Raw genomic sequence first — 265,290 nt, 5'->3', positions numbered from 1 at the left:
TAATGTAGCTAATTTGCTAACGTGGCCACGTGGCTGGTAAATAACCCCCTTGCCCACGTGTGTGTTGGCGTGTCTGAGAGAAACAGCGATAGGTAGAGGGTTTAGAAAAACCACTAATCATTCCCCTGTTGTTGGGAAAGAAAATTAGTGTATATGTCAGGGTTATATTGATTTAAAATAACATGGTTGTGGTGTGTGTGTGTGTGTGTGAGACATAAATAAAGTTGAAATGTGACTCCACATATTGATTTAATCCAGCATTTGTTGATGCATTGCTGATATCATGTTTTGATGCTGTGTTTACAGAGGGTGATGAAACTGGTATCATGGATGGCCTGTTGGAGGCGCTGCAGTCTGGTGCTGCTTTCAGGAGAAAGAGAGGACCACGGCAAGCAGGTACTGACACACAAGCAGAGCAGTAAATCTTCACAAAACATGCAGGTGTTTCAAAGCGTCATGTCTTACTTGATTTACTGATGTTTGTTTCATCATTGTTGTTTGTGGTATGCACACTCAGGGCTGGGCGATATAGCTGAAAATGTTATCACAATAAAATGTTTCATTGTCCAGGAGAAAACAGGTTGAATGTAACCACTTCATTTTAAATTTAACCATCTTTTTCCTTACCGTCTGCACTCATTCTCTCACTCCACGCTGTTTCTGTTGTGTCATATGTTGATGGTGCAACCGAACAACCCACCTGTTAAAGGATTGGCTGTTTACGTGTCACAGGTAGCAGCTCCATTATCAAGGGGCATAGACAGTATAAAATAAGTATCGTAACCACCGTGATGTCACTCATTGGTTTGTGACTACCGTTTCGAAGCCCTGTGTTTGGCTTTTTGGCCGTTGCCATCTTGTTTTGTTTTTTTTTAACCAGAAGTGACCATATTTGGGCGAGAGGGTGGAGCTGGGGATCTGAGAACCCGAGGACACTATGCACACCCACTTATACCAGCAACCTGACTGCACCGTTGCTGCTAATACAGTTAGCTTGTAAATGTACTTACTGGAAAAAATGAACAGCTGACTCCTAGAGTGTCTTTTAGTGTAACCCGAACACTGATCGCCCGGTAGCCACGCCCTCAAGCATACAATTTCCCCCCAGGGGTCAATAAAGTATTTCTGATACCCTGCTCTGTTTTACTCTAAATGGGACCATAATTTACAAAATGAACATCGTGCTGTACTGAAGTAGACTTGAAACTAATGATTGAGTCCATACACTCATTAGGGAAATGTTTACTGAGGCAATAAATCAAGTGAGAATTAGGGTAATTTTCTCATAGACTTCCATAGTATCGGACTTTTTCAACCAGTGGAGTTGACCCCTGTTGGCCATTAGAAAGAATGCAGGTTTAAGGCACTTCATGCATTGGCTTCACTTTTCAAACCCAGAGGTTGGTGCTTGAATATGAGGTTGCTTATGAGCCAGGGCGTATTCGTTATGTGCTTTCATGGCGGTTTGCATTTAATGCATTTAAGTGAATCGTATCAAACTATTTTCTTATTGCGATTGTTGGAGTGTCTATCACTATCGTTTTATCGCCCAGGTCTATGCATACTATACTGACACACATGCCACATATGAGACTCATTTGTTTCATCTTCCTCTCTGTCTCTATGTTTCTGTCAACACAACAACAGATTTGTTTGTGCTCCCCTGTTTCTGTTCCATCTGTTACATGGCTCAGCTCAGAGGCTGTGGGTTGTGGTAGTATTCTCTAGCCATGGTTACAGGGGGGGAAAAGCCAATTCCACCAATGGCTGGCAGAACAACAAAAGAAGAAGGAGGGTGTGGGCAGCAGGATACTTTAGAGAGGAACAACTGTTGAGGGTGTGGTTGTGGAATAGAAAAATATAAGAGGAATATGAATGTAGAGCTAAGGAGGGATAAATCAGCGTGTGGGTATAAAGTTTAATGAAGCGGGTTCAGTGAGTGGGCAAGAGGCAACTGGCTAAAGTATGAAGAAAAAATTAATTGTTAAAATACCCCTCCACTAAAAATGTGTTTTGCTTGTGGACCTTCACTGTGCAGAATGATGTATGTGCAGAGTTTAACGCTAGAAGGCTGATTTCCAGTTAATTTGCTGAAGAGGGAAAGTTTTTCTGTGTCTCCCTAAGTTTGTGACATGTACATATGAGGTGGATTTTGTGACATTACAACTACTTATGAAGCCAGTCGTGGTCCAATATGCAACTTACACAAGTGTGATGTGAAAAACATAAAACCTCCAGCGCACATACACTGGGAATTGAAGAAGTAGACACCTGTTTCTCATGGTTTTATGGCAGGTTTTGAAACCGCAGCTCACTGTAAATGTGTACATGAAATGGCATCATAAAATCTATACTATCTAAATCATTCAACTCAAAAAATCAGTTTTGTCCTGGAACATTTGGAACGCTGTTTTTGTCATTAATGGGCCAGCTAGAAGTTCATGTCCTTCATATGAGGACATACTCCTGAGCCTTACCTGTATTGATTTTCATTCAGGGCATGTTGTTCAGTCTGTAAACTCCTAGAGACAGGCCAGTAATCTGGTTAGCTACTTACTCTGCTGTCTGTCCCACTGCCCAATCCAGTTACATTCGCTTATTGGAGACTAGAGTATTTTTCTCTCTGTTTTATTTTCTGTTTTTAAACTTGTACATGAAGCACATTTTGTGGATGATATGGCCAACGAAATGAAACGAAAATGAGGCATTGTGAGTTGTTAGGATAGTAACTTTGTAACATGATACCTGGTGGTGGGAAACTCATGTGTAACCATGTGAGTGGGAAAGTGTCCAGTGCCCATTAACTGAGAGAGAGAGCAAGAGAGTGTGTGTGTATTCACATGCACTCATGTGTGGGTTGAGTATTCACACATAAGAGAGGCTGGGGAAGAGTGTGTGCAACCCAATACCTCTCTCAATAGAAGCCAGATGTGAAGCAGTGCTCCAGAGTGGAATTACTCAGAGCACTCTTTCCTGCTTCTTTCTGTCTTACTTTCTTTCTTTCTTTCTGTCCCTGTATCTTTCGTCTTACTTTCTGTCTTACTTTCAATCACTAAATGCATTTATATAGCCTGTTAGCTTTACTTGTGCATAGCAATTTAACAAGTGGTCCTCAGTGGTCCACTAAGTCACACTGGCAAAAAAAAGTGCAGTAAATTCTCTTTAATCACAAACAGCTCAGGCTCATCACAGCTAAACGGACTGAGACAACAGTGAGAGGAGGAAATGGAGGAAGAAACAGGAGCGGGGAAAGGAGCACTGCATGAGAAAAAATGGGGCCCACTTGAGGGCTCAGATAGTCACCCATAATTTGTCAAGTTTGTAAAGTTTGGTCACCTCACACTCCTAACAGGAAATACCTTAACATGTGAGTTAGGGAGAGAGAGCCTTCCTCCCTACGCACACTTGTCTGTGGTAGGAAAGAGAAGGAAAATATAAGGCTGTGTGTATCACATCTCTGCTCAGTGCCTCCTCCCTGTCTCCTCTGTATCCCCTCTTTCTTTTGCCTCTCTGTAGTTTTTAGGCAATCCAGGTTTTGTTAGGAGTTTATAATTTTTTTCACTCATGTTCCAGTTACCCCCTTTGCTTCTTACACCAGGGAAGGGACTTAAGTCCTTCACCCACACAATAGGAGTGTGTCTTTATGTGTGCGCGCATGTTTGACTGGTTGGTTGAGTCAGAGGTCTTAATTTAGTGGAGCTGAAGTAGGAGGAGGCACATCCTGACTGTGGCTGATGCATATCTGGCACCACTGAGGCCACAGGCAGTCGGTATCAGCAGGCTAAAAACACTCCAGCTCATATGCATGTATTTTTTGTTTCCTCCATAATTAGAAAAACTCACAATTAATGTGTTCTTTGCCTGTTATATAGTAACACTATATCAAGGAACCACAGCTGTAGTAAAAATTTATTCATTTTCTTGAATCTGTCAGGTCAAAAATGTGACCCTGTGATGGCTGTCTAAATAGACGGGGATACAGTTGAAGCTGTTTGTGAGATATAATATGCCACTAACCCTGAGGCCAGTTGAACCAGTTGCTCATAGTCGCTTACTTCATTTTAATTACTTACTTGTCCATGCAGTTAAAATACAATTGATTTGAACTCTTGAGTTCAATGGTTTTACAGATCAGATGTCGCATAATGAGTCTGCAAACACAAAACAAAGGTTCATCCCCTTAAAAGATCTATAAATAAGCAAAGGAGTGGAAGAGGAGTCATGGTTTCTCTTAGACAAAATCACAATGAAGCCATACATTAAAACAGGATTTTCAGCTGCCTGATATCCCAACACATTCGCCTTGATACTGATGTTGTTCCAAAAAATGTTCCATGGCTACCTGACAAGCGGAAATATATGTAGCAGTAGATGTCCACTATAATTATGCTGTAGTTTTGTTACCTTAGCATAAAATATATTGAGTGGCTTATTTCACGTAGTTCTCCCTGACAAAATTTAAAAAGTGCTGCTCCTACCAACTTTCTATGACCACCTTATCTACAGTATGTTAAAATGGCACTCAAGTACAAAGAACACTTAAAAAGTTCCACTTGTAATAACTTTCAAATATGTGTTATGTGGGTTTTAAAGCATGGTGTTATGATGCTGTGAGTATTTGTCCTTAAAATATAGGTAACATTTTTATATTAACCATATGCTGATATAAAACAGCACTCATACAGGTATTATTATTTTATTATTGTTTGTGTTTGGAGTTAGTGATCACTATTGTGCATGTAAGAGTCTTCATTACGTGAAGTGTGTCCCTCCGACTGCAGACGTCACCAGCTCGGTGTTAAAGGACTGCTGAGGGCCTATTGAGTGTGTTGCCATGCTCTTTGTGTCGCAGCAGTGTCACTGAATGGAACGCCACGAGGCTGTGGAGGCTATATACCCCCTCACCTTTGACCTGTACCTCAGCTCACTGTGTGTGTGTGTGTGTGTGTGTGTGTGTGTGTGTGTGTGTGTGTGTGTGTGTGTGTGTGTGTGTGTGTGTGTGTGTGTGTGTGTGTGTGTGTGCTGGTTGTGTAGAATGAGCAGACTGCATGGAGTATCCTCAGCTGTCTACCCACGTCTGTCTACCCCCTCCCCTTAAAACACATACAGACAAAACACACACACCAGATGCTTGCATGCCGATACAAAGACACACATGGATGTTTGCATACCAATACATACACCCAAACAGACACGTCACGTTCCAGAGGACAGACAGCCTTGCATACTTTTTCAAACGCTATCACACACTGCTTTGGATAGTAAGTCATGGTCTGTCTATGTCTTTTCACAGACTTGTCAGCCTGGCTACATTGGGCTAATTTGTGTGTGTACGTGTTTAAAGCAATTTAAGGGCACTTGTGTGTAGAGGAATGACATGTCCAAACACTCACTATAGACCCATCTGCTGGGTTGTGACCCTTTCCAGAGCAACCAATCACAGTAGCAACAAGTTGACAAAGCACCAACCACAACAGAGAGCCAGAGATAAAGGGGATAGCAACAATAGAGGCACACGCTGACCCTGCAGACGCTCTGCTCCTACAAAAGAAGAAAAAGACCCCTGCAAAGATGTGTGCTTTCACAGATGTTCTCTCACACACACACACACACACACACACACACACACACACACACACACGAGAGATTCAGACCAATAGGAGAGCATTCATCAATCAAGCCCGTTACTGAGGCAGTGGTGATGTCACATGCATACTTAACACCCACTGAGACAATACAGGCCAGCAAGCCACACAGATGCACCAGTTGAGCCCATTGGGTGACATAAAATGTGTGCACATCAATACTAACCCCACAGGCACAAGCCAGAAGTGGTGCTAGATGACGTCACTCTTTCCCACAGTCCTCTAGTGCAGAGCAGCAGTGTGATACGCAGTGTGGCCTGAGGAGGGCGATATGACTCCCTGCTAAGTTGGAGACACTGATGGAGGGCCAGCCTACATCTGCAAATACACCATCATGCTAGTCGTGGCAGAGTTACCATGCTGTCATGTGACTGTGGCTTTGCTGCAGCTGCTGTACCGCCAATAAAGCAGGAGCATAAAGATGGCTGCTTCCTTGTCAACCACTGGCATCACACCATGTAGATTTCATGGTCATTAAGTTGCAGGATAAGCGTGATCTGGGATCAGAGAAGAGGTGGGTATTCTCTGTTGACCTTAACAAAGCCACTGAGCTGGTTCTTGTTACCTTCTCATCTCAAACTGCCCTCCACTTGCATGTCTGCATATTCTCTCCTCATTCTTCTCCCTATTTCTGTTATTTCCCGTCATAAGGGCCGCACACACACATACTGTACAACAAAGCGTTCTTCCCCTCATTAGGCAGTCATTATTGAGTCTCCTGGAGGGTAATGTGTTACAGATGATCTTTTCACTACACTCTTTGTGCCACTGATCGCCCCTCAGTGTACAAACACTCATTCAACCTCACTCCCTCCAGTAAACAGAGCTAAAAAACAGTCTTTGTTGTGAGTCCCGACATCTCATTTCCTACTGCTGCACGCACCAGGCTTCATGCCAAGTGCATGGATCGTTTAGTCAACATCGCAGCTAGTTTCTGGATACGACACACATGCTGAGAATTTCCTGTTTGTAGTGCCACGTGTTAAAGGGCTACTCCAGAGATTTTTGTACTGCACTTCCACAAGGTTGGGAGGCCAGAAGATAAAAAAAAATAGGGGTCATTATCGAAGAAACAGAGTCGACTTTTAGTCCCTGGTGTGGGTCAAGTTCCAAAAACACTGGATCCTGTATCATCAGGGTTATTTTCTCAGGCTTTAGACAGCTCCTTCCAGAGCCACATAAGACATTTAACAACTGTTATCACAGGTTGAATAGTCCTCCTCCCCATGAAAAGTAACTAAACGTCATGTGTAAAATTGCTGAGGTGCCTCTTTGAATAGTTAAATCACAATCGAACTGGTCAGGACAAGAGATTATTTCAATCTCATTTGAAGGCTACGAGCTGCAAGATTATTCCAATTAATTTCCAATGAAAGGTGACTTATACCTCTGAATTACCGCAAATGAATCCCTAAGTCTGGTGATATTCTATATTTGTCTTATTTGTCCCCAACAAGTCAGTCCCCAAAAATGCTCTATTCACTCCTGGGTAACGTTAAGGAAACATTGTGGGATTTGTTGACAATAACAAAAAGGTAGAATATTGACAGGTTTATCCATTAAGCCATTTTCATTTTTTTATGTGTTACATGACATTTGAAACTAACTTGATATGCTGGTTTATCTGCTGTCTATCAGGTGATGTATTTGCTCCTGAGGCTGTTTGTTCATGTATTTTAACTATATTTAAATCTCTCTCGCCTCTGAGAATTTTCCTCTCATTATTTTAATCTTCAGGTTTCTGTCTAAATGCATCTTTTTCCCATGCTGCTTCCAATGCAACAACCCTGTGATCCTGACTCTTATCCCCCTCTCTCTTCCTCCTCTTCGTCTTCTCTCTCAAGAGGGGAGTGGAGGAGGATGAGAGACGAGAGGAGCTGGGTTGACAGCCTTTGAAGAGCTTTTCTCTGCGGGTCTGATTTTTTAGGACAAGCTCGGCACAGCGCACACACACAGAATAACACCCACACTGACGCACACTCTTTCTCTCGGTTTTTGGGTCATTTGCATAATTTCTAATTAGTTAGTTTATGAGTCAGGGAGAGGTTTGGGAAGGGACGGAAATAGATATGGAGCACGAATGTGAGAGCGAGAAAGAGATGGAGTGTTCCCATGTACTGGTGTTTGTAAGAGATGAAGAGTGATCTTTGTGCCTCTCCAAAGAAATGTGAGGTGATAATTTGACACCCCAGCTGTCTGTGCTGATCAGTCCAGCTGAGGCTCACACATAACGAAGACAAGTCGACTGTGAATATGACTCTAAACCTCCAAATCCTCCTCCTCTTTCTCCCCAGACTCACTTGTGTCTTTGTCACAGCTAGTTCTGGAGACCTGTTCGGTAACTGTGATTTTTTTTTTGTGCTCCGTCAGAACCATGTGTCAGATCTTTGGTTTGTTGTGTGTGTGTTACCATGGTTCATTTGCATGTGAGTTCCTTTTGGTTTGCATCATGACGATCTGTTTTTTTCAGTATCACAGGAATACATTACATCAATGTGTGTGTTTGTGATAACAAATGTGTCCTGTGCTGATGTTAACCTTTTATTCATCGCCTCTTTTGCTTGAGGAGTGAATAATTCTGAACACACAAGGCATACAATAACAGCAAACACACAAACACAATCTCCCACTGACCTATATAATTCAAAATGGCCGCTGCTGTTGCTGCACAGCTGTCCTCCCACGCAGGAGAATGAAGAGTGGTAAAGGATAGAGGGAGGTAATGAGAGATAAAGGAAAGTCTGCTGCTGCTGCTGGTGTATGTGGAGGAGAGGAAATAACATAATAATAAGGGCACAATCTGTCACTCACTGTGTTTCTCTTTCCTTCCCTTCACTGCATCCACTATTTGTCTGTGATCTATTTTACTACTTGCTTCTTTAATTCCTCACATTCCTCCTCTCACTCAGTCTCTCCATGTTCGTTTCATTTTCATTCATCCCTGCCTCTTCAATCTTCCCACAGCATGAATCATCCTTGCTCCTCATGATGTTTCACCCCTCCTGTCTCACCCCTTACTTCCCTCCTTGCTTTTACTCCTTCATCCTGTCAGTCCCCCTTCCTCTTCCTCTAAATGTCTCTTATACCCCATTTCTCATTTCCTCATTCTTTCCACTTCGTCAGGATCAAGTTGAGTTTAATCTGACATTAGCAGTGAGTTACTCCAGATGTCACACTAATCCACACACATACATACACACAGCCACTCCATTAAGCCATTTGTGTATTTGTGTGTCATGGTACTGCATGTGTGTGTGTACGATGGAAAGAAAGGGAGCATCCATTTTGTGTTTTATCATTCAAAACACAAGCCTGTGATGTTCTTGGAGGCACATGCTGCACCATCAGTGTGGTAACTAATTGAACTGGTTGTCTCTATTCATTTGCAGTGAACAATGTTAATTATCCTGCTGCTGATGTGGAGTTGTATGGCTAACTGACATGTTTGTCTGACATATCTGCATGGACTTGTTACGATATAACCATGATTTCTTATCTCTGTATTTGTTTATCTCATTCACTCTGCGTCTTTCTCTTTCTCAGCCAACCACCGACGAGCTGGTCACGCAGTGACCAACATCCTGGCCAAAGAGCTGATGCAGGAAGACACGCCTTCATCCAGCAAAGTGCTCGCTAAGAAGAAAAAGTTAGAGGAGAAGGAGGAGCCTAAACTAGAAGGAGCAGAGTCATTAGAGGAGTTACTGGAGGCTGCTACCCCTCGGTCGCATTAAGGCACCCTGGGCTCTTGTTACTCACAGAGTCATGATATCCAAACACAGATGTATTTCGTAGCCATCCAAGGGCCAATATCAATCTGAGAATAGTTTACTGTAAGAAAAAAAAAAAGGCTGTGCTTCTCCAACCTTTTTGTCTTAACAGGACCATCATCATTAGGGTAGCATTGACTGTCTTCTGGGAGCACAGGGAGAGGCAGAGGATGAGGGCGGGGCTCTCACCTCAGCCACCACCCCTGAATGTCCCTCATCAACCTTTTGGATCTTTGCCAATGTCATAAAGATGTAATTGCTTTCTTCAACATGTGCACATATCAGTTCTTTTTTTTTTTTGTCTGTTTCTCTGTACTTCTACATCACTTGATTCACCTGTCATTCATCAAAGGGCATCTTGAGCGATTCCAAAGACTTACTCAGGAGGGATCCACACATTCTTTATTTTTTTTGCGGTTATTTCCAAATCCCACGTTTAAACCGGGAATGTCTGGAATTTGGCACATCCTGCAGGTGCTTCATAGGGTTTTCTCTGGATGCTCCAGGTCAAGACCACTTTGCGCTTTTTCACTTTGTTTTTATTTTTAACCTATGAAACATATTGCTTTGTAATTGTCTGATATACTGTATGTATCATTTCGCTGTATTATTGAAAAAAAGTGCCAACCAATAGAAATCCAGTCTTGTCATTTCACTCCCAGGTTTTGTCCAGTCACAGTTTGCACTGGGCTGGTGTGTGGACCAGTCCAACATCACCTGGGTGTTTCAGTGTGTGTTTTTTTGTTTATTTTTACTGAGAAGGGATTTAGTTCACTGCTGTGCATTCATAAGTTTCACATAAAAAATTGGGATAATTTAAACTTGTCTAAGCTATGTTACCACACGTGCCCACAACAGCTATATGAAGAAAACCTGCTTACATACATGAACATTCCCATAAACCCCAGAGGGAAGTGGAGTTACATGGGAGGAGAAAGTTCCTCCACAGTCACTTAAACCAAAAAAAACGTTGCTTTTTAAAAGGGTGTTTCCATACAAAACCTAGCCTGAGCAGTTTACATGCCTGTGTGTTTATGTGTATGAGAATATCTGAGTGAGTGAAGTCAGCAGCCTATATTTAGTTTTGTGTGCACACAACTTCCTGTGTATGTGAGTGTATGTGTGTTTGTGCATGTAGGTTTGAGTTTGTGCGTGTGTGTTGCCATCTGTAATTACTGCATGCTACCGACCATGCTGTCATAAATTCTAGGTTTCATAAACAGCTTTGTGGTCTTTCTGCCGAGGATATAGCACACTGGAAAACTGCCCAAAAACTGCTGAGACAAGTACGTGTGTGTGTGTGTGTGAATGTGTTGCTCCCCTCCCACTGAACTGCAGCAGTAGTTACTGAATGTCTGGCCTTGCTGTTATTTGTATTCAGTGGCCATCAGCATACATGTTGCCATGATGTTGTGGTGTAACATCTGACAGGAATCCTGCGAGGTGATGTCAGCTGCTCCATGCAATATTTATTCCTATGCAAACACAATACTGTAGCCAGCCTCAGGATGTAATAATACCCTTTATCCCCGCTGATTCAAGATCAGTGCTGCATTTTGCTAGTGACTGAGGATAATCTTTATAGCTCCTCCGAAAGTTAAGCATATCAGGAATAACAAAAAAATTCTTCTCTACAACACCAGCGTTTATGTGACATATTCCATAAAAACTGAATGTCTTTGGACGTGGAAGAACTGGCACTTAAGCAATATGAGGTTTTTCCAGTACAGTAGGTGTAGAGATCCTTGTTCTGATCGAGTGCTGGTGCTTCATTTTAATCCAGTAACAGAGTAACCAGTACCAGAGACACGACTGCTGTTTTATCTCTGCGATATTCTGCCCAACTCTGCAGGCGATTGTGTGTCACAGATACTGTTTTCAATGTTCAGGAGAGGAAGATTAAAAATACGAATAGGATAACAGAACATCACTGGAATATTTGTTGTTTTCTAATTCGAGTCATTCCTTCATTTTGTTCAATGATTTTTTTTAAAGAGACTGTTTTTCTATGTGAATTTTTACGGTTGATTATTTTAATGTATTTGAATGGAGACAAGATTTTTTCTTCCCAGAGATTGCTTTATGTATACAGAATAATGCACATAGTCATTCTGTTTGCTACACAGAACTATTAAAAATGTCTTAAGTAATTTGAAGATGTGATTGGCTCATTCTTTGGTCATGTCTGAAAGTTTGTGCCTCGTCTGTCGACGTGTTAATGTGATAAAATGTGTGTGTGTGTGTGTGTGTGTGTGTGATTTCTAGCTCAGTTTGCAAGTGAATTCCTTTTCTCCATATGTCTCACTCCTCCCTCCCTCTCATGTAAACACATAAAATACCAGATAGTTTCTGCAAACTATGAAACTATCATTTTATTGCCAGAAGACAGCAGAAGAATGAATAAACAGTGGAATTAGTTATTTTTTACAGATAAATTCCAGGGTCTTCCATGGCTCCAGGGTTTCCAGAGACATTTTCCAACATTGATTGCCAGCGTTCAACATGATCCCTCATATTAGACTGTGTATGAGAGAGAGAGAGAGAGGAGAACAGTTATGGTGTGTTTCCATTTCTGTTCCAACCCTTCTGTCACTGTCACTTACATGCTATGACCTCCTTTGATCCAGTATCTCTTCCTCTACAAGTATCTGTTTTGATGCTAAAATCACATCTAAACTGGGAGAGCGAAACTCCAAAAACAAAAAAAGTCTGGCCTCAGTTCACCTTTTTATTTCTTATGTTGACACTTGTTTCAGCCAACAAACCCTCAGTCAGTCTAATGAATAAAATGGTTGAGGAAAGAGTATTGAGATGCCCTGCAACTTTAGAGTGCTGCTAGCCCACTTTTAGATTACGTAACAGAGCACCCAGTTCAGTCAGAGGAAACACACTCGTCTTCCATCTCACAATCACTAAGATCACCAGACTCAGAAGCTTCCTAACATAAAGTATGATAAGTCTTGACTTCCACTGATCTCCTCCCTGTCGTGGTCAGACTCGCCAGTCCTGGCCTGTTCTGGGAATGCCCTGCTGTGTCATACCACATACTCAAAATAGCTGGAGAAGTTTCCCTGACTTCAGCTTTGTTCTGTAAGGTGAGTTGATTCCTTTCTTTCCTTCCACATCTCCTAAATCTTTCACAGTTTCTAACGGTATATTCTCGCAGGCTTCAGCTTGTTCAGACTGAAACTTTTGCATCTCTTTTTCATTCAAAACAGAAAAAGAAAAGCATAAATGATGTCCTTTATTATCTGGCCCTACTGTTAAGCGACATCCACCTGAAGGTGAACTCACTTTGCTCTCCCTCTCTCTGTTTACAGGTCAGTCTACATTAGTGAGGATGATAAACTTCACCCACAGGTAAGAGTCAAGAAAGCAGTTTATTATCAATGAAACTCTCCAGGGAAAGCACTCAGTTTATGGATAATGTACTTCAGTATAAACATGGGTTGAGTGTTTCATTCTAAACCTTTAAGCACCTTAACCTGACGTTCAGTGCTCTGTGTGCAGTCATACAATATTAAATGTGACTGTTTTCTAATTTCAAAAATGATCCACAGCTTAATTAGGTGTCATAATGTTCAAACATACTTTTAGTGCACAAACTGTGCTTCCTCATTTTAAACATTTACATTTACTCATGTTCTCTCATCTCTGACGTCACAGAGAGTTTGAGAAGATAATGAGGTCTGTTTTTGGACGTCCTTTCGCATCAAACAAAGAATCCATTTCCCATTTTCTCTCCTGTGCACCGTGAATGAAGGAGTGAACCTGAGCTGCTACTGCCGTCCTTTCAGCTCATTAACTGCCCTGCTCATTTTAACCAGAAAGGCCTGACTTCCTTTCATCATTTACGATCGTTGTTAGTTATGTTGTGGAATGGAGGAAGTTTGTCTTTTCTGACCTTTGGCATTGCAACTGCACAGATATTAGTAAAAATAGCAAATATTTATAAAATCTTGATCCTTTTAAATTACATTTTCAAAATGCCTGAAACATATTTTAATCCGTGCATACATATTATTTCATCCTGTAATGTACCTGCTTTGACAAAGTGGAAATATACCTTTCAAATATACCTCAATGTAATTGGATTTACTTCATGATCATTAACATAAGGGCAGACTGAGGAGCATATAGCAACATATAAGCCTTTACCTCCTTTTGATCGTATGTCCACTAAGTAATATAATTTGCTTCTAAAAAAAAGGATTCAAGTGTGAATGAAGGAAATGTCAGGATAAGATAAGGAGGAGGATGGCGACGTTTTTAATGATGATGTACATAGTACGAAGGAAATAGTATCATAAAGAGGTCCTTCATTCTGGAGAAGAGAGCTTGAGTGACTACAAGAGTTTGGGAAAGAGGGAAAGCGAGTGAGAGTTGCAATTAAAAACAGCAGGGAGGTTTGAGAATGAGTGAAATGAACATATAGTAGAGCAGATGAAAGAGGTTGAGGGATTGAAAGAGTAGATGGGAGGGAAGGCTGGCTGTGATGAAGTGATTAGCTGACAAACAAAAGTGGAGGTCTCTGGATTAAAAAAAAAGAAAGCCGTGGACTTTGTTAACACCAACAGGACTGTGAGAGCGGCTGACAACAGACGACCTGTTGTGCTTGTATATATATAAAAGTGTGTGTGTGTGCGTCCCTGTTTGTTGAGTTTGTTTGACACATTTGCATCACTGAGTAGATGTAGCCTATAGGTGTGTATGTGGGTGTGTCTGAATGTATGTTTACACTCAGTTACGCTCGTGCTCGTGACTGTGTTTACACACCAAACGTGGGCTGTGTAAACATGTGAGCACATCCTGTTCATGTTCGCCACAGCGAGCTGAAAGAAGACAGAAAGCAAACTGTTTCTGTGTTTGAAGTTTTATTGGACAGAAGAGTTGATGTCAGTATCTGAAAGCAAGACGGGACAAAGTCATCTGTGACACAGTAGACTGAGAGGCTCGTCTTCATAGTCTGTTAAAGGTCCTTCACTCTCACTTATCATGGCTGATTAGACCCCCTTAGTTTACTCAACCATGTTGCTTGTTAAACTATGTTGTGTCATCCTGCTAGCAGTGTTTCCAGAGAGCCAAATTGTTTGTAAAAGTCACAAGAGTCATTAATGGTAAGTCAGGTGGACAGACTACAGAACAAAACAACCCCATGTTTATTACAGCACGTTGCATAACTCGTCCTGCATATCCTTCACCAATATTATCTTTCATTCTTTCTTGCAAGTCAAATATTTGGTGAACATAGCAGGCTGTACTGGGGAGGAGTTGTGTTTTAGTTTTGATGGACTTGCATTGAAGCTCATACTGGTCTGCGGCTGACATTGAAACTGTCAAATACCTGCAAAACTAATGACATTCCCATCAGCCTCAGCTGTACTTTGTGTTTTGTGCTAATTGGCAAAAGTAAGATGGTAAACATTATGCCTGCTGGACATCAGCATGTTAGCATTCCCATTGTTAGCATGTTAGCATGCTGACATTAACATTTAGCCTTTATAGCCTCCATTTAGCATTTAGTTTAGCCTCATGGAGCCACCAGCAGGGCTGTAGACTCTTGGTCTTGTTCCTCAAAGTAGTAAACAGAATTGTGGCAAATCTGGTTAAGGTTTAACAATTTAAACTTCTTGTTTAAAGTCAGATTGTGATTGAATATTAAAAATGGCAATACTGACTACTAGTATGAAACAGGAAGCAGGCAACAAGTGTTGAAGGCAAACTATTATCTAAGCCTCTATATAGTTACTTTTCATTGCACTACATGAACTTAGCACACTTCTTGCTAAATTGCAGTTACACAAACATCACTATGAACATGAAGCAGGGTTGCATAGATACCACCTGGGTTTTAGGTTTAAGGTTTGCCAAAGACTTAAACATTTAAAAATTTAAGTTTTATAGGTGTGGGTTTATTCTGGTTAAGGCCAGGTCAAGGACATAGAATTGATGGTGGTGGAATCTATAATGATGTCTCATTACTATGAGTTTCAGGTCCTCCTGATTCCCAGACTTCCTCAGTCTCTTGTTGTGACATTCTGGGGAGTCGGGGGAGATTTGTATGTGTGTGTGTTTGTGTGTGTGTGTCTATGCCCTTACATGCGTGAAGGGGGTCTGCTGGAGAAAAAAGGTCTGAACAAAGAAAGGGGGCAGTATAATTGGCTTCAGCGCTGCCAGACGACACAATGACATGGCCATTGATAGTGGAATGAGTTCCCGGGAGCAGTGGACCAATGGAAGAGCAGGAGGCTGTTTTTCACAGCCTCTGATTGGCTGGCCGAGGGAGGCTGTCGGTCTCCAGGTAGCAAAGTGAACCTCGGAGCATATCTGCCATCCTTCCGCCTCCTGGAGGAGAGATGAAGGGAGGGAGGGAGTGTTAGATGTGGAAGAGATGTGACCTCAACTGTGAAGAAAACAATGAATTCACATGCACACAACTTATTACCTCTTATATTCGGTGTGTTTCCTCTCCTGCTATTTCCTCACCCCTTCTACATTTAGTTTTTTTTTTCTTTTCCTCTGAAGTTTTATGTGTGTGTGTGTGCATTTCTCTGGCTGCTGTTAGCATCCACATTGCCAGGCCTCTGAAATAAATTTGCTTCATTTGTCTTTAACTTGGCTGTACACTCCACTGCTTCTCTCTCTTTCTCCCAGTCTCCATTTCTGAGAACTGTGGATTAAAGCCTCACTTCATTTGTTTAGATTGGCCATTTCTCAACTTTCCTGCTGTTTCAGGAGAGAAATACACACTACTGTGGCATTTAAGCTCCAGAGAAACAGGGTCTGAGTGGCTGCTGAAGAATGCAAAAGAAGGGGGGCTTTAACTGATGTTTTTGAATGATAGTATGTGTGTGACTGCATATATATTTGAGTGTTTGCGCATTTGTGTGCTTATTTGCATCACTTTGAATTTGAGTGCATAACTTCACACGCCTGCATCTTGGTGTGTAAACATATCTCTTGCCTGCTTCATTCAGTCTCCTTGCTTCGGCCATCATATCTTGACGATATCCCCTTGATCAAATTACTCGGCTACTTGTATAACACTCTCCATGTGACACACAATTAGCACACAATTAACATGGGCCAGTGAGTGTCAACCGATTGGCTGTGCCATCACGCCGCTGAGTGACATCTCCATCATCGCGGCGCTGCCTGTATCACCCTGAAGCACCAGAACGAAGAGATAAAAACACTGTCTGCCTGCCTGCCTCAAGCAGAAATCTGTGTCAGTCTGTCTGCTTCTCTGTCTCCATGTTCATTCCTATCTGTGTCCTTCTATGTCCATGCTCATGAATGTTTTCTTTGTCAATGTTTCTACTTGTTTTTCTGTCTCGCTTCCTCTCCCTTCTTCCTCCATCCCTTTTGTTTCTGATTATCTCTCTGTCCCATATCTGCCTGTCATCAGATTTTTCTGCCTATCTGTCCTCGGACTGCGTCTCATTTGTGTGTTTGTTCATCTGGAAGTGAAGCATGTCTTGCACAAAAACAATATGATGTGTCTGCTCAGAAAACAGTCAGCATATCCTGCACATCAACATGAACTGTGAGTGGCATCATGAAAAAGGCCTTTAATGTGTGTGTGTGTCGCTGTGTGCGTGAGATCTGAAGACGCCCAGCAGGTAGTGACAATTTAAGCATTAAATCTCCTTAAAGAGCAGATGGGGCTTTTGCAAAGAGAATTGTGCATTATCTGAAACAGGTTTCCGTGTGACTTTTTGAGGAAATGTTCATGTAAAACCTGGAGAGGCTGAAGAATTCAGGCCTGTTCTCGACCTCCTAACCTTTTCTCTTCTGATCATCATCCGTTTCTCTCGTCATCGTTGTTAGCAGTAGCTAAAGAAGCAGACTAGCTTTTTCTACAGCAGTCAACAGGCGTGATGAAACTGTGAGAAAAATCAGATGTGACATGTATTTATGCACCAACAGACTTGTTTATGTCGCCATTCTTTTTGCAGATATTCCCTTGAATGTTTATGATCTCCCTCTGCTCAAATTCACCATGAACCCCACAATCTCTAAACCACTTCAACACACATAAATACACATGAATCCTGCCACCACCCACAATTTTCATTTTTGAGCATTTTCTTCGCCTAATCCGCAATGTCACAGCTCATCCCAGCGGATCATCGTCCCTCTCTGGGGATGGATTTCTTCCCTAAATATGAGAGAGATTGAGAGAGAGGAGGGTCTGTCTGCTCTGCAGGCTGTGCTGAAGGCTGATGCCAACAGAATATCAATGAGCATCGGGGGTCACACAGCCACATGCATGACCACAGTGCTCTCTCTCTTTACCCCCCCCCCTCCCCTTTTCTCTCTCTGACGTGCACACAGACAGTCAAGAATACCTAAACAGAGTCCTCACATGTATAGTAATCAAATACAATAGAGGTATAGAGGCATAAGTAGCTTGTTTGTTGTTGAAATAGGAAAACGCTCTTGTGGAGGTGTCTATAAGTAGCAGTACAGGCTACTGCAGTGTGGACACAGCAAACCTGACACACACAGCTTATAGTGACAAGTTGACAACCTACAGCCACATTTAGAGTCATAATCTTACACTTGAGTGTTGTCCTGTGTGAGCCATGACTCCTAATGTTGTTGATGGTCGTGACAATGTGTTTATGTGACCACAGCAGACCGATGTGTGGTGTCTTTGTGAGTCCGTACATAGCATGTGAATGTAAGAGAGCAGGATTAAAACCTGTCTGCCTCCTCAGTTGTCAGTCAATGCAGTTAAAATCTTTCATTAGAGCGTTCTCTCGTGTTTTTTATTAAGCCGTGTTTAGCAACCAGTGACTGAAATAGAAGTAAAAAAGACAGAGACGTCAGAAAGTAGGCGACTCTGGGTAGTGAAACAATGGAGATGTTTGGTAGCTCCTGCTGATTGTTTGTAATATATAAAAAGATAATGATGATTCTGTCCCTGCATGCATATACTCTTAATAAGTTAAGATCCATACATCATAATGCTCTGTTTGTGGGCGTCATCACTGCTCCTCAAGGTGCTTTGCTGCGTTCAGATAAACCAATGTTCTCTCAGGGCTGAGGGAACACTGATCATGCCTTTTTCTAAATGGACAGATGGTCTTTGAAGTTTTGTCCCAGTTTATGTTTCATGTCTTATCTTGATAGATAGACATTCTGGTCCTCAGCGTGAGGAAGGTGGGGTGTGGTGGTGCAGTAGATGATAGCACTGGAGAAGTTGAAGTGATTGCTGGTATCCACGTGGACCCCTCGAGGCTGCTGTGTCTGTCTGGACTAGTCAGGCTTAATCACAAGGATCTGAGCCCCTGACCCATTTGATGAGATCATCCTGTTTGTTTACTGTGTGTTCATGTGTGTTTGTATGCACACACACATATGTGCATGTTGTTTCTATACACGGTTCACTTTGTTGTCAGTGGTTACATTCTCAAGTAATTTTGGATTGAAATCAAGATGTGTTTTTAAGTGTCTTTTCTTCCTGCCCCCTATCTGTCCATACACATTGATGGAGGTGGGGCAGTTGTCAGTCAATTGACCTACATTAGCTGATCCCGCAGCAGTCTGATTTCCTCTGGGGGCAGTAAATCACTGGGTGTGGTCTATGTGTGTGTGTGTGTGTGTGTGTGTGTGTGTGTGTGTGTGTGTGTATGAGGTTGTGCATGCATGCATGTCTTGTGTGCATGTGTGTCCTATATAAGGTATAAGCCATCTCAAGAGGGTGAATATGGGATGAAGAGAACAAACCTACATCCACAGTGACATTTAGAGGTTAAGCAGAGCAGATTCTAACAGATGAAGACGTTTAAAACCTCACAGAATGCTTTTGGACACAATCATAAAGATGGAGACGAGATTTACTGTTAATGAATCAATGTATTTTTTATTGACAGTTTCTGACTTTTACTGATCATTATGTAGAAATTAGTGCAGATGTCCAATGTCCTAAATTTTCATGTTGACCTTTGTAATCCACACAAATCAATCAAAATCATCTTTTATTATCTGTAAAGGTTAAAAATGAAACTCAAAATTCCCAAATACGCAAACTAATTTGCAGGATAGTCGCCATTTTTTCCTCTTGATGTGCAACAATAAAACTGCTGAGGGTGAAGAACAGACTCGCACTGCCAAACCCCAAAAATACCCCCACCATGCCAAGCACCTATTAGAGGCGATGACATCACTCCTTTGCCTGGTAACCATGGTTACGCTCACCTCCTGCTGGCAAAAATCAACACCCATACCCGACTTTCCTTGATTTGTCTTTTTTTTCCCGCTTTGCCTGTCTCGTCTGCTTCCCTCACCTCGCTCTCTGCTGTAACTCGCTTTGTTTCCTCCTTCATGTCTCCTTCTCTCCTCTCATCGTTTTCACTTCTTATTTCTTTTCTTCTTCAACTCCAATCCTCTGTGCATTCCCATTTCTCTTTCATCCCCATCAATTCCCTACTGCTTGTTCTTTCTCACAACATGCTGGGCTTAATGTATTTCGTCTTTGTTCTCCTCCTCTGTTTTACCCTAAAATGGAGGCTGGGGGGGGGCATTATTAGAAGAAATAGAGGGAATAAAACAAAGATAAATGCAGAGATAGAGATGACCTACATAGACAAAGGAAAACACAGATGTGAACATACTATGGCTGCAGCTGAAAAGGCATTTTAAACAGGGGGCAACAACACTGTCTATGTTACTCAGTCAGGCATAAAATGAGGATTGCAGCAGAGGCGATGAGAAGAAAAGATCAGGCCCATAAACAGTAACTAAACTGAGATTGGTGGACAGTTACAGCTGGACTGTGCAGACAGTATGAGTCACCGCTCTATAGTGATAACGTAAAGGACAGATGGGTCAAGTGCTGCATTAAAATCCATTCCAGAGACGCAGCTCTGCAGAAAGGAAGGGTAAAGTGCTGCAACATCCCCCGTTCAGAAAAGCTACATCCCAGAATCACCCACTGTAAAGAAGTACATGGGGATAGGGGGCAGTGCATTACAATCCATTTTGCAGACAGGCAGGGTGGGTGGGGGGTAAAAGAGGAGTATTAAAAGGCATTGTGTAGCTGTATTATAGTAAGCAGCTTACAGTCCCTGTGCCGGGCTGAAAGGACAAAGAGGCGACACAGAGGAAGAGACTTGGAGAGGCTAGAGCTGGCAGGGAGGGCAGGAGGACGGGGAGACTCGTCTTGGTGTCCTCCCCTGTTGAGAGATGTTTGTTTTTTTGTCTTTCTTCCAATGTACAATCACCAAACCTGTTTCCTTTTTTCCTTTCCTCTTAAATAATTTATATTTCTCCCTTTTCCTCCCCCTCTTCACTCCATTCTCTCACCTCCTAGTGATCTACTCTCTGTGATGCTAACATGTCCCCCCCCCCGCCTTTTGCTACATGTTGCCAGGGCGGTAATCACCGCCGCCACCATCCCTCTCTACCACCCAACTGAGTCAGAGAGAGGATGGGAGAGTGGGGGGAGCGGATGGTGGAGGTTGCCATGGAAACTGGAAGTCTGTTGCCGGCCGACATCATCTGTTGTTGCGCGGAGCGGAGCGGGCACATGAATATTTGAGCTTCATGGACACGGACAGACGAATGTCACAAACTGCTCTCTGGACCTCCACCGCCACCTCAGAGGGGAATACAGAGAGGTCACTGAAGGGGGAGAGGAGGGAAGCCAGAGAGGACAGGGACGGAGGAAAGGCGGGGTCACTAAGGGAGACTGACAGACTCCATTTTATCTAGGGCAGAGAGTGTCTGGTTATCTGGGTTAGCAAAAGAGAGATGAGGAAATGGATATAGGGAAAATAATAGAAAAGGATGGGAGAAAAAAATGAAAGGATTTTGAGCATTTAAATGAGTTTTACATGCTGACAGAAATGCAGACTAGATGATGGGAGGGGGAGAACAAAGAGTGAGAGAGATGGAGGGAGGGAGGGTGGGTGACGTGCCATGAGAGCAGTAAATTAGGGCACTGGAGCTTGTTTTTCTTCTGTCTTCACTCTTCCTTTTTTCTCCCTCATTTCTCAGAACGTCCTGCAGTATTTTCTAATTAATCCTCTCGGAGGGTTGTTTCCTCTGCCTGCTGTTGACACACACACACACACACACACACACACACACACACACACACATGCAAACAAGCTAGTCATGATTCATGCAGATTTCCAAATGAGACTGTGAACTGACTTTGGAAGTTTAATTGTGCTCAGTCTGACTGCACTGCGTCAAAAAGCACAGAAACTAGAACAAATGTGGCTCATGTTCTCGTATCCTCTCCGGCTTACAGCTCTGTGTCATGAGGCTTCTTATGGATTTACTTGTGCTCTTAAAATACATTTAGTTTACATAGAAGATGCTAGAATGGGTCTTATGCAATAGGAATGTTTGCATATTTCCTCCTACATCTTTATTTGTTATGACGATCAGTTTGACCCTCTGGTATGTCTTGTATATGAGTTTATCCCAATGGTCCAAGAGTAAATTCCCAGCTTTGTGAATGTCCTCTGCTGCTGATGGGTTTAACACCTGTCCCAGAGGTCCTGGTGTGCAGCGGAGTCCCCCGTATCCCACCAACACTGCTGGCTTTCAGACCGCTGTTAGAATGTGAGATATAGTTCTTAAAGTATTCCCATGGTCCTCCTTGTTGGTTTCCGATGTGTTTAGGTCCAGTTAGTTATTCCCTGGTGTTTCACAAATATGCAACTTTCTCATATAATTTCCAGTTGTATTAAAAGTCCTTGACAACATATTTTCTGGGTCCTACAAGAACATGCTGGTTATTTCGCACGAGATATTTCTGTATTTGTCTGTGCTCTTGTCACTTGTTTCTGGTGAGCGCGGCTCTGCTGGAAAAAGTAGAATTTAACAAAGTAAGAATCAGGATCTGTTGACAGTTTTCGACAGTTTAACTGTTGAAATGAATAATAAATAAATGCTTCCCCCCTAACTTTAACTTTGATTGTTGCTTTTTAGTCACTAATATTTAATGTTGTTGACAAATATTTCAACATTTTGGGAAATATACTTATTGCTTTAGAGAGTTAGATGCACGTAACTTCCTGTAAAGCCACAACTTGATGTTTATACATTTCTGTTTGTGTACAGATTATACAAATCATTAGTGAGCTATAGAGGTTTTGAACTTCAGAGAGAGCCAGGCTAGCTGTTCCCCCCTGCTTCCAGTCTTTATGCTAAGCTAGGATAATACTTAAGCAGACATTATGAGGGTATTAACCTTGGCGACAAAGCAACTAAGTTCTCAAAATGTCAAATGATTTCAGAGTGAAGATTTTTCAAATGATGAATATCTTGTTAAGAAAATCTTCATCTATCTCAACCTCTGCATCTGGTCTCTTTATCAAACAGCCGGCTGAATATGTAATAATGTTCAAGATGGACTCCCCTCAGAGTTTACATTCCAGCCTCCAGTATCAGGCAGGGGTGTGTTGGTTCAGGGAACAGAGAGGAGGAGTGGGGAGGGGAGAGGAGGGAGGGGAGAGGAGCTTGATGGTGCACGCTTATTAGCCTAAAATATCCATGCAGCAGCTGCACCATTTCCGCGGCAACACCTGTCGCCATGGCGCTGAGTTGTCGACATGCCTCTGTGTCAGTGTCTGCATGTCTGAGGCGCTGCACATTCACAGCGTGTCCGACCTCTCAGAGAACACACACACACAGAGCGCACACTGACTTCCCCAACTAATGCCCTGGCATGTACAAAATCTCATACATGCAGCAACAACAGCGTCCTTCATATGCAGTGGTGCCAACATGTAGCCACACACACACAAACACACACACACACACACGACTCTAGCAGCAGTGTTGAAGAAGCAGTTGTAAAGTAAGAAAGCCGAAAGATCATTTTAAGTGAATGGTTTTTCATGTTGCATCCTTACATATTGAATCCTCTGCTTTCCTCCCCGCTCCCTCCTCGCTCCATTCCTTCTCTCCATTCCTTCTCTCGTCACTCCAATGGGGAATTTTGCGTTTCCATGACAACCACAGTGGTGGAGGAAATGGATTAGATACTCTGCACTGTCTGTGCTGGGGGTGTGGTAGCTGCATGTGTGTGTGGGGGGGAGGTTATGGGCTTATGGGGTGTACGGCTTGTAAAGAAGATTGGGGTTATGGTTGAGTGTAGTTTGCGTGTGTGTGTGTGTGTGTGTGTGTGTGTGTGTGTGTGTGTGTGTGTGTGTGTGTGTGTTGGGAGAGAGTAGAGACAGGGTGGGGGCAGGAGATGCCCTCACACCACATTGCACCAGATGGACGCTTTTGATCCCCTCAAAACACACACACACATGGTTCTATCTTGTCGAGAGAATGGAAACTAAATTGAAGTCCATTAGATTGCTCTTCATTTGGTTTTTCTGCCCGTTACCTGTGAGCAGATCACATGACTTTACTGCTTTGTTTTGCACACATGACCCTTGACTTGTAACCTAGTAGAGTGACACTGGATGGAAGCATTTCATAACTTGGCAATTAACCCTTCTTCTGTCACCCTCACTATCCCTCAGTGTCTTTCCCCCTTGATTCCTGTCTCGCCGTCTCCCCGTCTCCCCGTCTCCCCTCTGTCTGATTTCCATCCTCCCAGCTGAGAAAACAGGCGCGAGAGCTCTTGGCAGAGGAGACGAGGCGAGAGAGGGGAGAGCAAGAGTAGAGAGGGGGCTTTTCAGATGAAGAGAAAAAAGGGTTTGCCTCTTTGAAAGGGAGCATTGTGTTCTTCTTCCACATTGCTACAGCTCCATCTCTGTGATTTAGTCGAGCCAGCAGCCAGCACATTACTGTGTCTCTTTAAATCAGGGTACTGTTAGCCTTAGCAACGTTCAGGCTCCAGTGCTCCAATGCTCCTGCTCAACGGCCTCCACCTCATCTTTCAGCCAAAGATCCCTGAGCTCCCTGTTAAGGCTGCCTGATTGGCAAATTCCTCTCAGCTGAAATGATGAATGAAAATATGCTTTTTGGAAGTAATGTAAGAAATATAGTGTGTGTAGCAAAGCATAGAGAGGATGATTAAAATGTAAGACAATGCATGTATGGAATGTGTTTTCATACTGAACCAAGCAGTGGATATCACTTGATATTTGTTGTCATGCAGGACAGTTGGGGTGTATTTTTGGAGCTATCTGAGTGTGCCAACAGAAAAAAAGATTCCATCCCTTTCTCTCCCTGTTAATTTTTTATTAGGAACATTCATCCAAAAAGTCTCCTCCTCGCTGTCTCTGCATGAGCAGAAATCACATTAACCCACTGTGGTCTGTTTCTGGGTCTCTGAAACTTCCATATGTAATCTCCACTAAGTGTGTCATTTGGATTTAGGCCATGCTTAACTTGACTGTGGCACTGTAAATATATACGTTTCATCCCAGTAAAGTCCAGATTAAGCTGATCTTTATCCTTGCTGTGTTTCCAGGGTGCATATCCACAGAGCAGTGCTCTGTCCTCCAACATGTGGTGACCCAACACACTGCAGAGACAGCTGCAGGATGGGAGGAAGGAGGGAGGGAGGGAAGGGGGGCTGGGAAGGAAGAAGAGAGGAAGTCAGAGGGGGAGGATCAGGGGGAGGGTTCCTTCCTTTTGCTGGACTACTGAGGGGGGAAAAGAGTAAAAGAGGCGCGGAAACTCACTTCCTGTCCCGCCACAAGCAGTCGTTATGTCACATCCTGCTCTTTCCCCACATGGATCAGATGTGATCCTCCTTGGCCTGTAATGAGATCCTTGCTTCCTCTGGACCTGCCTGGCAGCTCACAAACTGTGAGAGAGGAGAGGCAGCTCCACTCTACTTCCTGCTCCAACACACTGATGAGAATCAAGACAAATTAGAATAAATTTGATTACGAGGCTATTCAAGAAAATGCTTCTCCGCATTTTTGTATGTGAATGCATTTGAATGTCTGACTTCTCTGCAGACTCATTATCTGACCACAGTGTATTAGTGTGTCTGTGGGCCGCCACATGTCTGCTTACATGTACATGTGTCACATTGAGGATGTGATGATGCCTGTTATTCTCTCTTGTGTCCAGGCTGTCTGACTAATGTTATTACCTCACACAGGCAGTCCATTGTCAAGTTCCAATCTGCTACGATTTCCCCCTTTGGACAACCCTGCTATACATCACTGGTTTGAAGTTTTTTTGCCTGTGTGTGACTGTGTGTGTTGCTCTATTGTGTATATCTCTCTCTGTGTGTGTGTATAATCAGTAGGAATGTGCTTAATTAACCGAGATAGGGTGGGGGAACTAAAGGGGGCAATAAAAGAACAATCTCCCCATTCTGCTGGGTCTCCCCTCTGGGAAATAGATGACACATGGGGACAGTGAGGACAGCACAGAGTCTCTGGTCTCTGTCATCCTGTGACTCACAAAGTAACTCTAAAGCTATTGTAAAGTATAATAGTATATGCATATTGTACCCATATGAATAATACTTGAATTTCCTTTGATTGTTACCCAAAATAGCTCTTAAATGGAAGCTCATACTGTAGATCTCCAGAGAATCAAACTGGGACAAACCCATAGTGCGTTATTACCTCTGACTCATCCACTTGTGTCTGTGTGTGGGATATTCTCCGCCCGGCTCTGCCATGTTTGCTGCATATGTCTCTGTCAGAGTTGCCAGGTTTGACTAATGGCTGAATATGTTTGTCTTCCTGCAGGTCATTCAGCTCAGCCAGGCCCTGAGCACAGCCAATAATGGCCACTGCATGGATCTGTAATGAAGATGTGGAGAACAGGAGAGAAGCATCCAGCCGCTGGGGCTGACAGTTGCCGTGACAACCACATAACACAATAAGAGCAGGGTGAGAGGAGTCGGCCATTTTGGGTATGTGAATCTGCAGTGTTTGATGTGGGAATGCTTCTGTGCGAGTAACTGCATTGTTGAGTTATTTTTTAAAATGTAATCTAAAAGAAGGAATGTTTAATAAGAAAGATATGTTTGAAAAGTAGCAGATGGGGATTTTTTAAATGAATGAAAAGATCCTTTTTTCAGGTATTCTCTCAAATGTCTCCCAGCTTTTGGTGTTTTGTAATCTTCAGGCAGTAACCTTAACTTAGAAAAATTGCATTAGGTGGCGTTAGAATGGACTTCACGCCAGATTCATGAACAACACTCACATCATCTGCATCCCTCCAGCTCCTCCTCCTCCTCTTCGCCCCTTCCATCCCCCAACATCTGCAGCAGTGAGCTAGAGTCTGCTCCTTTTGTTTTGCTTAGTGACGTCTCATTGGGCTATTTATAGGGACGTATGTTATTGTGTAAGACCACAAAGAGCCCGTGCAGGCTACCATGTTCCCTGTGGTGGCCCCAGGATCTGTAAGAGGAGAGCTAAAGAACATGTGGATCTAGTATGATGAACAAAAGGAGGAATGGATATAGACACGTTTGTACTTTGATAGTTTCCTCAATGTCTTCTTACCGCTAATCTATATTCTGTATTTAGGCATTACAAGGGTCAGGTGTTTTTTTCCTCCATCTTTTGATGATATGTTATATCAATTGTATTAATCATCACTCTATGAGGACAAATTGGCTGGCATGTTTGTATGAAGTAAACAACAGTGAAGGAAGCATCTTTAAGGTCTCATCGGCACTACTACACCAACATGAAAGATAATATAAAAATACATAAACTGCCACATCATACAGCTAATTTAAAATTATCTTTTGTCCTGCTCAGGGTAATGCTTTTATTGAAATAATTGTCTTATAATAATTGTGACTTTTAAAATGTTAATTCCAGTTAATTCAATAATGTTGTACAATTCAATTAGACTCCTAATTTAATAAAGTGCCCCAATTCATGTGCTAAGTGTTAATTTTGTACTTCACTGGAAATAATATTTTGCGGCCTCATAATTTGTCTTCTGTTTACGCCCTTCTATCTGCCACACAGCCTCAAAGAACACCTGAAATGGACCAGACAGAGCAAAGCTTCCTGGGAAACATCTGGAGTGCTGCAGTCCTGCTGAATGTGGGTCACATAGACACACAGGTGAGTCTCTTGAATTAATAGGATGATGCAGTCTGTGTTAATATTATACATATTAGCACAAAACAAACCACACACACGAGTAAATTCTTAAATGATTTCAGAATCTTTTTATTTGAAATGTCAGTGTTCAAGAGAAAATAAAACAGCAATATAAATATTAGCATAAAAATAAGAGTAACACAGGGGTATAGCGTGGGGGCTAAGCATTTGATAAGAAAGATAATACAGCAGGATAGAGTAGTATTAATTCAGCAGCGGACGGACTTACACATATATAATATCTATAATCATTTGTTCATATGGACAGAAAGAGAATGAGAGGCATTCTTTCACAAATGCACAAGATAAAATCACCGCAAAAGAACATTAAGAGGTTACAGAAGGATAGAAACATTTCCATATTTTTTTGTTTTGTTTCTTTACAGGGTGATAAAAGATAGTAGAGAGAAAATGAACACAAAAATATGCGCAACACATATCACAAGTTAACTAGTCTACGTGTGTCACTTTGTTTACTTATCTAAAGTTATCTTTAATTCATTTATTTACACTGAAGAGTTAGTTGGCTTCCATGGTGCTTAGTTACTACATTGCAACACAAACTGTTGAAGAACATCTCAGATTTTTATTCATTATTGATTTTTTTTTAACTGTGGTTTTCTTACTTTTCTTGAAAAACAAAATGCAACACATTCCAGTAGTAAGCCACGCCTTGTGGAGAGGGACTTTTATTTTGAAAATGTTGGACGTGGTCCCTACTATACAAACAACTGGCTCATACCATCGACAGGACTTGTGTTTATTTACAGTGGGGAAGAGCCTCGCAGGACCAGGGAGTGGAGGGGAGAGGTGAGCGGTAGAGAGGCTAAGGTTTCCCATTGATTTCAATGGGAGGAGGGATATTTCAAAAGGGCTCTCGAGTGGTATCTCCTCACCAACAGGGACAGCTGTGCTTGGCTCTGTTGACCTCTACCTGGGTCAGTGCATTAGAGAAAGTTTAAGGGGTGGGCGGGTCAACAGTGGTTCCTCTGTACATTCAGTGGGTAGAGCCAAGGTTGTTTCCCACCCCCCTGGTCGATGTAATGGTGCCACCTCAGTCTGTGTGCCTCTCACCACACCCCCTCCACTCCCCCTGACCCAGCCTGCAAGCTGCCTTTTCTCATGCAGTTGTATCTGGCCAGAGGCCTGACAGACAGATGGACGGCAAAGTAAAGACTTCATATCTTATACAAACAATTCCTCTATGCTATCGAATCATTTTCTCCCGAAGAAAAAACATGTTACTGTGTCACATCAAGAAGTTTCTTCAGCACTTCAGGATAGTGAGGGGAAATACTCTAGAGGCTTGCAAAGTAGAAACTCCTAAGCACTTAAGTTTACCACATCTACGCGTTTCCCTAAAGACCGAAGTGATTACTACCTCTACAACATCTCACCTTCAGAATATGAACAGTGCATTTCTCTTTGTTTGGCTCTCAACGTGGGGTAGTGAGTGAGGGGAGGACACGAGCTGGGTGTGAAGAGGGGAGGGTAGAGGGTGCAGGGCAGCAGGACGCGTTTGTGCCCATCTGGAGGTGTTATACAAAGAGCCAGTCCCTGCTGCTATACCACCTGCATGGACAGCATGGCTCGCAACTCCACGACACAACGCCACGCCACCCCCCACCCTCTGCCAGCCCTTCCTCTGGGTGCATGCTCAGGTCATAAAAATATCAGGAGATTTAAGTCGTTTTTTTTTTTTAAACTATGATTACAAAAGTAATTTTCATTTTGTGTCAAGTAAATGCTACATGTGCATTATATTGACCGGTGATTGAAGATTCAGGATGTCCTCCTTTTTGCTTTTGCAATGCATAGTTTGCAACTCTAAACTAGTATATGTGGTTTGAACCTTAAAGAGCATGCAGAAGAGTTTGTAATACCTGTCAAACAACAGCCTTATATCCACAGGACTTATGCTTTAAGACCCTGCAAGGCTAACCCTATATAGGAATCTAATGGATGGCAACTAGCGTACTTTACAATGGCTGACTTTCCACCTTAGGGAAAGAGCACAATAAATCCAACATGAAAGACACTAACATTTCATCTCTGAATACATCACTGTGTATAGCCTTGTCATCCCAGCAAGGTCCCTTACACTGAATCTCTTTGTCCAAGTTACTTTGATTTTGCCAACAAAAAAAAAATCTCTTTAACCCCCCATACCCTGCCAAAATTATCCACCGACAAAGATTACATGAGCAATACTAAACCTTCAACACAGCACGAGTTATCAACACCAGTAACAGCCATCAGCACATTCAGATTCTTCAAGACACTCTTCCATAGAACCATCAACATCGTCCATGTGATTAAAAGTGATTTGCTGTCATTATTTAGACCGTGGCTAGCATGAGTGACAGCAGAGCAGTAAGATACCTAATGGGGGGGTATGGGGGGTTGAATTTCTCATCAGATCAGGCCGGGTTCATCATTCGTCCAACTCTATTTCTTCTCCTTCTTGGTGGACTTCTTCTTGGAGGCAGGGGTCTGGGCGGCCTTGGGGGGCTCGGGCTGGGCCGAGGCCTGGGGCGGGGGCAGCGCCTGCTGGGCGGCCTGCTGGGCCGTGGCCTGCTGCTGCTGGGGGTTGGAGGTGAGGGTGGCCGTGCTGCCAGGGATGTAGACGTTCTGGCGATAGTCGGGCACGTGCTGCAGGGTGAACTGGGGGCTGTAGCGGGTGCTCAGACCCATGGTGCCAGGCCCCAGGGTGGCCGTAGCCTCGCTCACTTCTGGGGGGAAGAGAGACAGAGTGGGGGAATAAGGGGTGCGGAGGGAGAAGAGAGAGGGATGAAACTTGTTAGACAACAAGAATTTGAAAGTTTTAGTATGACAGTGTTATATCAGAGAAGTGAAATGAAAATAGGTCTTAAAAGGAGATTAAACCAATCACTCTTAAAGCTTCTAAAAGAAATGTTCTGTGTTCAGAGCTCAGGCAAATCATGAAGTTGCAGTGAGCTGAACTAAAAACAGAGGGCATGAGTAGAAAAAATATAAATGAGAAGAGGCAGAAGTGGTGTTACAAAATGGTTGATTGTGTGCAGATGTTTTTTTTTTTTTTAACAGAGATGATGAAACTGTCCCCCCAGCTTACTCCTGTGTTTCTGGTTTTCTATCACGCAGTCCCTGAGTGTGTGTGTGTGCGCGCATGACGTAGCTGCTCGGTTCATAATTCTCCCACAGCCCCTGCATTGCAGAGCCAGAGACACAAATGCTCCCTCCCCCATCCTGTAGTTCCTCTCAGCCTATATAAGACACACATACGCACACGAAAACATGCTAACTGCACTGGCTTCCACAGAGCTAAAGAAGCAACTGAAAACCTAATTTTTAACACTCTTTCTGCTCTCACACAGTGCTTTGTTAATTGACTCCTGTGTCGTGCTTATCAACACAGTGACGACCTTCAGTGTTTATCACATGCCCTGTTTGTTCTTTCCTTCCTGATGGCACCAACTGTTCATTCTGTCTAACTTTGTGCTGACACGCAGGTTACCACTATGCCCAAGACAGAGCCTTTTCTCTCTCCGTCTCTGTGTTCACTCTGATGGAAAAATTCCACACAACGTCCGGTGCAGTGTCCAAGAGGGGGGAGGGTGTGTGTGGTTTGTGTGTGTGGAGGGAGATGTGATGTGTCAATGGTTAAAACAACAGTGGAAACAATGACTTGAGTCTATTTGGCAATAAATCTCGTCGACTTTGTCCCTCCATCGTTTGTGTATTTTGTGTTTGATTATCACTATATTCAGTGTTGCTCAGCTCCCATTCGAGGCCAATTTTATGTGTATTTTTCCAAGTTATTACTAAAGCTTCCAAAGTAACAGCCCAAAGATGAATCACTGTGTGCGTCCCCTCGCTGTTGGTTAGGCAGTCACTGCAGGAACAGAGAAATAGGACAGTAGAAGGAGGGTATGTTGTGCAATATGGGAATCTTTGGTTATGTATGAGCCCGAAGGTTATATATTACATAACTGTTCATGTAGCTCTATAGCCTTCTGCTTATGATAAAAACACTGTGCATGTGATCAGTGTGTACAGTGGAAACATGCATCTCTGTCATGTTGTTGAATTCAACACAATCAACTTGTACTGTTTATTTGAGGAACTGCAGGTAGTTACGTCCACCATGTGAATATCATGTGACGCTTCCTCTGGATGCTAATTACCACACAACCACTGCATGGAAACATCAATGTGGACACAGAGAGCTTTATCAGTGAGCGAGTCCGGCTAGTTGCCCGCCAACCAGACAGGAACCTAAATAAACCACCCCGCCCCATGCACTGTCGCTAAGCTTATGAAGAGAAAGACATAGGTTTGGAGAAGAGACGATGAACTGATAGAAGGGAGGAAGAAGATGACGAGGTATACGACTCACCGTTAGCTGCAGCCATCAGGGCCTGGAGCTGCTCAGCCTCAGTTGGGGGCTGGGGCCAGGGGCCAGTTCCCATGGCAACCTCAGGTCCTCCAGTTGCCCTGTGGCGAAAATGAGGAAAGAACAACAGTAAACAACTGGTAGCTCGTCCTTTCCCATGTGTGTTTAGCTCACTGGCTTGACAGTTGGTGGTTTATGATGTAAAGGCAAAGCAGCTGACGGCGAAGTACACAGCCTGAGGAGAACTCAGCGAGGATAACAGGGAGGATGTATAGTTTACAAAACAGGGTGTGTCTCAAACAAACGCGCACTCTTAAACACACTCTCGTTAGGCATGTACAAATGTGTCTGCACACAGACACACAGTAGCAAGCGTGTTCGCTCATTCACACACAGTAAACAGGGCACAACATTTACACTCTCTCCGGTATGACCATGAGAACTGCACCGTCTAGAAAATCCGATTAAATATTTAATGATCCCACCTTGAAAGGAAATAGCTGTCTGCATAGTCACACATGCAGCGCTCAGTGAGCACTGAACATTTCCATCTGGCCAAACTTCACCTTCAAAGGCTTGTTTATTTAAAGCCGGCAATTTGCATGTGCAGGCAACAGGGGAGAAAGCAGACCTGCGATCTATTATGCTCACCTACTTATTTCCATTCCCACACTTGTGACACACCAACACAAGCTCTACAACTGACAACTAGGTCACAATGCTTTAATCCTGACTCCGCTCCTGTTCCCAAAGCGCTCATAAACCTCCATCTTTGAATTTTTAGTTGGTGATTTTGGTTGGCCACAAAACTGCAGTATGTTATCTTCATGCTACTGGTACACGATGTCGGAAAACAAACTAATAAAGCCACTTCACTTCATTAGAAGACCAGCAGAAGCCACAAAAAAATCCTAGAAAACCATTATGGATGCTGCTTCTAGAGTTTCTCCAGAGCAAAAGCAATATATGTAGTTTTAGCTACTCTCTCCTGAGTGATGTGCCTATGTGTGCAATACATTGGTTATTTGACTGTTTTGGGTAATAAGAAACTACCGGAGAGCATTTAGTGGAGCATTATTAGCCCACAGGGACATGGGGAGAAGGTTCTGGTGGATTGTACAGCTCCACAGAGGACTGTATGTATGTAGATAGAGAGTTAAATACATGGGATAGACAGAGGAACACCCTTATTTCTATTTAAAACCAACAAAAAAACTCGGACAAATTGGCCTGCTCAAGGGAATCAAGAGAAAGTAAAAGGACACAACGAGGGAAAAAGTGGAAAAGGAATTTGAACAAAAAAACAGGGATTTGTTTCAGAGCAGGTTGCCAGATCTCACTGCCAAAAGTCTGAAGTGGTTTTCAGTTCGGTGCCAGAGAGAGACTGAGGGAGAGAAACATGTACGTCCTGTGCCAGGCAGCCAATGAGAAACAGGCACGGCCAGTAAAGGCAGGGCAGCCATTTTGTACCTCTTCACATCACTAAAGATAAAAGGGAATGGTTCATTTGTGCTAAATTAGCATCTCCCTGTACTTATCGCATCCTGTGGTTGCGTTAAGCGCTTCCTGTGGTCAGGATTATCACTTCCTGTGGGCAAGATTGTGAACTGTGGTCCTGAGGGATGTCCTTGGTTGGCTAGACAGTGCTATCGTTTTTCCTCTGCAACCTTACATGACATGTTTTATTTCTAAACGATGGCTCTCCTTGTTGTTTTGCAGAGAACCTTCTAGATTTTAACTTTAATTTAAACCCTTTCAGGCAGTCACATGGTGTACATGCCTCATCTGCATGTTGACCTCAAGAGTTTAATGTGGAGAGCTGTTTACTTCATTGAGGAACCTTTAAACCTCTAACAGGCGTTTTAAAGAAGTCAATCATGAGACAGCTGTCTGCATTGTCTCTTTCTTGTCGTCGTTCAGTGGGTAAATCACATGAAAAAGCCACATGTGGTGATGTTGAGCTACAACCATCACAGACACACATCAAAGGCAACACTGTATGGTAAGCCAGTCTTTTAGAGGGAGAGAAAACATGAGCTCTCAGACTATAACGGCTATATGTACAGCACACATACACGGCATTACAAATCTACAAAACACTGCACGCAAACTCAAAAAGTGTCACAATCCTTTCTACGCCACAGCAGGCATTGTGGCCTATGCACATCGATCAACAAACCCCATCAAACTTTTAGGGAGACTAACAGAAGCTATGGGTTAGGTACATCTACACACAGTACAGCACTCAACTGCAGTGCACTACCTAAAAGAGTTAAGCCACTCTGCCCTTATCAGCCGATTTGTGATCAGGTCCAAAACTGAACACTGATCAGCTGCTAAGGACAGAAAGTGACCATAGAGTTATCTACGTCTAAATTAGTACCTTGTCCCACTCTTCGGCGTCCATCGTATGTGTGTACCGTATGGCATGTGGGGACTAAAAACACAACAAGTTATACAGTCTGAAAGAACCATTGTGTATTTGAGTGAAAGTTGGTGTTCGTGTAAGAAAAAGGGAAAAACGCTGAGATATTGTGCTCTAGATCTCAGTGGAAAATATGTTGAGTCTGTCATGCCCCTTTAAATACCAGAGTAGGGAAGTTTCTTTTTCTACACCACAAACATGAATTATTTTCAATGTATCCAAAATCCCACTGGTATTCCATAGCGTCAGTGGCGTGTGTTTGTGTGTGTCTAACTTTCTCCTGACTTGGCTCGACAGAGCTTTCTGCCCCAGCTGGTATGTTTCAGGGAGAAGCCTTGACTCACAGAATGTGTTGTGCAATCATTGTTGTGAAAACTGTTACTGCACGCACTCCATCTTTGCCCACACAATATGGGCAAATAGCAATCATCAACCATCAACACAAACGCTCACTAAAACACACTACTGAAATATAGAAACACAATTCATCTATTGACATTAAATAGGCGAGTTGCTTGTGTCAAAAATTTAATTTCAAGTTAACAAGTCAGTATGAGCGCTCAGATGGCAGAAAATGAAGCGAAAGCAAGACGCTGTCCCATCCCCCCACTAGCTCTGGTCACCGTCCCTCATCAGTAGTACTGAGTGATGGCGCACAGGCTCAGAGAGCGCAGAGAGGAGCAGGAGAGGGAGGGGGAGGGGGAGGGGGAGTGGAAGCTGCGGCAGCCATTTTATAAAGCAGGCAGAGATGCTCATTCAGGAGTGTAAAGCAAGAATCTGAATTCACTGAGCAGAATCATGCTGTAAAATTCAACCATAAATTATATCCTCGCTACACTGCAGTTCAAAGTCAGATTCAGTTGGTTGCAGTGTGACTTTAATGTCATCAGTACTTTACAGTCAGCACCCTGCAGGCAGCCAGTTCTTATGTTTACAGCACTCACTACCATCCCCCTCCCTTTTTTATTCCTCGTCCTTCATCACTCCCTCTGTCTTTACGATGAGCTTGTCTTGTGCAGCACAACAACATGTCCTTGACATTACTGGGCATTTTATCTGAGTGTGTGTGTGTGTGTCTCAGTTTACTCACCCGCTAGGTCCTGGTCTCTGTCCCTGTGTGAAGCGCCAGTCATTGTTGGGGGGCTTTTGCTGTGAAGAGAACAGAAGATGCAACATGAATTGCATGTTTCATTGCAACAACAGCGAGACGTTTCTGAGGTTTAACCTTTGGTTCAAAAGATGTTGTTTTGTGGCTGACACGTGTGTGTGAGATGGTGTATGTCTGTGTGTCTGTCTGTGGTTTGGAAAAACGTTTTAGTTTTTCAGTGAGGCTCAACAAAGGGTTACAGATGGCAACAACTATCTGTATGCTCAGGCATCCATGTTGTTCCAAAAGCTGTGGAGCATAAAATGCTGCAGAGGAGCACACACGCACACCAACAAACACACAAACTGGGGCTTTGCTTATAAAACAGGACTCAAAACTAAAAACACAAAGGCAGACAATATCAAAATGAGAACTACATGATCACATAACTGAGCATTCACCTATAAAATAGTCTCATAAGCCCTCAAAATGCACCAATGCAGCCAGAAGATGAATCAGACGTCTAAAGGCATCTGATGGTGACACATGGATGACCACACAAACAAAGATCAGTCTATAATACAGAATTTAACAGATCAGGCAAAACAAAACTACGACACTCCTCCATGTCTGTGACTTACGCTTTTTGATGGATGGTTATCTTTTTAATAGATGTAGAGGGCAGAGAGAGTACTTGGAAGATAATGCTGTTTGTTATTTTAATACCAAAACTTCATGGAGATAAGGCTATGATGGTGCCTCAGCAGTGATAAAAGCCTCTCTCATCTCTAGCCGTCCCTGCTACTCTCTATTAATGTCTTCAAGCCCATTGCACTCCTGTCCATCTCTACCTCAGTGGCCATACCACCATGTCTTTCCCATCTCTCTAGCTCTTTCCCTCTCTCTCAGACCCTCTTGTTGTGCAGTGATGCGGTGAATAGACCCTTGGCTTGGCTCCAGACTCTGCCGCCTAATCGACACAAGAGCTCTCCGGAGAGAGAGGCCGGCAGGATGATGTGCTGCATTATTAAAAGAGCTGTTCTACCCGAGGGAATGATGGAAAGAAGTGAGAGAGCAGGGGAGAGAAGAAATACCTACACAAAGCAAACAGTATTGCAGGATAAACTGACTATCATGACTGGAGCACCTATTAGAATACAGGTAAATAAGGAGCAAATGCACAGGTGACGTGAATCCACAAAAAGAACTGAAAAGGAATCACGGGTTGTTGAAACAAGTGAAATGGGGAATAGTATTCAGTATCTATGTAGACAAAACAAGTGATTCCACGAACAGAGAATTACTGAGAAAATCAACTGCAACTTAAATAGAGGAGTGTAAGAAGGGCCTGTTATATTATCTTGTCTACTAAGGACCTGTGAAGGACACTACAGAGTGAGCGGGAGTGTGAATAACAATCAGTGTTCGTTCAATAAAACAAAACAACTACTGAACAACCCTGTAATGCATGTAGTGTGTCAAGTGGAAATGGCTGTCAGTGGATTACATTTCAGCGTTGTGTAGAAAAGTGTCTGTTTCACCTTGGTGGTCGCTCAACACAACCAGTAGAGTCTTCAACACTCAGCAAAAGGAGGTTGGTTATGTCCTCACAACAAACTGCGAGGCCAGAACTCACAAGTCGTCATTATTACAAAATAAAACCATAGTGGACGAGGATGAGAAGAGGAGGGCATATCTGAACTCTTACCCTGCTTCAGAGCAGAGCTTGGTCGATGTTTTATCTAAAAATGGACTCGGAGATGAGCGTGGGCACGGATGTCTGTCTGAGCTTTGGTAGGGAGAGAAAAAGATCAGCACTGAGTGGAGGCAAACATCCACAGAGAGGCCCAGCATTCCAGCTGTGTGACTCGCTCTCACCACACAAGCACTCAGAGACACACGCCTGCCATTTCCAAGGTCAGATCCCACTGCAGGCATGTGGAGTAAAGGGTAACAGACTCTGTGCTGGAATATTGGGCCCCACTGCTAGCTTAAGGTGAACACCTCATGTACTGTTATTCTGTGTGCTTCATTATTGTTGCTGAGTTCTTAAGTTAAGATGGTTTGGACAACAACAGTTTCCAGGGAAAACAAATCTTAAGCCAGGTTTCATGGCATGCAGGCAGGAATCAAAAGCTAATTGACTTCAATCAATTATTGTTATCTGAGCATCTTCAGATGTGCTCGTTTTTCTTTGTTATGTTGTCTCTGAAGTGACTTTATCCCTTAAGATAGATGAGACGAAAATATTTAAAATGCACAAGACATTTTTTCAGAGAGGATGTTAGATTTAAAAAGGCAGGACATAGACAGAGAAGGTCAGATAGACTATTCAGGGAGATTAGGCCAATGGAGAGAGATGAAAGCATTACAGTTCTGTGGGCCTGGATGCTCAGCCAACAGAAAGAGTTTCATACCAGCCTGGAAGCTTTAAACACTGTCAGTCTGCTTCCCTTACATCTTTAAGTTGAACCAAAGAGCTTTGAAGGCTCCTCAAGTGAATTACTACCTGACAGAGTAGCTACTGCAACACAATGTCTGTCTGGATATTCATTATGTGACATTATGTGAGCTGGATTCAACAGGGATTATAAACTGGACTTCTAGCACATCTGGACTTCATCCAGCATGTTTTAAAGCATGTGAATGTGACCTTTGCTAAAACATCTGGTTTACTGGTTAACCGCTTCTCTATCATGATACACAATGATCGACACAAAGATCCAGGTGTACAAAAGAAAATCAATGTAATCTCCATCCTTTTCTCTCTCTCTCTCTCTCTCTCTGGCAGGGGTGGAAAAATAGTACATGCAAAACCTTCCTCCACACACACAGACAGGTCCATCTGGTCCTCTTTGTGGAAGATTCAGTGACCTAACATGCTCACAAATTGTACTTGTGTTAAAAGAACTGTGGCTGGACTGCAGCACGAGCTCAGTCTGAAAAGAGGAAGTCGTGTCTGCTCTGTTGCTCTGATAACCTTCAGCACACAGGCATACATTCACTCCCTAATCCCAGCTATCTTATTTTGTTTCCAGAGACAGTGTTCTTTAATGCTAAGTAATGATTACGCAAGTAGAAATGTAAAAATATATAGATATTCATTATGAGGGAAAAGCTGAGCATTGAGACAAAGCACAACGTGTGGTGCTTGATTTTAATATTCCTCTCCCTTAAAATGACCCAAATATCAAAACCCTTGAGGACAGTTTTTCTGAACCGCATGAGCCAGTTTGTCGCATGTGCAGCTTTATCGTCCATAAAAAAAAGTATATTTACAAATCACTGCAGTGCACGTGCCAACCCTTATAAACTCCCACAGACTCAGACTGAAAAACACACAGTCATGTAGATTTTCCTATCCTGCTTTAAATCTCTTAAGTATAGAGAGGAGAATAATTGCAAAGATGGAAGAGACAAGTGATAACAGGCAACTTAACAAGTGAGTCAAACTCATGACATCAGGATTACATGGCATGTTTTCTATATCCACTGCTCCCATCATCATGGGAATATTTCCAATGTCCAATAGGGAGCAAATAAATCTTTCTATTTATTTATCGATGGTTCAGGGAAGAAACCTTCAATATAATTTTTTCCCCAAACTTTCTGTGAGTTAAACAGAGTGTGCCAAAACAGCACACAGCTAAAGGACAGAGGATACAACGATGGGTAGTGGGAAGTGACTGACAATAGTGAATTAAAGCCCCAGGGTCCTGCTAAAATTACACACTACTGGAGGGCTCCTCGTGTCTGATTCTTTGTACACACAATTTCACACGCAAGCATATAAACACCCACAGTGATGGCTGCTGCGCTGAAGCCATTACAGCCTGTGCCGTCTGTGGCACACGTGGCCATCCTTCCTTTCCCTTTATCTGTCCCTCTTTCTCTTTTCCTCTGTTGTCCTCGTTGCACACGTGTCACTAGAGCAGGGAGACAGATGGTACCCTGCTGACCTCGGGGACAACCTAATTCAGCACAGAGAGTCTCTCTGTCTCTGTAATACAGACTCATGAGAAACCGGAGAATCTTATAGATATTAAACAGACACCAGGCTAAACATCCTGTTGTGATAGAGAAGAAACAGTTATCACCAAAATACCACAGCAACCTTCAATTAGCCTCTCTATTAACCATGACATGGCTGAGGATGAACGGATTAAGGAAGATAGAATGAAAAAACATCATGCTCTTTTTCCCATTGAATTGAAAAGGTCACCCTGGTGAGAGCACTGTCAGCCATTTTCTATCCTTGACAGTGCTTCCTTTGCATCAAAACACAGGGTTGTCTATGTCTTACGCATGTGATTATTATCTGGTTAGCTTTCCTTCACGTCACTCTCTGAACACATGGAAAAAAAAGTGGCATTTCTGACCAAGGATCAAAGAATGGAAATTAGAAATGTCAGTACAGAACCCGCACAGTGAGAACAGCCTCACTCATGTGATGCTGAGTCCTGGAACCAATCACCAAGAGTTCAGAGGACAACAGGAAGTCAGGGGTCAGGCCACTGACCCCATGAATTCCTGTTTTTCAGCTACTGCTTTATTCTTTGACTCTTACCCCCCCACCCCTCTTACCATTTTCTTTCTGGCCCTTTCCTCTCCTTCACCCCTCTTCTCTCCCTCTGTCATCCTGTTCCCCTCTGTCTCCCAGCCATTCCACTGAGCCAACACTGCAGGACCTATTTTCATCTGTTTGTCTCCTCCTCTCCATCTGTTAGGAGCACTTATGTTTCTCCATTTCCCCTTCCTTTGCCTATCTCCAACTAACTTCTCTCAGCCTAACTTTGTCTTTGTCTGTATCTTTCCTATCAATAAAGAACAGTTTCTCTCCCCTGTGAATTTAGTTACTGAAAGTCAGAGATAGTAACCCTATTTTATAGCCTGGGATCAGATTAAATATCAAGCTGTTCTTCTTCACTCTGCCAAAACCTGTCTAGTAGGACTATAAAACTCTACGAGCTTTTTCACCACGAAGAGAGAGGGATCCTCCTGCTGAAACAAGTGGGGTTTCAGATAAAATACTGTAGAGCTACATGACTGAGGAGATCTAGGTTCGCACTCTACAGTCAAGAGTCAACGCATTAAAAGTATGGTTTTAAGCCATTCATTGTATAGATATACCATTATCAATATATATAACGTCAAAACTGCATGTGAAAAACATTTCTCTCTCAAACCTGTCTGTAGATACCGAAACACATGTACTGGTCTTATCCCACCATGGCATATCCCACCAATGCCATGTTTGCTCTCCCATTTAATCCCTCACCTCACTGACTGAGTTCATAAGGTGCTTCCTGCTGAGTGTCATGTTGAGTGTGTTGTTGTGACTCAGCATGGGTGTCTTCATAAATACAAAGTCACTGCGGCTGGATAAGGTGGAATAGCAGGGCCTGTAGGTGCGTGTGTGTGCCTCCTGGGGGCCTCCCACGACCTCCATATAGCGTATGGGTCCATCAGTATTGAGCTGCAGGTGCAGGTCCTTGCTGGGCCTCTGGTGGTAGCGGCTGGACCTGTGCCGACCGTAGCAGCAGCAGTCAGAGTCTCCCAGCCCTGGGTCACGGTGCCTTAGGCAGCGTACCATGAGGATGACAAAGGTGATGAAGGACACAGCTGATACACAAGCTAGAGAGATGATGAGGTACAGGGTGATGTCCGACATCCCAGTACGGTGGTAGAAGGGTGTGTGGCGGGGGCTGGCTGGAGCATCGTTGGCCGTGCCCTTCTCATCTACAGTTACTGTAATATTCACAGAACTGGACTTTGGCGGGTCACCATTGTCCTGAATGATGATCACGATGTCATACGTCAAACCTGCCTCCTCCTCAGCCCACTTGCGGGCTGTACGGAGCTCACCAGTGTGTGCCCCAATACGGAACATGCCAGCATTTGGTCCTTGGGCGATTGAGTAAAACAACCATGCATTGTGCCCACTGTCTGCATCCACCCCTACAAGTTTATTTATGAGGTGCCCTGGGCCGGCAGATGGGGGCACACTGAGCTGTAACCTTTTGTCTTTTGGGAAGGAGGGGTGTACAATCACTGGTGCATTGTCATTCACATCCACCACAAACACATGCACAGTGACGTTGGCTGTCCGTGGGGGCACCCCAGCATCCCGGGCCTGCACCTCAATACGGAAAGCGTTAAGCTGTTCATGATCCAGAGAGCGCATGCTGTAGATGTGGCCACTCTCTGGGTTAATGTAGACATAAGAAGCGATTGATGAGCCCTGGACCATGCTGGGAAGGATGGAGTAGGAGATGCGAGCATTGTCACCAAGGTCTGGATCAGAGGCTGAAACAGCAGCGATGGGGGCACTGGGAGCATTGTTCTCTGGGATGTCCACAGAGTATGAAGGCTGAGAGAAGGTGGGGGCATTGTCATTTACATCGGAGAGCTTCACCACGAAGGTGGTTTGTGATGAAAGGGGAGGGGAACCAGCATCAGTGGCCTTGATGACCACTGTGTACTCTGGGACAGTCTCACGGTCCAGGGTTCCAGCAGTGGTGAGGCTGTAATGCATGCCAAAAGCTGAATTAAGTTTAAATGGCAAACCTGGCTGCACAGTTAATGTAACCTCGCCATTCACACCAGAGTCCAGGTCCCGAGCACTAATGAGCGCTATCACAGTCTCCGGTGCTGAGTCCTCTCTGATAGGACTGGTCAGTGACGTCAGAGTCACCTCTGGTGCATTGTCATTCACATCAATGATGTCCACTATGACATTACAAGAGCCCTCCATAGCTGGAGAGCCACCATCTCTGGCCTGCACTGTGATGTGGTATGCAGTGGCTTTCTCATAATCCACATCCCCCTTCACACGGATCTCCCCGGTTTTAGAATCCACACTGAAAAGGCTGAGAACGCGTTCCGGTGTGTATTTACTAAACAGGAAAGATATTTCTCCGTTGTTAGTCGAATCCGCGTCAGTCGCGTTTAATTTCATTACTAAAGTGCCCCGTGCAACATTCTCTAATAGTTTAACTTTCTTTACAGGCTCGTCAAAGACGGGCGCATTGTCATTTACATCCAGGATTTTAATAAGCAGCAGTGTTGAGCCAGACTTCTCCGGCTGACCCCCATCCACAGCACTGAGCAACAAGCGAAACGAGGCCTGCGTCTCCCTGTCCAAAGGCTTGTCCACCACTAGCTCTGGAAACTTACTGCCGTCACTTTTAGTTTCCACATTTAATATAAAGAAGTCATTTGCTGCGAGATGGTAAGTGCGTAACGAGTTGGTCCCCACGTCGGGGTCGTGTGCGCTCTCCAAACGGAACCGCGTGCCCGGCGCGGCCGCCTCTGATATCTCCAGAGAAATGTTGCTGGTTGAAAACTGCGGTGCGTTGTCATTCACATCCAGAATGTCCACCACGACGCGATGAATGTCTAAAGGATTCTCCAGAAGTATTTGGAGGTGTAGTGAACATGCTGAGCTTAATTCGCACATTTGCTCCCTGTCAATTGTTTGTTTAATAACCAAATCGCCCGTCTCCTGCTTTACCTCAAAATACTGCGTTGTGGATTCCGAGACCACCCGCAACCTCCTCTGAACAATCCGCTGAGCAGTGAGACTCAAATCTTTAGCGATATTCCCAACGACAGAGCCCGGGCTCAGTTCTTCCGATACAGAATAGCTGAGCTGAGCGGAGGCACCGGAGAAGCAAGCTAGATAAAAGCAGAGCCTCCACAGCCTCCCTCCTCCGGAGCGCTTCCTCTGTCTGGAGTCCATTGTGCTGCGCTCCGAGGATCGGAGAATGGGAAAGTTTTTAAGTTCTTCTTTCACCGTAACGTATCCATAGTAACGTTAAAACGAGGCTGCCAGGCTTGTTGGTAAACATTTCCGTTTTAAAAATAGAGCGATGGGAAGTTTTGATGTGATCATGACGGCCGTCTTTTAAGAGAAAACGAGGACGAAAATCAAAGTACTTTCTGCCTCCAGTGAAACTCTCTGCTCCGTCTCCTCCGCCTCACTGGCCTCGTGGGCGGGGAGAGGCCACAGAGGCCTTCCCTCTCATTGGGAGACGGGGCTGGACCAGCTCTGTCACACAACTCTCACACACAGTGAAAACTTTTCACTGACTCCACGTCCACTGACAGGCAAGTACCAACCTAATTCTCAATGACAATGGACAATGAACAGAAGGAGGAACATGTTGCGACTGTTTTTCATAATCCAAGAAAAAACATAAATGGATACATTTTATGTTATTGAACAATTCAGTCACGTGCTCTCATTGAGAACTCCTCATAGTCAAAACGCAGCAGTGCATCAAGCAGCTGTTATTTATAGCAATGCTATTTATATCCGCAGGGGGGCATGGTTTCCAAACTGGTTTTCCCAACTCGCCTAAGTCAAAGGAAAGTTGAAATGTTGTTTCACTATAAAGTTAAGATGTTCTATAAAATATTTTGAAGTAGAAATGCCACGCAGCAGACAATTTGAAGATACAGGCCATGTAGCCCAAATTAAACAGCAAAATTAGTTTGTTTTAGAAGAAATAACAAATAAAATATAATTGTTGCAAACAATACAAAAGATGTCTATACGTCGACGGCTGAATTTGCTGAAGTAATATAGCTCAAATATATGGCAAATGTGCTCTGTCACGTAGCTGATATACCGAGTTTGTGCGATTTGGTTTACATCACAGAGAAACAGAACACTTCCCACGTACACCCACAGATAAGCAAAGAAATATAAATTCGCGCTATGCTCGTGAATATTAGAGGAAAGAAGAAAAACACAACAGAATTAGGGAAATTCTGTTCAGCCCACATTTATAGATGCAACACCACACATGGTTTTCAGCTCACCTGCTGGCTCTCAAAGGTCCAGGTGCTGTCGGGCAAAGACGCATCCAGAACACTGATCACCTCCTTAAAGTCAGTGGTGCTGCTGGGTTTAATCAGAGTGAAATCACTGTACTCTGACATGGGAGACAGACAGGACCTGAACGACTGACTCTGAGACAACATGTCTCCTCCCAGGACCTCCACGTACTTTATGGGTCCATCGGTGTTGAGCTGAATCTGCAGGTTTCTGTTGGGGTTCTTGTAATCATCACAGTCGGTCCGTCTCGTGCAGCAACTACCGCTGCTTCTGCTGCTCCTGATGCATTTAACCGCTAAGATGAGAAAAGTCAGCAGAGACAGCACGGACACCGAGGCCAGAGAGAGAATCAAATAAAGGGTGATTCTCCCAGTTTTCCTGCTGGGCTCGGCCGCTTTCTGTCGGAGGTCTAAGATGGGCTCATGGAGGCCGTCCTCCAGCAGGATGGACACCGTGACGGAGGCGGACTGGACCGGTTCCCCGTCGTCCTTGATCTCTATAAGCAGCCTCTGAGAGGAGTCGTCCTGCTCGGACACAGCGCGTTTAGTCCTCACCTCCCCTGTGTACAGATTGACCGTGAACAGAGAGGCGTCGGTGGCCTCCGCCAGTTTGTAGGAGATCCAGGCGTTATGGCCCGAGTCAGCGTCCACGGCCGACACCTTAGTAACCAGGTGACCCGCTTTAGCGGAGCGAGGCATCCTCTGGTGAGAGAGGGAGCCCAGGGCAGCGGAGGAGGGGTAGATAACAGCGGGGGCATTGTCGTTCTGGTCCAGGATAAAAACATGGACAGTGGCGTTGCTGCTGAGAGACGGAGAGCCCTGGTCCTTTGCCTGAACCTGAATCTGAAACACCTTCAGTTTCTCATAGTCAAACGAGTGCATGCTGTAGATGCTGCCGTTATCTGAGTTAATGTAAACATAAGATGAGACAGACACGTCCTGCACTTTAGAGTCCAGTATAGAGTAAGAGATTTTGGCGTTTTCACCAAAGTCCAGGTCAGATGCTGATACTGAGAACAGTATAGACCCTGGTACCCCATTCTCTTTTAAATATACATTATAGGAGGGCTGAGTGAATACAGGAGGGTTGTCATTCACATCAGTGATGGTGACAGGTATAGTTTTCTTACTAGACAGAGGAGGAGAGCCTGAATCAGTGGCTGTTATCTCAATATCATAGTTCGAGCAGCTCTCTCTGTCTAAAGCACCACTGGTAACCAGGGCGTAATTATTAGAAAAGGATGGTTTCAAATTAAAGGGGGAGCCTTTGGTGAGTTGTAATGTTACTTTACCGTTATCACCGGAGTCAAGGTCTCGGGCACTGATCAAAGCAACTACCGTGCCACTTGGTGCGTCTTCGCGCACTGGCTTTGGCTGAGAAGTGAAAACTATATCTGGAGCGTTATCATTGAAATCAGTAATGTCAACTTGCACGCGACAGTGGCCCTCCATTTCGGGGCTGCCTTTATCTTTTGCAGTTACATCAATGTCATATGACTTCGTAGTTTCATAGTCTAACTCTCCTTTCAGAGTGATTTCACCTGTTAAGGGGTTAATATCGAACATTGACAAAACAGAATCTGGTGTCCGAGAGCCGAATGAGAATTCAATTTCACCATTTAAACCTTCATCTGCATCAGTTGCTTTGGGCTTTATAACAATAGCTCCTTTTATACTTTTTTCACCCAGGGTGACTTTGTAAATATTTTTCTCAAACACCGGGAAGTTATCATTGTTGTCAAGCACATTTATGGTTATTTGTGAGGTTCCAGATCTTACTGGATTCCCACCGTCTAAAGCTGTTAGTAATATTTTGTGAACTGCTTTTTTCTCTCGATCGAGAGGCTTTTCTAGAACAAGTTCCGGAACGGTCTTACCACCCTCAATTTCTTTTATTTTAAGGGAACAACACTCATTTTTACTGAGAGTATATGTTTTCAATGAATTTGTACCAACGTCGGGGTCTGTTGCGCTCTCTAAAGGAAAGCGCGTGGCAACTGCTGCTGATTCGGCTAATTTTAAAGATAATTCGTTTGAAAGGAAACTTGGAGAATTATCATTAATATCTCTTATTTCAACCTCAATTCGGTGTAACTGTAGCGGGTCCTCAATAACTACTTGCAGAGGTAGAACACAGCTGGCGCTTTGTCCGCATAAAGCCTCTCTGTCTATTCTGTCATTCACCACCAGCTCGCCCTTCCCCGCGTCCACACTGAAATACTGCTCACCAGCCTCAGAGGCGACGCGCATCTTACGGTCAAAAATGTCTGATAGTCCCAAACCCAGATCTTTGGCCAGATTTCCTACCACAGAGCCCTGTTTCAGTTCCTCCGGGATGCTGTAACGAGTCTGTCCGTCTATTGTACTCCACAAGAGAAAGAAATGATGCCACCAAAGCGCCTGCCATCTCCAGTCTCGGTATCCCATTGTCTTTGTCATCCCCGATTCAGTAAAACACATCATTTCCAATCCACAAGAAAGGAGAATATAAAGTCAAAATCCATATTCCGAGAGCGTGACATATTCCGTTAAAAAGATGCCTGTTCATCGTCAAAGATAAAATTAAGATATAATGTTATACTGTGAGTATATGAACCATTTGCCTACTCTCCTCCCACTCCGAGCATTGTGGTTTTGGTGCTGAAGCTGCATGGGGGAGGGAGTAGATCTCTTTGTACAGTTCTGAATGCTATTGGTGCGCAGCATCCATCTCTCTCATCCAATGAGAGGAAAACTGAGCGGCATCGTTAAAAACACACTAACCCTTTTGCACGGTCGTTAAATAACAAGTGAAACACCATAATGAGATGCCATTAACATATCCATGACTTAAATACATGTAAAATAAATACATGTATTGAAATCAAAGTCTGTATATTAAAAAATATATTTACTGTTAACACTGATTTCACTGAGACCAACTTTATTTTGCCTGGCTTGGATTTCTAATGCGTGAAGGCCTTCATTATGTAAATCAATAAGTACAGGGAATGGGGAATGTAAGAAGTGAAAATAGTAATTGAGTTCAGCGTTTATATATTTTCATTGTTACCCCATTGAGTAAAGGCCATCAGCAACAATCTATTGTCAAGCCCTCTGTACGCCTCATGGGTCAGAGTCGCTGTCCATCCCTGTGGTGCTGAAAAGCCATTCAACACCCAACACACTCTTCAGGTCAAACCACAACTGTTGTTGAAGTGAAGTAAAGTTAACTACATAACTTTTGATTTGGATATACATTTAATATTTTGATTTCAAATATAGGATGATCTGTTGAGCAACCTTGTTATTATGATTCTCACCGTGAAAGCAAAAGTTGTGCTTTCTTTGTGGTTTCTGTGGTTTAAGTAAAAGTCTTACAAAACTGTATATGCCATTTATGTTCTACTCACTGCTCACCTGCTGGCTCTCAAAGGTCCAGGTGCTGTCGGGCAAAGACGCATCCAGAACACTGATCACCTCCTTAAAGTCAGTGGTGCTGCTGGGTTTAATCAGAGTGAAATCACTGTACTCTGACATGGGAGACAGACAGGACCTGAACGACTGACTCTGAGACAACATGTCTCCTCCCAGCACCTCCACGTACTTTATGGGTCCGTCGGTGTTGAGCTGAATCTGCAGGTTTCTGTTGGGGTTCTTGTAATCATCACAGTCGGTCCGTCTCATGCAGCAACTACCGCTGCTTCTGCTGCTCCTGATGCATTTAACCGCTAAGATGAGAAAAGTCAGCAGAGACAGCACGGACACCGAGGCCAGAGAGAGAATCAAATAAAGGGTGATTCTCCCAGTTTTCTTGCTGGGCTCGGCCGCTTTCTGTCGGAGGTCTAAGATGGGCTCATGGAGGCCGTCCTCCAGCAGGATGGACACCGTGACGGTGGCGGACTGGACCGGTTCCCCGTCGTCCTTGATCTCTATAAGCAGCCTCTGAGAGGAGTCGTCCTGCTCGGACACAGCGCGTTTAGTCCTCACCTCCCCTGTGTACAGATTGACCGTGAACAGAGAGGCGTCGGTGGCCTCCGCCAGTTTGTAGGAGATCCAGGCGTTATGGCCCGAGTCAGCGTCCACGGCCGACACCTTAGTAACCAGGTGACCCGCTTTAGCGGAGCGAGGCATCCTCTGGTGAGAGAGGGAGCCCAGGGCAGCGGAGGAGGGGTAGATAACAGCGGGGGCATTGTCGTTCTGGTCCAGGATAAAAACATGGACAGTGGCGTTGCTGCTGAGAGACGGAGAGCCCTGGTCCTTTGCCTGAACCTGAATCTGAAACACCTTCAGTTTCTCATAGTCAAACGAGTGCATGCTGTAGATGCTGCCGTTATCTGAGTTAATGTAAACATAAGATGAGACAGACACGTCCTGCACTTTAGAGTCCAGTATAGAGTAAGAGATTTTGGCGTTTTCACCAAAGTCCAGGTCAGATGCTGATACTGAGAACAGTATAGACCCTGGTACCCCATTCTCTTTTAAATATACATTATAGGAGGGCTGAGTGAATACAGGAGGGTTGTCATTCACATCAGTGATGCTGACAGGTATAGTTTTCTTACTGGACAGAGGAGGAGAGCCTGAATCAGTGGCTGTTATCTCAATATTATACTCTGAGAAACGTTCTCGGTCTAAAGCACCACTGGTAACCAGTGCGTAATTATTAGAAAATGATGGTTTCAAACTGAAGGGAGAACCCTTTGGGAGTATTAACGCGACTTTGGCATTATCACCGGAGTCAAGGTCTCGTGCTCTGATTAAAGCAACGACAGTGCCTCTTGGTGCATCTTCGCGTATTGTGTTTGGTTTTGAAGTTAGAACTATTTCTGGGGCATTATCATTAATGTCTATTACTACTACTTGTACACGACAGTGGCCCTCCATCTCAGGAACTCCTTTGTCTTTAGCAGTTATATCTATTTCATGTATTGCATTGCTTTCATAATCTAATGGTCCTACTAAGGATATTTCACCTGTACCTGAATGTAAATGAAAAATGGACAGCAGTGACTGCGGTGTGTGCTCAGCAAATGCGTATTCGATCTCTCCATTAACACCCTCGTCTGCGTCTGTTGCTTCAACTTTTACAAGTACTGAACCAGCGGCACTATTTTCATGTACAGTTACATTATACAACGGCCTTTTGAAAACGGGGACATTGTCGTTGTTGTCGAGTACAGTAACTATGATTTTTGTGGTTCCAGTTTTGACAGGATTGCCTCCGTCCAATGCTGTCAGTAATAACTGATGGACACTTTGTTTCTCTCTGTCAAGTGATTTCTCTAACACTAGTTCCGGAACCTTTCGATTACCAGACAACTCTTTAATCCTTAAACTAAAACACTCATCTTTACTTAGAGTATAAGATTTTACTGAATTACTACCAACGTCCTGATCCTGTGCTGTTTCTAAGGGAAAGCGTATGCCTGTGGCAGTAGATTCTGCTATTTTTAATGATCGTTCCTCTGTTGAAAAAATCGGAGAATTGTCGTTTATGTCCCTTATTTCTACTTCTATCCGGTGTAGCTGTAGCGGATTCTCTGTTACAACCTGTAAAGGCAACACACAGCTGGCGCTTTGTCCGCATAAAGCCTCTCTGTCTATTCTGTCATTCACCACCAGCTCGCCCTTCCCCGCATCCACGTTGAAATACTGCTTACCAGCCTCAGAGTCGACACGCAGCTTACGGTCAAAAATGTCTGATAGTCCCAAACCCAGATCTTTGGCCAGATTTCCTACCACAGAGCCCTGTTTCAGTTCCTCCGGGATGCTGTAACGAGTCTGTCCGTCTATTGTACTCCACAAGAGAAAGAAATGATGCCACCAAAGCGCCTGCCATCTCCAGTCTCGGTATCCTATTGTCTTTGTCATCCTCGCTCCGTTAAAATTCGTTATTTTTCCATCGAGATATTCGTCAACACAACCCAACGTTCAAAGTCATCGCCAGAATGGACACTCCATTTAAATTAAATCCTTAGATAATTGATAATAAAATATATATTCCGGACGCCTTCGAATAAACACATCTCCTCTCCAGCTCTGAGCACTGTGAGGGTTACCGTGGTGAGACTGAATGGGGGATGGAGTCGATCTCTTTGTACAGTCCTGTATGCTATTGGTTCACAGCATCCATCTCTGCTATCCAATCACAGAGACCTAACTCTGCTTATAAAGCTACTGCACCCCCTCAAGGTTGCAATGTATTTTGTCAAATGTAACATTAGGGAACGTCAGATTTTCGTGATAATTGTCTCTGTAGAAAAGTAGAAAAAAATTCAGCTGTTGAAAAATGTATGGGTTTTAATTCCAATACCCAGAATGTGCTAGACACCTTATTTTAAAAGGATTGCTGCCAACTAGTCATGGCTATGATATTAATAAATAAATCAAAATAACAGTTTAAATTTGAAAATATATTTTATGAAATTCCATTCAAAGTTATTAAAAATATTGTATAATGTGGAAGCAACTTCTGGAAATTAAGGCGCAGTGCATTATTTCTTAAATTAATACATTGTGATCATTAGAAACGGTCACTTAGAGTTCCTACTTTAAACACATTTTCAAAAGAAATTTCTCACAATTTAATGGACTAATTTTTGTAAGGGAACGATACCATATCACGTTGAAAAACCACCAACCTTCACAATATCTCCATCTAATATAAAACTACTTCTTAAACCACCTGAAAGAGATCGCTTGTCATACACATTGTAATGTCATATTAAAGACTGCAGCGCTGTTTTATATTCAGAAAGTAATCAAAAAGTAAAAAATAATGTTCAGATGAGTTGTTATTTTATTTCAGGCTACAAGAAATCTATGAGCCAATAATGACTGAAAATGTATGAAGCAGGTCTGTTGTTTTCAGCTCACCTGCTGGCTCTCAAAGGTCCAGGTGCTGTCGGGCAAAGACGCATCCAGAACACTGATCACCTCCTTAAAGTCAGTGGTGCTGCTGGGTTTAATCAGAGTGAAATCACTGTACTCTGACATGGGAGACAGACAGGACCTGAACGACTGACTCTGAGACAACATGTCTCCTCCCAGCACCTCCACGTACTTTATGGGTCCATCGGTGTTGAGCTGAATCTGCAGGTTTCTGTTGGGGTTCTTGTAATCATCACAGTCGGTCCGTCTCGTGCAGCAACTACCGCTGCTTCTGCTGCTCCTGATGCATTTAACCGCTAAGATGAGAAAAGTCAGCAGAGACAGCACGGACACCGAGGCCAGAGAGAGAATCAAATAAAGGGTGATTCTCCCAGTTTTCTTGCTGGGCTCGGCCGCTTTCTGTCGGAGGTCTAAGATGGGCTCATGGAGGCCGTCCTCCAGCAGGATGGACACCGTGACGGAGGCGGACTGGACCGGTTCCCCGTCGTCCTTGATCTCTATAAGCAGCCTCTGAGAGGAGTCGTCCTGCTCGGACACAGCGCGTTTAGTCCTCACCTCCCCTGTGTACAGATTGACCGTGAACAGAGAGGCGTCGGTGGCCTCCGCCAGTTTGTAGGAGATCCAGGCGTTATGGCCCGAGTCAGCGTCCACGGCCGACACCTTAGTAACCAGGTGACCCGCTTTAGCGGAGCGAGGCATCCTCTGGTGAGAGAGGGAGCCCAGGGCAGCGGAGGAGGGGTAGATAACAGCGGGGGCATTGTCGTTCTGGTCCAGGATAAAAACATGGACAGTGGCGTTGCTGCTGAGAGACGGAGAGCCCTGGTCCTTTGCCTGAACCTGAATCTGAAACACCTTCAGTTTCTCATAGTCAAACGAGTGCATGCTGTAGATGCTGCCGTTATCTGAGTTAATGTAAACATAAGATGAGACAGACACGTCCTGCACTTTAGAGTCCAGTATAGAGTAAGAGATTTTGGCGTTTTCACCAAAGTCCAGGTCAGATGCTGATACTGAGTACAGTATAGATCCTGGTACCCCATTCTCTTTTAAATATACATTATAGGAGGGCTGAGTGAACACAGGAGGGTTGTCATTCACATCAGTGATGCTGACAGGTATAGTTTTCTTACTGGACAGAGGAGGAGAGCCTGAATCAGTGGCTGTTATCTCAATATTATATTCGGAGAAACTCTCTCTGTCTAAAGCACCACTGGTAACCAGGGCGTAATTATCAGAAAAGGAGGGTTTCAGATTAAAAGGGGATCCCTTCGGAAGCTGTAACGTCACTTTACCGTTGTCACCAGAGTCAAGGTCTCGGGCACTGATTAAAGCCACTACAGTACCACTTGGTGAGTCCTCGGGCACAGAGTTTGGTTGAGAGGTCAGAAATATATTTGGAGAATTATCGTTAACATCTAACACTTCAATATGGACAGTGCAATGCCCCTCCATTCTCGGGGTTCCTTTGTCTCTTGCGCAAATGTCAATTTCATAATTTGCATTTGTTTCGAAATCTAATTTCCCTAGAAGACGTATTTCCCCGGTGAGTGAATCAATATCAAACACAGATAGGACATTATCTGGTGTGTGCGTTCCAAATGAATAGTCTACTTCTCCATTAGGACCTTCATCAGTATCTTTTGCTATAAGTTTCACGATAGATGCACCTTGTACGCTATTTTCGCTTATGGAAACTTTGTAAATATTTTTCTCAAATACAGGAAAATTATCGTTATTGTCAAGCACATTGATGGTTATCTGTGAGGTCCCAGATTTAACTGGGGTTCCCCCGTCTACAGCTGTTAGTTGAAGCTGATGTATAGGATTCTTTTCTCTGTCGAGAGATTTAGACAAGACTAGCTCTGGCACTTTCCTCCCACCGGATACATCTTTTATTTTCAAACTAAAAAAGTCGTCCTTACTCAGAGTATACGACCTCACGGAATTCACTCCAACGTCAAGATCTTGCGCGGTCTCCAAAGGAAAACGTGCTCCTGACGCTGTTGACTCTGCTATCTGTAATGTTATATCTTGCGAAGGGAATCTTGGAGAATTATCATTAATATCTTGTATTTCCACCTCAACTCGGTGTAGTTGTAACGGTTTATCAATGACAACTTGCAGAGTCAACACACAGCTGGCGCTTTGTCCACATAAAGCCTCTCTGTCTATTCTGTCATTCACCACCAGCTCGCCCTTCCCCGCATCCACACTGAAATACTGCTCACCAGCCTCAGAGGCGACGCGCAGCTTACGGTCAAAAATGTCTGATAGTCCCAAACCCAGATCTTTGGCTAGATTTCCTACCACAGAGCCCTGTTTCAGTTCCTCCGGGATGCTGTAACGAGTCTGTCCGTCTATTGTACTCCACAAGAGAAAGAAATGATGCCACCAAAGCGCCTGCCATCTCCAGTCTCGGTATCCTATTGTCTTTGTCATCCCCGGTCCGTTAGAATGATTTCCCATTGAGATAATCGAAAAGTAGATAGTTACCATCCATTGCCTTAGAGCATTAATCCAAAACAAAGATCCAAAATCGCTTCATACCAAAAACGAAATAAAGATTTTTCTTTTTTTAATTCCGATAAGAGCATCACTCCCTCTCACCCAGCTCCTTGCAGTGAGAATGTGTACGGTGCTTCAGGCTGCATGGGGGAGGGAGTAGATCTCTTTGTACAGTTCTACGTTTCATTGGTGCACAATGTCCATCTCTACCAGCCAATAAGAAGGGGGCTGAGCAGTGCGTTTAAAGCCACAGCCGCCCTGAAAAGAATCTGCCTCGATGCATTATGAGTGTGATAAAAGAAATGGTACGCTGCCAGCTGCTACACGTGGCCGATAACGTTAATGCAAATAAAATGAAATCTGATTAGAAAAATACAAATACTGTCTGTGTTCCGGTTATTCGAACTTTTCATGAAACAAACTATTTTTGTGATTTGAATCAGAAGATATGTGATAGTATTGTGCAGTTTGATCACTGAAAGCAGTTAAAACCTGTAATAAACAAGCCTGAAGGTTTCGCTGTCCAGCTCTGTGGTGCTGAAACAAAGTGCCATTCAGACAACAATAAAGGGAGCATTACAAAACCCTAATACAGTCCCAGGCAAACACAGCTAACTACAAAATGTGAACTTTGACACAACGTAGATCTTTGTAGCAGAAACAAATAGTAGGCAGGGTGAAAAGTTAAAATCCTCTTTGCAAACAGAAAGTACGCGATCAACAAGGGTCCAGCATGTGCTGACGAAGATGACTAGGTTGCAATGAGGACGTAGTGATTTCAATATCTTGTTTGCATTCTTTAACTGACAATAACGATTGAACAAACTGATAACATAAAATGACAAGATGCTATATTATCAGTGTAAAACACATGTAGGACAGCCAAGAGGAAAGATCACCAGAACGCCAAACAAAATGTTTAGCAAAAAAAAAGAAAGAAAGAAAGAAGAAATGCTTGTGACTGAGAACTCGTACCATACGTTTTAAGGACCAGGCAAATGTCATGTTATCAGAGGACAGTTAAGTGTTTGAAGTTTAAAAAAATGTATACAACGATATAAAATTATAAAGTTTGTCTTCTATTGTTTTCAGCTCACCTGCTGGCTCTCAAAGGTCCAGGTGCTGTCGGGTAAAGACGCATCCAGAACACTGATCACCTCCTTAAAGTCAGTGGTGCTGCTGGGTTTAATCAGAGTGAAATCACTGTACTCTGACATGGGAGACAGACAGGACCTGAACGACTGACTCTGAGACAACATGTCTCCTCCCAGCACCTCCACGTACTTTATGGGTCCATCGGTGTTGAGCTGAATCTGCAGGTTTCTGTTGGGGTTCTTGTAATCATCACAGTCGGTCCGTCTCGTGCAGCAACTACCGCTGCTTCTGCTGCTCCTGATGCATTTAACCGCTAAGATGAGAAAAGTCAGCAGAGACAGCACGGACACCGAGGCCAGAGAGAGAATCAAATAAAGGGTGATTCTCCCAGTTTTCTTGCTGGGCTCGGCCGCTTTCTGTCGGAGGTCTAAGATGGGCTCATGGAGGCCGTCCTCCAGCAGGATGGACACCGTGACGGTGGCGGACTGGACCGGTTCCCCGTCGTCCTTGATCTCTATAAGCAGCCTCTGAGAGGAGTCGTCCTGCTCGGACACAGCGCGTTTAGTCCTCACCTCCCCTGTGTACAGATTGACCGTGAACAGAGAGGCGTCGGTGGCCTCCGCCAGTTTGTAGGAGATCCAGGCGTTATGGCCCGAGTCAGCGTCCACGGCCGACACCTTAGTAACCAGGTGACCCGCTTTAGCGGAGCGAGGCATCCTCTGGTGAGAGAGGGAGCCCAGGGCAGCGGAGGAGGGGTAGATAACAGCGGGGGCATTGTCGTTCTGGTCCAGGATAAAAACATGGACAGTGGCGTTGCTGCTGAGAGACGGAGAGCCCTGGTCCTTTGCCTGAACCTGAATCTGAAACACCTTCAGTTTCTCATAGTCAAACGAGTGCATGCTGTAGATGCTGCCGTTATCTGAGTTAATGTAAACATAAGATGAGACAGACACGTCCTGCACTTTAGAGTCCAGTATAGAGTAAGAGATTTTGGCGTTTTCACCAAAGTCCAGGTCAGATGCTGATACTGAGAACAGTATAGACCCTGGTACCCCATTCTCTTTTAAATATACATTATAGGAGGGCTGAGTGAATACAGGAGGGTTGTCATTCACATCAGTGATGGTGACAGGTATAGTTTTCTTACTGGACAGAGGAGGAGAGCCTGAATCAGTGGCTGTTATCTCAATATTATACTGTGAGAAACTCTCTCGGTCTAAAGCACCACTGGTAACCAGGGCGTAATTATTAGAAAATGATGGTTTTAGAGTGAAAGGAGAACGTTTGGGAATTTGTAACGTCACTTTACCGTTATCACCGGAATCAAGGTCACGGACGCTCAGTAAAGCCACGACTGTCCCACTGCGAGAGTCTTCGGGCACAGAAGTGGGTTTTGAAGTTAAAACTATTTCTGGGGCGTTATCATTAACATCTAAGACATCCACCTGCACAGTGCAGTGACCCTCCATTTTAGGCAAGCCTTTGTCTTTTGCACTAATGTCTATTCGATATGAGGCTTGAGTTTCGTGGTCGAGCTGGTTTTTCAAAAATATGTCTCCCGTTACAGCATCTATATGAAATAATGAGAGCACTGATGGTGGTGTGTGTATCCCAAGCGAGTACTCAATTTCTCCATTTGGACCTTCATCTATGTCGGTTGCTTTTGTTGTAATTACAAAGGAGCCATTCGCACTGTTTTCTTGAACAGCAATTTTATAAAAAGCATTTTCAAATAATGGTACATTGTCGTTATTATCAAGCACATTTATAGTTATTTTTGAAGTTCCAGATTTAACCGGATTGCCTCCGTCCACAGCAGTAAGAAACAAACTGTGAATGGCTTTTTTCTCGCGGTCCAAAGATTTATTTAACACCAATTCTGGTATTTTTCGTCCATTTTCAATTTCTTTAACTTTTAAAGTGAAGCACTCATCTTTGCTTAGTGTATACGTCTTTAATCCGTTACTCCCAACATCGGGATCCTCTGCACTCTCTAAGGGAAAACGCACACCTACAACGGTGGATTCAGCTATTTCTATTATGTGTTCGCTTTTGAGAAAACTAGGAGCATTGTCATTTACGTCTCTTATTTCCACTTCTATCCGGTGTAACTGCAGCGGGTTCTCTATTACAACCTGCAGAGGTAGAACACAGCTGACACTTTGTCCGCATAAAGCCTCTCTGTCTATTCTGTCATTCACCACCAGCTCGCCCTTCCCCGCGTCCACACTGAAAAACTGCTCACCAGCCTCAGAGGCGACACGCAGCTTACGGTCAAAAATATCTGATAGTCCCAAACCCAGATCTTTGGCCAGATTTCCAACCATAGAGCCAAGCTCCAGCTCCTCTGGGATGCTGTAACGAGTCTGTCCGTCTATTGTACTCCACAAGAGAAAGAAATGATGCCACCAAAGCGCCTGCCATCTCCAGTCTCGGTATCCCATTCTCTTTGTCATCTCCGGTCCGTTACAATACGGCGTTATTTCCCAGCGAAATATTGTTCAGAATAAAGAGGTCAATGTAAAAATCCATCAACGACGAACTTGCTGTACTCCATAAATAGCCATATTTATGCATCATGAGATGCAAATTAAAGGTATATTATTAAATCTGAGTGTCTAAACGCACCCTCCTCTCATCTCGGGGTTGAAGCAATGTACTGGCTACAGTGATGAGGATGGGTGGGGGAGGGAGTAGATCTCTTTGTACAACTCCTAATGCTATTGGTGCACAGCATCTACCCTACAGCCAATAAGATGGAAACAGCAATGTGCTCCAGACCCAGCACTGCAATTCAAAAATGCACGAAAAGGCACAATGGGCTGCTTATTCAAATGAGCAGTTACATGAAATTAGAGGTGTTTATTTAAAATTATGATAAATGTTTTCTCTTTATCTTGACTGCTTTGACTTTTGCAATTCATTCACTTACATTTTGCAAGGTGTCTAAAAACGAAACCCACACTCAAATAAATGAAACTAAATGGAGCTTTAGACTTCCAGTACATGCTGCGATTTTAATCAGATAGATTACAATACCAAGAAACATTGGCTATTGTACTTGCTTAGTTTGCGTCGCTGTTTGAATCAGACAATCATCCAGTCACAAACAGAGTCACATAAAGCCCCACATCTACGAACTCATTTATGAAAAAATATAAAAAACATGCGAGTGAAAGGCATGTTGCTCTATTAGACGTTCCTTAAAAATAATTGTAAAAATATAAACCTGAGTGTGATAATACTTTAAAAGTGTGTGTGCATCATATCAAATCAAATTTCTTGAGGACAGAAAGGCAAGAAACCGAAAAATTAAGGAAATCGTGTGAGAATATACACATAAAAAATTATTTTACTCTTTGCTCACCTGCTGGCTCTCAAAGGTCCAGGTGCTGTCGGGCAAAGACGCATCCAGAACACTGATCACCTCCTTAAAGTCAGTGGTGCTGCTGGGTTTAATCAGAGTGAAATCACTGTACTCTGACATGGGAGACAGACAGGACCTGAACGACTGACTCTGAGACAACATGTCTCCTCCCAGGACCTCCACGTACTTTATGGGTCCATCGGTGTTGAGCTGAATCTGCAGGTTTCTGTTGGGGTTCTTGTAATCATCACAGTCGGTCCGTCTCATGCAGCAACTACCGCTGCTTCTGCTGCTCCTGATGCATTTAACCGCTAAGATGAGAAAAGTCAGCAGAGACAGCACGGACACCGAGGCCAGAGAGAGAATCAAATAAAGGGTGATTCTCCCAGTTTTCCTGCTGGGCTCGGCCGCTTTCTGTCGGAGGTCTAAGATGGGCTCATGGAGGCCGTCCTCCAGCAGGATGGACACCGTGACGGAGGCGGACTGGACCGGTTCCCCGTCGTCCTTGATCTCTATAAGCAGCCTCTGAGAGGAGTCGTCCTGCTCGGACACAGCGCGTTTAGTCCTCACCTCCCCTGTGTACAGATTGACCGTGAACAGAGAGGCGTCGGTGGCCTCCGCCAGTTTGTAGGAGATCCAGGCGTTATGGCCCGAGTCAGCGTCCACGGCCGACACCTTAGTAACCAGGTGACCCGCTTTAGCGGAGCGAGGCATCCTCTGGTGAGAGAGGGAGCCCAGGGCAGCGGAGGAGGGGTAGATAACAGCGGGGGCATTGTCGTTCTGGTCCAGGATAAAAACATGGACAGTGGCGTTGCTGCTGAGAGACGGAGAGCCCTGGTCTTTTGCCTGAACCTGAATCTGAAACACCTTCAGTTTCTCATAGTCAAACGAGTGCATGCTGTAGATGCTGCCGTTATCTGAGTTAATGTAAACATAAGATGACACAGACACGTCCTGCACTTTAGAGTCCAGTATAGAGTAAGAGATTTTGGCGTTTTCACCAAAGTCCAGGTCAGATGCTGATACTGAGAACAGTATAGACCCTGGTACCCCATTCTCTTTTAAATATACATTATAGGAGGGCTGAGTGAATACAGGAGGGTTGTCATTCACATCAGTGATGCTGACAGGTATAGTTTTCTTACTGGACAGAGGAGGAGAGCCTGAATCAGTGGCTGTTATCTCAATATTATACTCTGAGAAACTCTCTCGGTCTAAAGGACCACTGGTGACCAGTTCGTAATTATTAGAGAACGATGGTTTCAGAGTAAAGGGAGAACCTTTAGGGAGCTGTAACTTCACTTTACCGTTAACATCGGAGTCAAGGTCTCGTGCACTGATTAAAGCCACTACTGTGCCACTTGGTGCGTCCTCGCGTACAGGACTGGGTTTTGAAGTAAGCACAATTTCTGGAGAATTGTCATTTATGTCCTCTACGTCCAACTGTACACGACAATGGCCCTCCATTTCGGGAATGCCTTTGTCTTTAGCAGTTATATCAATAAGGTATGATTTAGAAGTCTCATAATCTAATCCTCCTTTTAATACGATGTCTCCTGTTATATCATTGATGTCAAATGTTGACAACACAAAGTCTGGAGTGCGGGACCCGAAAGAATATTTAACTTCACCATTAAGACCATCGTCAGCATCTGTAGCTTTAAGTTTAATTACAAGTGTTCCTTTGGTGCTGTTTTCTTTCAAAGACACTTTGTACTCATTTTCATTGAATACTGGAAAATTGTCGTTATTATCAAGCACAGTAATGATAATCTTACAGGTTCCCGATGTGACCGGGTTTCCCCCATCTAATGCTGTCAACAGCAGCTGATGGAGAGCATCCTTTTCCCGGTCTAACGGCTTTTCTAACACCAATTCAGGGACAGCTTTACCATTTTTTGTGTCTTTAAATTTTAGAGAAAAATAATCGTTTTTGCTCAGAGAGTAAGTTTTCAAAGAATTGCTTCCAACATCAGGGTCCTCTGCGCTCTCCAAAGGAAAACGTTTGCCAATCGCAACTGATTCTGGTATTTTAAGGTTAATCTCCTGTGTAAGAAAACTAGGAGAATTGTCATTTACGTCTCGTATTTCCACTTCAATTCGATGAGACTGCAAAGGATTTTCAACGACTACTTGCAGAGGTAGAACACAGCTGGCGCTTTGTCCGCATAAAGCCTCTCTGTCTATTCTCTCATTCACCACCAGCTCGCCCTTCCCCGCATCCACACTGAAAAACTGCTCACCAGCCTCAGAGGCGACGCGCATCTTACGGTCAAAAATGTCTGATAGTCCCAAACCCAGATCTTTGGCCAGATTTCCTACCACAGAGCCCTGTTTCAGTTCCTCCGGGATGCTGTAACGAGTCTGTCCGTCTATTGTACTCCACAAGAGAAAGAAATGATGCCACCAAAGCGCCTGCCATCTCCAGTCTCGGTATCCTATTGTCTTTGTCATCCTTGATCCGCTATAACACATTAATTCCAATCGTGATCTTGTTTAAGAAAATGTTGGAATCCATGATAGTAGGAAATAAACCCAAAGAAGAAAAGCCACAATGTTTGAGCATGGCTGTAAGCTAAAATTTACATGTTTAAATCTTAGAAAATACGAGCTCATTGCTGTCTCTCTCCTCGAGCTCTTTGCATTCAACGTGTTACAGCGTTAAGGCTGCATGGGGGCAGGGACTAGATTGCTTTGTACAGTTCTGAATCCTATTGGTGCACAGCATCCACCACCACCATCCAATGAGAGGGAAACTGATCGACACTCTTAAAGTGGCAGCATCTATTCTCTTTGTGAGCTTTCATTTGGGATGATGATGACAAATATCACTGAATATCAAATAATATGAGAAAGCCTAGTCGTTGTCAAACATAGAAGATAAATTAAAACCACTTTGCAGTAAGTGCTTCAAATTAATTGAAACGATAAAATTGAATTTCCTATCACAGAAAAAATAGAAAGCATAAAAGTATTAAAATGTTATGTAGTGTCCACGCAATTGTACAAAGTAAATAAATCAACACTGTTCTAACGTTGCATGATCATGGCTGCACGTCACAGTCGCTGTTCGCTGTCATGGTGCTGAAATGTTCCAACACCAAATTGATGCAACACAACTATTTTAACCGTCTTTGAATACAGTTATTGCAAAGAAAATTTCCCCACTTTGAAAACAAATTTAAAATACACACTGCCAAAAGGTGTGATAAAAACACAATGATGTATTGAAACTAAGAGACAGGAAAGAGGGCAGACCGACACATAGACCACTGCAGACAGACAGGCATTTTGTACGTTTTTTTGTTTGCACTGTTGATGGACATTCATGACAGACAATGCTACCATCGAGTACTTTTTGTACTAAATAATAATGCTAATTTTTTCATCATTATTAAGTTCAATGGTTGTTTTCAGCTCACCTGCTGGCTCTCAAAGGTCCAGGTGCTGTCGGGCAAAGACGCATCCAGAACACTGATCACCTCCTTAAAGTCAGTGGTGCTGCTGGGTTTAATCAGAGTGAAATCACTGTACTCTGACATGGGAGACAGACAGGACCTGAACGACTGACTCTGAGACAACATGTCTCCTCCCAGGACCTCCACGTACTTTATGGGTCCGTCGGTGTTGAGCTGAATCTGCAGGTTTCTGTTGGGGTTCTTGTAATCATCACAGTCGGTCCGTCTCGTGCAGCAACTACCGCTGCTTCTGCTGCTCCTGATGCATTTAACCGCTAAGATGAGAAAAGTCAGCAGAGACAGCACGGACACCGAGGCCAGAGAGAGAATCAAATAAAGGGTGATTCTCCCAGTTTTCCTGCTGGGCTCGGCCGCTTTCTGTCGGAGGTCTAAGATGGGCTCATGGAGGCCGTCCTCCAGCAGGATGGACACCGTGACGGTGGCGGACTGGACCGGTTCCCCGTCGTCCTTGATCTCTATAAGCAGCCTCTGAGAGGAGTCGTCCTGCTCGGACACAGCGCGTTTAGTCCTCACCTCCCCTGTGTACAGATTGACCGTGAACAGAGAGGCGTCTGTGGCCTCCGCCAGTTTGTAGGAGATCCAGGCGTTATGGCCCGAGTCAGCGTCCACGGCCGACACCTTAGTAACCAGGTGACCCGCTTTAGCGGAGCGAGGCATCCTCTGGTGAGAGAGGGAGCCCAGGGCAGCGGAGGAGGGGTAGATAACAGCGGGGGCATTGTCGTTCTGGTCCAGGATAAAAACATGGACAGTGGCGTTGCTGCTGAGAGACGGAGAGCCCTGGTCCTTTGCCTGAACCTGAATCTGAAACACCTTCAGTTTCTCATAGTCAAACGAGTGCATGCTGTAGATGCTGCCGTTATCTGAGTTAATGTAAACATAAGATGAGACAGACACGTCCTGCACTTTAGAGTCCAGTATAGAGTAAGAGATTTTGGCGTTTTCACCAAAGTCCAGGTCAGATGCTGATACTGAGAACAGTATAGACCCTGGTACCCCATTCTCTTTTAAATATACATTATAGGAGGGCTGAGTGAATACAGGAGGGTTGTCATTCACATCAGTGATGCTGACAGGTATAGTTTTCTTACTGGACAGAGGAGGAGAGCCTGAATCAGTGGCTGTTATCTCAATATTATATTCGGAGACATTTTCCCGATCTAAAGCACCACTGGTAACCAGTGCGTAATTATGAGAAAACGACGGTTTCAGGGTAAATGGAGACCTCTTGGGGAGCTGTAATGTTACTTTACCGTTAACACCGGAGTCAAGGTCTCGGGCACTGATTAAAGCTACTACGGTGCCATTAGGTGAATCTTCGCGCACTGGCTTTGGATGAGAGGTGAGTATTATTTCTGGGGCATTATCGTTAACATCTAAAACGTCAACATGCACAGTACAATGCCCCTCCATTCTCGGACTGCCTCTATCTTTCGCACTTATATCTAATTCATAATTTTCACTTGCCTCGAAGTCTAGTTTTCCTTTAAGAAATATTGTTCCCGATACATGATCGATACTAAAAACAGAGAGAACAGTGTCTGATGTGTGCGCTCCAAATGAGTATTCTATCTCTCCGTTTTGACCATCGTCCATGTCTGTCGCTTTTGTTTGTACTATCAATGCACCCTCTGGAGCATTTTCACTGATAGATACTTTATACAACGTTTTCCCAAAAGCTGGGACGTTATCGTTGATGTCAAGGACTGTAACAGATAGCTGAGCGGTCCCTGATCTCACTGGGTTGCCCCCATCTAGAGCTGTCAACAAAAGCTTATGAACGGCCTTTTTCTCTCTGTCTAAATTTTTTGCTAAAATCAATTCAGGGACTTTCCTTCCACCGGCAACTTCTTTTACTCTAATATTAAAACATTCATCTTTACTGAGAGTGTATGATTTTACTGAATTACTGCCAACATCTGGGTCTATGGCGCTCTCTAATGGAAAACGAACCCCTAAAGCCGTAGATTCCGCAACCTCCAATGTGATATCATTTGATGGAAATCTAGGCGCATTATCATTCATGTCTTGTATTTCTACCTCAACACGGAAAAGTTGTAATGGGTCTTCAATTACAACCTGCAGAGGCAACACACAGCTGGCGCTTTGTCCGCATAAAGCCTCTCTGTCTATTCTGTCATTCACCACCAGCTCGCCCTTCCCCGCGTCCACACTGAAATACTGCTCACCAGCCTCAGAGGCGACGCGCAGCTTACGGTCAAAAATTTCAGATAGTCCCAAACCCAGATCTTTGGCCAGATTTCCTACCACAGAGCCCTGTTTCAGTTCCTCCGGGATGCTGTAACGAGTCTGTCCGTCTATTGTACTCCACAAGAGAAAGAAATGATGCCACCAAAGCGCCTGCCATCTCCAGTCTCGGTATCCTGTTCTCTTTGTCATCCTTGGTCCGCTATAACACGTTAATTCCAATCGACATACTGTACTGAACAAGGCTGAAATCCATATTCGGAGATGTTAATCCAATAGAACATTTTCCAGAATTACGGAGCATGGTTGTAAGCTAAATATAAAATTGTCATAATATAAAATACGAGCTCATTGTTGTCTCTCTCCTCGAGCTCTTTGCATTCTACGCGTTATAGCACTGGGCTGCATGGGGGCAGGGACTAGATTGCTTTGTACAGTTGTGAATCCTATTGGTGCACAGCATCCACCTCTACCATCCAATGAGAGGGAAACTGATCGACACTCTTAAAGTGGCAGCATCTATTCTCTTTGTGCCCCTTCACTTCAACAAAAGGCAGTTATTTTGAAACTCAGAGGACGTCAAACAATATAAAGGTGGCATGCCACTATAAAATATGTTTTTAAAACAGAAAGAAAGAGAGAACGAACGAACGAACGAACAGGAAATACGATTAATCCAACATCAGACGTAAACGATCACAATCTTCACTGTGAGAGATTTTTAATCAATCACTTTTATGTTTTCTTCTGAAAAGATGAGCTACAGCAGAGGCAAAACACACGCGCTCACACACATACTTTGATCATAGGCCTTTAAGCATTACTGCATTCTCAAAGTGCCGCTGTCCACCGTCGTGGTGCTGAACTGTTCAGAAATGGCTATGGAAGTGTGCGCATATGAGGCTACATTGACAGATGTCTTGAACATAATTATTTCAACAGTTTCTGAACAGTCTTTTATCCGATAGATAGAAAGATAGATAGATAGATAGATAGATAGAGCAAATACTATGAAGTCCCTCGGAGTAAATGCAACTCAACGTCTGCATTTTGTTTTGCTCACCTGCTGGCTCTCAAAGGTCCAGGTGCTGTCGGGCAAAGACGCATCCAGAACACTGATCACCTCCTTAAAGTCAGTGGTGCTGCTGGGTTTAATCAGAGTGAAATCACTGTACTCTGACATGGGAGACAGACAGGACCTGAACGACTGACTCTGAGACAACATGTCTCCTCCCAGGACCTCCACGTACTTTATGGGTCCATCGGTGTTGAGCTGAATCTGCAGGTTTCTGTTGGGGTTCTTGTAATCATCACAGTCGGTCCGTCTCGTGCAGCAACTACCGCTGCTTCTGCTGCTCCTGATGCATTTAACCGCTAAGATGAGAAAAGTCAGCAGAGACAGCACGGACACCGAGGCCAGAGAGAGAATCAAATAAAGGGTGATTCTCCCAGTTTTCTTGCTGGGCTCGGCCGCTTTCTGTCGGAGGTCTAAGATGGGCTCATGGAGGCCGTCCTCCAGCAGGATGGACACCGTGACGGTGGCGGACTGGACCGGTTCCCCGTCGTCCTTGATCTCTATAAGCAGCCTCTGAGAGGAGTCGTCCTGCTCGGACACAGCGCGTTTAGTCCTCACCTCCCCTGTGTACAGATTGACCGTGAACAGAGAGGCGTCGGTGGCCTCCGCCAGTTTGTAGGAGATCCAGGCGTTATGGCCCGAGTCAGCGTCCACGGCCGACACCTTAGTAACCAGGTGACCCGCTTTAGCGGAGCGAGGCATCCTCTGGTGAGAGAGGGAGCCCAGGGCAGCGGAGGAGGGGTAGATAACAGCGGGGGCATTGTCGTTCTGGTCCAGGATAAAAACATGGACAGTGGCGTTGCTGCTGAGAGACGGAGAGCCCTGGTCCTTTGCCTGAACCTGAATCTGAAACACCTTCAGTTTCTCATAGTCAAACGAGTGCATGCTGTAGATGCTGCCGTTATCTGAGTTAATGTAAACATAAGATGAGACAGACACGTCCTGCACTTTAGAGTCCAACATGGAGTAGGAGATCTTCGCGTTATCACCAGAATCAGCATCAGTTGCTGACACTGAGCATAAAATGTTCCCAGGAGCATTGTTCTCTTTTACATAAACGACATATGAAGGCAGGGAGAAAACTGGTGGGTTGTCATTGACATCTAACAATTCAACAAGTATTACTTTCTCACTCGATAATGGGGGTTTTCCAGAATCAGTAGCACTTATTTTGATACTATACCGGCCATTGTTTTCACGGTCAAGTGGCCCATTCGTCACTAAAGAGTAATGGTTAGAGACAGACGGATTTAACTTAAAGGGGGATTTGGAAGACACGCTCAACGTAACCTTGCCATTGTCACCCGAATCTGGGTCTTTTGCACTTATTAATGCAATAACTGTTCCGATTGCGGAATCTTCTGGAACAGGTGTTGTTAAAGACGTCACAATTATTTCAGGAACGTTGTCGTTAATGTCAACTACTTTAATTTCGACGCCACAATGCCCATCCATCTCAGGATTCCCTTTGTCTTTAGCAGTTATGTCAAATCTATGTAAGGAGTTTGTTTCATGGTCTAAAATTCCTTTGACAACAATAACTCCAGTAGAAGCTTCTATGTCAAACAATGATAAAATCAGATCCGTAGTTTGCTCTGCAAAAAAATATTCAATTTCTCCATTTGGTCCTTCGTCTGAATCTGTTGCTTTAACATGCAATATTTCAGTTCCAGGTGTTGCCTTTTCGCTGACATTAGCCTCATATACCTGTCTCTCAAACTGCGGCGCATTATCATTAATATCAAGTACTATAACTGTAATCTCAGATGTCCCCGAGCGCACTGGATCTCCACCATCTACAGCGGTGAGGATAAGATTGTGCACAGGCAGCTTTTCTCGATCAAGCGGTTTTTCCAGAACCAGTTCAGGGATTTTTCTTCCGTCCTTGTGGTTTTTAACAGTCAATTTGAAATTGTCATTTTTGCTTATGAGGTAAGAGCGTACAGAATTGGTGCCGACATCTGGATCTTGTGCACTTTCTAAAGGAAATCGCGCGCCTGGATTTACCAGCTCTGCAATTTTCACCACTTTCTCTTTAGTAAGAAAACTAGGAGAATTATCGTTTGTATCCTGTATTTCAATTTCGACTCTATGCAGCTGAAGGGGGTTATCGATAACTAGTTCCAAAGGCAACAAACATGACGGTCTTTGTCCACACAGTTCCTCCCTATCTATCCTATCAATCACCACCAGTTCTCCCCTCCCCAAGTCTATACTAAAATACTGCTTACCAGCCTCCGAGGTAATCCGCAATTTACGTCGATATAGTTCAGATACAACCAAACCCAGATCTTTGGCTAGATTTCCTACCACAGAGCCCTGTTTCAGTTCCTCCGGGATGCTGTAGCGAGTCTGTCCGTCTATTGTACTCCACAAGAGAAAGAAATGATGCCACCACAAAAACACCTGCCATGCAGGCAATTTGTTCCACATTATTCCACGTTGCATAAATCCCATATATTTTCACTCCAATCCCAACTTCTTAAGTCATTAAGCATATAAGGTCTATGATCCAAAGTAGAAGCGCCCTCATACATAACAGAGACAGTCATTCTTTGTGTCTGCATATGCACCCCTCTCCTCCCGTGCAGAACATTGTAATGGTTACGACGCTGAAGCTACTCGGTGAGTAGATCTCTTTGTACAGCTCTGGATGTCATTGGTGGACAGAGTATACCCATTTCGACCAATTGTGGCACCAGTAAACGTCTACAGAACAGTGACGTAAAATATGAGCCAGAGAAAAATTATCCGGGTTATTGTGACAGTATCATACAAAATATAACTATACTATTCATTAAACAGTCTCCCCATCACCTACACCCCTTTTTTATGTGAATTTGACGATAATCAATACAAATATGTAGACTATATAATACATTAATTATGGATAAAAGCTGTAGATAATAGATGACTTCGTATCTAAGTGTCTTATAAATAATTGAATGACTGATCATTATATAATCACTCAAAATGCTTTGTGTTAATCCATCTGTTCTCTTGTCTGTATGTACCTGCATGCATGCACATGCCCTTGTGGTTGACAAGGCTCTTCGTTGCCTTCCTGTGGCCACAGAAAGCCAATGCAGCCTGCATACGTCATTACGTCTTCACAGCTCTCAACAAGCCTCAGAGAAATAATTCCGTCAGCAGCCGACGTAAAATACCCGTATGGAGGTCTGTAGAGCAAATGAAAAGGGAGGGGGAGCGCATATGGTGTAGGGAGGCGTTTGCCTCTCTCTCTCTCTCTCTCTCTCTCTCTCTCTCTGATAGAGAGAGCATTATTTACTGCTTAAATTTCGCCAACCAATAATACATTTTAAGGCCAGATTAGCCAGTGTTACATTTACGTACTTCCTAGATGTTTGGTCGTCACTAACAATCAAATCATTCTACAAGCCATGCACCATAATTATGCAATATCCTTCCGTTACAAAATAACGATAAAGCTCAAAATGTAACGTAAATTCAATGTTACAAATGATAAAATAATCCATTGACATATGTAAATTAATATGGAAAATAAACTAAATAAACAAGTATTTGCAATCGTCTTCAGCTCTAAATGGAGGTGGGCGACAGAGGGAGATGTGGAGAGGCAGTGTGAGAGACAGCGAGAGCTGATTTCAGCACCACATGTGTGGACAGCGCCACACAGGCGGCCAACTGCTGCTGCTGCATGCTGCCGCAGAGGAAAGCCAGTCTCATAGGCTCTCACTGAAGACAGCGAGCAGCCAGGAAAACAAAACCTCAGCCTCCTCACTATTTTTCATACTGAATACAGGAATAAATACAGGAGTAGATCGGCAGGCACACTTAATTCAATTTTACTGCTGTAAACACAGGACATGAAAATAATAAGATAAGATAAGTTTGGGTACATATAAAGCATATTATCATGCTAACTTTATACTGGCATCAGTGAGCAAAAGAAACATACAGAGATGTTAAATAATGACATCATTTTGAGTTGAATTATGAAATCAGCGCTTCTCCATCAAAGTCTTGAATATTTTGATGCTATTTTGCTACTAGTCCAGGGATGTTATGTCCATGGCTGATATTTGTAGACATCAAAACACATACACAAAGTGGGATTCTGAAGCACACATTTTGAAGTACACATGCATTTCATTCACACTTTTTGAATTGTAAAATTTAAATTTCATGTTAAGCCTCATCTTGCAGGTGTTCACCGTCAGGTGTTGAGCTGCAGTGCAAAGTGCTGACGTTGCATAGACTAAAGTGGTTTCCTTTTTACCAAAGCTTAGTGATATTCTATCCATCCATCGATTCATTTCTTTTCTATACCTATTTATCCTGTGGTGGTGGGAGTTGGGGGTGGAGGGTTATGATTATGCAGTTAATGCATACTTTTAGTTAGTACCCTAACTTGTATCAGATGAACTGACACTGAATGGTTAGAAAGAAAGCGGCACATGTAGGATGTAAAGCAACATAATACAAGATTCCTTCTGTAAATACTAGCAAACACACAGAATGTTTGGGTTTTGTTAAGACTACTATGTTAGATGTTTGTGTGTGTTCAATCAGCTGCATGGTGTGTGATGTTGGTATTGGTCTGCATTATGCAAAAAGCTTTTTTTCTGGTATTTTTCTACCTCAGTTACACTTACACTCAGTTGCCAGTTGATTGGGTACACATAAAATTAATGCAGTCTAATACAACAGCCCTGCTATAAATCCTATGAAGGTTATAATCAGTTTTTGGGGAAACTGTTTTAGAGACATGTTGATTCAACTTTATCATCACTTTGGAAGCCACAGTTTGTGATTGTGTTGAATTGTATTGTGTTATAGGTGTTAAATAACACAAAATAAATAGCAAAATAACAGAAACATCTGTCTGTATAATGCACTATATAGTTCAGCAGCACCACAAACTACATCCTCCAAAGTGATCATACAGTCGAATCAACACTTTGAACAAAAGCTGAACATACACACCTTCATGAAGAGAGGATTTATTACAGGACATTTGCAAGACACTGCATTAGTTTTAACAATAACAATAAACTGGAAACTGGAAGAACAATGCAATCCAGTACATCAAATCACAGCTTTAAAAGTGACAATATAGTTATAGTTGAATCAACGCTTCGCTTTTAATGTCCTCTTAACATGCTAACGTACCAAAATCCCAGATACAGTGCTGGACAGTATAATCACTGCAACTTAATTCAGGCATGAACAGCTGGTTTTACCTGCTAATACTTCCCTAAAACCATATAAGCCTGTTAGTAGGGAGAGCTGTCCAACTTGTTCAAATGTCTTGTTCAAATGTAAAGCAGGCCTACTTTGGAACCCTGAAAAAGAGGGTGTGTACAAAAGAGCAAAAACCACTGATTCAAAATATTCTCATATTAAGAATTGCAGTCTAAACATTTAATTTATCATTTAATACCCAGAGACTAATATTAAAATGAAAATGTCCACTTATCTACGGTATAGATTGTAACTTATGTCCATGTGATGTGTGTGTGCATGTGTGTGTGTGAGTGTAAATCAGTGCAACAGCCCAGTCGGATAAAACACATCACATCATATTTTGAGCAACAAGCCACTCACACTGTCACACATGACATGTTGTAAACAAAAGCTCCGTCCATCAATGCCTAATTCAGGCAATCATCAGTGATGATGGTATGTATACAGATGTGTCACTTGTGGAAAATCTGATTACCTGCCTGACTCAGTGCCAATGTGTAATGTTTGGACACTGTAAAATATATCACTGTTTGTGTCTGAAAGCTGTTCCTGCATGGTGATCTTGAGTATGATGTTCAGTTGCCAGTGAATCAGTAATCTGTACCGTTTGTGGAATCAAGAGGTTTTGTACTTATGTGTTTGATGGCTGTGAACAATATAGATGAAAACTATTTCTTACCTTATTTGGTGAGACAGGATTTAACATAAGTCAGGGAGGAAACAGGAACAGCACCAGGCAGCAAGAGGGGACACATGAAAGAGAAAAACAAGAGAGAAAGGATGTCAGTTAGACTGGTGGTCAACATACTGAGTCTGGCTTTGGGAAGTACAGCAACCAAAATACTTACCATGTGGCTCACAACAAACGGCATTGTGACTTTGTGTGGTGATTCATAGTGCACGTAATTTCTGTTTATTGTGATTGATGATAAATTGTCTCTCAAGATTGGACTGTTCACAAAAGTAGTCCGCTGTGTATGCAGATTAACTATTAAAGTTTAAAATGTGGAAACAATTATGTGTTGTTTGTTCTGCGTCTGTGTCATCCTCATCCTTCAGTCAGCATAATGATAAGATTGAGCACCCATCAGCACATACCGTAACAAAATATAAAGACTAGGAAAACTCTTAAATACAATAGTATGATACAGATATTTTATGTATTATGATAATATAACAATTCGACTATGTTCAAACTATACTGAACAGGGAATAGGCCATAACCTTAATTGAAAGAATGAACCAAGGTGGGTGTCAATCCAGGTCACGGAGCCAAAAGTATCAAACTCACACAAAAAATGAGGGAACACAGTGCCATAAGAGTGTTTGTGTTTGTGCGTGTATGAGTATGAAGACAGACAGAGAGAGAGAGAGGATGGAGTTTCAGGTAAACTTTGTTTTAGCACGGCTGTCCATGTAAGAAGGATGATACTTATGATGAAACAAAAATAAATAATATTGTCGGGAAAGACAGAGGCTGTAGCTCCATCTGGACAATGGCACTACACAGTCCAGAGTTACAGGTCGCCGTGGCTGCTTTACCAAAAATATATCCAGCCATGTTTTGTGAATCATTTTCAACAACATTCACAAAATAGTTTATGGTATGTTAGATTATGCTATGTAATAGAAACTGGATCAATCAACTCCAACTTCAAACAGGAGCATAAACATACTTTGGTAAAATACAACCACTTTGGCCCAAACCAAAGCACTAACACAATCATTGCTGAGGAAACTGAAGACTTAGGAAAACCTGCTAACACCACCAATGTATGAATCACAACCAAAATACTGCACTGCTACACAAAGCCACTACCCTCATAGCAACAGCAGGGGGCATCGAGGCGATGCCCTGAGACAAATCCATGCCTTATTAATGAGGTTCTTTGCTCTGTGACCCTGTGTTTGTCACAGCTGATGTGTGTATGAGTGTCTTTGTGAGAGCGAGTATAAGCTTCTTAGACAAAGCAAAACAGCAACTGCTTTTTTTATTATACCTGAGTACAAAATGTATAAACTATACACTCTAGGTAATACACCTTTTGGTTGTGCACATTAACACATTTTAAGTAATAACAGAAGATCACAGTGTTGGTCCAAAAGACACATACAGCCAAAATAAGCAGGTCAACCAGGAAAACAAGCGACAAGGAAACAATAACAGGACACCAAAACGCTGTTGTCCCTTTCATATAGCAGAAACAAAGAATTTCATAAGAATTTGGTTAATCTGAGTTTAGTCAATACACTCATCATAGACACAGGTTTGCTGAAACAGGGGAAGGCAAAACGAACAGTAGAGCATCGATCAGAACAAATGCCATGATCACCCCCTCCCTTTTCTCCATCATCAGCCACCCCAGGTCTGAGGATGCTGCACCGATTTACTAAAACAGGGGTGTCTCCTCTCCTCCCAGTATCAACAAACGCATGGAGCCATCACAGCTCAGAGGCTGCATCTGCTGCTGACCCCCTGTGGCTAAATGAAAAATGGTACAGTCCTGCCAGTGAGTCAGCTTGTTGCTATGGTAACACATCCCACCCTGCTTGCTTTGCTCGCATCCCACCCAGCTTCCCGTGAGCTGGCAATGGTGGCAAAAAATAGAGCTACAAAAACAACATGGAGGATAAAGAAGAAGACAGTGGAAAGGAAGTGAAACGATGCTCAGACACAGACACATTTGTACATTGATGATGTGTTGTTTAAATAAAGCACATGTTTATGGACTGCTGGGTAATAAAGAATCTCTTGTTGATGGCTGGAAAGTGACACAAAGGAGATATTTCATCTCGTCACGAACATTTTGACCTACACAGGGATGAAATGACACTGTATGACGTAAAAATACTTTTTATAGACTGAACAAAATGTCCTACACAGAGCAATCTCCCTCTCCCTTTCTCTCTGTCTCTTTCTCTCTCTGCAGCAGAGTGGTGCAGCTGGAGAGGGGGAGGGGAGGGACGCAGAAAATGAGATCAGGAGGAAAAAGGAAGACTGCTGGAAACCAAGAATGACTGCTGAACAGCATCCATCCAGTTTTAGCTTCAATGTGACACAATGTTAACTAGAGAGATTGAGTAAATTGCAGTTAGCAATATGTTTGAGTTATTGTTCAATTTGGACACAATATAGTAACAAAATGGACACAATCCATGATAATTATATAGAATAATGCCCTGACACTGAGGAATGTGACCTTTGAGAATATATTTTAGTAAAGCCTGTGTGGATATGGCTCACAGTCTTTGTGTGCTCGACACAACTTTGCCATTGCCCCATATTACACTGTTCTGGGTAATCCCTGGTGTAATCCTTCCCAGAGAATCAGCCAGTGCAGAACTCTACACTTCCACCTCTGGGACAGCAACACACATCCAAAGACAACATCTTTTGTATGTTCTTAAGAAAACATATGTCTGGTTTACCTGAATTCATGCAAAGAAAGGTACAATTAATTATACTCTGCATGTGCTTGCTTGTTTTCTCTTCAGGTTCCTTGCAAATAAACACAAATCAGTTATTGTCCTGCCATTTATCAAATGCACCTGAGGAACAAAGTAAAATCGACATCTACACCACAGTAGTCAATATATTTGCCATCTCTACATGTTTGACCAAGCAATGCATCAATGACTCCAACATACGGAATATGTTCTTTACTAATAATGTATGTACAGGCTTGCCCTCCTTCCACAGTGAAAGACAAAGTTGGGGTCAGCTACAGAATAGTTTTGTGTTCTTGACACTTAGCTAAACTAAACTGAAGCTTCAAGCTCCTCTCCAGCAAGCATCCACACTGCTTAAGGATGCTCTCTAACAGTTTGGCCCTATCCTGTACGAGTTTAAATGCGCCCTTTTGTATAAAGCAACCAAACAACAGTCCCAGAGGGACAGGCAACAGCAGTCATCAGATGGAGAAAGCATTATGCACTGGAGCTATGCACATATTATTTTTTTTTTTCTGTTGATATCATGCTTACTGTATTAATGTCTTCTCTGTGGGTCTCAGATATTTTGTAAACAAAAATATAATGAGAGGTTATAGTACAAACATTAACCACATCCCCAAACACACACGGTGCACAGCGTGTTGCTGAGCCCCACCGGCATACACATGGACACACAGCTGCTCACCAGACAGCCTGGCTAGGAGGGCGGGACACTTAAACAAGAGCTAGGGCCTGTGGGAACCAGGAGCTTCTGCACATGCTTATAGTTTTGTGGTCAGTAACAAGTTTAGCAAACTCATGATTGGGGCTTTGTGTAAGATCCAAAATGAATGATGACAGCTCCAAGGTAGGTTTCTTAGACAAGAGAACGATAAAATAACAACACGTTGAAGGGGTACAGGGTACGAAACAGGCTGAACCATTTAGTTGCTATCAAAGACTTTTCTGTGAGCTTTGACCCCTATGGAGACACTGGCCAAAAGAATTTATGGTACTCAGTAAAAACCTTCACCTCTAACAGACCTGAGAAAATGAGACATAATGGTTTAAACACAGTTGAGACAGGTAAAGCAGACACAGATGTGGGCTGATAATGATGACAGACTACTTCCAGCGGATATGGGAGTTAACACCATTAACCTGGGTTTCTGCCTTGTAGTTTCTATTTTCACATGAACACACCCTGAACATCATACAGACACATACACCACCCAGAGTGACCAGACCAGGCACACTAGTTGATCTAATGCTTCCTCTGATACTGGAAAAAAACTGAGCAAACATAACTGCAGACAGACTGTCTTCAACCACAACAATCAAGCATTGAATCATCACTCTTGCATCAGGCTGGATGTTGAAAAGAAGCTTTATGTGGCTTTTATCTAAGTGTTATTTTCACTAAATTTAAAAAGATATCAAACACACATGCCTTTATTTTCCTCACCACAGGCATCAGTATAATAACAGCGTTATTTGTGGCCAGTTGACCACACTGTCATTTAAAAAACACAACACACTGCTTTCATATTCAGCATATAATGAAAACCCTCAGGTGGAAACTGATAAAGGAGGTGGCAAATCTAGTCTGTTACTGTGTAACTTATTGTGTGTTTACATGATGCTGATTAAAAACACGACTTTGTGGTTTGCTAGATTTCAATACATTATTGGTCAGTTTTTCTTTGTCGTTACATTTTTCCGTTCAAACACATTCAGTCTCTGTACTGATTTCTGACATCCCCTGGTCATTTGTTATATAACTAATGCAGATCTCTCTCTCTCTCTCTCTCTCTCTCTCTCATTATCTCTTGTCTCCCATTCCTTTTTATTTCAACAAGAAATATCTCATGTTGTCTGTGTCCTTGACAGTGTGTCAGTAGCCTGACACAGCTGTTTCACACATAAGACTTCCCTGAGCCCCCTATCTCAGCAGACAAAGAGGGCTGCAGATCAAAATGGCTGCCGTGCATCACTAACACGAAAGCTGCACAGGGATGGTGGAGACTGTGCTGGTTACCACGTGCCTCTTCCCCTCCCCCGCTGCCTCTCTCTTCCTCTCCATCACACTGCTTCTCTCCCTCGTTCTCAATCTTCCCTACACCAGTAGTGACTGTTCCCTCTTCCCCTCTACCACATTTCAAACCTCTTAATGATTCCTATTGTGTCACTCTTTGTAATTTTTATTGATTTGCATTAACTACCTTTGTTATAGTTTGCCTGCATCCATCCCTGCTCCTTTTCTCTCTGTGTGTAGCCCTATGCCTATGGCTGCACCGTGTTATGAAGGGAACTAGGTCACTGAAAAAGTAGTACACTGCGTGGTTGTGTGTTTCTGCAGGAGTAATCTGTAGCAGTACTTTAGTAGGGATGAAGCCCAGAATTGTTTTCTTTCACTGTAGCTTCTGTATTGTTCTCTCACACATACAGTATGTCTAAGTCAGTCTGTCAATGTGGAAAGGGATCTACACATAGGTAACTACATGTTTCTACTTGGTTTGTCTGCACATAACATCATGTTTCAATGCAAGATGTCGCATATAATTGCCAGCACTATATGATAAATGAATCAATATGAATATCAAAGAAAATCAAAAGCAAAAAAAATATGCCAATACGTCAAGGAGGCTGTAGAGTCATAAAGCAAAAATAACAAATATCTGACAAAGTGTGCCTTGCAAAAAAACACACAGGTAGACACAGGTGTAGCATCTACACCATCATGTACAAAGCACGCTAGAGAGTCAACAACAGTGTTTGAGTATGTGCATTAAGTATACGGAACATTAATGGATGCAGTTTGAATACTGAGCGAAACACAAAACCAGGGTTTTGTGGGTGAACCAAAACAATTACATTCTTTTTGGGGCAAAGTTGGGCAGCTACAGGGAATGAAAGAGGGCACAATAAACAGTTGAACCATGTTGATGCTTGCAGTGACAGAAAACCTGATGATCCACAAGATAAATTGTGTGATACAAAGAGACAAAATGCTTGTTGACTACTTTTAGCACAATAAGAATAGTCTGCAGTCTGAGTATGACCTTTGAGTCAGTACTTATACAGAACTACCCACATAATGAGTGGGCAGTGGCTAAACTGTACTGATAAAAAAAACACACACAAAACAAACAAAACATATGGGAACAATGGTTTTAAGGAAGCAAGGACGCAGGGGATCTCACCTCTATGAGCATATTTTCTGACTCTGTTTTATGCCGTGGCACTGTCCTGGAAGCAGTATGGTCAACACTCAGAGTGCTCTGACTGAAGGGTCGGGAGCACTTTATATCACTCTTCCGGGAGTCAGTAGTTCCGTACACCTCATAATTGAACGCCTGCTTCAACGTTCCGGTTCCTCCTACGTCTGCGTAAAGGGGCGGGTAATACGGAATAACAGGAAGATTCCCATTGGATTTGTAAAACAGGCGCTCGCGTCTCCATCTGTAGATTTTCACCGATATAATAACCACTAAACACGTGATGAAGAGGAAGGAAACTACAGCCAGAGCCAACACTAAGTAAAAAGTCAGGGTGTCATTGTACTCCTTGTCGTGAGTAAAGTCAGTGAACTCCGACAGCACTTCAGGGAAGCTGTCCGCCACCGCCACGTTAACAATGACTGTAGCTGAACGAGAGGGCTGCCCGTTGTCCTCCACTATAACAGTCAGTCTTTGTTTCACAGCATCTTTATCAGTGACTTGGCGGATAGTTCTTATTTCTCCATTCTGTAAGCCCACTTCAAACAGCGCCCTGTCTGTGGCTTTCTGCAGTTTATAGGAGAGCCAGGCATTCTGTCCAGAGTCCACATCAACAGCCACCACTTTACTGACCAGATAGCCCACATCTGCTGAACGAGGCACCATTTCGGCCACCAGAGAGCCCCCAGTCTGGACTGGGTACAGAACCTGAGGGGGGTTGTCGTTCTGGTCCTGGATCATTATTTTCACGGTCACGTTGCCACTGAGTGGAGGGGAGCCTCCATCCTGCGCTTTGACGCGGATATGGAACTCTTTTGTTTGCTCAAAGTCGAAGGAACGCACAGCAAGTATCTCTCCACTCTCTGCATTCACTGAAAAATAAGTGGAGGCTGACATCCCATTCAGTTGGCTATCTTCAAGGAAGTAAGAAATGCGCGCATTGTTGCCAGAGTCTTTGTCACTGGCTTTGACAGAGAGGAGTGACATACCAGGTGAATTATTTTCAGTGACGAAAGCAGTCAGAAATGGTCGTGGGAACATCGGGGCGTAGTCGTTTACGTCCGATATTTTCAAATGAATAGTCTTGTTTGTAGCATAAGGAGGTGAGCCCTCGTCCATTGCTGTTATTGTTACATTATATTCCGGCACTGTTTCACGGTCCAAATCATCGTCAGACATCAGGCTATAAAAATTAGTCGATGATGATTTGATTTTGAAAGGTAAATCTGGGCTAATGAAACACTTAACTTGGCCATTTTTACCTGAGTCCAAGTCTTTGATATTAAGCATTGCTATAATAGTATCTGGAGCCGAATCCTCTGGTATGGGATTGGAGAGGGAAATTATGCTTATGACAGGGGCATTATCATTTAGGTCGGTCACCTCAATTAGCACTTTACTTGTGTCTGTCAACCCTCCTTTGTCTGTAGCTTCAATGTCTATTTCATAATGTTTCGCTTTTTCGTAATCTAACACACCAATTACAGTCATTTCGCCGGTATGGGGATCCATATTAAACAGTGATGATGCACTATCGGTGTGCTGGGAGAACGAATACACCACCTCTTCGTTTGCTCCTTTATCATTATCAGTGGCACTGACTGTTAAAATAGCAGTGCCCCTAGACTCGTTTTCGGGAACTGTTACTCTGTAAACAGACTGACTGAATACTGGTGCATTGTCATTTGCATCCAAAACAACGACATTTATTTTGACAGAACCTGATTTCTGAGGATTACCGCCGTCAAATGCTGTCAGAGTTAATTTATGCTCTTCTTGTTTTTCTCTGTCAAGCGACGTGTGAAGAACCATTTCAATATATTTTGTTCCATCAGGCCGAGAAACAACATTCAATTTGAAATTATCGGTAGGGTTGAGTTTGTATGTTTGAATGGTGTTGTGTGCTACATCGGGGTCTCTGGCACTCTCAAGCGAATAGCGAGCCCCTAGTGAGGCAGATTCACTAACCTGGAAACTATATTCCTTTTTGGAAAAAAACGGTGCATTATCATTAATATCTGTAATCTCTACATCAATTCGATGCAACTCCATTGGGTTTTCTAGGATGATTTGGAAATGAAGAGAGCAGGGAGACACTTGCTTGCACAGTTCTTCTCTGTCTATCCTTTTAGCCACTACCAAGGTTCCTTTTTCTGCATTCAGACCAATGTACTCACTGCCATCCTCGGTAAATATCCTAGCCCGCCCAGATTTCAGCCGTTTAACATCCAAACCTAGGTCCTGTATGATATTCCCGACAACCGAGCCTGTCGACATCTCCTCAGGTATAGAGTAACGGACTTGTCCGAGAGCCATTTCTGCGACACAGATGCAGAGAAGCAGCGGCCACCATGAGGATGTTCTTTTTTCGGACGCACAACAAAGAACACCCATTATGACGAGAGCCTCTGCAAAATCCGAATAGGAAAACAAAAACCACCGTCAAAAAAACAACCAAATATTTGATCATGAGCTCATTGCTGAGTGCTGGGCGGCTGGATTTGTCAGGCTATAGGTCCGATTAAAATAGTGCTCCAATAACGCATCAGACAGACGGGGGACGACTTCACTCAGGAAAAGGTCCTTCTTTTCCTCACACTAACCAACAGCGGCACTTAGAGACGTAAAAAGAAATTGCAGAAATAGTTCATATATACGGCTTGAGATCTTATTACTTGCACAAAAATAATAGATAGACAGACAGACATACAGACAGATACACAGATAAACAGACAGACAGATAGAGAGAGATGCTGTGTCTCTGTCCATGGTACTGGACATTGAAAGTGGCTATGGTTTGCTTCTAATATAAATTCTAACCTCTAGAGGAGAGTCTGGTTCATCCAGGATGCTCTTTTCACTCTGTATCCGCTGCATCGTCCCTGTTGAACTGGGGTCCATTATCAGCACGTTCTGACTACCAGCTCTGCCGAACTTACAGTCACTCTTTCTGGAGTCAGTCGTCCTGCACACCTCGTAGTTGTACACGTGTTGGAGAGTCCCTGTCCCCAAAGTGTCTGAGTAACGTGGTGGATAATATGGAATCACAGGGAGGTTGGAGTGATACAGGACGCGAGACTGTCTCCATCTGTAGATTTTCACCGATATAATAACCACTAAACACGTGATGAAGAGGAAGGAAACTACAGCCAGAGCCAACACTAAGTAAAAAGTCAGGTTGTCGTTGTACTCCTTGTCGTGTGTAAAGTCAGTGAACTCCGACAGCACTTCAGGGAAGCTGTCCGCCACCGCCACGTTAACAATGACTGTAGCTGAACGAGAGGGCTGCCCGTTGTCCTCCACTATAACAGTCAGTCTTTGTTTCACAGCATCTTTATCAGTGACTTGGCGGATAGTTCTTATTTCTCCATTCTGTAAGCCCACTTCAAACAGCGCCCTGTCTGTGGCTTTCTGCAGTTTATAGGAGAGCCAGGCATTCTGTCCAGAGTCCACATCAACAGCCACCACTTTACTGACCAGATAGCCCACATCTGCTGAACGAGGCACCATTTCGGCCACCAGAGAGCCACCAGTCTGGACTGGGTACAGAACCTGAGGGGGGTTGTCGTTCTGGTCCTGGATCATTGTTTTCACGGTCACGTTGCTACTGAGTGGAGGGGAGCCTCCATCCTGCGCTTTGACGCGGAACTGGAAGTCTTTGATCTGCTCGTAGTCAAAAGAGCGCACTGCATGGATGACTCCACTATCAGCACTAACGGACACATATGAGGAGACCGGCACTCCGTTAACAGAGGAGTCCTCCAGTATGTAAGAAACACGCGCATTCTGGTTCCAGTCAGCGTCTCTGGCTTTCACTGTGAATATAGAGAGGCCTGGTGTGTTGTTTTCTACAATGTAGGCCTCATATGAGCTCCTCTCAAAGACAGGCGCGTTGTCATTCACGTCAGAGATCTGTAAGGTGAGAGTGACGCTGCTGGAGAGGGAGGGCACTCCCTCATCAGAGCAGGTCACAGTGATATTATACTCAGAGGCTGTCTCTCTGTCTAATTCACTGTCTGTCACTAAGCTATAGAAATTGTTTGATGTCGATTTCAAGAGGAAGGGGATATTCTCATTTATAAAACACTGAACTTTACCATTTTCACCTGAGTCTGGGTCTTGGATGTTAATCATTGTAACGACTGTATTGGGGTCAGCATTCTCTGATATAATAGCTGATTTAGACATGATTTTAATAATTGGTTCATTGTCATTTATATCGACGACGTCTACAATCACTTTACAAGAATCCGTTAGTCCCCCGTTATCCACTGCACGTACATTGATCTGAAAATTTCTTTTCTTTTCATAGTCCAAACGTCCAATCAACCTAACCTCACCGTTTTCCTCGTTTACTTCAAACATATGCCTGACGTCATCTAAAGTATTTGTGATTGAATATGTTATTTTACCATTTAATCCATGATCAGCATCTGACGCACTGACCGTGGTCACAATCGTACCTTTTGCAGCACTTTCAGCTACAGTGCCTTTGTATATCGGCTGTGTAAAAACAGGTGCATTGTCATTCGCATCTAACACTGTGATGACAATCTGCATTGTTCCTGACATCTGTGGCTCTCCTCCATCTAAAGCCGTCAACGCCAAAGAAATGAACTCGTTTTTCTCTCTGTCCAGAGGTTTTTGTAAGACCATTTCAACATTCTTTGTACCATCGGCTTGGTTGTGAAGTTTAAGTAAAAAATTATCGCTTGGCTTGAGTACGTAGCTTTGGAGAGTGTTAATACCTACATCCAAATCAACAGCTCTTTCTAAAACAAATTTTGCCCCGACAACTGCAGACTCGCTAATTATGAATTTTATTTCGTTTTTCTCAAAGGTTGGTGCATTATCGTTAATGTCCGTAATTTCAACTGTGACACTGTAAAATTCCATCGGATTCTCCAACACAATCTGAAAATGCACAGCACATGGTGTCGTATCACCGCACAACGCCTCTCTGTCTATTCTCTCTTTGATAAGGAGGACTCCTCTTTCGCTGTTCAGCTCGATGTATTCTCTGCTATCACCCGAATAAACCCGAGCGTTACCCAACTTCAACCGTTTAACGTCTAAGCCTAAATCTTGAGCTATATTACCAACCAAAGAGCCTTTCGACATTTCCTCCGGAATAGAGTAACTGACCTGTCCGAAGACTGAACGAAGCGAGAGGATCGACATAAACAACAGTACTTGCCGTCTCATTGTTTGAAATTGTCCCTGCAAGAAGAAACAGAAACCTCGTAAAATCCGTCAGGAAGATAGAGAATCATTCAAAGAAAATATGAAGCAAAAACAGTCCTCAAATTTGAAGCGAAAGAATGACAGTTTTGCCTCGTCGTGTATATCGGCCCCTCTGCCGAAGACAATGCCGTCTGCGCCTTCTCTTTCTCTGTAATACATCGAAATGAAGAGGCGGTACTGCTGTAAAGACAGTACAACTGCAACAGACTAGGCAACAGCGGCCCATTGAGTTCAGAAAGCAAAACTGCAGAAACATGTGTTGTGAGATGGGAGAATAGGAAAAGCTCAGAAATGTATTGATAAAGGTTGGAATTAAATTACAATAAGAGTTCCTTCTCAATCCGTATCTTAAATAAAAAAATCTAAATGTATAGAAAACTATTTCAAATGATCTCAACGACATTCAAAGTACGGAGGGTGAACACTGACCATTTTCTATCTGTCACACAGATTAACGCGCATGTAAAAATGCTACATGTTGCTGTCCAAGGTGCTGAAAAATGAAAAGGCCAAACGAAGTCACCAAAACACTAGCGTATTAGAGAAAAATGTTTGGTAATGACAAGTAATAAAGAATGGCTTGTGTGATGTAATACTTTTCTAACCTCTAGAGGAGAGTCTGGTTCGTCCAGGATGCTCTTTTCACTCTGTATCCGCTGCATCGTCCCTGTTGAACTGGGGTCCATTATCAGCACGTTCTGACTACCAGCTCTGCCGAACTTACAGTCACTCTTTCTGGAGTCAGTCGTCCTGCACACCTCGTAGTTGTACACGTGTTGGAGAGTCCCTGTCCCCAAAGTGTCTGAGTAACGTGGTGGATAATATGGAATCACAGGGAGGTTGGAGTGATACAGGACGCGAGACTGTCTCCATCTGTAGATTTTCACCGATATAATAACCACTAAACACGTGATGAAGAGGAAGGAAACTACAGCCAGAGCCAACACTAAGTAAAAAGTCAGGTTGTCGTTGTACTCCTTGTCGTGTGTAAAGTCAGTGAACTCCGACAGCACTTCAGGGAAGCTGTCCGCCACCGCCACGTTAACAATGACTGTAGCTGAACGAGAGGGCTGCCCGTTGTCCTCCACTATAACAGTCAGTCTTTGTTTCACAGCATCTTTATCAGTGACTTGGCGGATAGTTCTTATTTCTCCATTCTGTAAGCCCACTTCAAACAGCGCCCTGTCTGTGGCTTTCTGCAGTTTATAGGAGAGCCAGGCATTCTGTCCAGAGTCCACATCAACAGCCACCACTTTACTGACCAGATAGCCCACATCTGCTGAACGAGGCACCATTTCGGCCACCAGAGAGCCACCTGTCTGGACCGGGTACAGAACCTGAGGGGGGTTGTCGTTCTGGTCCTGGATCATTATCTTCACGGTCACGTTGCTACTGAGTGGAGGGGAGCCTCCATCCTGCGCTTTGACGCGGAACTGGAAGTCTTTGATCTGCTCGTAGTCAAAAGAGCGCACTGCATGGATGACTCCACTATCAGCACTAACGGACACATATGAGGAGACCGGCACTCCGTTAACAGAGGAGTCCTCCAGTATGTAAGAAACACGCGCATTCTGGTTCCAGTCAGCGTCTCTGGCTTTCACTGTGAATATAGAGAGGCCTGGTGTGTTGTTTTCTACAATGTAGGCCTCATATGAGCTCCTCTCAAAGACAGGCGCGTTGTCATTCACGTCAGAGATCTGTAAGGTGAGAGTGACGCTGCTGGAGAGGGAGGGCACTCCCTCATCAGAGCAGGTCACAGTGATATTATACTCAGAGGCTGTCTCTCTGTCTAATTCACCGTCTGTCACGATGCTATATAAACTACTGGATGTTGGTGAAATTGCAAATGGTATATTTTTATTAATTGCACATCGGACCTTCCCGTTTTCTTCAGAATCAGGGTCATTTACACTCATTACAGCTACCACCGTGTTGGAAGGAGAATCTTCTCCTATTGAACTTGATGATGAAATCATATTTATAACGGGACTATTGTCATTAATGTCGCCTACATCAATCACCACTTTGCTTGAATCAGATAAACCGCCTCGGTCAACTGCCTCGATATCAATCTCATATTTTTTGGCTTTTTCATAATCAATAGGCCCATTTAATATAAGATGACCGTCTTCAGTAACGTGGAATAATTTTGAAATGCTCCTCCTGCTATTTCCTATGACGTAGCTAACCTCTCCATTCGAGCCTTTGTCTGCATCGGAGGCACTCACTTTTGTAACGAGTGTTCCCGTGAGGGAGTTTTCTTTTACACTTGCTTTGTAAGTGTTTTGCGTAAAAACAGGAGCGTTATCATTAACGTCTAAAACAGTAATATGGATCTGCATAGTCCCAGATCTCTGCGGCTCTCCTCCATCTGCGGCTGTTAACAACAATGATGCAAACTCCTGTTTCTCTCTGTCCAGAGGTTTCTGTAAAACCATCTCGACCTTTTTACCGCCATCAGACTGACTATGCAATTTAAGCATAAAATTATCATTGGGCTTTAGTGTATAGCTCTGAAGACCATTCAGTCCGATATCAGGGTCTATTGCTTTCTCGAGCATGAACTTAGAGCCGATGACTGCAGACTCGCTTATTTCAAACCTTCTCTCTTCCTTTTCAAATACAGGAGCATTGTCATTAATATCTGTGATTTCGACAGTAATCGGGAATATTTCTATTGGGTTTTCTAAGGCAATCTGAAAATGCAAAGCGCAAGGCGTTGTCTGTCCACAAAGAGCTTCGCGGTCTATTTTCTCTTTGATGATGAGGAGTCCTTTTTCCTTGTTAAGCTGAATGTATTCTGCACTGTCTCCTGTGTGGATGCGAGCTTTACCCGCTTGTAGCCGTCTAACATCTAAACCTAAATCCTGAGCTATGTTACCGACAAAGGAGCCTTTGGCCATTTCCTCGGGAATGGAGTAGCTGACCTGACCGAGCACTGAAGTGAGACAGAGGACCCAGGAAAACAACAGTACTTGCCGTCTCATTGTTCTGTCAAGCTCATTCGTCGAACCAAACAAACGTGTTCTCGTCCCTTTCGCAATCAGCGTTACCGATGTAAATCAAAAAGATGCAGAGGGGTATGTTTAATCAATGACTGACGATGAAATTATTCCAACTTCATATTCCGAGCATGGTGTTTCACCCACCGTCGACTGTGCGTTATGCTTCGGAGCCCTTCTCCCTTGTGAGAGGATAGGGGATGTCCTAGTACATAAATATAAATTCAAACACCAAGACGCTGGTCGACAGCGGCCCACTGAGTTCACAACACGAAACTACACGAGTCAAAGAAAAAAATACTGTTACCTCTGTTGTTACCTCTATGGCCGCCGGATAAACCATCACCCAGCAAATACTGTTGGCACGGTTTTATTGACAATATGATGCCAAATAGCACAATATTTCCCCCGGAATAAATGGCAACAAATATTGGTCCTACACTAAGGTAATCATCTGCAGAGTGAATGAAGGAGAAGAGATTTTAGGTAAAAGAGTAATATAAAGAGAGAGAGAAAGCAAGAGCAGTTTCGCTGACCAAGGGACTGAAACGGCAGGGACTGAAAATGATTGTACTGGAATATAAAATAAAATAGTTTAATTATAATAATTGTAACATTCTAACCTCTAGAGGAGAGTCTGGTTCATCCAGGATGCTCTTTTCACTCTGTATCCGCTGCATCGTCCCTGTTGAACTGGGGTCCATTATCAGCACGTTCTGACTACCAGCTCTGCCGAACTTACAGTCACTCTTTCTGGAGTCAGTCGTCCTGCACACCTCGTAGTTGTACACGTGTTGGAGAGTCCCTGTCCCCAAAGTGTCTGAGTAACGTGGTGGATAATATGGAATCACAGGGAGGTTGGAGTGATACAGGACGCGAGACTGTCTCCATCTGTAGATTTTCACCGATATAATAACCACTAAACACGTGATGAAGAGGAAGGAAACTACAGCCAGAGCCAACACTAAGTAAAAAGTCAGGTTGTCGTTGTACTCCTTGTCGTGCGTAAAGTCAGTGAACTCCGACAGCACTTCAGGGAAGCTGTCCGCCACCGCCACGTTAACAATGACTGTAGCTGAACGAGAGGGCTGCCCGTTGTCCTCCACTATAACAGTCAGTCTTTGTTTCACAGCATCTTTATCAGTGACTTGGCGGATAGTTCTTATTTCTCCATTCTGTAAGCCCACTTCAAACAGCGCCCTGTCTGTGGCTTTCTGCAGTTTATAGGAGAGCCAGGCATTCTGTCCAGAGTCCACATCAACAGCCACCACTTTACTGACCAGATAGCCCACATCTGCTGAACGAGGCACCATTTCGGCCACCAGAGAGCCACCAGTCTGGACCGGGTACAGAACCTGAGGGGGGTTGTCGTTCTGGTCCTGGATCATTATTTTCACGGTCACGTTGCTACTGAGTGGAGGGGAGCCTCCATCCTGCGCTTTGACGCGGAACTGGAAGTCTTTGATCTGCTCGTAGTCAAAAGAGCGCACTGCATGGATGACTCCACTATCAGCACTAACGGACACATATGAGGAGACCGGCACTCCGTTAACAGAGGAGTCCTCCAGTATGTAAGAAACACGCGCATTCTGGTTCCAGTCAGCGTCTCTGGCTTTCACTGTGAATATAGAGAGGCCTGGTGTGTTGTTTTCTACAATGTAGGCCTCATATGAGCTCCTCTCAAAGACAGGCGCGTTGTCATTCACGTCAGAGATCTGTAAGGTGAGAGTGACGCTGCTGGAGAGGGAGGGCACTCCCTCATCAGAACAGGTCACAGTTATATTATACTCAGAGGCTGTCTCTCTGTCTAATTCACTGTCTGTCACTAAACTATAGAAATTATTTGATGTAAATTTAATTTCAAAAGGGATATTTTCATTGATCGCACAGTGGACTTTCCCATTAGTTTCCGAATCAGGGTCATTTACACTCATTAAAGCTATTACTGTTTTGTGGGCTGAATCCTCTGGTACTGAGCCTGATGTTGATATCATATTTACAGAAGGGCTATTGTCATTCACGTCAATTACATCAATTATTATCTTACTGGAATCCGAGAGTCCGCCTTGATCAATCGCCTCTATGTCGATGTGATAATTTTTTTCTGTTTCATAGTCTATTCGACCGTCTAGTATCACATCTCCGTCACTATTAATGTGAAATAACTTTGAAACAGTGTCCATGCTATTCCCGATGACGTAGGTCACCTCTCCATTCGAGCCTTTGTCTGCATCAGAAGCACTGACCTTAGTGACAAGTGTTCCTACTACGGAGTTTTCTGTAATGCTTGCTTTGTAAACGGGTTTACTAAAGACAGGGGCATTGTCGTTTGCATCAAGTACAGTAACATGAATCTGCATTGTTCCAGTCATTTGCGGTTCTCCTCCATCCTCCGCTGTCAATAGTAAAGATATGTGTTCTTCTTTCTCTCGGTCCAGCGGCTTTTGTAGAATCATTTCTACCTTTTTGCTTCCATCAGATTGAGTATGCAGTTTAAGCACAAAATTCTCACTCGGCTTGAGAGTGTATCTCTGAAGACCATTCAGTCCGATATCAGGGTCAATCGCTTTCTCTAGCATGAATTTAGAGCCGATGACTGCCGACTCGCTTATCTCAAACCTCCTCTCCTCCTTTTGGAACACTGGAGCATTGTCATTAATATCGGTTATTTCTACAGTAACTGGGAATAATTCGAGTGGGTTCTCTAACGTGATTTGAAAATGCAAAGCGCAAGGCGTTGTCTGTCTGCAGAGCGCTTCGCGGTCTATTTTTTCTTTAATAAGGAGAACTCCTCTTTCTCGATTCAGCTCGATGTACTGAACACTGTCTCCCGTATAAATACGAGCTTTACCTGTCTTAAGCCGTTTGACATCTAAACCTAAATCTTGTGCTATGTTACCGACCAAAGAGCCTTTTGCCATTTCCTCCGGAATTGAGTAGCTGACCTGCCCGATCACAGAACTGAGGCAGAAGATGGAGATTAACATCAGTACTTGCCGTTTCATTGTTCGGTCCGGTATCTCTTTCGCACCACAGCTACCGTGTTTTATTCCGTTTCACGAGTACGATCCCGTCACATGTAATTTACAAATCGAAGAGAAACATGTTCTTAATCCACACATTTAAAAAGTAGAATTCCAGCTTGAGATGTCCGTGGATAGTATGGTCTGATCTCCGAAGTGTGCATTCTACGTATGTGACTGTGTCTCAGTACTATGCCAGGACGATGACTGAGAGAGTCTGTTACAAAAGCAATTCACAACTGCAACATATTGGGCAACAGCGGCCCGATGAGTTCAAATTGGGAAAGTACACGAGAAAAACAGCAGGAATGCCATGTGAATTCAAATACTATGTTCACAAAAAGGATACGTAAATTACGCAAAGCCTGTCCAACTTGCCAGAATAATAAAAAAAAAGAAAACAAAATTCTCCTATAGGGAGTCATATGAAATGGAAATTAGAGTAATCGATAAAAGAGTCTAATACAGATAGAGAAGAAACATGAGGGGGGAGTGTACAAAAAGGAAGCAATGTGGAACTGTGCTTTCATTGTCGCTTTCCAAGGTGCTGAAATTTTGCCTGACTGACGGCTTTAAACAATCGTATCAGTCCAATACGGCGAGCCAACACTTAAAACAGAAATTAACTTCACATGACCAACCTCTAGAGGAGAGTCTGGTTCATCCAGGATGCTCTTTTCACTCTGTATCCGCTGCATCGTCCCTGTTGAACTGGGGTCCATTATCAGCACGTTCTGACTACCAGCTCTGCCGAACTTACAGTCACTCTTTCTGGAGTCAGTCGTCCTGCACACCTCGTAGTTGTACACGTGTTGGAGAGTCCCTGTCCCCAAAGTGTCTGAGTAACGTGGTGGATAATATGGAATCACAGGGAGGTTGGAGTGATACAGGACGCGAGACTGTCTCCATCTGTAGATTTTCACCGATATAATAACCACTAAACACGTGATGAAGAGGAAGGAAACTACAGCCAGAGCCAACACTAAGTAAAAAGTCAGGTTGTCGTTGTACTCCTTGTCGTGAGTAAAGTCAGTGAACTCCGACAGCACTTCAGGGAAGCTGTCCGCCACCGCCACGTTAACAATGACTGTAGCTGAACGAGAGGGCTGCCCGTTGTCCTCCACTATAACAGTCAGTCTTTGTTTCACAGCATCTTTATCAGTGACTTGGCGGATAGTTCTTATTTCTCCATTTTGTAAGCCCACTTCAAACAGCGCCCTGTCTGTGGCTTTCTGCAGTTTATAGGAGAGCCAGGCATTCTGTCCAGAGTCCACATCAACAGCCACCACTTTACTGACCAGATAGCCCACATCTGCTGAACGAGGCACCATTTCGGCCACCAGAGAGCCACCAGTCTGGACTGGGTACAGAACCTGAGGGGGGTTGTCGTTCTGGTCCTGAATCATTATTTTCACGGTCACGTTGCTACTGAGTGGAGGGGAGCCTCCATCCTGCGCTTTGACGCGGAACTGGAAGTCTTTGATCTGCTCGTAGTCAAAAGAGCGCACTGCATGGATGACTCCACTATCAGCACTAACGGACACATATGAGGAGACCGACACTCCGTTAACAGAGGAGTCCTCCAGTATGTAAGAAACACGCGCATTCTGGTTCCAGTCAGCGTCTCTGGCTTTCACTGTGAATATAGAGAGGCCTGGTGTGTTGTTTTCTACAATGTAGGCCTCATATGAGCTCCTCTCAAAGACAGGCGCGTTGTCATTCACGTCAGAGATCTGTAAGGTGAGAGTGACGCTGCTGGAGAGGGAGGGCACTCCCTCATCAGAGCAGGTCACAGTGATATTATATCTGGACGCGACCTCTCTATCCAAAGCTACCTCTGTAACTAAACTATAAAATCCGTTCATTGTGTTTTGTATTTTAAAAGGAATGTCGTCATTAATAGTACACTTCACCTCTCCACTCCTCTCAGAGTCAGGGTCATTTACGCTTAGCATAGCAATGACAGTATTCTCAGGAGAGTCCTCTAAGATGGTGTCTGATTTAGAGAGCATTTTCAGTTGAGGACTATTATCATTTACATCAATTATATCAATGAGGATCTTACTGGAATCAGACAGTCCTCCATTATCTATAGCCTCGATATCAATCTGTAAGAGCTTCGCTTTTTCATAATCTATTTCACCGATCAAGATAACCTCTCCTGTTTTTCTATCGATCTGAAATAGGTCTGATAATCGACGCTTGCTATTTGAAATTGCGTATGATATTTCTCCATTAGAGCCTCCATCTTTGTCAGATGCACTAACAGTTGTAACACTGGTTCCCCTCGGGGAATTCTCGGTTATTGTTGCCTTGTATACTGACTTAGTGAAAACCGGTGCATTGTCGTTTACATCTAACACGTTAACAGTTATCTGCATTGTACCTGACATACGCGGCTGTCCGCCGTCCAGAGCAGTTAATAATAGAGATATCTTTTCCTGGTGCTCTCGATCAAGAGGCTTCTGTAGAACCATTTCTACCTTTTTACTTCCGTCAGCTTGATTCTCTAATTTCAATGCAAAATTGTTTGTTGGATTAAGCGAATACCCTTGGAGACCATTTTCACCAATGTCAGCATCGATGGCTTTCTCCAACACAAATTTAGACCCAACAACGGCTGACTCGCTGATTTCAAAACGTTTCTCGCTCGATGCAAAGCTGGGAGCGTTGTCGTTAATGTCTGTGATTTCCATTGTGATGCGAAACAATTCCATAGGATTTTCCAAAATCATCTGTAAATGTAAAGCGCAGGGCGTCGTTTCTCCACACAACGTCTCTCTGTCTATTCTCTCTTTGATGACGAGGACACCCCTTTCTCTGTTCAGCTCGATATATTCTGCACTGTCTCCCGAATGAATGCGAGCTCTGCCCGATTTGAGCCTTTTAAAATCCAAACCTAAATCCTGAGCTAAATTACAGACTAATGACCCTTTCTCCATTTCCTCAGGAATGGAGTAGCTGACCTGCCCGAACACCGAGGTGAGAGAGAGAACCAAGATGAACAACAGTACTTGCCGTCTCATTGTTTTGTCGGGGTATTCCAGTGTCGTATTAATAAAACTGTAATCCTTATCAATGTTGTTCAAATTACCGACCGTATCACAAGGAAATGATGAACAAAAAATTACAGCTTCCCATGTCCGTGAGCAGTTTTCCATTTAAACGAGGACAGGCGGGGATTGCCTGTTTTATTGTCTACCATGTCACAATCTAAGAGGGAGGTACAGTTGCCAGCCCTATCGAAGACTGCCACACTCTGGCCAATAGCGGCCCTTTCTGTTCAACACACGAAACAGCAAACGTTGGGGTAAGGGGGATGAGAAATATGGATGCATATGGAAAAGCAAACGTAAATATATTGTTATTATTATGCTATTGTTAAATTATATTAGTATTTGGTTAGTCTCAGTAAGATCTTGGTTTATGTCTGTGATATTTCAGGTTTACCAAAATAAGGGCTCGAAGTAAAACATTAGTAATAGTATCATCTAATAGTTTAGTGAATAAATGAAATTATCCTTATTGGTTGGAAGTCCAATAAGGATGAAATCACACTGCGAAGATCAAAACCTAGAACTTTAAATACAAAACTTCTATTGAGTACTGAAGCTCTGTGCCACCAAAATAAATAATAACAGGTTTTGTGTCAGACGTGATAAAAAAGATAAAAGTCAGTTAGCAAACACACAACGATGCCATGACTTCAAAAGTTTAAGTATTCAATGCAAGCATGGTAGTCTAACCTCTAGAGGAGAGTCTGGTTCGTCCAGGATGCTCTTTTCACTCTGTATCCGCTGCATCGTCCCTGTTGAACTGGGGTCCATTATCAGCACGTTCTGACTACCAGCTCTGCCGAACTTACAGTCACTCTTTCTGGAGTCAGTCGTCCTGCACACCTCGTAGTTGTACACGTGTTGGAGAGTCCCTGTCCCCAAAGTGTCTGAGTAACGTGGTGGATAATATGGAATCACAGGGAGGTTGGAGTGATACAGGACGCGAGACTGTCTCCATCTGTAGATTTTCACCGATATAATAACCACTAAACACGTGATGAAGAGGAAGGAAACTACAGCCAGAGCCAACACTAAGTAAAAAGTCAGGTTGTCGTTGTACTCCTTGTCGTGTGTAAAGTCAGTGAACTCCGACAGCACTTCAGGGAAGCTGTCCGCCACCGCCACGTTAACAATGACTGTAGCTGAACGAGAGGGCTGCCCGTTGTCCTCCACTATAACAGTCAGTCTTTGTTTCACAGCATCTTTATCAGTGACTTGGCGGATAGTTCTTATTTCTCCATTCTGTAAGCCCACTTCAAACAGCGCCCTGTCTGTGGCTTTCTGCAGTTTATAGGAGAGCCAGGCATTCTGTCCAGAGTCCACATCAACAGCCACCACTTTACTGACCAGATAGCCCACATCTGCGGAACGAGGCACCATTTCGGCCACCAGAGAGCCACCAGTCTGGACCGGGTACAGAACCTGAGGGGGGTTGTCGTTCTGGTCCTGGATCATTATTTTCACGGTCACGTTGCTACTGAGTGGAGGGGAGCCTCCATCCTGCGCCTTGACGCGGAACTGGAAGTCTTTGATCTGCTCGTAGTCAAAAGAGCGCACTGCATGGATGACTCCACTATCAGCACTAACGGACACATATGAGGAGACCGGCACTCCGTTAACAGAGGAGTCCTCCAGTATGTAAGAAACACGCGCATTCTGGTTCCAGTCAGCGTCTCTGGCTTTCACTGTGAATATAGAGAGGCCTGGTGTGTTGTTTTCTACAATGTAGGCCTCATATGAGCTCCTCTCAAAGACAGGCGCGTTGTCATTCACGTCAGAGATCTGTAAGGTGAGAGTGACGCTGCTGGAGAGGGAGGGCACTCCCTCATCAGAGCAGGTCACAGTGATATTATACTCAGAGGCTGTCTCTCTGTCTAATTCACTGTCTGTCACTAAACTATAGAAATTATTTGATGTCGACTTTATAGTCAAAGGGGTGTGATCGTTGATAAAACAGTGAACTTTACCGTTTTCATTTGAATCTGGGTCTTGAACGTTCATCATCGCTACAACAGTGTTCAGTTTAGAGTGTTCAGAAATCATGTTTGATTTTGACATTACGTTAATCGTTGGTTTGTTGTCGTTCATATCCACCACTTCAACTATGACTTTACATGAATCTGTAAGTCCACCATCATCACTTGCACGTATATTAACGTGGTAATTCCGTGCATTTTCATAATCAATATTTCCAACCAATCTAATTTCACCGCTCTCTTCGTTTATGTGAAACAGCGCATGGGCTTGATCTAAACTGTTTGTAATTGAGTATTTTATTCTACCATTCGTTCCATAATCTGCATCTGACGCAGTAACGCTTGTGACAACCGTCCCTTCTGGGGCATTTTCAAAAATAGTGGCTGTGTAGGTGGACTGTGTAAAAACAGGTGCATTATCATTTGCATCTAACACCGTGATGAAAATCCGAATTGTTCCTGACATTTGCGGGTCTCCTCCATCAAAAGCTGTCAAAACTAAAGATTTCAACTCTTCCTTTTCTCTGTCGAGAGGCTTCTGTAAAACCATTTCAGCTTTTTCTGTTCCATCACCCTGACTGTCTCGCTTCAGTACAAAATTATCGGCAGGTTTAAGCTCGTATTTCTGAAGACCGTTTTTACCGACATCGAGATCTATTGCTCTATCCAATACAAATTTTGCTCCAATTACAGCAGATTCGCTGATTTTAAAACTGACTTCATTTTTTTCGAAGGTGGGAGGGTTGTCATTTACATCTGTAATCTCGACAGTGATACTGTAGAACTCCATGGGATTCTCCAAAATGATCTGGAAATGTAAAGCACAAGGCGTAGTCTGTCTGCAAATCGCTTCTCTGTCTATTCTGTCTTTGATAAGGAGGACTCCTCGTTCTTTATTTAGGTCGATGTATCCCGCACTGTCTCCTGTGTAAACGCGAGCTTTACCTGATTTCAGTCGTTTAATGTCTAAACCCAAATCCTGAGCAATATTACCGACTAAAGAGCCACTCGGCATTTCCTCGGGGATAGAGTAGCTGACTTGGCCGAGCACTGAAACGAGATGAAGGACCAAGGAAAACAACAGTACTTGCCGTCTCATTGTTCTGTCCGACATTTTCCTCACGAAATTTATAAAGACGAATTATGCTCCACAACGACCGGATCTTTATGGCCCATTACATTTTAAGAAAAACATCAAAGGGTGTCAATCCATAGTCGTCCACATCGATGAAAAAAAGAGTTTCTGCACTGTCGTCTTTTACGTGTATACGCCGACGTTGTAACCCTGTGTCTGTCTTTCTCTCTGTGATACCATAAAGCTGGGGGAGGCTTGTCTTCAAATCTACCGTAAAACATCAACACACTGGCCAACAGCGGCCCTAAGAGTACAGAGCAATGAACTACAGAAAATGTCAGGAGAAAAAAACACTGTACACGAGAGAATGCAGATCTGTACCAGGAGAAAAGGCCAATAAATTGATAAAAGGCATGGAAAACTGGATAATGGAGGGCATACTTTGGTTTGAAACGTTATTCATACATTTCGTTATTACACAATGGAAAGGAAATACTATAAAACAAGTTTTATATATGGACGAAGAGTTCAATTTACACCGACAGGTTAAAAGTCAAATACTTGTAAACTCTTACATGTTACGTGATAGATAGATAGATAGATAGATAGATAGATCATAGGTCCATCGTCAGCAGAACGATAAAATGTAAGCTATTGTTAGTCATAAAAAATATATTAAGTATCAGTCTGTCAATCCATGCATCATGTAACAATTTCAGAAAAACACTGGCCTGAACTCACACGCGCCCACACAATAACGCTTGCAAACAAAAACACACTCGCCACTGACAACTGCATTAAGCAACAAGTCCAGGGTGACACATGTGCCTCTGTCCATGGTCCTGATTACAGACTAGCGATGAATGCCGCCTGATAAGGAATTCATTAGTGACCGAGAACATGCAAAACGGGTACAACTGAAATTACCCCACATGACCAACCTCTAGAGGAGAGTCTGGTTCATCCAGGATGCTCTTTTCACTCTGGATCCGCTGCATCGTCCCTGTTGAACTGGGGTCCATTATCAGCACGTTCTGACTACCAGCTCTGCCGAACTTACAGTCACTCTTTCTGGAGTCAGTCGTCCTGCACACCTCGTAGTTGTACACGTGTTGGAGAGTCCCTGTCCCCAAAGTGTCTGAGTAACGTGGTGGATAATATGGAATCACAGGGAGGTTGGAGTGATACAGGACGCGAGACTGTCTCCATCTGTAGATTTTCACCGATATAATAACCACTAAACACGTGATGAAGAGGAAGGAAACTACAGCCAGAGCCAACACTAAGTAAAAAGTCAGGTTGTCGTTGTACTCCTTGTCGTGTGTAAAGTCAGTGAACTCCGACAGCACTTCAGGGAAGCTGTCCGCCACCGCCACGTTAACAATGACTGTAGCTGAACGAGAGGGCTGCCCGTTGTCCTCCACTATAACAGTCAGTCTTTGTTTCACAGCATCTTTATCAGTGACTTGGCGGATAGTTCTTATTTCTCCATTCTGTAAGCCCACTTCAAACAGCGCCCTGTCTGTGGCTTTCTGCAGTTTATAGGAGAGCCAGGCATTCTGTCCAGAGTCCACATCAACAGCCACCACTTTACTGACCAGATAGCCCACATCTGCGGAACGAGGCACCATTTCGGCCACCAGAGAGCCACCAGTCTGGACTGGGTACAGAACCTGAGGGGGGTTGTCGTTCTGGTCCTGGATCATTATTTTCACGGTCACGTTGCTACTGAGTGGAGGGGAGCCTCCATCCTGCGCCTTGACGCGGAACTGGAAGTCTTTGATCTGCTCGTAGTCAAAAGAGCGCACTGCATGGATGACTCCACTATCAGCACTAACGGACACATATGAGGAGACCGGCACTCCGTTAACAGAGGAGTCCTCCAGTATGTAAGAAACACGCGCATTCTGGTTCCAGTCAGCGTCTCTGGCTTTCACTGTGAATATAGAGAGGCCTGGTGTGTTGTTTTCTACAATGTAGGCCTCATATGAGCTCCTCTCAAAGACAGGCGCGTTGTCATTCACGTCAGAGATCTGTAAGGTGAGAGTGACGCTGCTGGAGAGGGAGGGCACTCCCTCATCAGAGCAGGTCACAGTGATATTGTATTGAGAAGCGATCTCTCTGTCTAAAGCGACCTCTGTAACTAAAGTATAAAATCCATTTAATGTAGTTTGTATTTTGAAGGGAATGTTACCGTCTATATTACATTCTACCTCTCCATTGTTCTCTGAATCTGGATCATTTACACTTAACATGGCTATAACAGTGTCTGGAGGTGAGTCTTCTAATATGGACTCTGATTTAGAAACAGTGTTCATGTAAGGACTATTGTCATTAATATCAATAACATCAACTATTACTTTAGTGGAATCAGAGAGTCCACCGCTGTCTACAACTTCAATATCCATTTGATACATTTTTGCCTTTTCATAATCTATTTCACCTATTAGTATAATTTCACCAGTTTTTGAATCAATCTTAAAGAGTTCAGATATAAGGCGTTTGCTGGTAGATATCAGATATGATACTTCTCCGTTCGAGCCGATGTCTTTATCAGATGCACTCACAGTCGTTACGCTGGTGCCTTTGGGAGAATTTTCTCGAACTTTTGCTCTATACAGCGGTTTAGCGAATGTAGGTGCGTTATCATTCGCATCTAATACATTGACAAATATCTGCATTGTCCCTGACATCTGCGGCTCTCCTCCATCTACAGCAGTCAATAACAGTGAAATATATTCCTGCTGCTCTCGATCTAGAGGCTTCTGTAGAACCATCTCTACCTTTTTGCTCCCGTCTGCCTGATTTTCTAGTTTCAATACAAAGTTATGTTTTGGGGCAAGTGAGTATTGTTGTAAGCCATTCATCCCAATGTCGGAATCAATTGCTTTCTCTAAAATGAATTTCGATCCTATCACAGCAGACTCGCTAATTTCGAAGCGTTTTTCCGCATTTGTAAAACTGGGGGTGTTATCGTTTATGTCGGTAATCTCCACTGTTACACGAAACAATTCCATTGGATTTTCCAGAATTAACTGGAAATGTAAAGCACAAGGCGTCGTCTCTCCACATAAAGCCTCTCTGTCGATCCTCTCTTGGATGAGGAGGACTCCCCTTTCTTTATTCAGCCCGATGTATTCCACACTGGCTCCTGTATAGACACGAGCTTTGCCTGATTTTAGCCTTTTAAGATCTAAACCCAAATCATTAGCTATGTTGCCAACTACAGAGCCTTTCGTCATTTCTTCGGGGATGGAATAGCTGACCTGCCCGAGCACGTAGCTGAGACATAGGACCGAGAGAAACAACAGTACTTGCCGTCTCATTGTTCTGGCCGAAGTCGTTTCCTGCACCATTAAAACAAAAGCATTCCCAATGCAGCCGATGCGAAGAAAGGTAACAAAGAAAAATAGTCCTCAAATCAAAATAGCCAGCAAAACAACAAATCCAGTGATACCAGTCCTCACAGGACTCCGTACGAGCACGAACTGTGTATTCTCTCTTTCTACTATTATGTCCAACGTATCGACACGAAGGGGCAGGACACAGACAGAAAAAAATAACATCTAGTTAAGTCTCAACACGTTTGCCAACAGCGACCCTTTGAGTTGAAAATACAAATTACAACAAGTAATATCAGAGAGAAGCAGTTTAGTGCAAAGTGACACTGGTAATCAGGTGGAACTAAAACCAGAAAACATTCGGCCATTCATTTAGTATACTGATGTTTCCCAAAATACATACTTTGATAATATTGTGCTCAAGTGGTTTAGTAACATATTTGAATAGTGTAATTACAAAAGCATTGTTTCTGAATTGTAGTCTGAGTGAATAGAAGGAATGATAGACGAAAAACAAAAACAAAACACATGGCTATATTTACTGGAGTTAGCAGTGTCGCTGTCCATGGTGCTGAATGGGAACGCTGTAGCTTTACCTAAACCTCTTAGGCATTTATATATGGTCTTCCTTATGAAATTAATGTACCAGCATCATGACTTTGATTTGCATAAAAATTAAACAATGTGAGAGTTACAGTTTTCTGACCTCTAGAGGAGAGTCTGGTTCGTCCAGGATGCTCTTTTCACTCTGGATCCGCTGCATCGTCCCTGTTGAACTGGGGTCCATTATCAGCACGTTCTGACTACCAGCTCTGCCGAACTTACAGTCACTCTTTCTGGAGTCAGTCGTCCTGCACACCTCGTAGTTGTACACGTGTTGGAGAGTCCCTGTCCCCAAAGTGTCTGAGTAACGTGGTGGATAACATGGAATCACAGGGAGGTTGGAGTGATACAGGACGCGAGACTGTCTCCATCTGTAGATTTTCACCGATATAATAACCACTAAACACGTGATGAAGAGGAAGGAAACTACAGCCAGAGCCAACACTAAGTAAAAAGTCAGGTTGTCGTTGTACTCCTTGTCGTGTGTAAAGTCAGTGAACTCCGACAGCACTTCAGGGAAGCTGTCCGCCACCGCCACGTTAACAATGACTGTAGCTGAACGAGAGGGCTGCCCGTTGTCCTCCACTATAACAGTCAGTCTTTGTTTCACAGCATCTTTATCAGTGACTTGGCGGATAGTTCTTATTTCTCCATTCTGTAAGCCCACTTCAAACAGCGCCCTGTCTGTGGCTTTCTGCAGTTTATAGGAGAGCCAGGCATTCTGTCCAGAGTCCACATCAACAGCCACCACTTTACTGACCAGATAGCCCACATCTGCTGAACGAGGCACCATTTCGGCCACCAGAGAGCCACCAGTCTGGACTGGGTACAGAACCTGAGGGGGGTTGTCGTTCTGGTCCTGGATCATTATTTTCACGGTCACGTTGCTACTGAGTGGAGGGGAGCCTCCATCCTGCGCTTTGACGCGGAACTGGAAGTCTTTGATCTGCTCGTAGTCAAAAGAGCGCACTGCATGGATGACTCCACTATCAGCACTAACGGACACATATGAGGAGACCGGCACTCCGTTAACAGAGGAGTCCTCCAGTATGTAAGAAACACGCGCATTCTGGTTCCAGTCAGCGTCTCTGGCTTTCACTGTGAATATAGAGAGGCCTGGTGTGTTGTTTTCTACAATGTAGGCCTCATATGAGCTCCTCTCAAAGACAGGCGCGTTGTCATTCACGTCAGAGATCTGTAAGGTGAGAGTGACGCTGCTGGAGAGGGAGGGCACTCCCTCATCAGAGCAGGTCACAGTGATATTATACTCAGAGGCTGTCTCTCTGTCTAATTCACTGTCTGTCACAAGGCTAAAGAATTTCTTCGACGTTGTTTTCATCAGAAACGGCATCTGTTCTTGAATATTACATGCAACTTTGCCATTTTCTCCAGAGTCAGGATCTTCAACGTTAAATATAGTTACCACAGTTCCTGGCCGAGAATTTTCTGATATTGAATTAGTTTTAGACATGATATTGATAGACGGGTGATTATCGTTCGTATCGGTCACCTCAACAATAATCTTGCACGAATCTGTTAGTCCTCCATCATCACTAGCCTGTACGTGTATTTCATAGTGCTGTGCCTTTTCATAATCCAGGTTTCCAGATAAAGATACGACACCATTTTCTTCGTCGATTTGAAACATAGCAGGAACATCATCCAACGTGTTTGTTATTGAAAACGACACTTTTCCATTTGAACCTTGATCTGCATCTACAGCACTAACGATACTCAAAACTGTGCCCTTTGGAGCAGTCTCCATTATAGTAACCTTATATACTTCCTGCGTAAATACTGGGGCATTGTCATTGACGTCTAGCACTGAAATTTCTATTCGCATTGTTCCCGACAGCTGAGGATCCCCACCGTCAATTGCTGTGAGAGATAAAGAGAGGTGCTCTTGCGCCTCTCTGTCCAGATGTTTCTGTAAAATCATCTCCACCTTTTTACCCCCATCTTGCTGATTCTGGAGCTTTAAATGAAAGTTGTCTGTAGGTTTTAGCGAATAACTCTGCAATCCGTTCACACCGACATCTAGATCCATAGCTCTTTCTAGCACAAATTTGGCTCCAATCACAGCCGACTCACTAATCCTAAATTTCATCTCATCCTTTTTGAAGCTGGGTGCATTATCGTTAATATCATTGATTTCGACGGTAACTGTGTAGAATTCAATCGGGTCTTCTAGTGTTATTTGAAGATGTAAAGCGCAAGGTGTTGTCTGTCCACAGAGCGCCTCTCTGTCGATTCTCTCTTTCACAAGTAGGACTCCTCTGTCTTTATTCAGCCCGATGTATTCTGCATTATCCCCTGTATATATGCGAGCTTTACCTGCCTTCAATCTTTTCACGTCTAAGCCTAAATCCTGCGCTATGTTACCAACTAGAGAACCTTTTGACATTTCCTCGGGAATAGAGTAGGTGACCTGCCCGAACACTGAGCTGAGGGAAAAGATCGAGACAAACAACAGTACTTGCCGTCTCATTGTTCTGTCCGACATTTTCTCTTCGACAGATACTGTAGATGTAAAATGTAAAGCGATAATCCAAAACGTTAAGGTCCCTCTATTACAAAGTGGTCCAAAGGAAGATTGATTATATTCGGGTTTCTTGAATCCGAAATAAATGAATGGCAGCGCGGAAATCTCCCTGTTTCTGCAACGAGGCTTGTGTGCTGTATGTGTGCCTCTTTCTCTGTCTAAAGTAACAAATGATGGGGGTAGGCTCTACATTGGCCAACAGCGGCCCTGAGAGTCCAAACACTTGCACTGCAGAATAATTCACTGTGCAGAAGGAGATTCAATATGAAGAAACCACTACGAATTTTAGTCATTACAAAATAAATCGAACAACACCTTACTTTTGGAAAAAAAATTATATATAACTGCCAAATACATTGGGAGTTCAGTTGTTAAGTATGTACTTTCTTCAATCAAGAATGTAGTCATTTTAGAACAAAGAATAAATGGGCCTTGTGGAGTTGATCAGAAACAGTTACATCCTTAAATATTATCTCCCAAATGAATCCTAACTTAATATAAACGCTATAGTTCCTTTTAACTGAAGTTTAATTATTTACTGATGTAATTCTTTTCTTACAAGGAAATCAGAGAAAAAATCCGTCACAGAAGTTGGTAAATTATTTACATTCTCTGTAGTTCAAGTCGGGTTAATTTTATTTATATCGTCCAATATCACAAATCACAATTTGCCTTAAGAGACTTTACAATCTGTACAGTATACAACACCCTCTGTCCTTAGACCCTCGGCTCCAATGAGGAAAAATCCCCCCAAAAACCCTTTTAACAGGGAAAAACTGTAAGAAACTTCAGGAAGAGCAACAGAAGAGCGATCCCTCTCCCAAGACTGACATACATGCAATAGATGTTGTGTGTAAAAACCACACTTACTGTCTGGGGAATATATTTTAACTCTTGTGCAATTCCATATCAGTTAACAGACTATTATCCGCCCAATCTTCAGCAACAAAACAGCAACAGAAGGATTTTTTGGTTGTAAATATGTATTTTGTCATGATTGTCACAATTCTTCTTATGTCTTTTAAAGTGTCCCTCTCTGGGTAGCGCTGTCCATGACAATGGTGCTGAATGCACAATAACATAAACCAATAGGCAGGACCCATCGTTTTAATTACAAATGATGTGAGAATGTTTCAGTTATAAAGGAGGCTAAAGAAAGATTGCCATTTTGAAAATAATTAGGATTCTTATTCAACAGGAAAGAGATTTTCAGATTTATTAACACAAGTCACATATTCCCTATTCAAATATAACTTCAGTGTCTTAACACAGCACTTTCAGCTCTCAATCAAAAGTTTCAGTATGAAAAAGGTTGGCTAAGGTTAAAACGGATCAAAACTTTAATGTTGCAGAATTTTTCAATTAAGAAAACTACGGACAGGTTTTAAAAAAACTATTCAAACAATGAAATAGTGGATGTTAGAGGTGTCTTTGTGAAACTATTCAGGACAGTAGGTTGTAAGGATGGAAAACTGGCAAAAGAAGAACGCATAGGTGTACAATATTTTGATTCCGAGCTTTACAAGAGCCCAAAGTTTAGTGAACAACATAATAAATAGATACAAGAAAAGTGCTGTGTGGTAAAAAGCAACACTTTGTGTCATTCTATGAGACTAACCTCCAGAGGAGAGTCTGGTTCGTCCAGGATGCTCTTTTCACTCTGTATCCGCTGCATCGTCCCTGTTGAACTGGGGTCCATTATCAGCACGTTCTGACTACCAGCTCTGCCGAACTTACAGTCACTCTTTCTGGAGTCAGTCGTCCTGCACACCTCGTAGTTGTACACGTGTTGGAGAGTCCCTGTCCCCAAAGTGTCTGAGTAACGTGGTGGATAATATGGAATCACAGGGAGATTGGAGTGATACAGGACGCGAGACTGTCTCCATCTGTAGATTTTCACCGATATAATAACCACTAAACACGTGATGAAGAGGAAGGAAACTACAGCCAGAGCCAACACTAAGTAAAAAGTCAGGTTGTCGTTGTACTCCTTGTCGTGTGTAAAGTCAGTGAACTCCGACAGCACTTCAGGGAAGCTGTCCGCCACCGCCACGTTAACAATGACTGTAGCTGAACGAGAGGGCTGCCCGTTGTCCTCCACTATAACAGTCAGTCTTTGTTTCACAGCATCTTTATCAGTGACTTGGCGGATAGTTCTTATTTCTCCATTCTGTAAGCCCACTTCAAACAGCGCCCTGTCTGTGGCTTTCTGCAGTTTATAGGAGAGCCAGGCATTCTGTCCAGAGTCCACATCAACAGCCACCACTTTACTGACCAGATAGCCCACATCTGCGGAACGAGGCACCATTTCGGCCACCAGAGAGCCACCAGTCTGGACTGGGTACAGAACCTGAGGGGGGTTGTCGTTCTGGTCCTGGATCATTATTTTCACGGTCACGTTGCTACTGAGTGGAGGGGAGCCTCCATCCTGCGCCTTGACGCGGAACTGGAAGTCTTTGATCTGCTCGTAGTCAAAAGAGCGCACTGCATGGATGACTCCACTATCAGCACTAACGGACACATATGAGGAGACCGGCACTCCGTTAACAGAGGAGTCCTCCAGTATGTAAGAAACACGCGCATTCTGGTTCCAGTCAGCGTCTCTGGCTTTCACTGTGAATATAGAGAGGCCTGGTGTGTTGTTTTCTACAATGTAGGCCTCATATGAGCTCCTCTCAAAGACAGGCGCGTTGTCATTCACGTCAGAGATCTGTAAGGTGAGAGTGACGCTGCTGGAGAGGGAGGGCACTCCCTCATCAGAGCAGGTCACAGTGATATTATACTCAGAGGCTGTCTCTCTGTCCAGCTCACTGTCTGTCACTAAACTATAGAAATCATTTGAAGAAGTTGTAATAGTAAATGGTATGTTGCCGTTTATGATGCAGTTCACTTGACCATTATTACTTGAATCAGGGTCCAGGACACTGAACATAACTATAACTGTATTTTGGGGAGAGTCTTCTGGGATTGAATCAGATTTGGAAAGTATACTGATTACAGGCTTATTATCATTAATATCAATAACATCAACAATAATCTTACTGGAATCAGAAAGACCACCACTGTCTTTAGCCTCAATATCAATTTGGTAATGCTTGGCTTTTTCAAAATCAACTTCACCAACTAAAATTACTTCACCGTTTTCATTGATTGTAAAAATGTCAGACACACTGTCCATAGTGGTCGACACTGAATAAGAAACTTCGCCGTTTGTTCCTTTATCTGCATCAGAAGCACTCACTGTTGTCAATGTGGTTCCTTTCTGAGAATTCTCCGCTATGGCTGCCTTGTAAACCGACTGCATAAAAACAGGAGCATTGTCGTTTGCATCGAGCACGGTGACGTAAATCTTTACAGTACCAGACATCTGAGGTTCTCCTCCATCTACAGCTGTTAACAACAATGATATTTGTTCCTCTTTCTCTCGATCTAACGGCTTGTGTAAGACCATTTCGACCTTTTTATTTCCATCTGCATTACTTTGCATTTTCAGTACAAAATTATCTGTAGGTTTCAAGCTGTAATTTTTCAGGCCATTTACGCCAATGTCAGCATCAACCGCTCTGTCTAACACAAATTTAGATCCTGTAACTGCAGATTCGCTAATTTCAAAACGTTTTTCGTCATTTTTAAAACTGGGACTGTTGTCGTTGATGTCGGTAATCTCCACTGTAATTCGAAAAAGCTCCATTGGGTTTTCTAGAATAATCTGCAAATGTAAAGCACAAGGCGTCGTCTGTCTGCAGAGCGACTCTCTGTCGATCCTCTCTTTCACGAGGAGGACTCCTCTTTCTCTACTCAGCTCGATGTATTCTGCACTGTCGCCCGTAAATATACGAGCTTTACCTGACTTTATTCTTTTCACATCTAAACCTAAATCCCGTGCTATGTTGCCCACTACAGAACCCTTTGCCATTTCCTCCGGAATAGAGTAGCTGACTTGACCGAGAACTGAACCGAGAGAGAAGATCGAGATAAAAAACAGTACTTGCCGTCTCATTGTTCTATCCACAGTTTACGTTACGCCACAAAAAAAGGTGTTAAAATCGATTTCACAATAAAAATATCTCCATGTGAAAATAAACAGATAAAGGAATATCGATACAATCCACAAATTGTGAAAAAGAGACTAGAAGCTCAATGTGTCCATCTAAGAGGTAATCTGTCCGTGAATCGTGAGGTCTCCCTTTTTCTTTCTCTTTCTCTGAAATAACGACATCACATGGGAGGATCTGCCTCAAATCCCCCCTACATCTGCAACACGTTGACCAACAGCGGCCCATGGAGTTCAAAACGTGAAATTGCAAGAAAGGTAAACCTAATATCAGTTTAAATTGTTTAGAAATACACATAACTGGTATAGTGAAAAAATAACTATAAAAACGGGGCGCCACCCATCCAAACATCACAAAAAGATGAATGGTGTGTATAACAAAACAATTAAAATACAAAGTCAGAAAAAAACACACAACTGAAAGCATATTATTACAAGTGTGTGACACGAAATGAGGGACAGAGAAAATGGAAGTGGATGCTGCCGCTGTCCGAGGTGCTGAAATTCTGTTGTCAGCGAACAGACATATATTTAAACATGTAGTTTTGACATAACCGAAAGGGAAAATTTCTAACCTCTAGAGGAGAGTCTGGTTCATCCAGGATGCTCTTTTCACTCTGTATCCGCTGCATCGTCCCTGTTGAACTGGGGTCCATTATCAGCACGTTCTGACTACCAGCTCTGCCGAACTTACAGTCACTCTTTCTGGAGTCAGTCGTCCTGCACACCTCGTAGTTGTACACGTGTTGGAGAGTCCCTGTCCCCAAAGTGTCTGAGTAACGTGGTGGATAATATGGAATCACAGGGAGGTTGGAGTGATACAGGACGCGAGACTGTCTCCATCTGTAGATTTTCACCGATATAATAACCACTAAACACGTGATGAAGAGGAAGGAAACTACAGCCAGAGCCAACACTAAGTAAAAAGTCAGGTTGTCGTTGTACTCCTTGTCGTGAGTAAAGTCAGTGAACTCCGACAGCACTTCAGGGAAGCTGTCCGCCACCGCCACGTTAACAATGACTGTAGCTGAACGAGAGGGCTGCCCGTTGTCCTCCACTATAACAGTCAGTCTTTGTTTCACAGCATCTTTATCAGTGACTTGGCGGATAGTTCTTATTTCTCCATTCTGTAAGCCCACTTCAAACAGCGCCCTGTCTGTGGCTTTCTGCAGTTTATAGGAGAGCCAGGCATTCTGTCCAGAGTCCACATCAACAGCCACCACTTTACTGACCAGATAGCCCACATCTGCGGAACGAGGCACCATTTCGGCCACCAGAGAGCCACCAGTCTGGACTGGGTACAGAACCTGAGGGGGGTTGTCGTTCTGGTCCTGGATCATTATTTTCACGGTCACGTTGCTACTGAGTGGAGGGGAGCCTCCATCCTGCGCCTTGACGCGGAACTGGAAGTCTTTGATCTGCTCGTAGTCAAAAGAGCGCACTGCATGGATGACTCCACTATCAGCACTAACGGACACATATGAGGAGACCGGCACTCCGTTAACAGAGGAGTCCTCCAGTATGTAAGAAACACGCGCATTCTGGTTCCAGTCAGCGTCTCTGGCTTTCACTGTGAATATAGAGAGGCCTGGTGTGTTGTTTTCTACAATGTAGGCCTCATATGAGCTCCTCTCAAAGACAGGCGCGTTGTCATTCACGTCAGAGATCTGTAAGGTGAGAGTGACGCTGCTGGAGAGGGAGGGCACTCCCTCATCAGAGCAGGTCACAGTGATATTATACTCAGAGGCTGTCTCTCTGTCTAATTCACTGTTTGTTAGTATGCTATAGAAACCATTTGATGTAGTTTCAATAATAAAAGGTACACTGTCACTTAAAAAACATTTAACCACTCCGTTAATATCCGAGTCAGCATCATGCACATTCATAACAGCAACAACTGTTTGAAACGTGGAATCTTCCGGTATAGATTGTGTAGTTGACATCAGATCTATTATTGGAATATTGTCATTCACATCAATAATGTCAAAAAGTATTTTGCATGAGTCAGTGAGCCCACCTTGATCTCTTGCTTTGACATTTAATTGATAATGTTTTGATGACTCATAATCTATTTTGCCAATCAAAAGTACCTCTCCAGTTGTCGCATGTATTTCAAATAAATCCAAAATTCCCTCAGTGTTACTAGAAATAGAGTACGTTACGAAACCATTTGTGCCTTGATCAATATCTGTGGCTGTTACGGTCATTAATGACGTGCCCTTCAGGGAGTTTTCCATCAAACTAGCTTTATATGTTGACTGCGTAAACACTGGAGCATTGTCATTCGCATCTAATACAGTTACGTGAATTTGCACTGTGCCTGTCAGCTGAGGTTCACCTCCGTCGACGGCTGTTAATGTAAGAGTTAATTTTTCTTGTTTCTCACGATCGAGAGGTTTCTCCAAGACTATCTCGACCTCCTTCTCTCCACCTGCATTGTCGTTGAGTTTTAAAACGAAGTTATCGGTTGGGTTAAGGAAATAGCTTTTGAGTCCATTTATTCCAACATCAGAATCCAGTGCTTTCTCTAATTCAAATCTGGCCCCCCTGACGGCCGATTCGCTGATCTCAAATAACATATTATTCATTTTGAACATAGGGGCATTGTCGTTTATATCTGTTATTTCAACCGTAACGCGAAAGAACTCGATGGGGTTTTCCAAAATGATTTGAAAATGTAAAGCACAGGGAGTCGTTTGTTTGCATAACGCCTCTCTGTCTATTCTCTCTTTGATGAGAATGAGCCCCTTTTCTTTATTCAACTCGACGTATTCAGCGCTGTTTCCAACATGCAAGCGAGCTTTTCCTGTTTTCAGCCGTTTTAAATCTAAACCTAAATCTTGTGCTATGTTGCCGACCAACGAGCCTATTGACATTTCTTCGGGAATAGAATAGCTGACCTGCCCAAGCACGGAACAGAGAGAGAGCATCGAGATAAACAATAGTACTTGCCGTCTCATTGTTTCGTTCAACGGTTCTCTACGATCACAACGAATCAGAAAAGAATCCGCAAATAAGTACAGTCGTATTCCACACACTGGAGTACCAAGAGTGAAGAAGCGTGAACACAAATGTCGATCAAAATACTTCCAACTCCTTTGCCCGTGTGTAGTGTGCTCGGTAACTCGGATTGTGCATTGTGTCGACCTTGCTTCCCACAAACCTAAGTGATCTGGGAGGTGCGGCTGAAATCTGCAGTGAAACTGCCACACACTGGCCAACAGCGTCTCTAAGAGTACAGAGCACGAAACTGCACAAGGCTGGGACAATAAGGAGTCAAAGAACTGTAAGGTTACAATGATATTATTCAAAGTGCTGGAAACAAACGTATTGTGTAGCTTGATTCTCCGCATTGCAAAATCCGTTTTAATAAATTATGGAAGGACAAAAAGCCAAAAACAGGATAAACCTGTCTAAATAAGATCACTGTATGTCAGCTGTACACCAGTAGTTACTGCTGGCAGGACATTTTACTGAAAAAATTACATCACGATAACACACAGAGTCACATTCACAGGCACACACAAACACGGACATGAAAAATGCAAGAAAAAGTATACGATAACTGAGCTTTTGCAGAAATCCTGAATTAATCTAATGCAGGATGATTCGTTTAGCGCTATCCGTGGTGCTGAAACACGTTTATAACAGCACACTGCAGAAATAGATAGAACGACTGCTTGTAACTGAAGGCCTCACCTCTAGAGGAGAGTCTGGTTCGTCCAGGATGCTCTTTTCACTCTGTATCCGCTGCATCGTCCCTGTTGAACTGGGGTCCATTATCAGCACGTTCTGACTACCAGCTCTGCCGAACTTACAGTCACTCTTTCTGGAGTCAGTCGTCCTGCACACCTCGTAGTTGTACACGTGTTGGAGAGTCCCTGTCCCCAAAGTGTCTGAGTAACGTGGTGGATAATATGGAATCACAGGGAGGTTGGAGTGATACAGGACGCGAGACTGTCTCCATCTGTAGATTTTCACCGATATAATAACCACTAAACACGTGATGAAGAGGAAGGAAACTACAGCCAGAGCCAACACTAAGTAAAAAGTCAGGTTGTCGTTGTACTCCTTGTCGTGTGTAAAGTCAGTGAACTCCGACAGCACTTCAGGGAAGCTGTCCGCCACCGCCACGTTAACAATGACTGTAGCTGAACGAGAGGGCTGCCCGTTGTCCTCCACTATAACAGTCAGTCTTTGTTTCACAGCATCTTTATCAGTGACTTGGCGGATAGTTCTTATTTCTCCATTCTGTAAGCCCACTTCAAACAGCGCCCTGTCTGTGGCTTTCTGCAGTTTATAGGAGAGCCAGGCATTCTGTCCAGAGTCCACATCAACAGCCACCACTTTACTGACCAGATAGCCCACATCTGCTGAACGAGGCACCATTTCAGCCACCAGAGAGCCACCAGTCTGGACTGGGTACAGAACCTGAGGGGGGTTGTCGTTCTGGTCCTGGATCATTATCTTCACGGTCACGTTGCTACTGAGTGGAGGGGAGCCTCCATCCTGCGCTTTGACGCGGAACTGGAAGTCTTTGATCTGCTCGTAGTCAAAAGAGCGCACTGCATGGATGACTCCACTATCAGCACTAACGGACACATATGAGGAGACCGGCACTCCGTTAACAGAGGAGTCCTCCAGCATGTAAGAAACACGCGCATTCTGGTTCCAGTCAGCGTCTCTGGCTTTCACTGTGAATATAGAGAGGCCTGGTGTGTTGTTTTCTACAATGTAGGCCTCATATGAGCTCCTCTCAAAGACAGGCGCGTTGTCATTCACGTCAGAGATCTGTAAGGTGAGAGTGACGCTGCTGGAGAGGGAGGGCACTCCCTCATCAGAGCAGGTCACAGTGATATTATACTCAGAGGCTGTCTCTCTGTCTAATTCACTGTCTGTCACTAAACTATAGAAATTATTTGTTGATGTTTTTAAAATGAAGGGTACATTTTCGCTGATAAAACATTGCACCTTTCCATTTTCTCCAGTGTCTTTGTCCTCAATATTTATCATTGTAACGACTGTATTTAGTTTTGCATCCTCTGATATCACATTCGACTTCGACATGATGTTAATTTCAGGTTGGTTGTCATTTACATCTTGCACATCGACAATCAACTTACAAGAATCTGTGAGTCCTCCGTCGTCGCTAGCACGTAAATTTATTTGAAAATTTCGCGACTCCTCAAAATCAATATTTCTAATTAAAGTAATTTGACCGTTTTCCATATTTACCTTAAACACTTTCCTGACATCATCTAATGTATTTGTGATTGAATACGTTATTTTCCCGTTAGAGCCTTGATCTGCATCTGAGGCTGTAACAGTGGCAACAACTGTGCCTTTAGGTGAGTTCTCAGTAACCGCAGCCTTGTATGTCGGCTGTGTAAAAACGGGGGCATTATCATTAGCGTCTAAAACTGTGATGACAATCAGCATTGTTCCTGACATCTGCGGCTCTCCTCCATCTACAGCTGTTAACACAAGAGATATCTGCTCCTGTTTCTCTCTGTCTAAAGGCTTCTGTAACACCATCTCAACATTTTTATTCCCATCAGCGTTGCTGTGAAGTTTCAGAGCAAAATGATCAGTTGGTTTTAATTCGTAGGTTTGAAGATCATTCATTCCAACATCAAGATCCACAGCCCTTTCGAGGACAAATTTTGCTCCGGTGATCGCTGACTCACTTATTTTAAATTTGATTTCCCCTTCTTCAAAGGTTGGTGCATTATCGTTGATATCTGTGATCTGGACGGTAACAGTGTAAAACTCCATAGGATTCTCCAAAATAATCTGAAAATGTAAAGCACACGGCGTCGTCTGTCTGCAGAGCGCCTCTCTGTCGATTCCCTCTTTAACAAGGAGGACTCCTCTTTCTCTGTTCAGCTCGATGTACGCGTCGCTGTCTCGGGTATAGATTCGAGCTTTACCAGAAATCAAACGTTTTATTTCTAAACCTAAATCTTGTGCTATATTACCGACTAAAGACCCTTTCGCCATTTCCTCCGGTATAGTGTAGCTGACCTGCCCAATCACCGAGCCAAGGGAAAGGAGAGAGATAAACAACAGCGCCTGCCCTCTCATTGTTCAATCCGAGTATTTTCTCCGTACGGTTCCACAGTCCGGTTATATATTCCATAAACTGAAATCCAGTTCAGTGTCAAAACATCAATTTCACAGCTGTATAATCCACACAGTGCAAAGAACACTCTCGGTGGTCGACGTGTCTGTTATCTGATAGTCTACATATCCCGAATGTGAGTTATTTCCCGTCGTGTTCCCTCTTCATTATGTCGATGTTACATGGGAGGTGCTGCTACAAACCTCCTCTCGACTGTGCACACTCTGGTCAACAGCGGCCCTAAGAGTCCATATTGCAAAACTGCAGATGACCAACATGAATAAATCTTTCCAGACGTCTTATTGTTAGAAAAGTGTAACTTGAAATGAAGTACTAAAAAGTATTAGTAACATTATCCTCTTCACAAATGGTGAGATGCCACTTACGAACAATTCAAAGGTCTGATTTCTCAGTTTTCTTTGATCCTTCAGCCACAATAACGTGTCCATAAAAACATGAACCACACCTGACTAAAAGTAAATAAGTTATAAAATAATGAGACGAAAAGAACTAAAAGATTAAACTAATAAAATAGGAAAATGCTGAGTCTGGAAATGTCGCTATCCGAGGTCCTGAAATGATGAAGGTCTTGAACACGTCCAACACTTCTGACCATTACAAGTGCTTTCATGTAGACAGGATTAATGCATTAACTAAGTTTATAATTAGATTGTCAAAGTGTCATTGATGTTTGCAAAAAGTACAGTAATATTTATTATGAAACCATGTATATAAAGAGTATTCAGTACTTACTTAGACTGTATGCTTATTCTGCACGAAAATAAAATACAAATATCTCATTACCGAAAAAGCCAGACGGATATTCAATCAAATGCAGACATCAAGTCTCACTCCACAGCTAGATTACTGACCCGATAAAGAACCATTAAAACATTTAAAATAGAACTGTAAAACAACATAACTAGTAAGTAAAACGAGTTATCAGTCTGCTTTAACATATACTGCATCCAAGTCCAAGTATCGTGCGTGTGAAATAATATAAAAGCATGTCATTGACTGAGAATGTAGATACAAGGATGCTGTCCATGGTTCGGAAAAAAGGCGAAATATCGTGCAACAGTTCACTATCAATGCAACCACACGCCGATAGAAAAATGAAGGCACAGAGACGATGCGATATTATTAAACTCACCTCTAGAGGAGAGTCTGGTTCGTCCAGGATGCTCTTTTCACTCTGTATCCGCTGCATCGTCCCTGTTGAACTGGGGTCCATTATCAGCACGTTCTGACTACCAGCTCTGCCGAACTTACAGTCACTCTTTCTGGAGTCAGTCGTCCTGCACACCTCGTAGTTGTACACGTGTTGGAGAGTCCCTGTCCCCAAAGTGTCTGAGTAACGTGGTGGATAATATGGAATCACAGGGAGGTTGGAGTGATACAGGACGCGAGACTGTCTCCATCTGTAGATTTTCACCGATATAATAACCACTATACACGTGATGAAGAGGAAGGAAACTACAGCCAGAGCCAACACTAAGTAAAAAGTCAGGTTGTCGTTGTACTCCTTGTCGTGAGTAAAGTCAGTGAACTCCGACAGCACTTCAGGGAAGCTGTCCGCCACCGCCACGTTAACAATGACTGTAGCTGAACGAGAGGGCTGCCCGTTGTCCTCCACTATAACAGTCAGTCTTTGTTTCACAGCATCTTTATCAGTGACTTGGCGGATAGTTCTTATTTCTCCATTCTGTAAGCCCACTTCAAACAGCGCCCTGTCTGTGGCTTTCTGCAGTTTATAGGAGAGCCAGGCATTCTGTCCAGAGTCCACATCAACAGCCACCACTTTACTGACCAGATAGCCCACATCTGCTGAACGAGGCACCATTTCGGCCACCAGAGAGCCACCAGTCTGGACTGGGTACAGAACCTGAGGGGGGTTGTCGTTCTGGTCCTGGATCATTATTTTCACGGTCACGTTGCTACTGAGTGGAGGGGAGCCTCCATCCTGCGCTTTGACGCGGAACTGGAAGTCTTTGATCTGCTCGTAGTCAAAAGAGCGCACTGCATGGATGACTCCACTATCAGCACTAACGGACACATATGAGGAGACCGGCACTCCGTTAACAGAGGAGTCCTCCAGTATGTAAGAAACACGCGCATTCTGGTTCCAGTCAGCGTCTCTGGCTTTCACTGTGAATATAGAGAGGCCTGGTGTGTTGTTTTCTACAATGTAGGCCTCATATGAGCTCCTCTCAAAGACAGGCGCGTTGTCATTCACGTCAGAGATCTGTAAGGTGAGAGTGACGCTGCTGGAGAGGGAGGGCACTCCCTCATCAGAGCAGGTCACAGTGATATTATACTCAGAGGCTGTCTCTCTGTCTAATTCACTGTCTGTCACTAAACTATAGAAATTATTTGATGACATTTTTAGAATGAATGGTACATTTTCGCTGATAAAACATTTCACATTGCCATTTTCTCCTGAATCTAGGTCTTCGATATTTATCATTGTAACGACTGTATTGAGTTCTGCATCCTCTGATATCACATTTGACTTCGACATTATGTTAATGTCAGGTTGGTTGTCATTTACATCTTGCACGTCGACAATCAACTTACAAGAATCGGTGAGTCCTCCGTCGTCGCTAGCAAGTAAATTTATCTGAAAGTGTCTTGACTTCTCGAAGTCAACATTTCCAATTAAGGACACGTCGCCATTTTCTTTATTGATTTCAAATACTTTCCTAACATTGTCTAATGTATTTGTGATTGAATACGTTATTTTCCCGTTAGAGCCTTGATCTGCATCTGAGGCTGTAACAGTGGCAACAACTGTGCCTTTAGGTGAGTTCTCAGTAACCGCAGCCTTGTATGTCGGCTGTGTAAAAACGGGGGCATTATCATTAGCGTCTAAAACTGTGATGACAATCAGCATTGTTCCTGACATCTGCGGCTCTCCTCCATCTACAGCTGTTAACACAAGAGATATCTGCTCCTGTTTCTCTCTGTCTAAAGGCTTCTGTAACACCATCTCAACATTTTTATTCCCATCAGCGTTGCTGTGAAGTTTCAGAGCAAAATGATCAGTTGGTTTTAATTCGTAGGTTTGAAGATCATTCATTCCAACATCAAGATCCACAGCCCTTTCGAGGACAAATTTTGCTCCGGTGATCGCTGACTCACTTATTTTGAATTTCATTTCACTTTTTTCAAAGGTTGGTGCATTATCGTTGATATCTGTGATCTGGACGGTAACAGTGTAAAACTCCATAGGATTCTCCAAAATAATCTGAAAATGTAAAGCACAAAGCGCCGTCTCTGTACACAGCACCTCTCTGTCGATTCTCTCTTTAACGAGGAGGACTCCTCTTTCTCTGTTCAGCTCGATGTACTCGTCGCTGTTCCTTGTGTAGATCTTAGCTTTACCTGATATCAAACGTTTTATTTCTAAACCTAAATCTTGTGCTATATTACCCACTAAAGAGCCTTTCGCCATTTCCTCCGGAATAGAGTAGCTGACCTGCCCGAACACTGAGTCGAGGGAAAGGACAGCGAAAAACAACAGTACTTGCCGATTCATTGTTCTATCCGATTTTTTCCCAGTGAGGCTTCACGGTCTGCTTATACTCCAAAAACAACAGATAGCCCTTATAATCCAATGTCAAGTCTCACTGTAACAGCTGCATAACCCACTCAGAGGAAGCAAATCTCTTGCAGGTCGAAATGTCTCCTCTTCTTTTGAAAAAATGTTCCACAACCAGAATTGTCCGTTCTTTGCCCGTCGTGTGCTCTCTGTATTGTGTCGATGTTACACGGGAGGTGCTGCTACAACCCTGCTCCCATTCATCAACACCCTGGTCAACAGCGGCGCTAAGAGTCCATATTATATAACTGCAGAACACCAAGTAAAATTCAACTCTGGAGAGCTCACTGTAAACCATCTGGACAGTTAGATACAATACATCATCTCAAGTTATATCTTGGACTTTCCAAACCACTGCAGGAGGAAGACATGGCTGATATTCACAATGTTTACTATCCACGTCACAATGATAATATATTCAAAGAGAATCGATACACATTTAAAGATACTGTGTTTATCAGATCTGGCAGAAGTACCAGAGATCGGGCTGGATATAAAATCAAATTGAAAGACTGGAAATGGACAAATAGCTCAGAAAACAAACATTTCTCTACGTAATAATATTCATGGCAAAATAAGGATAAGAAGAGAGGAAGAGACTGATATTAAAACTACGGAAACAGCAGCTGACAAACAGGATAAACATGCAGCAGCAGTATTTACGTCGCTGTCCGCAGTTCTGAACTGAGTCAACACTGAAAGAGAGCAAAAACTGCCTGACTGCACAAGCTGTTAGAATCACGTGATGCCATATAGTGGTAAAATATCTGGAAAATATTTTGAAACATGTCGGCTGTATAAAAAATGTCACGACTACTACTACTATTAACAATTATTATTGTTATTACTAAATTAATACATCGTGTCTTTGTAGAAGACACGTTGAAGTTCAAATGTGTTGGGAATTCCTTTGGGGAATGAACACATGACGTCATCCAAAAATGTATGAAAAGGTGACGCGTTAACATTGTTGAATAGAACATAAAACCCCATCATCCGAACACAAAATGTCCCACAAAATGGTATGCTTCCGTGTTTGTTGCTTAAAGAAAAAAAGTTGTGTATTATCAATTCTATGTAATTAAGCATACGTTAAAACGGTATTAAAGCAGTCTAACCTCTAGAGGAGAGTCTGGTTCGTCCAGGATGCTCTTTTCACTCTGTATCCGCTGCATCGTCCCTGTTGAACTGGGGTCCATTATCAGCACGTTCTGACTACCAGCTCTGCCGAACTTACAGTCACTCTTTCTGGAGTCAGTCGTCCTGCACACCTCGTAGTTGTACACGTGTTGGAGAGTCCCTGTCCCCAAAGTGTCTGAGTAACGTGGTGGATAATATGGAATCACAGGGAGGTTGGAGTGATACAGGACGCGAGACTGTCTCCATCTGTAGATTTTCACCGATATAATAACCACTAAACACGTGATGAAGAGGAAGGAAACTACAGCCAGAGCCAACACTAAGTAAAAAGTCAGGTTGTCGTTGTACTCCTTGTCGTGTGTAAAGTCAGTGAACTCCGACAGCACTTCAGGGAAGCTGTCCGCCACCGCCACGTTAACAATGACTGTAGCTGAACGAGAGGGCTGCCCGTTGTCCTCCACTATAACAGTCAGTCTTTGTTTCACAGCATCTTTATCAGTGACTTGGCGGATAGTTCTTATTTCTCCATTCTGTAAGCCCACTTCAAACAGCGCCCTGTCTGTGGCTTTCTGCAGTTTATAGGAGAGCCAGGCATTCTGTCCAGAGTCCACATCAACAGCCACCACTTTACTGACCAGATAGCCCACATCTGCTGAACGAGGCACCATTTCGGCCACCAGAGAGCCACCAGTCTGGACTGGGTACAGAACCTGAGGGGGGTTGTCGTTCTGGTCCTGGATCATTATTTTCACGGTCACGTTGCTACTGAGTGGAGGGGAGCCTCCATCCTGCGCTTTGACGCGGAACTGGAAGTCTTTGATCTGCTCGTAGTCAAAAGAGCGCACTGCATGGATGACTCCACTATCAGCACTAACGGACACATATGAGGAGACCGGCACTCCGTTAACAGAGGAGTCCTCCAGCATGTAAGAAACACGCGCATTCTGGTTCCAGTCAGCGTCTCTGGCTTTCACTGTGAATATAGAGAGGCCTGGTGTGTTGTTTTCTACAATGTAGGCCTCATATGAGCTCCTCTCAAAGACAGGCGCGTTGTCATTCACGTCAGAGATCTGTAAGGTGAGAGTGACGCTGCTGGAGAGGGAGGGCACTCCCTCATCAGAGCAGGTCACAGTGATATTATACTCAGAGGCTGTCTCTCTGTCTAATTCACTGTCTGTTACAACGGTAAAGAAATTCATTGTTGATGATTTAATGGCAAAAGGAATATTTTCGTTTAAAACACACATGACTTTGCCGTTATCATTTGAGTCCGGATCTTGTATATTAAGCATTGTTACAACCGTTCCCGGTTTCATGTTCTCAGATACTGTGTTTGAGTTAGACATGATGTTGATGGACGGAGGGTTATCATTTGTATCTGTCACGTCCACGATTACTTTACATGCGTCGGATAATCCTCCCTGATCTGACACCTGAACATCGAGCTCATAAAGTCTCCTTTTTTCATAATCTACGTTACCAGTTAAGGTCAACAATCCATTATTGGCATCTATTTTAAACAGACTAGCTGCTCCAGATTTTGAAATCGTGTATGTTAGTTTTCCGTTATTGCCTTTATCTTTGTCTGTAGCCCTCACTGTAGTTATGACAGTACCAAGAGGAGCGTTCTCTGTAACACTTGCCTTGTATTCCGGCTTTGAACAAACAGGCGGGTTGTCATTAACGTCTAAGACAGTTATGATAATCAGCATTGTCCCTGAAAGCTGTGGCTCACCACCATCCAGAGCGGTGAGTATTAATGATATATGCTCATGATTCTCTCGGTCTAATGGTGTTTGTAAAACCATCTCGACATGCTTAGTCCCATCTCCTCTGCTGATGGTTTTCAGCAAGAAATTATCACTGGGTTTTAGGGCGTAGCTGTTCAAACCGTTAACACCAACATCATCGTCTATGGCTTTCTCCAAGACGAATCGAGCTCCAGTAAGAGCTGATTCGGTGATTTCATATTTCATCTCAGATCTCTCAAATGTGGGAGGGTTATCATTAATATCGGTAATTTCGACAGTGACCGTGTAAAACTCCATTGGGTTTTCCAGGATCATTTGAAAATGGAGTGCGCAAGGCATTGTTTGACCGCATAGAGATTCTCTGTCTATTCTGTCTTTAATAAGGAGGACTCCTCTTTCTCTTTTCAGCTCAATATATTCCTTAGTGTTGCTCGTAAAAATGCGAGCTTTACCGGACTTCAGTCTGTCCACACTTAAACCTAAATCCTGGGCTATATTGCCTATTAAAGCCCCCTTTGCCATTTCCTCAGGAATGGAGTAGCTGACCTGCCCGTACACTACACTCAGAGAGAGCACCCAGATAAACAACAGCACTTGCCATCCCATCGTTCCCGTCGACACGTCTGTGAAGAAAACCAGAAAATCCTCTGTTTCTTTAACCCAGGTTCCGATTTTGATCTGTAGATACACGTATATGGTCCTAAAGACGGCGCTTAGGCTAAATTGTGGAACAAAGAAATCCCATTGTGCCGTCCAGGCTCACGCTGTTCATGGCAGTCCCGACTGTTAACTCAGCCTCTCTCTATGTCTCAATGTTACATGTTGAGGTCTAGGGGAGGTGCTGCAACAAATAATTCCTCAGCAACTCGATGGCCAACAGCGTCCCTCTCTGTTCAATGGACTGAATTACACGGCGGATTACTGAGACAGCCACCAAAAAGGGAATTTTAAAAAATGACAGCAAATATGTTTACAAAGACATATGTTGCTGATTTGAAATCCCATGTAAACACTCACGTTTCTATCTGTTGGTGTTACTGATAAATGACAAACAGATGGCTAAAGCAATGAATAATGTAAAATAGAATATGAAGCAAAAGTTCAACCAAACAATAAGGTACGGGCACAAAAACACACATGTACAGCTACAAGGACACACAGGCAGCTACATATACCGAAGAGTCAAGGAGTATAAAATGGGCAAAATGTAAACGATTTTTCAGGTTATTATGCCCTTACTGCACAGCAGTGACCCAATTATCGTTTCCGCTGTCGGTGCTACTGAATAATAAAACACACTATTAAAAGCAATGATTCCTGATTCCACTCTGCGCTCTGTCAGCTACCTGTAAACTGTGTATATATTAAACAAATAAATGTCTATTTGTCGGTTGTTTTTCAATAACAACCCTGTTACAAGTGTCTGCAGAAAATATTACACACACCTGAGAGAGAGAGAGAGAGAGAGAGAGAGAAAGACAGAGAGAGAGCGAGAGAGAGAGCGAAATGGTGAAACGATAGAGTTTTGAAATTCCCAATCCCTTATGGCATTTGAGTACCACGACTGTTTTGTGCGCTGTCCGTGGTGCTGAATCTGGAAAAATCGCAAAATGAAGAAAATAGCGACTCCCAACACATAAACAAAACTAACGTAACTGAAAAAGATCTAATTCACTGTGCTGCAAAAACAGGCCAACACCGAAGAAAGTATGTATCTTCTAGAAAACTGACCTCTAGAGGAGAGTCTGGTTCATCCAGGATGCTCTTTTCACTCTGGATCCGCTGCATCGTCCCTGTTGAACTGGGGTCCATTATCAGCACGTTCTGACTACCAGCTCTGCCGAACTTACAGTCACTCTTTCTGGAGTCAGTCGTCCTGCACACCTCGTAGTTGTACACGTGTTGGAGAGTCCCTGTCCCCAAAGTGTCTGAGTAACGTGGTGGATAATATGGAATCACAGGGAGGTTGGAGTGATACAGGACGCGAGACTGTCTCCATCTGTAGACTTTCACCGATATAATAACCACTAAACACGTGATGAAGAGGAAGGAAACTACAGCCAGAGCCAACACTAAGTAAAAAGTCAGGTTGTCGTTGTACTCCTTGTCGTGCGTAAAGTCAGTGAACTCCGACAGCACTTCAGGGAAGCTGTCCGCCACCGCCACGTTAACAATGACTGTAGCTGAACGAGAGGGCTGCCCGTTGTCCTCCACTATAACAGTCAGTCTTTGTTTCACAACATCTTTATCAGTGACTTGGCGGATAGTTCTTATTTCTCCATTCTGTAAGCCCACTTCAAACAGCGCCCTGTCTGTGGCTTTCTGCAGTTTATAGGAGAGCCAGGCATTCTGTCCAGAGTCCACATCAACAGCCACCACTTTACTGACCAGATAGCCCACATCTGCTGAACGAGGCACCATTTCGGCCACCAGAGAGCCACCAGTCTGGACTGGGTACAGAACCTGAGGGGGGTTGTCGTTCTGGTCCTGGATCATTGTTTTCACGGTCACGTTGCTACTGAGTGGAGGGGAGCCTCCATCCTGCGCCTTGACGCGGAACTGGAAGTCTTTGATCTGCTCGTAGTCAAAAGAGCGCACTGCATGGATGACTCCACTATCAGCACTAACGGACACATATGAGGAGACCGGCACTCCGTTAACAGAGGAGTCCTCCAGCATGTAAGAAACACGCGCATTCTGGTTCCAGTCAGCGTCTCTGGCTTTCACTGTGAATATAGAGAGGCCTGGTGTGTTGTTTTCTACAATGTAGGCCTCATATGAGCTCCTCTCAAAGACAGGCGCGTTGTCATTCACGTCAGAGATCTGTAAGGTGAGAGTGACGCTGCTGGAGAGGGAGGGCACTCCCTCATCAGAGCAGGTCACAGTGATATTATACTCAGAGGCTGTCTCTCTGTCTAATTCACTGTCTGTCACTAGGTTGAAGAAGTTACTTGATGTAGGCTTTAATGTGAAAGGAATATGTTCATTAATTGCGCAGTGAACTCTGCCATTATCTCCGGAATCTAAGTCCTGAACATTTACCATAGTCACAACTGTTGCTGGTTTAGAGTCCTCGGGAATTACATTAGTCTGCGACATTATATTAATAACTGGCTTGTTATCATTAATGTCGATTACTTCAACCGTAATCTTACATGAATCTGTCAGTCCTCCTTCATCACTGGCTTGCACATGTATTTGATAGTAACGTGCTTTTTCATAATCAACACTACTTTTCAAGATCAAATTCCCATTTAATTCATTAATTTCAAACATGTCTCTTACATCTGCAACGGTGTTGGATATCGAGTACGTTATCTTGGAATTTGATCCTTTGTCAGCATCTGAAGCACTGACCTTTGTTATGACTGTACCTTTAGGGGCATTTTCAGGTGTCGTAGCTTTGTAAACCGTCTTCGTAAAAACAGGTGCATTATCATTGATATCAAGCACTGTAACATGTATCTGTGCTGTGCCAGATAGGTTGGCTTCCCCTCCGTCCACCGCAGTTAACACTAAAAATATCTCCTCTTGCTTTTCTCTGTCAAGTGATTTTTGCAAAACCATTTCAACTATCTTTTCCCCATCGGGCTGATCTTTTAATTTCAGCACAAAATTGTCGGTTTTCGTGAGAAAATAACTCTGTAGACTGTTCATGCCTACATCGGGATCTATTGCCCTCTCTAACAAGAATTTTGCTCCAACCACTGCAGATTCACTTATTTTGAATTTCATGTCAGATTTTTCAAATATTGGGGTGTTATCATTTATATCTGTAATTTCGACAACAACGGTGTAGAATTCCATGGGGTTTTCTAAAATAACCTGAAAATGCAAAGCGCAGGGCGTCGTCTGTCCACAGAGCGCCTCTCTGTCTATTTTCTCTTTGATAAGGAGGACTCCTCGCTCTCTGTTCAGCTCGATGTACTCTGCGCTGTCTCCTGTAAAAATCCGAGCTTTGCCTGATGTCAGTCTCTTTCTGTCTAATCCTAAATCCTGAGCGATGTTACCGATTAATGACCCCTTTGCCATTTCCTCGGGGATGGAGTAGCTGACCTGCCCGGCCACCGATGTGAAAGAAAGGACTGAGATAATCAACAGTACTTGCCGCCTCATTGTTCTGCCCGACATTTCCACGCAACACGAATCCCGCTGCACTGCTATTTCCGTTGGAAAGACAATCCGATGTATTTCCTCGAAATATAAAACAATTGGAAGTGATCAATGAATTACAGTTAACCGCAGATATCCGTGTCGGTGATGGCTGCTCTCTTACTCGGTTACACTCGGACTGCGTGTCTGTTTCCCTCTGGTTTAAAAAGAAAAAAGACGATGGGGGAGGTACAGCTGAAACCTTCCCTACAGTTATCACAGACTGGCCAACAGCGGCCCTAAGAGTTCAATCTAATGTACTACACGAATCTGTGCAAAAGAGTAAGTATTGAAGCCTATCATTTGGCAGAGAGACCACATACATGTCAGCTACTTTACCCCACTAAGCTGCGCCATAAAACCAATGTTGACAGGTGAAATTTAACTGTAAATGTACACCACTCTGAATCAGACAGCAGTAATGTAACCCTTCATGACGTTGGTGAAACTGCATATCAAATATATGATACAATCTTGTTTCTGGAAAAGCAATGTCTTTTCCACTTATATAAACACCCACACAACGAATGAAGACGGGTCTTGAAAGCCAAGGTTACGTCATTTTACGCTGTTGGCCAGTGGCAAAATTAACAGCGAGACCTAAAACAATTCTTTTAACGTACAGTCTAAGACAACCAATAATGGGTCAAATGTAGCCTATTAAGGAGGTCCTGAATACACCAAGATATTATGGACTAACAAACTGAGATGTAATTCGAAGCGTCTTATTTATACACGCGACAAAACACATATGCTCTGAAATTAAATCAGAATAAAAGTACCTATCCTTACCAAAACCCAACATAAAGACACCATTAAAAAACATACGGAAGTGACAAATTAAACAAAACCTAAAAGGCAACACGAAATAATGTTTTTATTTGTAATAAAATCAATGATGATTCAGCATGACATCTCCACACAATACTGAATACTAACAATATGCTCATTTGGAATAGAACATACAGGCCAGTTCTGCTCTCCTGTTTGTTACTTAAAGTAAAAGAGGTGTGTGTCATTGATCACATATTAAATCATTAAAGATACACTGAAACGGTATTAAAGCAGTCTAACCTCTAGAGGAGAGTCTGGTTCGTCCAGGATGCTCTTTTCACTCTGTATCCGCTGCATCGTCCCTGTTGAACTGGGGTCCATTATCAGCACGTTCTGACTACCAGCTCTGCCGAACTTACAGTCACTCTTTCTGGAGTCAGTCGTCCTGCACACCTCGTAGTTGTACACGTGTTGGAGAGTCCCTGTCCCCAAAGTGTCTGAGTAACGTGGTGGATAATATGGAATCACAGGGAGGTTGGAGTGATACAGGACGCGAGACTGTCTCCATCTGTAGATTTTCACCGATATAATAACCACTAAACACGTGATGAAGAGGAAGGAAACTACAGCCAGAGCCAACACTAAGTAAAAAGTCAGGTTGTCGTTGTACTCCTTGTCTTGTGTAAAGTCAGTGAACTCCGACAGCACTTCAGGGAAGCTGTCCGCCACCGCCACGTTAACAATGACTGTAGCTGAACGAGAGGGCTGCCCGTTGTCCTCCACTATAACAGTCAGTCTTTGTTTCACAGCATCTTTATCAGTGACTTGGCGGATAGTTCTTATTTCTCCATTCTGTAAGCCCACTTCAAACAGCGCCCTGTCTGTGGCTTTCTGCAGTTTATAGGAGAGCCAGGCATTCTGTCCAGAGTCCACATCAACAGCCACCACTTTACTGACCAGATAGCCCACATCTGCTGAACGAGGCACCATTTCGGCCACCAGAGAGCCACCTGTCTGGACCGGGTACAGAACCTGAGGGGGGTTGTCATTCTGGTCCTGGATCATTATTTTCACGGTCACGTTGCTACTGAGTGGAGGGGAGCCTCCATCCTGCGCTTTGACGCGGAACTGGAAGTCTTTGATCTGCTCGTAGTCAAAAGAGCGCACTGCATGGATGACTCCACTATCAGCACTAACGGACACATATGAGGAGACCGGCACTCCGTTAACAGAGGAGTCCTCCAGTATGTAAGAAACACGCGCATTCTGGTTCCAGTCAGCGTCTCTGGCTTTCACTGTGAATATAGAGAGGCCTGGTGTGTTGTTTTCTACAATGTAGGCCTCATATGAGCTCCTCTCAAAGACAGGCGCGTTGTCATTCACGTCAGAGATCTGTAAGGTGAGAGTGACGCTGCTGGAGAGGGAGGGCACTCCCTCATCAGAGCAGGTCACAGTGATATTATACTCAGAGGAGCTCTCTCTGTCTAATTCACTGTCTGTTGTTAAACTGAAAAAATTACTTGACGTCGAGGAAATTGTGAATGGAATGTTCTCGTTAATATAACATTGAACTTTTCCATTTTCACCTGAGTCTGGATCTTGGATATTTATCATTGTCACAACAGTACCAGGCTGAATGTCCTCGTTTATTGCACTGGACTTTGACATGACATTTATAGCAGGTATATTGTCATTTGTGTCAGTTATTTCTACTATAATTTTACATGAGTCAGTTAATCCTCCTTCATCACTGGCTTGTACATGTATTTGATATTGTCGCTTTTTTTCAAAGTCAGTGTTGCCGATCAGTGTAATTTCTCCGGTCTCCCTGTTTATCTCAAATAATTCAGACACATTGTCGAGTAGATTTAGTATAGAATAAGATATTTTGCCATTAGATCCTTCATCTGAGTCAGAAGCACTAATAATCACGACTTGCGTTCCTGAGGGCGAGTTTTCTCTTAAGGTGGACTTATAGATTTTCTGCGTAAAAACGGGAGCATTATCATTACTATCTAGCACATTTATATTTATCTGAACGGTCCCGGAGAGCTGCGGCTCACCACCGTCTACTGCCGTCAATACAAGCGACAAACGATCCTCCTTTTCTCGATCTAAAGGTTTTTGCAAAACCATCTCTACCATCTTGCTTCCATCTGCTTGATTTTGCAGCCTCAAAACAAAGTTATCAGTTGGCTTCAACAAATAACTTTGAAGGCCATTCACACCTACATCCAGATCTATTGCTTGTTGCAACAAGAACACTGCTCCTCTGATAGCTGACTCACTGATTCTGAATTTCATTTCACCTCTTTTAAAAATCGGGGCGTTGTCGTTAATATCTGTAACCTCGACGGTAATGCTATAAAATTCCATAGGATTCTCTAAAATAACCTGGAAATGTAAAGCGCAGGGCGCCGTCTGTGCGCAGATCACCTCTCTGTCTATTCTGTCTTTGACGAGGAGGACTCCCCTTTCTCTATTCAACTCGATTAACTCTGCACTGTCTCCCGTGTAAATGCGAGCTTTTCCTGATTTCAGTCTTTTCACATCCAAACCTAAATCTTGCGCAATATCACCCACGAAAGAGCCTTTCGGCATTTCCTCTGGGATGGAGTAGCTGACCTGCCCAATCACTGAACTGAAAGAAAGAACCGAGATAAACAGCAGCACTCGCCGTCTCATTGTTCTGTCCGTCATGTTCCTGTAAATGAACCGCGTAAAATTCTCATGAAAACCGATGTTTTCTTCAGAGGTAATCCTTTTTATGTCCTCCGGTTGTATGTAATCACAGGTTAGATCGTAAATGACAAAAGTAAAAGAACAGTATCCGTCCAAATGAACGTTTAGAGCTCTGGTCTTCGTATTCTGTGCTGTTCCTTGTGCCTTTCTCTCGGTCTCTATGTGAAATGATGGGGGAGGTACTGCTGATTTCTTCTCCACAACTAACACAGACTAGTCAACAGCGGCCCTAAGAGTTCATCATGCTGAACTACAGAATACTGTGGAAGATGGAAAATGATTGGTGTTTTCTATAAGGTCTGGTGCAATGTCCAGGTTTGCCAATATCGTCAATTTAACAACAAATATCAACATGAAAAAACATAATTTTTACGTTTGCTTCGGTATATGTAGTTGAGCTTGAAAGGTCAACAGCACGGAATTAAAAAAAAAAAGAAGAAAAAAACTCGGAAAAGCAAACTAGGTATTGTGAATAGGGTACAAACAATGATGAGGAAAGGTAGAGACTCACTGTAGTAAAGGGAGATGTTTTCATGTTACACACACGCTCACACACACTCACACACTAGCTCTTGAAACTCGCTCTGCCCACAGTACTAATTTAAAGTTGTAATATCACTTTCCTTCCTAAGCTTTTTATATAATTTAAAACCGGCGGAAATCAAAATGATCAAGGTCCTCCTTTATATTTATCACTCATGAATTGATCAGTGACAAGTCAGCCTCAAAGACATAAAAGTTTTGACTGATACTATGTTGTAAATCAGTCATCCACAACTACCAAATAACTAAGCATTCAGAATGAGCTTTTAATCATACAATCTTAATTCAAACATAACAAATCAAACGGGTAACTGATAATTCACGTTTGTAGCATTGATTCACCAATCACAAAATGTTCTAAAGTCAATGCATTGCAGTTTGATGTGCATTTGTCCAAGCAAACCATCCATAAGGATATACCCGTCATATTTGGCTCTTAACTCGCTTAAGACTATCAGGACTCGAAAAAGATAAACTTTTTTATTTTTAAAACATGAGAAAAACTGCGCACCACAGCTCGGAGTATTCTTCATCAGCACATAATATTATTTTTTTGCCCCACAAGAAGAAGTAAAGTGAAATCCAAGACAGAAATAACTGAAACAAAGTCAGATGTTCTGTTTAAGATTTGACACTGCGCTTGCTTGCACAATCAGTGAAGCTATTAGGGTGAACAATGCACCATTTACAACATAAAAAGAAAACACTGTTTGGAAAAATTATTGAATGTTTCAAATTGTGGAAGGACTTTCTGTAATCTAACACGCTGTCTCACTGCAACATTGAACTGTCCTGAAAAAAACTTAAATTTAAACCTCTGAAACTGAAGCAGACTGAGACGCTGTCCATGGTGCTGAATTGAAAGAAAAGTCTGAAAGTCTTTTCTGTAATGCAAATGTTAAGTTGGGCAAGCCATTACACTGAAGATGAAAAGCAGGATTCCCTGTCTTTTACAAAAACGACTCCTGAAAAACTAATATGTAAAAACAAGCATGGGTTTAATAAAATAATGTTCTCATATTCAAGTATAATATAATAAACACTATCAGAATGCTGAAGAAGTTCCAAAATGAAACAAACTTTACTGAATAAAGGGAAATGAAAGTTTTCCAGTTTGACTAAACTGCATGTATTAATGCAAGGAAGTAGTCCATTTGAAAAGTCACTGGATAAAAAGTTAACAGAGAATATGGGCCGGGAACTTTTCCTGTGAGGCGCCACTGCTCAACACAAAAGAATCCAGTGGCCGCGAATGACACATGGATATGCCAGTAGTTAAATCATTAGTTTTGGAAAACTCACCTCTAGAGGAGAGTCTGGTTCGTCCAGGATGCTCTTTTCACTCTGTATCCGCTGCATCGTCCCTGTTGAACTGGGGTCCATTATCAGCACGTTCTGACTACCAGCTCTGCCGAACTTACAGTCACTCTTTCTGGAGTCAGTCGTCCTGCACACCTCGTAGTTGTACACGTGTTGGAGAGTCCCTGTCCCCAAAGTGTCTGAGTAACGTGGTGGATAATATGGAATCACAGGGAGGTTGGAGTGATACAGGACGCGAGACTGTCTCCATCTGTAGATTTTCACCGATATAATAACCACTAAACACGTGATGAAGAGGAAGGAAACTACAGCCAGAGCCAACACTAAGTAAAAAGTCAGGTTGTCGTTGTACTCCTTGTCGTGAGTAAAGTCAGTGAACTCCGACAGCACTTCAGGGAAGCTGTCCGCCACCGCCACGTTAACAATGACTGTAGCTGAACGAGAGGGCTGCCCGTTGTCCTCCACTATAACAGTCAGTCTTTGTTTCACAGCATCTTTATCAGTGACTTGGCGGATAGTTCTTATTTCTCCATTCTGTAAGCCCACTTCAAACAGCGCCCTGTCTGTGGCTTTCTGCAGTTTATAGGAGAGCCAGGCATTCTGTCCAGAGTCCACATCAACAGCCACCACTTTACTGACCAGATAGCCCACATCTGCTGAACGAGGCACCATTTCAGCCACCAGAGAGCCACCAGTCTGGACTGGGTACAGAACCTGGGGGGGGTTGTCGTTCTGGTCCTGGATCATTATTTTCACGGTCACGTTGCTACTGAGTGGAGGGGAGCCTCCATCCTGCGCTTTGACGCGGAACTGGAAGTCTTTGATCTGCTCGTAGTCAAAAGAGCGCACTGCATGGATGACTCCACTATCAGCACTAACGGACACATATGAGGAGACCGGCACTCCGTTAACAGAGGAGTCCTCCAGTATGTAAGAAACACGCGCATTCTGGTTCCAGTCAGCGTCTCTGGCTTTCACTGTGAATATAGAGAGGCCTGGTGTGTTGTTTTCTACAATGTAGGCCTCATATGAGCTCCTCTCAAAGACAGGCGCGTTGTCATTCACGTCAGAGATCTGTAAGGTGAGAGTGACGCTGCTGGAGAGGGAGGGCACTCCCTCATCAGAGCAGGTCACAGTGATATTATACTCAGAGGCTGTCTCTCTGTCTAATTCACTGTCTGTCACTAAACTATAGAAACCATTGGATGTAGATTTTATTACAAAAGGGACGTTTTCACCGAGGATACACTTGACCATCCCATTATCGTCGGAGTCGGGATCATGGACAGTCATTACAGCTATTACGGTCTGGGAGGGAGAGCTTTCCGGAATTAAGCGTGAGGTTGAAATAACATCAATGAAGGGCTTATTGTCATTAGTATCAATTATATCTACCACTAACTTACTAGAATTTGAGAGCCCTCCTTGATCCCTAGCTTCGATGTCGATTTGATATTGTTTTGACTTTTCATAATCGACGTCGCCTATTACACGCACATCACCACTGTTTTCGCCTATTTCAAAATGATTCAAAATTCCCACCATACTACTTGATATTGAATATGTTACCAAGCCATTAGAACCGTTATCTATATCAGATGCACTTACTGTAATTAATAATGTACCTATAGGGGAATTTTCCCGTAAACGCGCCCTATAAATTGGCTGTGTGAATACAGGAGCGTTGTCGTTTACGTCTAAAACTGTAACGTGGATCTGCACAGTTCCGGACATCTTTGGGTCTCCCCCATCATTAGCAGTTAGCAGCAGAGATATCTGCTCTTGTTTCTCTCGGTCCAGGGGTTTCTGTAAAACCATCTCTACCTTCTTACTATCATCAGCTTGGCCATACAACTTTAAAATGAAATTATTCGTAGGATAGAGTGAGTAACTCTGGAGGCCATTTATCCCGATATCGGAATCAAAGGCCCTTTCAAGAACAAATTTTGCACCGATCATTGCGGACTCGCTTATGTCAAATTTCATTGAATCTTTCTGAAAATGAGGAGCATTGTCATTAATATCGAGAATTTCGATTGTGACCCTGTAAAATTCTATGGGACTCTCCATAATGATCTGCAAATGTAAAGCACAAGGCGTTGTCTGTCCGCACAACGCCTCTCTGTCTATTCTTTCTTTGATCAGCAGCACCCCTCTTTCTCGATTCAGCTCGATGTGTTCTGCGTTATTTCCAGTATGCAGCCGAGCCTTGCCGGATATCAGTCTTTTTATATCCAAACCTAAATCTTGTGCTATATTACCAATAAAAGAGCCTGACGCCATTTCCTCCGGGATGGAGTAACTAACCTGCCCGAACACTGAGCCGAGAGAGAGGAAAGAAATAAACAACAGTACTTGCCGTTTCATTGTTCTGTCTGACACACAGTATATTGCGCCACGAATGGTTGAGATCGCTTTGGCCTAATTTCCGTCGCCTAAATATTTCGGTTGGATCCTGCTATATTTAAAAGCGATGCGAAATCATTGATTATAATGTCCTCATTATCTCCATTTCCTCAAAAAAGAATGTCGGTGCCAGGTTATTCCTCTCTGCAACGCGGACTGTGTGAGATCTGCTTCTGACTGGCGCACACGAATGAAGGGAGACGATGAAAGAGGTTCCACTGTGAGCCTCGAGTGATAGTGCAACCCACTGGCCAACAGCGGCACTCCCCGTCCACTACTCTGAACTGCACTAACTGCATAAAAGATATATTAAGTGTAAATGGATAGTAAATATTAGGAGCCACTGAAACTTAAATGCATTTAGAAAAGTATATCTGTAAACCTATTCATGAATATAGACAACAGGTTGGGAGATTGTGTTGGTTATTCGTTCTTAAAAAAATAGATATAGAAAAATGAAACTATGTTAATTAGAAATAAATTAAACAAATGCTCTGAAAACAATCAATAAGTGTGAAAAGCAACTGTACTGTAATTCACTGTGCACCATCAAATGGAGGGGGGAATGAGATGACCTAGTTTTAAATACTAAAAAACAACAGCAAACATATTGCCACTCATACCTCTAGAGGAGAGTCTGGTTCATCCAGGATGCTCTTTTCACTCTGTATCCGCTGCATCGTCCCTGTTGAACTGGGGTCCATTATCAGCACGTTCTGACTACCAGCTCTGCCGAACTTACAGTCACTCTTTCTGGAGTCAGTCGTCCTGCACACCTCGTAGTTGTACACGTGTTGGAGAGTCCCTGTCCCCAAAGTGTCTGAGTAACGTGGTGGATAATATGGAATCACAGGGAGGTTGGAGTGATACAGGACGCGAGACTGTCTCCATCTGTAGACTTTCACCGATATAATAACCACTAAACACGTGATGAAGAGGAAGGAAACTACAGCCAGAGCCAACACTAAGTAAAAAGTCAGGTTGTCGTTGTACTCCTTGTCGTGTGTAAAGTCAGTGAACTCCGACAGCACTTCAGGGAAGCTGTCCGCCACCGCCACGTTAACAATGACTGTAGCTGAACGAGAGGGCTGCCCGTTGTCCTCCACTATAACAGTCAGTCTTTGTTTCACAGCATCTTTATCAGTGACTTGGCGGATAGTTCTTATTTCTCCATTCTGTAAGCCCACTTCAAACAGCGCCCTGTCTGTGGCTTTCTGCAGTTTATAGGAGAGCCAGGCATTCTGTCCAGAGTCCACATCAACAGCCACCACTTTACTGACCAGATAGCCCACATCTGCTGAACGAGGCACCATTTCGGCCACCAGAGAGCCACCAGTCTGGACTGGGTACAGAACCTGAGGGGGGTTGTCGTTCTGGTCTTGGATCATTAATTTCACAGTCACATTGCTACTGAGTGGAGGGGAGCCTCCATCCTGCGCTTTGACAGTGAATACAAGCTGCTTGATCTGCTCATAATCAAATGACCGAACTGCATGCAGAAGTCCAGTTTCAGAGTTTATGGACACATAAGAAGAAACTGGGCTGCCACTGACCTGTGTGTCCTCCAGAAAGTATGAGATTCTTGCATTCTGATTCCAGTCAGAATCTCGTGCGCTTACACTAAATATTGACATACCAGGGACATTATTTTCAATGATATAGGCAGAATAATACGGTTTAGTAAAGAGTGGAGCATTATCATTTACATCAGAAATTCTTAGGTGTAAATGTATTTTTGTAGAAAGCGGGGGTGACCCTGAATCGGTTGCAGTTATTGTTATGTTGTATTCTGGTTTTGTTTCACGATCAAAAGGTATTTCTGAAAGCAAGTTATAATAATTAGTCAAAGAAGACTGGATTTTAAAGGGAAGATTGGAATCTATTGAGCATGTTATCTGACCGTTTCTTTCTGAGTCTGCATCTTTAACATTAAAAACAGCTATAATCGTGCCTGGAGGGACATCCTCTGAAATCAGACTGGAGAAGGACATTATATTTATAACTGGAGCATTATCATTCATGTCAGTGACCTCAATGACAACTTTGGTTGCGTCACTCAGGCCACCCTGGTCTTTGGCGATCACTCTAATTTCGTATTTTTTGTCTTTTTCGAAATCAATATTACCAGCCACAGTTATTTTGCCAGATGAACTGTCGATTTCAAATAGTTCACCAGACTTCCCATTTACATTAGAAAAAGTATATGTAACCAAGCCATTAGACCCACTGTCGGCATCTGAAGCATTCACGGTAGTTATATAGGTTCCGATGGGTGCATTTTCTGTCACAGTAGCAGTGTACAGTGATTGATTAAATACAGGACGATTATCATTGACATCAACCACAGCAATTTTTATATTTACTGTACCAGATCGCTGTGGAGTCCCTCCGTCTACTGCTACCAGCTTCAAAGAGAGGTGTGGGTTTGACTCTCTGTCTAATGGCTTCTGTAAAATCATTACGGCGAGTTTGATCCCATCGGCGTTTGAGTGTTGCTTCAAAACGAAATTATCATTTGGGGATAACACATAATTTTGCAGACTGTTAATCCCAGCATCGGGGTCATATGCGCTTTCTAAGTCGAAATGAGATCCTATCGTTGCAGATTCACTAATTTCTAGATTCATTAAATTATTTTTGAAAGTTGGCGCATGGTCGTTTACGTCTAATATTTCTACTGTCACCCTGTGCAGTTCAATTGGATTTTCCAGAATAATTTCGAAGCTGAAGCTGCACGGTGTTACGTCTCCACAAAGCTCTTCTCGGTCGATTCTCTCATTCACAACTAGAATCCCTTTGTCTGTTTTTAGCTCAGTGTACCGATTGTTTTCTCCGGTCACGATACGGGCTCGACCAGAACGGAGCCTTTTCAGATCCAGACCAAGGTCTTGGGCTACATTACCGATAAGAGAACCTTTCTTCATCTCCTCCGGTATTGAATATCGGATTTGGCCGTTAATGGTGGAAATCATGAAGACAAAAATTAACAGTTTCCATGTAAGTGTCCCACAAAACAGCCATTTTCCGCATCGGAGCTGGCGTATCCCCATGTCGTAAAGAATGAAATCCTAAACAGAAGTTAAAATTATATCCCACAGCCACACACGTCGACAAATGTTGCTTCCCAGTTCAACAGTGCTGCATTTCTGTCGAGCAAATTGTTCGATTATTATCAAAGAAAAAAAAATGCTGTTTCAAAGCGACTGCATTTCCGTCGAACGCCTCCTTGTATGAAGAGAGGGTTCCTCCCTCTCCTCTTTCGCTGCTCTCTGACAGTCCTAACAACACTCGACTCTGTTTCACTGATCAACAGCGTCCCTTAGAGTCCAAACGGAGGAAAGAACTGGGGCAAGCGCAATTAGGTAAAACAAAAAAAACAAAAAACACTTTTGTATGCAATTTACTCTGGGAACCAAAGGCAATCTAAAAAGTCTGATGCAATCAAAAATTGATAAATAAATAGATGGAATATCTCAACCCAGGATGTAACATGAAATCACACACCCCACACATGATCAACCACAGACAGAAAGCCAGCAATTTAGAGCAGCGTTACCAAACCAGTCTCATTGTGAGGAACTGTCCAGCACTGCAGTGCTGAATATATCAATAATGGTCAGTGGTTGAGAAGCCTATAATTTAAAAGTAGTAAATAGAGAAGTTAAAGAGGAACAGTAACTACAACGGAAAATTAGTACATGATGGTCAACAATCCTCTAGGAGAGACTGAGAAAACGGCATTTCTGAGTACTTTATTTTATTTATATACTGTATTTATAACGTAGCAAAAAACAGCAAGTTATCAATCCGCTTTTAACACACAATGCAACTATAAAGTTATATGTGTATGTGTGAAATAATATAAAAGCATACCATTGTTTGAGAATCTAAGTACTATTATCTTTTTGAAGTTCTTAAAATGAATACAGAAGCAAGTGATGCGAGGTCTGATGCTGTCCATGGTGCTGAAAATGGCGGTATAGCGCGCAACACTTCGTTATCAATGTAATTAAACAAAGAGAGAGAAATAACTGCACAGAGTCGAAGCTACATTATTTAACTCACCTCTAGAGGAGAGTCTGGTTCATCCAGGATGCTCTTTTCACTCTGTATCCGCTGCATCGTCCCTGTTGAACTGGGGTCCATTATCAGCACGTTCTGACTACCAGCTCTGCCGAACTTACAGTCACTCTTTCTGGAGTCAGTCGTCCTGCACACCTCGTAGTTGTACACGTGTTGGAGAGTCCCTGTCCCCAAAGTGTCTGAGTAACGTGGTGGATAATATGGAATCACAGGGAGGTTGGAGTGATACAGGACGCGAGACTGTCTCCATCTGTAGATTTTCACCGATATAATAACCACTAAACACGTGATGAAGAGGAAGGAAACTACAGCCAGAGCCAACACTAAGTAAAAAGTCAGGTTGTCATTGTACTCCTTGTCGTGTGTAAAGTCAGTGAACTCCGACAGCACTTCAGGGAAGCTGTCCGCCACCGCCACGTTAACAATGACTGTAGCTGAACGAGAGGGCTGCCCGTTGTCCTCCACTATAACAGTCAGTCTTTGTTTCACAGCATCTTTATCAGTGACTTGGCGGATAGTTCTTATTTCTCCATTCTGTAAGCCCACTTCAAACAGCGCCCTGTCTGTGGCTTTCTGCAGTTTATAGGAGAGCCAGGCATTCTGTCCAGAGTCCACATCAACAGCCACCACTTTACTGACCAGATAGCCCACATCTGCGGAACGAGGCACCATTTCGGCCACCAGAGAGCCACCAGTCTGGACTGGGTACAGAACCTGAGGGGGGTTGTCGTTCTGGTCCTGGACCATAATCTTCACGGTCACGTTGCTACTGAGTGGAGGGGAGCCTCCATCCTGCGCTTTAACTACTAGCTGAATTTGTTTAATTTGTTCATAGTCAAAAGAGCGCACTGCATGGATGGCTCCAGTTTCACTGTTTATGGAGACGTAAGACGAGGTTGGGCTACCATTGATCTGTGTTTCTTCGAGAAAGTACGATATTCTAGCGTTTTGATTCCAGTCCATGTCCCGTGCTTTGACGGAAAATATGGACATTCCAGGGGAATTGTTTTCTGTGACGTGAGAAGCGTAGCTAATTTGATCAAATAATGGGGCATTGTCATTCACATCAGAGATTCTCAGACGTAATATTGTTGTGCTTGACAAGGATGGCGATCCCGAATCGGTGGCCCTTACAGTTATGTTATATTCCGGTACAACTTCTCTGTCAAAAGCTGAGTCTGTTACTAAAGCATAGTAATTAGTTAATGTTGATTTTATTTTAAATGGGAGGCTCCTGTCTGTTGTACAAACAATTTGGCCATTTTGCTCCGAGTCCGCGTCAATCACATTAATTATTGCCACTGTGGTACCCGAGGCAGAATCCTCCGGCACGGGGCTGGAGAATGACATCACATTTATGACAGGTGCATTATCGTTGACGTCTATAATCTCAATTAGCACCTTGCTTGAATCTGTAAGGCCTCCTTGGTCCATAGCTTCAATCATAATTTCATATTTCTTATCTTTTTCATAATCTACTTGCCCTCCAAGTGTTACGATCCCCGTAATTTCGCCTAATTTAAATATATCAGCCAGTTGCTCTTTCATGTTTGAAAATCTATATGTGACGAGACCGTTTGATCCACTGTCTGCATCACTTGCATTCACTGTCGTTACATAGGTTCCTTTCAATGCATTCTCCGATACAGTAGCCCTGTACAGAGACTGGTTAAAGATGGGAGGATTATCATTAACATCGAGCACTGTAATATCTATGTTTACTGTACCAGATCTATGCGGAGTTCCACCGTCAACAGCGATCAGCTTCAGTGATATTCTTGGCTCGCTTTCTCTGTCTAACGGTTTCTGTAAGACCATCTCGGCATATTTTCGGCCATCTGGACTTGAGTGCTGCTTCAAACCAAATATGTCATTGGTAGTTAGTATGTATTTCTGGAGACCGTTACTGCCTACATCTGCGTCTTCAGCACTGGCTAACAAAAAGCGTGATCCCAGTATGGCAGTTTCGCTTATTTCAAATTTAATTTCATCCTTTCTAAACGTCGGAGAATTGTCATTTATGTCAGTTATTTCCACTGTTACTCGGTGTAATTCCATAGGATTTTCTAAAATCACCTCAAAGCTGAAGCTGCACGGTGTTACGTCTCCACAAAGCTGCTCTCGGTCTATTCTCTCGTTCACGACTAAGATGCCTTTGTCTGTTTTCAGCTCGGTGTACTGGATGCTTTGTCTAGTCACGATACGGGCCCGACCAGAACGAAGCCTTTGCACATCCAAACCAAGGTCTTGAGCTACGTTGCCAATGAGAGAGCCCTTTTTCAGCTCTTCTGGAATGGTATACCTGATTTGGCCAGACACGATGGGACCGAGACACCAAAGGAACAGCAGTAACTGCCATATTGATCTGCTATACAAACGCCATTTTACGCAAGAAGGAGGACATTTTTCAAACGCCATCGCACAAATAAGAAAATGTGTTACCAACAGCCTGCTGTCAATCCACGGAAAACAAAGGCAGTTGCATCAAGTAATCCTTTGACTTTAAGTGCTCGCTCCGAATGAAATTGTGGCCGCCTGCGTATGAATCCCACAGTTTGTCTTCTCCCCTGACTAAACGGTAAAACGAGGGCTCTGCCTCCACTCAATCAACTCTTAACATTTGTTTCACTGACCAACAGCGTCCCTTACTGTCCAAAGCATGAATGTCATGAACACAGGCAGAACATAAAAATCTATTTGCCAAGCACTTTGGTGCAGAAAACATGGAATTGTCGATCAAAACTGCAACACTGCATTCAGTATAATTCAAAGCATTCACATAAGGCAGAAAACAAAACTATGTATGTTTTTTGACAAGTTTGTGTTATTTTTTGGCACCAACATGATCACATATCTGTTATTAATAAGAATATAGGCTTTAGTCTCCCTGGATCTGAATTACCATAACTCACATTGGACTAAATGTTAGAAATCCTTTAATATGTGAACATGTATCTATAACAATTCTGGTTAACGATAATATTAAGTACTCACACTTTAATACAACACTATGCTCCTGCTCCACAGTGAATGACATTTAACTTTCACTCGGAGGAGCTGTCCATGAGCTATGGTTCTGAACATGCCTCATGGGCTATCAGTTACATGTGAGCCCAAAAGGCACCCGCTGTTTACGAAGACCTTTGAAGAAGCACAAAAAAAATGATTAGTGAGGATCAATATACCAAAGGCCTCACCTCTAGAGGAGAGTCTGGTTCGTCCAGGATGCTCTTTTCACTCTGTATCCGCTGCATCGTCCCTGTTGAACTGGGGTCCATTATCAGCACGTTCTGACTACCAGCTCTGCCGAACTTACAGTCACTCTTTCTGGAGTCAGTCGTCCTGCACACCTCGTAGTTGTACACGTGTTGGAGAGTCCCTGTCCCCAAAGTGTCTGAGTAACGTGGTGGATAATATGGAATCACAGGGAGGTTGGAGTGATACAGGACGCGAGACTGTCTCCATCTGTAGATTTTCACTGATATAATAACCACTAAACACGTGATGAAGAGGAAGGAAACTACAGCCAGAGCCAACACTAAGTAAAAAGTCAGGTTGTCGTTGTACTCCTTGTCGTGTGTAAAGTCAGTGAACTCCGACAGCACTTCAGGGAAGCTGTCCGCCACCGCCACGTTAACAATGACTGTAGCTGAACGAGAGGGCTGCCCGTTGTCCTCCACTATAACAGTCAGTCTTTGTTTCACAGCATCTTTATCAGTGACTTGGCGGATAGTTCTTATTTCTCCATTCTGTAAGCCCACTTCAAACAGCGCCCTGTCTGTGGCTTTCTGCAGTTTATAGGAGAGCCAGGCATTCTGTCCAGAGTCCACATCAACAGCCACCACTTTACTGACCAGATAGCCCACATCTGCTGAACGAGGCACCATTTCTGCCACCAGAGAGCCACCAGTCTGGACTGGGTACAGAACCTGAGGGGGGTTGTCGTTCTGATCTTGGATATTTAATTTAACTGTGGTATTGCTGCTTAAAGGTGGGGAACCCCCATCCTGTCCCTTTACATAAATATTTAGACTTTTAATTTGCTCATAGTCAAATGATCGAACCGCCTGTATAACTCCACTTTCTGAGTTAACAGATATGTAAGTGGATATGGGGTTACCATTTAACTGAGTATCAATAAGCAGGTACGACACACGCGCGTTCTGCCCCGAGTCAGAGTCGTGTGCTTTCACGGAAAACACAGATAATCCTGGGGAGTTATTCTCCATGATATTAGCTTCATAATGACTCTGTTCAAATACGGGGGCATTGTCATTGACGTCGGATACTCGAAGTGTTATTGTTTTGTTAGTCGAGAGTGGTGGGCTACCTTCATCCACAGCCGTGAAAGTAATATTGTAGTCAGGATTACGCTCCCTGTCAAGGACACCGTTTGTCACCAGAGTATAATAATTCTTCAGAGATGAGTGGATTGCAAACGGGATATTGCCGTTAACCGAGCAGTCTACTTTGCCATTTTTGCCTGAATCGAGATCTTTAACGTTAATGATAGCCACAGTGGTTCCACTAGGAGAATCCTCCGCGATGGCAGCCGAGAACGAGGTAAGTGTTACTACAGGTGCATTGTCATTCACATCCGTCACCTCAATTATTACTTTCGTCGATGTGCTTTGTCCACCTTGATCTTTCGCCTGCACACCAATCTCATATATTTTATTCTCTTCATAGTCAATCATACCGTTTACGGTTAAATCGCCGCTGTTTTCATCCAGATGAAATAGTTCAGCAATATTACTGGACATGCGATTAACGTGGTATGTAACATGACCATTCATCCCCTCATCTGCATCTGTTGCGCTCAACCTCACCACTAAGGTTCCCTTTGGAACATTTTCTTTAACAGACGCCTTGAAAATTGATTGCGTAAAAACCGGAGCATTGTCATTAGTGTCTCGCACAGTTACATGTATTTTTAGTGTCCCTGATCTCTGTGGTTCACCGCCGTCCACAGCAGTTAGCATGAGAAGCAGCTTTTCCTCTTTCTCTCGATCTAAAGCACTAGAAAGGTACAACTGTGCATATTTATGTCCATTTGGGCTCGACAGGACCTTAATATTAAAATGTGTTGTTGGGTGTAACGTATATCCGTGTAACGCGTTGATGCCAACATCGGGGTCGGTGGCACTCAATTGTAAGATTTCGGTCCCTGTAGGAGCAGATTCTAGTATTTCTAAATGCATTTCTTTCTCATGAAACACGGGTGCATTATCATTAACATCCAACACTTCCACAACAACGCTATGTAGTTGCATCGGATTCGTCATAATCATTTCAAAATTCAAGCTACAGGGCGATGTCTGCCCGCAGAGCTGCTCTCTATCTATTCTTTCTCCCACGACAAGAATCCCTTTGTCTGCATCCAGCCTGATGTACTCGCTGCTGTCACTGCTAACTATTCGGGCCCCGCCGGATAGCAGTCTTTTAGCGTTGATACCCAAATCTTCAGCCACGTTTCCTACAAAGGAGCTCTTCCTCATCTCCTCTGGGACAGAGTAGCGGATCTGACAGACTGCCGCGTCAATGAGAAAAACAAGGATGAAGGCCCGTACTTGCCATTTAATCGTGGGTCCACTGCTGATAAAAGGCATATTCCCGAAGCAATCCACCCAAAAGCACGTAAAAGTATGTCGCAAAAGCCCGTATCGACCTTTTGTAGATGTGTTCAGAATCCACAGTGTGACAGCGAATATATTCGTCCAAAAATTCACTGGTGAAAAGGCAGGTCGACTGTCCTGCGCTCCGCGGTACACTAAGAGAAGTACTGGAGGCGTAGCTGCATTTGAAAAGCTTCACATGTGCTTTGAAGACCAACAGCGGCCCTCAGAGTCCGATATGAAAATAACAAGTGCTGCCACTAAATAAAAGGGGGAAAAAAATCCTCTTTCGATAGCAGTTGAGAGTATGTAGGAGCCAGCTAACGTTGTATGTATCTTAATTAAATGTGTGCATGTAAGTGTTTGATATAGGGAAATAATATAAACAAGATGTAGCTTATAAAGGAATTAAGTGACAGAGAGAGTTAAAGTGGGAGAGCAAAATGCAGTACAACCATGAGACATGTTGTTAACTAGAAACAGTCTTTTGAAGTACTTTTACATTTGCTTTCTCCCTCTACAAAAGAACTAAGGTGGAAGAAGAAAGTCCCTAAAACTTTTTCGAATTACAACAGACACAAAACACCCAATGCGGCCCACATTAAAGGTTGGTAACACGTAACAACATCAGAGTAGACGTTTTATGATGAGCATTTTCCTTACTGACTCTTTTTCACTTCAATTAGAAGGCTCAACTCTGAGAGGAGCTGTTACAAGTGGTACTGAAGATGCAAGTTGAGCAGGCAGTGAGACCTAGTGTGAAACTAAGTAAAATATGGAATCTAAAAATACTACTATATAATTGTTGCATTACAAGTTTGTGAAAAATGATAGATCATAACCCACCTCTAGAGGAGAGTCTGGTTCATCCAGGATGCTCTTTTCACTCTGTATCCGCTGCATCGTCCCTGTTGAACTGGGGTCCATTATCAGCACGTTCTGACTACCAGCTCTGCCGAACTTACAGTCACTCTTTCTGGAGTCAGTCGTCCTGCACACCTCGTAGTTGTACACGTGTTGGAGAGTCCCTGTCCCCAAAGTGTCTGAGTAACGTGGTGGATAATATGGAATCACAGGGAGGTTGGAGTGATACAGGACGCGAGACTGTCTCCATCTGTAGATTTTCACCGATATAATAACCACTAAACACGTGATGAAGAGGAAGGAAACTACAGCCAGAGCCAACACTAAGTAAAAAGTCAGGTTGTCGTTGTACTCCTTGTCGTGTGTAAAGTCAGTGAACTCCGACAGCACTTCAGGGAAGCTGTCCGCCACCGCCACGTTAACAATGACTGTAGCTGAACGAGAGGGCTGCCCGTTGTCCTCCACTATAACAGTCAGTCTTTGTTTCACAGCATCCTTATCAGTGACTTGGCGGATAGTTCTTATTTCTCCATTCTGTAAGCCCACTTCAAACAGCGCCCTGTCTGTGGCTTTCTGCAGTTTATAGGAGAGCCAGGCATTCTGTCCAGAGTCCACATCAACAGCCACCACTTTACTGACCAGATAGCCCACATCTGCTGAACGAGGCACCATTTCGGCCACCAGAGAGCCACCAGTCTGGACTGGGTACAGAACCTGAGGGGGGTTGTCGTTCTGGTCCTGGATCATTATTCTAACAGTTGCCATGGAACTCAGAGGAGGGGATCCAGCATCACGAGCAGTTACGTTAAATTCAAACGACTTGATTTGCTCATAATCAAAGGACCTCACTGCATGAATGACACCATTGTCTGAGTTTACTGACACTAACGAAGACACAGCTACACCATTAATCTCTTTCTCCTCCACAAAGTAAGAAACCCGAGCGTTTTGACCCCAGTCTGCATCACGAGCACTGAGAGTAAACACAGAAAATCCAGGAGAGTTGTTCTCTGGTACAGTCTTACTATATTCTGGTTGATCGAATTTGGGTGGGCTGTCATTCACGTCAGACACCTTTACATTGATGTTTTTACTGCTAGACAGAGAGGGAGAGCCTTGGTCAGAGACGGTTATGGTGATGTTATACTCAGCAACACTTTCTCTGTCTAAGAAGTCTTCGGTGACTATTGTATAATATCCAGTTAATGAAGACTCGATTTTGAAAGGGACGTCAGAGTTAATGGAGCACTTGACAACACCGTTACCATCAGAGTCTTCATCATCAACGTTAACAACAGCTATAGTTGTACCTGGGGGAGAATCCTCGGATATCGAGTTAGAAAATGACATAAGCTGTATTGTAGGGACGTTGTCATTCTCGTCAATTATTTGAATAACAACTTTGCAAGTATCTGAATATCCCCCATGGTCACTAGCCTTCACGTTTAATTGATAAGTCTTTGATTTTTCAAAGTCCAGTTTACCTGCAACTTTAATCTCTCCAGTTTTAACATTTACTTCAAAAAGTTGCTTTGCTTCTCTGGCGACATGAGCTATGGAATAAGTTACTTCACCATTGACTCCTTTATCAGCATCATTTGCACTAACTGAGGTCACCACTGTTCCTTCAGGAGAATTCTCCCTGACATCTGCTTTATAAACAGGCTGGCTACACACTGGCGCATTATCGTTAGCATCTAGCACAGTGATATGAATGCGCACTGTCCCTGATCTATGTGGCTCCCCTCCATCTGAAGCAATCAGCACGAGTGCGTGAGTCTCCTCTTTCTCTCGGTCTAACGGGTTTTGTAAAACCATCTCGATGAATTGTCCTCCATCAGGCTGGCTCTGTACTTCCAGTTTGAAATGACCGGGAGGTTTAAGCATATATTTTTGGATGTCATTAATACCGACATCAGGGTCGTCTGCACTCTCTAGTGAGAAACGAGTCCCTGATGCAGCATTTTCAACAATCTTCAAATTGATTTCCTCCTTTGGGAACGACGGACTGTTATCGTTTATGTCTATTACCTCCACTGTTACCCGATAGAGCTGGATTGGATTTTCTAAAATCACCTCGAAACTGAAGCTACAGGGCGTCGTCTTTCCACACAGTTCTTCTCGGTCGATTCGCTCTTTAATAACAAGGGTGCCTTTGTCTCGGTTTAAATCAACGTACTGTCGGCTTCCTTTTGTAATGATACGAGCTTTACCTGACATGAGCCTCGCCACATCCAGACCTAAATCTCGAGCAATGTTTCCAACAAAAGACCCCTCGGCCTGCTCCTCCGGTACGGAATACCGAGCCTGTCCAGTCACCGAGCTCAGCTTGAAGAGACAAAGAATGACTAACAGTACTTGCCATCGGCCTCTGCGAGCGGTTATCCACGTACAAGCCATCAAAAATCCGAAGGCAGAGACTCAGTAATCCCTTTCAATGCAAAACTGGTGTAATCAAATCCATAAATTGAAGAGGTAATGGTATTTTCAGCAGAGAAATTCCACGAGAAATGCTGCACTTGAAACCATCACGGGTCAGACCGCCTTCTTTCCAAGCAGTACAACACTGAAATGAATTAAAGGGGTGGACCGCTGCACTGCTTATCTGGACAGTTAGTCAGTGATGTATCAACAGCGGCGCTCAGAGCCCATCCACGGTAATGTATGTGCTGTGCACATTATTAGAAACACTTTAAATGCTGTATTCAAAGATTACTGATTGTTTTCATTGTCATATGAGAAATAGATTAAAGTTTTACAAAGGAGCAGTACGACTGAAGCCGATGCTTAAATACTGACCAGGCTCTGTTCCACAAAAGCATCCTAAATTTAAGATCATTGTGAAATCAGTTGATTTCAAATTTCATGAAGCCATTTTTCTGTTAACATCATTACTGATGCTGTATGGTGAAACATAGATTAAGATCGACAGAATGAAATACAAAATAAACAAATGTGAATGTTAAACAATCAAACATTAGCCTACTTTATTCTAAATACTGAAAAATAAGATGTGCAAGGAAAAAAGAGGTAAGAGAAATCATCGATTCTGGGCCTTTTGTTTTCAGTTGTCATATAATGTTTATTTTATCTGGGAGAGTGTGTATGCAGTTATTTTTATTATTGAACGACAATTGCCATTTCCTAACAAATATCTTGAGAGTATCAATATATTTGCAATTGAAAAAAAACCTGTTTGTAAAAAAAAAAAAAAAAAAAAAAAAAACTTAGAAAACTGCAGATGCCATTTCCACTGATCTGATTGAGTTGTTAAACTGCAACTGTTAAAGGGCAGTCTTGTTATGTATGGATATGTCTGGAAAAAACAACACCAAGACAGTGGTTAGTTTGATTCTATGTTACATTACATCTATATTACATCCTATTATGGCACTTGTTGAAGTAATGCTGTTTCTTTACAATAAAAAATCTATAGCTTCACTTTCAATTCAAGAGGTGAGGAAAATTACTTCAAAAAGAATCCATCAACTGTTCCAGCACCATGGACAGTGACACCGAGGTGCTGGTGAAAGCCGTTTGCCTGCACTTCAATCCAACTAGTTAAGGAACAAAGAATACAAAATTAACAATGAGAAAATGGACAACAAAATATTAAATATATCACTCACCAAAGTTGACATTTGAGAACAGTTGCCTGACAGTTGCTTGTCCACCTGCGGTGTATCAGTTTCAGCTCCATCCACACTCACTAAACTTTGACTCATCGGTTGCATATATTTCATGTCACTCTTTCTGGAGTCAGTCGTCCTGCACACCTCGTAGTTGTACACGTGTTGGAGAGTCCCTGTTCCCAAAGTGTCTGAGTAACGTGGTGGATAATATGGAATCACAGGGAGGTTGGAGTGATACAGGACGCGAGACTGTCTCCATCTGTAGATTTTCACCGATATAATAACCACTAAACACGTGATGAAGAGGAAGGAAACTACAGCCAGAGCCAACACTAAGTAAAAAGTCAGGTTGTCGTTGTACTCCTTGTCGTGAGTAAAGTCAGTAAACTCCGACAGCACTTCAGGGAAGCTGTCCGCCACTGCCACGTTAACAATGACTGTAGCTGAACGAGAGGGCTGCCCGTTGTCCTCCACTATAACAGTCAGTCTTTGTTTCACAGCATCTTTATCAGTGACTTGGCGGATAGTTCTTATTTCTCCATTCTGTAAGCCCACTTCAAACAGCGCCCTGTCTGTGGCTTTCTGCAGTTTATAGGAGAGCCAGGCATTCTGTCCAGAGTCCACATCAACAGCCACCACTTTACTGACCAGATAGCCCACATCTGCTGAACGAGGCACCATTTCAGCCACCAGAGAGCCACCAGTCTGGACTGGGTACAGAACCTGAGGGGGGTTGTCGTTCTGGTCCTGGATCATTATTCTAACAGTTGCCACGGAGCTCAGTGGAGGGGATCCAGCATCACGAGCAGTTACGTTAAATTCAAACGACTTGATTTGCTCATAATCAAAGGACCTCACTGCATGAATGACACCATTGTCTGAGTTTACTGACACTAACGAAGACACAGCTACACCATTAATCTCTTTCTCCTCCACAAAGTAAGAAACCCGAGCGTTTTGACCCCAGTCTGCATCACGAGCACTGAGAGTAAACACAGAAAATCCAGGAGAGTTGTTCTCTGGTACAGTCTTACTATATTCTGGTTGATCGAATTTGGGTGGGCTGTCATTCACGTCAGACACCTTTACATTGATGTTTTTACTGCTAGACAGAGAGGGAGAGCCTTGGTCAGAGACGGTTATGGTGATGTTATACTCAGCAACACTTTCTCTGTCTAAGAAGTCTTCGGTGACTATTGTATAATATCCAGTTAATGAAGACTCGATTTTGAAAGGGACGTCAGAGTTAATGGAGCACTTGACAACACCGTTACCATCAGAGTCTTCATCATCAACGTTAACAACAGCTATAGTTGTACCTGGGGGAGAATCCTCGGATATCGAGTTAGAAAATGACATAAGCTGGATTGTAGGGACGTTGTCATTCTCATCAATTATTTGAATAACAACTTTGCAAGTATCTGAATATCCCCCATGGTCACTAGCCTGAACGTTTAATTGATAAGTCTTTGATTTTTCAAAGTCCAGTTTACCTGCAACTTTAATCTCTCCAGTTTTAACATTCACTTCAAAAAGCTGTTTTGCATCTTTAGCCAAATAAGGAATTGAATAAGTTACTTCACCATATTGTCCATTATCTGCGTCATTTGCACTAACTGAGGTCACCACTGTTCCTTCAGGAGAATTCTCCCTGACATCTGCTTTATAAACAGGCTGGCTACACACTGGCGCATTATCGTTAGCATCTAGCACAGTGATATGAATGCGCACTGTCCCTGATCTATGTGGCTCCCCTCCATCTGAAGCAATCAGCACGAGTGCGTGAGTCTCCTCTTTCTCTCGGTCTAACGGGTTTTGTAAAACCATCTCGATGAATTGTCCTCCATCAGGCTGGCTCTGTACTTCCAGTTTGAAATGACCGGGAGGTTTAAGCATATATTTTTGGATGTCATTAATACCGACATCAGGGTCGTTTGCACTCACCAAAGTGAAGCGAGTCCCTGATGCGACACTTTCAACAATCTTCAATTTGATTTCGTCCTTTGGGAACGACGGACTGTTATCGTTTATGTCTATTACCTCCACTGTTACCCGATAGAGCTGGATTGGATTTTCTAAAATCACCTCGAAACTGAAGCTACAGGGCGTCGTCTTTCCACACAGTTCTTCTCGGTCGATTCGCTCTTTAATAACAAGGGTGCCTTTGTCTCGGTTTAAATCAACGTACTGTCGGCTTCCTTTTGTAATGATACGAGCTTTACCTGACATGAGCCTCGCCACATCCAGACCTAAATCTCGAGCAATGTTTCCAACAAAAGACCCCTCGGCCTGCTCCTCCGGTACGGAATACCGAGCCTGTCCAGTCACCGAGCTCAGCTTGAAGAGACAAAGAATGACTAACAGTGCTTGCCATCGGCCTCTGCGAGCGGTTATCCACGTACAAGCCATCAAAAATCCGAAGGCAGAGACGCAGTAATCCCTTTCAATGCAAAACTGGTGTAATCAAATCCATATATTTAAAAAGTAATGGTATTTTCAGCAGAGAAATTCCACGAGAAATGCTGCACTTGAAACCATCACGGGTCAGACCGCCTTCTTTCCAAGCAGTACAACACTGAAATGAATTAAAGGGGTGGACCGCTGCACTGCTTATCTGGACAGTTAGTCAGTGATGTATCAACAGCGGCGCTCAGAGCCCATCCACGGTAATGTATGTGCTGTGCACATTATTAGGAACACTTTAAATGCTGTATTCAAAGATTACTGATTGTTTTTATTGTCATATGAGAAATAGATTCAAGTTTTACAAAGGAGCAGTACGACTGAAGCCGACGCTTAAATACTGACCAGGCTCTGTTCCACAAAAGCATCCTAAGTTTAAGATCATTGTGAAATCAGTTGATTTCAAATTTCATGAAGCCATTTTTCTGTTAACATCATTGCTGATGCTGTATGGTGAAACATAGATTAAGATCTACAGAATGAAATACAAAATAAACAAATGTGAATGTTAAACAATCAAACATTAGCCTACTTTATTCTAAATACTGAAAAATAAGATGTGCAAGGAAAAAAGAGGTAAGAGAAATCATCGATTCTGGGCCTTTTGTTTTCAGTTGTCATATAATGTTTATTTTATCTGGGAGAGTGTGTATGTAGTTATTTTTCTTATTGAAACACAATTGCCATTTGCGAACACAGATCTTGAGAATATCAATATATTTGCAACTGAAAAAAACGTGTTTGTAAAAAAGTTGCTAAACTGCAACTGTTCAGGGACAATCTTAAGATGTATGGAAATGTCTGGGGAAAAAAACACACCCAGACAGTGGTTAGCTTGAGTCTATATGAAATGTTCCTATTGTGGCGTTTGTTGAAGTAATGCTGTTTCTTTACCTTAGAAATCTATAGCTTCACCTTCAATACAAGAGGTGAGGAAAATTACTTCAAAAAGAATCCATCAACTGTTCCAGCACCATGGACAGTGACACCGAGGTGCTGGTGAAAGCCGTTTGCCTGCACTTCAATCCAACTAGTTAAGGAACAAAGAATACAAAATTAACAATGAGAAAATGGACAATAAAATATTAAATATATCACTCACCAAAGTTGACATTTGAGAACAGTTGCCTGACAGTTGCTTGTCCACCTGCGGTGTATCAGTTTCAGCTCCATCCACACTCACTAAACTTTGACTCATCGGTTGCATATATTTCATGTCACTCTTTCTGGAGTCAGTCGTCCTGCACACCTCGTAGTTGTACACGTGTTGGAGAGTCCCTGTCCCCAAAGTGTCTGAGTAACGTGGTGGATAATATGGAATCACAGGGAGATTGGAGTGATACAGGACGCGAGACTGTCTCCATCTGTAGATTTTCACCGATATAATAACCACTAAACACGTGATGAAGAGGAAGGAAACTACAGCCAGAGCCAACACTAAGTAAAAAGTCAGGTTGTCGTTGTACTCCTTGTCGTGTGTAAAGTCAGTGAACTCCGACAGCACTTCAGGGAAGCTGTCCGCCACCGCCACGTTAACAATGACTGTAGCTGAACGAGAGGGCTGCCCGTTGTCCTCCACTATAACAGTCAGTCTTTGTTTCACAGCATCTTTATCAGTGACTTGGCGGATAGTTCTTATTTCTCCATTCTGTAAGCCCACTTCAAACAGCGCCCTGTCTGTGGCTTTCTGCAGTTTATAGGAGAGCCAGGCATTCTGTCCAGAGTCCACATCAACAGCCACCACTTTACTGACCAGATAGCCCACATCTGCTGAACGAGGCACCATTTCAGCCACCAGAGAGCCACCAGTCTGGACTGGGTACAGAACCTGAGGGGGGTTGTCGTTCTGGTCCTGGATCATTATTTTCACGGTCACGTTGCTACTGAGTGGAGGGGAGCCTCCATCCTGCGCTTTCACAGTAAGCTGAAGTTCTTTCATTTGTTCATAATCAAACGAACGCACCGCATGTAAAACTCCAGTTTCAGAGTTTATGGACACATAGTTAGACACTGGATTACCGCTGATTAGTGTGTCCTCCAGGAAATAGGAGATTCTCGCGTTTTGATTCCAGTCAGAGTCCCGCGCGCTGACAGCGGTGATGGACATTGCAGGGGAATTATTCTCTGTGACGTAAGCTGAATATGAGTTTTTGTCGAACAATGGGCCGTTATCGTTTACGTCAGAGATTCTAAGTTCCAATGTGACGGAGCTGGACAGAGGAGCAGACCCTGAGTCGGTGGCTATTATTGTAATATCATATACAGAAGTCGTCTCTCTGTCAAAATGCTGATCAGCCACCAAATTATAGTAGTTCGTTATGGACGACTGGATTTTAAACGGAAGCGTTTTGTCTATTGTACATATTATCTGTCCATTTTTCTCTGAATCAGCGTCTTTGACATTGATAACAGCTACTGTTGTGCCGAGAGGGGCATCTTCTGATATAATATTAGAAAATGACATGATATTAATAACTGGAACGTTGTCATTGACGTCACTAACATCTATTATAACCTTACTGGTCCCAGTCAAACCTCCTCGATCCCGTGCCTCTATCCTAAGCTCATATTTCTTCTCTTTTTCAAAGTCTATAAGTCCAGCAACTGATATAACACCTGTGCTTTCATCGATACTGAACATATCTACCGTGCTGCCTTTTATTTTCGAAAAACTGAATATAATTTCCCCGTTGGTGCCAATGTCTGCATCAGTAGCGTTAACTGTTGTAATGTAAGTTCCTTTTGGCGCATTTTCAACGACAACGGCGCTGTAAACTGACTGGTTAAATACAGGAGCATTATCGTTTGCGTCTAATACAGATACATTTATATTCACGGTACCAGATCTCTGAGGGTTTCCACCGTCGACAGCTATCACTTTTAGAGGGAGGCTGGGGTGTTCCTCTCTGTCCAATGCCTTCTGGAGCACCAATTCAGCGTATTTACTGCCGTCTGGATTTGCATGTTGTTTCAGAATGAAATAATTATTAGGCGATAGAATGTAATTTTGTAAGGCGTTAAGTCCAACATCAGGATCAACTGCGCTTTCAACAGGAAATTTAGCTCCAATTGTAGCAGATTCGCTCATTTCAAACTGGATGTCTTTATTTGGAAAGAAAGGAGTGTTATCGTTTATATCTACAATTTCGACAGTGACACGATGAAGTTCGATTGGGTTTTCTAAAATGATTTCGAAGCTGAAGCTGCACGGTGTCACGTCTCCACAAAGCTGCTCTCGGTCTATTCTCTCATTCACGACTAGAATCCCTTTGTCTGTCTTTAGCTCGGTGTGCTGGATGTTTTCCCCGCTCACGATACGGGCCCGGCCAGAGCGGAGCCTTTTCAGATCCAGGCCGAGGTCTTGTGCTACATTGCCAATAATGGAGCCCTTTTTCATCTCCTCTGGAATAGAATAACGAATCTGGCCAGCCACTCTATCACCCATGAAAGTAAGCAAAATGAGAAATCCCACTTGACAACGTAATATACAAGACAATCGCCATCTTACACTTGCAGGGTAGGGTTGGCCTCGGGTTGCCATATCAGAAACAACAAATCTTGATGAATGATGCGTCCTCACTTGAAGAAAATAAACATGAGCTTGTAGTCCAGTTTACATATATTGTACTGCTTTCAGATGACAGCGTGCAAGTCATATAATCCAAAGACAAATGTGTAAAAAAAATGGCCTCTTCACTCCCTGTCCTCCCACGAAGGGCAGTATCTCCGCTGTCATGCTAAAGTATGGTAGTGAGGGAGGGGGATATGCTGGCTGTTAACACTGAAATCGTTTTGCTGACCAACAGCGTCACTTAGAGTCCAAAATCTGAATTTTATATGGTACTTAAAAGCAAAGCATTCATCGCCTATACGCAGCAAGTCTTCAATTGTTTACTATTACAAGGTTACATTTGCCATTTGCGTTATGTCGAAAAGGAGGAGTCAATTGGACAGATGAAAAGACAGCAGAAACCAGTACATGAACTGCAATGAGATCCCATCAACTGTTGTATTAGAAACGTAAAATGGCTTCCATAAGGCAACAGATGACTGTAATGTGCAATGTATAGGAGTGTCGCTGTCTGTGGTACTGAAACAAGTAGCTTTACGAATGCACTGAAGGATAAGCAGACGTCTTTCACAAAATTGTAAACGATCAGACTAAAGAGTACTGATGTCAAATTAAAATCAATAACAAAACTCTATTCACTGTATGCTGCAAACGTTACTAGTCATTTAATACGGAATACAACAATCACATTCAGTAAACAAAGTGTTATTTTGTGAATTTTGTTATTACACCTTAATTCAGTTCAAAAAGTTCATCCCAGATATCTGTTAGTCATTTAAATTTAAAACAGCTGGCAGTTGACTAAACATAGACATTAAACAGTCAGCAGGGATGAAAATGTGGAATTTGGGGGAGCACGAGGAATTATATCTTTGGGTCGGGTGATAAAACTGAACTAACCTCTAGAGGAGAGTCTGGTTCATCCAGGATGCTCTTTTCACTCTGTATCCGCTGCATCGTCCCTGTTGAACTGGGGTCCATTATCAGCACGTTCTGACTACCAGCTCTGCCGAACTTACAGTCACTCTTTCTGGAGTCAGTCGTCCTGCACACCTCGTAGTTGTACACGTGTTGGAGAGTCCCTGTCCCCAAAGTGTCTGAGTAACGTGGTGGATAATATGGAATCACAGGGAGGTTGGAGTGATACAGGACGCGAGACTGTCTCCATCTGTAGATTTTCACCGATATAATAACCACTAAACACGTGATGAAGAGGAAGGAAACTACAGCCAGAGCCAACACTAAGTAAAAAGTCAGGTTGTCGTTGTACTCCTTGTCGTGAGTAAAGTCAGTGAACTCCGACAGCACTTCAGGGAAGCTGTCCGCCACCGCCACGTTAACAATGACTGTAGCTGAACGAGAGGGCTGCCCGTTGTCCTCCACTATAACAGTCAGTCTTTGTTTCACAGCATCTTTATCAGTGACTTGGCGGATAGTTCTTATTTCTCCATTCTGTAAGCCCACTTCAAACAGCGCCCTGTCTGTGGCTTTCTGCAGTTTATAGGAGAGCCAGGCATTCTGTCCAGAGTCCACATCAACAGCCACCACTTTACTGACCAGATAGCCCACATCTGCTGAACGAGGCACCATTTCGGCCACCAGAGAGCCACCAGTCTGGACTGGGTACAGAACCTGAGGGGGGTTGTCGTTCTGGTCCTGGACCATTATTTTCACGGTCACGTTGCTACTGAGTGGAGGGGAGCCTCCATCCTGCGCTTTGACGACGAAAATCAGCTGTTTGATTTGCTCATAATCAAACGACCTCACTGCATGTATCACTCCGCTTTCGGCATTAACTGACACACAGTTAGAAACTGGAGATCCGTCAAGATCAGAATCAACCAGAATATAAGATATGCGGGCGTTTTGGTTTTCATCAGGATCTTTAGCCCTTAACGTGAGAACAGAAACGCCTGGAGAGTTATTCTCAGAGATAAACGCACTGTAAACACTTTGTGAAAACACTGGAGCATTATCGTTCACATCAGAGACCTTTAAATGAAAGGTTCTTTTTGTTGAGAGAGGAGGCATTCCTGCATCTGTCGCAACAACAGTGATGTTATACTCTGAAATACTTTCACGATCTAATGCAGTATCTGTTACCAAAGTATAGTAATTTCTTAGATTAGATTTAATCTTGAAAGGAGCATTTTGCTCGATTCTACATGCTACCTGTCCGTTTTCACCCGAATCAATATCTTTTATATTTATGATGCCAATAGTTGTACTAGGAGGTGAGTCCTCTGACACAGGACTCGTGAATGACATAACGCTAATAGTAGGGGCGTTATCATTTACATCAGTCACTTCAATTATCACTTTACTTGAATCCGTTAAACCTCCCTGATCTTTTGCATCAATTCTAAGCTCATATTTTTTATCTTTTTCAAAATCTATTGGACCTGAAACAAATAATGCACCAGAGACTTGATCTATGGACAACAAATCGGCTATATTGCTCTTCACGTTTGAAATTGAATAAGTGATGTAACCATTCGATCCACTATCTGCGTCTGTAGCATTAACAGTGACGATATTTGTGCCCTTTGCAGCATTCTCAATCACCGTGGCTTTATAAACTGACTGGTTGAAAACGGGAGCATTGTCGTTTGCATCTAAAACCTTTATGTCTATGTTTACGGTGCCAGATCTCTGTGGATTCCCACCATCCACTGCTATAAGCTTTAAAGAGAGATGTGGAACCTCCTCTCTGTCTAATTGCCTCTGAAGCACCATCTCTGCATATTTACTTCCGTCTGGATTTACATGCTGCTTTAAAACGAAATTGTCGTTTGAGGTTAAAACATAATTCTGCAGGCCATTGACGCCAACATCAGGATCTTCTGCACTGTCCAGCACAAATCGCGCCCCAAGATTAGCCGACTCGCTTATGTCTAACATGATATCTGATTTCTTGAATACCGGGGGATGATCATTCACATCTAACACTTCAATCGTAATATGGTGTAGCTCCATAGGGTTTTCCAAAATGATTTCAAAGCTGAAACTGCACGGTGTCACGTCTCCACACAACTGCTCGCGGTCGATTCTCTCATTCACGACTAGAATCCCTTTGTCTGTCTTCAGCTCGGTGTACTGGATGTTTTCTCCGGTCACGATACGGGCCCGCCCAGAGCGGAGCCTTTTCAGATCCAAACCGAGATCCTGTGCTACATTGCCGATAAGAGAGCCCTTCTTCATCTCCTCTGGTACAGAGTAGCGGATCTGACCAACGACGATATTAAAGAAGTAAAACAACAAAAGAGTCATTACCCGTCTCGGTCCGAAATACAAACGCCATTTGCAGAGTGGTTGCTGATACGCCATGTCAGAAAGGGACATTCTCCGACAAAAAAAACAACAACAGAGATCTTCCGATATGAATTCAATAACATCCACTCTCCCAGATTTGCTTTGTTCATGTGTTAGAAAAGAGAACCAAAGCCGCAAGACTCAAAAAGCCCCTCTCTTTTCCGAGACGCATACGTTTCCTGATTATCCCTCTAAGCCTACTTCAATGTGATCTTACAAAGAACGCCCCTGAGCTGCAACAGAGAGATTATGTGTAGACATTAAATTCTTGTTCAACAGCGTCACTTAGAGTCCAAAACGTGAACACCAAAATGTTTGTGAAGTAAAGTAAATAATGAGCAAGTATCCAAAGAAAATGAAAAAAGATAAATATTGTAATATGTAGTTTCACGACTAGTGGCCTTTAAAAATACATAATAAATGCATTTGAATAATTATGTACTGTTGATGTTATTATAATAATTCATGTTCTTAATATTCGCAGCACCTGTAGTAATAGCAGTAGTAGTATTCATACACGTAGCATTTCTGATCAGAAGTTATGAAGAAAACAATGAGGACATTTTCAAGCTAGAAAGGACTTTCAGATAAAGAGGAGCTGTTCACACTGTGGTGCTGAAAGGAACCGTGTAACCTTGTTTTCAATTAAACTACGACCAGCTACCTGTTGCAATTTCAATTCAGTTCACAGAAAAACCATTTGCAGAAGTGAAGACTTTGCGTATTGCATCTCACCTCTAGAGGAGAGTCTGGTTCATCCAGGATGCTCTTTTCACTCTGGATCCGCTGCATCGTCCCTGTTGAACTGGGGTCCATTATCAGCACGTTCTGACTACCAGCTCTGCCGAACTTACAGTCACTCTTTCTGGAGTCAGTCGTCCTGCACACCTCGTAGTTGTACACGTGTTGGAGAGTCCCTGTCCCCAAAGTGTCTGAGTAACGTGGTGGATAATATGGAATCACAGGGAGGTTGGAGTGATACAGGACGCGAGACTGTCTCCATCTGTAGATTTTCACCGATATAATAACCACTAAACACGTGATGAAGAGGAAGGAAACTACAGCCAGAGCCAACACTAAGTAAAAAGTCAGGTTGTCGTTGTACTCCTTGTCGTGAGTAAAGTCAGTGAACTCCGACAGCACTTCAGGGAAGCTGTCCGCCACCGCCACGTTAACAATGACTGTAGCTGAACGAGAGGGCTGCCCGTTGTCCTCCACTATAACAGTCAGTCTTTGTTTCACAGCATCTTTATCAGTGACTTGGCGGATAGTTCTTATTTCTCCATTCTGTAAGCCCACTTCAAACAGCGCCCTGTCTGTGGCTTTCTGCAGTTTATAGGAGAGCCAGGCATTCTGTCCAGAGTCCACATCAACAGCCACCACTTTAGTGACCAGATAGCCCACATCTGCGGAACGAGGCACCATTTCGGCCACCAGAGAGCCACCAGTCTGGACTGGGTACAGAACCTGAGGGGGGTTGTCGTTCTGGTCCTGGATCATTATGTTTACAGTGACATTGCTACTGAGTGGAGGGGAGCCTCCATCCTGAGCTTTAACTACTAAATTAAGTTGTTTAATCTGCTCATAATCAAATGAACGCACTGCATGTATCACTCCGCTTTCTGTATTTATAGAAACATATTCAGAAACTGGAGATCCGCCGATATTAGTATCTTCCAGGATATAAGATATGCGGGCGTTTTGGTTTTCATCAGGATCTTTAGCCCTTAACGTGAGAACAGAAACGCCTGGAGAGTTATTCTCAGAGATAAACGCATTGTAAACACTTTGTGAAAACACTGGAGCATTATCGTTCACATCAGAGACCTTTAAATGAAAGGTTCTTCTTGTTGAGAGAGGAGGCATTCCTGCATCTGTCGCAACAACAGTGATGTTATACTCTGAAACACTTTCACGATCTAATACAGTATCTGTTACCAAAGTATAGTAATTTCTTAGATTGGATTTGATCTTTAAAGGTGCATTTTGTTCGATTCTACAGTTTACTTGTCCGTTATCACCTGAATCAAGATCTTTTACATTTATGATGCCAATAGTTGTTCCAGAAGGGGAGTCCTCTGACACAGGACTGGTGAATGACATAACGCTAATAGTAGGGGCGTTGTCATTTACATCAGTTACTTCAATTATCACTTTACTCGAATCTGTCAAACCTCCCTGATCTTTAGCCTCGATTCTGAGTTCGTACTTTTTGTCTTTTTCATAATCAACAGGACCTGTTGTTAAAATAATGCCAGTTTTTTCATCGATCTTAAACATATCACCGAGACCACTGTTGAGATCTGAAAAATAATACGTCACAATACTATTTGACCCAAAATCTGCGTCACTGGCATTAACTGTGGTAACGTAAGTATCTCTGGGAGCGTTTTCCACGACTGTAGCTTTGTACACAGATTGATTGAATACAGGCGCATTATCATTCACATCAAGAACAGTGATATCTATATTTACTGTACCAGATCTCTGCGGAGTTCCACCATCTACGGCTATTAGCTTTAGAGACAGATTAGGGTTTGTCTCTCGGTCCAATGGCTTCTGTAACACCATCTCTGCATATTTCTTTCCATCTGCATTAGAGTTTTGTTTCAGAACAAAATTGTCATTCTCGGTCAAAAAATATTCTCGGAGTCCGTTGGCACCCACATCTGGGTCTTCTGCACTCGTCAATGGAAAACGAGCCCCAGTATTAGCTATTTCGCTGATTTCAAAATCTATTCTGCTTTTTTTGAACGTAGGTGAATGATCATTTATGTCTGTAATTTCAACTGTAATTTGATGTAGCTCCATCGGGTTTTCTAAAATCACCTCGAAGCTGAAACTACACGGTGTTACGTCTCCGCAAAGCTGCTCTCGGTCTATTCTCTCTTTGACGACTAGAATCCCTTTGTCTGTCTTCAGCTCGGTGTACTGGATGCTCTCTCCGGTCACGATACGGGCCCGACCAGAACGGAGCCTTTTCAGATCCAAACCAAGATCCTGTGCTACATTACCGATTAAGGAGCCTTTCTTCATCTCCTCTGGGATTGAATATCGGATATGTCCGCTGACCGTATGGATGAGATGAATAAAGAAGAACAGAAGATGCCAAATCTGTCCGCAGCCTAAGCGCCATTTTCTGCACCGGGTGTAGGTTGGTATTCCACATGCCATAGCAAAAGAAAAACACGAAGATATGCTCCACAACAATCCAAGTACGGTAATTATTCTGAATAAACACTGAATGTACCGCTAAAGACAAGTGATGCTGTCTTTTCAGTGCACTGTATATATCTGAATGGAGATATCAATTTATGCGAGTCAGTTTTCCTCGAATGACAGCCCACAAAATGCACACTAACTCCTTTTCTCTCATAGGCCACGGTGGTAAGGGAGGGGACTATGTGGTAATGTTTTAGAGGTTTTATTGGATTGACCAACAGCGTCCCTTAGAGCCCAAAAGCAGCAACAACATGAAACATACAATTATTGCATGAAATATTAAGTGGTTGATTACATGTGATTGTTGGACAAACAAAATAATCTTTAAAATATTTCAGCAGACTATTCAACAAAAAATAACGACATCAATATGCAGTGAAAGGAGCATTCTTGATTGTCAGTATAATAATTGAAGTCACAAGCAAACCATTTCTTCTCAACGACCACGAGTATATGCAAACAAAGGACTCTGGAAATCTCCCACGCTGAACAAGCAAATTTATAATGTTGCGCTTTGACACAAAATGCTACTATGTCAAAGTAATGCGACTGTGAAACAATGAAAAACAATATCACTGACTGTTAATAAAAGGTTGGCCGATATATTATTTTGAAGTTCTGAATCTAAATACAAAAAAGTCCTATCAAGTGATGCAAAATGAGGCGCTGTCCTTGGTGCTGAAAATGGCGGTACATCGTGCAACAGTTCACTATCAATGTAATTAAACACTGAAGGAAATAACGGCAAAGCTACATTGTTTAACTCACCTCTAGAGGAGAGTCTGGTTCATCCAGGATGCTCTTTTCACTCTGTATCCGCTGCATCGTCCCTGTTGAACTGGGGTCCATTATCAGCACGTTCTGACTACCAGCTCTGCCGAACTTACAGTCACTCTTTCTGGAGTCAGTCGTCCTGCACACCTCGTAGTTGTACACGTGTTGGAGAGTCCCTGTCCCCAAAGTGTCTGAGTAACGTGGTGGATAATATGGAATCACAGGGAGGTTGGAGTGATACAGGACGCGAGACTGTCTCCATCTGTAGATTTTCACCGATATAATAACCACTAAACACGTGATGAAGAGGAAGGAAACTACAGCCAGAGCCAACACTAAGTAAAAAGTCAGGTTGTCGTTGTACTCCTTGTCGTGTGTAAAGTCAGTGAACTCCGACAGCACTTCAGGGAAGCTGTCCGCCACCGCCACGTTAACAATGACTGTAGCTGAACGAGAGGGCTGCCCGTTGTCCTCCACTATAACAGTCAGTCTTTGTTTCACAGCATCTTTATCAGTGACTTGGCGGATAGTTCTTATTTCTCCATTCTGTAAGCCCACTTCAAACAGCGCCCTGTCTGTGGCTTTCTGCAGTTTATAGGAGAGCCAGGCATTCTGTCCAGAGTCCACATCAACAGCCACCACTTTACTGACCAGATAGCCCACATCTGCTGAACGAGGCACCATTTCGGCCACCAGAGAGCCACCAGTCTGGACTGGGTACAGAACCTGAGGGGGGTTGTCGTTCTGGTCCTGGATCATTGTTTTCACGGTCACGTTGCTACTGAGTGGAGGGGAGCCTCCATCCTGCGCCTTGACGACGAAAACCAGCTGTTTAATTTGCTCATAATCAAATGAACGCACTGCATGTATCACTCCGCTTTCGGCATTTATAGTAATGTACTCAGAAACTAGAGATCCGCCGATATTAGTATCTTCAAGAATATAAGATATGCGGGCGTTTTGGTTTTCATCAGGATCTTTAGCCCTTAACGTGAGAACAGAAACGCCTGGAGAGTTATTCTCAGAGATAAACGCATTGTAAACACTTTGTGAAAACACTGGAGCATTATCGTTCACATCAGAGACCTTTAAATGAAAGGTTCTTCTTGTTGAGAGAGGAGGTATTCCTGCATCTGTCGCAACAACAGTGATGTTATACTCTGAAATACTTTCACGATCTAATACCGTATCTGTTACCAAAGTATAGTAATTTCTTAGATTGGATTTAATCTTGAAAGGAGCATTTTGTTCGATTCTACAGTTTACTTGTCCGTTATCACCTGAATCAAGATCTTTTACATTTATGATGCCAATAGTTGTTCCAGAAGGGGAGTCCTCTGACACAGGACTGGTGAATGACATAACGCTAATAGTAGGGGCGTTGTCATTTACATCAGTTACTTCAATTATCACTTTACTCGAATCTGTCAAACCTCCCTGATCTTTTGCATCGATTCTGAGTTCGTACTTTTTGTCTTTTTCATAATCAACAGAACCTGTTATTAAAATAATGCCAGTTTTTTCATCGATCTTAAACATATCACCGAGACCACTGTTGAGATCTGAAAAATAATACGTCACAATACTATTTGACCCAAAATCTGCGTCACTGGCATTAACTGTGGTAACGTAAGTATCTCTGGGAGCGTTTTCCACGACTGTAGCTTTGTACACAGATTGATTGAATACAGGCGCATTATCATTCACATCAAGAACAGTGATATCTATATTTACTGCACCAGATCTCTGCGGAGTTCCACCATCTACGGCTATTAGCTTTAGAGACAGATTAGGGTTTGTCTCTCGGTCCAATGGCTTCTGTAACACCATCTCTGCATATTTCTTTCCATCTGCATTAGAGTTCTGTTTCAGAACAAAATTGTCATTCTCGGTCAAAAAATATTCTCGGAGTCCGTTGACACCCACATCTGGGTCTTCTGCACTCGTCAATGAAAAACGAGCCCCAGTATTAGCTGATTCGCTGATTTCGAAATGAATAGTATCTCTTTTGAACGTAGGTGAATGATCATTTATGTCTGTAATTTCAACTGTAATTTGATGTAGCTCCATCGGGTTTTCTAAAATCACCTCGAAGCTGAAACTACACGGTGTTACGTCTCCGCAAAGCTGCTCTCGGTCTATTCTCTCTTTGACGACTAGAATCCCTTTGTCTGTCTTCAGCTCGGTGTACTGGATGCTCTCTCCGGTCACGATACGGGCCCGGCCAGAACGAAGCCTTTTCAGATCCAAACCAAGATCCTGTGCTACATTACCGATTAAGGAGCCTTTCCTCATCTCCTCTGGGATTGAATATCGGATATGTCCGCTGACCATATGGATGAGATAAATACAGAAGAACAGAAGATGCCAAATCTGTCCGCAGCCTAAGCGCCATTTTCTGCACCGGGTGTAGGTTGGTATTCCACATGCCATAGCAAAAGAAAAACACGAAGATATGCTCCACAACAATCCAAGTACGGTAATTATTCTGAATAAAACACTGAATGTGCCGCTAAAGACAAGTGATGCTGTCTTTTCAGTGCACTGTATATATCTGAATGGAGATATCAATTTATGCGAGTCAGTTTTCCTCGAATGACAGCCCACAAAATGCACACTAACTCCTTTTCTCTCATAGGCCACGGTGGTAAGGGAGGGGACTATGTGGTAATGTTTTAGAGGTTTTATTGGATTGACCAACAGCGTCCCTTAGAGCCCAAAAGCAGCAACAACATGAAACACAGAATTATTTCTGCAAATATGAAGTAGTGAATTATATTTGATTGTTGGATAAACAATATATTCTCCAAAATATTTAAACACAGTAATAAGAGAAAAGGCACAGTAATACAAGAAAACAATCTCACCCTGAGCTCCATTATAAGGATGTCCGCATGTAAATAGCTCTAAAAAATGTCGAATAAAAACAGCTTTGCAATAAACAACACATAAATTAACAAAAGCAAAATACCACTACAATTCCAACATGGTTCGGGGAAGGGCTGAGAAAGAAAACGCAGTGAATTTGGTAAAGGTCGTTCATGTTAAATGAGAGCAGTGAAAGGAGCATTTTTGATTTTCAATATAATGATTGAAGTCACATGGAAACCAAGAGACTCTGGAGATCTCCTACGCTGTACTAGGATACTTATAATGTTGCAAAAAACTGGCTAGTTATCAGTTTGCGTCAACACAACATGCTGAGTAGAAGCAATGTGCTTGTAAAACAATAAAACAGCATATTGCTGACTTAGAATAAATGATAATATATTTTTTGAAGTTATAAATATGAATACAAAAGCAGTATTCCTATCAAGTGATGCAGAACGAGATGCTGTCCATGGTGCTGAAAATGACAGTGCAGCGTCCAACAGTTCACTGTCAATGTAATTAAACAGAACAAGAAATGACGGCTCACAGACAAAGCTGCACTATTTAACTAACCTCGAGAGGAGAGTCTGGTTCATCCAGGATGCTCTTTTCACTCTGTATCCGCTGCATCGTCCCTGTTGAACTGGGGTCCATTATCAGCACGTTCTGACTACCAGCTCTGCCGAACTTACAGTCACTCTTTCTGGAGTCAGTCGTCCTGCACACCTCGTAGTTGTACACGTGTTGGAGAGTCCCTGTCCCCAAAGTGTCTGAGTAACGTGGTGGATAATATGGAATCACAGGGAGGTTGGAGTGATACAGGACGCGAGACTGTCTCCATCTGTAGATTTTCACCGATATAATAACCACTAAACAGGTGATGAAGAGGAAGGAAACTACAGCCAGAGCCAACACCAAGTAAAAAGTCAGGTTGTCGTTGTACTCCTTGTCGTGTGTAAAGTCAGTGAACTCCGACAGCACTTCAGGGAAGCTGTCCGCCACCGCCACGTTAACAATGACTGTAGCTGAACGAGAGGGCTGCCCGTTGTCCTCCACTATAACAGTCAGTCTTTGTTTCACAGCATCTTTATCAGTGACTTGGCGGATAGTTCTTATTTCTCCATTCTGTAAGCCCACTTCAAACAGCGCCCTGTCTGTGGCTTTCTGCAGTTTATAGGAGAGCCAGGAATTCTGTCCAGAGTCCACATCAACAGCCACCACTTTACTGACCAGATAGCCCACATCTGCTGAACGAGGCACCATTTCGGCCACCAGAGAGCCACCAGTCTGGACTGGGTACAGAACCTGAGGAGGGTTGTCGTTCTGGTCCTGGATCATTATTTTCACGGTCACGTTGCTACTGAGTGGAGGGGAGCCTCCATCTTGTGCTTTAACTACTAACTGAAGTTGTTTAATTTGCTCATAATCAAACGAACGAACCGCGCTAAGAATACCAGTTTCAGAGTTGATGGATACATACGTAGATATTGGGAAACCACCGACTTGCGTATCTTCCAAGATATAAGAGATTCTCGCATTTTGATTCCAGTCAGAATCTTGTGCACTGACTGCGATTATTGACATTCCAGGAGAATTGTTTTCTGGAATGTCAGCATTATAAATTAATCTATCAAACAAAGGGGGGTTATCATTAATGTCAGAAACTGTAAGGTGCAACTGTATGGCACTTGAGAGAGGCGGGGAACCCGAATCTGTTGCAGTTATAGTAATGTTGTATTCTGGTGTTTTTTCACGGTCAAAATCTGTATCTGAAACAAGTGAATAGTAATTAGTCAATGATGATTTTATTTTAAACGGTAAATGCCTATCTATTGTACATGTGATCTGGCCGTTTCTTTCCGAGTCTGCGTCTTTAGCATTAAAAACAGCAATAGTCGAGTCTACTGGAGCATCCTCAGGCAGAGGACTAGAAAAGGACATGACGCTTATTACTGGCGCATTATCATTAACATCTACAATATCAATAATCACCTTACTGAGATCCGTCAACCCTCCCTGATCTTTAGCTTCAACTCTTATTTCATATTTTTTGTCCTTTTCAAAATCTATTTGCCCAGAAACCGTTATTTCACCGGTGGCCTTGTCGATGTTAAATATGTGAGCCAAATTTCCTTTTAAATTAGAAAAAGCATAAGTCACCACACCGTGTGATCCACTGTCAGCGTCCGTAGCATTTACGGTTATAACGCGAGTCCCTGATGTTGCATTTTCATGGACAGTAGCCCTGTATACTGACTGATTGAATACGGGAGGGTTATCATTGGCATCTAACACGGTGATATCAATATTCACTGAACCAGATCTCTGCGGTGTTCCACCATCCACTGCTATCAGCTTAAACGAGAGGCGGGGTTGATCCTCTCTGTCTAGCGGTTTCTGGAGGATAATTTCTGCAAATTTACTGCCGTCAGGGTTGGCGTGTTGTTTCAGGGCAAAATTGTCGCTTGAGCTTAAAACATAATTTTGAAGCCCATTAAGTCCTACGTCTGGGTCATCCGCACTTTCCAAAACGAAGCGAGAGCCAATTACAGCAGATTCGCTTATTTCCATTCGTACGTGGTTATTTCTAAACACAGGCGAATGGTCATTTACATCCAATATTTCGACCATTATGCGATGCAACTCAATTGGATTTTCCAAAATAATTTCGAAGCTGAAACTGCAGGGTGTGATATCGCCACAAAGCTGCTCTCGGTCAATTCTTTCTTTCACGGCTAGAATCCCTTTGTCTGTATTCAGCTCGATGTACTGGATGTTTTCTCCGGTCACGATACGGGCCCGACCAGAACGGAGCCTTTTCAGATCCAGACCAAGGTCCTGTGCTACGTTACCAATCAGAGAGCCTTTCTTCATCTCCTCTGGTGTAGAATAACGAATCTGGCAATTTACCACTGAACTGACGAACAGAAAATAAGCAACTTGCCATCTGTACCACCGCAAGCCTGCGGGAAAACGCCATTTCAAACGTTGCAGTAATCCGACAGTAGCCATGCTAAACTGCACAACAAGCGATCTCCACAAAAAGTAATCCAAATACAACACGTGAAGAAAGTCAGAACAAGGTCGAAAACCACTGCAGATTTTCTGAAGGTATTTTTGCTGTGTAGATCACCGCCTTTCCTCTTCAGGAAAAAGCCTCTCCTCTATACAGGGGCGACGGGGAGGCAGCCTTGTTACTAACAACACATTATTTTTCAGTGAGCAACAGCGTCCCTTAGAGGGTAGAGGATTTAAGAGGAAATAAATTGTCTCTACGTTTCCAGTTTATCCAAAGATTCCGTATTTAGCACTAACACAATAAAAAACGTGCACGCCCTGTGAATCTTATGACACAAAAAAATCATATCCAAGTTCATTTGTCATATTTACTGTTAAAAAGCAGCTCTCAATATACTCTACGTGAACAGGTTATTTGTAGTAAGAATTGAATAATCATCTGAGCAAGTATGGAAGAGATGAAAAGAACCGAAAAGAAACTTTAAACGTATCATTAGAATACTGTCCGAACGGCCGGTGCTGAACTGTTCAGGACAATCAGGCACTGGCTGTAGTCTGCATTTGAAAAATGTACTTGCAAAGCGAAAATACATACGAAAAGACATATTAATTCCACAGCTAACGGTGTGACAAAACACGTTTCCTCTCGTTAATAATAACTATGTAGGTTTAGTACATTTCAGATGAGTAAAAAAACTCACCTCTAGAGGAGAGTCTGGTTCATCCAGGATGCTCTTTTCACTCTGTATCCGCTGCATCGTCCCTGTTGAACTGGGGTCCATTATCAGCACGTTCTGACTACCAGCTCTGCCGAACTTACAGTCACTCTTTCTGGAGTCAGTCGTCCTGCACACCTCGTAGTTGTACACGTGTTGGAGAGTCCCTGTCCCCAAAGTGTCTGAGTAACGTGGTGGATAATATGGAATCACAGGGAGGTTGGAGTGATACAGGACGCGAGACTGTCTCCATCTGTAGATTTTCACCGATATAATAACCACTAAACACGTGATGAAGAGGAAGGAAACTACAGCCAGAGCCAACACTAAGTAAAAAGTCAGGTTGTCGTTGTACTCCTTGTCGTGCGTAAAGTCAGTGAACTCCGACAGCACTTCAGGGAAGCTGTCCGCCACCGCCACGTTAACAATGACTGTAGCTGAACGAGAGGGCTGCCCGTTGTCCTCCACTATAACAGTCAGTCTTTGTTTCACAGCATCTTTATCAGTGACTTGGCGGATAGTTCTTATTTCTCCATTCTGTAAGCCCACTTCAAACAGCGCCCTGTCTGTGGCTTTCTGCAGTTTATAGGAGAGCCAGGCATTCTGTCCAGAGTCCACATCAACAGCCACCACTTTACTGACCAGATAGCCCACATCTGCTGAACGAGGCACCATTTCGGCCACCAGAGAGCCACCAGTCTGGACTGGGTACAGAACCTGAGGGGGGTTGTCGTTCTGGTCCTGGATCATTACTTTCACTGTCACGTTGCTACTGAGTGGAGGGGAGCCTCCATCCTGCGCTTTAACTACTAGCTGAAGCTGTTTAATTTGCTCATAATCAAAGGAACGAACCGCACTAAGAACTCCAGTTTCAGAGTTTAACGACACATAAGTAGAAACTGGACTACCACTGACTTGTGTGTCTTCTAAAAGATACGAGACTCTCGCGTTTTGGTTCCAATCAGAGTCTCGCGCGCTGACAGCAAATATGGAAATTCCAGGGGAATTATTCTCTGTGACGTAAGCAGAATAGCTGTTTTTATCAAATAATGGTGCGTTGTCGTTTACGTCAGAGACCTTAAGGTGTAATTTCGTTGAACTGGAAAGAGGTGGAGACCCCAAATCAGTAGCTGTTATTGTTATGTTATATTCTGAGACGGATTCTCTATCAAAATGTTGATCTGAGACCAAATTGTAATAATTTGTTAGAGATGACTCAATCTTAAAGGGAAGTTTGCCATCTATAGAACATTTTATTTGCCCATTCTTCTCAGAATCTGCATCTTTTACGTTCAAAATAGCAATTGTTGTACCGGGACGTGCATCCTCAGAAAGGGGGCTGGAAAATGACATAATATTTATAACTGGGGCATTGTCGTTGACATCGATAACCTCAAACACAACTTTACTTGTTCCGATTAAGCCACCCCGATCCTTTGCCTCTACCCTCACCTCGTATTTTCGGTCTTTTTCATAATCTATCTGACCAGCTACAGAGATTGATCCGGTGTTTTCATCAATACTGAATATATCTACTGCACCTCCTTTGGTCTTAAACAAACTGTAAGTGATGAGTCCATAAGAACCACTGTCGGCGTCTGTGGCATTTACTGTGATAATACTTGTGCCTCTCACCGTGTTCTCCATTACAGATGCTTTATACACTGATTGGTTAAAAACCGGAATATTGTCGTTGGCATCTAATACAGTCACGTCTATATTTACTGTACCAGATCTCTGCGGTGTCCCTCCGTCAACGGCGATTAGTTTTAAAGACAAGTGGGGACGTTGTTCTCTGTCTAAAGGCTTCTGGAGCACCATTTCAACATATTTACTTCCGTCTGGATTTGAATGTTGCTTCAACATAAAATTGTCGTTTGGTGATAAAACATAATCTTGCAACGCGTTTTGCCCCACATCTAGATCCTCTGCACTCTGCAGTGGAAACTGCACTCCAACGACAGCTGATTCACTGATTTCAAAACGGATAGGTTTATCGTTATTTGGGAAGACGGGAGCGTGATCATTTATATCCAAAACCTCAACAGTAATTCTGTGCAATTCCATGGGATTTTCTAAAATCACCTCAAAGCTGAAGCTACATGGTGTTGTGTCTCCACAAAGCTGCTCTCGGTCTATTCTCTCATTCACGACTAGAATCCCTTTGTCTGTCTTCAGCTCGGCGTAGTGGATATTTTCTCCGGTCACGATACGGGCCCGCCCAGAACGGATCCTTTTCAGATCCAGACCAAGATCTTGCGCTACGTTACCAATAACAGAGCCTTTCTTCATCTCCTCTGGTATAGAATAACGAATCTGACCACCTACCATGTTAACCACATGAAGCAGTAAAATAAGCAGTCCTATTTTCCGTCGCTGTCCATGAAACAATCGCCATCTTAAGGATAAGTAGGTGAGAGATCCTCGAGTTATCATCATGGAAACAAAGAATCGAAAAAAGTGATTATATCCAATTGATATGACGGCAAATCTGGTTGTTATATCGTTTCCTGGTTACATCTGAAACACGTCTTCGACCTTTACACACAAGTCTGTGAGACCATGTTCTCTCTTACGTGCCTCAAACCTCGACAAAACACAGAGAGCCTTCTTCACTGTGTAGTCAGAAGGGGATGAACTGAATGACGACACAACACAAAGTATTTTACTGACCAACAGCGTCCCTTAGAGTCCAAAAGCTGAACATTAAATAAGGCCCCATAACACTTTAGCAGACACACTGAACACAAATCCACTTAAACCCATATTATTGACTTCCTACAGTGATTCAGTGGTTTACAGGGTCTTATAGGGAATGATGTGGAATCTAAGCACTCTCCTCTAAAATACGTCGATGTCCATAGTTCCGTTTTGGGACATGTCCAATATAATATGCAGTGCAAATGCAGGAAAGTTACTAACTTTAATATTCTGAGGTATGAAAAAGTAAGTGTGGGATTCGGGTTCTGCATTATACTATTAAATAGCGCTGAAACTTTCATGATTTTACTTTATTATATTTTTACCTGAACTTTCTTTATACCTGAGGTAAACAATACTGACAGTATCCTTTGTTGCCACACGAACATATTCTATAAACAACAAAATCAAAACGTTGGCAGGAAACTTTGAAGTTAGAACATTATTATTATGCAGCATTACGTTCCTCAAAATGCATTTCGGTAACACGACATAGTTACATAACACAATTCCAAAGCTGTATCTATGAAGACTTACAGACGCAGCATTTCTAATAGGTGATGCCAAATGAGATGCTGTCCATGGTGCTGAAACGGTGGTATGAAGTGAAACTGTCATTAACAATGCAAATAAATAAAAAAAGAGAACAAAGGGGGCACAAAGACGAAGCTAAATCATTTTTAACTCACCTCTAGAGGAGAGTCTGGTTCATCCAGGATGCTCTTTTCACTCTGTATCCGCTGCATCGTCCCTGTTGAACTGGGGTCCATTATCAGCACGTTCTGACTACCAGCTCTGCCGAACTTACAGTCACTCTTTCTGGAGTCAGTCGTCCTGCACACCTCGTAGTTGTACACGTGTTGGAGAGTCCCTGTCCCCAAAGTGTCTGAGTAACGTGGTGGATAATATGGAATCACAGGGAGATTGGAGTGATACAGGACGCGAGACTGTCTCCATCTGTAGATTTTCACCGATATAATAACAACTAAACACGTGATGAAGAGGAAGGAAACTACAGCCAGAGCCAACACTAAGTAAAAAGTCAGGTTGTCGTTGTACTCCTTGTCGTGTGTAAAGTCAGTGAACTCCGACAGCACTTCAGGGAAGCTGTCCGCCACCGCCACGTTAACAATGACTGTAGCTGAACGAGAGGGCTGCCCGTTGTCCTCCACTATAACAGTCAGTCTTTGTTTCACAGCATCTTTATCAGTGACTTGGCGGATAGTTCTTATTTCTCCATTCTGTAAGCCCACTTCAAACAGCGCCCTGTCTGTGGCTTTCTGCAGTTTATAGGAGAGCCAGGCATTCTGTCCAGAGTCCACATCAACAGCCACCACTTTACTGACCAGATAGCCCACATCTGCTGAACGAGGCACCATTTCGGCCACCAGAGAGCCACCAGTCTGGACTGGGTACAGAACCTGAGGGGGGTTGTCGTTCTGGTCCTGGATCATTACTTTCACTGTCACGTTGCTACTGAGTGGAGGGGAGCCTCCATCCTGCGCTTTGACTACAAAAATCAACTGTTTGATCTGCTCATAATCAAATGAACGCACTGCGTGTATCACTCCGCTCTCTGCATTTATAGAAACATATTGAGAAACTGGAGATCCGCCGATTTCACGTTCTTCTAAAATATAGGAAACACGGGCGTTTTGGTTTTCATCAGGATCTTTAGCATTAACACTTAGTACAGAGACACCTGGGGGATTATTCTCTGTGATGAATGCACTGTAAACGCCTCGTTGAAATACTGGAGCATTATCATTGACATCCGAGACCTTTAGATAAAAGGTTCTTTTAGTTGAGAGGGGAGGCGACCCTGTGTCTGAGGCAATAACAGTGATGTTACATTCTGACAGATGTTCACGATCTAATGCAGCATCAGTCATCAATGCATAATAATTTCTCACATTGGACTTAATTTTAAAAGGAACATTGCCTTCGATCGTGCACCTTACTTGTCCGTTTTCACCCGAATCAAGATCTTTAACATTAATTATGCCAATGGTAGTGCCAGCTGGGGAGTCTTCTGACACAGGACTCGTGAATGACATAACGTTAATGACCGGAGCATTATCATTTACATCAATAACCTCAATTTCAACTTTGCTGGAATCTGGCAGTCCGCCTTGATCTTTAGCTTCAACCCTGAACTCAATTTTTTTGTCTTTTTCAAAATCTATTTCTTTTGCCACATATATTCTTCCAGTAGACGCATCTATATCGAACAAATCAGATATTCCTGCTTTTGATTTTGAAAAGGAATACGTTACTTGTCCATATGAACCACTATCTATGTCGCTTGCATTCACAGTAACAATGTGAGTTCCTTTTGGTGCATTTTCAATCACCGTGGCCTTATACACTGACTGATTAAACACAGGAGCATTGTCATTGGCATCTAGAATATTGACATCTATATTTACTGTACCCGATCTCTGCGGATTTCCGCCATCCACAGCCAACAGTTTTAGAGACAGGCGTGGCTGCTCTTCTCTGTCTAAGGGTTTCTGAAGCACCATTTCGGCGTATTTACTGCCGTCCGGATTAACATGTTGTTTCAAAACAAAATTGTCGTTCGGAGTTAAAATGTAGTTCTGCAGACCGTTTTCCCCAACATCAGCATCGTCCGCACTTTCTAAAACAAAACGGGAACCAAGCGCAGCTGATTCGCTTATTTCAAATTCCAAGTGACTGTTTTGGAAAGTGGGAGCGTTGTCGTTTTCGTCCAATACTTCTATGGTCACAGGGTGCAACTCCATTGGTTTTTCCAATAAAATCTCAAAGGTGAAGCTACATGGTGTTGTGTCTCCACAAAGCTGCTCTCGGTCTATTCTCTCATTCACGACCAAAGTCCCTTTGTCTGTCTTCAGCTCGGTGTACTGGATGTTTTCTCCGGTCACGATACGGGCCCGACCAGAACGAAGCCTTTTAAAATCCAAGCCAAGGTCCTGTGCAACGTTACCAACAAGGGACCCTTTCTTCATCTCCTCCGGGATCGAATACCGGATCTGTGCCTCCGCTTGATTAAGAAAAATAAACAGGCACACTGCCCCTCGCAGTCGCCCAAACAATCGCCATCTTTCACCTCGGTCTCGGTGATGTCCTTTAAATGCCATCGGAAAACAGGGTCTTCAAGCAAACCGAACAATGAAATGAAAATTTCGACTCAGTGAGGTAACGCATATATTCCAGGTTAATTTAGATCAGCGATGTAAGTGTAAATCAACCGTGTATCCGATGAGCCCGAGCTCGTATGAAACACAGATCATCTCCTCTTGTAAAACGCAGTGACAGGGGAGGGAACAGCACTGCCTCACAATGCACGGTAGATTTGATTTACCAGGCAACAGCGTCACTTAGAGGATAACATATGAAACTCATATAACCAGACATCAAACTCCACGAGTTAGGTGTTTCGGATGATACTCTCTATAGTAATGGCAGAGAGAGGGAGAGAGAGAGAGAGGGAGAGAGAGAGAGAGAGAGAGAGAGAGGGAGGGAGAGAGAGAGAGAGAGAAAATGGACATAACTAGTTTGATGTGTTGGTAATTAACATGATTTTAATGCTACATATTTCAATTTCCCTAAACGGAGCAGTTGTCTTTATAAAAAATTTAACTAAACCAAAGTCGCTAAATATTAGGCTACTACTGACTTGATCATTATTATAATAATAACAATATCGTTACTATTAATATTATTATCAAAAGTCACCGAATTGTGAAATTAAATTCAACCAGGGTCTCTTCAAAGTCAATCCAACGATCTCAAATAACAGTATCTCAGTGCAAAGCAGCACTTCAGCACCTTGGACAGCGAAAAACCTGCAGGACAGGCTGTCTGTCTGCAAACACACTATCCCCACTACAGTTAATATCAATACAAAAACATGAACTAACATTTTATTACGCTCAAAGATGTAAGAGCTGATATTATTTGCATAAAGTCCACAGACCAACTTACCAGAGTAGACATGCGAGATACAGCTGACGGCTGCTCTCCATTCTGCAGAGTTTCAGTTCCAGCGTCATCCACACTAACCAGACTTTGACTCATGGGTTGCACATACTTGATGTCACTCTTTCTGGAGTCAGTCGTCCTGCACACCTCGTAGTTGTACACGTGTTGGAGAGTCCCTGTCCCCAAAGTGTCTGAGTAACGTGGTGGGTAATATGGAATCACAGGGAGGTTGGAGTGATACAGGACGCGAGACTGTCTCCATCTGTAGATTTTCACCGATATAATAACAACTAAACACGTGATGAAGAGGAAGGAAACTACAGCCAGAGCCAACACTAAGTAAAAAGTCAGGTTGGCGTTGTACTCCTTGTCGTGTGTAAAGTCAGTGAACTCCGACAGCACTTCAGGGAAGCTGTCCGCCACCGCCACGTTAACAATGACTGTAGCTGAACGAGAGGGCTGCCCGTTGTCCTCCACTATAACAGTCAGTCTTTGTTTCACAGCATCTTTATCAGTGACTTGGCGGATAGTTCTTATTTCTCCATTCTGTAAGCCCACTTCAAACAGCGCCCTGTCTGTGGCTTTCTGCAGTTTATAGGAGAGCCAGGCATTCTGTCCAGAGTCCACATCAACAGCCACCACTTTACTGACCAGATAGCCCACATCTGCTGAACGAGGCACCATTTCGGCCACCAGAGAGCCACCAGTCTGGACTGGGTACAGAACCTGAGGAGGGTTGTCGTTCTGGTCCTGGACACGTACGATAACTGTTGTGTTACTACTTAGTGGCGGCGAACCACCATCTTGCGCTTTTACTCGTATTTTGTACTCTCTGACTTGTTCGTAGTCAAATGAACGCAAAGACTGAATGACTCCACTCTCCGTATTAATGGAGAAATATGCGGAGACCGGATTTCCATTGACCTCGCCGTCAATGAGGAAATATGATATTCGTGCATTCTGACCCTGGTCTGGATCAGTAGCGTGGATCTGCAACAGAGCGACACCGGGAGAATTGTTCTCCATTGCCTGAGTGCTGTAAACACTTTGGCTGAAAGCTGGTGCGTTGTCATTAATATCGGTAACGTCTAAGGAGACAACTTTTCTGCTTGATAAGGCAGGCAAGCCCTCATCGGTGGCTGTGAGAGTGATGTTGTACTTGGAACGCTTTTCTCGGTCGAGATTTTGCTCCGTGACCAATGTGTAATAGTTTCTCAGAGACGATTTAATTTTGAACGGGAGATTTTCATCTATATTTAAATGAACCTGTCCATTTTTACCGGAATCTTTATCTTGGACACTAATCAACGCTACAACTGTGCCTGGGGTAGAGTCCTCTGAAATTTTACCCGAATATGAAGCCATTGTGATTATTGGACTGTTATCATTCACATCTGCTATCTCAATCATTAATTTGCTTGCGCCCAAAACACCCCATGGATCTTTTGCTTGTAGGTTTATTTCGTAATTTGGAGAAACCTCGTAATCGATGTCCCCGATGAGTTTAACCTCTCCCGTGTAAGAGTTTATTTCGAAAGGACAGGATGAATCCTCCTCTAAGTGTGTGAAAGAATACGTAACGTTACCATTGTAACCCTGGTCTGCATCTACGGCACTGACTCTAGCAATAACTGTGCCTCGCAAAACATTTTCCAAGACAGATGCTTTGTATACTGACTGCGTAAAAATGGGTGCGTTGTCGTTTGCATCCAGAACAGAAACATGTATCCTTACTGTTCCAGACATCTGCGGCTCCCCACCGTCGACGGCCGTTAATATCAGCGTATGCTCGCTCTGCTTCTCGCGGTCCAAACCGCTCTGAAGCATCATTTCAGCATATTTACTCCCATCTGGTCGAGTGTGTTGTTTGAGAACAAAATGTTGATTTGTCTTTAAAGAGTAACTTTGCAGTGAGTTTATTCCTACGTCAGGATCAGCTGCGCTATCAAGCAAAAACACAGTCCCTGTGGGCGTCGATTCGCTTATTTCCAAATGTATTTCCTTTTTGGGAAAAACAGGAGCATGATCGTTTACATCTTGTATTTCGATGGTAATGGAAAACAATTCAAGCGGATCTTCGAGGACAATTTCTAAACTGAAGCTACACGGTGATTTCTTGGCGCATAATTTTTCTCTGTCAATTCTTTCATTGACAACGATATGCCCTTTGTTCTGGTTCAGCGCGACATATTGGTTATCGCCATCTATAACAAGTCGAGCCCGACCAGAAACCAACCTTTTAACATCCAAGCCCAAGTCTTTTGCAACGTCTCCGACAATCAGCCCTTTCCTCATCTCCTCTGGTATAGAATAACGAATTTGTCCGCTAACCGCAACAACAACACAGAAAAGAAAAATGGAGATTCTCCTATCCAACGACGCGCTTTTGCTCTTCAGAATATCCATTTCTTCCCATGAATATCCAAAATTACACAGTTATCCGTATAGGGAGACAGGCCTGGTATCTCGCTCACAATATGGACCGTAATATGTTGTAGTATTCAGTCAAATCAATCAATGCCACCATCCATAGTAGAGCCTTAGTGAGTATTTGCACATGACCATCGCCTATTTCCTTCAAAGACGGGCGGTGACTTGTGATAAGGTTTCTGTTAGACACAGTCTGCTTAGGCAACAGCACCACCAACAGTGACCAAGTAAAACAGCATCAGCCTCGGTATATGTGGACCAATGCTCAAACTGTCTGTCTGATCTAATGTATCCAAACTTTGCAAGCCCTTCCTGCCTAACCTTTAATGTTGCAGATGTAAAACATCACAATCCTGAGAAGAGAAAAATAATTAAAGTCTGTCTATCATGCCACTATTTTTAGAATGAATATTAATACAATTCTTCAATCATCGTCGTCATGTTTTCTCACTATCTGATGATTCTACACTGAACTGGCCATTTGCACCAAGTTTAGTTATCAACTGATTAAGAACACAAGTGGGTAAACCTGAGAATACTTTGTTTTGGGAATTGGTTCAGTAATCCCACAACTTCCCTCCAGGTTATTTTAAAATGTAACAGCTGCAATAATCTCAAATGTAAGAGAGAGATGTGGATATTTTTAAACAACGCTAAGAACAAATTGAGGACATATACAAACAATGTAAAACGGTACAGTGATAGATAGATAGATAGATAGATAGATAGATAGATAGATAGATAGATAGATAGATAGATAATCTCCTCTCTCCTGATCCAATCTGACTGATAAATCCAGTGACCTACATTTGAGCAGTGGATTTACCATCTAGTATGAAACTACTGCAACACTCATCCTCAAGCATGAATGCATACTAACACATTGCACAGCAGTATATTCCTGCTCTATGCAGCTGAAACATGCATCTGCACAGGTAGGAATGCCTATGTTTTAAATGGGTCATGTTAGTGAGTGGCATCGTCCCCCTGGTCACACATAATATTAGCATATACTGCAGCAGAGCATAACATTCTGCACATCATGATTGTGCATTATTCAGGTAATGACTGCACAGCAGCAGCCAGGATCATTAATATTCATGAAGTTTAAAGCCTAGGGTAGAATCACATAGCACACACAAATGAGAGCAACACAGCTGCCTGTGTTACGAGACTGCGAGCTACAATTTCAGTCTTCAGTCTGAATATGACTTTCAAAGCAGCGTTTGAGAAGACATGTGTCGTACAAACAATAATGTGAGGTTTGTGAGTTGGTTTCAATACAGTTTGTGTGTGGTGAAAAGGAGATACAGAGGAAAAGAGATAGAAACTCATTCTGGGTCAACTGTGTTCCGTATTGATTGTGGGAGTTGAGTGTGGTGTTGATGAGGCTGTAATGCTAACATAACAGAGTAATAAAAAGTAGTGTACTGCGTGAGATTTAAAGAGAAAGCAAAATGATCTTACCTGTTGGATCAAAATGGAAGTTTCATTCAAGGAGGGCACCGAGAAAATAAAGGAGAAAAAAGAAACAGTTAGTATTAATCACATCTCATCACATCTTCTCACATTATATACATATCCGTAGTGAAATAATGGATAATGTAATGTTGTCATCTTGTGGCATATGAGATCCTGTGATGTTTTGCAACTGCCCTAAAGAAGTCATCACAAAGTGCTATAGGAGAACTTCCAGGGACTGCTATAACCAAGATACACCCAAACCTTGGCGTAGATCTAATAAATAGTCTCTAGATAGATGTCCAAGCTCATCAGCTGCATAAAGAAGTCTATTTCTTAAGTAGGACAACCATTCCTTTTTGGTTAATAAAAAAATGTGATATTGTCAACCAAGCTAATGCTTCAACCTGCTCAGCTCTGTTCTGCTCCATTTCCTGCTCACTCCAGAGCACTGTTAGCAAATCAAAAGATGGAGCTGTGTCTATGTCTTTAAACTAGACTCTTCAGAAGTAACTTTGACTGTCAGTTAAAGCAGGGACCTTAGGTGTGTTAGATCCTTGACCTACATTATACTATGCTTCCTTTAACTCCTACTTTAACCAGCCTAATTTAACAATCCTCATCCTGTGATGTTATTATATAGTAAATATGTAAAATTAAAATTTCAAGTTCAACGTTACAACCAAAGTATAATACTGTGCAAGAAATTCACATCTACACAATTATCTAGTGAAATAAAATGGCTCTGCGTAATCAACAAATGCGGAGAAAGGAGTGCAGCTTAAAGGTGTCCCTGAAAGGTTCCCAATCCTAGAATTACACACATAATGGGCATTTCCTCTCCTCCTCTGCACAAGATGTTTCAATAAAACTAAACTAAACTACCCTCAGTATTAAAAGACACTGAGAACTATGTGACGCTTGTGTTAATTAAAATCAGCCATGTTGTTAAATTGACATACTTTTCTATTATTCTCCAATATTGTCAACCACACTGCTTAAAACAATGTTCTTCTGACCCAGATAATAAAATAAAATTCAGCTCTCTCCTTCCATGGCGAAAATTAGGAGCACAGATGAGCCTGCAGCTATAACACGAACAGGAACACACATGAATTCACATGGGAGTTCTTTTGATGACAAAACCTCTCTGCTTCACCACCATGACACAGTCACTAGCAGGCAGGATTGCGCATTGCAAACACACAGACACACGTAACCATTAAACTAACCACTGACCTGAATGCAGGTACTTTTCAACATTCATATATATAACGAATATTTTGTTTTCTGTTGTTTGTGATTTTAAAAGTGCTTTGCGTTTGTACTTTTTTTTTTTTTTTTTACTGTTGCATGTCTGAAACGTGTATGTGCCTTGATGCCAAAGAGGCCTTAGAAGAGTCTAATGGAGAGTTGATCTAAATGAAACAACCCAACATGGTTTATCTATGTTTTATTATTAGCAGTAGTCGCATCACTGTGGAAGAGCTCAGATTGATTTCATGGCCATAGGTATTCTCTGGTTAAATAATACGAAGCATTGTTTTAGTAGTGCTGGTATCTAAGCACTGAACTACTAATTTACTCGTGTCGACAGATTCAAATGTAATATCTCTCATATTATATAGTAAAATGTATGCAAGATAAATGTCACTGGACAATTATCTATCATTCAAACTGAGTATTTCAAATAACCTTCAAAATTATGGTATAAAAAAACCTACAACGATATGCAATTATCTACATATTGTTTTGCAGTCACTGAGTATGACTTGTAAGTACATTATAACTTGACAATGTCCATGTTTGAGGCCAAAGCAGAGAAGTAAGAGGAGATCTGGAGGAGGTTGATTTGAGTTTTATTTACCAGTAATACTTGCTGTTCAAAACCTTTAGGGGAGGCATGTTGTACTGCACATGCATGCAAGTCTTTTCTTCTTATTAATTATATATGATGATGTCCTTCACTACTGTCCTGTGCAAAAGGTCATTGGGCCAATGGAGAAGTAAAACACAATCTTCTCTTCAAGTTTATTTTTCATCAGTGTACAGTCATAGTCTGTTTACATATTGTTCAATTCATAGCATGTAGTGCAAAACTTTTATTATGTCTCTGTCACACAACAAAATATTTGTGTTACTGTCTGAAAACATATAACATTATCAAAACTTGGCTGTAGTGTATTCCAAGTCGAAAATGGGCAATAAATGAAAGTGTGAAGGTGTTTTACATAAAAGACAAATCTACCACGAACAAAGAAAAAGACAAATAGCTATGACTACATGTCCTTAACTGTATTGCTCTCAGAAGATATAGTCAGAGAGTCATCAGAAAGGTCTAGAAAGGTCATCAATTCAATATTTAAGTTTGAGCTTTTAAGGTTGTAAACTGTCTCAGTCTTTGATTTAAAAAAAAAAAAACAATTGCAAACAAAACAGACAGATATATTATTTATACTACTATGATACTATTTTCGAAAATATTCCAGAAGATAGGCTATCTACAAGGTTAAGATTGCTCGAGGTCAGGTCGTGGGGGGATGAGATTGGGGTTATATGCAAAACTCCAAGAGCATTAATAAAACATATCGATGCATTGACAACATTTTCATGCCTAAATACTTCCGTAGAAAGATGTTCACATTTTAAAACATACACAACCACAGTATGTATTGTCCTAGCAGTTCTATAAAACCATGAGAAATGAAAATGAATAAAAGTACAACATATTTGACAGTGAGAAGGTCCAAGTTGAATTCACCGCACAGGGATTATTTTACAACATATTTACAATAAGTTATGGCCGACTCTCATTTGACCACATAACAAGGATGCGGTGCCCCTGCCCTCACCTTCAGACTCGCTCTGTCTGTACTGGCGCGCCGTATGGTGTTTTTTTGGTAGGCTGCGCTTCTTTGCTTCAGTGTGTCGGTGTCTGTGTTTGAGCCGAAACGAAAATCGCCTCTCCACGACCCAGTGGTCAAGAAGGAATCGTAGCGCTCATCTTTCAGAAGGGTCCCACAACGGCTTAAATCTGTAAAACTAGGGGGGCAGTAGGCCGTGGGGAAGACGGGGAGACTCGCGGTGGTTGAACGGTAAACATAAGTACGCCGACAGAGCTTAACATAAAACACTCCACTGATTAAAAGGATGAAAAGAGAGGAAACGGCTATAAGCGCGATAATCAAATAAAGCGTTAAGTTATCGCTGTCCTGTGAGTCATCTGCAAACTCAAAGAGTTCGTTTAAAACAGGAAGCCCGTCACCAATTGCTATGCTGACTGTAACAGTGGCGGAGAGAGTTTCGGGCCCGTTATCCGATACTAAAACGACAAGAGTTTGTTTGGGTTCATCGTCCTCGAAGAAAGCTCGCACAGTTCTGATTTCTCCTGTGTGCAGACCGACTATAAACAGGTTAGGCCGCGTTGCTGTGATTATTCTGTAGGAGAGCCAGGCGTTGTGGCCGGAGTCGGCGTCCACAGCTACCACCTTAGTAACCAGGTAACCTCTAGGCGCTTCAACTGGTACCATATCTTCAGCAATGAACCCGGTAGTTTGGACAGGATATAGGACAACAGGTGCATTATCATTTTGGTCTTTAATAAAAACGTTTACATCGCAGGTGGTGGAGAGTGGAGGGTCGCCTCCATCTCGAGCTGTCACCTTAATTTGGAAGTGAACTGACTGTTCGTAATCAAACAGGCGTGATGTGAAGAGCTCCCCTGTTTCTGAGTTGATGGTAAGGAAGGAGGACACTTCTGAGTTTGTGTCCCCTGATATTTGGTACAGTATTTTAGCATGAGTGCCGTCGTCACTGTCCTCTGCTTTCAATTTCATCACAAACGTGCCAACGGGCTGGTTTTCTAAGATGTTGGCATTGTACTCGCTCTGCGTAAAAGTCGGTGGGTTATCATTTATGTCATTAACCACGATTGTTATAACTTTTACACTCGAGAGTGACGGAGAGCCCGCATCAGTGGCCGTAACTGTGATGTTATACTCTGGTTGAAGTTCCCTATCTAGCATTCCGTCGGTCACTAACATGTAGTAGTTTTTAACCTCTGACACAAATTTAAATGGCACATTGTCTGAGATTGTACACGTGACGCGCCCACTGCTCCCAGTGTCCAGGTCATACACATTAATCAGAGCAACCATAGTTCCTGGTTTAGAGTCCTCAGCCACGTTAGCAGAGGCTGACTTTATCTCGATCACAGGTTTATTGTCATTTACGTCAATGACGTCAATTACAAGTTTACAGTGAGAGGCCTGGCCACCCCCATCTTTAGCCTGAACATCCAGCTCGTGCGTACTATCCTCTTCATAGTCAATAAGACCCGCCACCCGAACTTCTCCACTCAGAGGGTTAATTTCAATAACTCCTCCCATCTTGTCTGACAGGTGAGTGAAAGAGTATGTTATCTCTCCGTAAACACCTTCATCCGGGTCCGTGGCATTCAGCGTTGCTATGACAGTCCCTACGGCCGAGTTCTCTAGCACAGAGGCTTTGTAAACTCGTTGGCTAAAAACTGGGACATTATCATTGGCGTCCAAAACACGGATGTGGATAGATGCAGTTCCTGATCGGACTGGATTCCCCCCGTCGATTCCATTGATTTTCAGTACATGTTCAGCTTGTGCCTCCCGGTCCAAGGCCCTTTTAAGAACTAGTTCAGGATAAGCATTGCCGTTTATTTGGGTACTCATTTCCAGTGCAAAGTGATCATTCGGGCTCAGTTTATATTCACGGACTGAGTTGGTTCCCAAATCGGGGTCATGCGCGCTCTCCAACGGAAAGCGCCTCCCCAGAACTGTGGATTCGACCAAATCTAGTTTGATCTCCCCTGCAGCGAACACTGGGCTGTTGTCATTTATATCTGCAATATCCAAAACTAAGCTGTATGCTCGAAGGGGGTCTTCAAGTAAGAGCTGATACTGTAGGATGCAGACACTCGCTTGCGCGCAGAGCTCCTCTCGGTCTATCCGTTGGCTGATCAAAAGATTGCCTGACGCAGTGTCGAGTTCACACAGCTGGCTAGTTCCTTCTGCAACAACACGGGCTCGACGAGCATTAAGCTCCGTTACTTCCAGCCCCAGATCCCGAGCAACATTTCCGATAACCGACCCTCGCTGCATCTCCTCGGGAAGGACGTAACGGACTTCTCCAAACGAAACACCAAAAAGGAGGCTAAACAGTAAAAGATGGAGCCACCATTTTAAGTTTATTCGCTGGTCCATTGTTAAACATGTTTTCAGAAACAAATGTACTGTCGACATTATAGCTAAATCCTGAACATATACATCCAAATATCGAACTGAAAATGCTGCTGTAATCCAACGATTCCCTGCTTCTCTATACTGAGTTAATCATGCTCTATTAGGGATGCTGTCAGCTTGGATTCCTCTCTCTCTCTCCCCATTTCACCACTTCTCTCTCTCTCGCTCTCTCCCTCTCCTCTCTCTCGGCCTCACTAACACTCTCTCACACACAGCCTCTCTCTCTCCTTCTCCTTCTCTCCCTCATACACACCCACACATACACAAGCACGCATGCCTACACAGCCCTCGGCTCTAACCCAATACTCCAGTTCCACTGACACAGATAAAGTGAGACACGCCATAGCATCCATGAGTCAGACTTTATAAAAGAGCGTCACCAAGAGACTGGGATGATAATTACAACAGTGCCTTATCGCAGACTGTCTGCGATAAGGCACATGCATTAAATCTGCGGATATTTTTAATATCATCTTGCACTGTGATCAAGATAAAATCAGGTTGTGGTAACATAATATTATACAAGATGAACATTCATGTTTGAAGCAGCAGGGGAGGAACACAGCAAAAGCAAAGGCTTGAACAGACAGTTAAAAGGTGCCAAATGGCCAGTGTCCAGAACTTGTACAACAGGGAAAATCATTGCTGACACCTCAGACCGAGTGCATTACTTGATTCAACTTCTTCCCTCTGGTAGGTGCTTCAGAGCACTCTACATCCAAACAAGCAACACACAAACAGTTTCTCTCCACACGCCATCACACTCACACATGTGAAGTCTACAAACAATTGCTGTGTAATAACACTGCAAAATTGAATTATCTTACTGTACTGTATATATAGTGTTAAATAGACATTGTGCTATAACATCTACATAATATCCCTTATTATAATATATAGGTCTGACTATATTTTAGCTATTCTTCCATCCACATATGCACATAAAACACCCTCTGAATGAAGAGTAACTTATTATTCATACAATATTATGGAGCAGTGAGTGTTGCTTAAAGGAAAGTCTACCATTGCAAAGCTGCAAAGACGTCTGAAAAAGCTGCAGCTGAACTGAAAAAAAAGGGGTTTTTTTTTGTTTGTGACAGAAATACAAGTTTGATTTATGGGAGCCTCATAATACATCAAAGACTGAGGCTATATGAAATAGATCACTGTTAAGTGCACTGTCAAATGACAAAAATAAATGCCTTTAACTACTGCATGCCATTAAACAAACCAAAGTAAAGACCAGTGAATGTGCAGTACGCTGCTGCAAACATGAAGAACGCGGAGCTCTGAGGATATAAAACATTTTGTATTACATCCAGAGTTTCAGTGAAAGTTTGCTTTTTGTTTCGCCCCGAGCTCCCAGCTATTTAGGGCGCACATTACAAACAGCTCAGGGACATGGGTTAGGGTTAGGACATGGACATGTTCTACTGGTCATGCTTGATATTGTTAGAGTTACTGAGCAAATTATTGCTTGATAAATGCACAGTTCACTTTAATACAGGTCTGATATGTGTGAAGTTTACTAAAGTTCAATTGACGAACAGTGTTAAGTCACGTGAAACAGCTTGTCTAATCTTTGTAAAGTGGATAAAAAAAAAGGAAAATGAGAATTACATACAAGAATGTTTAAATATCAGGTGTATTTAGTCTAAAGCTAAAAACGTAGAGTTAAGGGAAACAGCTTTTTTAATTGTCCAGTTAAAAATGTGTAAATGATTAATTCTTTAAAACTGGATAATGAGAACAGAGCAGCAACTTATCAAAATGAAGACATTAAAACAAATGAAACTCAGCGACAGAGAACAGTGACAACAGAATAGAAGACAGAAGTCAAGGGGCCCAAAAATCTGAATCTCACTGTTCAGCACCAAGGACAGAGAAACGAGCCAATCAGAGATTTCCGCTGTTTGACAACTGTTGGATATAACAAAGACCACTGACATGAACAGTGTGTGTGTGAGTGTGTCGTTTTACACGTCGGGGACAGATAAAATGAAACATGTCCCTACCTCAGGAGAAGCATCACTATCTCCAAACACATCTGCAAAGTCACTAGGACTCTTCCTCAGAGTCTGGTCAGCAGGCAGCGTGTTGTCATTGTAAGACGTCACGAACTTAAAGTCACTGGTTCTAGACCCTGTTGTCAGGTAGGCGTCATAATTGTACGTGCTGCGTAAAGTTCCTGTGCCGTCAACATCTGCGTAATTAGGAGGGAGATAAGCGCTGGGGATGGCGACTGCTCCATCAAACAACAGTCTGGGCTTTCTCCTGCGACAAAACCTCACACCCAGGATGATGATGATGAAGGTCAGAAAGAACGTGGACACAGACACCAGCGCTATAATCAGGTATGAGGTCAGCTTGGAGTTCTTCTCATCATAAGAAATATCCTTCAGTTCGGGCACCTCAGCCAAGTTATCAGAAATAAGTAAATACATGGAACAGGTGGCGGAGAGAGAGGGCTGTCCGTTATCTTTCACTGCCACAATAAGGTTCTGTTTCATGCTGTCAGACTCAGAAATGTCCCGCTGTGTCCGGATCTCTCCGCTGTGGAGACCGATAGTGAAAAGTCCCGGATCAGTGGATTTCACTATATGATAGGACAGCCAGGCGTTCTGTCCGGAGTCCGAGTCCACCGCTATCACTTTGGACACCAGAGAGCCTCCGTGTGCAGCTTTGGGGACCAGCTCGGTCATGAAGGAGTTGCCCTCCGGGGCGGGGTACAGTATCTGAGGAGAGTTGTCGTTCACGTCCGATATGAACACACTGACGGTCACGTTGCTGCTGAGCGGAGGAGAACCGTTGTCTCTGGCCATCACGTGGACTTTAAAACTCCTGAACTGTTCATAATCAAACGACCTCACAGCGTGGATCACCCCCGTGTCTCCGTTAACAGATAGATAGGAGGACACCGGGGCACCGTTCACCTCACCGGGTAACAGAGAATAAATCACTGTACCGTTTTGTCTCCAGTCGGGGTCTCGAGCAGTAACGGAACATAAAGTGGAGCCAGGTTTGTTATTTTCAGTCACATATGCGCTGTAGGACTGTTCCTCAAACACAGGCGGGTTGTCGTTGATGTCTGCTACAGATAACTCAACAGTTTTAGAGGAGGACAGAGGTGGAGAGCCCTCGTCAGTGGCAGTGATTGTAACGTTGTAATCAGACACTAGTTCACGGTCCAGTTGTCCTGTGGTCACCAGAGAATAATAGTTTTTAATAGAAGGGACCAACTTAAAGGGGACGTTTTGCTGAATGGAGCAGCGGACCTGTCTGTTGCGTTCAGAGTCTCTGTCCTGCACGTTAATGATGCCCACCTCTGTACCAGGTGGGGTGTCTTCTGCTATGGGACTCGTCAGTGATTTCAAATTGACTACAGGTGCGTTGTCATTCACATCAGTGATAGAAATTATTACCTTAGCATAAGATGAAAGCCCTAGCCCATCTTTTGCTTTAACGCGTATTTCAAAGGATGTGGTCGTTTCATAGTCAACTGTGCCAATTACACGTATCTCACCTACTTTACGGTCAATACTAAATATCTTCCTCACATCATCAGCAACATGTCCAAAGTCATAAGTCACATCTCCATTGACTCCCTCGTCTGCATCAGTGGCGCTCACTGTGACCACTACAGTATCTAAAGGAGAGTTTTCAGGCAGACTGGCTTTATAAAGGGCCTGGCTAAACACTGGGGCGTTATCATTAGCATCCAGCACTGTGACGTGAATGACTACTGTACCTGATCTCTGAGGAGAGCCACCATCTAGAGCTGTAAGGAGCAAATTGATCTCTTTTTGCTTTTCTCGATCAAGCTCTTTATCAAGGACAAGCTCTATTGTGTTTCCATCAACAGCCAAAACGAAATTATCATTCTTTTTAAGGCTGTACTGCTGAACTGAATTTTGTCCTACATCCGCATCGTGCGCCTCCTCTATCACAAAACGAGCTCCCCTGTCTGCCGACTCTTGAATTTCTATGTTGATCAATTCTTCGTTAAATTGTGGAGAGTTGTCGTTAACGTCTTGAATGTGAAGACTAATCCGATGGAGCTCGAGAGGATTCTCCAGCACGAGCTCGTGTTTTAGGATGCACGAAGCCTTTTCTCCACAAAGCCCCTCTCGGTCAATCCTGTCGGCAACAACCAGTTCTCCGTTATTCAGGTTTATGTCACAGTAACGTTTATCGGTCCCATCGGTGTCAATACGGGCTCTTCTGTTGGACAGCGCGCCGGTCCCCAGCCCGAGATCCTTGGCTATATTTCCAATAACTGATCCTCGTTTCATCTCCTCAGGAAAAGAATAGCTCATGTCTCCATATGCGGCGTGCAAGAAAAGGAGGAGGAAATAAAACCCGCACGTTTGAAACAAGATTATTTTCGAATCCATCATCGACGATGAGCTCCTAACAGATTGAAGAATAAGGCGAACAATGGCAGTTCAACCACCTAACACGAATGAGCAACCGCGATTCCAGGGTAAGTGTCCCTATCAAGACACAAGAGCACAATAATGTGCGTCCACACCAAAGGACAGAGGAATTCAAACGTCTTTAGGCTGGTGTATAGCGCCACCGTGAGTTAAATTAAACAAAAACACAGACTAAAAAAAAATAAAAACACGTCAAATTGTTCAAACTGTAGCTTGCTATATATCCATATGAAACAGACACAACAGTTACGATGATGTATAAGCAATATTTGCAGCTTTAGTTATCCATGAGGTTCAAATCAGGAAAGTAGCAACATCAACAAACAAGTCTTACAGTGTGCATGAAATGTATGCAGGCTGGTGTGTTTTTACTCGTGTTTTGTTACTGTTAAGATTCAGTCTTGGTTCTGTGCTGTAGACTTGATTTCCTCACACAATGATTAGTCAGTCACCTTTCCTCATGTTCACCGAAACATTGCTGCATAGACTTCAATAAATAATGGTAGCATGCGACCCTCTGAGGTAACCTGGCGTAGTGATCCCAGTGTCTGTGTATTTTTTCCCCCTTCAGGATGTAATGCTGACCTGCTGGTCTGCATGAGTGTTTTCAAACTGGACCCCCTGGGCCTAAAATGTTTAGCCTCAGCTGCTTGCATGCCAAGGTCAGCATGGTAGACTGTTTACATACTTTTGAACTGTTCGATCTCTCACATCTACTGTCCTGTTGTTACTGTCTGATTGTATCATGTATGACCAAAAAACATAAAATAAAATAAAATAAGTTCTGATATTTTTGTTGACTAGTTAGTAATTCTCTGAGCTCGGATAGTTTTCTTCTGCTTTTAAAAGAGCTAAAGCTAAATTGGTTGTAATCACTATAATCATGATTTTGCATCTGCATGGTAGTAAAAGTTTGGCATACTGAGCACCTGTGTCTGTAGTTGGATTAAAAAGGGAAGAAGTAATATTTAAAAGGGAAGTTAATTCATGTAGTTACATTTACTCCCTAACTTCTGATTGGTTTATTTAATCACGCATCAAAAAGAAAACAAAGTAGAAAAGACTACACTAAACGCTGCTGATAAGATATCTCCATCCTGTTTCTTCTTAAAGTTGGGAGTAATCTCTCCACCATATGAACTCTGAAAGTAAAGTAGAATCTCCTACCAGCAGTGTCCTGTCTGTATACTGTTGGATTTGTGTTTTGAGTTTTCTTTATTGGTTGCAATCAAAAGATACAGCCATAGTTTTATGTCCTTTGTTGCAATAAAGACTTAGTATGCACAAAAGACGAGCTCAAAATCTTGGAATAAAGCAAATTCCCGCTCACTACTCTTGCATTCAAGAAGAACTTAAAGGGTCTGTAGAGATTGATTTGATGTGCAAATTTAATAAATGTCTGGAATGCAAGAGCAGAATGAGGGAATCTCCTTTTTGCAAGATACTTTCTGCAGATGACTTCAGTATTGTATTTTGTTAAAGAAAAAAGGCCACAACCCTCAAAGACCACTTATACCAAGTATACTAAACTTGTATAACACTGCACATCTGCAAATACTACAGTGATGAAGGTGATTACAGCAGCTTACCACACCACATACAATTAAAGATGGACTGAATCAGCCTTTGCCTTCTGCTGAAGAGAAGAAAAATAACAACAAACTCCCTCCTACCATCACAGAATAGAGACACATGATACAGTTTATCAATGAGTATGAACAAGGCAACAGCAGATGCATTAGATGCAACACTTACTATATAGAAGCTATTACTATATTAAAACAACCAGACCTGGCAGCATAGCCCAGACACAAGTAGATAAAACCAATCACTTTAAACCCGTCAATCCACAGAGGAAGAAAAAAATCAGGCAGAACAGCTGTTACCAAAATCACTGTACGAGCAAAACTATTTGGGTTACCTGGAAGGGAAAGTCCCTCATTCTGTCAGTATGGCCTCTCCAGACTACCTGTATGAAACTCAGACTGTATTTTAATGAACAAGGCGACTTATATTCTGTCAAATCACAACCTGAGAAAAATGTATTATTGTTGTACAACACAAGACCAAGCCTGGATCTTCACAGTGAAAACACAGACTAGATAAAATACACATATAATTCATAATGCTACGGATAAAAGGTCATTCATTCAGAGCACATCATTCAGCACAATCACTGAAGAAATGTCCATCGGACAAACACTACTGTAAAAACTGACAAACTGCAATTAAAATTGAAAACTTTGTTTTTCTCTCTACATGTGTGTCATCTGTATTTCACAATCACAGTGTCAAGACAAGAAAGCAAAAAACCTAAAACAAAAGGATGTCTGAAAAAACACACCTGCTGATAAAGCATAGTGGACTGTATTCAAAGGTAAAGACCGACATACTACAAATGATGCCATCCACCTAAAGAACCAGCATTAGACAACAGCAGCGTGTCTATGTAGGTTTGCAATCACTCAGCTTTTAAAATGTATATATATCAGACTGCAAGATATCATTATAATACCAATTCCCTCGACCTTAAGTGTAACACCAATATGTACATTCATGTGGCAGACGCCTCTGTCCAAATCAAGGTACAAATGAGGTACAATCCAAGCATCAGACTGAGCAGAAGCCATCAAGGGTGAGTGTCACAAATCTCAGTTTGAAATTCCCTCAGAAACAAGTGGCTCAGGATTGCAGGTGTATGAAGAGAAGACATAAATGCATGACAAGTTAGATGTTTTCTGTCTGTTTTCAGACAGACACATAGAGAAATGTGGCTGCCAGGAACTTTTTGCAAATAAGTCACAGACTGAAAATGACAGAAAGAATACATTTTCTTTGCAACAACGATGACCTGATTGTATGGAAGATGAAGGACACTTGGAAAATGTAAATGGCACAAAGAAAAACTGTCGCAGGTCATCACTGAAACTCAATCAAGTTGCAGCCTTTATGCTCCAGCAGATCAGTGGTATAGAGGTTAACTTTAGTAATACCTGAGGAATACTTTGATTCAAGCAATGCCTGCAAATTTATTCAAATGTTTTCAGATGGTATGATTGAAGATTATGAAATTATACTCGTACAAAAGTGAATACCAAGGTTTTGATGACAGCACAGTCTCCTTAAAAGTATAAATGTCACTAGGTCACAACTTCACATAAACAATAAACTTACTTTATGCTGAGCAAAAACCAATAACATAATCAGTCCAAGCAAAGTGACAAAAAGAAAGCAGACTGCAGTCGATTTAAAAAACAAGGAGAATGAACTCAAGCGCATAATATCAATAAAGTTCAAATATAAAGTTAATTTAATAGAAGACACGTTATTCTGCTGACTTGCAAAATACAAACATGACATTTCCGAGACTAGGAATGTGATCTTATGTAACAAGATTGAAACTGAAAAACCTCATGTAACATCTAAAACTAAAACTAAACATGACTGTACCTAATAAGCCTAATGTCACATGTTGACAGTATGAAAATGAAACCATTTGCAACAACTGATTCACACAGACAACCTGAAAAGGACAGAAAGAAACATGGCCACAAAGGGACAACTGATTATTACCCATGAAGTGGGAGTCTAAACAGTACTTTGAGTCTGGAAATTATCTGACTATTAGACACGGTAATCATTCAAAATTAAATCTTTTAACCCTTGTATGGTGTTCGGGTCTGTGGGACCCGTTTTCAGTTTTTATCAAAAGAAAAATGAAACAATTAATTATTTTTTCAACCTGAAATTCATTGGCTTTGGCTCATTTTCTGTGAAGAACATAAATCAAAACACGTTTTCAATGACCGCATACTGTACACCCACCCTACGCATTTATATTACATACAGGGTGTTTGGGTCCACTGGACCCGGGGCTAATAAAAGTGTGGAAAGTGTAGGTCCTGTGTACCTTCACTCTGTCTTCCTTCTTTCTGGGGCTACTGATAGTGTTTTCTGCCCCTCGTGCTCCCGCACAAAGTTGCAACATTATTGAAAATTCAACTCCCAACATTGTCTGCTCTTACATTCCCGCACATTTTACCCTCTCTCTTGCGGGAACCAAACTTTATTTTCTCATACTCTATCCCACCTGCAAACTGATACTGATAGTGTGTGTGTGTGTGTTTTGTTTCTGCCCCTCCCGCTCCCGCACAAAGTTGCAACATTATTGAAAATTCAACTACCAACACCGTCTGCTCTTACATTCCCGCACATTTTACCCTCTCTCTTGCGGGAACCAAACTTTATTTTCTCATACCCTATCCCACCTGCAAATTAGGGGCGTAACACTATAAATATGGCTTTGCCAGTGTGGTTCCTTATCACAACTGATCAAGATGACCAAAAGATTATCTGCTGAGAGGGCCTTGCAATTGATTTTGGAAGAGAGAGAAGCTTCTGATGATGATGTCGAGGAAGAGGTTTCAGAATGTGAAGATCACATTTCTGAAAATTCAGAGTCTGACAGTGACTTTGAAGAAGAGGATGAGGTTGAGCACCAATTAGTACCAAAACGAAGACGAGTAGCCCGTCAGCAGCCAGCTCCGGGACCAGCCCGTCAGCAGCCAGCTCCAGGACCAGAACAAGCCCACCAGATAGCAAGTGAAGAAATTGAATGGTCTTCTTGCCCAAGAAATGAGCCACCCCGCAGAGCTGCTAATGTGATAAGGATGCAACCAGGGCCAACACGGCTGACAGTTACTCGTGTGCAGGACATCAAGTCTTCATTTGAGCTTTTCATCCCAGATTCCATCCAGAAAATTATTCTGGATTGCACTAATCTTGAAGGAAGGCGTGTTTTTGAAGAGAGGTGGAAGGAGATGGACCAAACTGATTTACATGCCTACTTTGGGATTCTTATCCTTGCTGGAGTTTTCAGGTCCAAAGGGGAATCCACAGAATCCCTGATGTGTTGAGACTGATATTGTTACTGTATGTGTTCAACTTGTGTTATGTAAACTGACCTGAATGAGTTATATGTCTAATGAAGTTCAAATGAATAAAAATCAATAGTTGTGAAACATCTTGCTTCATTTGTAAATGTGTTTTTTTCCACTCACTCCACTTGATTATAACTGATTTTCTTTTTTTATTACATTTTATTAAAAAAAACGAGTTGCACATTAATTCATAAATGTGATCTAACAAAGGTAAAGGGCAAATATTAACCATGTTTGCTGTTCATATGACTTGTAATTGGGATGAAGTAAACATCTGTTGAGTATTTTAACATAAAATTGTTTGATTGTGTTGTTTTGAAAACCCAAAACTCTAGTGGGTCCACCAGACCCATGAACACTGGCTGAGTAACAAAAATACTAACACCACACAAGGGTTAAGGGAAAATATGTTTAAATTGATTGTTTTTAAAACTTTTGACGAAATTGATGCCATGTGTATTCATACCTCTGGCCACTCTTCCAATTCTCCAAACGCCTCAGCAAAGTCACTTGGACTCTTCCTCAGAGTCTGGTCAGCAGGCAGCGTGTTGTCGTTGTAAGACGTCACGAACTTAAAGTCACTGGTTCTAGACCCTGTTGTCAGGTAGGCGTCATAATTGTAAGTGCTGCGTAAAGTTCCTGTGCCGTCAACATCTGCGTAATTAGGAGGGAGATAAGCGCTGGGGATGGCGACTGCTCCATCAAACAACAGTCTGGGCTTTCTCCTGCGACAAAACCTCACACCCAGGATGATGATGATGAAGGTCAGAAAGAATGTGGACACAGACACCAGCGCTATAATCAGGTACGAGGTCAGCTTGGAGTTTTTCTCATCGTAAGAAATATCCTTCAGTTCTGGCACCTCAGCCAAGTTATCAGAAATAAGTAAATACATGGAACAGGTGGCAGAGAGAGAGGGCTGTCCGTTATCTTTCACTGCCACAATAAGGTTCTGTTTCATGCTGTCAGACTCAGAAATGTCCCGCTGTGTCCGGATCTCTCCGCTGTGGAGACCGATAGTGAAAAGTCCCGGATCAGTGGATTTCACTATATGATAGGACAGCCAGGCGTTCTGTCCGGAGTCCGCGTCCACCGCTATCACTTTGGACACCAGAGAGCCTCCGTGTGCAGCTTTGGGGACCAGCTCGGTCATGAAGGAGTTGCCCTCCGGGGCGGGGTACAGTATCTGAGGAGAGTTGTCGTTCACGTCCGATATGAACACACTGACGGTCACGTTGCTGCTGAGCGGAGGAGAACCGTTGTCTCTGGCCATCACGTGGACTTTGAAACTCCTGAACTGTTCATAATCAAACGACCTCACAGCGTGGATCACCCCCGTGTCTCCGTTAACAGATAGATAGGAGGACACCGGGGCACCGTTCACCTCACCGGGTAACAGAGAATAAATCACTGTACCGTTTTGTCTCCAGTCGGGGTCTCGAGCAGTAACGGAACATAAAGTGGAGCCAGGTTTGTTATTTTCAGTCACATATGCGCTGTAGGACTGTTCCTCAAACACAGGCGGGTTGTCGTTGATGTCTGCTACAGATAACTCAACAGTTTTAGAGGAGGACAGAGGTGGAGAGCCCTCGTCAGTGGCAGTGATTGTAACGTTGTAATCAGACACTAGTTCACGGTCCAGTTGTCCTGTGGTCACCAGAGAATAATAGTTTTTTATGGAAGGGACCAACTTAAAGGGGACGTTTTGCTGAATGGAGCAGCGGACCTGTCTGTTGCGTTCAGAGTCTCTGTCCTGCACGTTAATGATGCCCACCTCTGTACCAGGTGGGGTGTCTTCTGCTATGGGACTCGTCAGTGATTTCAAATTGACTACAGGTGCGTTGTCATTCACATCAGTGATAGAAATTATTACCTTAGCATAAGATGAAAGCCCTAGCCCATCTTTTGCTTTAACGCGTATTTCAAAGGATGTGGTTGTTTCATAGTCAACTGTGCCAATTACACGTATCTCACCTACTTTACGGTCAATACTAAATATCTTCTTCACATCTTCTGTAATATGTCCAAATTCATAAGTCACATCTCCATTGACTCCCTCGTCTGCATCAGTGGCGCTCACTGTGACCACTACAGTATCTAAAGGAGAGTTTTCAGGCAGACTGGCTTTATAAAGGGCCTGGCTAAACACTGGGGCGTTATCATTAGCATCCAGCACTGTGACGTGAATGACTACTGTACCTGATCTCTGAGGAGAGCCACCATCTAGAGCTGTAAGGAGCAAATTGATCTCTTTTTGCTTTTCTCGATCAAGCTCTTTATCAAGGACAAGCTCTATTGTGTTTCCATCAACAGCCAAAACGAAATTATCATTCTTTTTAAGGCTGTACTGCTGAACTGAATTTTGTCCTACATCCGCATCGTGCGCCTCCTCTATCACAAAACGAGCTCCCCTGTCTGCCGACTCTTGAATTTCTATGTTGATCAATTCTTCCTTAAATTGTGGAGAGTTATCATTAACATCTTGAATGTGAAGACTAATCCGATGGAGCTCGAGAGGATTCTCCAGCACGAGCTCGTGTTTTAGGATGCACGAAGCCTTTTCTCCACAAAGCCCCTCTCGGTCAATCCTGTCGGCAACAACCAGTTCTCCGTTATTCAGGTTTATGTCACAGTAACGTTTATCGGTCCCATCGATGTCAATACGGGCTCTTCTGTTGGACAGCGCGCCGGTCCCCAGCCCGAGATCCTTGGCGATATTTCCAATAACTGATCCTCGTTTCATCTCCTCAGGAAAAGAATAGCTCATGTCTCCATATGCGGCGTGCAAGAAAAGGAGGAGGAAACAGAAGCAGCGCGGCTGAAATGCGATAATATTTGAATCCATCATCAAGGATGAGTTCCGAAGACGTTAAACAATCGACGCAACAAACACAGTTCAACCACATAACACGAATAGCAACAGCAATTCAGCGTGATTGTGCCTATATCTAGTCCACACAATGGGCGTACAAGAACGTCTGTCCACAAAGGACATATAAACCATTTTAAGGCTGGTGTATAGCGACACCGTGAGTCAGGTTAAACAATAACACTGACTACAAAAATCAAAAGGAACACTGCATCGGTTGTAGCCTACATAACCTTGTCCACTATTCCTCTAAATAAAACAGAAGGTAAATTAACTTCGGTGATTACAACACTTGCAACTAAAGCAGTCACCGACAATCTGTCCAAATGAGGAGACAAGTTGCAACAAGTACTACATCAATGCATCAAAGACAGACTCACATCAAGGTCTGAAGACAGCATACACTTTTTCAAGCCACACTTTTTTTAACATAACTATGTATGCAAGCTACCAACAACACAAGTCTTGTCAATGAGTTCAGGTTGTCTCTAAATTGTCGGAGCCAGAGGACATATATCACATACATTTTCATGAAAAAATAAAGTATTGAAGAACAATTAATATGGATAGGAGTCTGTATCAGATGAACGGAAATTGAAATTAGTATCATTCCATTCATTTGTAACTGCATCCCAGCTGTAAATAGATAGTAATCATCTGATAATCCTCTAAAAGAGGGTGTTGATTTTAATTTTAGTTATTTTGTCAGAGGGACCTTTCTGCAAGTAGTAGACCAGGTTCCAGTCCATCTTCACTGTATGTGGTCTGCAATACATAAAATAGAAAGGCTGTAGTGACCATATCCATGATGTGTACGTTAGAAGGTGTGGAACCTGGGACTTTCAACTGTTTTTGTTTTGCTCAGAATTTGGTTGAGTTGACATTCTGCCACAGAAACATGGAGATGTATAACTGTGCATGTACTTTCTTTAAAGTAAACTTGCAGTCTAAATGTACAGCAGCACAGACATGACTGCAGAGAGCTGCTGGTCCTATATCAAAACCATCCATGTGCATGTTTGTAATTCATAGTGAAATCACACCACATGTTAATCACCTCTGTCATCATATCACAGGGTTTTACAGGTTTGGTATTATGATAACTATGTCTCCAGTAGGATTAAGATAGTATCACCACATAGAAGTGAGATTATCTGATTTCTGTTTTGCTTCTTTTCACTGGTGGTAGTAAAGATACAGCAGTAGTTTAATGTCATGTATTGTAATAAAGACTTTGTTTGACTACATCACAACTTAAATGTATGTGAACTAAACCCATGTCTGTAGGCTGTAGAAATGGACATCAAGTTTGTAACTTCCAGTGAATCTGACCTGTTTTTGCGCCTCCACTTGGCCCGACATCCTACACTCAGCTGCAACTTGTGTTGACAAAAGTTTAATTATTCAAGTTCCAATAAGAGTAGGTGACTTGCATTAACTATATAAACATAACATTTGTTTAAATTTCAACTATGAAACAACCTCGATTACCACTGTATCTTTTGACAAAGAACTGCTAACGCTGAGGGGGAAACTCAACGCAAAAACAAAAGTCAGAAAACTTGCTGAGGGGACAGACTACTCTAAAAACTACTCTATAACCACCATACAACTACAAAGTTACAAATCACTGCCAACCTACACGTTATAGTGTTTTCCAATTACTGCAGTGATTTAATCATACTATCCCGCATATGGTGAAGAGGCATTTATTAGTGACAGCCTATATATTGAAGACGATTACAAAGACTCAGTTACACTGCACACTGTATGTTCCCATCAAGCTGATTATTGAAAAAGATATTATTTCTGTATTGCTATTAAAGCATTTGTTTCTGTCAAGATTTCAAGGCAGTACAGACAGTTGGATTTGTAATAAAAAATAAAGACTACGCACAAACAACAAGACAAGAAGCGGTGCCTTTAAAAAGGAATGTCACTACGTCATCTTTTATGCAGGCCAAACAACATCCACAACAAGAGATGCATGAGGACTGATCAGCCCCAACAAAGTGCTTGGCTCATACAGAAGCTTCAAAACACAAAAAAGGTAAAGAATCGTAGGAGAAAATTACTCAAAGAACAATGCATAATATCCATGGAAGTTAATGGCAATTAATTGGATGAATGGAGCATTACCCCACAGCGAGGGACACAAACATCATATCCAGAACTCCCTGATTCACTTAAATAACCTGCAAACACCAGAAACGTACTCAAATATAACATGCCATGACTTTTTCCAGTACCAATGAGCCTCATGTAACATCTTGCTCAAGATTTGAAGAAAGCATGTATGGTGACTGCACAGAGCAAGCCAGTAGGTGACAATGAATCATTAATAATGACAAAAGCATGATGATAACAAACTGCAGTTGTGAGACATTTATGATATTAGCAAGCAACTGTGTTGATAGATTGGAACATGCATTGTAAAAGACAACATTAGGTATGAACTACTACTACTACTCATTTCAAACCATATACAGAATCAGATAATGAGAAAAACGGTTAAAGCATTTTTAGAAATTAAAAGGGGAAGTTAGGGAAGGAAGTTCAAAAACAGTTTAAAAATCATACAACATTTTATTAAAACAGAAAGACCATAAAGAAGAAATGATGCACAGTATTATGGACAGGGAAGACCTCCATTCAAGAAAGGTTGGTGGGATATTATGTGTATGAATAAAAAGTGAAACGTTTAAGAGAAACGTGATTAACTTGATTAAACTTTATGAATAAAATTCGATGCAAAATATGCTATTCATACCTGGGAGGAATCCTCCAATTCTCCAAAAACCTCAGCAAAGTCACTTGGACTCTTCCTCAGCGTCTGGTCAGCAGGCAGCGTGTTGTCATTGTAAGACGTCACGAACTTAAAGTCACTGGTTCTAGACCCTGTTGTCAGGTAGGCGTCATAATTGTAAGTGCTGCGTAAAGTTCCTGTGCCGTCAACATCTGCGTAATTAGGAGGGAGATAAGCGCTGGGGATGGCGACTGCTCCATCAAACAACAGTCTGGGCTTTCTCCTGCGACAAAACCTCACACCCAGGATGATGATGATGAAGGTCAGAAAGAACGTGGACACAGACACCAGCGCTATAATCAGATATGAGGTCAGCTTGGAGTTCTTCTCGTCATAAGAAATATCCTTCAGTTCGGGCACCTCAGCCAAGTTATCCGAAATAAGTAAATACATGGAACAGGTGGCAGAGAGAGAGGGCTGTCCGTTATCTTTCACTGCCACAATAAGGTTCTGTTTCATGCTGTCAGACTCAGAAATGTCCCGCTGTGTCCGGATCTCTCCGCTGTGGAGACCGATAGTGAAAAGTCCCGGATCAGTGGATTTCACTATTTGATAGGACAGCCAGGCGTTCTGTCCGGAGTCCGAGTCCACCGCTATCACTTTGGACACCAGAGAGCCTCCGTGTGCAGCTTTGGGGACCAGCTCGGTCATGAAGGAGTTGCCCTCCGGGGCGGGGTACAGTATCTGAGGAGAGTTGTCGTTCACGTCCGATATGAACACACTGACGGTCACGTTGCTGCTGAGCGGAGGAGAACCGTTGTCTCTGGCCACCACGTGGACTTTAAAACTCCTGAACTGTTCATAATCAAACGACCTCACAGCGTGGATCACCCCCGTGTCTCCGTTAACAGATAGATAGGAGGACACCGGGGCACCGTTCACCTCACCGGGTAACAGAGAATAAATCACTGTACCGTTTTGTCTCCAGTCGGGGTCTCGAGCAGTAACGGAACATAAAGTGGAGCCAGGTTTGTTATTTTCAGTCACATATGCGCTGTAGGACTGTTCCTCAAACACAGGCGGGTTGTCGTTGATGTCTGCTACAGATAACTCAACAGTTTTAGAGGAGGACAGAGGTGGAGAGCCCTCGTCAGTGGCAGTGATTGTAACGTTGTAATCAGACACTAGTTCACGGTCCAGTTGTCCTGTGGTCACCAGAGAATAATAGTTTTTAATAGAAGGAACCAACTTAAAGGGGACGTTTTGCTGAATGGAGCAGCGGACCTGTTGGTTATTATCAGAATCTGCATCCTGCACGTTAATGATGCCCACCTCTGTACCAGGTGACACGTTCTCAGGTACTGGGTTTGCCAGAGATTTCACATAGATTACAGGTACGTTGTCATTGACATCGGTGACATCAACGGTTACCTTTGTGTATGAAGATAATCCTAAACCATCCTTTGCTTTAATGCGCAAATCATATGTTGTAACACTTTCAAAGTCAATCGCACCATTAACTTTAATTTTGCCATTTTTACGGTCAATACTAAAAACTTTCTTCACATCTTCTGAAACATGTCCAAAGTCATAAGTCACATCTCCATTGACTCCCTCGTCTGCATCAGTGGCGCTCACTGTGACCACTACAGTATCTAAAGGAGAGTTTTCAGGCAGACTGGCTTTATAAAGGGCCTGGCTAAACACTGGGGCGTTATCATTAGCATCCAGCACTGTGACGTGAATGACTACTGTACCTGATCTCTGAGGAGAGCCACCATCTAGAGCTGTAAGGAGCAAATTGATCTCTTTTTGCTTTTCTCGATCAAGCTCTTTATCAAGGACAAGCTCTATTGTGTTTCCATCAACAGCCAAAACGAAATTATCATTCTTTTTAAGGCTGTACTGCTGAACTGAATTTTGTCCTACATCCGCATCGTGCGCCTCCTCTATCACAAAACGAGCTCCCCTGACTGCCGACTCTTGAATTTCTATGTTGATCAATTCTTCGTTAAATTGTGGAGAGTTGTCGTTAATATCTTGAATGTGAAGGCTGAAAGGATGCAATTCCAGAGGATTCTCCAGTACAAGATCGCGTTTGAGTACACACGACAGCTTTTCTCCACAAAGCCCCTCTCGGTCAATCCTGTCGGCAACAATCAAATCTCCAGTACTGAGACTGATGTCACAATAACGTTTTCGATTCCCTGCGGCATCAACACGGGCATTCCTAGCAGACAGTTTACTCGAGTCCAGGTGAAGATCCTTCGCTATATTTCCAACAGGAGATCCGCGCTTCAGTTCCTCTTGAAAGGAGTAGCTCACGTCGCCATTCACGGCTTGCAACATTAGAAAGAAAACGAGGCAGCCCGTTTCGAGCCCCATCACGGCAATGCGTTTGTTACAGAAATAAGGTCCTCGCTTAGATTACGAATTCAAAAAGGATTATAGCGTTCAGTCAAAAGAAAATCGACAGCACTCCAGTTACTCTGGCTTCATCCTAGGACCAAGAGAAACTGAAAAATGACCCCTTTATTGGTCTATACACCAGAGGGTGGAGTGGAAATGTTTCACGTACACTGGTGAATAGCGACACCATGAGTGGAATGAAGAAATGACAGACTGTACATGTACAATTATTATTGTAAATATCATTATTAGAAGTAGTAGTATTATATTAGAAGTGGCCTCTTAAAATGGAATATATTAACTGGTTTACCATATTAAGCACTGTAATAACATAACATGGGCTATGGGTGTAAATAAAGAGTTATTTTTATAATTATGAATGAGTTGCACTCACTAATTTGAAATATTAAATCTCGTTTTCTACGGAAAGTAATAAGCTAATATTGTTGACATGAATTAAAACGTAAAGTCTCCTGATGCTATCATGCAGCCATTATAAAGTATGTCTCTAACACATGACTCCTCTGATAGACTTATGCACAGCATAACCTCGTGAATAAAATACGTTCTTACAATGTATGAAGATGCAGAGACAGAGACTGATAAATCCAAAGAAATCATGTTTGTTATAGGCTTATAGACGTTAGCAAAGCCTAAAGAAGACAAGCAGGCAGATAGACAGATAGACAGATAGATAGATAGATAGATGTTTGAATGAGTGTGCTACGTTCTCTCTCAATACTAGTAAAAGTCACACAAACCACAATAGTACCAAGTCAAAACTACCAATATGCCGAAAGACTCAGCCGGTCAAACTTTGAGGCACCCCCTGAACCTCAAAGGTTTTTGAACACTCTAGAGACTTATTTGGTTGATTATGAATGAATAGATCATTCAAAATGCACTGGATGAAGAAAATATTAAGGTAACAAATATGGAAACTTAAGTGTAGCTTGATGAAATCCTAATTAATTGGATCTCTCGGAATATATTGTCAGTTAGATATACAACCAAATACTTAGTGAGAGTAGAAGCCTCTGACTGTCAGAACTTGTCAATGTCGGAAGAATCTCTTGCCCAAACAACTTCTATCTGTCGTTAGTTCTGACTTACTACATATGACTGCCTCGTTTTTGTGGCATATTAATGAGTACAGCCAGAAACAAATGAAACATTATTTGCAGATTTATTGAACACGTGTTTACTGGGAAAGCTGCAGGCCCAAACATGAGGGAAAGAAAATCGACGAGAAGAATCTAATTAGTACAAGTTACAGATATTATATACTCATTCAGAAAATACCTGTTTTATCTTTGAACGTTTTAGTTGAGGATGGAAAGTTAAGGAAAAAATGTTGACTTGGGAAGAAAACATAATAACATCATGTTTTTTCGGGTTCTCGTACCTCAGGGGAGACATCAGCATCTCCAAACACCTCAGCGAAGTCACTTGGACTCTTCCTCAGAGTCTGGTCAGCAGGCAGCGTGTTGTCATTGTAAGACGTCACGAACTTAAAGTCACTGGTTCTAGACCCTGTTGTCAGGTAGGCGTCATAATTGTAAGTGCTGCGTAAAGTTCCTGTGCCGTCAACATCTGCGTAATTAGGAGGGAGATAAGCGCTGGGGATGGCGACTGCTCCATCAAACAACAGTCTGGGCTTTCTCCTGCGACAAAACCTCACACCCAGGATGATGATGATGAAGGTCAGAAAGAACGTGGACACAGACACCAGCGCTATAATCAGATATGAGGTCAGCTTGGAGTTCTTCTCATCGTAAGAAATATCCTTCAGTTCGGGCACCTCAGCCAAGTTATCAGAAATAAGTAAATACATGGAACAGGTGGCGGAGAGAGAGGGCTGTCCGTTATCTTTCACTGCCACAATAAGGTTCTGTTTCATGCTGTCAGACTCAGAAATGTCCCGCTGTGTCCGGATCTCTCCGCTGTGGAGACCGATAGTGAAAAGTCCCGGATCAGTGGATTTCACTATATGATAGGACAGCCAGGCGTTCTGTCCGGAGTCCGCGTCCACCGCTATCACTTTGGACACCAGAGAGCCTCCGTGTGCAGCTTTGGGGACCAGCTCGGTCATGAAGGAGTTGCCCTCCGGGGCGGGGTACAGTATCTGAGGAGAGTTGTCGTTCACGTCCGATATGAACACACTGACGGTCACGTTGCTGCTGAGCGGAGGAGAACCGTTGTCTCTGGCCATAACGTGGACTTTAAAACTCCTGAACTGTTCATAATCAAACGACCTCACAGCGTGGATCACCCCCGTGTCTCCGTTAACAGATAGATAGGAGGACACCGGGGCACCGTTCACCTCACCGGGTAACAGAGAATAAATCACTGTACCGTTTTGTCTCCAGTCGGGGTCTCGAGCAGTAACGGAACATAAAGTGGAGCCAGGTTTGTTATTTTCAGTCACATATGCGCTGTAGGACTGTTCCTCAAACACAGGCGGGTTGTCGTTGATGTCTGCTACAGATAACTCAACAGTTTTAGAGGAGGACAGAGGTGGAGAGCCCTCGTCAGTGGCAGTGATTGTAACGTTGTAATCAGACACTAGTTCACGGTCCAGTTGTCCTGTGGTCACCAGAGAATAATAGTTTTTAATAGAAGGAACCAACTTAAAGGGGACGTTTTGCTGAATGGAGCAGCGGACCTGTCTGTTAGTCTCAGAGTCTCTGTCCTGCACGTTAATGATGCCCACCTCTGTACCAGGTGACACGTTCTCAGGTACGGGGTTAGTCAGTGATTTTAGGTATATAACCGGGGCATTGTCATTCACATCAGTGATATCAATAATCACTTTTGCTTCCGAAGAGAGGCCATAACCATCTTTGGCCTCAACAAACACTTCATATTTCGATCCCTCTTCATAATCTATGCCACCTGATACACTGATTTCTCCAGTCTTCTCATCTAGTGAAAAACGGTTTCGTGATTTATCCGAGATTCGACTAAATTCATACGTAACTTCTCCGTTGACACCTTCATCTGCGTCTGATGCACTTACAGTGATAACTGAGGTTTTAATAGCGGAGTTTTCCGGTAAAGTGGCTGTATATACGGCCTCAGTAAACACTGGGGCGTTATCATTAGCATCAAGTACTATGACTTGTATAACTACAGTCCCGGATCTCTGAGGAGAACCACCATCCACAGCTGTGAGCAATAATTTCATTTCCTGCTGCTCCTCTCGGTCTAACTCCTTATCTAAAACCAACTCACCGTATTTACGACCAGCACTTGTCGTCTGAATGCTGAACACAAAGTGGGGGTTTTGTTGCAAAATGTAGCTTTCAACGGAGTTCGTGCCTATATCTGCATCATGTGCTGCATTAATGCGATACTTAGCTCCCTTGACAGCTGATTCTCTAATTTCAAGCTTCATAACATCCTTCGGGAAAATTGGTGCATTGTCGTTCACGTCCTGCACCTGCAGGGACAACCGGTGTAACTCCAATGGATTCTCTAACAGCAACTCGAATTTAAGAACACACGAAGGCTTTTCTCCACAATGCTCCTCTCTGTCTATTCTTTCAGCAACCAATAAATCCCCGCTTCGAAGGTTAATCCCGCAATATTGTCTGTCGTTTCCCTCCATGTCAACACGAGCTTTGCGAGCAGATAGTCTGCCCACCTCCAGTCCGAGATCCTTGGCGATATTTCCAATAACAGATCCGCGCTTGAGCTCCTCCTGAACAGAATAGCTCAGGTCTCCGTGTGCGTAGTGCACCACAACAAAGAAAAGGACAAAGCCAAAGCTTTGAAGAACGCTCCGTCTATGCATGATCCTCACACAGTACTACACAAGGTAAAACACGGTCGTTTAGAGCATTAAAAATGGGTTATTTGATCAGTGTTTGCCTTTGAGCATTTATCGTCTTTGTTGAAGGCTGTACAGAACACAGGGGTGGGTCGATGCCAATAATGGGTGGTGTGCAAAGCAAGCTGAACATTTGACTCCTTAGCTGGTCTATAGTGACACCGTGAGTACAAGTGAAATACAGCAATATGTTTTGTAATCTACTATCTGGTCGTTTGACTTTTAATGTTCAAATTAAAATGTCTTTTAATAAAGTATAAAACAGTGTCATCAGAAAGTGCTGATTTTTCAGTTTTTTAAGATAAGTAAGATGCTGGTTATTTGTCTAATCAGACTTTACAAAGCAGAACTCCTCCTAACTTGATCCGCTTTAAGAATTACATAGTAATATAATAGGAAGACAACATTACCCAAATGTTTATGTTAAACTATTTCTGACCAAATACTGGCTCTTTATTATTCAACGCTAAATGCTGTATATAATCTCTGTCACTTTACAAAATTGAACAAATACCAGCATCGGTGACCCTGGTCTAGTAGCTTTCATTCTGCGGTTGAATATCTTACAGAGAAGTTCACAGAGAAGTCTATCTCTCTGTCTGTCGGTTTCTCTGTGTAGATGCTGGATTCACGCAGCAACATGTTTTCAAGAAATATTGTTGTTGGAGTCAACTGGTACACAAAATATAATATTTTCACTACATTGATGGTATGCTCTTCAACTTATACCCAGACATCTCTGCCAAGGGCAAAGGTTGTTTTGTGGGGAATATTTTTGAACGTTTCCTACCAACGTATGTCAGTCGAGGATTCGTACGATGTCTGGACATGGAAACTAAAGAAGGCCGTCATGGTTAAATATTAGTAGAACAATAATAATTATATCAACATGAAGTAAATAAAACAATGCTAACAGCAACCGTATGAAACGGGGCGAAACATGCGACAGTTGTCAAAGAAAAATATATACGCCCACCCACCATTTCTGAACAATAACTTTTTTTTCTTCAAATGAAAATTATACTACTTGCTGCATTGGCAATGAACTAAACTACTAATATAGAGAACATTAAAAGAGACATCATTGGTAGGATAGTGGGAGGCAATTAAATACACACAAGTTTACTGACTGACAAGACAAATACTTCCCATTTCACCTGATGTGAATCTTTTCCCCTCAAAGAAAACTATGGAGTATATTTAGATTTTTAAATGGTAAAAAGTAACAATAGAGATGTAATTTGTTCCTGAAGGTGCATCAGCAGAGCAACAGCGTGGTTCAGCACCAAGGACAGAGACACAAAGAACAACATGCAGCTCTACTCAAAAAACACAGGCCGACACACCAGAACTGTGTAAACAAATAAAAACAACGATAAATTGAACCATATTGTTGTCCTGTCTTAGACTTAACACGAAAACTGACCAATTAGATTGAAATATATGCATACTACAGTTGACTTTGAGTTGAAGACCTTAGGGTGAAGGGTCAATATACAGTTAAGCACCAAGGACAGAAAAGTACTGGAGGGAGAAAGACAAAGAAGGAAAGGAGGAAGATAATCCCTCATGTTTTAAAGGAAATACTAAGAAAGTGCAAACATATATATGATGAAAAGAATGTTTTTTGCAATACAGCTCGATAAGAAACGCTTAGTAAACTTTTCAAAAGGTAGCAAAAGATTAGGGTGAAACACCAGGAAGGTTTCCTCCAAACGCAAGAAAGTGTTCACAGCCTCAATATTTCACATGCTCAACTACTCAACTACCCACAACTATCACACTCAAGTTTGGCTGACATTTATAGAGCACATGAACAACAACTAACAGCGAAGCATTGAAGTTTGTAATGACTTCAACCTTTAACTGAATTGACCAAAGACAAAGACAGTTGTTGAAATTGACCAGTGTCAACACATAGTATACAGGTGTTACATCGTCTAAAAGTGGCAGAAAAAGTGAGGCAAAAGAAGCCAAAAGATAGGTGACATCTGTTCCTACCTCAGGGGAGTCATCACAATCTCCAAACACCTCAGCAAAGTCACTTGGACTCTTCCTCAGAGTCTGGTCAGCAGGCAGCGTGTTGTCATTGTAAGACGTCACGAACTTAAAGTCACTGGTTCTAGACCCTGTTGTCAGGTAGGCGTCATAATTGTAAGTGCTGCGTAAAGTTCCTGTGCCGTCAACATCTGCGTAATTAGGAGGGAGATAAGCGCTGGGGATGGCGACTGCTCCATCAAACAACAGTCTGGGCTTTCTCCTGCGACAAAACCTCACACCCAGGATGATGATGATGAAGGTCAGAAAGAACGTGGACACAGACACCAGCGCTATAATCAGGTAAGAGGTCAACTTGGAGTTCTTCTCGTCATAAGAAATATCCTTCAGTTCGGGCACCTCAGCCAAGTTATCAGAAATAAGTAAATACATGGAACAGGTGGCAGAGAGAGAGGGCTGTCCGTTATCTTTCACTGTCACAATAAGGTTCTGTTTCATGCTGTCAGACTCAGAAATGTCCCGCTGTGTCCGGATCTCTCCGCTGTGGAGACCGATAGTGAAAAGTCCCGGATCACTGGACTTCACTATATGATAGGACAGCCAGGCGTTCTGTCCGGAGTCCGAGTCCACCGCTATCACTTTGGACACCAGAGAGCCTCCGTGTGCAGCTTTGGGGACCAGCTCGGTCATGAAGGAGTTGCCCTCTGGGGCGGGGTACAGTATCTGAGGAGAGTTGTCGTTCACGTCCGATATGAACACACTGACGGTCACGTTGCTGCTGAGCGGAGGAGAACCGTTGTCTCTGGCCATCACGTGGACTTTAAAACTCCTGAACTGTTCATAATCAAACGACCTCACAGCGTGGATCACCCCCGTGTCTCCGTTAACAGATAGATAGGAGGACACCGGGGCACCGTTCACCTCACCGGGTAACAGAGAATAAATCACTGTACCGTTTTGTCTCCAGTCGGGGTCTCGAGCAGTAACGGAACATAAAGTGGAGCCAGGTTTGTTATTTTCAGTCACATATGCACTGTAGGACTGTTCCTCAAACACAGGCGGGTTGTCGTTGATGTCTGCTACAGATAACTCAACAGTTTTAGAGGAGGACAGAGGTGGAGAGCCCTCGTCAGTGGCAGTGATTGTAACGTTGTAATCAGACACTAGTTCACGGTCCAGTTGTCCTGTGGTCACCAGAGAATAATAGTTTTTAATAGAAGGAACCAACTTAAAGGGGACGTTTTGCTGAATGGAGCACCGGACCTGTTGGTTATTATCAGAATCTGCATCCTGCACGTTAATGATGCCCACCTCTGTACCAGGTGACACGTTCTCAGGTACTGGGTTTGCCAGAGATTTCACATAGATTACAGGTACGTTGTCATTGACATCAGTGACATCAACGGTTACCTTTGTGTATGAAGATAATCCTAAACCATCCTTTGCTTTAATGCGCAAATCATATGTTGTAACACTTTCAAAGTCAATCGCACCATTAACTTTAATTTTGCCATTTTTACGGTCAATACTAAAAACTTTCTTCACATCTTCTGAAACATGTCCAAAGTCATAAGTCACATCTCCATTGACTCCCTCGTCTGCATCAGTGGCGCTCACTGTGACCACTACAGTATCTAAAGGAGAGTTTTCAGGCAGACTGGCTTTATAAAGGGCCTGGCTAAACACTGGGGCGTTATCATTAGCATCCAGCACTGTGACGTGAATGACTACTGTACCTGATCTCTGAGGAGAGCCACCATCTAGAGCTGTAAGGAGCAAATTGATCTCTTTTTGCTTTTCTCGATCAAGCTCTTTATCAAGGACAAGCTCTATTGTGTTTCCATCAACAGCCAAAACGAAATTATCATTCTTTTTAAGGCTGTACTGCTGAACTGAATTTTGTCCTACATCCGCATCGTGCGCCTCCTCTATCACAAAACGAGCTCCCCTGACTGCCGACTCTCGAATTTCTATGTTGATCAATTCTTCGTTAAATTGTGGAGAGTTGTCGTTAATATCTTGAATGTGAAGGCTGAAAGGATGCAATTCCAGAGGATTCTCCAGTACAAGATCGCGTTTGAGTACACACGACAGCTTTTCTCCACAAAGCCCCTCTCGGTCAATCCTGTCGGCAACAATCAAATCTCCAGTACTGAGACTGATGTCACAATAACGTTTGCGATTCCCTGCGGCATCAACACGGGCATTCCTAGCAGACAGTTTACTCGAGTCCAGGTGAAGATCCTTCGCTATATTTCCAACAGGAGATCCGCGCTTCAGTTCCTCTTGAAAGGAGTAGCTCACGTCGCCATTCACGGCTTGCAACATTAGAAAGAAAACGAGGCAGCCCGTTTCGAGCCCCATCACGGCAATGCGTTTGTTACAGAAATAAGGTCCTCGCTTAGATTACGAATTCAAAAAGGATTATAGCGTTCAGTCAAAAGAAAATCGACAGCACTCCAGTTACTCTGGCTTCATCCTAGGACCAAGAGAAACTGAAAAATGACCCCTTTATTGGTCTATACACCAGAGGGTGGAGTGGAAATGTTTCACGTACACTGGTGAATAGCGACACCATGAGTGGAATGAAGAAATGACAGACTGTACATGTACAATTATTATTGTAAATATCATTATTAGAAGTAGTAGTATTATATTAGAAGTGGCCTCTTAAAATGGAATATATTAACTGGTTTACCATATTAAGCACTGTAATAACATAACATGGGCTATGGGTGTAAATAAAGAGTTATTTTTATAATTATGAATGAGTTGCACTCACTAATTTGAAATATTAAATATCGTTTTCTGCGGAATGTAATAAGCTAATATTGTTGACATGAATTAAAATGTAAAGTCTCCTGATGCTATCATGCAGCCATTATAAAGTATGTCTCTAACACATGACTCCTCTGATAGACTTATGCACAGCATAACCTTGTGAATAAAATACGTTCTTACAATGTATGAAGATGCAGAGACAGATACTGATAAATCCAAAGAAATCATGTTTGTTATAGGCTTATAGCCGTTATCAAAGCCTAAAGAAGACAAGCAGGCAGATAGACAGATAGATAGATAGATAGATAGATAGATAGATAGATAGATAGATGTTTGAATGAGTGTGCTACGTTCTCTCTCAATACTAGTAAAAGTCACACAAACCACAATAGTACCAAGTCAAAACTACCAATATGCCGAAAGACTCAGCCGGTCAAACTTTGAGGCACCCCCTGAACCTCAAAGGTTTTTGAACACTCTAGAGACTTATTTGGTTGATTATGAATGAATAGATCATTCAAAATGCACTGGATGAAGAAAATATTAAGGTAACAAATATGGAAACTTAAGTGTAGCTTGATGAAATCCTAATTAATTGGATCTCTCGGAATATATTGTCAGTTAGATATACAACCAAATACTTAGTGAGAGTAGAAGCCTCTGACTGTCAGAACTTGTCAATGTCGGAAGAATCTCTTGCCCAAACAACTTCTATCTGTCGTTAGTTCTGACTTACTACATATGACTGCCTCGTTTTTGTGGCATATTAATGAGTACAGCCAGAAACAAATGAAACATTATTTGCAGATTTATTGAACACGTGTTTACTGGGAAAGCTGCAGGCCCAAACATGAGGGAAAGAAAATCGACGAGAAGAATCTAATTAGTACAAGTTACAGATATTATATACTCATTCAGAAAATACCTGTTTTATCTTTGAACGTTTTAGTTGAGGATGGAAAGTTAAGGAAAAAATGTTGACTTGGGAAGAAAACATAATAACATCATGTTTTTTCGGGTTCTCGTACCTCTGGGGAGACATCAGCATCTCCAAACACCTCAGCGAAGTCACTTGGACTCTTCCTCAGAGTCTGGTCAGCAGGCAGCGTGTTGTCATTGTAAGACGTCACGAACTTAAAGTCACTGGTTCTAGACCCTGTTGTCAGGTAGGCGTCATAATTGTAAGTGCTGCGTAAAGTTCCTGTGCCGTCAACATCTGCGTAATTAGGAGGGAGATAAGCGCTGGGGATGGCGACTGCTCCATCAAACAACAGTCTGGGCTTTCTCCTGCGACAAAACCTCACACCCAGGATGATGATGATGAAGGTCAGAAAGAACGTGGACACAGACACCAGCGCTATAATCAGATAAGAGGTCAGCTTGGAGTTCTTCTCATCGTAAGAAATATCCTTCAGTTCGGGCACCTCAGCCAAGTTATCAGAAATAAGTAAATACATGGAACAGGTGGCGGAGAGAGAGGGCTGTCCGTTATCTTTCACTGCCACAATAAGGTTCTGTTTCATGCTGTCAGACTCAGAAATGTCCCGCTGTGTCCGGATCTCTCCGCTGTGGAGACCGATAGTGAAAAGTCCCGGATCAGTGGACTTCACTATATGATAGGACAGCCAGGCGTTCTGTCCGGAGTCCGAGTCCACCGCTATCACTTTGGACACCAGAGAGCCTCCGTGTGCAGCTTTGGGGACCAGCTCGGTCATGAAGGAGTTGCCCTCCGGGGCGGGGTACAGTATCTGAGGAGAGTTGTCGTTCACGTCCGATATGAACACACTGACGGTCACGTTGCTGCTGAGCGGAGGAGAACCGTTGTCTCTGGCCATCACGTGGACTTTAAAACTCCTGAACTGTTCATAATCAAACGACCTCACAGCGTGGATCACCCCCGTGTCTCCGTTAACAGATAGATAGGAGGACACCGGGGCACCGTTCACCTCACCGGGTAACAGAGAATAAATCACTGTACCGTTTTGTCTCCAGTCGGGGTCTCGAGCAGTAACGGAACATAACGTGGAGCCAGGTTTGTTATTTTCAGTCACATATGCGCTGTAGGACTGTTCCTCAAACACAGGCGGGTTGTCGTTGATGTCTGCTACAGATAACTCAACAGTTTTAGAGGAGGACAGAGGTGGAGAGCCCTCGTCAGTGGCAGTGATTGTAACGTTGTAATCAGACACTAGTTCACGGTCCAGTTGTCCTGTGGTCACCAGAGAATAATAGTTTTTAATAGAAGGAACCAACTTAAAGGGGACGTTTTGCTGAATGGAGCAGCGGACCTGTCTGTTAGTCTCAGAGTCTCTGTCCTGCACGTTAATGATGCCCACCTCTGTACCAGGTGACACGTTCTCAGGTATGGGGTTAGTCAGTGATTTTAGGTATATAACCGGGGCATTGTCATTCACATCAGTGATATCAATAATCACTTTTGCTTCCGAAGAGAGGCCATAACCATCTTTGGCCTCAACAAACACTTCATATTTCGATCCCTCTTCATAATCTATGCCACCTGATACACTGATTTCTCCAGTCTTCTCATCTAGTGAAAAACGGTTTCGTGATTTATCCGAGATTCGACTAAATTCATACGTAACTTCTCCGTTGACACCTTCATCTGCGTCTGATGCACTTACAGTGATAACTGAGGTTTTAATAGCGGAGTTTTCCGGTAAAGTGGCTGTATATACGGCCTCAGTAAACACTGGGGCGTTATCATTAGCATCAAGTACTATGACGTGTATAACTACAGTCCCGGATCTCTGAGGAGAACCACCATCCACAGCTGTGAGCAATAATTTCATTTCCTGCTGCTCCTCTCGGTCTAACTCCTTATCTAAAACCAACTCACCGTATTTACGACCAGCACTTGTCGTCTGAATACTGAACACAAAGTGGGGGTTTTGTTGCAAAATGTAGCTTTCAACGGAGTTCGTGCCTATATCTGCATCATGTGCTGCATTAATGCGATACTTAGCTCCCTTGTCAGCTGATTCTCTAATTTCAAGCTTCATAACATCCTTCGGGAAAATTGGTGCATTGTCGTTCACGTCCTGCACCTGCAGGGACAACCGGTGTAACTCCAATGGATTCTCTAACAGCAACTCGAATTTAAGAACACACGAAGGCTTTTCTCCACAATGCTCCTCTCTGTCTATTCTTTCAGCAACCAATAAATCCCCGCTTCGAAGGTTAATCCCGCAATATTGTCTGTCGTTTCCCTCCATGTCAACACGAGCTTTGCGAGCAGATAGTCTGCCCACCTCCAGTCCGAGATCCTTGGCGATATTTCCAATAACAGATCCGCGCTTGAGCTCCTCCTGAACAGAATAGCTCAGGTCTCCGTGTGCGTAGTGCACCACAACAAAGAAAAGGACAAAGCCAAAGCTTTGAAGAACGCTCCGTCTATGCATGATCCTCACACAGTACTACACAAGGTAAAACACGGTCGTCTCGGGCATTAAAAATGGGTTATTCGATCAATTTGTCTGTTTTCCAAGCAGTTGTCGTCGGTGCTGAAGGCTGTACAGAACACAGGGGTGGGTCGATCCCAATAATGGGTGGTGTGCAAAGCAGACTGAACATTTGACTCCTTAGCTGGTCGATAGTGACACCGTGAGTAAAAATGAAATACAACAGTTTGGCAGAGTTGCTGCAAATTTCCTCAACACATTATCAGGTCGTTTGGCCTTCACGTTTTAAAAAAGACACATTTTAATAAGGGACTAATAAGGTATTGTCAGCTGATTCTCTAATGTCAATGTAATAAGGTATTAACATGTGGCGTTATAATGTTTTTAATCTTTTCTATAAATAAAGTGAGATGTTTGTTCTCTGTGTTATAATACTTTATAAACCCGACTATATCTGCTCCTGAAGTAATCCACTTGTGTATTTTATACTGACAGCATTCACCAAAATGTTAAACAATGTTTGACCACAAATCACGTCCTTTTCTTTGGCACGCTAAATACTCCAAGTGCGCTCAGAAACTACTTTCTCTCTCTTTTAAAACAAAAATAGATTCCAATATTTTGCAATGAAACAATCAAAAATCTACCTCACCCTTCTCCGAAAGACATTTTTTACTTCAACTTTACAGTAGGATTTCAAACAAAACGGGGGAAATACTACTTCCAGCATGGAGGGAAAACACTTTAATGACAGTAAATTGGGACAATTTATCAATGAAATACACTTGTTAACATGAAATCTCACTCAATGAAAGAAAACCACTTTCACCTATTTCACTGATGTGATTTTTCCCTCCCTTCTTTTTTACCTCACAGCAAAGTAAAAATGTGACAGAAGCCGAATGTTAATTGAAAAATGGGAAAAAGAGGTGTCAGAAAAACTATTTTGTGAGTGAAACTGTAATCTAAAACGCTTGAAATGTCGAAGGATAAAAGACAGAGGTAAGTTTCTGCCGAAAATACATCTCAAGAGTAACAGCAAGGTTCAGCACCAAGGACAGAGACACACAGAACAAGCTGGGGCTCTACTCAAAATACACAGGCAGAGATGCTTTAATAAAAGATAGACCGGTTGGTGAAAAAGGGTACCAAGAGAACGATCAACACCCTCTACTCGAATGACCACAGAATTAGAAATGCATACAAGAGTGGAAGAACTCCCCTGAACTCATAATCCATTATCACGGTCAATGTGAACTGGGAAACGAGAAAAACTAGTGACTATTCAATTAAGCTTGTGGTAACTTAAAACGAGAAATAAATTAACGCAAACGCAAATTTAATCATGTAATATCGTAGTTGAAAAAATACACAAATATTGAAATCATAACTGTAAGGGATCATTAAGGTGTAATTAAGTCAAATGATATGTGACATCTGTTCCTACCTCAGGAGAAGCATCACTATCTCCAAACACCTCAGCGAAGTCACTAGGACTCTTCCTCAGAGTCTGGTCAGCAGGCAGCGTGTTGTCATTGTAAGACGTCACGAACTTAAAGTCACTGGTTCTAGACCCTGTTGTCAGGTAGGCGTCATAATTGTAAGTGCTGCGTAAAGTTCCTGTGCCGTCAACATCTGCGTAATTAGGAGGGAGATAAGCGCTGGGGATGGCGACTGCTCCATCAAACAACAGTCTGGGCTTTCTCCTGCGACAAAACCTCACACCCAGGATGATGATGATGAAGGTCAGAAAGAACGTGGACACAGACACCAGCGCTATAATCAGATATGAGGTCAGCTTGGAGTTCTTCTCGTCGTAAGAAATATCCTTCAGTTCGGGCACCTCAGCCAAGTTATCAGAAATAAGTAAATACATGGAACAGGTGGCGGAGAGAGAGGGCTGTCCGTTATCTTTCACTGCCACAATAAGGTTCTGTTTCATGCTGTCAGACTCAGAAATGTCCCGCTGTGTCCGGATCTCTCCGCTGTGGAGACCGATAGTGAAAAGTCCCGGATCACTGGACTTCACTATATGATAGGACAGCCAGGCGTTCTGTCCGGAGTCCGCGTCCACCGCTATCACTTTGGACACCAGAGAGCCTCCGTGTGCAGCTTTGGGGACCAGCTCGGTCATGAAGGAGTTGCCCTCCGGGGCGGGGTACAGTATCTGAGGAGAGTTGTCGTTCACGTCCGATATGAACACACTGACGGTCACGTTGCTGCTGAGCGGAGGAGAACCGTTGTCTCTGGCCATCACGTGGACTTTAAAACTCCTGAACTGTTCATAATCAAACGACCTCACAGCGTGGATCACCCCCGTGTCTCCGTTAACAGATAGATAGGAGGACACCGGGGCACCGTTCACCTCACCGGGTAACAGAGAATAAATCACTGTACCGTTTTGTCTCCAGTCGGGGTCTCGAGCAGTAACGGAACATAAAGTGGAGCCAGGTTTGTTATTTTCAGTCACATGTGCGCTGTAGGACTGTTCCTCAAACACAGGCGGGTTGTCGTTGATGTCTGCTACAGATAACTCAACAGTTTTAGAGGAGGACAGAGGTGGAGAGCCCTCGTCAGTGGCAGTGATTGTAACGTTGTAATCAGACACTAGTTCACGGTCCAGTTGTCCTGTGGTCACCAGAGAATAATAGTTTTTAATAGAAGGAACCAACTTAAAGGGGACGTTTTGCTGAATGGAGCAGCGGACCTGTCTGTTGCGTTCAGAGTCTCTGTCCTGCACGTTAATGATGCCCACCTCTGTACCAGGTGACACGTTCTCAGGTATTGGGCTGGTGAGTGATTTTACATATATAACCGGTGCATTATCATTTATATCAGTAACATCTATAATGACTTTGGCATAAGAGGTTAATCCCAAACCATCTTTTGCTGTGACACGCAGTTCAAACGATGACGCCGTTTCAAAATCAACCGTGGTCGTCAATTTTATTTCGCCTGTCTTATGATCTATGATAAACATTGACTTAATATCTTCTGAAATGTGTCCAAAACCAAATGTAACGTCTCCATTTAGTCCCTCGTCTGCATCAGTAGCACTCACTGTCAGCACGACAGTACCTAGTGGAGAGTTTTCAGGTAGAGTCGCCTTATAAACGGCCTGGCTGAACACTGGGACGTTATCATTAGCATCCAGTACAGTGATGTGAATGACCACAGTACCTGACTTTTGAGGGGAACCAGCATCCAGAGCTGTAAGAATTAGATTGATTTCCTGCAATTTTTCGCGGTCAAGCTCTTTATTCAGGACAAGTTCTACAGAATTAGTTCCAACGCCCAGAATAAAATTATCATTCCTTTGGAGGTTGTACGTCTGAACTGAATATTTGCCTACATCCGCATCATGTGCTTCTTCTATTGGAAAACGAGCACCTTTGTCCGCTGATTCACTTATATCTATGTGGATCAATTCATTATTAAACTGCGGAGAGTTATCATTTATATCCTGAACATGCAGACTAATTCGATGCAATTCTAATGGATTCTCCAGCATGAGATCTTGTTTTAAAACGCAGGACGCTTTGTCTCCACAAAGGCCTTCTCTGTCAATCCTCTCGGCAACAGTCAGATCCCCGTTACGGAGGTTTATGTCACAATAACGTTTGTCGCTTCCATCGGTATCAATGCGGGCCTTTCGAGCGGATAGTCTGCTTGTTTCAAGACCCAAGTCTTTGGCGATATTTCCGATCACGGATCCGCGTCTCATCTCCTCAGGAAAAGAATAGCTAATATCTCCACTGGCGAAATGTAAAGAAAACAGCAGTAAAGCAACGGCGCAGCTTTGTAATGCGAGTCCCATGATAGTCACCATGACGCCGATCTGAAACAGTAAAGGTTTCCTAGTCGGTGAACAGAAAGACAGCCAAAAAAGGAAGGAATTAAACCAAATTCAACACAATCCAAGACCAAGTCTCTGCCTCTCTGGACGATCAACTGCTGCACCTTTAGTCACATCATGCGTCGACAGCGGAGGGTGGGTAGCTACACACAATCTATTACAGCTGGTGCATAGCGACATCGTGAGTCTCCTCTCGAAACTGCATACTTCCACTAGCAGCAAGTCGGTACAAACCACACAATTACAAAAACAGCATATATGGAAAGCACATTCATTTACGGGGGAAATTATATGATGAAATGTCTTGGGACATGTTAAGAGGATCAAACATAAAAAGTCACTTCTAAAACAACAGCATTGTTTCACCAGGGCAACTCATTTTGAGCACTGCTTTTTAGGTGTGAATAATTAGACTCATATTTTTCTGAACATTTACATTCCCCTCTTAAAATAAAGTATCTACTACGTTTAGCATTTAGTGAATAGATGTTTGTGCTTAAATGTTTCTTGAAATGGTCTGACAGCTATCCACCACAACTGCTTTGGCCACAAATTATAATGTGTTTGTAAAGAGTGAGAAAAATGACAGCCTATGACAAATCCTCTAAAACACTGAAATTGTGACATAAATGAAATAAATGACCACCTAGATTATTTACATAGTGTAAGGAATGATTTATGCCTATGGGAAACTATTCTTAATTTACATTTCATTACAGTGTAGAGAGAAACAACAAGGGAAAATGAACGTGTTAAGGGCGCAAAAAGAGTGAAGTTTGAAATTAATTGCAGGATTCTAATCGATTTGTTCAACACCTTTAACATCTTGCACAGGCTCCTCAGTATTTAAAAAATTCCACAACTTTAGCAAACAGCTGGACTTCACTGCATAATTCAAGGGAAACTGGAAACAAATCCATAATCATTGAAACACCAGCAGATGAATTAGGTGAATAGTAAACAGGTGGCATATTATCTGAGACTATGAATATGAAGATGACTTTGAAAATGTATGGAGAAACAATCTAGGATCTGTTACACAAGAGGACTCCTCAAATCTGAAGCACATGTCGCTGTAACGGAGAAGACGAAGGAAAATTATGTCTAACAAAAATGACAGACAAAGACTCAGACTCCTAAAAGGGTAAATCATAATGTGACTTACAGGTGTGAGTTATTTCCTTTCACCAAGGAAAGAAAGAGTCGATCTGAACAATCTTACAGACAAAAACAAACATTGAGAACAAAACCTTTTCAAACTTTCCCTCTAAAATAAAATTAGAGCACAAAAGCAAGGACATTAACAATTAAAAAGTTTTGAATCGTTAAAAAGGCTAATTTGATTGGTCAATGATTCCTGTAAACATCGTAGCAACAACTAAACCTTTCATGAGAATTAACGAAATGAGTGAATGAATGCGCCTTTATCTAAAATCCTTAAAGTGTGTCCACGTACCAAACTATCTATACAGATAGCCCCAAAGGCCAAGAAGGACACCAACCGTTCAAAGAGCACAAAATGTATCTAACTAAAGATCTATCACTGATAACATTTGGTAATGGTTCGAGGAACAATTAGGACTCCTGGGGAATGAATTCAGACAAAACAATAACATCCTTGTCAATCCCTTTTTCTGATGTCCAAATGGTATAAAACGTATAATCACTGTGGGAAGTGATTGTACCAATATCACTTTCACACCGCTATTCACAAATCTGAAAAAATCAGAAGCCTTTTTGTAATAAATATTGGATCACATGTTTGACGCTCTTACCTCAGGAGAAGTATCACTATCTCCAAAGGCATCAGCAAAGTCACTTGGACTCTTCCTCAGAGTCTGGTCAGCAGGCAGCGTGTTGTCATTGTAAGACGTCACGAACTTAAAGTCACTGGTTCTAGACCCTGTTGTCAGGTAGGCGTCATAATTGTAAGTGCTGCGTAAAGTTCCTGTGCCGTCAACATCTGCGTAATTAGGAGGGAGATAAGCGCTGGGGATGGCGACTGCTCCATCAAACAACAGTCTGGGCTTTCTCCTGCGACAAAACCTCACACCCAGGATGATGATGATGAAGGTCAGAAAGAACGTGGACACAGACACCAGCGCTATAATTAGATATGAGGTCAGCTTGGAGTTCTTCTCGTCATAAGAAATATCCTTCAGTTCGGGCACCTCAGCCAAGTTATCCGAAATAAGTAAATACATGGAACAGGTGGCGGAGAGAGAGGGCTGTCCGTTATCTTTCACTGCCACAATAAGGTTCTGTTTCATGCTGTCAGACTCAGAAATGTCCCGCTGTGTCCGGATCTCTCCGCTGTGGAGACCGATAGTGAAAAGTCCCGGATCAGTGGATTTCACTATATGATAGGACAGCCAGGCGTTCTGTCCGGAGTCCGAGTCCACCGCTATCACTTTGGACACCAGAGAGCCTCCGTGCGCAGCTTTGGGGACCAGCTCGGTCATGAAGGAGTTGCCCTCCGGGGCGGGGTACAGTATCTGAGGAGAGTTGTCGTTCACGTCCGATATGAACACACTGACGGTCACGTTGCTGCTGAGCGGAGGAGAACCGTTGTCTCTGGCCATCACGTGGACTTTAAAACTCCTGAACTGTTCATAATCAAACGACCTCACAGCGTGGATCACCCCCGTGTCTCCGTTAACAGATAGATAGGAGGACACCGGGGCACCGTTCACCTCACCGGGTAACAGAGAATAAATCACTGTACCGTTTTGTCTCCAGTCGGGGTCTCGAGCAGTAACGGAACATAACGTGGAGCCAGGTTTGTTATTTTCAGTCACATATGCGCTGTAGGACTGTTCCTCAAACACAGGCGGGTTGTCGTTGATGTCTGCTACAGATAACTCAACAGTTTTAGAGGAGGACAGAGGTGGAGAGCCCTCGTCAGTGGCAGTGATTGTAACGTTGTAATCAGACACTAGTTCACGGTCCAGTTGTCCTGTGGTCACCAGAGAATAATAGTTTTTAATAGAAGGAACCAACTTAAAGGGGACGTTTTGCTGAATGGAGCAGCGGACCTGTCTGTTGCGTTCAGAGTCTCTGTCCTGCACGTTAATGATGCCCACCTCTGTACCAGGTGACACGTTCTCAGGTATGGGGTTACTCAGTGATTTCAGATATATCACCGGTGCGTTGTCATTTATATCTGTAATTTCAATTATTAACGTTGCATATGAGGCCAATCCCAGACCATCTTTGGCGCTGATCTGCATTTCATATGACGATTCTTTTTCATAATCAATAGATCCAGTCACTTGAACTTCTCCTGTTTTAGGGTTTAGAGAGAAAACTTGGTTTTCATCTGAAACATGATCAAATCCATAAGTTACTTCACCATACATTCCCTCGTCTGCATCAGTTGCACTCACTGCGAGTACAACTGTATCCAGAGGAGAGTTTTCAGGCAGACTAGCTTTATAGACAGTCTGGCTAAACACTGGTACATTATCATTAGCATCCAGGACACTGACGTGTATGACTACAGTGCCTGATCTCTGAGGAGAGCCGCCATCGAAAGCGGTAAGCAATAACATGATCTCCTTTTTGTCCTCTCTGTCTAACTCTTTGTCTAAGATTAATTCACCATATTTCCGTCCACCTGCTTTCGTGTTTACATTTAATTTGAAATGATCATTCTGCTGAAGTGAGTAGCCCTGGACAGCGTTTTCTCCAATGTCTCCATCGTGCGCCTCATCCAGCAGAAAACGTGCACCCTTGTCCGCCGATTCCTGAATTTCAATTTTCAGTGACTCCTCTTTAAACTGCGGTGAATTGTCGTTAATATCTTGAACTCGGATACTAATACGGTGCAGTTCTAATGGATTTTCCAGCACGAGTTCCTGTTTTACAACACATGAGGCCTTTTTCGCACAAAGCCCTTCTCTGTCAATCCTTTCTTGTACGGTCAAGTCTCCTGTGTTGAGATTCACGCCGCAGTACTTAACACTGTTATCCTCAGTATCGATACGGGCCTTGCGAGCGGACAGTCTGTCCAAATCAAGTCCCAGATCCTTAGCGATATTTCCAATTACAGATCCACGTTTCATCTCCTCCGGGATAGAGTAGCTCACGTCTCCATTAACGGGGAGGAGGGCGAGAAAAACACAAGCAAGTCCGTAGAGCAGCGCAAATCTGCTGTATCCCATTGTTACTGCGAGAAAGACCACTATGTATGTCAAAATACACAAAATCGGCGATTTCCACCAATACACACAATCTTCACACTGCGGTCATATCACCAAGTGCTTCTGTCAACTGCGGTACAAGAGCAGAGTCAGGCTTTAAATCCGTTGAGGCAGAAGGGTGGAGAATGAGCGTGCCTTCTCGTTTGCTGGTACACACTGACACCATGAGTGTTTCTTTAGGTATAACAAGGCGATGTATGATTTTTTTTTTCTTTACATATTTATAGATAGACGCATTCAGTGACCCTTATTTGTCGAAAACAAAACAACAACAAAAGCATTGCTTCACCATTATAGGGTTATCTCACCATGACTACTGACATGAGATATAATACCAGTAGTCCACTTGTGATGGACAAAAACAACAAAAACATTACATTTGTGTAACTAGAGCTTTTATCTAAAAAAAAAAAAAAAAACGAAAAAGCACAGAAACTATACTATGTCTGAAGACAAAACAGGGACTACTTTCATTTTAGGTTTCTTCTGTTCGTGTTTCATTTTCATCTGAAAACTGCATAAGAACTTAGGTCCAAAATATCTCATATCCCTATTTGATGACGTGGTGGTCAGTGTTTTTTCTTTCTGCACTTTTCTCACATTCCCACCTTACTGGGTTAAGATATGGTCAAGTAAAACAGAAGAAAAATGTAAAATGTCTTAATAAAACACCTTGTTTTGCTCACGTCCTATGAGAAAACACTTGTCACTGAGTAACTTTGGAAATCGGAAATGTGTGGAAATGAATAACTGCAGGTTGAACCTAATAGCCCACCATTTAACTGTTAAAGACTGTAGACTGAATGTGATATCTTTGAAAGCACACATCAAAAACAGTTCAAACCTTAAAACTGATGCACTGCATTCAAAGACAACTCAATATTGAATCCTGTGATAATTTCGACAACTCAGCAGAAAGATCTAAAAGCTTACAGCAGTTTTTGTTCATGCTTGAACCTCCCTTGATGAGCAAAAAAAATTAATTTCCAACCCCTAAACATCAGTGAGTGAGAAGTAATTTTGAAGATACATTTTAAACATGGTGTGTGCTATGCTCTATGATATACTATTTAACTCTGAAGTTTACCAATCTTTAAAACAGGTTTGCAGTGATCAACAGTTGTAGTAAACGCCCAGGAAAGAAGGCTGACATTTCATTTCTTAAGTTAGTACAACAGAAATTAATCAGACACAACACTATCAAATATCAAAGTTAAAACTACAATTTATGTAAGTTGCTCTACCAAAACTTGACTGAAATTACTTGCATTGGATATCCATTAATTTGCATTCATTTTCTATTGTAAAGTGTATGTCATGATAACATTTATGACTGGAAAACATCACATGGTATCTATCAAGGAAACCGAACTATTTAGCAAAATCTGGGTAACAGTAAATTTTCAGAAATAAAGTTCAGCAAAGGGGAAAATGACAACAGCATAAAACACAGAGGCGAAAACTGTCCCTAAAAATGCAACACAAGATCAGAGTTCAGCACCAAGGACAGACACACAAGGAACGTAATTTGAAACGTTTTCCTTCACTGGACCATAAAAACAGAGCAAGACTATGACCAGATAGAGAAAAATGCACCTCAAAACGCAATATTTCGCAAAAAACATGTGAAACATTCTATGGAATTGACAAAATAGATATGTTCAACGAGAGTTTCTGCGCAACGTGTATCGGTGTGAGTGCCGAATGGGGGGAAGGGAGGTTGATAAGACGCTTTGTAAAAGATGCTTCAAGCGCTGTTCGGGTCTAAAGTCTAAACTAAAGGACCACGACGAATTCTAAACAACCCTTAGACACATTAAAAGTGTATTTACGACAAAAAAAGAACGATTTAACTGAAAAAGTCAAAGCAAAAGACGAGAATGGCTTCTTCAGGACGTTAAACACGACTTCAGTGATATGAAATGTGTCCCTACCTCAGGAGAAGCATCACTATCTCCAAACACCTCAGCGAAGTCACTTGGACTCTTCCTCAGAGTCTGGTCAGCAGGCAGCGTGTTGTCATTGTAAGACGTCACGAACTTAAAGTCACTGGTTCTAGACCCTGTTGTCAGGTAGGCGTCATAATTGTAAGTGCTGCGTAAAGTTCCTGTGCCGTCAACATCTGCGTAATTAGGAGGGAGATAAGCGCTGGGGATGGCGACTGCTCCATCAAACAACAGTCTGGGCTTTCTCCTGCGACAAAACCTCACACCCAGGATGATGATGATGAAGGTCAGAAAGAATGTGGACACAGACACCAGCGCTATAATCAGGTACGAGGTCAGCTTGGAGTTTTTCTCATCGTAAGAAATATCCTTCAGTTCTGGCACCTCAGCCAAGTTATCAGAAATAAGTAAATACATGGAACAGGTGGCAGAGAGAGAGGGCTGTCCGTTATCTTTCACTGCCACAATAAGGTTCTGTTTCATGCTGTCAGACTCAGAAATGTCCCGCTGTGTCCGGATCTCTCCGCTGTGGAGACCGATAGTGAAAAGTCCCGGATCAGTGGATTTCACTATATGATAGGACAGCCAGGCGTTCTGTCCGGAGTCCGAGTCCACCGCTATCACTTTGGACACCAGAGAGCCTCCGTGTGCAGCTTTGGGGACCAGCTCGGTCATGAAGGAGTTGCCCTCCGGGGCGGGGTACAGTATCTGAGGAGAGTTGTCGTTCACGTCCGATATGAACACACTGACGGTCACGTTGCTGCTGAGCGGAGGAGAACCGTTGTCTCTGGCCATCACGTGGACTTTGAAACTCCTGAACTGTTCATAATCAAACGACCTCACAGCGTGGATCACCCCCGTGTCTCCGTTAACAGATAGATAGGAGGACACCGGGGCACCGTTCACCTCACCGGGTAACAGAGAATAAATCACTGTACCGTTTTGTCTCCAGTCGGGGTCTCGAGCAGTAACGGAACATAAAGTGGAGCCAGGTTTGTTATTTTCAGTCACATATGCGCTGTAGGACTGTTCCTCAAACACAGGCGGGTTGTCGTTGATGTCTGCTACAGATAACTCAACAGTTTTAGAGGAGGACAGAGGTGGAGAGCCCTCGTCAGTGGCAGTGATTGTAACGTTGTAATCAGACACTTGTTCACGGTCCAGTTGTCCTGTGGTCACCAGAGAATAATAGTTTTTAATAGAAGGAACCAACTTAAAGGGGACGTTTTGCTGAATGGAGCAGCGGACCTGTCTGTTGCGTTCAGAGTCTCTGTCCTGCACGTTAATGATGCCCACCTCTGTACCAGGTGACACGTTCTCAGGTATGGGGTTAGTCAGTGATTTCAGATATATCACCGGTGCGTTATCATTTATATCAGTAATGTCAATAAGTAGGGTTGCATATGAAACTAATCCCAGACCATCTTTAGCGCTTATCTGCATTTCATAGGATGATACTTTCTCATAATCAATAGCTCCAGCTACTCTCACCTCACCCGTTTTAGGGTGTAAAGAAAACACGTTGCTATTTTCATCTGAAACGTGATCAAATCCATAGGTAATTTCGCTATTTAAACCTTCGTCTCCGTCAGTTGCACTCACTGTGATCACCAATGTATCCAGAGGAGAGTTTTCAGGCAGACTAGCTTTATAGACAGTCTGGCTAAACACTGGTACATTATCATTAGCATCCAGGACACTGACGTGTATGACTACAGTGCCTGATCTCTGAGGAGAGCCGCCATCGAAAGCGGTAAGCAATAACATGATCTCCTTTTTGTCCTCTCTGTCTAACTCTTTGTCTAAGATTAATTCACCATATTTCCGTCCACCTGCTTTCGTGTTTACATTTAATTTGAAATGATCATTCTGCTGAAGTGAGTAGCCCTGGACAGCGTTTTCTCCAATGTCTCCATCGTGCGCTTCTCCAAGAAGAAACCGTTCACCCTTGTGTGCCGATTCCTGAATTTCAATTTTCAGTGACTCCTCTTTAAACTGCGGTGAATTGTCGTTAATATCTTGGACGCGGATACTAATACGGTGCAGTTCCAAAGGATTTTCCAGCACGAGTTCCTGTTTTACAACACATGAGGCCTTTTTCGCACAAAGCCCTTCTCTGTCAATCCTTTCTTGTACGGTCAAGTCTCCTGTGTTGAGATTCACGCCGCAGTACTTAACACTGTTATCCTCAGTATCGATACGGGCCTTGCGAGCGGACAGTCTGTCCAAATCAAGTCCCAGATCCTTAGCGATATTTCCAATTACAGATCCACGTTTCATCTCCTCCGGGATAGAGTAGCTCACGTCTCCATTAACGGGGAGGAGGGCAAGGGAAATAATAGCAAGTCCGTAGTAGTGAAGAGCCAATCTGTTGTGTCCCATTATTACGACGAAACAAAACGCAACTACTATTTAAGTTTTCAAAAAAAATATCAACGATTCATTCGTGATTTCTATGGATATTCAAACCCTCGTGTAATTGCAGTCATAATACCAAGCGGTTTAAGTCGAGTGCTGCAAAATGCTCGATTCTGGCTTTACATCTGTCGACGTAAAAGGGTGGAGAGTGAACGTGCAATCTTGTTTATTAGTGCACACTGACACCTTGAGTATTTTGTGAGATATAACACTGGGATGTAGGATTTTCTTTGAACGGGTTTAAGAGAGAAATCTTCAAAGAGAACTACATATATACTAAAACGAAACTAATGCGAGAAAGTTTAGGATTGCCTTATTAAAACTATAAACCAACATATAAATAGCTCACCTTATAAAAGGGTAAAAAAGAAAGAAATTAATCAATCACAAGAAAATAAATGTGTTCTACATGATACAGCACCGTCAATATATGTTTTGAGTGACAAACAAATGTGGAAAACTGAGGAAATTGTGTTGTAAACAATGCAGCCGCAGATAAAACTGAGTTCAGCACCATGGACAGAGAAGCGATGATTGAAAATCAAAAGGGTTTTCACTGAAAGATAGCAACTTTGCAGCAAGAGAGACAGTAGGATTACAAGAAAAAACAACGACAATAGTGTCGAATATTTTTTGATTATTCGACCAAAGAATTTACAGCTCGGGCATAAAGAAAATGTGTGTGTGTTCGTGTATGTGTGGTTATGGTGGGAAGAAAAGGTGGTTAAGGCCAAGACCCTACAAGTATATGTCTATATGTCTCTGTCTAATTAGAAGGGAAAAAAACTCACGAGGCTAAGAAAAACGTCAATGATCAAAACAAACGTGAGGAATGTCTTATTAAGAAGGACTTATGTCCCCCGACATTTGACAAATGATATGAGACGTTTGCCTACCTCAGGAGAAGCATCACAATCTCCAAACACCTCAGCAAAGTCACTTGGACTCTTCCTCAGAGTCTGGTCAGCAGGCAGCGTGTTGTCATTGTAAGACGTCACGAACTTAAAGTCACTGGTTCTAGACCCTGTTGTCAGGTAGGCGTCATAATTGTAAGTGCTGCGTAAAGTTCCTGTGCCGTCAACATCTGCGTAATTAGGAGGGAGATAAGCGCTGGGGATGGCGACTGCTCCATCAAACAACAGTCTGGGCTTTCTCCTGCGACAAAACCTCACACCCAGGATGATGATGATGAAGGTCAGAAAGAACGTGGACACAGACACCAGAGCTATAATCAGATATGAGGTCAGCTTGGAGTTCTTCTCATCGTAAGAAATATCCTTCAGTTCGGGCACCTCAGCCAAGTTATCAGAAATAAGTAAATACATGGAACAGGTGGCAGAGAGAGAGGGCTGTCCGTTATCTTTCACTGCCACAATAAGGTTCTGTTTCATGCTGTCAGACTCAGAAATGTCCCGCTGTGTCCGGATCTCTCCGCTGTGGAGACCGATAGTGAAAAGTCCCGGATCAGTGGATTTCACTATATGATAGGACAGCCAGGCGTTCTGTCCGGAGTCCGAGTCCACCGCTATCACTTTGGACACCAGAGAGCCTCCGTGTGCAGCTTTGGGGACCAGCTCGGTCATGAAGGAGTTGCCCTCCGGGGCGGGGTACAGTATCTGAGGAGAGTTGTCGTTCACGTCCGATATGAACACACTGACGGTCACGTTGCTGCTGAGCGGAGGAGAACCGTTGTCTCTGGCCACCACGTGGACTTTAAAACTCCTGAACTGTTCATAATCAAACGACCTCACAGCGTGGATCACCCCCGTGTCTCCGTTAACAGATAGATAGGAGGACACCGGGGCACCGTTCACCTCACCGGGTAACAGAGAATAAATCACTGTACCGTTTTGTCTCCAGTCGGGGTCTCGAGCAGTAACGGAACATAACGTGGAGCCAGGTTTGTTATTTTCAGTCACATATGCGCTGTAGGACTGTTCCTCAAACACAGGCGGGTTGTCGTTGATGTCTGCTACAGATAACTCAACAGTTTTAGAGGAGGACAGAGGTGGAGAGCCCTCGTCAGTGGCAGTGATTGTAACGTTGTAATCAGACACTAGTTCACGGTCCAGTTGTCCTGTGGTCACCAGAGAATAATAGTTTTTAATAGAAGGAACCAACTTAAAGGGGACGTTTTGCTGAATGGAGCAGCGGACCTGTCTGTTGCGTTCAGAGTCTCTGTCCTGCACGTTAATGATGCCCACCTCTGTACCAGGTGACACGTTCTCAGGTATGGGGCTGGTGAGTGATTTTAGATATATAACCGGTGCATTATCATTTATATCAGTAACATCTATAATGACTTTGGCATAAGAGGTTAATCCCAAACCATCTTTTGCTGTGACACGCAGTTCAAACGATGACGCCGTTTCAAAATCAACCGTTGTCGTCAATTTTATATCACCTGTCTTATGATCTATGATAAACATTGACTTAATATCTTCTGAAATGTGTCCAAAACCATATGTAACGTCTCCATTTAGTCCCTCGTCTGCATCAGTAGCACTCACTGTCATTACGACAGTACCTAGTGGAGAGTTTTCAGGTAGAGTCGCCTTATAAACGGCCTGGCTGAACACTGGGACGTTATCATTAGCATCCAGTACAGTGATGTGAATGACCACAGTACCTGACTTTTGAGGGGAACCAGCATCCAGAGCTGTAAGAATTAGATTGATTTCCTGCAATTTTTCGCGGTCAAGCTCTTTGTTCAGGACAAGTTCTACAGAATTAGTTCCAACGCCCAGAATAAAATTATCATTCCTTTGGAGGTTGTACGTCTGAACTGAATATTTGCCTACATCCGCATCATGTGCTTCTTCTATTGGAAAACGAGCACCTTTGTCCGCTGATTCACGAATATCTATGTGGATCAATTCATTATTAAACTGCGGAGAGTTATCATTTATATCCTGAACATGCAGACTAATTCGATGCAATTCTAATGGATTCTCCAGCATGAGATCTTGTTTTAAAACGCAGGACGCTTTGTCTCCACAAAGGCCTTCTCTGTCAATCCTCTCGGCAACAGTCAGATCCCCGTTACGGAGGTTTATGTCACAATAACGTTTGTCGCTTCCATCGGTATCAATGCGGGCCTTTCGAGCAGATAGTCTGCTTGTTTCAAGACCCAAGTCTTTGGCGATATTTCCGATCACGGATCCGCGTCTCATCTCCTCAGGAAAAGAATAGCTAATATCTCCACTGGCGAAATGTAAAGAAAACAGCAGTAAAGCAACGGCGCAGCTTTGTAATGCGAGTCCCATGATAGTCACCATGACGCCGATCTGAAACAGTAAAGGTTTCCTAGTCGGTGAACAGAAAGACAGCCAAAAAAGGAAGGATTTAAACCAAATTCAACACAATCCAAGACCAAGTCTCTGCCTCTCTGGACGATCAACTGCTGCACCTTTAGTCACATCATGCGTCGACAGCGGAGGGTGGGTAGCTACACACAATCTATTACAGCTGGTGCATAGCGACATCGTGAGTCTCCTCTCGAAACTGCATACTTCCACTAGCAGCAAGTCGGTACAAACCACACAATTACAAAAACAGCATATATGGAAAGCACATTCTTTTACGGGGGAAATTATATGATGAAATGTCTTGGGACAGGTTCAGAGGATCAAACATAAAAAGTCACTTCTAAAACAACAGCATTGTTTCACCAGGGCAACTCATTTTGAGCACTGCTTTTTAGGTGTGAATAATTAGACTCATATTTTTCTGAACATTTACATTCCCCTCTTAAAATAAAGTATCTACTACGTTTAGCATTTAGTGAATAGATGTTTGTGCTTAAATGTTTCTTGAAATGGTCTGACAGCTATCCACCACAACCGCTTTGGCCACAAATTATAATGTGTTTGTAAAGAGTGAGAAAAATGACAGCCTATGACAAATCCTCTAAAACACTGAAATTGTGACATAAATGAAATAAATGACCACCTAGATTATTTACATAGTGTAAGGAATGATTTATGCCTATGGGAAACTATTCTTAACTTACATTTCATTACAGTGTAGAGAGAAACAACAAGGGAAAATGAACGTGTTAAGGGCGCAAAAAGAGTGAAGTTTGAAATTAATTGCAGGATTCTAATCGATTTGTTCAACACCTTTAACATCTTGCACAGGCTCCTCAGTATTTAAAAAATTCCACAACTTTAGCAAACAGCTGGACTTCACTGCATAATTCAAGGGAAACTGGAAACAAATCCATAATCATTGAAACACCAGCAGATGAATTAGGTGAATAGTAAACAGGTGGCATATTATCTGGGACCATGAAAATGAAGATGACTTTGAAAATGTATGGAGAAACAATCTAGGATCTGTTACACAAGAGGACTCCTCAAATCTGAAGCACATGTCGCTGTAACGGAGAAGACGAAGGAAGATTATGTCTAACAAAAATGACAGACAAAAACTCAGACTCCTAAAAGGGTAAAACATAATGTGACTTACAGGTGTGAGTTATTTCCTTTCACCAAGGAAAGAAAGAGTCGATCTGAACAATCTTACAGACAAAAACAAACATTGAGAACAAAACCTTTTCAAACTTTCCCTCTAAAATAAAATTAGAGCACAAAAGCAAGGACATTAACAATTAAAAAGTTTTGAATCGTTAAAAAGGCTAATTTGATTGGTCAATGATTCCTGTAAACATCGTAGCAACAACTAAACCTTTCATGAGAATTAACGAAATGAGTGAATGAATGCGCCTTTATCTAAAATCCTTAAAGTGTGTCCACGTACCAAACTATCTATACAGATAGCCCCAAAGGCCAAGAAGGACACCAACCGTTCAAAGAGCACAAAATGTATCTAACTAAAGATCTATCACTGATAACATTTGGTAATGGTTCGAGGAACAATTAGGACTCCTGGGGAATGAATTCAGACAAAACAATAACATCCTTGTCAATCCCTTTTTCTGATGTCCAAATGGTATAAAACGTATAATCACTGTGGGAAGTGATTGTACCAATATCACTTTCACACCGCTATTCACAAATCTGAAAAAATCAGAAGCCTTTTTGTAATAAATATTGGATCACATGTTTGACGCTCTTACCTCAGGAGAAGTATCACTATCTCCAAAGGCATCAGCAAAGTCACTTGGACTCTTCCTCAGAGTCTGGTCAGCAGGCAGCGTGTTGTCATTGTAAGACGTCACGAACTTAAAGTCACTGGTTCTAGACCCTGTTGTCAGGTAGGCGTCATAATTGTAAGTGCTGCGTAAAGTTCCTGTGCCGTCAACATCTGCGTAATTAGGAGGCAGATAAGCGCTGGGGATGGCGACTGCTCCATCAAACAACAGTCTGGGCTTTCTCCTGCGACAAAACCTCACACCCAGGATGATGATGATGAAGGTCAGAAAGAACGTGGACACAGACACCAGCGCTATAATCAGATATGAGGTCAGCTTGGAGTTCTTCTCATCGTAAGAAATATCCTTCAGTTCGGGCACCTCAGCCAAGTTATCAGAAATAAGTAAATACATGGAACAGGTGGCAGAGAGAGAGGGCTGTCCGTTATCTTTCACTGCCACAATAAGGTTCTGTTTCATGCTGTCAGACTCAGAAATGTCCCGCTGTGTCCGGATCTCTCCGCTGTGGAGACCGATAGTGAAAAGTCCCGGATCAGTGGATTTCACTATATGATAGGACAGCCAGGCGTTCTGTCCGGAGTCCGAGTCCACCGCTATCACTTTGGACACCAGAGAGCCTCCGTGTGCAGCTTTGGGGACCAGCTCGGTCATGAAGGAGTTGCCCTCCGGGGCGGGGTACAGTATCTGAGGAGAGTTGTCGTTCACGTCCGATATGAACACACTGACGGTCACGTTGCTGCTGAGCGGAGGAGAACCGTTGTCTCTGGCCATCACGTGGACTTTGAAACTCCTGAACTGTTCATAATCAAACGACCTCACAGCGTGGATCACCCCCGTGTCTCCGTTAACAGATAGATAGGAGGACACCGGGGCACCGTTCACCTCACCGGGTAACAGAGAATAAATCACTGTACCGTTTTGTCTCCAGTCGGGGTCTCGAGCAGTAACGGAACATAAAGTGGAGCCAGGTTTGTTATTTTCAGTCACATATGCGCTGTAGGACTGTTCCTCAAACACAGGCGGGTTGTCGTTGATGTCTGCTACAGATAACTCAACAGTTTTAGAGGAGGACAGAGGTGGAGAGCCCTCGTCAGTGGCAGTGATTGTAACGTTGTAATCAGACACTAGTTCACGGTCCAGTTGTCCTGTGGTCACCAGAGAATAATAGTTTTTAATAGAAGGAACCAACTTAAAGGGGACGTTTTGCTGAATGGAGCAGCGGACCTGTCTGTTGCGTTCAGAGTCTCTGTCCTGCACGTTAATGATGCCCACCTCTGTACCAGGTGACACGTTCTCAGGTATGGGGTTAGTCAGTGATTTCAGATATATCACCGGTGCGTTATCATTTATATCAGTAATGTCAATAAGTAGGGTTGCATATGAAACTAATCCCAGACCATCTTTAGCGCTTATCTGCATTTCATAGGATGATACTTTCTCATAATCAATAGCTCCAGCTACTCTCACCTCACCCGTTTTAGGGTGTAAAGAAAACACGTTGCTATTTTCATCTGAAACGTGATCAAATCCATAGGTAATTTCGCTATTTAAACCTTCGTCTCCGTCAGTTGCACTCACTGTGATCACCAATGTATCCAGAGGAGAGTTTTCAGGCAGACTAGCTTGATAGACAGTCTGGCTAAACACTGGTACATTATCATTAGCATCCAGGACACTGACGTGTATGACTACAGTGCCTGATCTCTGAGGAGAGCCGCCATCGAAAGCGGTAAGCAATAACATGATCTCCTTTTTGTCCTCTCTGTCTAACTCTTTGTCTAAGATTAATTCACCATATTTCCGTCCACCTGCTTTCGTGTTTACATTTAATTTGAAATGATCATTCTGCTGAAGTGAGTAGCCCTGGACAGCGTTTTCTCCAATGTCTCCATCGTGCGCTTCTCCAAGAAGAAACCGTTCACCCTTATCTGCCGATTCCTGAATTTCAATTTTCAGTGACTCCTCTTTAAACTGCGGTGAATTGTCGTTAATATCTTGAACTCGGATACTAATACGGTGCAGTTCCAAAGGATTTTCCAGCACGAGTTCCTGTTTTACAACACATGAGGCCTTTTTCGCACAAAGCCCTTCTCTGTCAATCCTTTCTTGTACGGTCAAGTCTCCTGTGTTGAGATTCACGCCGCAGTACTTAACACTGTTATCCTCAGTATCGATACGGGCCTTGCGAGCGGACAGTCTGTCCAAATCAAGTCCCAGATCCTTAGCGATATTTCCAATTACAGATCCACGTTTCATCTCCTCCGGGATAGAGTAGCTCACGTCTCCATTAACGGGGAGGAGGGCAAGGGAAATAATAGCAAGTCCGTAGTAGTGAAGAGCCAATCTGTTGTGTCCCATTATTACGATGAAACAAAACGCAACTACTATTTAAGTTTTCAAAAAAAATATCAACGATTCATTCGTGATTTCTATGGATATTCAAACCCTCGTGTAATTGCAGTCATAATACCAAGCGGTTTAAGTCGAGTGCTGCAAAATGCTCGATTCTGGCTTTACATCTGTCGACGTAAAAGGGTGGAGAGTGAACGTGCAATCTCGTTTATTAGTGCACACTGACACCTTGAGTATTTTGTGAGATATAACACTGGGATGTAGGATTTTCTTTGAACGGGTTTAAGAGAGAAATCTTCAAAGAGAACTACATATATACTAAAACGAAACTAATGCGAGAAAGTTTAGGATTGCCTTATTAAAACTATAAACCAACATATAAATAGCTCACCTTATATAAGGGTAAAAAAGAAAGAAATTAATCAATCACAAGAAAATAAATGTGTTCTACATGATACAGCACCGTCAATATATGTTTTGAGTGACAAACAAATATGGAAAACTGAGGAAATTTTGTTGTTAACAATGCAGCCGCAGATAAAACTGAGTTCAGCACCATGGACAGAGAAGCGATGATTGAAAATCAAAAGGGTTTTCACTGAAAGATAGCAACTTTGCAGCAAGAGAGACAGTAGGATTACAAGAAAAAACAACGACAATAGTGTCAAATATTTTTTGATTATTCGACCAAAGAATTTACAGCTCGGGCATAAAGAAAATGTGTGTGTGTTCGTGTATGTGTGGTTATGGTGGGAAGAAAAGGTGGTTAAGGCCAAGACCCTACAAGTATATGTCTATATGTCTCTGTCTAATTAGAAGGGAAAAAAACTCACGAGGCTAAGAAAAACGTCAATGATCAAAACAAACGTGAGGAATGTCTTATTAAGAAGGACTTATGTCCCCCGACATTTGACAAATGATATGAGACGTTTGCCTACCTCAGGAGAAGCATCACAATCTCCAAACACCTCAGCAAAGTCACTTGGACTCTTCCTCAGAGTCTGGTCAGCAGGCAGCGTGTTGTCATTGTAAGACGTCACGAACTTAAAGTCACTGGTTCTAGACCCTGTTGTCAGGTAGGCGTCATAATTGTAAGTGCTGCGTAAAGTTCCTGTGCCGTCAACATCTGCGTAATTAGGAGGGAGATAAGCGCTGGGGATGGCGACTGCTCCATCAAACAACAGTCTGGGCTTTCTCCTGCGACAAAACCTCACACCCAGGATGATGATGATGAAGGTCAGAAAGAACGTGGACACAGAAACCAGTGCGATGATCAGATAAGAGGTCAGCTTGGAGTTCTTCTCATCGTAAGAAATATCCTTCAGTTCGGGCACCTCAGCCAAGTTATCGGAAATAAGTAAATACATGGAACAGGTGGCGGAGAGAGAGGGCTGTCCGTTATCTTTCACTGCCACAATAAGGTTCTGTTTCATGCTGTCAGACTCAGAAATGTCCCGCTGTGTCCGGATCTCTCCGCTGTGGAGACCGATAGTGAAAAGTCCCGGATCAGTGGATTTCACTATATGATAGGACAGCCAGGCGTTCTGTCCGGAGTCCGAGTCCACCGCTATCACTTTGGACACCAGAGAGCCTCCGTGTGCAGCTTTGGGGACCAGCTCGGTCATGAAGGAGTTGCCCTCCGGGGCGGGGTACAGTATCTGAGGAGAGTTGTCGTTCACGTCCGATATGAACACACTGACGGTCACGTTGCTGCTGAGCGGAGGAGAACCGTTGTCTCTGGCCATCACGTGGACTTTAAAACTCCTGAACTGTTCATAATCAAACGACCTCACAGCGTGGATCACCCCCGTGTCTCCGTTAACAGATAGATAGGAGGACACCGGGGCACCGTTCACCTCACCGGGTAACAGAGAATAAATCACTGTACCGTTTTGTCTCCAGTCGGGGTCTCGAGCAGTAACGGAACATAACGTGGAGCCAGGTTTGTTATTTTCAGTCACATATGCGCTGTAGGACTGTTCCTCAAACACAGGCGGGTTGTCGTTGATGTCTGCTACAGATAACTCAACAGTTTTAGAGGAGGACAGAGGTGGAGAGCCCTCGTCAGTGGCAGTGATTGTAACGTTGTAATCAGACACTAGTTCACGGTCCAGTTGTCCTGTGGTCACCAGAGAATAATAGTTTTTAATAGAAGGAACCAACTTAAAGGGGACGTTTTGCTGAATGGAGCAGCGGACCTGTCTGTTAGTCTCAGAGTCTCTGTCCTGCACGTTAATGATGCCCACCTCTGTACCAGGTGCCACGTTCTCAGGTATGGGGCTGGTGAGTGACTTCAGATATATCACCGGTGCGTTATCATTTATATCAGTAATGTCAATAAGTAGGGTTGCATATGAAACTAATCCCAGACCATCTTTAGCGCTTATCTGCATTTCATAGGATGATACTTTCTCATAATCAATAGCTCCAGCTACTCTCACCTCACCCGTTTTAGGGTGTAAAGAAAACACGTTGCTATTTTCATCTGAAACGTGATCAAATCCATAGGTAATTTCGCTATTTAAACCTTCGTCTCCGTCAGTTGCACTCACTGTGATCACCAATGTATCCAGAGGAGAGTTTTCAGGCAGACTAGCTTGATAGACAGTCTGGCTAAACACTGGTACATTATCATTAGCATCCAGGACACTGACGTGTATGACTACAGTGCCTGATCTCTGAGGAGAGCCGCCATCGAAAGCGGTAAGTAATAACATGATCTCCTTTTTGTCCTCTCTGTCTAACTCTTTGTCTAAGATTAATTCGCAGTACTTTCGTCCACCTGCTTTCGTGTTTACATTTAATTTGAAGTGATCATTCTGCTGAAGTGAGTAGCCCTGAACAGCGTTTTCTCCAATGTCTCCATCGTGCGCTTCTCCAAGCAGAAAACGTGCACCCTTTACAGCCGATTCCCTAATTTCAATTTTCAGTGACTCCTCTTTAAACTGCGGTGAATTGTCGTTAATATCTTGAACTCGGATACTAATACGGTGCAGTTCCAAAGGATTTTCCAGCACGAGTTCCTGTTTTACAACACATGAGGCCTTTTTCGCACAAAGCCCTTCTCTGTCAATCCTTTCTTGTACGGTCAAGTCTCCTGTGTTGAGATTCACGCCGCAGTATTTAACACTGTTATCCTCAGTATCAATACGGGCCTTGCGAGCGGACAGTCTGTCCAAATCAAGTCCCAGATCCTTAGCGATATTTCCAATTACAGATCCACGTTTCATCTCCTCCGGGATAGAGTAGCTCACGTCTCCATTAACGGGGAGGAGGGCAAGGGAAATAATAGCAAGTCCGTAGTAGTGAAGAGCCAATCTGTTGTGTCCCATTATTACGATGAAACAAAACGCAACTACTATTTAAGTTTTCAAAAAAAATATCAACGATTCATTCGTGATTTCTATGGATATTCAAACCCTCGTGTAATTGCAGTCATAATACCAAGCGGTTTAAGTCGAGTGCTGCAAAATGCTCGATTCTGGCTTTACATCTGTCGACGTAAAAGGGTGGAGAGTGAACGTGCAATCTTGTTTATTAGTGCACACTGACACCTTGAGTATTTTGTGAGATATAACACTGGGATGTAGGATTTTCTTTGAACGGGGTTAAGAGAGAAATCTTCAAAGAGAACTACATATATACTAAAACGAAACTAATGCGAGAAAGTTTAGGATTGCCTTATTAAAACTATAAACCAACATATAAATAGCTCACCTTATATAAGAGTAAAAAAGAAAGAAATTAATCAATCACAAGTAAATAAATGTGTTTTACATGATACAGCAAAGTCAATATATGTTTTGAGTGACAAACAAATATGGAAAACTGAGGAAATTTTGTTGTGAAAAATGCAGCCGCAGAAAAAACTGAGTTCAGCACCATGGACAGAGAAGCGATGATTGAAAATCAAAAGGGTTTTCACTGAAAGATAGCAACTTTGCAGCAAGAGAGACAGTAGGATTACAAGAAAAAACAACGACAATAGTGTCAAATATTTTTTGATTACTCGACCAAAGAATTTACAGCTCGGGCATAAAGAAAATGTGTGTGTGTTCGTGTATGTGTGGTTATGGTGGGAAGAAAAGGTGGTTAAGGCCAAGACCCTACAAGTATATGTCTATATGTCTCTGTCTAATTAGAAGGGAAAAAAACTCACGAGGCTAAGAAAAACGTCAATGATCAAAACAAACGTGAGGAATGTCTTATTAAGAAGGACTTATGTCCCCCGACATTTGACAAATGATATGAGACGTTTGCCTACCTCAGGAGAAGCATCACAATCTCCAAACACCTCAGCGAAGTCACTTGGACTCTTCCTCAGAGTCTGGTCAGCAGGCAGCGTGTTGTCATTGTAAGACGTCACGAACTTAAAGTCACTGGTTCTAGACCCTGTTGTCAGGTAGGCGTCATAATTGTAAGTGCTGCGTAAAGTTCCTGTGCCGTCAACATCTGCGTAATTAGGAGGCAGATAAGCGCTGGGGATGGCGACTGCTCCATCAAACAACAGTCTGGGCTTTCTCCTGCGACAAAACCTCACACCCAGGATGATGATGATGAAGGTCAGAAAGAACGTGGACACAGCAACCAGTGCGATGATCAGATAAGAAGTCAGCTTGGAGTTCTTCTCGTCATAAGAAATATCCTTCAGTTCGGGCACCTCAGCCAAGTTATCAGAAATAAGTAAATACATGGAACAGGTGGCAGAGAGAGAGGGCTGTCCGTTATCTTTCACTGCCACAATAAGGTTCTGTTTCATGCTGTCAGACTCAGAAATGTCCCGCTGTGTCCGGATCTCTCCGCTGTGGAGACCGATAGTGAAAAGTCCCGGATCAGTGGACTTCACTATATGATAGGACAGCCAGGCGTTCTGTCCGGAGTCCGAGTCCACCGCTATCACTTTGGACACCAGAGAGCCTCCGTGTGCAGCTTTGGGGACCAGCTCGGTCATGAAGGAGTTGCCCTCCGGGGCGGGGTACAGTATCTGAGGAGAGTTGTCGTTCACGTCCGATATGAACACACTGACGGTCACGTTGCTGCTGAGCGGAGGAGAACCGTTGTCTCTGGCCATCACGTGGACTTTAAAACTCCTGAACTGTTCATAATCAAACGACCTCACAGCGTGGATCACCCCCGTGTCTCCGTTGACAGATAGATAGGAGGACACCGGGGCACCGTTCACCTCACCGGGTAACAGAGAATAAATCACTGTACCGTTTTGTCTCCAGTCGGGGTCTCGAGCAGTAACGGAACATAACGTGGAGCCAGGTTTGTTATTTTCAGTCACATATGCGCTGTAGGACTGTTCCTCAAACACAGGCGGGTTGTCGTTGATGTCTGCTACAGATAACTCAACAGTTTTAGAGGAGGACAGAGGTGGAGAGCCCTCGTCAGTGGCAGTGATTGTAACGTTGTAATCAGACACTAGTTCACGGTCCAGTTGTCCTGTGGTCACCAGAGAATAATAGTTTTTAATAGAAGGAACCAACTTAAAGGGGACGTTTTGCTGAATGGAGCAGCGGACCTGTCTGTTAGTCTCAGAGTCTCTGTCCTGCACGTTAATGATGCCCACCTCTGTACCAGGTGACACGTTCTCAGGTATGGGGTTACTCAGTGATTTCAGATATATCACTGGTGCGTTATCATTTACATCAGTTAGGTCTATGTAAACCTTAGCGTAAGAACTTAATCCCAGTCCATCTTTTGCCATAACTCGCAGTTCAAATGAATTTTTCTTCTCAAAGTCCATGGTACCAATTACTCTTATTTCTCCAGTTTTAGCATCAATAGAAAACAGTTTTTCATCTGTCTCCGAAACATGACCAAAGTCATATGTTACCTCGCCATTCACCCCATCATCTGCATCAGTAGCACTTACCGTAACCACTACAGTGTCAAGAGGAGAGTTTTCAGGCAGACTGGCTTTATAAACGGTCTGGCTAAATACTGGGGCGTTATCATTAGCATCCAGTACAGTGACGTGTATCATTACAGTACCTGATCTTTGTGGAGAACCACCATCAACAGCTGTTAGAGGCAAATCAATCTCTCGTTGTGTCTCTCTATCAAGTTTATTCTCCAGAACAAGTTCAACTTTGTTAGCATCAATCATTAGAATAAAATGTTCATTCTTTTGAAGGCTGTACCTCTGAACAGAATTTTGACCTATATCCGCGTCATGTGCTTCCTCTATTAAGAAACGAGTACCCTTTTCTGCGGATTCGCTTATTTCCATTCTAATTAAATCCCTTTTGAATTGCGGAGAGTTGTCATTAATATCTTGGACGTGTAGATTTATACGATGTAATTCCAACGGATTCTCCAGTACAAGTTCCAGGATTAAAATGCAGGATGGTTTTGCTCCACAAAGGCTCTCTCTGTCAAGCCGCTCTGCAACACTTAGATCCCCGGTTTTCAAACTGATGACACAAAAACGGTCGTTGTTCCCTTCGGAATCAATTCGGGCCTTGCGAGTTGACAGGGTAGGTATATCCAGATCAAGATCTTTGGCTATATTTCCAATGACAGTTCCTGCTTTCATCTCCTCTGGGATAGAATAGCTCACCTCAGCACATACTGCTTGCAGCGCAAAGAGACAGACGACGAAGTGGGTAACCAGGCCAGGTTTTGAAAATCCTTTGTGTTCCATTATTCGAAATGGCAAACATCCGCAGCAAAGACAAAATATTCAAAATGTGTTTAGTTCCACTTGCGAATACGTGTAAGGTGGACTAAATCTGACAAATTCAAAGACAGAAATCTGCAACGCGATCCCCCGGCTCGTTTCACAGCCGCAACATAACTGGAGACACAAAGCTCAGGGACAATGGGTGGAGACGTTATGTTACACGGCAATGCCATATTTCCAGGAGAACTGGTAGACAGCGACACAGTGTGTTCATTTGAGATAGAGCATGTGATAAAATAATAGGCATATAGCCAGAAGATATCGCCATGTTTTTTGCTGGCATTAAATAGTGTCGAGACCAATTTTATGCAGTTTCTAAACGAATGGCAAGACGTAACAGTAAAAGTTGCAAGCATGTTGCATTGATTGACACGCATACAGACAACAACAGGACGCACGTTTCAATATCAACATGCAAACTGGTAATATTGTTCTTCTGCGTTTTAACAACGGTTTAATGACATGTGCGTCTTAAAATAATAACTGATATCGGCGTACATGCCTTTAAACTGTGTTGCGTGTGGCAACCTTCCATGTTTTAGCACCATGGACAGAGCCTAAAGCAGAAGGGCACTCAGCGTCTGCTTTTAAAAACACTTTCAGAAAAAAACATAACGTTTGGTTTCTAAAAGAAGTTGTTGCTTCGTCATGAGCCACGGAACGGGACGGCCAGTTAAATCAATAACATTTCCAAATAAAGACAGGCAAAAATAACAGACCAATCACCCGACTGCTCCGGTGGCAGAACTCACCTCCTGAGAAAAAACAGACTGGTGTTGGTCGAAGTTTACACTCAGTTTGAATAAACTAGGGATACTGTAGTCTACTATTAGTTCCAGAAACGTTCAAATACATCAAATACGTGTCCAAATGTGATATAACGGCACAAACACTCGCACATTGTTTTTGCTTTGCAGTCACGGGTTGAGTGTAGCCTTTTAAATCCAAAGGGAGTCAAATAATGAACTCAGGAATTCTTACCTGGGGAGAATCGTCAGAGTCGCCAAAAGCCTCAAGAAAGTCTGCTGGACATTTTGTTATTGTCTGGTCAGCAGGCAGCGTGTTGTCATTGTAAGAACTGACAAACTTAAAGTCACTGGTTCTAGACCCTGTTGTCAGGTAGGCGTCATAATTGTAAGTGCTGCGTAAAGTTCCTGTGCCGTCAACATCTGCGTAATTAGGAGGCAGATAAGCGCTGGGGATGGCGACTGCTCCATCAAACAACAGTCTGGGCTTTCTCCTGCGACAAAACCTCACACCCAGGATGATGATGATGAAGGTCAGAAAGAACGTGGACACAGCAACCAGTGCGATGATCAGATAAGAGGTCAGCTTGGAGTTCTTCTCGTCATAAGAAATATCCTTCAGTTCTGGCACCTCAGCCAAGTTATCAGAAATAAGTAAATACATGGAACAGGTGGCAGAGAGAGAGGGCTGTCCGTTATCTTTCACTGCCACAATAAGGTTCTGTTTCATGCTGTCAGACTCAGAAATGTCCCGCTGTGTCCGGATCTCTCCGCTGTGGAGACCGATAGTGAAAAGTCCCGGATCAGTGGATTTCACTATATGATAGGACAGCCAGGCGTTCTGTCCGGAGTCCGAGTCCACCGCTATCACTTTGGACACCAGAGAGCCTCCGTGTGCAGCTTTGGGGACCAGCTCGGTCATGAAGGAGTTGCCCTCCGGGGCGGGGTACAGTATCTGAGGAGAGTTGTCGTTCACGTCCGATATGAACACACTGACGGTCACGTTGCTGCTGAGCGGAGGAGAACCGTTGTCTCTGGCCATCACGTGGACTTTGAAACTCCTGAACTGTTCATAATCAAACGACCTCACAGCGTGGATCACCCCCGTGTCTCCGTTAACAGATAGATAGGAGGACACCGGGGCACCGTTCACCTCACCGGGTAACAGAGAATAAATCACTGTACCGTTTTGTCTCCAGTCGGGGTCTCGAGCAGTAACGGAACATAACGTGGAGCCAGGTTTGTTATTTTCAGTCACATATGCGCTGTAGGACTGTTCCTCAAACACAGGCGGGTTGTCGTTGATGTCTGCTACAGATAACTCAACAGTTTTAGAGGAGGACAGAGGTGGAGAGCCCTCGTCAGTGGCAGTGATTGTAACGTTGTAATCAGACACTAGTTCACGGTCCAGATGTCCTGTGGTCACCAGAGAATAATAGTTTTTAATAGAAGGAACCAACTTAAAGGGGACGTTTTGCTGAATGGAGCAGCGGACCTGTCCGTTAGTCTCAGAGTCTCTGTCCTGCACGTTAATGATGCCCACCTCTGTACCAGGTGACACGTTCTCAGGTATGGGGTTCATCAAGGATTTCATATAAATAACTGGAGCGTTGTCGTTTACATCAGTAATATCAATCATTACTTTGGAATCCGATGAAAGTCCATAACCATCTTTGGCATCGATGCGCATTTCATATTTGGAATTACTCTCGAAATCAAGTGGTCCTTTTACTTTTATCTCTCCAGTTTTACTGTTCAGCGAGAAAACCTTTTTAGCCCTTTCTGAAATGCGGCTGAATTCATATGTCACCTCCCCATTGACTCCCTCGTCTGCATCAGTGGCACTTACTGTGACGACTGCAGTATCAAGCGCAGAGTTTTCAGGTAGACTGGCTTTGTAAAATGCTTGGTCAAACACTGGGGCGTTATCGTTAGCATCCAGTACAGTCACGTGTATATTGGCAGTTCCTGATCTTTGTGGATTGCCACCATCAACAGCAATAAGCACGAAATTTAATTCGTGTTCTTTTTCACGGTCTAGCTCTTTGTCTAACACCAACTCGACGCTCATAGATCCGTCAGCATCGTCTCGAACAGATAAAACAAAGTGCTCATTCTTTTGTAAACTGTATTGTTTAACCGTATTCTGGCCGATGTCAGCGTCATGTGCTTCATTAACACGATATCGAGCTCCTTTGATGGCCGATTCACTTATTTCCAGTTTAATTGTATCCTTCGGAAAAACGGGCGAATTGTCGTTTACATCCTGGATGAGCAGTGAAACGCGGTGCAGCTCCAAAGGGCTCTCTAGGACTAACTCGAATTTAAGCATACACGACACCTTCTCCCCACACAGCTCCTCTCTGTCAAACCTTTCCCTGATGACAAAATGTCCCGTTTTTAGATCAATATCGCAGTAGTGCTGATAGCTTTCCTCGGTATCAATACGGGCTTTACGAGTGACCAATTTCCCTACTTCCAGCCCGAGGTCCTTGGCAATATTTCCAACAATGGATCCGGGTCTCATCTCCTCCGGAACAGAATAGCTGAGGTCTGCAGTGGCGATGTGGACGAAGACAACAAAGCCGAGGATAAAATTCACCAACGACTGTCCTTTGAGGTCCATTGTTATTCCAGAAAAAAAATTAAGGACGCGCAAATGTGCCTTGTTGTTGATAAAATTAAAATATAATGGTAAATTTAACGTACGCCGCTCTGACAACAATGGCAGCTCTGGTTTTAGTGCTAGAATTACTCCTTTTGTAGTGGGTGGAGAAATAAAACTCCTCATATCCGCGAGTGAGCAGCGACGCCGTGAGTTTATTTGGAATATTACAAATAAACAACGACTCGCCCAGCATAAGGTGACATAGTTGCTGCCATGATCAGCACTGCAATGCCATACTTCAATGTTAAGACGAGAAGTAAAATTATTTTACTGGGATGTTTTGAGTTTGGTTTAACAGGCGCATTTACATAAAACACAAGTCAGCACCATGGACAGCGTTTGAAAAGCGAGGATTACATCCAAAGATTTGTCTCATTTAAAATTTCCGTTCATAAAGTATCAGACAGATTGATCACCATAATAATAATAGAAATAATCATTCTGGTCTTACATTTCAAGAGATAAAATATGTATTACAACATTTATAAACTGATAATGGCAAACACTTGTTCCAATTCGAAACATCATGAGGCCTAGAAAATACTTTCATCTTATTTTTTACATTTATTCAACAAATTTTAGGAGGCTATTTTACTTCCTCTGTGCATCATTCCGTGGTTAACAACAAATACATGTAAATATGGAATCCAAGGCATATGTGGTAGATAAGCAATGTCGGAGGGCCACATCGATACGCTCAGAAATGTGCAAATATATTGAGCAAACGGTTTGGATTTTAATCAATTAAGGAAATCAAAATATGATCAATGCTGGAAATCAACATCGCATTTGCAACAGGTGATTGGAATACGTAAAAATGGCTGGTTCAGCATTTTGTTTGTCGCGTAAGCACACGTTTGATCAGCTTGCGATTCTAAAAACTACAACACATACAAAATGAAACTTTGATAAAATGCTACGTTAAGCTTTGATGAGATGAAAGGAACACATAATGCCAAGACAGACGTCTTTTCACCTGCAATAGACGGGATTCATGCTTACTGGGCGGAAATTTCCCTTCATTATAAAAGAATACGACCCAGAACTTGAGGAAACGATATAAAATCGTAATCTAGCATTGGATGAGACGTTTAAAAGCCAAACAAAACTGAAATCAAACCTGCTATATTGTTGAAGGAATGTATAAAGGGCAACAAAACAGTGACTCATCGGTCATGCTTTTCACCTCATAAATATGGAGTATTACGCCAAAAACCAAAGTACATACAAAACAAATATGGCGGCTTATGGTTTCATGACCTAATGCATACTGAAATATTCATATTCAAAGCGATACCGTTCGTCACAATACCGCAAATAGGTCACAATCAACGTTAAATATGAAAAACAAACATGTATGAGCCTACCTCTGGAGACTCATCAGGCCGACCAAACACATCAGCAAAATCTGCTGGACTCTTCCTCAGAGTCTGGTCAGCAGGCAGCGTGTTGTCATTGTAAGACGTCACGAACTTAAAGTCACTGGTTCTAGACCCTGTTGTCAGGTAGGCGTCATAATTGTAAGTGCTGCGTAAAGTTCCTGTGCCGTCAACATCTGCGTAATTAGGAGGGAGATAAGCGCTGGGGATGGCGACTGCTCCATCAAACAACAGTCTGGGCTTTCTCCTGCGACAAAACCTCACACCCAGGATGATGATGATGAAGGTCAGAAAGAACGTGGACACAGCAACCAGTGCGATGATCAGATAAGAAGTCAGCTTGGAGTTCTTCTCATCGTAAGAAATATCCTTCAGTTCGGGCACCTCAGCCAAGTTATCAGAAATAAGTAAATACATGGAACAGGTGGCGGAGAGAGAGGGCTGTCCGTTATCTTTCACTGCCACAATAAGGTTCTGTTTCATGCTGTCAGACTCAGAAACGTCCCGCTGTGTCCGGATCTCTCCGCTGTGGAGACCGATAGTGAAAAGTCCCGGATCACTGGACTTCACTATATGATAGGACAGCCAGGCGTTCTGTCCGGAGTCCGAGTCCACCGCTATCACTTTGGACACCAGAGAGCCTCCGTGTGCAGCTTTGGGGACCAGCTCGGTCATGAAGGAGTTGCCCTCCGGGGCGGGGTACAGTATCTGAGGAGAGTTGTCGTTCACGTCCGATATGAACACACTGACGGTCACGTTGCTGCTGAGCGGAGGAGAACCGTTGTCTCTGGCCATCACGTGGACTTTAAAACTCCTGAACTGTTCATAATCAAACGACCTCACAGCGTGGATCACCCCCGTGTCTCCGTTGACAGATAGATAGGAGGACACCGGGGCACCGTTCACCTCACCGGGTAACAGAGAATAAACCACTGTACCGTTTTGTCTCCAGTCGGGGTCTCGAGCAGTAACGGAACATAAAGTGGAGCCAGGTTTGTTATTTTCAGTCACATATGCGCTGTAGGACTGTTCCTCAAACACAGGCGGGTTGTCGTTGATGTCTGCTACAGATAACTCAACAGTTTTAGAGGAGGACAGAGGTGGAGAGCCCTCGTCAGTGGCAGTGATTGTAACGTTGTAATCAGACACTAGTTCACGGTCCAGTTGTCCTGTGGTCACCAGAGAATAATAGTTTTTAATAGAAGGAACCAACTTAAAGGGGACGTTTTGTTGAATGGAGCAGCGGACCTGTCCGTTAGTCTCAGAGTCTCTGTCCTGCACGTTAATGATGCCCACCTCTGTACCAGGTGACACGTTCTCAGGTATGGGGCTATTAAGAGAATTCAAATTGATTTCAGGGGGGTTGTCATTAACATCGGAGATTTCAATTATCACTTTGGAATCTGAGGTAAGGCCGTATCCATCTTTGGCGTCTACGCGCATTTCATACATTGACTCTTTCTCGAAATCCAAAGGCCCTATCACCTTAATTTCACCTGTGGTGTGATTTAAAGCAAATACTCTTCTACCCGTTTCGGATATACGACTTAATTCATAAATCACCTCACCATTTAGACCTTCATCTGCATCAGCTGCAGCCACTGTAACCACTACAGTATCTAGAGGAGAGTTTTCAGGCAGAATGGCTTCATAAACGGCCTGGGTAAACACTGGGGCGTTATCATTAGCATCCAGGACAGTCACATGCACAGTTGCAGTGCCAGTTCTTCGGGGACTGCCTCCATCTAATGCAGTTAGCAATAATCTCAATTCCTGCTGTTCCTCGCGGTCTAATTCCTTATTCAACACTAGCTCTGCAAATTTACCCCCATCTGATTTTGACTGAATTTTCAACACTAAATAATTGTTCGTCTCTAACGCATAGCTTTGAACAGCGTTTTGCCCGATATCTATGTCATGTGCCTCCAACACACGGAAGTGAGATCCTTTTATAGCCAATTCATTGATTTCTATCTTGATTTCATCTTTAGTAAAAACAGGCGGATTATCGTTGATGTCTTGTATTTGTAGTGAAATGCGGTGCAACTCAAGGGGTGCCTCTAAGATTAACTCAAATTGAATGATACAAGATGCCTTTTCGCCGCAAAGCGCCTCTCTGTCAATTCTTTCAGCTACAATCAAATCTCCAGTGTTAAGATTTATGTCACAGTACCGTTCACGGTTCAGCCCGCTGTCAATGCGGGCCTTTCGAGCAGATAATTTCCCCACGTTCAGTCCAAGGTCCTTTGCTATGTTTCCTATGACAGATCCGGGTTTCACTTCCTCGGGAATAGAAAAGCTCACGTCTCCGTTACCGATGTGAAGCAGCTGAAGAAAGAAACCAACGCTGTAAAGCAGGCCAGCCGCTGAATATCCATTGTGTGCCATCCTGAGACAAGAACGGAAAACAACTCGAAAACGTTGAATGGTGTTGTTTATCCCCGTGCGAAAACCTGTGTGGTCCAGTATAACATATCAAACATCAGTTGTACTTGCAAACTGCGTATTTGAAGCGAACGGCTGGCCAAAGCCCATCCAAGGGTGTAATTTGACAAGGAGAAGATCAAGCATACAGAACAAAGCAGGAGCAAGGGGTGGAGGCATGTTTCCTCTGCTGGTGAACAGCGACACTATGAGTTCAATTTCATCTCTGCACTTGCTTACACTGTAGCTGTTTTCTTGTTCGTCTCATTAAATTTCGGCACCAATCCACGCACAAAAAAAGAACATGAATATTCAAGTCAATGGATAGTTATATGAGAGTTATATTATAGATAATAAACATAACATTTGCATGGAAATGGCCCAAACTATTTTATCTCTGGCTACAGAAGAAAAAACATTCTCTCTGTAAATTCAGCATCCAGTACAAAATTCATAGTCACGGGTATCATTGAGAAAGTGAATGCACAAAAGTATTGAAGAGATGAAAACAAGCAGTATTCTTAAGGTGGAGTAAGAAGTGTAAAATGATAAAGATGTACACAGAGATTAAATTTAAAAAATCATATACAAATCCAATATTATAAAATGACAGGCATTAAGGGTCTTGGACTCGACAGATATTTACTAGCGAGCTAAAATGGAAAAACTAATCTTATTCAAGCTAGCCGTTACGGAATATGTTTATAAATCTTAGGGAGCTACCATGCTCATCAGGGTGTACTTCCGTTATTGTGCACACATAACATTTGCAAGGGAAGAAAATAAATAACCATTCATTCGTATTAAGAATTGATGTCTTAATAAGAAAGTGCCGTGGCATGAAATCAGTCTTGAAAGCACTATTGCACTGCATATAAGTGCCTCATCTGGATACATCCAGGACAAGGGCATGTTTACACTGAGGAGGAAGAAGCAGGACTTAATGTCACAAGGAGTCTTTAAGTTTCTACTTTGAAAAATAATTTAAAAGGGGTTCTGCTGAATACTGGATAAACAGGGATCAGATCTTAAAACATGTCATTGTGGGTCGTGATAACCTTCTAGTGTAAGCTGGTGGAAGACCTGAGCAGTATCTTGTCCATTAAGTCCTTGTACTATCTGTGCTGGCTGGTTTGCTCATCAACTATCTAAACTGTAAGAATCAGTCTCTCTCTCTACATGTGTATGGTTTATGCCTCAAACATTATTTCACTGACTTACATACTTGAAATTGTTCAATTTTGAAGTTATATTTTGGTTAGTCAGTCTGTAGTTAAAGTCAAGTGCTATATTTCCTCTTTCTTGTACCTGTCAGGTTGACTATGACGCTGTGGAAAACGGGAATAATCTGTACACCACAACAGGAGTTCATTGTAATAAAACAAGCACAAAACCTGTCAAGGGCCAGCTCGCATGTGTCTATAGTTCAGACTATGGGTCTTTGTCAGCACAATACAGCAACATTTATGAGCTAAAGCCAAGCCATATTGCCAGAAGAAAATTACATCTTCCTAGTGTTAAGCCTTACTAAGATGGCTTTAGTGAAGGATCTTTAATCAGGATACAGAAAAAAAACAGCCTTGAATAAATTCCTTTAGATATTCACAGATCAATAGAAACATTTTAACATTCATTATCAGGGGGACACAAAGATTAACCCATGACACGTGTGCTTGCCTCAACCAAAGCAGTTAAATAGTGAACTCCGGTATACCAGTACATGGTAGGTTTAGTGTGATGTTGGTGCATCTCATACTAACACTAAATGGCTTGGTGGCAGACAGTATTGAACCCTATCTCCAGCAACATTCTTAGCAATGTACTGTAAATTTAAACTGTTTTGGAAAGGTGGTACCACATAGTGCTATTATGAATGAAGGATGAGCAACTGGACAAAGTCTGTGTAGTGACACTACTGGTGGGTCAAAATCATGCTTGATTGTAATCAATCTAAATAAAAAACAATATTGACATAGTATAACTATAGAACAGGGGTCGGCAACCCGCGGCTCTGGAGCCGCAAGCGGCTCTTCAGCCTCCTTGTAGGGGCTCCCTCTGGCCTTGACAAAAAAACATGAAAATGAATAACGGTTATTTCTTAATTCAATTTTTATTTATTTTATTTCTGTTTATGTTGTACGGTTATTTTGGAGTTCGAGGTGATACTTTAACATCGAATTAAAAAAAAGTTTTAATAATTTGTCAACTAAAATATGCGTCACACCCACGTCTACAGCCCTCGCCTTTACCTGCAGGCGGCTTCTTCAGTGTCCGCCCCCCCCGCCCTCGGTAAGCTAACCATGAGTAAATCCAAAAAAAGACAGATTAATTTGCCTTCACCACCAACGATGCTGGCTTACCCGTGTGTTTGATATGTGGCGAGAAATTAGCAAACAACAAAAAATGTAACGTTGAAAGACATTTTCAGAAAAAGCACTCAGCATTTGCTGAGAAGTACCAAACTGAAGATGAGCGAAAGAGAGCGATTTTGGAACTGCTACGGAAAGTTGAGCAGAGCAAACATACTTTCAAGAAGTGGATCAACTCTCCAAACTCAACTACAGCTGCTAGTTTTGTGGCAGCTCAGGAGATTGTAAGGAGGGGAAAGCCGTTCACAGACGGAGAATACATGAAAGAATCGTTCATAAAAATATCAGAGCATCTACTCTCAGACTTCAAAAACAAACAGGAAAAAGTACGCATTTGGAGTCCTGTCCATCTTTGGCTCAACATACTTATGCGAGCAGGTTTTCTCGAGCATGAACTTCATAAAGTCCAAAATATCGCTCCCGCCTCACCGATGACAGCCTGCAGTCCTGTGTGAAGGTCACAGTCACATCTTACAGCCCTGACATAGAGAAGATCTGCAGCGATCTTCAGAAACAGAAGTCACATTAAACAGGTGAGAACACGAGCATTTAATAGGCTATTATTTTTCAGAAAAACATTAATTTTAGAGCCGGAGCTGATGTGGTTTTGTTTGTATGTTCAGGTGCGTCGGTTGATTGCTGTACGTGACAGAAGAGGATGACAGCACACTGAAATGGACTTTAGTCACAAACATTCCTAATTGTATGTTTACTTTTTTTAAGCTGTGGCTATACGTTTTATTTATATTAAAGTGGGCTAGTTTCTATTTTATTAATTTTACACAAATATGGGAAGGACTCAAATAAGCCTGCATAGTTCAGTGTTTAATTCATGTCAAAGTTGGCCTCCACATGCACACTACATTTCTGTATGGGTTTTCCTTTGTTATAACAGGTAAAAATAGAAAAAGAATAAAACTTATGAAACTTTATAAGCTGTGTTATGTTTTGCGGCTCCAGACTATTTTCTTTGGTGGAAGAGGGGGCAAAATGGCTCTTTTGATAGTAAAGGTTGTAGACCCCTGCTATAGAACATTCCTTTATCTGCCAAGAAAACTCAAGACGTAGATCCTCGCAACTTACAAACTACATTAAAATGCAGAAAGGAGCTTGTTACTTGGTTGAAATGATCTTCAACACCAATACAAGGACAATCCTATCTTTGTCAGTCACGTTAGATTTTCTATGCATACTTAATTATTATTGATCAATACAATAACTACTATGAGTATTATCATTATTATTATACTGTATTTCCTGGACTATAATTGGTGTGTAATGGTCTATATGTTTGGTATGGTATTGTGTTTATATAGACTGAAGGCATGGGAATACTAGTAAGACCACACTAATAACATACTGACTCTACATCTTCACACTACAGATTAGACTCCCTCCTGTCACTATTCCCCCCAGTAAACAAGCTGCAGTGTTTGAAGGCAAAACTAGACTGTTGATTTGTTGGCTTTTCTGACCAAAAAAAAATATATCCGATGACTGCTACATGAAGAAATAACAAAAGGTGTTGATGTTACTTCAAACAATGAGACTTAAAAAATATTTTCCCTAAGACCCAACAAATCAAAAGATGTTCCTTACATCTGTGAACACACAGGTAAATAATTTTTATGTGCAACCCTGTCAGAAAAGACAGTAAGAAATATTTACATTAAGCTTCAGGAAGTAAAATTATTCCTACCTCAGGAGATCCGTCTGACTCTCCAAATACATCAGCAAAGTCACTTGGACTCTTCCTCAGAGTCTGGTCAGCAGGCAGCGTGTTGTCATTGTAAGACGTCACGAACTTAAAGTCACTGGTTCTAGACCCTGTTGTCAGGTAGGCGTCATAATTGTAAGTGCTGCGTAAAGTTCCTGTGCCGTCAACATCTGCGTAATTAGGAGGGAGATAAGCGCTGGGGATGGCGACTGCTCCATCAAACAACAGTCTGGGCTTTCTCCTGCGACAAAACCTCACACCCAGGATGATGATGATGAAGGTCAGAAAGAACGTGGACACTGAAACCAGCGCTATAATCAGATAAGAGGTCAGCTTGGAGTTCTTCTCGTCATAAGAAATATCCTTCAGTTCGGGCACCTCAGCCAAGTTATCAGAAATAAGTAAATACATGGAACAGGTGGCAGAGAGAGAGGGCTGTCCGTTATCTTTCACTGCCACAATAAGGTTCTGTTTCATGCTGTCAGACTCAGAAATGTCCCGCTGTGTCCGGATCTCTCCGCTGTGGAGACCGATAGTGAAAAGTCCCGGATCAGTGGATTTCACTATATGATAGGACAGCCAGGCGTTCTGTCCGGAGTCCGAGTCCACCGCTATCACTTTGGACACCAGAGAGCCTCCGTGTGCAGCTTTGGGGACCAGCTCGGTCATGAAGGAGTTGCCCTCCGGGGCGGGGTACAGTATCTGAGGAGAGTTGTCGTTCACGTCCGATATGAACACACTGACGGTCACGTTGCTGCTGAGCGGAGGAGAACCGTTGTCTCTGGCCATCACGTGGACTTTAAAACTCCTGAACTGTTCATAATCAAACGACCTCACAGCGTGGATCACCCCCGTGTCTCCGTTAACAGATAGATAGGAGGACACCGGGGCACCGTTCACCTCACCGGGTAACAGAGAATAAATCACTGTACCGTTTTGTCTCCAGTCGGGGTCTCGAGCAGTAACGGAACATAAAGTGGAGCCAGGTTTGTTATTTTCAGTCACATATGCGCTGTAGGACTGTTCCTCAAACACAGGCGGGTTGTCGTTGATGTCTGCTACAGATAACTCAACAGTTTTAGAGGAGGACAGAGGTGGAGAGCCCTCGTCAGTGGCAGTGATTGTAACGTTGTAATCAGACACTAGTTCACGGTCCAGTTGTCCTGTGGTCACCAGAGAATAATAGTTTTTAATAGAAGGAACCAACTTAAAGGGGACGTTTTGCTGAATGGAGCAGCGGACCTGTCCGTTAGTCTCAGAGTCTCTGTCCTGCACGTTAATGATGCCCACCTCTGTACCAGGTGACACGTTCTCAGGTATGGGGTTACTCAGTGATTTCAGATATATCACCGGTGCGTTGTCATTTATGTCAGTAACATCTATTATAACTTGGGCGTAAGAGGTTAACCCTAAACCGTCTTTAGCTTTCACTCTCATTTCAAAAGAGCTCGTTTCTTCAAAGTCAATCACACCAGTTACTTTAATTTCACCGGTTTTGGGATCAATAGAAAATACATTTATGTCATCATCAGATACGTGGCCGAAGTCATATGTCACATCTCCATTCACTCCTTCATCTGCGTCTGTAGCACGAACATTAATCACTATGGTATCTGGAGGAGAGTCTTCGGGCAGACTGGCTTTATAAAGGGCCTGGCTAAACACTGGGGCGTTATCATTAGCATCCAGCACAGTGACGTGAATGACTACTGTACCTGATCTCTGAGGAGAGCCACCATCTAAAGCTGTGAGAAGCAAAGTCATCTCTTTTTGCTTTTCTCGATCAAGTGTATTCTCCAGCACGAGCTCAACCTTGTTACTATCAACAGCGAGAATAAAGTTGTCGTTCTTCTGTAGGTTGTACCTTTGAACAGCATTTTGACCTATATCTGCGTCATGGGCCTCCTCGATAGAGAAGCGGTTACCTTTGTCTGCTGACTCACTTATTTCCATTTCAATCAAATTGTCTTTGAATTTCGGTGAGTTGTCGTTCACATCTTGAATATGAAGACTAAGTCGATGAAGTTCCAGAGGGTTTTCTAACACCAGATCTACATTCACAACACACGAGGGTTTCTTGCCACAAAGGCTTTCTCTGTCAATTCTCTCCGATGTGATCAAGTCCCCGGTCCTCGGATTAATATCACAGTATCTCTTACGAGTTCCCTCAAAATCAACACGGACCTTGCGTGAGGATAAGGTCCTCAGATCAAGACCGAGATCTTTGGCTATATTTCCGATAACAGACTCGCGTTTCATCTCTTCTGGAACAGAATAACTCAGGTCTCCATTAACGAGCTGCAGCGTTACAATAAAGAAAGCGAAGCAGAAGATCGGGCCTGAAAATCCTTTGTCTCCCATCCTGACACAAAAAGGCGTCCTCAGCTTGTACAACTTATCCTTTCCAGTGCGAAAAAAATAAAGCTGCCCAAAACACTCAATAATCCAACACTTCACAGAAATGTACACGGGAAAATACGTTCGGAAACGTGAACGTGTCTAAGGCAAATCTGCAACTGATGTCTATGTAGTAGTAGTGGGTGGAGTGGTGAGCGCTTATTTTCTGTCAGCCAACAGCGACACCATGAGCCACTTTTCATCTTCACACCAGTATGTGAGACGAAATATTATTCACCAAGTTTCAAACCACATTAACATAATATTCCCTCACGTTCAAATAAACTGTGCATGAGTCGTAAAACTTTTATTTTCTTAAAACACACACGCGATCTATTCATTGTAATTGAATCGGCTTCGGCTATATAGGTCCAGTTCAACCGAGCACAACTGAGCTCAATGAGATTTGGGTTCAAGTAGTTACCATTCATTTAGCTTTCTTAAACCGATAGCCTCATATACATGAATGAGACTATCGGAAAGGCCATTCTGCTGTTTGAGCCTCCGAAAAGGGAAGACCAACAAAACTATGAGTACTACATTGTAACTAAAAAATTACATCATGATTATATAACATGTAGTAACTTATTGCATTTGAAACTGTGGTTGAGCGCTCCATGTTAAAACGATGAGCTGGGGCAACCAGCTAAATTACAGCAATCCAAAGTTTTCGATATATACATAGATTCAATTACCATTAAAATGATGACAACATGGCGGAGGACAATGAGACATCTCCAGTTGCGGCTGTGACGGAGCGCTTGAGGAGTGTTTCAGCACCACGGACAGATGCCGTGAGATTTGGCAGCGCTGGAGGCACAAAGATATTGAACACTGTGTTGGTCTCCTGGTCAGTGTTCTTAGACTCTTGTAATGTGACTTAGAGACAGTTGGACAAAGTAAACAGTGACTTATTCTTAAACCTAAACCTGCACCTCTACCTGCAGGATGCGTCAAACATGTTTCCATCACTTGCTAATGGGTGACAATCGGTGACACATGCTGATAACTGAAAACAGTTTTACAGCTAACAATGTAAAGTTTAAGACTCACGAGAGACTGCGCGAAGCACTTGTTTGAAAAAACTTTTCATTCTGTGCCAACTTCACCCATAAACACACTTCACAGGGAAAAATGTTCGTGTAACTATAAATGTTTCCACAAGGCGCAGGTTTTCTGCTGACAAAGATCACGCTGAAGCAACTACTGGGTCGGGAATTATTTGATTTTGCTTAATACTGAGTAAGTGCCACTTAAGAGAATAGGATACCAAAAGAGCAACTGTATGAAACCAATTAGCTGAATTACATATTAAGCGTAACTATTTTCTCACGGAATCATATTTAAAAGTTTATCTCTCCAAGACAGGACCTGAAAACAATCTATCAGAAGGGCACTGACAAGTATGTGTTGACAAATACGAAAAATAAAAAAATAAAAACGTTTCGAAAGTGAGGAGTCACGTGGTTTTGACGGACAACAGGAAAAAACAAGTAACAATTGGCTGACGTAGCCTTTTTTGCGAAGCAAGGCGAGACCAAACACAGAAGTTTCCCTCCATTAAGCAAACAATTCATTTCAACAACCACTCAATCACGTATATATTTCGGAGACATGACCACGTGCTGCAGCCACACAGACATTACAATGAGTCAATGAAGAAGCCAAAATGCATTGTGACAAGTGAAGTAGTGAACGGTTCCTACCTCTACAGACGACTCTAAATCTTCAAACGGATCAGCGAAGTCACTTGGACTCTTCCTCAGAGTCTGGTCAGCAGGCAGCGTGTTGTCATTGTAAGACGTCACGAACTTAAAGTCACTGGTTCTAGACCCTGTTGTCAGGTAGGCGTCATAATTGTAAGTGCTGCGTAAAGTTCCTGTGCCGTCAACATCTGCGTAATTAGGAGGGAGATAAGCGCTGGGGATGGCGACTGCTCCATCAAACAACAGTCTGGGCTTTCTCCTGCGACAAAACCTCACACCCAGGATGATGATGATGAAGGTCAGAAAGAACGTGGACACTGAAACCAGCGCTATAATCAGATAAGAGGTCAGCTTGGAGTTCTTCTCGTCATAAGAAATATCCTTCAGTTCGGGCACCTCAGCCAAGTTATCAGAAATAAGTAAATACATGGAACAGGTGGCAGAGAGAGAGGGCTGTCCGTTATCTTTCACTGCCACAATAAGGTTCTGTTTCATGCTGTCAGACTCAGAAATGTCCCGCTGTGTCCGGATCTCTCCGCTGTGGAGACCGATAGTGAAAAGTCCCGGATCAGTGGATTTCACTATATGATAGGACAGCCAGGCGTTCTGTCCGGAGTCCGAGTCCACCGCTATCACTTTGGACACCAGAGAGCCTCCGTGTGCAGCTTTGGGGACCAGCTCGGTCATGAAGGAGTTGCCCTCCGGGGCGGGGTACAGTATCTGAGGAGAGTTGTCGTTCACGTCCGATATGAACACACTGACGGTCACGTTGCTGCTGAGCGGAGGAGAACCGTTGTCTCTGGCCATCACGTGGACTTTGAAACTCCTGAACTGTTCATAATCAAACGACCTCACAGCGTGGATCACCCCCGTGTCTCCGTTAACAGATAGATAGGAGGACACCGGGGCACCGTTCACCTCACCGGGTAACAGAGAATAAATCACTGTACCGTTTTGTCTCCAGTCGGGGTCTCGAGCAGTAACGGAACATAACGTGGAGCCAGGTTTGTTATTTTCAGTCACATATGCGCTGTAGGACTGTTCCTCAAACACAGGCGGGTTGTCGTTGATGTCTGCTACAGATAACTCAACAGTTTTAGAGGAGGACAGAGGTGGAGAGCCCTCGTCAGTGGCAGTGATTGTAACGTTGTAATCAGACACTAGTTCACGGTCCAGTTGTCCTGTGGTCACCAGAGAATAATAGTTTTTAATAGAAGGAACCAACTTAAAGGGGACGTTTTGCTGAATGGAGCAGCGGACCTGTCCGTTAGTCTCAGAGTCTCTGTCCTGCACGTTAATGATGCCCACCTCTGTACCAGGTGACACGTTCTCAGGTATGGGGTTACTCAGTGATTTCAGATATATCACTGGTGCGTTGTCATTTATGTCAGTAACATCTATTATAACTTGGGCGTAAGAGGTTAACCCTAAACCGTCTTTAGCTTCCAACCTAATTTCAAAAGAACTCGTTTCTTCAAAGTCAATCACACCAGTTACTTTAATTTCACCGGTTTTGGGATCAATAGAAAATACATTTTCATCGTCATCAGATACGTGGCCGAAGTCATATGTCACATCTCCATTCACTCCTTCATCTGCGTCTGTAGCACGAACATTAATCACTATGGTATCTGGAGGAGAGTCTTCGGGCAGACTGGCTTTATAAAGGGCCTGGCTAAACACTGGGGCGTTATCATTAGCATCCAGTACAGTGACGTGAATGACTACTGTACCTGATCTCTGAGGAGAGCCACCATCTAAAGCTGTGAGAAGCAGATTTATCTCTTTTTGCTTTTCTCGATCAAGTTTATTTTCCAGCACGAGCTCAACCTTGTTACTGTCAACAGCGAGAATAAAGTTGTCGTTCTTCTGTAGGTTGTACCTTTGAACAGCATTTTGACCTATATCTGCGTCATGGGCCTCCTCGATAGAGAAGCGGTTACCTTTTTCTGCTGACTCACTTATTTCCATGTCAATCAAATTTTTTTTGAATTTCGGTGAGTTGTCGTTCACATCTTGAATATGAAGACTAAGTCGATGAAGCTCCAGAGGATTTTCTAACACCAGATCTACTTTCACGACACACGAGGGTTTCTTGCCACAAAGGCTTTCTCTGTCAATTCTCTCCGATGTGATCAAGTCCCCGGTCCTCGGATTAATATCACAGTATCTCTTACGAGTTCCCTCAAAATCAACACGGACCTTGCGTGAGGATAAGGTCCTCAGATCAAGACCGAGATCTTTGGCTATATTTCCAATAATAGTCTCGCGTTTCATCTCTTCTGGAACAGAATAACTCAGGTCTCCATTAACGAGCTGCAGCGTTACAATAAAGAAAGCGAAGCAGAAGATCGGGCCTAGCGCTGAAAATCCTTTGTCTCCCATCCTCGGAAATAAACCCGTCCACGGCTTGTACAAATGACTGCACAGACCAAAAATATGCAATTCCAAACCAGAGTCAATAATCCAACATTTTATAACAGTGAACACGATGGAAAATAGTCGTGGAATGAAGGCATTCTCCTGAGAAATTACAACCGATTTAAATGCAGTAACAGTGGGTGGAGATGTCTGTGCTACTTTTGTGCTAGCCTACAGCGGCACCATCAGTCTGTTTTCACTCTTTGCACCTTCATGCAATATTCTCGATCAGGTCGAAACCCGCCTTATCTTCACCTACTTTCACGCGAACTGTGTGCCACATAAACGCTATAATCTATGTATAATGTTCAAAGATAAATAAATAGCTGATTGAATAGACAATCTTTTTATTTTACTGAAGTCATGTCCAACGTGTATTTACACTCTGACAAAAACCTAAATATTGCATACAATTTGCTAATAAACCATGATAGAAATGCACCTTTCAGCACCATCATTAAATATCTGAGCTATTATTCATTTCACTATACAATAAAGCCTGTAGTTTAGTTTATTCAATTTATTTGTAAGGGACCAGGTACCAAAAGTAATCTCACACAAGAAGAGACATATTCTACCTGATTTAGTTACTACCTCCCTATATACATATATACATATATATATATATGTATATAGTAATAGTAGTAGTAGTAGTAGTACAAACATGCAGCAAATTCAGAAAATATGGCTAAAAGAGAAAAAGTTTCAAGTTGTAATAGTTGTTTCAGGACCACGGACAGAGACAACAGGACGATCACATGGAATGGGAAGTTACCAGTTTCTCTCCAGTCAGGGTCCCAAGGAGTGACAGAATGCTAAGTGCATTAGCATGCTAATAATTCCCACATAATATCCATAATTAACACAACCACCTTCAACATGCCAATGTATCTTTGTCCTACAATGGCCAAAAATGTAAAAACCACACTGACAAATAAGGCAGTAAGACAGTCGGAAAAAACACAGAACACTGTGAGTAAATTACTGTTTCAGCTCCATGCAAAGCATCACACATTGACAAACATTTCTTCTACAACATTAGTATCAACAATGAAAAAAAAAACAGATCTCCAGATTTGACTTTATGTTAACATTGTCAATGAATCTCTTCAAAATGGCTTAAAAACAAGATGGTACACACTCAACATAATAAAACTTAATCCACTTAAACTCATCATGAGGGCAAAAAATTCAGTCAGCAATACAATGAAACAAATGCATATCATAGTCTACATTATGACCACAATGCCATGCCACATCTGGATATGTGTTAAAAGAGAACTTCACCAATTTAGCATTGCACCCCTATAACACTGTTGGACAGTTAAAAAGGAAAAGATCAAAATGAATATGAAGAACCAGAGAGATCGTCTTTATCTATTCTATTATTCCACACATTCTTCTTGAGGAAATTTATCAGATTTCGCGCAGTTCCCTCTGGAGCCACAGAAGGCAACTTTCTTCACATATGCAGTAGTACTCGCCAAGCCCAACAGACTTTGATGTGTAAAATTGGTGGAGTTCAACAGTGACCTTTCAATGCTGTTCAGTTTTCCAATGTCATTCTACATTGGGCATTTGCTCCACTGAATCACACAGATGTTACAGTGGTACTGTTTCTCTGTACAAGTTCCTGGTAAATTAGCTGTATCTCAAAAACACTATTGTACACAACTATTGTTTACCGCGGAATTTATCTGGTTTTGATCAACAACTCTGTGCAGTAGACAACTGGTTTCTGTTGGTGGTATTTGTGGAATAACTGGTCTAACTTTATCGCTGTGTTCGAACCGATTTCTCCATTCTCTCATTTTCTCTTCTTAATGGTAAATGTCACATATCAGCAATTCAACCAAAACTACTGCAAGGGCTGTGTTAGCGGTTCAGTTTCAGCATCAACAAACTCAACTCCAGTAATGTCAAAGTGATCGTTAAGTTATGGTGACATCATACTAACAATGCAGTAACATTATGCTTTAAAGGTGGATGGATATTAGCAGTCAAGTCGGTACGAATGTCATAAAATATGAAATGAATTTATTTTTGTCAACATCCTGGATTTTGTTCTCATGAGTGTGTTAAAGGCTCATTTCTTCTTTGTTACATAAAATTCAACATCATTTACTCACCAGTACTGCAGTTTGGAAAGATGAGTAGAGGAATGTTTGTATTGTCTTTCATGATGGGTGGAAAAAGGGATAACACAAAAGTAATGTGAAATTCAAAATATTTACCATATTGACATACATTTTTAACACATCTCTCTGTCTTTGATAAAGTTCCCTTCCAAAGTCACTGACAAAAGTTGTTCCCATTCCCTCTGCATGGAGTTAAGTTTGTTTCAATATCGATTATCGATTACTAGCTATGTTTTCAAGCTCAAAAGGCCCATAAACTCTTTATAAGCATTGGTGTTGTTGCACTGAACACACTTAACTTTTGCTCTATTAACATTAGTTCATAACTACTACAAATGTTGTCAGTGACGGTTTACTTTTTATATTTCGTTTTTTCATCTGCAGCGGGTATGGAGATAGATTTGTGTGAACAGATCGACAATGTGTAATGTGCAAATATAAGCACTGTCCACAAATACAAAATCGCAAAAATATTTTGCAAATACAACACGGATCTGCAAACACACATAAAAACTCCACAAATTAAAAAAGGTCCGTGACTACATTAATTTACAAACAAAAGAAAAGCATTTGTGCATATCTTCCTAACATTTGCAATTTTAAAACAGACATTTGTGAATCCAGTTTTTATTTATTAATCGAAAAGGCATTTGTGGATTTCCAGTCTATGCTTGTGGCTTTACATTTTACACACAGAGTTTTGAGACAAACTTTCAGCCAGTCCGAAAATCCACTCGTATCACTCGGCCATTTTCTGATAGCAAGTGATTGCCTGTTGGTGGCGTCATTTCCGCATTTCAAAATAAGAGCACGCAGTCTTTCTATGACCTGTTTTAAATAATCAGTGATAAGTAACGTGCATTCATAATTTTATTGTATTAATGTGACACAGTGAGTATTAGTGTGTGTTTATTTGTTCAATGTGTAATATCTAGCACACACCTTTGTATACATTTCTGTTTGAGTACGAAAGGCACAAGGATGATTGTGGTCAATTTTCAGGTCTGTAAAGCCGTGGGCTTGCGCTTCAGAAAACACTAACAGAAATGTATACCAAAGTTTGTGTTAGATAACATAGAACATAGAACAAATACACAGACACTAATTCTCACTGTCATATTAACATAATAAAACAATGCACGTTACTTATCTTATTTAAGAAAAACAGCTCAAAGAAAGACTGCGTCCTCTTCTTTTGAAGTGCGGAAATGACGTCACCAACCGGCAATCACTTGCCATCCAAAAATGGCGGAGTGATACGAGTGGATTTTCGTTCGGACTGGCGGGAAGTTTGCCTCAAAACTCCGCGTGTGTAAAATGTAAACCCACAAGCATAGAATTGAGATCCACAAATGCCTTTTCGATCGATAAATAAAAACTGGATTCACCAATGTCTGTTTGAAAGTTGCAAATGTTAGGAAGATATTCACAAATACTTTTTATTTATTTGTAATTACATGTTTTCACAGATATTTTCTTTTAGTTGTGGAATTTGTTTGCAGATCCGTTTTATATTTGCAAAATATTTTTGTGAGTTTACAAAATGTTTTTGTATTTGTGGAAGGTGTTTTATATTTACAGATTACACATTTACACACGGATTGTTGATCTATTCACACAAACGGTTGACAGCCTGTTCAGTGCAACAGTACAAATACTTATAAAGAGTTTATGGGCCTTTTGAGCTTGAAAACATAGCTACTGATCGATGGGATTTGTTATTGGTCTAGACTAGTGACTAATGGATAGGACGTGGGTTTTCTTTCCTTTTATTACTGAATCCATTTAAATTGTGTACTTTTCCTTGTGGTTTTCTGTTTGTTTTGTCATCTAGTACACTTTTCATGTTACCTAGCAGTTACGTGTTCTCGTAGGTTAATCATGAAATGTGAAATTTATTTTATGAAAATCTGAAGCATACACCTGTACCAATTTTGTGAACGCCAACAAGACAGCGAAATTTAAAGTTTAAAGTTCCTTACCAGGTTGCGTAGTAGAGTCCGGTACCTTCTCTAACAAGTTAGCATTTGTAAAACGAGACTTTAAAAAGCAGCTAATGTATGTTGAATCTTGCTAGCTTAGTACTAAAGCTGGTAAAGCTTACTTTGGCGTTATTAAGCTAATGGTTAACTTCCGTTACTAGCCAGTTTTGTTGCAGTTATGGTTACCATAGTGAAGACGTTAAATTAACAATTAATATTATGTCATTGATTTTGTAGCTGCTGAAGTCCTCAACAACTGAGACGGTCTTCCCGGTAGTTTAAGCCAAATTGCTGGACGTTCATATTTAACATTTCAACAATAATGGGAAGAGAATAAAGTAGAAGAGGCAAGCACCTCAAAGAGCTAGCATAACGACTAATTCGCGGATGGGGACTCTTTTGTGTGACGGACAAGCGCTTACCCTTAATTACTTCCCCCATCCGGCAACACTAATTTGAATATTTAAATATTCATTTGAATATTTAACTTACCAGTGCCATGGTTTTATTTATGAGTTAGATTGTCACATTTAGATTTAGGATTTAGATTAAACATTTACAATAATGTTTAATTAATTTTTTTAGATGTATGATTTAAATGTAACATTTTGTAGATACAGACAAACTTAGCCAAACTTGGGCCTTACCCATGTTTAAAAAAAAAGTGCTGCAAAAGTTCCCTCTTGGATGCCGCTACAGTAGATAAAACATGATAAAAGGCCCTCTACGGTGGCCTAATGTCCAAGAAAACGTAATAAAGTGCCCTCTAGGATGTCCTTGCCCTGGAGAAAACATGATGCAGGGCCCTCCCTTCATGCTAGCAAATTATTAGGACTGTATTTGCCTCTAAATTGTTCAATAGTTAATAGTTCCTTGTGTGTGTTTTTATTACAGGGGTGTAGTAGTTATACTTTAAACCAGGGTTTGGAGCTGTTTCAGCATAAATGCATCATGACTTTCTGCATGCTGGTGCCCTACTGCATGCAGCTGGTGCCCTTTTAATCTTTTCACTCATGACCCTCAGACAACCTGGGTCGGCCACTGGCCACAGGATCTATTTCAGGCCCTATCTTGTGCACAGTTTCTATAAAAACTATTGTCTCTTAAATATGTAAGTGCCAAATTCACTCGACTCCTTTACTCTATTTCTGATTCTATCCAACAAACCACTGAAAAATGTGTCCATCCCTCTCCTTTAATGCAATGCAAGACACTCTTACCGTAGATTAATACTTAATGCAAATAACACATAATTGATACTGTTCTCAAGATTCAGACAACAATTTTCCTATCTCCTCTATGACCCAGTTTATAATTGAAAGGGTGACAGAATTCAAATGTCTTGGAATATGGTTTGATGGGAAGTTTAAGCATTTCTTTGTGTTGTAGAAAAAGGATTCTTGAACAAGTTTTCTTCTTAGTGCTGGATTACAGGTTCGCCATTCATTCATCAGTCTCAGAGATTCAGTTTATCATCATAAGAGAAAGTCAGCACAGTCAAAAAGAAATTACATTGCACTGAATTACATTTAAAAGTACATGAAAAAGTCAACATGTATGTATGTATGTGTATTTCTAATATTAATGTGATTGTCTATGTTATTCTGTAAAAATGCTGCGGACTTTTACACCAACCATGCAATATTATGAACTATGGGCTTATTTTGATCCAGTGTTCAATATATACACTACCGGTCAAAAGTTTTAGAACACCCCAATTTTTCCAGTTTTTTATTGAAGATCATGCAGTTTAATGTCTCACTGTACTCTGAAATGAAAGCATAGAACAAACAATTGAAGTTAAAAAAGAAATCATGGAATCGATTTATAAACCAAAATGTATTATAAACTTTTGACTCATCAAAGTAGCCACCTTTGGCAGATATAACAGCTGAACACACTCGTGGCATTCTTTCAACAATGGAAATCAAATATTCTTCAGAAAGTTCTTCCCAACTCTGTTGCAGAAGTTCCCATAAATGTGTGGCACTTGTAGGTTGCTTTGCTTTCACTCTTCTGTCCAGTTCATCCCAAACCAGCTCGATGGGGTTTAAGTCTGGAGACTGTGCTGGCCACTCCATGTTTTCAAGCTTACCATCTTTTTTCCTAAGGTAGTTCTGGCATAGCTTGGACTTATGTTTTGGGTCATTATCTTGCTGTAGGATGAACCCCTGACCAACTAGGTGCATACCAGAGGGTACTGCATGGCACTGCAGAATGCTGTGGTAGCCGTTTTGGTTCAAGGTGCCTCTCACTCTGTTCAAGTCACCGACCCTGGATCCAGCAAAACAGCCCCAGACCATCACGCTTCCTCCTCCATGTTTGACAGTTGATGTCACACACTGAGGAACCATCCTTTCGCCTACTCGACGGCGTACAAAAATCCTGCGTGATGAACCGAAGATTTCAAATTTTGTTTCATCAGTCCATAACACCTTCTTCCAGTCTTCAGTAGTCCATTGGCTGTGTTTCATGGCCCAGGCAAGCCTCTTTTTCTTATTCTGACGTCTTAGCAATGGCTTTCTTGCTGCAACTCGACCTGTCAAACCTGCAACTCAAAGTCTTCTCTTCACAGTTGAAACTGAGACTTGCTTACTACGACCACTATTAAGCTGTGCTTGAAGCTGTTGTCCTGTGAGCTGCCTATCACGCAAGCTGTTGACTCTCAGAAACTTGTCTTCTGATTCTGTTGTGGCTTTGGGTCTGCCAGATCTCTTCCTGTCAGAATTTCCCCCAGTTTCTGAGTGCCTTTTGATGGTGAAGGAAACTGTACTCACTGACACCTTGACTTTCTTCGCAATTTCTCTGTAGGAAAGACCTACATTTTTAAGTTTTATGATGGTCTGTCTCTCTTCCATTGTTAATTGCCTTTTCCTCACCATTTTTATAGCAACACACTACTTTCTGCAGTACAATACTGTTCAAATAATGCTCACGAAGGTATGGTACCACGGTGTGTTCCAACACTACTTTTATGCAGACAGAGGGGGTTGTAAGTAATCAAGAAAAGTTGGGACACCTGTAGGAATTGGTAGCACCAACTTTCAAGGCTTGATCAACCTCCATTGCTGCAGAACAGCTTTAAGTTGTTAACCCATTTCTTGTTCCCTGAAAAAGGCCTTGTTGTATAATTCCGAAATGTACATTATTTTTCAGTTTTGGGTAACCTTACCTTTTTTTTATCCTCTGGCAGTTCATCACTTACCTTTGTACCATTTAAAGCTATTCATTGGACTTGAACTGCTTGAATTTCAATAAAAAACTTGAAAAATTGGGGTGTTCTAAAACTTCTGACCGGCAGTGTATATATATTTTTTTCTTTCATATTTATTGAGTCATTGTTTGAATGCATACAGTATATAACAGCCGCAGAAATGAACCAGGGGAAACACCAATGTTTTTAAGTTTTCTTTATTTTCATATGTGAGGAAAAAAATATTACATTGAAAATCTAATTATTCTTGTTTTTATAATTATATGTTTTACTACCCTTTCCTTGCTCTCCACCACTTTCTTGCGTAAGTGATTCTGATTATCAACTAAGTGAAAGTTCAAATAGGATATGACAAATTGTCTTTTCATGAAAACAACTTTTTTTTATCTAGTTAGTTGTTCTGCTACTGTGGCCAAATGTGCTGTGCTACTTTAACCAGGAGATGGCGCCTTTCGCTTAGCACACCTGCAGATGGAGTAAGTGAAACGGGTAGGAATGAATGAATGGGAAAGGCAATGTGCTGACAACATGTAGTATTTTCAGACAGTAAGGTTTATAACATGAACCTCTGACATTGTAAACACTCTAACAGCTACGTCCATTTCCTTGTTACATTTAACTCCCTGAAAATGATGGAGCGTCTCAGGCAGTGACAAAGGGATACGTCGTGCACGCGCTGCATCATGGTACATGACGTCCAACACTCCATTCTGTCACACTCTCAAACACAGCATAGTAACCTATCAAATGGCCTCTGCATTGACTGCAATGTTTTTGTGTTTTAGGCTATTGCAGGCAGAGATTATTACAGTGGAGACCAGTTTTTGTTTAGACACATTTTTCATTATTTCTAGCGCGGGCGGTTGTCACACCTTCTGCAAAAGGCTACAGTTTTGGGGTGGCACAGCCTGCATAGTAACCAGCCTGTTTGAAATGCAGTAGATTTGCCTCTAACAAATAGATAGATAGATAGATAGATAGATAGATAGACAGATAGATAGGACACCAACTATCAAGGCCAAATTCAAATTTGCTCTTTCATGCTGCTTTCATTCATTTATATTTATGCTACCAGTAGACCAATTAAGATCATTTGCATTAATCATGACAGCAAATTTACTTAATTCTCAACCTGTCTGTCCCTGTTTCATTAACCCTCTTTCTGTCTCTCTCTCTCTCACACACACACACAGACACACACACACACTGTGCCTCTACAGTCTAATGTGTAGTCCTGTTATTGCTACAGGCCAACATTATTGTGCACATTAATCTATCCATCTTCATAGTGGCTGCTTCCTCCGAGTCACTCCATTTGCCTCCTCAGCAGGATGATGGTTTTGCTGAGTCACTGCAGCTGGAGACATCAGCAGCCAACACACCCATAAAGACAAACACATGCACACTTCAGTTCCAGTGTGCCCTGATTTGACATATGCTTAATCTGTTTTATCACATGTTTAAAGACCTCTTTCACATTATTTGACCATTTTCCTTTATATTTCACTGTTTGGCCTTCCTCTCTTGGTCATGTTCAGTCCAAATTGCCTACATGACGGTAGACTCATGCATGCAAAACATAGTGAAGTCTATGTGTATGTTGTGTTTGAACTGGTTTACATTTGTCTCTGTGGACTGGACAGCTCATAAAGAGAGTGAGCAGAGTGGCCCACTGCTCTGCTTGCATGGCTCTGTTCACTCTGCCATAATATATATCCATATTCATTAGCCAGAGATTCACTGTTCTGCAGACCAAACACTGCAGGCTACTTTTCTGCACACTGAGCCGGTTTGCTTGCTTGTTAATTTGTTTGTTTAACTTGAATGAGCCAAAATTCTGAAAGACCAGAGCACATTTTGTGAATGCTCATGGGAATATGTAACTGTAGGCATTTTAAATGTGTGGGTGTTAGTGGTTTTTGTAAAGTGTTGTTCTTCCACAGAGGTGCTGTTGTTAACAGTGAAATGTCAGCGTGGAGTCAGAGACACTGTGTGTGGTATTGCATCATCAAACCAGCAGCCATAGTCATCTGTGCTGTCTGTGGCATTTGAAAGGACACACCCCCACACACACCATGACCCCATCCCAGGCACCCCGCTGCTTCGGCCCTCCTGTGTTTGCTAAGTATATAAGGCTGTTGCCATAGAGACTACTCCCCAAATAGCTGTAACCATAGAAACAATTTTGGTCTGTCTCCTCTGGAGAATGAAATAAAGAATGGGATGTAGCATTTTTGCAAGCAATTTAAAAAAAAAAGTGAACTTTTGACTTCTCTCTCTGCCATCTCACCTCCCTGGGTGCAAGATGAAAGCCAAAACTGGAGAGAGGGAGACTTCATTAACTTTATATATTTCAAGAGCAGCATAAACACACTCTATTTTACACTCAGCCTTGATTAAGTCTGAAATTTTGTTTATTCCAAACAAACAATATGGGGAATCTGTAGTTCCTAGAGCTCTAAATGACCCTTTAGGAAACTATTGAGCTGGCTGCTCGAGTAGATGACTGGATAAAAGTATTGATTATCAATGCTGTGTTTTTTTTATCTAGGCCAGCATGACTGATGTCTCTCTATTGTGGTCTTTTTTTTCAACAAACTCACCCGCTGGAATACAATAAATGTACTTAGCCACTCTATTAAATTATGTTGCCTCTGGAAGCTTCCTCTCACAAGGGACTGTGTGGACCATCTGTGACCGTGCCTTTCAGTGAGGAGAAATTAGGCACCAGTGCTGGGCAGGTCATTCAGCCTGTGTCTCTCATCTGAGATGCATGTCGGAGCAGAGAAAGAACCAGGATGTGAGCATGTGTATGATAGAGGAGATCAGCCTGTAGATAGTTTGTACTCTCTGAATGTGAGGAGATGCACTCTTTCCTCATTCTTGTTGCTGTTGCATTGACCCTTTTTAAAAAACTCTCCTGAGATAAAAGCCTCCTCTGTAAAATAAGTAGTCTGATACTGATTTCTAATTAAGGCTTTCATTACATAAGGCTGTTTTAATTAAAATATTCATTACACAGTATTTAAAAAGTACAGATGAACTGTGTACTCAAACAAGTTACCATTTTTAATAAAAAACCTAAACAAAGCTATTATCTAAATTGAATCATATTCTGTACTTCTACACACACACACACGCACCCAAAGACAATAAATTCACATTTACTTTTAAGAAAGAAAACTTTATTAGTGATTTATAAACAAAACACATTACCACTGTATCCATTTAGGTAAAATAAAAAAGTCAGAAAGTAAATGAAATAAATGAAATTCACTACTTCACTGTCACAGTTGATGAGCGGGTGTACAAAAAAAAAGGGTTTTACAACAGATCTGGGCTAGTCCATTTAGGACAGCACAATTCCACCATAGTTCACCACCATACATTGGGAAAGAATGACAGCATGAACGCTCACTAAACACAAGCATACACTACATATACGTTTTTTTACACTGGAATTTTTTTTGTTGTAATTTTTCTTTTTTGTAGAGTGAAAGGGAAGTGATAGCTCATCATAGGATCATACATATTTCAGTTACAATATTACAGTGTTAGTTAGATCGTCATGTCAAAGCCGGACACAGAGTGATTTTTTTTTTTTCATTTTTTTTTTTTTTCTCTCGCTTTGCTTGTTCTCTAAAGCAAAAATCATAGTTTGGTAAAAGAAAAAGAATAAACTTGCGTTGAAAGGTATCACACTATAGCATTTACAAATATCTAAAGAGGTTTAGTGGATGCCATACAACATCTGTGGAGCGTGAAGATTGTAGTACATAGATGTTTGGCAGACAGAAGTACATACAAATATCTCCTGTGCGAGTAATGAAGAAAAATGATAATACAAAAGAATAAAATCATAGCCATCTATCTATTTATATATATATTTCTCTATATAGTATGTGTTTCCTTAGAGCAGTACATGCAGCAGCCACTTAATGGAGTGACGTCATACTGAGCCGCAAAACTTTGGGGACGTGGCAACAAGTTACAGGCAGGGGAGGGGAACCAACAGAAGCAGGTCTTGAGGCATGTGTGTGCCCCTTTTTCAAAACCTCCTGAGAGAGGATTGGTGGGATATAGCTGTGGGATGGGAATCCATAGATGCCCGTATTTTTAGCAGATTTCAATTACTAATGTAGAGACAATCTATGCAAAGTCTACGCTACATTTACAGCGTACATAAAAGCTAATATGTGACTCAACGATCCTAAACAATCAATTTGGAGAACAACTTTCTTCTCTTGTACATGGAGGGGGAGGGCCAGCCCACGGCACCTGTCTCCTCACTTTATCCCAGTCCTCCACCCCTGTAAATCTGCCTCATCCCACCTGGTCCCCTCTCATCAGTGGCTACAAACAGGAAATGAACAGCGTACTGTAGAACTCACAAGTTAAAAGCACTGAACCGTTGTGCACTTAGAGACATCTGACAAGAGTTCAGGGCATAGACCCCCGACTGGGCTTCCCCAGGCCTCATCCACATTACTCCATGCTGTTCTCAGCACACCACAATGTTCAGAACAGGCCATTCCCAGGATCGATCCTGAGCAGGGGGGCAGAGCGGGGCTTAGGTGCAGTTTGAGGGTAAATGGGGGTGGGCATGACATGCAAAGAGCAGTTCAAGCTATGAGGAAGAAAAGAAAAAAAATCCAGAGTATGTAATAGTGAATCTCTTCAGAGAATAAACGAAAACAGATCAAGTTCACAAACTTCATCATCACATGAAGAGGCAGTCAGTAGGATGGGTGACCGTGGGGAAAAAGGCAGTTGGGGGAGGAGAGGACGGCTCGTGGCAGCTTGGGGCAAGTACAAGCAAGTGAGCAGTTGTAAACTCAAGGTATCAGGTAAGGAGTGGTTGCTACCAAACATTCAAAGCAGAAAGCATTAGGCTTTTGCTGCGGCAGGGGGAGAAGAGAAGGTGTTATCAAAATCTCGGGACTCTCCTATTATTCTGTTAGGTTTTATCAGAGTCCACTGACTGAAAGCGGAGTCACAAGCCAGCTCAGCTGGACTCTCCCCTCTGTGATCCTCAGGAGAACGTGAGGT

The 265,290-nt window shown here is 42.8% G+C and overlaps 48 protein-coding genes and 1 pseudogene across 48 annotated transcripts in view; 1 reads left to right on the top strand and 48 right to left on the bottom strand.

Annotated features, from left to right (window-relative positions):
- Positions 1–11,535, top strand: part of LOC139291273 (protein diaphanous homolog 1-like) — an 89,215-nt gene extending 77,680 nt beyond the window's left edge. The window contains exons 25-26 of the mRNA XM_070913247.1: positions 307–396; positions 9,189–11,535. Coding sequence (XP_070769348.1) covers positions 307–396; positions 9,189–9,376 — 278 coding nt within the window. The 3' untranslated portion in view covers positions 9,377–11,535. The remainder of the gene's footprint in view (positions 1–306; positions 397–9,188) is intronic.
- Positions 11,536–29,817: 18,282 nt separating this feature from the next.
- pcdh1g32 (protocadherin 1 gamma 32) lies at positions 29,818–43,054 on the bottom strand. Its single transcript, XM_070913503.1, has 4 exons — positions 40,592–43,054; positions 35,317–35,375; positions 31,805–31,902; positions 29,818–30,155 (listed from the first exon to the last, which is right to left on the bottom strand). The coding sequence occupies exons 1-4, from the start codon at positions 43,052–43,054 to the stop codon at positions 29,875–29,877; spliced, it is 2,901 nt and encodes a 966-aa protein (XP_070769604.1). The 3' UTR covers positions 29,818–29,874.
- A 1,076-nt stretch (positions 43,055–44,130) lies between these two features.
- On the bottom strand, positions 44,131–46,593 carry LOC139291807 (protocadherin gamma-C5-like). The gene has a single exon (XM_070913913.1). The coding sequence runs from the start codon at positions 46,591–46,593 to the stop codon at positions 44,131–44,133; it is 2,463 nt and encodes an 820-aa protein (XP_070770014.1).
- A 945-nt stretch (positions 46,594–47,538) lies between these two features.
- On the bottom strand, positions 47,539–50,007 carry LOC139291806 (protocadherin gamma-C5-like). Its single transcript, XM_070913912.1, has one exon. The coding sequence runs from the start codon at positions 50,005–50,007 to the stop codon at positions 47,539–47,541; it is 2,469 nt and encodes an 822-aa protein (XP_070770013.1).
- Positions 50,008–50,940: 933 nt separating this feature from the next.
- On the bottom strand, positions 50,941–53,466 carry LOC139291805 (protocadherin gamma-C5-like; annotated as a pseudogene).
- Positions 53,467–54,620: 1,154 nt separating this feature from the next.
- Positions 54,621–57,083, bottom strand: LOC139291803 (protocadherin gamma-C5-like). The gene has a single exon (XM_070913911.1). It carries the CDS (start codon positions 57,081–57,083, stop codon positions 54,621–54,623), a length of 2,463 nt encoding a protein of 820 aa, XP_070770012.1.
- Positions 57,084–57,979: 896 nt separating this feature from the next.
- Positions 57,980–60,469, bottom strand: LOC139291802 (protocadherin gamma-C5-like). The gene has a single exon (XM_070913910.1). The coding sequence runs from the start codon at positions 60,467–60,469 to the stop codon at positions 57,980–57,982; it is 2,490 nt and encodes an 829-aa protein (XP_070770011.1).
- A 938-nt stretch (positions 60,470–61,407) lies between these two features.
- On the bottom strand, positions 61,408–63,870 carry LOC139291801 (protocadherin gamma-C5-like). The gene has a single exon (XM_070913909.1). The coding sequence runs from the start codon at positions 63,868–63,870 to the stop codon at positions 61,408–61,410; it is 2,463 nt and encodes an 820-aa protein (XP_070770010.1).
- Positions 63,871–64,714: 844 nt separating this feature from the next.
- LOC139291800 (protocadherin gamma-C5-like) lies at positions 64,715–67,186 on the bottom strand. Its single transcript, XM_070913908.1, has one exon. The coding sequence runs from the start codon at positions 67,184–67,186 to the stop codon at positions 64,715–64,717; it is 2,472 nt and encodes an 823-aa protein (XP_070770009.1).
- Positions 67,187–76,587: 9,401 nt separating this feature from the next.
- Positions 76,588–78,948, bottom strand: LOC139291799 (protocadherin gamma-A7-like). The gene is made up of 2 exons (XM_070913907.1): positions 78,672–78,948; positions 76,588–77,384 (listed from the first exon to the last, which is right to left on the bottom strand). Exons 1-2 carry the CDS (start codon positions 78,946–78,948, stop codon positions 76,588–76,590), a joined length of 1,074 nt encoding a protein of 357 aa, XP_070770008.1.
- Positions 78,949–79,422: 474 nt separating this feature from the next.
- Positions 79,423–81,837, bottom strand: LOC139291798 (protocadherin gamma-A7-like). Its single transcript, XM_070913906.1, has 2 exons — positions 81,506–81,837; positions 79,423–80,218 (listed from the first exon to the last, which is right to left on the bottom strand). Exons 1-2 carry the CDS (start codon positions 81,835–81,837, stop codon positions 79,423–79,425), a joined length of 1,128 nt encoding a protein of 375 aa, XP_070770007.1.
- Positions 81,838–82,279: 442 nt separating this feature from the next.
- On the bottom strand, positions 82,280–85,221 carry LOC139291797 (protocadherin gamma-A7-like). The gene is made up of 4 exons (XM_070913905.1): positions 85,186–85,221; positions 84,534–84,803; positions 82,482–83,249; positions 82,280–82,315 (listed from the first exon to the last, which is right to left on the bottom strand). Exons 1-4 carry the CDS (start codon positions 85,219–85,221, stop codon positions 82,280–82,282), a joined length of 1,110 nt encoding a protein of 369 aa, XP_070770006.1.
- Positions 85,222–85,314: 93 nt separating this feature from the next.
- On the bottom strand, positions 85,315–87,865 carry LOC139291796 (protocadherin gamma-A7-like). Its single transcript, XM_070913903.1, has 3 exons — positions 87,555–87,865; positions 85,502–86,270; positions 85,315–85,332 (listed from the first exon to the last, which is right to left on the bottom strand). Exons 1-3 carry the CDS (start codon positions 87,863–87,865, stop codon positions 85,315–85,317), a joined length of 1,098 nt encoding a protein of 365 aa, XP_070770004.1.
- Positions 87,866–88,091: 226 nt separating this feature from the next.
- On the bottom strand, positions 88,092–90,927 carry LOC139291795 (protocadherin beta-16-like). The gene is made up of 2 exons (XM_070913902.1): positions 88,543–90,927; positions 88,092–88,118 (listed from the first exon to the last, which is right to left on the bottom strand). Exons 1-2 carry the CDS (start codon positions 90,925–90,927, stop codon positions 88,092–88,094), a joined length of 2,412 nt encoding a protein of 803 aa, XP_070770003.1.
- Positions 90,928–91,114: 187 nt separating this feature from the next.
- LOC139291794 (protocadherin gamma-A7-like) lies at positions 91,115–94,047 on the bottom strand. The gene is made up of 3 exons (XM_070913901.1): positions 93,719–94,047; positions 91,648–92,431; positions 91,115–91,180 (listed from the first exon to the last, which is right to left on the bottom strand). The coding sequence occupies exons 1-3, from the start codon at positions 94,045–94,047 to the stop codon at positions 91,115–91,117; spliced, it is 1,179 nt and encodes a 392-aa protein (XP_070770002.1).
- An 884-nt stretch (positions 94,048–94,931) lies between these two features.
- Positions 94,932–97,334, bottom strand: LOC139291793 (protocadherin gamma-A7-like). Its single transcript, XM_070913900.1, has 3 exons — positions 97,005–97,334; positions 96,672–96,683; positions 94,932–95,705 (listed from the first exon to the last, which is right to left on the bottom strand). The coding sequence occupies exons 1-3, from the start codon at positions 97,332–97,334 to the stop codon at positions 94,932–94,934; spliced, it is 1,116 nt and encodes a 371-aa protein (XP_070770001.1).
- Positions 97,335–98,040: 706 nt separating this feature from the next.
- Positions 98,041–100,455, bottom strand: LOC139291792 (protocadherin beta-16-like). The gene has a single exon (XM_070913899.1). The coding sequence runs from the start codon at positions 100,453–100,455 to the stop codon at positions 98,041–98,043; it is 2,415 nt and encodes an 804-aa protein (XP_070770000.1).
- A 1,639-nt stretch (positions 100,456–102,094) lies between these two features.
- LOC139291791 (protocadherin gamma-A7-like) lies at positions 102,095–104,494 on the bottom strand. Its single transcript, XM_070913898.1, has 2 exons — positions 104,173–104,494; positions 102,095–102,888 (listed from the first exon to the last, which is right to left on the bottom strand). The coding sequence occupies exons 1-2, from the start codon at positions 104,492–104,494 to the stop codon at positions 102,095–102,097; spliced, it is 1,116 nt and encodes a 371-aa protein (XP_070769999.1).
- A 150-nt stretch (positions 104,495–104,644) lies between these two features.
- On the bottom strand, positions 104,645–107,508 carry LOC139291790 (protocadherin gamma-A7-like). Its single transcript, XM_070913897.1, has 3 exons — positions 107,195–107,508; positions 105,124–105,907; positions 104,645–104,698 (listed from the first exon to the last, which is right to left on the bottom strand). The coding sequence occupies exons 1-3, from the start codon at positions 107,506–107,508 to the stop codon at positions 104,645–104,647; spliced, it is 1,152 nt and encodes a 383-aa protein (XP_070769998.1).
- A 682-nt stretch (positions 107,509–108,190) lies between these two features.
- LOC139291789 (protocadherin gamma-A7-like) lies at positions 108,191–110,632 on the bottom strand. Its single transcript, XM_070913895.1, has 2 exons — positions 110,303–110,632; positions 108,191–109,015 (listed from the first exon to the last, which is right to left on the bottom strand). The coding sequence occupies exons 1-2, from the start codon at positions 110,630–110,632 to the stop codon at positions 108,191–108,193; spliced, it is 1,155 nt and encodes a 384-aa protein (XP_070769996.1).
- A 597-nt stretch (positions 110,633–111,229) lies between these two features.
- On the bottom strand, positions 111,230–114,207 carry LOC139291788 (protocadherin gamma-A2-like). Its single transcript, XM_070913894.1, has 2 exons — positions 111,823–114,207; positions 111,230–111,241 (listed from the first exon to the last, which is right to left on the bottom strand). Exons 1-2 carry the CDS (start codon positions 114,205–114,207, stop codon positions 111,230–111,232), a joined length of 2,397 nt encoding a protein of 798 aa, XP_070769995.1.
- A 1,166-nt stretch (positions 114,208–115,373) lies between these two features.
- Positions 115,374–117,794, bottom strand: LOC139291786 (protocadherin gamma-A2-like). Its single transcript, XM_070913891.1, has one exon. It carries the CDS (start codon positions 117,765–117,767, stop codon positions 115,374–115,376), a length of 2,394 nt encoding a protein of 797 aa, XP_070769992.1. The 5' UTR covers positions 117,768–117,794.
- A 196-nt stretch (positions 117,795–117,990) lies between these two features.
- On the bottom strand, positions 117,991–121,292 carry LOC139291785 (protocadherin beta-16-like). Its single transcript, XM_070913890.1, has 2 exons — positions 118,893–121,292; positions 117,991–118,062 (listed from the first exon to the last, which is right to left on the bottom strand). Exons 1-2 carry the CDS (start codon positions 121,290–121,292, stop codon positions 117,991–117,993), a joined length of 2,472 nt encoding a protein of 823 aa, XP_070769991.1.
- A 1,080-nt stretch (positions 121,293–122,372) lies between these two features.
- Positions 122,373–124,787, bottom strand: LOC139291784 (protocadherin gamma-A1-like). The gene is made up of 2 exons (XM_070913889.1): positions 124,444–124,787; positions 122,373–123,156 (listed from the first exon to the last, which is right to left on the bottom strand). The coding sequence occupies exons 1-2, from the start codon at positions 124,785–124,787 to the stop codon at positions 122,373–122,375; spliced, it is 1,128 nt and encodes a 375-aa protein (XP_070769990.1).
- A 1,860-nt stretch (positions 124,788–126,647) lies between these two features.
- LOC139291783 (protocadherin gamma-A7-like) lies at positions 126,648–129,059 on the bottom strand. Its single transcript, XM_070913887.1, has 2 exons — positions 128,731–129,059; positions 126,648–127,443 (listed from the first exon to the last, which is right to left on the bottom strand). Exons 1-2 carry the CDS (start codon positions 129,057–129,059, stop codon positions 126,648–126,650), a joined length of 1,125 nt encoding a protein of 374 aa, XP_070769988.1.
- A 656-nt stretch (positions 129,060–129,715) lies between these two features.
- LOC139291782 (protocadherin gamma-A7-like) lies at positions 129,716–132,148 on the bottom strand. Its single transcript, XM_070913886.1, has 2 exons — positions 131,776–132,148; positions 129,716–130,488 (listed from the first exon to the last, which is right to left on the bottom strand). The coding sequence occupies exons 1-2, from the start codon at positions 132,146–132,148 to the stop codon at positions 129,716–129,718; spliced, it is 1,146 nt and encodes a 381-aa protein (XP_070769987.1).
- A 1,006-nt stretch (positions 132,149–133,154) lies between these two features.
- On the bottom strand, positions 133,155–135,599 carry LOC139291781 (protocadherin gamma-A7-like). The gene is made up of 2 exons (XM_070913885.1): positions 135,219–135,599; positions 133,155–133,931 (listed from the first exon to the last, which is right to left on the bottom strand). The coding sequence occupies exons 1-2, from the start codon at positions 135,597–135,599 to the stop codon at positions 133,155–133,157; spliced, it is 1,158 nt and encodes a 385-aa protein (XP_070769986.1).
- A 758-nt stretch (positions 135,600–136,357) lies between these two features.
- Positions 136,358–138,790, bottom strand: LOC139291779 (protocadherin gamma-A7-like). The gene is made up of 2 exons (XM_070913884.1): positions 138,426–138,790; positions 136,358–137,162 (listed from the first exon to the last, which is right to left on the bottom strand). The coding sequence occupies exons 1-2, from the start codon at positions 138,788–138,790 to the stop codon at positions 136,358–136,360; spliced, it is 1,170 nt and encodes a 389-aa protein (XP_070769985.1).
- Positions 138,791–139,606: 816 nt separating this feature from the next.
- LOC139291778 (protocadherin gamma-A7-like) lies at positions 139,607–142,060 on the bottom strand. The gene is made up of 2 exons (XM_070913883.1): positions 141,706–142,060; positions 139,607–140,418 (listed from the first exon to the last, which is right to left on the bottom strand). The coding sequence occupies exons 1-2, from the start codon at positions 142,058–142,060 to the stop codon at positions 139,607–139,609; spliced, it is 1,167 nt and encodes a 388-aa protein (XP_070769984.1).
- Positions 142,061–143,131: 1,071 nt separating this feature from the next.
- Positions 143,132–145,701, bottom strand: LOC139291777 (protocadherin beta-16-like). Its single transcript, XM_070913882.1, has 2 exons — positions 143,316–145,701; positions 143,132–143,217 (listed from the first exon to the last, which is right to left on the bottom strand). Exons 1-2 carry the CDS (start codon positions 145,699–145,701, stop codon positions 143,132–143,134), a joined length of 2,472 nt encoding a protein of 823 aa, XP_070769983.1.
- Positions 145,702–146,699: 998 nt separating this feature from the next.
- On the bottom strand, positions 146,700–149,200 carry LOC139291776 (putative protocadherin beta-18). The gene is made up of 3 exons (XM_070913881.1): positions 148,915–149,200; positions 146,884–147,627; positions 146,700–146,785 (listed from the first exon to the last, which is right to left on the bottom strand). The coding sequence occupies exons 1-3, from the start codon at positions 149,198–149,200 to the stop codon at positions 146,700–146,702; spliced, it is 1,116 nt and encodes a 371-aa protein (XP_070769982.1).
- Positions 149,201–150,190: 990 nt separating this feature from the next.
- Positions 150,191–152,596, bottom strand: LOC139291775 (protocadherin gamma-A7-like). The gene is made up of 2 exons (XM_070913880.1): positions 152,290–152,596; positions 150,191–151,002 (listed from the first exon to the last, which is right to left on the bottom strand). Exons 1-2 carry the CDS (start codon positions 152,594–152,596, stop codon positions 150,191–150,193), a joined length of 1,119 nt encoding a protein of 372 aa, XP_070769981.1.
- Positions 152,597–152,835: 239 nt separating this feature from the next.
- On the bottom strand, positions 152,836–155,812 carry LOC139291774 (protocadherin gamma-A7-like). Its single transcript, XM_070913879.1, has 3 exons — positions 155,437–155,812; positions 153,374–154,149; positions 152,836–152,871 (listed from the first exon to the last, which is right to left on the bottom strand). Exons 1-3 carry the CDS (start codon positions 155,810–155,812, stop codon positions 152,836–152,838), a joined length of 1,188 nt encoding a protein of 395 aa, XP_070769980.1.
- Positions 155,813–156,619: 807 nt separating this feature from the next.
- On the bottom strand, positions 156,620–158,968 carry LOC139291773 (protocadherin gamma-A7-like). The gene is made up of 3 exons (XM_070913878.1): positions 158,684–158,968; positions 157,915–157,926; positions 156,620–157,384 (listed from the first exon to the last, which is right to left on the bottom strand). Exons 1-3 carry the CDS (start codon positions 158,966–158,968, stop codon positions 156,620–156,622), a joined length of 1,062 nt encoding a protein of 353 aa, XP_070769979.1.
- Positions 158,969–160,069: 1,101 nt separating this feature from the next.
- LOC139291772 (protocadherin beta-15-like) lies at positions 160,070–165,570 on the bottom strand. The gene is made up of 4 exons (XM_070913876.1): positions 165,325–165,570; positions 163,225–164,070; positions 162,142–162,403; positions 160,070–160,854 (listed from the first exon to the last, which is right to left on the bottom strand). Exons 1-4 carry the CDS (start codon positions 165,568–165,570, stop codon positions 160,070–160,072), a joined length of 2,139 nt encoding a protein of 712 aa, XP_070769977.1.
- A 1,049-nt stretch (positions 165,571–166,619) lies between these two features.
- LOC139291771 (protocadherin gamma-A4-like) lies at positions 166,620–172,311 on the bottom strand. The gene is made up of 3 exons (XM_070913875.1): positions 169,909–172,311; positions 168,683–168,953; positions 166,620–167,395 (listed from the first exon to the last, which is right to left on the bottom strand). The coding sequence occupies exons 1-3, from the start codon at positions 172,309–172,311 to the stop codon at positions 166,620–166,622; spliced, it is 3,450 nt and encodes a 1,149-aa protein (XP_070769976.1).
- Positions 172,312–176,606: 4,295 nt separating this feature from the next.
- On the bottom strand, positions 176,607–179,072 carry LOC139291770 (protocadherin gamma-A4). The gene has a single exon (XM_070913874.1). It carries the CDS (start codon positions 179,070–179,072, stop codon positions 176,607–176,609), a length of 2,466 nt encoding a protein of 821 aa, XP_070769975.1.
- Positions 179,073–181,048: 1,976 nt separating this feature from the next.
- Positions 181,049–183,469, bottom strand: LOC139291769 (protocadherin beta-15-like). Its single transcript, XM_070913873.1, has one exon. The coding sequence runs from the start codon at positions 183,467–183,469 to the stop codon at positions 181,049–181,051; it is 2,421 nt and encodes an 806-aa protein (XP_070769974.1).
- A 5,439-nt stretch (positions 183,470–188,908) lies between these two features.
- LOC139291768 (protocadherin beta-15-like) lies at positions 188,909–191,296 on the bottom strand. Its single transcript, XM_070913872.1, has one exon. It carries the CDS (start codon positions 191,294–191,296, stop codon positions 188,909–188,911), a length of 2,388 nt encoding a protein of 795 aa, XP_070769973.1.
- Positions 191,297–194,081: 2,785 nt separating this feature from the next.
- On the bottom strand, positions 194,082–200,268 carry LOC139291767 (protocadherin beta-15-like). Its single transcript, XM_070913871.1, has 3 exons — positions 197,878–200,268; positions 196,310–196,484; positions 194,082–195,424 (listed from the first exon to the last, which is right to left on the bottom strand). Exons 1-3 carry the CDS (start codon positions 200,266–200,268, stop codon positions 194,082–194,084), a joined length of 3,909 nt encoding a protein of 1,302 aa, XP_070769972.1.
- Positions 200,269–201,804: 1,536 nt separating this feature from the next.
- Positions 201,805–204,666, bottom strand: LOC139291765 (protocadherin gamma-A11-like). The gene is made up of 2 exons (XM_070913868.1): positions 202,306–204,666; positions 201,805–201,828 (listed from the first exon to the last, which is right to left on the bottom strand). Exons 1-2 carry the CDS (start codon positions 204,664–204,666, stop codon positions 201,805–201,807), a joined length of 2,385 nt encoding a protein of 794 aa, XP_070769969.1.
- A 1,421-nt stretch (positions 204,667–206,087) lies between these two features.
- LOC139291764 (protocadherin beta-15-like) lies at positions 206,088–208,502 on the bottom strand. The gene has a single exon (XM_070913867.1). The coding sequence runs from the start codon at positions 208,500–208,502 to the stop codon at positions 206,088–206,090; it is 2,415 nt and encodes an 804-aa protein (XP_070769968.1).
- A 1,414-nt stretch (positions 208,503–209,916) lies between these two features.
- On the bottom strand, positions 209,917–212,331 carry LOC139291763 (protocadherin gamma-A4-like). The gene has a single exon (XM_070913866.1). The coding sequence runs from the start codon at positions 212,329–212,331 to the stop codon at positions 209,917–209,919; it is 2,415 nt and encodes an 804-aa protein (XP_070769967.1).
- Positions 212,332–213,410: 1,079 nt separating this feature from the next.
- On the bottom strand, positions 213,411–224,202 carry LOC139291762 (uncharacterized). The gene is made up of 6 exons (XM_070913865.1): positions 221,821–224,202; positions 221,716–221,719; positions 220,873–220,911; positions 218,495–220,818; positions 214,134–215,441; positions 213,411–213,431 (listed from the first exon to the last, which is right to left on the bottom strand). Exons 1-6 carry the CDS (start codon positions 224,200–224,202, stop codon positions 213,411–213,413), a joined length of 6,078 nt encoding a protein of 2,025 aa, XP_070769966.1.
- A 1,079-nt stretch (positions 224,203–225,281) lies between these two features.
- On the bottom strand, positions 225,282–235,041 carry LOC139291761 (uncharacterized). Its single transcript, XM_070913864.1, has 8 exons — positions 232,657–235,041; positions 232,552–232,555; positions 231,709–231,747; positions 229,331–231,654; positions 229,226–229,229; positions 228,383–228,421; positions 226,005–228,328; positions 225,282–225,302 (listed from the first exon to the last, which is right to left on the bottom strand). Exons 1-8 carry the CDS (start codon positions 235,039–235,041, stop codon positions 225,282–225,284), a joined length of 7,140 nt encoding a protein of 2,379 aa, XP_070769965.1.
- Positions 235,042–235,236: 195 nt separating this feature from the next.
- On the bottom strand, positions 235,237–238,452 carry LOC139291760 (protocadherin beta-15-like). The gene is made up of 2 exons (XM_070913863.1): positions 236,062–238,452; positions 235,237–235,266 (listed from the first exon to the last, which is right to left on the bottom strand). The coding sequence occupies exons 1-2, from the start codon at positions 238,450–238,452 to the stop codon at positions 235,237–235,239; spliced, it is 2,421 nt and encodes an 806-aa protein (XP_070769964.1).
- A 1,376-nt stretch (positions 238,453–239,828) lies between these two features.
- Positions 239,829–242,261, bottom strand: LOC139291759 (protocadherin beta-15-like). The gene has a single exon (XM_070913862.1). The coding sequence runs from the start codon at positions 242,259–242,261 to the stop codon at positions 239,829–239,831; it is 2,433 nt and encodes an 810-aa protein (XP_070769963.1).
- A 4,000-nt stretch (positions 242,262–246,261) lies between these two features.
- On the bottom strand, positions 246,262–248,744 carry LOC139291758 (protocadherin gamma-A11-like). The gene is made up of 2 exons (XM_070913860.1): positions 246,366–248,744; positions 246,262–246,267 (listed from the first exon to the last, which is right to left on the bottom strand). The coding sequence occupies exons 1-2, from the start codon at positions 248,742–248,744 to the stop codon at positions 246,262–246,264; spliced, it is 2,385 nt and encodes a 794-aa protein (XP_070769961.1).
- Positions 248,745–250,369: 1,625 nt separating this feature from the next.
- On the bottom strand, positions 250,370–259,381 carry LOC139291757 (protocadherin beta-18-like). The gene is made up of 3 exons (XM_070913859.1): positions 259,185–259,381; positions 250,487–252,908; positions 250,370–250,405 (listed from the first exon to the last, which is right to left on the bottom strand). The coding sequence occupies exons 1-3, from the start codon at positions 259,379–259,381 to the stop codon at positions 250,370–250,372; spliced, it is 2,655 nt and encodes an 884-aa protein (XP_070769960.1).
- Between the last annotated feature and the right edge of the window lie 5,909 nt (positions 259,382–265,290).

The sequence above is a fragment of the Enoplosus armatus genome, chromosome 10 (genome assembly GCF_043641665.1).
Source record: "Enoplosus armatus isolate fEnoArm2 chromosome 10, fEnoArm2.hap1, whole genome shotgun sequence".
Classification (NCBI taxonomy): Eukaryota; Metazoa; Chordata; class Actinopteri; order Centrarchiformes; family Enoplosidae; genus Enoplosus; species Enoplosus armatus.
Note: the sequence above shows the minus strand (reverse complement) of the source record. Positions and strands in the feature narration are given on the sequence as shown.

What these genes read in the sequence shown, in the direction of transcription:
- pcdh1g32 (XM_070913503.1), bottom strand. Translation starts at nt 43,054, where the DNA reads ATGGACTCCAGACAGAGGAAGCGCTCCGGAGGAGGGAGGCTGTGGAGG. An exon ending in TTATGAACTCAGTCAGTGAG is followed by an intron (nt 35,376 to 40,591) that starts GTGAGGGATTAA and finishes TTCTCTTCACAG; the next exon opens with CAAAAGCCCCCCAACAATGA. An exon ending in CCTGATGGCTGCAGCTAACG is followed by an intron (nt 30,156 to 31,804) that starts GTGAGTCGTATA and finishes TCCCCCCAGAAG; the next exon opens with TGAGCGAGGCTACGGCCACC.
- LOC139291807 (XM_070913913.1), bottom strand. Translation starts at nt 46,593, where the DNA reads ATGACAAAGACAATGGGATACCGAGACTGGAGATGGCAGGCGCTTTGG.
- LOC139291806 (XM_070913912.1), bottom strand. Translation starts at nt 50,007, where the DNA reads ATGACAAAGACAATAGGATACCGAGACTGGAGATGGCAGGCGCTTTGG.
- LOC139291803 (XM_070913911.1), bottom strand. Translation starts at nt 57,083, where the DNA reads ATGACAAAGAGAATGGGATACCGAGACTGGAGATGGCAGGCGCTTTGG.
- LOC139291802 (XM_070913910.1), bottom strand. Translation starts at nt 60,469, where the DNA reads ATGTGTTATAGCGGATCAAGGATGACAAAGACAATAGGATACCGAGAC.
- LOC139291801 (XM_070913909.1), bottom strand. Translation starts at nt 63,870, where the DNA reads ATGACAAAGAGAACAGGATACCGAGACTGGAGATGGCAGGCGCTTTGG.
- LOC139291800 (XM_070913908.1), bottom strand. Translation starts at nt 67,186, where the DNA reads ATGTGGAACAAATTGCCTGCATGGCAGGTGTTTTTGTGGTGGCATCAT.
- LOC139291799 (XM_070913907.1), bottom strand. Translation starts at nt 78,948, where the DNA reads ATGGCTCTCGGACAAGTCCGTTACTCTATACCTGAGGAGATGTCGACA. An exon ending in AAACCCAATGGAGTTGCATC is followed by an intron (nt 77,385 to 78,671) that starts GAATTGATGTAG and finishes GTGGCAACGTGA; the next exon opens with CCGTGAAAATAATGATCCAG.
- LOC139291798 (XM_070913906.1), bottom strand. Translation starts at nt 81,837, where the DNA reads ATGAGACGGCAAGTACTGTTGTTTATGTCGATCCTCTCGCTTCGTTCA. An exon ending in GAATTTTACAGTGTCACAGT is followed by an intron (nt 80,219 to 81,505) that starts TGAAATTACGGA and finishes GACCGTGAAAAC; the next exon opens with AATGATCCAGGACCAGAACG.
- LOC139291797 (XM_070913905.1), bottom strand. Translation starts at nt 85,221, where the DNA reads ATGGTTTATCCGGCGGCCATAGAGGTAACAACAGAG. An exon ending in TAGAAATATTCCCGATTACT is followed by an intron (nt 83,250 to 84,533) that starts GTCGAAATCACA and finishes GTGACCGTGAAG; the next exon opens with ATAATGATCCAGGACCAGAA. An exon ending in AACCAGACTCTCCTCTAGAG is followed by an intron (nt 82,316 to 82,481) that starts GTTAGAAAAGTA and finishes TCTGTGTGACAG; the next exon opens with ATAGAAAATGGTCAGTGTTC.
- LOC139291796 (XM_070913903.1), bottom strand. Translation starts at nt 87,865, where the DNA reads ATGTTAATCTCCATCTTCTGCCTCAGTTCTGTGATCGGGCAGGTCAGC. An exon ending in CTCGAATTATTCCCAGTTAC is followed by an intron (nt 86,271 to 87,554) that starts TGTAGAAATAAC and finishes CGTGACCGTGAA; the next exon opens with AATAATGATCCAGGACCAGA.
- LOC139291795 (XM_070913902.1), bottom strand. Translation starts at nt 90,927, where the DNA reads ATGAGACGGCAAGTACTGTTGTTCATCTTGGTTCTCTCTCTCACCTCG. An exon ending in AACCAGACTCTCCTCTAGAG is followed by an intron (nt 88,119 to 88,542) that starts GTTGGTCATGTG and finishes CTTTTGTAACAG; the next exon opens with ACTCTCTCAGTCATCGTCCT.
- LOC139291794 (XM_070913901.1), bottom strand. Translation starts at nt 94,047, where the DNA reads ATGTCGGACAGAACAATGAGACGGCAAGTACTGTTGTTTTCCTTGGTC. An exon ending in ATTTTGGAGAATCCCATGGA is followed by an intron (nt 92,432 to 93,718) that starts GTTCTACAGTAT and finishes TCCACTCAGTAG; the next exon opens with CAACGTGACCGTGAAAATAA. An exon ending in AACCAGACTCTCCTCTAGAG is followed by an intron (nt 91,181 to 91,647) that starts GTTAGACTACCA and finishes TGTGTTGAACAG; the next exon opens with AAAGGGCCGCTATTGGCCAG.
- LOC139291793 (XM_070913900.1), bottom strand. Translation starts at nt 97,334, where the DNA reads ATGAGACGGCAAGTACTGTTGTTTCTCTCGGTCCTATGTCTCAGCTAC.
- LOC139291792 (XM_070913899.1), bottom strand. Translation starts at nt 100,455, where the DNA reads ATGTCGGACAGAACAATGAGACGGCAAGTACTGTTGTTTGTCTCGATC.
- LOC139291791 (XM_070913898.1), bottom strand. Translation starts at nt 104,494, where the DNA reads ATGAGACGGCAAGTACTGTTTTTTATCTCGATCTTCTCTCTCGGTTCA. An exon ending in AAACCCAATGGAGCTTTTTC is followed by an intron (nt 102,889 to 104,172) that starts GAATTACAGTGG and finishes GTAGCAACGTGA; the next exon opens with CCGTGAAAATAATGATCCAG.
- LOC139291790 (XM_070913897.1), bottom strand. Translation starts at nt 107,508, where the DNA reads ATGAGACGGCAAGTACTATTGTTTATCTCGATGCTCTCTCTCTGTTCC. An exon ending in ATTTTGGAAAACCCCATCGA is followed by an intron (nt 105,908 to 107,194) that starts GTTCTTTCGCGT and finishes TCCACTCAGTAG; the next exon opens with CAACGTGACCGTGAAAATAA. An exon ending in AACCAGACTCTCCTCTAGAG is followed by an intron (nt 104,699 to 105,123) that starts GTTAGAAATTTT and finishes TCGTTATTTCAG; the next exon opens with AGAAAGAGAAAGAAAAAGGG.
- LOC139291789 (XM_070913895.1), bottom strand. Translation starts at nt 110,632, where the DNA reads ATGAGAGGGCAGGCGCTGTTGTTTATCTCTCTCCTTTCCCTTGGCTCG. An exon ending in TGGAGTTTTACACTGTTACC is followed by an intron (nt 109,016 to 110,302) that starts GTCCAGATCACA and finishes GTGACCGTGAAG; the next exon opens with ATAATGATCCAGGACCAGAA.
- LOC139291788 (XM_070913894.1), bottom strand. Translation starts at nt 114,207, where the DNA reads ATGAATCGGCAAGTACTGTTGTTTTTCGCTGTCCTTTCCCTCGACTCA.
- LOC139291786 (XM_070913891.1), bottom strand. Translation starts at nt 117,767, where the DNA reads ATGGGATGGCAAGTGCTGTTGTTTATCTGGGTGCTCTCTCTGAGTGTA.
- LOC139291785 (XM_070913890.1), bottom strand. Translation starts at nt 121,292, where the DNA reads ATGTCGGGCAGAACAATGAGGCGGCAAGTACTGTTGATTATCTCAGTC. An exon ending in AACCAGACTCTCCTCTAGAG is followed by an intron (nt 118,063 to 118,892) that starts GTCAGTTTTCTA and finishes CGTGTAATTCAG; the next exon opens with TCCATTGAACAGAGAGGGAC.
- LOC139291784 (XM_070913889.1), bottom strand. Translation starts at nt 124,787, where the DNA reads ATGACGGACAGAACAATGAGACGGCGAGTGCTGCTGTTTATCTCGGTT. An exon ending in ATGGAATTTTATAGCATTAC is followed by an intron (nt 123,157 to 124,443) that starts CGTCGAGGTTAC and finishes CGTGACCGTGAA; the next exon opens with AATAATGATCCAGGACCAGA.
- LOC139291783 (XM_070913887.1), bottom strand. Translation starts at nt 129,059, where the DNA reads ATGAAACGGCAAGTACTGTTGTTTATTTCTTTCCTCTCTCTCGGCTCA. An exon ending in ATAGAATTTTACAGGGTCAC is followed by an intron (nt 127,444 to 128,730) that starts AATCGAAATTCT and finishes CGTGACCGTGAA; the next exon opens with AATAATGATCCAGGACCAGA.
- LOC139291782 (XM_070913886.1), bottom strand. Translation starts at nt 132,148, where the DNA reads ATGGGGATACGCCAGCTCCGATGCGGAAAATGGCTGTTTTGTGGGACA. An exon ending in TGAACTGCACAGGGTGACAG is followed by an intron (nt 130,489 to 131,775) that starts TAGAAATATTAG and finishes TGACTGTGAAAT; the next exon opens with TAATGATCCAAGACCAGAAC.
- LOC139291781 (XM_070913885.1), bottom strand. Translation starts at nt 135,599, where the DNA reads ATGGCGTTTGAAAAATGTCCTCCTTCTTGCGTAAAATGGCGTTTGTAT. An exon ending in TGGAATTACACCGAGTAACA is followed by an intron (nt 133,932 to 135,218) that starts GTGGAAATAACT and finishes GTGACCGTGAAG; the next exon opens with ATTATGGTCCAGGACCAGAA.
- LOC139291779 (XM_070913884.1), bottom strand. Translation starts at nt 138,790, where the DNA reads ATGCCTTTTATCAGCAGTGGACCCACGATTAAATGGCAAGTACGGGCC. An exon ending in CATAGCGTTGTTGTGGAAGT is followed by an intron (nt 137,163 to 138,425) that starts GTTGGATGTTAA and finishes ACCTTTAAGCAG; the next exon opens with CAATACCACAGTTAAATTAA.
- LOC139291778 (XM_070913883.1), bottom strand. Translation starts at nt 142,060, where the DNA reads ATGGCTTGTACGTGGATAACCGCTCGCAGAGGCCGATGGCAAGTACTG. An exon ending in AAATCCAATCCAGCTCTATC is followed by an intron (nt 140,419 to 141,705) that starts GGGTAACAGTGG and finishes GTTCCATGGCAA; the next exon opens with CTGTTAGAATAATGATCCAG.
- LOC139291777 (XM_070913882.1), bottom strand. Translation starts at nt 145,701, where the DNA reads ATGGCTTGTACGTGGATAACCGCTCGCAGAGGCCGATGGCAAGCACTG. An exon ending in GGTGGACAAGCAACTGTCAG is followed by an intron (nt 143,218 to 143,315) that starts GCAACTGTTCTC and finishes TTCCTTAACTAG; the next exon opens with TTGGATTGAAGTGCAGGCAA.
- LOC139291776 (XM_070913881.1), bottom strand. Translation starts at nt 149,200, where the DNA reads ATGGGTGATAGAGTGGCTGGCCAGATTCGTTATTCTATTCCAGAGGAG. An exon ending in AAACCCAATCGAACTTCATC is followed by an intron (nt 147,628 to 148,914) that starts GTGTCACTGTCG and finishes GTAGCAACGTGA; the next exon opens with CCGTGAAAATAATGATCCAG. An exon ending in GGTGGACAAGCAACTGTCAG is followed by an intron (nt 146,786 to 146,883) that starts GCAACTGTTCTC and finishes TTCCTTAACTAG; the next exon opens with TTGGATTGAAGTGCAGGCAA.
- LOC139291775 (XM_070913880.1), bottom strand. Translation starts at nt 152,596, where the DNA reads ATGACTCTTTTGTTGTTTTACTTCTTTAATATCGTCGTTGGTCAGATC. An exon ending in AAACCCTATGGAGCTACACC is followed by an intron (nt 151,003 to 152,289) that starts ATATTACGATTG and finishes GTAGCAACGTGA; the next exon opens with CCGTGAAAATAATGGTCCAG.
- LOC139291774 (XM_070913879.1), bottom strand. Translation starts at nt 155,812, where the DNA reads ATGGCATGTGGAATACCAACCTACACCCGGTGCAGAAAATGGCGCTTA. An exon ending in AAACCCGATGGAGCTACATC is followed by an intron (nt 154,150 to 155,436) that starts AAATTACAGTTG and finishes GTAGCAATGTCA; the next exon opens with CTGTAAACATAATGATCCAG. An exon ending in AACCAGACTCTCCTCTAGAG is followed by an intron (nt 152,872 to 153,373) that starts GTGAGATGCAAT and finishes TCTCTGTTGCAG; the next exon opens with CTCAGGGGCGTTCTTTGTAA.
- LOC139291773 (XM_070913878.1), bottom strand. Translation starts at nt 158,968, where the DNA reads ATGGTCAGCGGACATATCCGATATTCAATCCCAGAGGAGATGAGGAAA.
- LOC139291772 (XM_070913876.1), bottom strand. Translation starts at nt 165,570, where the DNA reads ATGGTAGGTGGTCAGATTCGTTATTCTATACCAGAGGAGATGAAGAAA. An exon ending in AACCAGACTCTCCTCTAGAG is followed by an intron (nt 162,404 to 163,224) that starts GTGAGTTTTTTT and finishes GTAAATTGCCAG; the next exon opens with ATTCGTTATTCTACACCAGA. An exon ending in AAATCCAATTGAGTTGCATC is followed by an intron (nt 160,855 to 162,141) that starts GCATAATGGTCG and finishes GTAGCAACGTGA; the next exon opens with CCGTGAAAATAATGATCCAG.
- LOC139291771 (XM_070913875.1), bottom strand. Translation starts at nt 172,311, where the DNA reads ATGGATATTCTGAAGAGCAAAAGCGCGTCGTTGGATAGGAGAATCTCC. An exon ending in TATCTCGCATGTCTACTCTG is followed by an intron (nt 168,954 to 169,908) that starts GTAAGTTGGTCT and finishes GCGGAGGCACAG; the next exon opens with ATCCGGTATTCGATCCCGGA. An exon ending in GGAGTTGCACCCTGTGACCA is followed by an intron (nt 167,396 to 168,682) that starts TAGAAGTATTGG and finishes TGACAGTGAAAG; the next exon opens with TAATGATCCAGGACCAGAAC.
- LOC139291770 (XM_070913874.1), bottom strand. Translation starts at nt 179,072, where the DNA reads ATGTCGACAGTACATTTGTTTCTGAAAACATGTTTAACAATGGACCAG.
- LOC139291769 (XM_070913873.1), bottom strand. Translation starts at nt 183,469, where the DNA reads ATGATGGATTCGAAAATAATCTTGTTTCAAACGTGCGGGTTTTATTTC.
- LOC139291768 (XM_070913872.1), bottom strand. Translation starts at nt 191,296, where the DNA reads ATGATGGATTCAAATATTATCGCATTTCAGCCGCGCTGCTTCTGTTTC.
- LOC139291767 (XM_070913871.1), bottom strand. Translation starts at nt 200,268, where the DNA reads ATGCATAGACGGAGCGTTCTTCAAAGCTTTGGCTTTGTCCTTTTCTTT. An exon ending in ATGCTGATGTCTCCCCTGAG is followed by an intron (nt 196,485 to 197,877) that starts GTACGAGAACCC and finishes TCGTAATCTAAG; the next exon opens with CGAGGACCTTATTTCTGTAA. An exon ending in GGATCTTCACCTGGACTCGA is followed by an intron (nt 195,425 to 196,309) that starts GTAAACTGTCTG and finishes TGGCAAACCCAG; the next exon opens with TACCTGAGAACGTGTCACCT.
- LOC139291765 (XM_070913868.1), bottom strand. Translation starts at nt 204,666, where the DNA reads ATGGGGCTCGAAACGGGCTGCCTCGTTTTCTTTCTAATGTTGCAAGCC. An exon ending in ATTGTGATGACTCCCCTGAG is followed by an intron (nt 201,829 to 202,305) that starts GTAGGAACAGAT and finishes TTCTCCCTCCAG; the next exon opens with TACTTTTCTGTCCTTGGTGC.
- LOC139291764 (XM_070913867.1), bottom strand. Translation starts at nt 208,502, where the DNA reads ATGCATAGACGGAGCGTTCTTCAAAGCTTTGGCTTTGTCCTTTTCTTT.
- LOC139291763 (XM_070913866.1), bottom strand. Translation starts at nt 212,331, where the DNA reads ATGGTGACTATCATGGGACTCGCATTACAAAGCTGCGCCGTTGCTTTA.
- LOC139291762 (XM_070913865.1), bottom strand. Translation starts at nt 224,202, where the DNA reads ATGGTGACTATCATGGGACTCGCATTACAAAGCTGCGCCGTTGCTTTA. An exon ending in AATAATGGGACACAACAGAT is followed by an intron (nt 220,819 to 220,872) that starts TGGCTCTTCACT and finishes TCCTCCCCGTTA; the next exon opens with ATGGAGACGTGAGCTACTCT. An exon ending in ATAGTGATACTTCTCCTGAG is followed by an intron (nt 213,432 to 214,133) that starts GTAAGAGCGTCA and finishes TCTCCGTTACAG; the next exon opens with CGACATGTGCTTCAGATTTG.
- LOC139291761 (XM_070913864.1), bottom strand. Translation starts at nt 235,041, where the DNA reads ATGGAACACAAAGGATTTTCAAAACCTGGCCTGGTTACCCACTTCGTC. An exon ending in AATAATGGGACACAACAGAT is followed by an intron (nt 228,329 to 228,382) that starts TGGCTCTTCACT and finishes TCCTCCCCGTTA; the next exon opens with ATGGAGACGTGAGCTACTCT. An exon ending in ATAGTGATACTTCTCCTGAG is followed by an intron (nt 225,303 to 226,004) that starts GTAAGAGCGTCA and finishes TCTCCGTTACAG; the next exon opens with CGACATGTGCTTCAGATTTG.
- LOC139291760 (XM_070913863.1), bottom strand. Translation starts at nt 238,452, where the DNA reads ATGGACCTCAAAGGACAGTCGTTGGTGAATTTTATCCTCGGCTTTGTT. An exon ending in ACTCTGACGATTCTCCCCAG is followed by an intron (nt 235,267 to 236,061) that starts GTAAGAATTCCT and finishes GCTGTCTACCAG; the next exon opens with TTCTCCTGGAAATATGGCAT.
- LOC139291759 (XM_070913862.1), bottom strand. Translation starts at nt 242,261, where the DNA reads ATGGCACACAATGGATATTCAGCGGCTGGCCTGCTTTACAGCGTTGGT.
- LOC139291758 (XM_070913860.1), bottom strand. Translation starts at nt 248,744, where the DNA reads ATGGGAGACAAAGGATTTTCAGGCCCGATCTTCTGCTTCGCTTTCTTT.
- LOC139291757 (XM_070913859.1), bottom strand. Translation starts at nt 259,381, where the DNA reads ATGGTTCCTCAGTGTGTGACATCAACTGTCAAACATGGAGGAGGAAGC. An exon ending in GGTCAGGGGTTCATCCTACA is followed by an intron (nt 252,909 to 259,184) that starts GCAAGATAATGA and finishes TGGTCTGTGCAG; the next exon opens with TCATTTGTACAAGCCGTGGA. An exon ending in ATTTAGAGTCGTCTGTAGAG is followed by an intron (nt 250,406 to 250,486) that starts GTAGGAACCGTT and finishes GTGTGGCTGCAG; the next exon opens with CACGTGGTCATGTCTCCGAA.